Here is a 243,793-nt window from a genome sequence, read left to right on the forward strand (position 1 = left end):
GCAATGACATCGTAGTAGCCAAAAAGGCTCAGGAGGGCTTCCCTGGTGGCGCAGTGGTTGAGAGTCCGCCTGCCAATGCAGGGGACACGGGTTCGATCCCTGGTCTGGGAAGATCCCACATGCCGCGGAGCAACTAAGCCCGTGAGCCACAATTACTGAGCCTGCGCGTCTGGAGCCCGTGCTCCGCAACAAGAGAGGCCGTGACAGTGAGAGGCCCGCGCACCACGATGAAGAGTGACCCCCGCTTGCCGCAACGGGAGAAAGCCCTCACACAGAAACGAAGACCCAACACAGCCAAAAATAAATAAATAAAAAAAATATTTAAAAAAAAAAAAAAAAAAAAAAAAGGCTCAGGAGTCACTTACTGTCAAGGCCAATAGCCTTATATATTTCAATAATTTTTCTTTTTTATTGAAGTATAGTTGATTGACAATACTGTGTTAGTTTCAGGTATACATCAAAGTGATTCAGTTATATATGTTATATATATATATATATATATATATATATTTCAGATTATTTTCCATTATAGGTTATTACAAGATATTGAATATTGTTCTCTATGTTATACAGTAAATCCTTGTAGCTTATCTATCTTATATATAGTGGTGTGTATCTGTTAATCCCATACTCCTGATTTATCCCTCCCCTGTCCCTTCCCACTTTGGTAACCATAACTTTGTCTTCTATGTTCATGGGTCTGTTTCTGTTTTATAAATAGATTCATTTGTATTATTTTTTAGTTTCCACGTATGAGTGTGGAATCATATAATATTTGTTTTTCTCTGACTTCATTTAGTATGATAATCTCTAGGTCCACCCATGTTGTTGCAAATGACAATATTTCATTCTTTTTTTTATGGCTGAGTGATATTCCATTGTATGTATATATATATATATATATATATATATATATATATATATATATACACACACACACACACCATATCTTTATCCATTCATCTGTTGATGGACACTTAGGTTGCTTCCATGTCTTGCCTATTATAAATAGTGTTGCTATGAACATTGGGGTGCATGTATGTTTTCCAATTAGAGTGTTTGTCTTTTCCAGATATATGCCCAGGAGTGGGATTACTGGATCATATAGTACCTCTATTTTTAGTTCTTTAAGGAACTGCCTTACTGTTTTCCATAGTAGTTGCACCAATTTTCCATAGTAGTTGCACCAATTATTGCCAACATCAATAATTCTTGAGGTCATTATTTTATCACTTCAACAATTGATATAGGCAATAATGACCCTGGATCATAACGAAAAGGTTAAAATTTAATATACAGTCACAATTTTCTGGTTAAGGAGGCATGTAAAAGACTTCCATCAAAACTTAGCACCCAGGTCTTAGTTTATCAATAACCATTTTCCAATGTAAGGAGCCAAGCTTTCTTGGAGAAGTGGTTGATTCCAGGGCTTAAGGAAGTGCTTGAAAAAGGATGGGGGGCCTCTCAAAAAGATACAAAAGCCATCTAGAAGAGGTTCCCAGACAGCAAAGATGGAACAATTTGAGCAGTAAACTAAATCATGCTAGAATTGATTATAATCTATAAAATAAAATGAGTTTTTGCTGATATTAATTAAGTAATTAACTTTTTTTCATGTATTTATTTTTGGCTGAGTTGGGTCTTCATTGCTGCTTGCGGGCTTTCTCTAGTTGCGGTGAGCAGGGGCTACTCTTCCTTGCGGTGCACGGGCTTCTCATTGCGGTGACTTCTCTTGTTGAGGAGCTCAGGCTCTAGGCACGCAGCCTTCAGTAGTTGTGGCACACGGGCTCAGTAGTTGTGGCACAAGGGCTTAGTTGCTCCGTGGCATGTGGGATCTTCCCGGACCAGGGCTCAAACCCTGTCCCCTGCATTGGCAGGCGGATTCTTAACTACTGAGCCACCAGGGAAGTCCCATGATTGACTTTTAAAAGGAGAAGGGACAATTCTTTCTTACAGAGAATACCAGTTTAAAAGGTAAAAGAAATTAAGGAAATAGAAAAAATCAACATTGGAGGAAAGATCCACCAAGGAATGCTAAAATCGGTGAGTGAAAACTTGAGGAAAAACAGTATATAAGCATAGTCTCAAAGTATCTCATCCAAGATATTGGGTAACTTTACAGTAGAAAAATCCAGCAGACATCCCCTTAACCAAGCAATCAAAGGTTAACATCACTGGTCATAAGACATATGGACATGATGTGTCCCTGATTCTATGCACCAAGAAAGGTACTTCACTTCTGTGGTAGTCTTCCCCAAAGTGTGTAACCTCAATCTAATCACATTACACATCAAAACCAAAATGAGAGGCATTCTACAAAATCACTGACCAGTACTCTTCAAAAGTGTTAAGGTCATGAAAGATAAGGAAAGACTATGGAATGATCACAGATTGGAGGAGACTAGGAAGACATGACGACTAAATGCAATGTGGGGTCTTCGATTGGATCTTGGGTCAGAAAAAGGAATGGGTGGAATTCAAATACAATGTTTAATTTAGTTAATAGTATTATACCAATGTTAATTTCCTGATTTTTATAATGGTACCATGGTTACGTAGGATGTTAACATTTGGAAAAACAGTTTGAATGCTATGTGTGAACTCTCTGTACTGTTTTTGCAACTATATTTTCTGTATGTCTAAAATTATTTCAAAATAAAAAGTTTAAAAATTCCTAATGGACATAAATTTATGGTGACGAAAATATATAATACATTTCATTTTTTATGATTTAACTGCAAATGCACTTGTGATATTTTGCTGATATACATGTTTCTCAGTGTATAGTTATAGCCTGTGTTTACATACTGGTGTTCTCCTCCACTCCCTCCCACCCCAAGTAATTGCACTCATGGAATAATTTTTTTTAATAATTTTTTTATTGAAGTATAGTTGATTTACAGTGTTGTGTTAATTTTTGCTATAGAGAAAAGTGATTCAGTTATACATATATATGCATTCTTTTTTAATATTCTTTTCCATTATGGTTTATCACAGGATATTGAATATAGTTCTTTGTGCTATACAGTAGGACCTTGCTGTTTATCCATTCTGTATGTAATAGCTTACATCTGCTAATCCCAAACTCCCACTCCATCCCTCCCCCAATCCTCTCCCCCTTGGCAACCACAAGTCTGTTCTCTATGAACTCATGGAATCATTTGACTTTGTCAGTATGGGTGGTCCCATGCTGGGCACTGAGAACAAGAAGGTGAATAGCACTTGGTTTTTGCTTTTGAAAAATTTACTGAATAGTAGGGATAATAAATGTGAAAAGAAAAGAAATCAATATGATATGACAAGCTTCATAAAGGTAGATAAGCAAATAACTGTGAGATACAAAGACGCTACTGTCTTTTTCTTTTTAAAAAGAATTCAGAGTCTAACATATTGACATAATCTGCATAATTATGTTTAAAGAACATACAGTCATCCATAATGTAATATACTGCAGTTGGCCAGGCTGTTCTCGAATGGGAACAGAAGTGTTGGGTATATGGGAGCTCTTCCCACTTTTCAGGGAAGAAGACATTTCCACAAGTTTCCTTGGGGTCAGCAGGAAAGAGCAGGTCGAGGAGGTTGGAAGCCTTCCTCTGCAGAGGGAAGAGGGCTCCAGCCTCCCAGCTCTGCAATTGCAGACCATGCATTTGCTGTTCCGAGCCCATCAGTTGCAACTCAGTTCTCCTAAAAGGAGACGTATGGGATGGCCAGAGCTCAGTTTCATGAAGGAAGAGGTCAATCAGGTTCTCACCTAAGAGCTCAACTGATTTGTCTCATTTCTGACTTACAGCCTCCCCGAGCCTCCTCTCGGAAGTACCACCTATCACACCAATTTTCATAATTGCAGGTAATTGAATAATTGGCACATTCATTTCTCTGGCAAGACTTTCCTGTCGATTCTGTCCCCAGAAGCCTATAAGGACCCAAGGCCCTGCTGAGGATGGCTGCTCTCAGTCTCCCGGCTCACACTGCCCCCAACGATCACCTTCACTCCTCCATCTTCAGCCTCCTCTCTTCTGGCTTTTTCCTTCCTGCTGGAAACATGTCAGGGGTCTCTCTCCCCTACTTCCATAGTGTGACAGTGCTCTCCTTGAACAAAAGGTGGATGGCTGAGGGCAGTAAGGAAATATTTTACTCTGCCCAAATACACAAATAAAGGCAGCAAATAAATGAATAAATAGCTTCCTTTGACACTTTACCCACATTTAGCCACTCCCCTGTCTATCTCTTTCCCACCTCAGAGTCTTTGGTGCCTTAAAGTCATTGGGCCAAACACTGAACCCATTGTTTATCTCCATGCTGGCAAACTGACAACCCCCCAAACCACAGTTCCCTTCTCTTTCATGACCTTGGTTGGTGGCTTCTCCATCACCCAAGTCACCCACGCCAGATCCTATATATGGTCCTAGACATCTACCAATCTCTTTCTTCTGACATCTAAGTGGTCACCAATTTCCATCAATTTTACCCCCTTAATATCTTTCAAATCCATTCCTTTCCCCCGTGCCCCCATCCCCACTGCCGCCGTGTGGACTCAGGCCTTCTCAGTCTTGCCTGAACCATTGAAATAGCCTCCACTCTGCTCTCACTTCACCTTCTATCTGTCCACACGGCTGCCCAGGTGCAGATCTACCTCCCCACACCCTGGATTGAAACGTTTCAGTGTTTCCTTTAGTGTGGTTTGCACAGATTTTCTTTTCTTTTCTTTTCTTTTTTTAAACAGAAGTATAACTTATGTACAATATTATATAAGTTACAGGTGTGCACACAGTGATTCACAACCTTTAAAGGTTATGCTCCATTCATGGCCATCACAAAACTCTGGCTGTACAGTCTGTGCTGCACAATACATCCCCACAGTTTATTTGATACATAATAGTTTGTACCCCTTAATCCCCCACTGCCATATTACCCTTCCCCCCTTCCCTCTCCCCACTGGCAACCACCAGTCTGTTCTCTATATCCACAGCTTTTCTTGATCTGGCCCTTGCCAATCTCAAATTCTCATTTCCTACCTCCATAAGAAGCGATGTTTATGAAAAGCTTCCCTCATGCTAGAAGATGTAGTACTTCGTGTTTTGTTAGTTATTTCATTTAATGTTCATAAAAATCCTTTGGTGGAGGTATTATTTTTTTATCCACCTCTTCACAGATAATAAAAGTGAAGCAAAGAGAGGTTAAGAGTTTTGTTCCACTTTACACAGATTGTAAGTGGCAGAGCTGGGACTTGAATCCAGGTGTCCTGGGGTCAGAGTCTGCTCTTGGCCACAAGCCCTGATGTCACCTCTCTCCTCCAGCCCCCAACCTCGACATATACACACGAGCAAACCTGAATGGCCAGTGTTTGCACACACTCAAAATACTGTTTCATGATTTGCATGTGTTATTTTCCCTCTTGGAATACATTTCTGCCTCTTATTTGCCTGAACTTTATTTAGCCTTCAAAACCCTACTTTATTATCGGTTCTCTTTTGAAGATTCGCTGTCCTCTTTCTCCATAGACCGTTGTCCATTTTGTTATTACTTGGTTCCTTACATAGATATATATATATGACGTGATGTGGAAATTATTTACTTTTCTGTCTCACCATTTTGTTAGGACACGTTAACGGTCTTATTTATTGTTATTCCTCAGCAACTGGCATACTTTATGTAGAAAATATGGACACTGATTTCAAATGGTGTTGGTGCTAAAAGTTTTACCTTTTTTTGATTAAAACAATGAAAGTCAAAAGGCCTGAAATATGATATACTGGAGGGCTTCTTCATCACATAAATAAATCAGCTTTTGGTTTTCTTTTATTTTGAAGGACACTTTAATAATTAGGAAAAAGGAGCCACCAGTTATTCAAAACATGACTTGCAATAATCTACTTCCTAACTCAGCCTGGCAACTCTGTTCTAAGAAAATAATGGGATTTGCTTAAAAGTCAGCATAAGTGGGGGGGAAATTAGCAAAAGAGAGTGTCATTTCCTTCTACCATCTCAAGTAAGTGATCACAGATGCTCTCCTTATGGAACTGTATCCCCCCACCCAGAGGACCTGGAGCACTGCATCAGATAGCTGGTCCACTCTTGCCGTCACTTCCAGACCCAGTCAAGAACCAGGAGCCAGGGATGCCCCAAGCATGGCCACGTAAGACCTTCCAGGGAGAGTCTTACAAGAAACGGTCAGCTGGTCATTGCGAGGTTTAATCCAGAATGCGAGACTGGGTCAGATTGAGCGGGCTCCTAGTGGAACAGGAGTGCAAGAAGCAAATTCCCCGGAGTTATGTGCCTGCGTCTTCTCTATGCTATAAATATGACAGTGCAGCAAAGACGGTGCTTCTGACCAGAGGGCAGAGTCCTGCCACAGACAAGTAGAATTTAAACACATCAGTTAACTTGAATCACCACTTTTGTTTCCAGTCAGCTTGGTTGTGGGAATAAATTTCTACCTGTTTTCTTATAGTTATCACCCAGTGCTTATTTTCATTTCACAGCAGCCTCTGGAGAGAAAGAGAGAGAGGGAGGGAGGGAGGGAGGGGAAAACCACGCTGAATCGCTAAGCCGAGCACCCATCCATTTGACAGATATTTTTTGATGGGCCGCCCAAAGATGATGAGGACAGAGTTCCTATCTTTAAGGAGCTTCCAGTCTAGTGGGGGATTAAGACACACAAGTACTTGTACAAATTATAACAAGATCTTAGAGATGGTAGAGAAAGGAATAATAGTCTACCAGGTGGAGCTAGGAAATGTTTGCCAGAAGAGGTCAGGCTAGGTCATGAATGGGTACTGGAACTACACCAGAAGGGAGAAAGGAGGCTTTCAAGGAGTGGTGACAGCACGTGCAAAGGCTTGGATGTATGGAGGACCTTGGTTGGCCCTGGGAGTGGGGAGTAGTTCTCTGTGGCTGGAGCACAGTGTGTGTGGCCTTTATGGTAGGAAGGACAGGCTTGGGCTCAGGGGTCCAGGGGCTTGGAGGACAGGCCGAGGAACTGGATTCCATCCTAAGTGCCTCAGTAACGTGTCGTGTCTTCCCCTCTTCTCCATGCCTGCTGTCATCCTCACAGTCGAGCTCCTGCCTGGATACTACAGAAGCCTGTTAAAGGCTCTCTCTCATCCATTCTTGCTGCCCCCAATCTGTTCTGAGGGATCACGGCTGTTCTTTAATCTCTTCATTTGAGTTCCAGAACAGGTGAAACTAATCCAGCCTAAAAGAGAAAGCAGAGCAGTGGTTGCCAGAGGAGGGGGGCTAACTGCAAAGGAACACGGGGCAACTTCCTGAGTGACAGAAACATGCTGTGTCTTGATGGTGGTGCTGGCTGCTCATTGAACTGTACACTGAACATGGGGGCATTTTATTGTTTTTAAATTATACCTCAATAAAGTTGATTTCTAAAAAAAAACAACAACCTTTATTTGCCCTGGGAGGAAGACCAGTGCCCTGCCCCGTGGCACACCAGACCCCAACGCCTGCCGCTTTCTCCGGCCTCCTCGCCACCCCGGCCCGGCCTCACCTGCTTCTCCTGATCGCAGGACTCGCCGTGCCCTTCTCCTCACTGAGAACTGTGCCCATCCTTTCTGACCAGGATGCCCATCCTCTCTCTGCTGCCCACTCAGCCACGCGGCCCAACTGACTCCTGCCCGTCCTTCACGTTGTGGCTGAAATTTCAGATCTTGCAGGGGGCGGTTTCTGGAGCCGCAGGCTCTGGTGCCCCTGCCCGCACTTCTGTGAAGCACTGAACACTTCTGTGAGTATTTGTTCCACATCTGTCGTCCCCTCTAGACAGCAAGCTTCATGAGGATGGGGCTTATTTACTGCTACCTCCCCGCCACCTAGCCCAGTGCCTGACATGGGAAGGCGTAACAAATGTTTGTTGAATTCACAAACTCATTTTAGGGTTTTAAGCAGGTTTGAGAGAGATGATCATATGTATGTTTGTTGTTGTTTTTTGGCCATGCCTTATGGCAGGCGGGATCTTAGTTCCTCTACCAGGGATCAAACCCGGGCCCCCTGCAGTGGAAGCATGGAGTCTTAACCACTGGACCACCAGGGAAGTCCCTGTATGTTTTTTCTAACAGAGGTTCTCAACTATGATGTTTGAACATATCCGGGCTCTTCTGCTTCTCACAGCGACTAAGGAGAGCTGGGGCTACCTAGTGGCCCGAGGCCAGGCCTGCCAGATGTCCCCCAACGCTCAGGACACCTCCCTTGAGAAACATCATTTAGAAAGATCCCTCTGCCTGTGCCGGGGAAGCATTTGTGAGGTATGGAGGAAAAGGAAGTGGAGGTTGAAATCAGAGTGATTCGCGGGGAGACTGACAATCATCCAAAATCGGGGCTGGCTGGGTGGCTGGGGAGGAAGCTGGAACTAAATTAAAAGGAGACAGATTGAGAGATAATTAGGAAATAGAACCAAAAACTTGGTCATCAATAGGATGGGAAGTTACCCTTCAAGGAAAGAGAAGGGGTGTGAACACGAAGGTAGGCAGACAGATATAAGTTATGTTAACTTGGGCAAGTTACTTAACCTCTCTAATTTCCTCATCTGTAAAATGGGGAGAAAATACCCACATCACAGGGCTGTTGTCAGGATTACAAGAACTGAATTAATTTCTGTAACGCACTAGGAGCACTGCCTAGGGTAAGCCCTGGATGAGTATTTGACCTTATAACTATAGATACATGAATAAACAGATATGGAGAAATATTGACAGATAAGTGGTGGGAGGGGTGGATGGATGGACAGATGGATAGATGGTAAAGAGAGAGATAGATGGATATTGGATGTGGAGGATTAAGGAGAGAGCATGATCCCTGGAATATTTTTCCAAGAGCAGTCACAGATTGGAGCAAATCTACCTACACTCTTCTTCTTTCTTTATGTCCAGTGATCAGGGTACCAAGTGGTCTTTGGTTTATGGGACAGAGCCACGACTACTGACCCACATGGGACCACTGGAAGCACGCAGTAGGCAAAGGGCTGATGTGACAGGAATGTGCCACACAGGCGTCCCCTGAGATGGACTGTGGGGCACGTGGGGCAGTGAAGTCAGACACAGCTCTTGCCGCTGTGGCTCGGGCTGCTCACAGAGGTACTCACCCTTCTCAACTCCCTTCTCTTTCCTGATCTGTAGACATTTTGTCACTCACCTGCTTTCTAAATTCTGTTGTTTGTTAAGATTCACCATCACAGGATAATTTAGGAATCCGTGTATACTGCCTGGGAAGACACTGGCCTGGGAGTTAGAAGACCTGTGCTCTAGCATGGATAATAAAGTTAGTGTTTGGTCTTTTTTTTTTTTTTTTTAATTATTTATTTATTTATTTATTTATTTTTGGCTGCATTAGGTCTTTGTTGCTGCGCGTGGGCTTTCTTTAGTTGCGGCGAGCAGGGGCTACTCTTCCTTGCCGCTTGTGGGCTTCTCATTGCAGTGGCTTCTTCTGCTGTGGAGCACGGACTCTAGGCATATGGGCTTCAGTAGTTGTGGCTCGCGGGCTTCAGTAGCTGTGGCTCACGGGCTCTAGAGCGCAGGCTCAGTAGTTGTAGCGCACAGGCCCAGTTGCTCCGCGGCATGTGGGATCTTCCCGGGCCAGGGCTCGAACCCATATCCCCTGCATTGGCAGGCAGATTCCCAACCACTGCGCCACCAGGGAAGCCCCTAGTGTTTGGTCTTGAGCTGGTCATTTCATTTCTCTGGCTTCAGTTTTTGGATGTGTAAAATAAATGGACTACACTAGATCATTTTTGAAGCTTCTCACAGCTCTAACGCACCTGCACCTGCAGCCTGACCAGCCTCTGTTCTCATTGTTCTTGTCCCTAAACTCAACGCTCTACCCCTACTCTCTCATCTTCTATACCTTTGCCATTTCCTTGGTGTAGAATGCCCTCCTCTCCTTGTCCTTCTGCTAACCTCCCATACATAGTTTTCAAGTTACAATGCTACCTTCCCTGTGAATCTTTCCTTGGCACCCTCAAGTTTAGGCACTCACTCCTTATGCACCTGGTATACTCTCTATGTACATGAATCATAGCATTATCCTCAGTGATTTGTTTATATGCCTATATCCCCAAAAGGTTATAATTTTTTAATGCAGAACTTACACTTGTATCAGTCAAGGGCCAGTTTCAGAGAACAGAATCCACTCTAACCAGTTAAAGCAGGAAAGGATTTATTACAGATATTAAATGGTGTATTAAGTCATTAGGACGGGAAAAGAAAGACTCAAGATTAGGCTTTCAGGAACCACTCACAAAGCCACACTGCAGAACTGGGCCACTGAGAGAGCTGCTACCTCTTTTGGTAGCGGGAAGTCTCCAGCTTCACGACAGTACCACCATCAGAACAATCAGGAACTAAATTCTCTCCATGTAGATATCATAGTCAAATTCTCAAAAAGAGCAAGAGTCTGTTGAGCCATCACCATCCCTGTTTGGACAATGTTTCTTGCACCAGGACACCCCCTAAATTTCTGACTAGTCTGGAGATTGATTACACTGGGATCGGGTGCTAAGTGTGGTCTAAAGAGCTGTCGCCAAAGGAAGTTAAGTTCATGTGGCACAAACATGGTGAAGGGGGTTGCTACAGATTAGGGTGTGGCCAATATGTTTACTCTTTCTTTTTGCTGAGGAGACCAATTTTCCCCCTACTAATAGGATTCTTTAGTGGTGATCAATGTCAAGTCAATCTCCTGGCTGGATATTAATTAAATTTAAATCTGCTCTTAACCCTAACAATTTCTTCAGCTTATGCCTCCCGCAAAACACAAACTGCTTTAACAAAATAGGGCAGAGAATCTTGGGAATAGGAAGATGTTCAGGGGTCTTCCTATAAAGTCCAGTGGTTACCAAATACCACTTTGTAGTAAAAGGAGAAAAATAGTATAATGTAATTAGCTTTATTTTATCTAAATGTATTTAAAGTCTTGGCCTAAGACTTTTTCTTTTTTTTTTTTTTTTTTTTAAATTTTATGACTATATAATATTTTAGAAGCATCATAATTTACATAACCTCTCCAACAACCTTTCATTGGACATTTCAATGATTTCAAGTTTTTTGTTTTGTTTTGTTTCTGCTATTATCAGTCAATGGCACAGCAGTCAGCAACATACGCAGAACTTTTCTGAATATTTGTTTTCCTCTTTCAAAAATAATTTTTCTCTCATAACTTTGGAAAATATGAAACACTATAAACAATATGACAGGATCAAATCATCCATAATCCCATAACCCAGAGATGATACCTGTTTATGTGTCAGTTTGTTTCCTTCTAGCTTTTTTTTTTTTTTTTTTTTTTTTTATTCACACACACACACACTGTATTTTATTTTTACAAGACATAAATAGACTGACACCAAGCATTGTACATGGATGACCACAACAAAAGCAACAATGATTGCAATTACCAAACATGAAACACACTCATACTATGTCATAATATTGACATTCAGTCCAGTAATCCTCCACTGTAACAGCTCCTTTACTTTGCAGTGAAAATTGATTTGTATATTCTTTGCCTCTGAGTCCTTGTGGGATTTTTTTTTTTTTTTAAATTCAGACAGAAAGTCACAAAAATTATACTCATCCTCATCAGTTCACTCAGTCCCATGTAATTAATTTTTTTTTCATCTTGATCTTTTGTTAGCACTTTTATGAGTTCATCAGTTTTTCATTAGAGTTCTGAAAATGCTTATTCATTCAGTTCAGCAGTATTTTGTCCTCCTATTTCTTTAGTGATAGACGGTATTTGTAGTTCATAGCTATTTTTTGTTTAGGTTTTCCTTGGCAAAATAACAATTAGGTTGTCCTTTGTTGTCCTCCTTTTGAGTTGCCTGTTGATTTTTATTTATTTATTTATTTTTGGCTGCGTTAGGTCTTTATTGTTGCGCGTGGGCTTTCTCTAGTTGCTACGAGTGAGGGCTACTCTTTGTTGTGGTGCGCGAGCTTCTCATTGCAGTGGCTTCTCTTCTTGTGGAGCACAGGCTCTAGGCACGCGGGCTCAGTAGTTGTGGCTCGTGGGCTCTAGAGCGCAGGCTCAGTAGTTGTGGCTCACGGGTTTAGTTGCTCCACGGCATGTGGGATCTTCCCAGACCAGGGCTCGAACCCATGTCCCCTGCATTGGCAGGCGGATTCTAACCACTGCGCCACCAGGGAAGTCCCTACCTGTTGAGTTTTAATCTATTTTGTCATGCCCCTAAAGATCTATACCACAGTTTCACTGTGACACTTGTGTTACTGTTTCATCCTTCATACCCTATCATCTATCAGGATCTCAAGACACTGAACAAGTACCTGGACATGTGTTAGGACCTCAAGATACATAGGATAATTTCATGTGTGTGTGGTGTTCATTTTATTTTATTTTAATTTTTTATTGAGGAATATTTGATTTACAATATTATATTAGTTTCAGGTGTACAGCAGTGATTCAAAAGTTTTATAGATTATACTCCATTTATAGCTATAAAATGTTGGCTACATTCCCTATACTGTACATTTCACCCTTGTATCATATTTATTTTCTACCTAGTATTATAATTTGTACCTCTTAATTCCCTAAGATAAATGGTATACTTTCTATGATTCTTTGTCACTGCCTCCATCCCATCTCATATCACAAGAAATTATTTTGACACCCTACTCATAAATAAGGCCCAGCTCATTTGTGAGAAAATAAGCTGTAATGTTTAGTGTGTCTTGGCATGCTTTCCTTACTTCAGCTAGGTTTATTTCCCTCTTTCTCTTATCATTTAAATATGTGTGGTCTATTTTTATTTATCCTAACGTTAGCTTTTATTCTATCTATATTTTGGTTACATTTTCCAGGACTTCTTTTCCTGGAATGCTTCTGATGATCTCATTTCTCTTAAATCCAAACTTACTCTTTATGACTGGGTGGAAGCATCTATGACTTCGTCTACCCATTTGCCAGCATTTGGTACCCATTATCTCACTCTAGGTTGCTTTTCTGGGCCACGTGCGAGCCCTCAGACGCACTTCCTGCCCTCCCTGGGTTCTGCTCTGCATCATGGGAGTGGGCGGACCCCTGCAAGCTGAGCTTCTCAGGCTCCTGTGTTAGCGCGTTTCCTGATGGATTTGTCCAGTGGGAGGCGGAACTGGGAGACTAGAGTTGGAAGGAGAGGGAAGCTCATGGCCCCCTGTGGTTATGTCTCTCCTCAGTGGTCCCACTGCTGCAACAGGTCCATCGAGGTCCTGCTTCTGTTAGGTGACCCTAGCCTGTGGCCTGATAATGCTACCTCTCACCTAGGTCCCGTCAACCTTAAGGAGCTGGAGGGGCTCCTTGATGGTGCTGAGCTCTGGGGAGCCCCTGCTGTAAATACTCAGAGGGGTTTCTCTTTTCCAGATTAGACCCCAGCAAATATAAGGATAAATTCTCAGAAGTAGAATTGTTGGGTCAAAATCTGTACGATCTTTAAACTGAAGTTTAAAGACATTTCTTCCAGCTGTCCTTCTCTCCTGTAAGCCCTTTCCTCCACCTGTAGTTCTCTGTACACAGTCAGGGCCTTTCTCCTTCTGCCACCCCATCTTTTTACACGTCTCAGCCTTTGGGCACTGGGCTAGCCCTTTGGTTACATTACACTCTTAAAAAATGATAAACAAAACAAAGAGGTAAGGGGGAAAGCCACTACTTCCTGGTGATAATTGATATGTGTGCTTTCAGAACATGCCCAGGCAAGTGGAAAGAATTAAGCAATTATCTGGGTAGTTCAAGCAAACATTGACTCTCCTTTGTCCATTATGAGTGAGTGGTGGAAAGGAGGGAGAACTGGAATTAATTATTAACATCTTCAAAATTGCTGGAATTAGGCAGAGAGTTACTGAACTCAACACTTCATTTTCTGTCAGGTGTCTGGTGCTCGGCCATTTCAACTGCCAGGTTTTTAATTTCGGTAGGAGTCAGTCAAGGAGCAAAGTGGTCTTTGTCATTTGTGGGACTGAACCACTCGGTGACCTTGACCGCACACAGCTGGTAGGAACACTCCAGGCCCTGCCTCCCTGGGCAGTGGCCATGGCTTGCTGTAAATCAGTCTCTGCATCTTCTCATTGCCTCAGGCTTGGCTCTCATTAGAAACCAGGTGATCATCCAAAATTGGGTAAATGTCTGGCTTCCTGTTGTCATTTACCAAATTAAAACTATCTGTTTTTTTAAAAGCTGCTGATTTATCTCTAGCTTTCTCTGAATGTGTGGCCCTTAAAGACTCTGCTTATTTAGCAGTATGACATTGTCATGAAAAATAATTTTTACAGCAAGCCATTCTTTGAATGCAAAGATAGAGAGGCAGTTGCAGCAGGGAGAACCCTTATCTTGGAGTCAAGAGTTCTGAATTTGAGTCCTGGCCTTGCCGCTAATTCGCCAAATAACCCAGATCAGCCATTTAACCCTGGTGAGTTTCTTATTAAAATTAAGTGCTCTGAAAGTGAAGAAGTTAAGATGAAAGAGTTACATATAGGTACATGCTAATATTCGTATTCATTTTTTCAATTTTATTTTTCCAGTACTGGTTGTGGATTGGTATGACCTCTCCGGCTACTTGCATCCTTTCATTAGTCCATCGGTAAAAGCAACAGATTAAACACACGTGTTGTGGTAACTGGTTAGGAGCCTCATCAACATTGGTATATGTGTTGGGGGCAGAATCTGAAAGCCATAAGCAAAGTGACCCTGTGTTTGATAATGTGGTTTCAAAATGATACACTGGAAGTGTCTAGGGAGGCTTGGATTAGAATATGTCCCATTTCTCCTGCCTCCTTCCTCAGCTGGTCCTTCCTGATGGTGTTTAGACATCCCAAGTCAGTCTCCAGCAGCTTTCCTCTTGTATAGTTATAGGGACAGGGGACCCTCAGCAAGCCAGACCCTGTCTCAGGCCAACTGGGGACAGGGAACAACCTTACAGAACAGACCCAGGAAGTAGCATTAACCCAAGAACAAAGTAGATGTCATTTGTGATTTAACATGTGGTACCACAGGAACAAAAGCATTTTTACTGTCGCTGAAGCTTTGTTTCCCCAGGCCAGAAGCACTAACTAAGGGAAAACAAGTAGAAATGAATTTACCAGCTTTCAGTTCTGTTCTTATAGAGGTTGGGCTGGAGCATGCTGTTCCAGCTTCCTCCCTCCCCTCAGTGTACTGAGCAGCTAGCAGACATCCCTCTTCCCTGCATGCTAATCAGCCAAGCTCCACAGATGTCCTTCAGACATTATTTCCATCCTTAATCCAGTCGGGTTTTTCTGAGTGTTTCTAGAATTGCATCAGGTACTTAGAGACCATGAAAACAGCATGGAAGTCGGAAACAGGTCAGGGTTTAATGGATTGATTAATTAAATGAGTATTTGTTGAGTGCCTTCTATATGTCAAATACAGTTCTGGTCAGTGTGCTGAAAATACAGCAGTGAACAAGGGTTGAACCCAGCCCTCCGGGAGCTTATATTCTGGTGGGGGAATTGGGGGTGGTGGTAGAGAAACAAGTACACAAATAAATATGTAACATAAATCCAGGTAGTGGTAAGTTACTAAAACTAATAATAATAATAGCTTCTTTCTACCATGCGAGGAGAGAGGCTGAGGACGAGGGCCAGGTTTCATCAATCTAAGAAAAAAGACGTGAATGAAGCAGGGAGCATTGGAGAGAGGAAGGGAGAAAAAGTAAATTTGTCTAATCCACTTTAAATAAACTAATGTATTGTCAGTGTATAGAACCTACACCGAACTAAAAAACTTGTGCACAGTGAAAGGAATGATGGACAAAATGAAAAGACAACATAGGGAATGGAAAAAATATTTGCAAATCATATATCTGATAAAAGGTTGACATCCAAAATATATAAAGAATTCATATACCTCAATAGCAAAAATATATAGTAATAATAATGATAATCCAGTTAAACATGGACAAAGAAACTGAATAGGCAGTTTTCCAAAGAAGATACACAAATGGCCAACAGGTACATGAAAAGGTGCTCAATATCACTTATCATCAGGGAAATGCAAATTAAAACCACAATGAAATATCACCTTATGCCTGTTAGAATGGCTATCATCAAAAAGACAAGAGATAACAAATGCTGGTGAGGATGTGGAGAAAAGGCAACCCTTGTACACTGTTGGTGAGAATGTAAATTGGTGCAGCCACTATGGATAAGAGTATGGAAGGTCCTCAAAAATTTAGAAATAGAACTACCATATGTTCCAGCAATTCCACTTCTGGGTATTTATCTGCAAGAAATGAAATCACTAACTTGAAGAAATATCTGCATCCCACGTTCACTGCAGCATCATTTACAATAGTGAAGACACGGAAACAACCTTAAGTGTCTATTGACAGATGAATGGATAAAGAAAATGTGATATGTATATATATATTATATATATATTATATAAATATTATTCAGCCATAAAAAAAAGAGGGAAATTCTGACATTTGCAAAAACATGGATAGACATGGAAGGCATTATGCTGAGTGAAACAAGTCAGACAGAGAAAGCCAAATACTGTATGATCTCACTTATATGTGGGATCTAAAAAAACCAAACTCATAGAGACAGAGAATACATTGGTGGTTGCCAGAGGCGAGGATGGAGAAATTGGGTGAAGATAGTCAAAAGGTGCAAACCCCCAGTTATAAGGTAAATAAGTACTAGGGATGTAATGTACAACATGGTGACTATAGTTAGCACTGCCGTATGGTGTACTTAAAAGTTGGTAAGAGAGTAGATCCTAAAAGTTCTCATCGCAAGGAAAAAAACTGTTTCCTTTTTCTTGGTATCTATATGAGATGATGGCTGTTAACTAAGCTTGTTGTGGTCATCATTTCACAATATATTTACATATATGTAAGTCAAGTCATTATGCTGTACACCTTAACCTTATACAGCGCTATATGTCAGTTATATTTCAGTAAAACTGAAAAAAAAAGCAGAGAAAGAGGTTAGAGAGTGCCTATTTTATTTTATTATTTTTTAATTTTTAATTTTTAAATATATTTTATTTATTTATTTATTTTTGGCTGAGTTGGGTCTTCGTTGCTGCATGTGGGCTTTCTCTAGTTGCGGTGAGCGGGGGCTACTCTCCGTTGCGGTGCGCGGGCTTCTCACTGCAGTGGCTTCTCTTGTTGCGGAGCACGGGCTCTAGGTGTGCGGGCTTCAGTAGTTGTGGCTCGCAGGCTCTAGAGCGCAGGCTCAGTAGTGTGGTGCACAGGCTTAGTTGGTCTGCAGCATGTGGGATCTTCCCAGACCAGGGATCGAACCCGTGTCCCCTGCATTGGCAGGCGGATTCTTAACCACGGCGCCACCAGGGAAGCCCCGAGAGTACCTATTTTAGATGAGGTTGTCAGGGTAGGTATCTCTGAGTGACATTTGAATTGAGACCTGGATGAGACAAGGGAGTGGCCTTTGAGCCTGTTCTGAGCAGGGCAAACAGAGCCCACTAAGATGGGGGTGAGATTGATGTGTTTGTGGAATAGCAATGTGGCCATTGTGACTGAGCAGAGTGTGAGGAAAAGAGCACAAGGAGACAGGCTTGTACCCCAACTCCTACCACTAAGAAGCCACAGAAATTTTCTCAATTTACTTAATCTCTAGGAACCACAGATTCCTTGCACTTAGTAAGGTTTTTGGTCACAAGTAATAGTACCCAACTTTGAGCTGAGCTAACTAAAAAAGAGAATTTATAATAAGTATACAAGAATGTCTCCCAGAAAGCAAGGCCAGGAAAGAATCTGGGCTTCTGCAAAGAAGTAGAACCAGGACCTGGGAATAACAAAACACCACCACCACCTACAAAACAAGACTCTTACTCTGTCGCTCACCTTTATTTCTCTCTTCATGCCGGCTTTCTTCTCTCTGCACGGCCCAGCTTACCTGCTGGTCCTCCACATGGACCTCCCACAGCCCCTGCATTCACTGCTTTAGCCCAAAAGCCAGCCGTCCCATGTCCAGTGCTGCTCCTGTCCCACACCAGCGGTGACACAGGGCTCAGCGCTGCTCCAGGAACAGCCTGCTCTCTGAAAACATGAGACCCTCACCCCATTTCACTGAGGAGGTCATAGGAAGGCCAGAGCAGGGGTTACCCTGCACACTGCCCGGCAGATTTTTCAGATCCCCCCTCTGCTCCCAGAACTTCCCCGCAGCCCGCTAATCAAGGGTTCTTCTCTTCCGCCTCACCCCAAATCCATTATCCAGTTTGCTCTGGAGTCTCCCCTTCCCCACCCCATCCCAGCCCTAACAGAATCCTCCATCTCTCAGCCTTTTTCTAAGCAGAGGCATTAACTTTCTCATAGTTTCCACAGCTGAATGTGAATTTTCTTTTTTTAAAAATTAATTAATTAATTTATTTATTTTTGGCTGCATTGGGTCTTCATTGCTGCATGCGGGATTTCTCTAGTTGCGGCGAGCAGAGGCTACTCTTCATTGTGGTGCACAGGCTTCTCACTGCGGTGGCTTCTCTTGTTGCAGAGCACAGGCTCTAGGCGCACGGGCTTCAGTAGTTGTGGCACGCAGGGCTCAGTAGTTGTGGCTCGCGGGCTCTAGAGCGCAGGCTCAGTAGTCATGGCGCACAGGCTTAGTTGCTCTGCAGCATGTGGGATCTTCCTGGACCAGGACTGGACCCCATGTCTCCTGCACTGGCAGGCAGATTCCTAACCACTGTGCCACCAGGGGAGCCCTGAATGTGAATTTTCATACCACTCATCCCAAAGATTCTCCAGACACTAGGATCCACTCTCAGAGTGCATGAATTGTTTGACCAGTTACAGCTCCAGCCACCGCTCTCTCTGAGTCCTGATTCCAAACTTCTGCGAGAGAATATCTGATTGGCCTGCCTCATGCCATATACTCACACCTCTGGCCCAATCAGTGGCAGCCAGAGAAGAAGTTACCTTTGTGGATGGGGGAATTCGACGGGACAATTCCTAGAGAACGCAGCGCTCCTTAGGAGAGGGACGGATATACCAAAAGCGCCCATTACATTCCTCGCGTGTGAAATGGAGACAATAATACATCCCTTTCAGGGTATTGTGCTAGCTAAACAACATAACATGCCCCTAAACAAAAGCGGCATCCCACAGTAGCTTGTGCTCAGTGTATGTGACTTTCTTCCTCTTCTCAAGAAACAAACCAACAAACTGCAAAACACTTCTCTCTTGATTTTCCAAAATAATCCCAGCTTCACTATGCTTCCCAGTTCTAGATCGTTAGATATAAATTGTTCACCTGAAAAATACAGTCACAGTAGGTATATTTAACAAATATAAAACTTTATTAAGCAAAAATATTTAGATCTTGTCCCATCCCTCATGTCTTCCTCCCTCCTGCTAGGTCACTTTTGGTGTTGTCTGGTGGGATCGTTCCCTTCCGCCTCTGCCTCTACTCCAGGGTCTAGAACTATGGATTGGAGGTAATCTGTTGGGAAGAACAAAGAAGCAAGGATGGGAACTGGCTTTTAAAAGGGAGAGACTAGAGTGAGCTATAGGGAGAGAGGTTTTCGGGCAGATTTTTGAGAAGGGTAGGGGATGCAGAGGACTAGGGAAAGAGCATTGGAGAAATGTTAACATAGGCTATGTGTCGGATCCTCTCTAATGACATTTGAGAGATGCCAGCAAGATTCTAGTTATTCAGATTCTAGTTACTCTCAACTGCTAGACTCAGTCTGCAATTCCCTGATGAGACAGAGCCAGGTGGGTGGCTGGGTTTTATTTTGTCTGCATATAGATAAAAGAAACCTTTTTTCCAGGAAGTTACCATATTTGAGGGATGCAAGGCTTAAATACTTAAACTAAGGAGGCATGAAATGGTTGCATCATAAGACAGTATACAGAAATGTATGGAACTGAGCGTAATCAAATATTTAAGCTATATCTAGGGTGATAGAGGCAATTATGAGTCAAAAAATATCCAACCTACTGCCGTTTCCTGGGCATGAAGGATATTCACAAAAATTAAGAAGAGTCCTTTGACATTTAGACAAATAATCCATTCTGTGTGTGAAAAGCACGTTTCCTCAAGGGAGTTTCTAAATAATAATATTGCTTTTCCACTGTGCAAACAGGAGTCTTTATTGATAAAGTGTTCAGTATAAGAATGCCTTCCAGTTCAGCAATGCACCTTTTCACGAACCATCTTTGATGAAAAATTAAACAGAGACTAAAGGCTTCATAGCTCACAAGCAGACAGGAACATATTCAGGAAACGTGAATCAAATTGAAAATGTGCATCTAAACTCCTTTAAAATAAAATAATATGCACTTTTCAAAATTTTGATTATAAAAGTAAAGCATACTATGGAACACTACGTAGAAAAGAATTAGGTGGGTCTAGACATATTGTCATGCTAACGTATTTATTATTTGGTGTTTTGATTTTTTAAAAAAGCACTTTACAGAACAGTATGTTAAAGAGATCCAGGGTGACAAAGACAACCTAGGAGGCCTAGGGAGGCCAAGCAGGTGTCAAAAATTTTAAGGGCCAGGCAGGTGTATGGCAATAGGTACCAAGTTCTTTATGTTGTAGAAGAGCACGACTTGTATAACTATGCAACCTTTTAAATCATTGTGTGGGTCAAACAAGACACTGAACTGGGAGTATACAGCTCCCCTAAGTCTGTTTGTAAGCAATAATTAAAAAAAAAACTCTGTATATGTGTATTTCCTTACATATGTATGCATGTTTGTAAATGCAGAATAAAATACCTGGAAAGTTACATATATTTATAAACTTTTATTGGTGCTTATCTTTGAGAAACCAAACTTGGGGAAGGCGGATTGGTGAGAGAATATGTTAAACGATAGTTTTTATGTTTCTCTGATTTCTGTATTGTTTGACTTTTACAATGGGGATGTGGTCACATATTAATGAGTAATTATGCTTTATAAAAATTAAAAAGTAATTCATAAGATTGCAAAAAATTTGGAAAAGAATAAATAGATAACAAAAATCACCTGTAATCTCAGATATAACTATTGATCATTGTCTTAGTCTGCTTGGACTGCTATAGCAAAATAGCATAGACTTGTTACTGAACCAGGTTCGTTTGCCCAATGCACAGCAAGCCAAATGCTGAGACGCTGAGGTTTCCAGCCCAGAAAGAGTTTATTCACAAGGCAGCCAAGTGAGGAGACAGGAGAACAAGTCTCAGATCCGCCTCCCTGAAGGCAGAGGATTGGGATATTTTAGGGATAAGCAGGTGGTCTTAGGCTGGGGAAAGGTGATTGGAGGCAGGTTAAAAGGTGAGGTAACTGATGTTCTGTGCATATGCATCTGGGTTACATGCTTCTGCATATTCAGAATGGAGGTGCTTAGCATGATCTGAGAGTGGAGTTTTCCGGCCCTCTGACATCAAAAGGCCATTCACTGGACATCTGCACAGGCCCAGGTTTAAGGTCGGTGGTCCCAACCAGCCCCCAGCCAGCCTGCACTGGGCAGGAGCAGACTCCAAGTTCCTGTAAAACCCCTGGGCTGCGTGAAGCTGGTAAGGTATGCAATTAAAGAGAGGAAAAGAACGAAAGAAAAAAAAAAAATTAAAGCGAACTTAATAATGAGGCAGTTTATAAGCAAAGGGGCTTTAACAAGCTGTTCCTTTATCTGTTATTCTGTAAGACAAGTTCAAGCATTTCTATTAGTTATCAGCTTCTGTTAACTATGGGGCATGGTTTCAATGCTAAGCTGCAAAACACAGTCCTACTCATGTATTTGCAGTAAACTGGAAAGTGGCTATTGGAATTTAGGGAAAATGGTCAAGTAGAAAGGCCTTTAGTGAATGCAATTTTTAAAACACAGTGATCAATACTACAAGGTTTAATTAACTGTTGTTGAATTTGTAAAGAAAAAAAAATGTTACCTGCCATTCCAGTTCTACAAGGATCAAGCGATCAGCCACTGCAGTTGCCCACTGACGGTGCCCTCTGAGGGAAATTCAGGATGGAGAAAAACAGCAAACTTTCTGTGCTTTGGATATACTGGCCCTTAGGTATTTAAGATGAATATCTATGGAAAAATTTCAAGTGACCCCAGATTGTTGCATCTTCCCATACATAGAAAAGCACTAAAATCATTAACTTCAGCTATCTCTGTTCTTTGTGATTAGCAATACTCTTTTGATGCTTGACTACATGTTTTTTCCCAACAAAAAGGTTCATATATCTCCTGGCTCCTCCCTTTACCTCTTGGAGTTCCTCTGAGCTATCTGAGAGGCTGTCTCTCAGGCTATAGTCCTCAGTAAAGTCCCCAAATAAAACTTAACTCATAACTTTTACATTGTGTGATTTTCTTTGTCAACACATTTCATTACCAGTATGTCATTTGTCATTACCAGTATATTATTTGTCCCAGTCCTGTAGGTGGTTGAGTTTCTAGCTCATTGTAGTACTGAGGGCTGATTTCCAGCACTTCTGTCATCTCTAAGCGGTGTTAGTTAGTTTGCGCAAACTCTTAGCACATAAACAAGTGATCTTTATTAAACCCTCTTTGATGATTACAGTTACTATAGAACTCCTCTTCACCGACCCCTCCCTCCAAAAAAATTACAAGCACTTGAAAATTAGAGTCTAAATTTTTTTTGTTTGTCTAAGCATGTTCTGAGTACTGGGTTTGTGTTAGGCTTTATTAACACTTGGTCTTCAAGCTATAAAACCTTTCACCTCAAGCGTCCTCTCTCTTCTAGCAGCTTCGATTGAATGGACAGAGAGGAGGAGACATCTTCCTAAAAAACAATCTTCTTCAAGGTTTGAAATCTTGTGACCAAAGTCATGGTTATAAAAGTCAGAAGGGGGTTTCCCTGGTGGCGCAGTGGTTGAGAATCTGCCTGCTAATGCAGGGGACACGGGTTCGAGCCCTGGTCTGGGAAGATCCCACATGCCACGGAGCAGCTGGGCCCGTGAGCCACAACTACTGAGCCTGCACGTCTGGAGCCTGTGCCCTGCAACGGGAGGGGCCGCAATAGTGAAAGGCCCGCGCACCGCAATGAAGAGCGGTCCCTGCACCGCGATGAAGAGTGGCCCCCGCTTGCCGCAACTAGAGAAAGCCCTCGCACGAACCGAAGACCCAACACAGCCAAAAATAATAAATAAATAAATAAATAAAGTAGCTATAAAAGTTTAAAAAAAAAAAAAAAAAAAAGTCAGAAGGGGCCAGGTTTCTGTGAGCTCATCTTTGCTATGGGTTAGAATTTAATGAGTTTTTTTGGTTTGTTTTTTTGCTTTTGTTTTTGTTTTGCCATGCCACGAGGTGTGTTTTATTTTCATTAATCATACAAATAATTTTCTATAGTATTCCAGGGCAAACCGGAGAATTTGGCAGTCCAATTGGAGGGTCCCCTCAGAGACCCATGGGCTGGTGGCATCAGCAAAGAGTGCCTGGGTTCACAGTGCAGCTTGTCACTCATGTGCATCTTGCAGGTGGCGCTTCCTCCATGTCACAGCTAGGGTCTCCAAGACGATGGGAGTGGAGGATCCTCCAGGTTCTTAGAAAATTTCACTCCGCTTGCTTCTCCTGCTTGATGGTTTCTTTGGTCAGCAGGGTGTTCTTCTCCTGTGCCTCCGTCTTCTTCAGCTTGGCCTTATTGAAGCTGGTGATTTCCTCCAGGTCCTGCTTATCTGCCATTTTCTTAAAGCAATCCCAGAAGTTCTGCTCCAAGCCCACAGTCCCAGTGCTCCTACCCACGTTGCTGCAGCAAGAGACTAGAATTTAATGTTAAATCATTTTTTAAAAATATATTTTTCTTAACCATATTTGCTTATTTTATTTATTTATTTTTTAATTTTATGGCTGTGTTGGGTCTTCGTTTCCGTGCGAGGGCTTTCTCTAGCTGCGGCAAGTGGGGGCCACTCTTCGTAATGTTAAATCATTTTAAAAAGCTGTTGCAGACTTCTTATATCTTCTATTCCTGAGCACAAACAAGCTCTAACCAACCAACCAACATGTCTATGGATCTATCGTGTTTTAGTTTTTTTTTTTTTTTTAGACCTGTTTTTAAAAGGTAAATACGTATTCACTCTTGCTCTGGTTTGGACAATATAGACATGTTTGCTATTGATAAGAGGTTCTCATTTCCTCTTCTGTTGTGTATTTTAAAGCCATCTGTTGTTCTCAATGCTGATTCCACATGAGAATCAGTAACATAATCAAAATATAATGACTCTAAAATTATTAATAATATATTTATTTTTCTTCATACTAAGTCTTTGAAATCCAGCATGTATTTTATACTTAAAGCACACCTCAACTCAGACCAACCACATTTTAAGTGTTCAATAGCTCCGTGTGTCTAGTGTGACCATATCAGACAGCACAGATCTAGACCTAAGACTTCAAATGATTTTAAGAAAATGAAGACATAGGTGAGCAGTAAAAGCATGCAGAGTCTCATCTTGTCCTCAGGGTTGGGTAGGCAGCAGAATACAGATCCTGACTAAAATGTCAATTAGGCAAGGCAAATACCATGCATAAGTTCTAAACACCGGAGAAAAAAAAGTAGAACCAATCAAATAAAAGGTGAGAAGTGAAAAGAAAATTAAAGAAAATAAACAAGAAATATGGCTGATAGTTTAAAAGTTTACAGTTGGTCCAAACTTTGGAATACTGTGCTAAAATTAAAAAGAATAAGGTAGGCAGTGTCTGATGGCCTCCCCCCAATGATCTCTGCTTACTAGTGTTAATGCCCCTGTGTAATGCCTTCTCCTTGAGTTTGGCTGGATTTACTGACTCTCTCCTAATTAACAGAATACAACAGAATTGATGAGATATCACTTCTGAGATTAGGTTATAAAAAGGATTTGGTTTCTGTCTTGTGCACACTCTCGCTCATTCTCTCTTAGATCACTCACCCTTGGGAAAGCTGACTGCCATGTCCTGAGGCGACCTTGCTGAGAGGTCCATGTGGCAAAGGACTGAGGTCTGCCAAAAACCACATGAATGAGCTTAAAAGAAGATTCCCACCTCACTCCAGGTCAGGCATTCAGATGAGACCACAGCCTCAGCCAATAGTTTGACGCAGCCTCATGAGAGACTTTGAGCCAGAGTTGCCTAGGTAAGTTGCATCTGAAAGTCATCCACAGAAACTGTGAGATAATAAATGTTTGTTGCTTTAAGTTGGGGGATAATATGTTATGCAGCAATAGATAATGAACACAGTAGCTATATATTAACATTAAGTATAAAAAACCCCAGTTACTGTTTAGTACATGTAGAATGAACCCGTATGTAAAAAAATGCAAAAATTAAAATGTGTGAGAGGTAGACAGAATAAGATTTATTTATATATGATTATTCCTGTCTTTCCTTTCTCCTTTATTCTCCTTACATACACTAAACTGAGTCTTTTCCTTCCTTACCCTTCTCTTAGATGCTAAATCAGAAGAGTATAAAGAGATCTGCCTGAAAGTAGGAAGGATTTAGTGAAAAATCAAGCTAGTGTACAAAATAAAGAACTGGAGGTTAAAGAGAAAAGAAAGGAGAAAAATATGCACAAATTGGGGCTTGACAAAGTTTTGTGATTTAGCATATCAGAGATCCCAGCTTGAAAAGTATAGTACGGGTTTGAACTGGGGCATTTTTAGGGTTTTCAAGAGATGGGTACAAGGATTAGAAATGCTTCTTCATTAATATTTTGTGGATGAACTACTTTCTTTGAATCTAATATTATTCAGAGACTGGGCTATGTGGAAAATAGAATTTAGTAGGGTTATGTATGTATATAGGTAAATGTTGGTACATAAAACCTTATAAGGAAGCAGTGAAAGGCTTTCATTGTTCATTATTTGTTCTTCGGGATTTGAAATTTTAATAACAAGCTATATTGATAAAAATCTGAAGAAGAAGTTATTTCACTAAAACATCTGTGCGATATTGCCAGTGCAAGACACATGTGACAAATTCTTAGCAACAGCTATGACACAGGTAGGAAATGGGTGCTGGTGGCCCCAGTGGTGACATGAGACAGAGAAAGAGAGAAGAAAATGGTGGCACCATGGGTAACTAAGAAGCTTTGCAATGAATACATTCAGAACATCCCAGAGTTCGTGAGGAGGAACTTTGAGAGGTGTCGAAGATGAAACAATTGTGGATTGTGGGAGAGTCAGAGAAATCCTGTTTCTCGACTGCCTTGTCACCCATTTTTAACCCTGGGATTGTGAAACCTGGGGGAATAAGTATGAAGCTTCCATAAAGTTATTGACAACTATAATCATCCCCTAAACAATATTATGCAAACGACTCTCAGAAAGTCAGGTCAGCTACTGGGTGCAGAGAAATGGGAACGCTCAAATACTGCTTGTGAGCAGTTACACAGGCAAAAACAACAAGTCTGTAGAGGGTAGTTTGGCTTTTAAAATACCTGAAGGAACGTAATTCTCTTTCTAAACGCCCACTCTCCCATTCCCCAAACATCTCAGTCACCCTTTGCCTGTGAAACATGTGCAACCCCCCAGGAGCACTTAGTTTACTATGGTGCAGTAACTATTGCTGAGTACCTCCCTCGAGTTTAGCACTGTGCCAAGGGATTCAAGCATCTTACAGGATATATCCCCACCCATCAGTTCTTAAACTCTGGTCAAGGAGAGAAATCACACCCAGCAAACAGTGAGTGACAGCGTTGGGTGTACTGAGACTGTCTCCTCACTGTCAAAATATAAGACTGCATGGTACAGGAAGACAGATAATAACTAGGCCCCACATCATATAACAACAACTCAATGAGGATATTTGGGCATTTATAAACTTTTCCATTATAAAGATACTGTGGGGGTGGGGGGAGAAAGATTAAGGGACTTGCTTAAAATCAAACAGTGACCTCCCTCCTCCTTCCTTCCTTCTCTTCCTTTCTTCCTCCCTCTATCCATCTATTCATTTAATCAACGTTTATTTAGCACTTACTATGTGTCAAGCTCTGTACTAGGTCCTGGGGATAAAAAGGTTAGCAAAAACTCTGGCCCTCAAATATCTTGGAGTGTGTAGGGGAGATAGATCAAATCATTATACAAAAATATGTAATTATAATTTTGATAACGTTATAAAGGTTAACAATATAGTGCTGTGAGACTATGTAACTTGACCATGGGATTCAAGTCTAGATTGACCCCAAATTCCCTGCTCCTCTTACTAACCACTCTTTGCCTTTTGCAAAGTAGTCAAAATACAATCCTAAAGATTGTATTGTTAATTCTGCTTCTGGAATTTCCTTTTCTTTGTTGAAGCTGCCACGGTAGTTCACTGTACTTGCATCACAGTTGTCACTGCTGGTGTGTAGCAGAACCATTTCAGGCTTGAGGTTCAGAGAGCCCCAGTTCCAAATGCTCATTTTGTCACTTTCTATCTCTGTGACATTGGGCAAGTCATTAGACCTCTCTGAGCCTCAGTTTTCCCAACCGTAATATGGGAATAATAGTATATGTCAAGCACATAGGACATAATATCCATGCAATAATTAACTATTATTATTATTAACAACTGAGAATGTTACTGCCTGTAAATCTGGACCCAGGGAAACTGGGCAGTTTGTCCAGAGTTAGAGCAGTACCTGATGCCTAAATTAGAATTTTATACCTTATGCTCATGAAATCTTTCTCAAGATTAGAAATAAGCGCTGTAGGGACTTCCCTGGTGGTCCAGTGGTTAAGACTCCGTGCTTCCATTGTAGCGGGCACGGGTTTGATCCCTGGTCAGGGATCTAAGATCTTGCATGCCGCACAGCATGGCCAAAAAAAGAAAAAAAAAGAAAAGAAAAGAAAAGAAAGAAGCATTGTATGTTTGAAGACAGAAAAGCAATGGAAATATATGTCCACACAAAAAAAGACTGGACCTTCAGTGTTTATATTAATGGAGCTGTCATTTTCTGTTAAAGAAACCCATTTGAGTAAGAAGCTTCCAGCCAGAGCACTTTAGCTATATGTTTTGGCAACAGTAAGGGTATGGTGTTGGGACTCTATGATTCTGGAAAGCAGAATCAGAGTTTTGTTCCTGGAAAAGTAATGTTAGATTGTTTATCCATTTACATCCAGTAAGACTATTATCCGCTGATTGCAATGCATTACAACCCCCTGGAGATATTTGGCCATCACATCCGTTCTATTACATTCTTGGCTCCTTGCTACCCCTTTTTTTTGGCACCTCATCTTTATCCAGATGAGCAGATTGTTGCCAATCGGTGTACATTATTCTGATCAGTTCTTAGGAAGGAGGCTATGGGACCTGTCCAATGAATGGCTGAGCGAGCCCTACACTCCCCAAACTGGAGGTTTGGAAGTCCCTTGATGTAAGGGATCGTATTTGGACCAGATCCTAATCCTGCCCAGCCACTCATTAGGTGGAAAAGTTGAGCTGGTCACCAACTTCTCTGAACTTCAACTTCTATATCTTGGGCACATAGTGAACACTTTTTAAGTGTTTTAGATATTAATTCTGTGCCATAGTTTTTATTCTCCCCATTTTTCATATGGGAAGACTGAGTGCGGTTCAGAGGGGTTAAGCTCAAGGGCCTGTATTTAGTTGATGATGCAACTAACGTTTAAACCAGGGTTTCTCAACCTCAGCACTACTGATGTTGTGGACCAAATAACTCTCTGTTGTGGGGGCTGTCTGTGCATTGAAGGACGTTTAGCAGCATCCCTGGGCTCTGCTCAGCAGATGCCAGTAGCACTCCCCCAATCCCAGCTGTGACAACCACAGTGTCTCTGGACATCATCCAGCGTCCTCAGGGAACAAAAATGGTGTCTTGCACCAGGTGGAGAAGCACTGATTTAAACCCAGGGTCTTTGTGGCTCTAAAGCCTACAGTCATTCCATGACATTACATCACTCATAAATACCATATGATTCCTCATTTTAAAAAGGAATTTAAACAAGGTTTTTGTTTAAAAACAATAATCACATATTATTTCCAGAGGTTGATTAAAGCCTAATTGTGAAATCAGTATATCTTGTCCTGTTTCCCTCTTTTGCTCTTTTTTTTTTTTTTTTTGTCTTTTAATCTATTAGTAGTTACCACTTGACTTCTACTGACTCCCCCATCAGGTGCCCACTGATTTCACTGTTCCCCTTCCTCCGTCATAATCCTCTTTGTACCTTCAGATGGCTTTAAGCTTTAGCTATTAAAATTTTTTTGGTTGCTGTTGTTTAGGTGTGTCTTTTGGTTTTAAAACAGAGCTCAATATTTTGGGTTAAAAGCATGGGTGCCCTACCAGCAGTTCTCAACGCTGGCTGCCCATTCAAATCCTGGGCAGTTTTTATAAATGAAAACTTCTGTGGGTTCTGATTCAGTTGGGAAGGGGAAGATGGGAGTTTTAAAAACTACTCAGCTGATTCTAACAGGTTAAAGTGCTGAGAAACTCTAAAAAGGCAGCAGAGTTTATTTGCTGCATTAGTAGTGCCTCTCAATCAGAATCACCAGAATTTGTTTTTTTTTTTTGTTTTTTGTTTTTTGTTTTTTTTTAAAGATTTATTTATTGATTGATTGATTGCTACGTTGGGTCTTCGTTTCTCTGCTAGGGCTTTCTCTAGTTGCGGCAAGCGGGGCCCACTCTTCATCGCGGTGCGCGGGCCTCTCACTATCGTGGCCTCTCTTGTTGCGGAGCACAGGCTCCAGACGCGCAGGCTCAGTAGTTGTGGCTCACGGGCCCAGTTGCTCCGCAGCATGTGGGATCTTCCCAGACCAGGGCGCGAACCCGTGTCCCCTGCATTAGCAGGCAGATTCTCAACCACTGCGCCACCAGGGAAGCCCCTCCCTTGACTTTTTAAAAGTTACATAATTTGTTGAGGTGAAATTCACATAACATAAAATTACCCATTTTAAAGTGAGAGATTTAGTGGCATCTAGAATATTCCCAGTGTTGTGCAACCACCACCTCTATCTTGTTCGGAAACTGTATACAAGCCCCTGTGTCCTTGTCTCTTGAAGTAAAAGGCTTTTTATTTAGTTTCCCAGGCTTCCCCTGTGACTCAAAAGGCTGGCTCAAGAGTTAATGATTAGGAATTGTGAACATGTAGAAACAAAGAAGAGCTGTTGGCCCAGGAAACTGGTAACAATTTAGACTGTAAGTCAGCCACGTAGCAGCATCACCTAACTCCCAGTTCCCTGAAAGATATAGATAACAAAATCTGACACACATTCCAAAGTTGTTTTTCAGAAACCAGACCCCTACCATATGAAAACTGCTGACTGCAAGCACGTAGACCCCAGACCGACTGAAACCAGAAGATTGATGATGCTTGAAACTTCACCTTGATACCAATCAGTTCACATACCTGTGGCCCCCTCCCTCACACTGCCTTTAAAAACCCTTCCCTGAAAGCCATCAGGGAGCTCAGGTCTTTTGAGCATTGGCTGCCTGTTCTCCTTGCTTGACTCTGCAATAAGTGCTGTACTTCCCTTCACCAAACCCGGTGTCAGTAGATTGGCTTTGCTGTGCGTCGGGTGAGTGGACCCAAGTCCAGGTTCTGTAACAGTTCTAAAACGTTTCCATTACTCCAAAGTAAATCTCCATATTCATTAGTAAATACCCATTCTCCTGTCCCCTTAGCCCCTGACAATCACAAATCTGCATTCTGTCACTATGAATTCATCTATTCTGGACATTTCATATAAATGGAATCATACAGTATATGGTCTTTTGTGAATGGCTTCTTTCACTTAGCATAAGATTTCTTCAAGTTTCATCCATGTCGTAGCATACTATCAGTACATCATTCCATTTTATGGTTAAATAATATTCAATTGTATAGATATTCCAAATTTTGTTTATCCATTCATCGGTTGAAGGACATTTGGGTTTTTTCCACTTTGGTGCTATGATGAATAGTGCTGCTTTGAAAATTTGTGTATTCCCTGACCTTTGCCACCTCAGTTTCTCATCTCTACAATGGAGATGATAATGGCCCCTATCCCACAGGACTCTTAGGATTAAATGAGGATGAAGCCTTTAGAATGGTGTCTAGAACATGATCAAAGCCAATAAATCCTTGTTATTACTGTTTTATTAATATTTTTTAGTACATAAGTACTCAAAAACCATCGAGTCAGTTTGTATCAGGGCAGATAATTTACACATCTCAATAATGCTTGAGGTCATCATTGTACCCCTTTAATAATTAAGGTAAGAAATAGTGACCCCAAATCATAAGTGAAAGGTTAATGGTGAAATTATGGTCATTATTTTCTGTTAAGAAGGCAAGGATGAGTATGATACCATGTCGATGGATTTCCATCAAAACTTAGCATTAGGTATGGTAAACAATACAGCCTTACAGGGACCTGCCACAGAATATCTTTTTAAAAGTAATGAGCTATGAGTTTGCAGTGGGTAAGTCAGATAATAAGGGCCTTGGAGTGCTATTTCTCAAGCAGTAGAATTGTGTGATAAAAATTAAGGATGAAGAAGAGCACGCCAGCACTTCTGAGCCCAGGAGATTTGAGTGGAAGCAGGAAGACCAGAATGGACACTTGTACAGGGGTTGAGGTGTTATCCTTGAGAGGTGGCTGGGCTTATGAAGAAGAAGCAACATTCCTGGGAGGCACCTTGTATGAAAAATTGATAGTAAATGGGAAGAGATTGGCAAGAAAAGGGACGATTCAGAGCAAATGCTGTGCACTCTGGTGAAGGAAAGGGCAGTGATGCCATGAATGCTGATTGCAGAGTTGGAAAGGGAGCTGCTCTGAGTTAGGGCAGGAGGGACTGCTTCGACACAGTGAGGTCAGGTGCGTCATGTCACTCACCTCTATGGTCATACAGATTTTACTTTCTATGTATGGATGAAGGGACACTCATTCCCACTCATAGCAACACTCTTTTTTTTTTTTAAATAAATTTATTTATTTATTTATTTATTTATTTTTGGCTGCATTGGGTCTTCGTGGCTGCATGTGGTCTTTCTCTAGTTGCAGCGAGCAGGGGCTACTCTTTGTTGTGGTGTACAGGCGCCTCATTGCAGTGGCTTCTCTTGTTGCAGAGCACAGGCGCTAGGCATGCGAGCTTCAGTAGTTGTGGCACACGGGCTCAGTAGTTGTGGCTCATGGGCTCTAGAGCGCAGGCTCAGTAGCTGTGGCCCACGGGCTTAGGTGCTCCACGGCAGGTAGGATTGTCCCAGATCAGGGATCCAACCCGCGTCCCCTGCATTGGCAGGCGGATTCTTAACCACTGCGCCACCAGGGAAGTCCCAGCAACACTCTTGGTTGCATTCTCAAAACCTATTTCCCATTTTTTCCTTGCTGTATCAGTTGGAATGGGTTAAGATATGCCATAGTAACAAACAATTCCAAAATCTCTGTATTGTAACAACAAAAGTTTTTTTTCTCATTTGTGCTAAGAGTGCATTTCAACTCACTGGGGTCAGTACTCCTGCATCTTCATCATTCTCACCCTGGGACCCAGGCAGATGGAGCAGCCTCTGACTGGAATACTGCTGGTGACTATGGTAGAGGGGATGTTAGCATAGCAAAGCAAGGACTGGCCCTTAAAGCCTCTACTGACATTTTATTGGACAAAGTAAGTCATACAGCCAAGGCTGAGTATAAATCCCCCCTTAGGAGAAAAGTGGATATTGGGTGAAATGTAAAATAGTCCACCACATTTGCTAATTGAACTCGATTTTTGTTTTGTTTTTCAGGTATGAACTTGTGGTATAAATCAGTCACGGCAGAAATTTGCCTTGGCCAGTGAGTGCTTTAAGTGTGAATGGGCATGTGCCCCAACTCTGGTCAAAGAAACATGAAGGTCACCTGGCTGGGGGGCTTACAGGAGAGGCTTCCTTACTTACAGAATATGACTCCAGGAAGGGATAATCTTTTCTGTTTCTAGACAGGATATTGGTAACTGTTCCATCTGTATCACATCCAGCCTGAGAAGGAAACCCTCACAGTGAACTTGGAGGCGCAGAAAGACAGAAAGAGCCTGGGTCTGTTGCTGACATGTTTGAGCTACTGAATGAACCAACACTGAAGTCACTGTATCTGCAGACTTCTTGTGTGAGATAATATATCCCCTTGTTTAAGTGAGATTTAATTGGGTTTCTCATACTTGCAGCCAAAGTATCCTAGCAGACAAAAGGAATATAATTATACTATCCTGACAAGTGAATTGAGATCATAGTTTTGAGGAAAATGTATTTATGCATTTTTTTCAATGAACAACTGATGAAATGTCTTTTATGTGCAGAGCACTGTGTTGTGTGAGGGGAAGACATTCGAGAAGAATAAGAAAAAGAGTTTATAACCCAGAACAGAATATAAGATGGGCACCCAACTAAATATAATATAAGACTTCTTAAGTCACTTGAAATGCCACAACACAATGCTGGTGTTACGTGGATCATTTTATAACCAAAGTTATTCGCAGTTCACGTTATTTGGGATATAAGTTATTCCAAAGCCCCCAGGATGGTTACTTTCATGTCTCATTTGCCAGAATTGGGACACATGCCTATTCATACTTAAAGCTGTCACTAGTAAAGGCAAATGTCCAACATCAGAGTTTGAGCCTCTGGGAGCAATCGGGACAGACGGTTTAAAATCAAGGTCTTATTGATCTGCTTCCCACCCTGAGGGGAGTGTAGGATCAGGAATGCCCTGGTTCCAGGCTCCTTAAAGTAACAGCTACTTGTGCTTCAAACACACTCCAGCCTTAGCAGCTAGACACAAATGGACAATCCAGTGAAGACGGTTCAGCCTCCTAGAGCTTAGGCTCCGTCTGCATGTGGATGAGCACGTGGATGTATTATGATTTTCAGTTTACTCTTAGTTGGGAAGAGGTTGCCCAGGTACCATCCTAATCAATGAATACGTGGTTCCACTTACAGGACAAACAAGCAGGTTTTCTGGTTCTTATTTGTTCAGTATATCATTATTCTACATTTCCCTTAGAAATGTGACTCCAGTGTGGGCGGAGACAGGGTGAAGGGGACAGGTTCCAACGTTGCTACAGCAGCGTCAACTGGCATGAGGCTTGAGAAGGCAATTTTCAGAGCCATAGCTATGTCACATCCTTTAATCCAGTAACTCTACTGGATTAAAGGAATTTCCCTGAAAGGGAACTAGGAGGAAGATAGATGTTTCATTGCAACATGAATAAAATAGAGATCAAATTAGATCTCTTTGGGGAGGAGAAGTTTATTAAAAGGGAAATTACTCAGAAGTAAATTTTTATAAATATCTTCCTTTCCTTGGGGACCTATTTCAGCTGACACATTATTACTTTCAATCTCTATAATAGCTATGAGGCAGGTATTATGAACTTCACTTTAAAAATGAAGAAGCAAAAATTTAGAAAGGTTAAATTACTTGCCCAAGATGAAAAAATACTTAATGGAAAGGGCAGTATATAAATCTAGCTCTCTGTATTCATTCAAAATTTAGCTCTTTCTGTTATGGCCCAAGTTTAATTGATATCATACATATTTCTCAGGGGTTTTCGTAGTTTTCACAATAATCATTTTAATGAATTAATAATATTCTGTTGATAATTACGAAGCAGCAATTAGGAAAACATATTATTATATGTTTCAAATCAGAAATACAATTTAAGTTTGTATTTACCCCAAAATTACAACTGCATGAAAAAATACTAGAAGGAATCGTTCAATAATAATACTATAAGCTGGGGTTATTATTTGTAGGTAGGATTATAGGCAATTTAATTCCCTTTCTTTAGCTTCTATTACTTTTGTTTTTGCAAGAGATAATGATGTAGAGCAAATTCTTTCAGAATCTGACTTTCTTCCTCTCTTGTCCTCCATTTCATAGTCCCAGCAAATCACACTCACTTGGAGGAAAAACATGGACTCTAGGTATTGATATGCTTTATTCTAAGTACATACTCTTCAGACAACTTAATTTTCAGTTTCAGGAATTCAGTTCATTAAATTAACAGTCTATAAGAGACAGCACAAGACAGTTACAGTTTCTTCCCTGAAGTGCTAATTTCCTCGGAGTGTGATATTCCTAGTTGCTGCGGATCGATAGAGAATCGTGCGTAAGTAACAAGGATCAGTGAACAGGGCACTGTCTTTGGTGAAAGCCACATGATACAAGTCCTAACAACACTGTGGAGAAATGAAGAGGTTAACACAAAGGTGAAAAACCCACTCTAAGAAAAGGTAAAAATATACACCCATTGAGGTTTCCTAGTGTTCATTTCTATAAATAGGGAAAGGTCTTTGGGAATTGGGCTATGGCAGGGTGGAAGCAGCCAAACTAAGCCCTCCTCTAAAGTTTCATTTGATGTGTTTGGTGGAGTTGATGTGGGCATTCTAAGGAATAGGGAAATATATCATAAGGGAGAAGAAGGTAACATAAAATTAGTCAACTTACGATCTTGGCAAAACGCTAACTTAAGGGGACAGCATCTTTCTGATGTCAAGTAGCTATAAGATCATCTGTGTGATCTGGGCAATTGAGCGGTTTCTGCCTCCTGGGCCTGTGATGGTGCCCACACCCCTCACCCCTACCCGACTACTGTCATTAAAGTTCATTTCTTTGGGATTCCCTTTATTTATTCAACAAGGATTTGAAGGCCTAAGGCTGCTAGGTATTGAGACAGGCACTGGGAGATTAAAAACATACATGGTCCTCACCTTGTGGAATCTATAATCCGGTTAAGACACAGAAATTAATCAGAAAAATCACAAAAGTAAATGTAATTACAGCTGTGATAAGTGCTAACACAAACACACACACACACAATTCAGTTCTAACAAGAGCGTAAGATAGAACAATTTGACCTAATTGTGAAAGTCAAGGAGGACTTCCCTGAGGAAGAGATGACAATGAAATGTAAACTAAATGAAGAGAAGGGAACAGCACATTCCAAGCCTAATATCCTGTGTCAGGAAAGCACAAAGGCCTGGAAGCAGGTCAGTGTGAGAGAAAGGGGTGAGTGGGATGCGTGACATGGCACAAGATGAAGTTGGTGGACACCAGACCACACCGGACCTTGAAAACCATGTATGCAGTTTTGTCTTTATCCTAAGAGCAGTGATCAGATATGGGTTTTAAAAAATTGCTCTGGCTGAAGAGTGGACAATGGCTTTCAGGAAAGCAAGAGTGATTTCCTGGGAACTGGTCTTAAGTCAGCTGAAGTTTTCCAGGCAAGAAATGGTGGCAGCTTGGACTATAGTGGTGTTGCTGGTGGAAACTGAGAGGGGAATTTAGGGGAATTAATGAAGGACAAGGCCTTCTGGTTTACCCTATAAAAATTGAAACACACCAAAGAGGATATAACATATAAAACCTTTTTCTGCCAACATACTTGTTGGAGATTTGAAGGAAAAGATATGGTGAATGCTGTGGCTTGGCTCATTCAGCTTCAAACCCAACTTCTCTCTAATGTGCCTTACTGCAGAGGCTGGAAAGCTGAAAATCACATTTCCTAGCAGCTAGACTTGCAGGTGTGATTTGGAATGTACCAATCTGACGCATTCATGCAAGGTGTGAACTCAGAAATGTGGTAATGAAGGAGAATCAGGATGCGAAGCATACACTTTGCTGGTGGTTTGTAGCAGGAGGGGTGTGGTTCTGGCAGTTCTGCCAAGTCTTTCTGGTTTAACAGGCAGCCTCCTGATGGTGGCAGAGTGGCAGTAATCTTGGCAGCCCAGTTCGGTAGTGCCTGGCACATAAATGCTTAATACGTGTGGGCTGCTATTATAATACCTAGTATTTACCACAAATAGTACTAGGATGCTCATGTGCTATGGAGAGTACAGCTAAAAGATAATGGAGAGCTCAGCCTGACGTCTGAGGTAGTTCAGTCCTGAAGGAAATATTGTTTCATAGCTTAATGAATATGACGTTGGTGTCCTTTCACCCAATTTTGTTCCTTTTTTATAAAATATATACCTTATGTATAAGGTATACGTATGCGTTATGCTCCCACAGTATAATGTGCTAAAAACTGGTTCTGTCAGTGCTTGGAAGAAAGTCAGTCTGTTGTCACTAAAGGTGAGCAATTTTCCTCTAGAACATTCCAGAAGTTTTAAACATCTGATAAAAAATGACTGTTAGAATGAACTGTGACCTTCAGTTGCACTGATAGTTTCCACTTAAACTAAGCAGGAGCTGTGTCTGATTGAAAAGCCTAATGATGTTGCAACTTGATTGTAGTAAATAATAATTTTTGATCAGAAAGTTAAAAATGTCAACAAAGACACGCAGGAAGTGACTCCCTGATCCTAATCCCCAAAATAATTTCTCCCTTCTCTGAACACATTTTTGGTACCTCTCCTAGGACATTTTCTGTTTTTTAGCTCATACTGTAGTTATTTATATCCATGTCTGGTCTGCCCAATATATGAAACTGTAAAAACATTGAGGGCAGGGACACCCACTGATTCAACTTTGGATCTCTTAAAATGCCTGCTAACAATGATCCCTTACACAAAGGAGGAGTCTTCTCTATTTAATGAAGGAATTGGTGAATTCATGTGCATTCCTCAGTCATGAGGACTAACACTTTTGAGAGAATGCTTACAAGGTGTTCGTACGCAACTAAATACTTTGATCCATTTTCCAGATAAAAGCAAAGGAGAACCAAAATGAATTAAGGGTACACAGGATGGGGGGTTACATCACTGCTTCAGACAAGTGTTTGCTCCACAAGTGGTAGCAGTGGCAAAAGAGAACACTTTAAGAGGGTAGGAGACCCAACCTCTAATCACTCATAGGCTGTATGATTATAGTCAAGATACTGGAACTCTCTCCCCTTCCTTCATAAAAGGGATTGATGAGGTGATAATTCCTTCTCATCACATTTGTCTTGTAGTCACCATTCAAGAAGATTGATGCTCTAATCTTATGATGATTTAAGATCTTATTCTTAAAATGGCTTGAGGTTTATGTAGCTTCAGCATGGTGATTCAGCATCACCTGAATCACCTGCTGACCCTGCTCTATGAGTAGCTGCTTCCTCAAGCATTGTGTTGGGAAGGATTCTGAGGTCTTATTTAGGCTAAGTGGAACCGACAGCCTTGACTTCATTGTGATGTCTGGCATGAGGCAGGGAGGGGAGTGTCAGTAAATTAGCCATGTCATCTCTGATCTAGTCCCAATGCCTTCACTCCACAGGAAGAAAATGAGAATAGAAGCTCATGTCTTAAGTTTACCATGTTCCAGGCATTATCCAAATTGCTTTTATATGCACACATTCATCTAATCCTTAGCCAGTCTTAAGAAGTTGGCATTATTATGATTCCTATTTTGAAGATGAGGTTTATGGGAGCAAAATTTGCCTGAGGTTTACATTCTGGAAATCCATATCTTTAAGCACTTCCTTATACTGCCTCCTGATCTGTGGGCACTTACTATGTGCTAGGCTAATGGCACTCAGCCAGGAGTGGTTTTGCCCTCCAGGGGACATCTAACAATGTCTGGAAATTTTTTGGTTGTGGGAGGAGAGGGGGTTCCTTGAATTTAGTGGGTAGAGGCCATAGGTGCTGCTAACCACGCAGTACAGTGCCCTGCAACAAAGAAGTATTTGGCCCCAAATGTCAGTAGTGCTGAGACTGAGAACTCTGAGTTAAGCCACGTGAAAGTCATTTTTCACACTGAGGATGAAACTCTTCCTGGAGCCCAATAGGTACAATTACTGCCTCTCTTTTGCAGAAAAAGAAAGGTGCTCTCAGAATCAAGAAGTGGTCACCATAAGACAGGAACCCAGGTAGTCAGATTCTAGAGGCCTCCATTAAACTCCTTTATCATCATCTTCCTCTACTATCAAAACATGTCAACTCTTTTAACACCTGCTCACCTATTACGAATTTCAGAAGCTAGGAACTTTCAGCCACGTGTGAACAATCTCCACCGTGGTGTGTGTTTCTCTAAAGATAAAAAGTATTTGTTCCAACAGTTCCAAGAAGGTCTTTAGAAGCTCTTACTATAGAACCACGGATCTCGCTGGAGTAGACATTCAGATCCTTGCTTTAAAATAAAACTCTGAAGAGAAAGCTAATTTTAGGACATAACAATCTTTTTCAAGAATAATTAGCTCTGTGTTGTATTCAACTTTAATGTTTTCCCTTTTGATTTTAGGAGCTGGTGAGCCTGGAAGCTTATTTAGGAAGAGGAAATGAAACTGAAAAGACACAGTAAGATTCCTCTTTTTCTTGCAAGCAAGGCACAATATGAATATGAATAATTCTCATGCTGTCCAATTAACTGCTTCAAGTACAAATAGAAAAAAAATACACACTTGGTTATTTGGAAGAAATTGAAGAAAAAGCGAAGAACGGGATGGTAGTTTCAACAATAAAGCCCTATGCAAATAACTTCCTTTCGGATTTAAGGCTTGTCTCCCGCAGAAAAAGCAATGCTCATGAAACAGGGTGAGGGTAGGTGATGGATAAAGTTAAAGAAATAAAGAGAAATAAAAGAGCTTGAAGGGGGGGGCGGAGGGGGGGTAATTGAGCTTCTCTTTCTGAGAGGAATTACCGAAAAATGGAAGGAGGGCTGGAAAACAACGGGCGTGGGCAGGGTGACTCCATGAGTTCAGAATGAATGGTCCGGGCGCCTGCCAGAAGCTTTCATCCACCCGGCGTTGGTCGGGTGCAGGGGGATGATTTAAGAACCTCCAAGTCACTGGATTTTAAATCTTCTCCAATAAGGTTCTCCGAGTGCCAGCGCGGGCAGCATAACGGTGGGTTTGTTTGGCAGCTTGTCTGGGTCCTCCCGCCTTCGCTCGCCGCCTGCCAGATCCAAGACAGACAATCCCAGACATTCCGCGACCCCAGAAAGCGGAGAACCGAGCGCGAAGAATGAAATGCGGATAGCGTGGCTCCGGCAAGAACCTCAGAAACCTTATTCGGGGTCGTCTAGGAGGCTGGAAATGTGTCGATTGCCGCAGGTGGTGGGCGGCACTGGAATTTAATATTCTGGAGCCCCTACCCTGTGACAGGCAGCGCGCCTAGAGAGCCACACTCAAGGTCCAGCTCGGTGAGGTAGGTTAGAAGGATCTTCAGCGAGGTTACACACCTTGCATTTGCCGCTCCCTCTGCCTGGAACGCTCTTTCCGAGACGTCTGTGGTAGCTCCCCGGTTTAGGAGCTGTAGGGTGGGCTTTCTCGTCTATCACGGAGCTCCTGCATTTTAATTGTAACTGTGAGGCTTTCTCTCCCCTCCCCTTCGCACATGAACTGCGTACAATAAACAATCACGCTCCCCTCATGTCTCCTCCTGGGACCCGGCACCAATCTGCATGACTGCCTCTGGATGTCGGGGTCACAGCCTCCCGTCGGATCCCATGGGGATTCTGTCCTTCGTCATCCCGTGCCTGCAATCCTCCCTTCTCCACGTGTTTTCTCCGTTCTCCATCCCTTTGCCTCGGTCTGAGTTCCTCAAGAGGTCGAATCCTCTTTGCCTGTTCGACCAGTGTGTCCTCTGAAACCTTGTCCTTTAACCAGCCCCTCACGCGCCGCCCTCACTTCTTCCTCCCTCCCTGGCCCGGAAACGCCGCTCCACGAACATTTATTGAGTGTCAAGGGCACGCATATAGCGCGCTGGGCCGCCGGGAACTCCTACCCCCGCCCAGAGGCAACTCTCACCTCCCTCCACCCTTCGCACCAGTCGGGAACCCGACTTCCCAACTCCCCTGACTGCGTCATGGAATCGGTGCTTCTTCCAGGTGCATGGCCCCACCTCCTTCCCCGGGGACGACTCCTGGTTGGTGGTAGTGCGGGTCACTCTGCCATCCCTCCCGCCCTCCCCGCGTGGCCCCGCCCCAGAGCTGGCTCTGGCTCCTCCTCCTCGCTCCCGCCCCTCGCTCCCCACTCCAGCTAATCGCCTGGCGGCGCGCGCGGAGAAGTTCTGGGCGAAGTACTGCGAACTGGTTGAGCGATAGCAGCGCACGCGAGCCGGGAGGAACAAGGAGAGCCGAGAGCCAGGCGGCCAGTGCGCGGCGCGGCTTCTGGCCCGGGCGGCCGTAGGCGAGTAGCCGTCCCCGCCCCTGTCTCCTGCGGCTGGTGCGGGAACTATATCAGCTGTGCGTTACTGGGGGACCGAAGAAGCCGGGTTTGCCTCCTCCCGCGTGTGTGGACCAACCCCGGAGCTAGGCGGCGTTCGCGGCGGCAGAGCGTGCAGGTAAGAGTCGGGACGCCCGCCAGGATGGCGCTGGGGTGTGGTGGGGCCCCGGGCCGTGGCGCGGGCTCGGAAGGGCTGCGGTATGGGGGGTGCCGCCGGTCTCAGCAAGCCTGGAGTCTGCCTCTTGTCGCCGAGGAACAACCGGGTTAGTGGGGGCAGCCCCAAGTCGCCCTCGGTGCCGGCCTCCCGGGAGTTAGGGCCCGAGTGCTGCCCACCCTGGAGTGCTGTCCTGAGAGGCACGGTTTGGCCGGGATTGACGGCGAGAAGCCGCCGAGCCTGGGTCGGGGCGCCGGAGGATGCGGCGCCGAGGGGTTGTCCTGGGCAGCCGGGAGGCGCGGCGCCGGGGCGGGAGGCACAGGAAACTGGCTTGATTGGGCCGAGCGCGCGGCTTCACCACATCCGCGGGCTGGGGCGCGCCGGGGGCACCCGGGAGACGCTGGCCTTGCAGGCTCCGGGCTCGCCCGCCTCCCCGCGCCCGGCCTGCTCCACTCTCCGGCACTCAGGCTGAGGTCTGAGGGCACTTGTCCCTTCGGGCTTCCCAGCGGCCTGGGAAGCGTTTGCAGCTTCTAGAGTCACTAATGGGCATTGTCCTAGATCGTCCAGATATTTCTTAGGTCGGGGCGCGCCTCCCTCTTTCGGAAATGCAACTTGCCAGCCACCTTCTGCACATTTGTACTCTCTCTCCTCCGTCTCACGAACTACCAGTCTCCTCTGTAGTCAGGACTCTAGGATGAGGGGAGCTGTGAAGTTGTCGCTGTCGATGTGTCTGGGGATTGCGCTGAGGTGCATCCGACCAACCCGCCCCGCTCCCCCCCCCCACCCCCACCGGCCAACAATGTTGCCCTGACCCTCAGAGTTTGAGTACTGGGATGAGGGCATTTAGAAATGTTTTAAGCTGCAGCTGCAAAAGAGATCCATCCATAGACAGGTAAAGGTGTAGGTCTAACTTTTGATCACCCACACTCTACCTCCAAGCATCATTCAAGGTGAGGTCGCCCTTCTGGCCCAAGGAGACCAACTAGGCAGGCCTGGGCTGAAACGCACCCAAGCTAAATGACCATCCCCTCCACCAACATACTAGCACACCACCCTGTTTGGTGTTCCTCATAGCACTCATCTCTCTGAAATGATCTCCTTGGGCTGTTTACTGTCTGCTTTCCCCCACTAGAATGGAAGTTCCAGAAAGCAGAGACCTTAACTGTCTTGTCCATCATTCCACCCCTAATGTCAACAACAGTGCCTGACACACAGTAGGTACAAAAGAAATATTTATGGAATGAATGATGAAAACTTCTTTGTGAAATATGAGGAATGATGATCTCATAGCTGGTTTTGATTTTCCTGTTTATTTATCCTTTTTTTTTTTTTCTACTGGGAAATTGAACAAATACCAATAGCTACTATTAATCGAGCACCTACTAAGAGCTGGATATGTACTAGGAACTTTGTATATAGATCACCTCGTTAAACATTACAATAGTCTTATTAGCTAGGTATTTCTAACCAGATGGGAAATTGAGGCTCCAGCAGGTTAACCAGTTTTCCCAAGGTTATCCTGGCAGAACTAGAATTACAGCTCATTTTCTCTGTATTGTGCTGGGCTGCTTCCAAGAAACTAAAATGTGGTTTCCACCATTACAGCCAGTAGACATTTAGCTTTATTTATAACAAAAGCTATTGCTTAACTAAAAGATTTTATCATTACCGAGATTTAGTTTCAATAATAGCTAATAATTATGCTGTAAGCCAGATACTACCAGGCTGCCATAGGCTGTATTCTTTCATCTTCACCATCTTGATGGCAGTGCTGTGAGGTTATCTCCATTTTACAGATGAAGAAACTGCAGCCTAGGTTTGGGAATCTGCCCAGGGTCAATAGTAGATTGCTGAGTTAGATTTTTACTAATAGTCTTTCTGAGTGTAAATCTTTAGCTCCTTCCACTAGACTGAAATTTCTCCTGCTCCCACTATTTAATTAGATGTTAACTCATTATGATAGAGTTCACTGTTACAGCATATTAAAACCACCTGAGGTTGAGCTATAAACTTTCCACTGCCAATAACAAGTCTAGTTGTACTATTTTCTGAATTGTTGAGACTCTTACTGCCATGGATATTTGTGGATGAGTTTATGGTTTGTGGGCCTGGTAGATGAGGCACATTTAATGTAGGAGGAAAGGAAATTCTCCTTTCACCTGGATTTAAATTTACTTTCACCTAAATCTAAAGAGAAATCTGATGGGTTTTAACCCACTGTGGTAAATGAACTCTGAACACAGTAATACTTTCTGCCTCTTAAGGAAAGTACTGGAAGACCAGCTAGTACCTCTGTTCCCGTATGTAGAATGGAGAGTTAGAAACCACTACTAGTTCCAGAAGCTTCTGCAGCAACCTTTTAGCAAAATAACTACATTTCGACTCTTTGTTCTCTTGTAGTAAAACTGAGAGCAAGAAGTTAGCTAAGTATGTCATGGTTACCACCTGAAGAGCTAATGGCAAAATAGAGGATGGGAAGAAATTAGAGATCCCTTTTTTCTTCTACTTCATTCCAGTTTTAGGGGTAGTATAATGTTTTTCCTTGCATGATGACCTGGATAATCCACGGTTTTATTTATACTGTGCCTCTTGGCAGTACTATATTTTCTTAATTGTTAATTCCATTTCAAGAGTACTCCAGGACTTCCCTGGTGACACAGTGGTTAAGAATCCGCCTGCCAATGCAAGGGACACGGGTTCGAGCCCTGGTCCGGGAAGATCCCACATGCTGTGGAGCAACTAAGCGTGTGCGCCACAACTACTGAGCCTGCGCTCTAGATCCTGCGAGGCACAGCTACTGAGCCCGTGCTCTAGAGCCTGCGAGCCACAACTACTGAAGCCCATGAGCCACAACTACTGAAGCCCGTGAGCCACAACTGCTGAAGCCTGCGTGCCTAGAGCCCATGCTCCGCAACAAGAGAAGCCACCGCAATGAAGAGTAGCCCCCACTCGCCGCAACTAGAGAAAGCCGCGTGCAGCAACGAAGACCCAGTGCAGCCAAAAATAAATATAAATAAATAAATAAATTTATAAAAAGAAGAGAGTACTCCAGGGAGGGCTGGAGAATCCTTCAACCCAGAACGCCCACAGAAATGATGGAACTCTGGGGCACTGAGGAACATGGAGGCTGTTAAGTTGAAGGAAGCTTCAGAACTGAGAGTTGTTTATAGTTGCCTGTGAATTCCTTTCCTGTCTACATCTCATTCGTCAACTTTTAGCCCCCTTCTCTGGAAATGTCCTTCTTAACTTCCCAGTCACTACTGTTTAGACCACGTTTATACTCGCCCCAGTTCGTATCTCTCCTCCCTCTTGTCTTTCACATCCATGCCTTCCAGCTGCCCCTGCAGCATCTTAGCTCAGGGTCTTAGGGACTTCTCTACTCTGTTCTAACATAGCTTAACATTGTCTCCCTCAGCCCCGCCTTCATATCATAGGTAAATTCTCTAGATCCTGTCATTATATTGCTAAAAATTCTTGAGTGGCTTATATAGTTAATAATAATTATAATATTAATAACAGCAGCAGTAGCTGCTGACCTTCTTGTGCCAGGTACTGTCATGAGTGCCTTATGTGAATTTAAACTTGTGTTTAATCCTCAGAGCAACAGCAAAGCAGGCACTGTTACTATACCCCCAATCTCCAGATGAGACCAGGAGAAGTTAAGTTTGCAACTACTTTACAACTAATACAAGGTGGAGTTGAGACTCGAACCCCTGGTCCTTTCTCTCCCCATTTAAGGTAGACTCCTTAGCCTAAAGTCAGCATCCGGCAGCCTGGGCTCAGTGTCTGCCTTCACCCATTGTTCCCCAGCCTGAACCGTATTCAGCAACAGGGCATTTTGCCTTTGCTCTTATACTGCTGTTGCCTAGAAAGCTCTTTCATTGCCTCTACCTGTGAAACCCCAAGTCTTTCAAGGCTGAACTCATAAACCAGTTCTGCCAGAATCATCTCTCTGAACTCAGTCTCTCATAGCATTAAAACACACACACTCTTCAGCACTTTCTTTCATACCCACCCGACACATTCCTCCACCCCAGTGCCTCCTGGCCTAGTTATTTATTCAGTTGTATTGGCTCCCTTACTACATTGTAGATGCCTTGAAGGCAGGACTAGTATCTATTCCTCCTGTTTGTATCCCCACATCGCTAAGCCTGGTATGCTATCCATAGTAGGTGCACAATTAAAAAGAGAGTAGAAACAACTATATGTGGTTATATGCTGTTAGAATATTTTGTGAAAAAAGTAATTGGAATGTGGCATTTTGTTTCCTACTCTTTGATCCACAATCCTGTAATACCTTCATCAATTTATGATGAAGCAATAGAAATCCTAATTATTTAAATCCACGAAAAGCACTTATTCTAGTTGTTTTCACCTTGCAGATATTGTAAGGAGATCTCAAACCCATAAAAAAAACAAGCATTGTCTGTAGGTTAAATATCTTGCATCTTATACACACTATTTTTTCATATATATGGTAAAGTTGTTATTAAAAGTATATTAAAACTGTTATGGAATTGAAACTAAATTTTCATCAATGTTTTATTGATCAATGAATATTTCTCATTTTTAAACCTGATTTACTAGATCTTCTATGAATCACCTCTGGCTCATAGCTCATCACTTCGCTCTGTGTGTTCTAGTCACACTGAACTAAATTCAGCTCCCCACCTGTATCTCCAGGGCCATGAATAATGTATTTTGGCCTCCCAGTTTCCACATAAAGTTATGTCCTCTTTACAACGTCTTCCTGCTCACCCATGTTCACCTGGCTGGTTCCCACTCATCCATCACATTTCAGCCTGAATGTCACTTATAGGAAGACTTCCTCTGCTGCCTCAAAGTTGAAGTTGGAAAACACGCGTGGCACTCTGTGCCTATCTGTTTTGGAGGGAGCAGTTATCATACCGTTGTGTAACTGCTGGTCACTTGACTGAATCTTCCATGAAACCACTGACTCTCATTTGGCTTACATTAGAATCACTTAGGGATCTAAAAAGCTTTTCCCTACCTAGGCCCAACTCCCAAAGTTTCTGAATCAAGTGGCATGGGGTGAAGATGGTTGGTCCCTGGAATTTTTTTAAAAGACATTTTCTCATTCTGTGTTATAGCTGGATAGTATTCCATTGTGTGAATGTAACATACTTTATCCAGTTACTTATTTTTTTTTTTATAAAAGCTTTATTGAGTTATAACTCACATTTCATACAATTCACCCATTTAAAGTATACAATTTAATGGTTTTTAGTATATTCACAGTTGTGCAACTGTCATGTCATAATTAATTTTAGAACATTTTATTACTGCCAAAAGAAATCTGTACCCTTTAGCAGTTCCCCTACTCACCTTACAACCACTGGTCTACTTTTAAGTGTGTATGTATTTGCCTATTCTGGACGTTTCAGGAAAATGGAATCATGCTTTTATGTCTGGCTTCTTTCACTTAGCATGTTGTAGTTGGGTTCACCCCTGTTGTAGCGTGAATCAGTGCTTCATTCCTTTTTATTGCCTAATAACAACCCATTGTTTGTATAGACCACGCTTTATTTATCCATTTGCCAGATGGAACTGGAATTTTTTTTTTAAAGCTTCCCCAAACAATCCGACTGTGCAGGCAGGAGTTAAACCGGAAGTTCCTTTGAGTCTTGCTCACTGCTGTGTCTTGGGGCTAGAACAGTACCTGGCACAAGATAGATGTGTAATAAACATCTGAATGAATAAGGCATTTTACTAAAAGTATAACTCCTGTTATGCAGGTGTCATCAAAAAACATTGCCATTAAAAAGAGATCCTCATAGTTGATTGATTAGATCCCGATTTGAACAAATCCACTGTTAAAAAAGTATTAGGAGACAATCAAGGAAATTTGAACATGGATGAAATGGTACTATTTTTAGGATTTGCTTTAAAATATCCTGGGGGTGGGGAGGGAGAATAGAGGAAACAAGGCTGTGTGTGAGTTGACTGAAGCGGAGTGGTGAGTTCATGGGCTTTTTAATGCTTTTCCCCATCTCTGCTGGCCGCTGGGGCAGCCATTGGCTACATGTGGCGGTGGTGCACTTGAGGTGTGGCTAATCCTTGGTGAGCTGTACTGTAGGTATGAAATACACACTGAGTTTCCAAGAGTTCGTACAAAAAAGGATGTAAAATTATCTCAATTTTTTATTGTTTGCTTACATGCTGAAATGGTAACATTTTGGATTATTATAATACATAATTAAAACTAATTTCACCTGTTTTCTTTTACTCTGTAATTGGCGACTTAAAAAATTAAAATTGCGTATATGGTTCATATTACATTTCTCTTGGACAGTGCTGCTGTATAGTTTTGTATATGTTTGAACTTTTTCATAGTAAGTTAAAAAAATCAAAGATATCTGAATTTCTTAAAAGTCTGGAGCAAAATATTTTTCACAAAGAATTCCTCTTATATGAAAAGATTGGAAAATATTGATTTGTTCCAAGATGATTCTTTGTAGAAGCTTATAGCAGGCAGACTGTAGCCTTCCAATGTCATTCCTGGGCTTACTTCATCTATGTGAAAATTTAAAAATTCTTTTATAATAAATGGAATAGCAACATGAAGGAGTAGAAGAATTGCTCCTTTAGTTATTTGTCTGATTCTTTTGTTTTGAAGTTGATGAAATATTTCCTTCATCTTAGAAAAATATGGAAAGTGCATTGGTAATTTCATTGTTCTTAGTCACACTGTTTATACCCTGAAATTGAATTTTCCCTGGACTTGCTTTATAATCAGTCTGCTTAAATCTGTTTGTTTGGGAGCCAGAATATGATTGTTTCTAGACACCCCAAGACCCCTGGAATATGAGCGGAAAATGATTCTTAAATAATAATGATAATGTGTGGGTTTAAAGCTGAGAAACAAATTGCTTTCATATAAAATTTCTTTAGATGAGCATTCTGTCGCTGTCTAGGTGTCTGTGTTTACTCACAAAAGAATAGCCGAGGTAATAAACCCAGCTCTCTGAGGGAGTGTAAGCTAGATGGACAACCCCAGAGGATATTCTTCCTCATCTGTGATTTCTGAGATCGTGAGACAGTGGACCTGAATTGAAAAATAGCTTGAATATAAAGTAGAACAGAATTAAATTGCAGTGAGGAGCCCAACAAGAGATCATCAGAGGATCTGTGACTGCCAATATAAAATCAAGTTTACTCTTTTGTTTACTCTCTATGGTTAAAATATTAAAATCTGTTTGTTCTTAATGTTGTGTGGGTCAAACACTTCTCAATATAACATTTCTCCACTTGTGTATTAAAAGATAGTACTGTGGAAGATTCCCATACTTGTTTTCTATCTTGATATCAAATGCCGTAATACAAGAAATTTAAAGTTATACTTTAAGTCTTATAAAACAAATATCCCTCTCCGAATCATTTGTGGTGGGCAGTGATCTGAAATGTTTAGAAGCAAAAGCTAAATAATATATTTTATTAATCTCCCAAACATGATTAAACTTGAAGTAAATGCCTCTCTAGAAGGAAAGCATGCAGTATGATTTTTGTCCATACATTGAATGCGTATTTGTTGAGCACGCGTTATGTGCCAGACACCAGACTGGGTACAGGGGATATGGTGATGACTGAGACAGATGTGGAACCTCCCTTCAAGGAGATACTAAACAAGTCACAGAGAATTTGTTAATTACAGTGAGGATCTGTAGCTCCAAGGGAATGAGTCTGGATTTTAATTGGGACCCTGGAGAGAAAAATTCCATTTTTCTGTAGGTCATGATTCAGGCTGCTGATGGTCTGAAGGAGGAGGAGGAAAGGAGATCCTCAGAGGGGGATGACAGGAGTGAAGTCCTGCCCTTTCTGTGTCTTTGTGCTGATTGCCGGAGGCCAGGTGGAACTGAGTAGGAGGAGGGGTTTAATTCCTCTCCCGAGGTTGTGAATTGCTGTGATGATACACACAGGGGTGTTTATTTGCTCCTGGGAACTGAATCCAAAGTTGAGTTTTTACCAGCTTTGTAACTGAGAGCGAATGAGATCTAACAACCTGTTTTCCAGCATGGCCATGGAAGTAGCTTAAAATAACTTGCTGGCTCCAATTCGAGTGTAGTTCTGTTGTCTAGCATCTGAGATGAAGTGGACGAGGGGTACTTGAAGACCTCAAAGGATTCAGGGAAGACCCACTTGGGTTTTTCTTATGGGTTCAGAGTTGCTTCAAGCAGATTTCTAGTGTCTATAGAATTAACTGAAGTGTCCTTTGGAGCTTGTTGGGGTCTTTAGGGAATGGGGAACCATCCTGACTTTAAAGGGGGTGATGGTAATTGCAAAGAACAGTAATAATAGCAGCGGCAGCCGGTAACTGTGGAGCACTTACTCTGTGCCAGGTTTAGTGCTGTACTTATACTATCTCATTAGATCTTCCAATAATGTATGTGGTGGGTCTCAGCATAACAGTTTACCAATGACCGAACAGAGGCTGGGGAGCAATTACTTGCTCTTTGGTTGTCCAGCAACCATTTACCCTTCCTGATTTCCATTTGAGGAATCACTTCTTGCCTTAGGGTCTAGAACGAGGAGCCCCATTCTCCTGGGCTGTGGGTGGCCCTGGGAGCCAGACCAGTCAGATGCCTCTGGCTGGAATCTGGGTCCAATGCCGAGGGTCATGGAGATTCTGTTGCCAAGGGTGTGTCCTGACCCAACCATTCTTGTCCGCACGGCATTGTTATAGTCTGGCTTCAGGTCCCATGAAGCTGTGCCCGTGCTTGCCCCTCCAGCCCCGCCTTACTTCCTGAAACTGATATTTTCCCAGTACATTTTTTTGTTTGTTTCAGTTGCCAGAATATTTTCTCTTGCTTCCACTCACAGAACCCCAGACTATCACAAGCCTAGGGGGGCTTACGTAGTCTACCCACAGTCACAAAGGGACTGCGTGGCAGAGCTGTGGTGTAGTCGGGTCATTGACCAGAGGGCCCCTCTGTGTGGTGGAGGGCACAGAAGTGGGAGTCAGAGAATCAGAGGATGAATCCAGCCCTGGAAGTGCTTCTGCCTCTGTGGCCTTGAGCTGATCACTGCCTTCTTAGGCTGAACTGTTTGGACAAGATGAAATCTACACATATGTAAAGGATACCCAGCTCCAGAGGATTTCCTCCTGCAGGAGATATTTGGATGTGTGACTGTGTCCCCGTTTTCAAAGGCTTGCAGTCTGAGGTTTGCGGTGTAGTCTGAGGCGGTGGTTTTCAAAGTGTGGTTCCACAAGTTGCTGATCAGCATCACCTGGGAACATGTTAGAAACGCAAATTCTCGGGCCCCACCGCAGACCTATTGAATCAGAAACTCAGGGGAGGGCCCAGCAATCTTTTTTTTTTTTTTTTTTATAAATGTATTTATTTTATTTTTGGCTGCATTGGGTCTTCGTTGCTGCGCACGGGCTTTCTCTAGTTGTGGCGAGCAGGGGCTACTCTTCATTGCAGTGTGCGGGCTTCTCGTTGCGGTGGCTTCTCTTGTTGCGGAGCACGGGCTCTAGGCACGTGGGCTTCAGTAGTTGTGGCATGCGGCTCAGTAGTTGTGGTGCACGGGCTTAGTTGCTTGGCGGCATGTGGGATCTTCCTGGACCAGGGCTTGAACCCGTGTGCCCTGCACTGGCAGGCGGATTCTCAACCACTGCGCCACCAGGGAAGCCCCAGCAATCTGTTTTTACAAGCCCTTCAGGTGATTCTGATACTCACTAAAGTCTGAGAACCACTAGGCTAAGGCATTTTCATTTTATTAAATACTATTTATTATGTATAATAATAATGGATTAACCACAGCCCCTGCTCTCAAGGAACATTCCCTCCAGCTGGGAGGGACAGTTATAAACACACAATGTGAGAGACAAGGAGGGGTGTAACACTTGCTGCAAACAAGATGCTGAGGTGTGGTGGGAGCACAGAGAGCCCATGGGAGACGCTTTTGCAGAGAAGGGGGCATCTGAGCCAAGCCTTGAAGGACGTGTAGGATTGAGACAAAGGAAGGGAATGGAGAGCTAGGTGAAAGGACACTCCAGGCAGAGAATGCAGGATGAGCCAAGGTGTAGCATTTTTTTTTCTTAACATTTTTATTGGAGTATAATTGCTTTACAATGGTGTGTTAGTTTCTGCTTTATAACAAAGTGAATCAGTTATACATATACATATGTCCCCATATCTCTTGCCTCTTGCCTCTCCCTCCCTCCCACCCTTCTAGCTGGTCACAAAGCACCGAGCTGATCTCCCTGTGCTATGCGACTGCTTCCCACTATCTATTTTACATTTGGTAGTGTATATATGTCCATATATACATTACCACTCTCTAACTTTGTCCCAGCTTAGCCTTCCCCCTCCCCATGTCCTCAAGTCCATTCTCTAGTAGGTCTGCGTCTTTATTCCCGTCTGGGCCCTAGGTTCTCCATGACCGTTTTTTTTTTTTTTTTTTTAGATTCCATATATATGTGTTAGCATACGGTATTTGTTTTTCATACTTCGCTCTGTATGACAGACTCTAGGTCCATCCACCTCAGTACAAATAACTCAATTTCGTTTCTTTTTATGGCTGAGTAATATTCCACTGTATATATGTGCCACATCTTCTTTATCCATTCATCTGTTGATAGACACTTAGGTTGCTTCCATGTCCTAGCTATTGTAAATAGAGCAGCAATGAACATTGCGGTACATGACTCTCTTTGAATCTTGGTTTTCTCAGGGTATATGCCCAGTAGTGGGATTGCTGGGTCATATGGTAGTTCTATTTTTAGTTTTTTAGGGAACCTCCATACTGTTTTCCATAGTGGCTGTGTCAATTTACATTCCCACCAACAGTGTATGAGGGTTCCCTTTTCTCCACACCCTCTCCAGCATTTATTGTTTGTAGATTTTTTGATGATGGCCATTCTGACTGGTGTGAGGTGATATCTCATTGTAGTTTTGATTTGCATTTCTCTAATGATTCATGATGTTGAGCATTCTTTCATGTGTTTGTTGGCAATGTGTATATCTTCTTTGGAGAAATGTCTATTTAGGTCTTCTGCCCATTTTTGGATTGGGTTGTTTGTTTTTTTGATACTGAGCTGCATGAGCTGCTTGTAAATTTTGGAGATTAATCCTTTCTCAGTTGCTTCATTTGCAAATATTTCTCCCATTCTGAGGGTTGTCTTTTCGTCTTGTTTATGGTTTCCTTTGCTGTGCAAAACCTTTTAAGTTTCATTAGGTCACATTTGTTTATTCCTTTTATTTCCATTTCTCTAGGAGGTGGGTCAAAAAGGATCTTGCTGTGATTTATGTCATAGAGTGTTCTGCCTATGTTTTCCTCTAAGAGCTTGATAGTGTCTGGCCTTACATTTAGGTCTTTAATCCATTTGGAGTTTATTTTTGTGTATGGTGTTAGGGAGTATTCTAATTTCACTCTTTTACATGTAGCTGTCCAGTTTTCCCAGCACCACTTATTGAAGAGGCTGTCTTTTCTCCATTGTATATTCTTGCCTCCTTTATCAAAGATAAGTTGACCATATGTTTGTGGGTTTATCTCTGGGCTTTCTATCCTGTTCCATTGATCTATATTTCTGTTTTTGTACCAGTACCATACTCTCTTCATTACTGTAGCTTTGTAGTATAGTCTGAAGTCAGGGAGCCTGATTCCTCCATCTCCGTTTTTCTTTCTCAAGATTACTTTGACTATTCGGGGTCTTTTGTGTTTCCATACAAATTGTGAAATTTTTTGTTCTAGTTCTGTGAAAAATGCCAGTGGTAGTTTGATAGGGATTGCATTGAATCTGTAGATTGCTTTGGGTAGTAGAGTCATTTTCACAATGTTGATTCTTCCAATCCAAGAACATGGTATATCTCTCCATCTATTTGTATCATCTGTAATTTCTTTCATCAGTGTCTTATAATTTTCTGCATACAGCTCTTTTGTCTCCTTAGGTAGGTTTATTCCTAGGTATTTTATTCTTTTTGTTGCAGTGGTAAATGGGACTGTTTTCTTAATTTCATTTTCAGATTTTTCATCATTTGTGTATAAGAATGCAAGAGATTTCTGTGCATTAATTTTGTATCCTGCTACTTTACCAAATTCATTGATTAGCTCTAGTAGTTTTCTGGTAGCATCTTTAGGATTTTCTATGTATAGTATCATGTCATCTGCAAACAGTGACAGCTTTACTTCTTCTTTTCCACTTTGGATTCCTTTTATTTCTTTTTCTTCTCTGATTGCTGTGGCTAAAACTTTCAAAGCTATGTTGAATAACAGTGGTGAGAGTGGGCAACCTTGTCTTGTTCCTGATGTTAGTGGAAATGGTTTCAGTTTTTCTCCATTGAGGGCGATGTTGGCTGTGGGTGTGTCATATATGGCCTTTATTATGTTGAAGTAAGTTCCCTCTATGCCTACTTTCTGGAGGGTTTTTATTGTAAATGGCTGTTGAATTTTGTTGAAAGCTTTCTCTGCATCTATTGAGATGATCATATGGTTTTTCTCCTTCAGTTTGTTAATATGGTGTATCACATTGATTGATTTGCGTATATTGAAGAATCCTTGCATTCCTGGGATAAACCCCACTTAATCATGGTGTATGGTACTTTTAATGTGCTGTTGGATTCTGTTTGCCAGTATTTTGTTGAGGATTTTTGCATCTATGTTCATCAGTGATACTGGTCTGTAGTTTTCTTTTTTTGTGAGATCTTTGTCTGGTTTTGGTATCAGGGTGATGGTGGCCTCGTAGAATGAGTTTGGGAGTGTTCCTCCCTCTGCTATATTTTGGAAGAGTTTGAGAAGGATAGGTGTTAGCTCTTTTCTAAATGTTTGATAGAATTCGCCTGTGAAGCCATCTGGTCCTGGGCTTTTGTTTGTTGGAAGATTTTTAATCACAGTTACAATTTCAGTGCTTGTGATTGGTCTGTTCCTATTTTCTATTTCTTCCTGCTTCAGTCTCGGAAGGTTGTGCATTTCTAAGAACTTGTCCATTTCTTCCAGGTTGTCCATTTTATTGGCATATAGTTGCTTGTAGTAATCTCTCATGATCGTTTGTATTTCTTCAGTGTCAGTTGTTACTTCTCCTTTTTCATTTCTAATTCTATTGATTTGAGTCTTCTCCTTTTTTTTCTTGATGAGTCTGGCTAATGGTTTATCAATTTTGTTTATCTTCTCAAAGAACCAGCTTTTAGTTTTATTGATGTTTGCTATCATTTTCATTTCTTTTTCATTTTTTCTGATCTGATCCTTACGATTTCTTTCCTTCTGCTAACTTTGGGGGTTTTTTGTTCTTCTTTCTCTAATTGCTTTAGGTGTAAGGTTAGGTTGTTTATTTGAGATGTTTCTTGTTTCTTGAGGTAGGATTGTACTGCTATAAAGTTCCCTCTTAGAACTGCTTTTGCTGCATCCCATAGGTTTTGGGTCATCTTGTTTTCATTGTCATTTGTTTCTACATATTTTTTGATTTCCTCTTTGATTTCGTCAGTGATCTTGGTTATTAAGTAGTGTATTGTTTAGCCTCCATGTGTTTGTATTTTTTATAGATTTTTTCCTGTAATTCATATCTAGTCTCATAGCGTTGTGGTCAGAAAAGATACTTGATAGGATATCAATTTTCTTAAATTTACCAAGGCTTGATATGTGACCCAAGACATGATCTATCCTGGAGAATGTTCCATGAACACTTGAGAAGAACGTGTATTCTGTTGTTTCTGGATGGAATGTCTTATTATTATTAATTAAGTCCATCTTGTTTAATGTATCATTTAAAGCTTGTGTTTCCTTATTTATTTTCATTTTGGATGATCTGTCCATTGGTGAAAGTGGGGTGTTAAAGTCTCCTACTATGATTGTGTTACTGTCGATTTCCCCTTTTATGGCTGTTAGCATTTGTTTTATATATTGAGGTGCTCCTATGTTGGGTGCATGAATATTTACAATTGTTATATCTTTTTCTTGGGTTGATCTCTTGATCACTATGTAGTGTCCTTCTTTGTCTTTTGCAATAGTCTTTGTTTTAAAGTGTATTTTGTCTGATATGAGAATTGCTACTCCAGCTTTCTTTTGATTTCCATTTGCATGGAATATCTTTTTCCATCCCCTCACTTTCAGTCTGTATGTGTCCCTGGGTCTGAAGTGGGTCTCTTGTAGACAGCATATACACGGGTCTTGTTTTTGTATCCATTCAGCCAGTCTATGTCTTTTGGCTGGAGCATTTAATCAATTTACATTCAAGGTGATTATCGATATGTATGTTCCTATTACCATTTTCTTAATTGTTTTGGGTTTGTTATTGTAGGTCTTTTCTTTCTCTTGTGTTTCCTGCCTAGAGAAGTTCCCTTAGCATTTGTTGTAAAGCTGGTTTGGTTGTGCTGAATTCTCTTAGCTTTTGCTTATCTGTAAAGGTTTTAATTTCTCCATCAAATCTGAATGAGATCCTTGCTGGGTAGAGTAATCTTGGTTGTAGGTTTTTTCCATTCATCACTTAAAATATGTCCTGCCACTCCCGTCTGGCTTGCAGAGTTTCTGCTGAAAGATCAGCTGTTAACTTTATGGGGATTCCCTTGTATGTTATTTGTTGTTTTTCCCTTGCTGCTTTTAATATTTTTTCTTTGTATTTGATTTTTGATAGTTTGATTAATATGTGCCTTGGCGTGTTTCTCCTTGGATTTATCCTGTATGGGACTCTCTGTGCTTCCTGGACCAGGTGGCAGTTCCAGACCTTTTCCCGGACTCCTTCCCTGCTAGCCGTGGCACACTAGCCCCTTCAGGCTGTCTTCACGCAGCCAACCCCAGTTCTCTCCCTGGGATCAAACCTCCGAAGCCCGAGCCTCAGCTCCCAGCCCCTGCCCATCCCGGCGGGTGAGCAGAGAAGCCTCTCGGGCTGGTGAGTGCTAGTCGGCACCGATCCTCTGTGGGGGAATCTCTCCGCTTTGCCCTCCGCACCCCTGTTGCTGCGTGCTCCTCTTTGGCTCCAAAGCTCCCCTGTGGCTCCGAAGCTCCCCACTCCACCACCCGCCATCTCCGCCCATGAAGGGGCTTCTAGTGTGTGGAAACCTTTCCTCCTTCACAGCTCCCTCCCAGTGGTGCAGGTCCCATCCCTATTCTTTTGTCTCTGTTTTTTCTTTTTTCTTTTGCTCTACCCAGGTACGTGGGGATTTTCTTGCCTTTTGGGAGGTCTGAGATCTTCTGCCAGTGTTCAGTAGGTGTTCTGTAGGAGTTGTTCCACGTGTTGATGTATTTCTGATGTATTAGTGGAGAGGAAGGTGATCTCCACGTCTTACTCTTCCGCCATCTTGAAGCTCCTCCCCGCATTTTTTTTTATTGAGGTATTGTTGATTTACAGTATTGTATTAGTTTCAGGTGTGATTCAGTTTTTTTGTAGGTTATACTCCTTTTACAGTTATTACAAAATAATGACTGTCATTCTCTGTGCTGTACAATATATCTTTGTTGCTTATCTATTTTATACATAGTAGTTTGCACCTCCTAATCCCATACTCTCTCTTGCCCCTCCCCGCTTCCGTCTCCCCACTGATATCCACTCGTTTGTCTTCTGTATCTGCGAGTCTGTTTCTGTTTTGCTGTACACATTCGTTTGTTTTACTCAAGGCGTAGCATTTTGAGGAAGGACATACCCTCCAGTTTGATGAGAAAGACTGTTTTAAGTGGGAAAAGTGACAGGATATGAGAATGGAGAGGTAGGTTGGGGCGCAAATGGAGTGGATCCTGAATCCTACAGTGAGGGTTTGGACTTTATCCTGTGGACAGTGAACAAGGAGGTGACATGGTGCGAGCTGTCTTAGAGAAAGTATTGTAGGGGTGGTAGAGAAGGTCAGAGGCTGGGAGTATAAGCACAATGAGACCTGAACTAGGGTGGTCACAGTGGGAGAAGAAAGGAAAGATAGCAAAAAGTATTGGAAAGTTAGAATGACAGCCCCTAGGCACTAGGAAATTGGGGTCCAGGGTTGAGAGAGAAGGCAAAGATGATTCTATGGGAGATAATAAATGATGTTGGTACAATCAGGTGAAAAATAAAGTTGGAGCCTTACACCATGCCTTCCATCAGAATAAATTTCACATGGGTCAAAAGTTTAGCATTAAAACAACTAATAAAAAATAGAATACCATTTTAATAATAATGGAGATAGACAAGCCTTTTAAGATATAAAACAAAATATTGATTTATTTGACTATATATGATTTTTGCAGGACCAAATGTTTTTAACTGTCAAAAGGTGATCAATAAATTTAGAAAAATAATTGCAATTCATGTCACAAAGATCTAATTCCATCCATATATAAAGAACTACAACAAATCAATAACAGAAAGAACAGTTACTGTAGAGGCAAAGAATTTGAACAAATAGTTCACAAAAGTGCATACAAATGACACTTAAACATGTGAAAACTTTAACCTCGCTCATAAAAAGAGAAAGGTAAGTTAAAACTTTAGTGAGATGCTGTTTTTTCACCTATCAGATTGGCAAATGTCAGAAAATGTGGTAACTGTTGGCAGAGGTTTGAGGAGACAGGTATTCATGGTAGATGGAAATGTGAATTGGTCCAAGCTCTGTGTAGAGCCCTTGGCAGTATCTATCAAAACTGCAAACACATGCACCCTTTGAACCAGCCATAACAGTTCTGTGAATTTAATCCTACAGATAAGTAAATGTGCACAATGATATATGTGCAAAGTTATTTATTGAAGCATTGTTTGAATAAAAGGATTGCAAATAACCTAATTGTCCATCAGTAGGAACTGGTTAACGAGTAATGGAGGAGTTAAAAATGAAGCAGCTCTACATCTACTGATTTGTAACAATCTCTGAGTTAAGTTAAAAAAAACAAAAAACAAAGTGTAGACTACATAGATTTATGGCATACATACCATATATACCAAGGTATGTATGGGATGCTTCCATGTGAGAAAAAATATATTCATAGCTAATATATATTTTATATGTTTATGTATGTAAACATGTACATATTATGCATAGGTACACATACTCATAAACTGGGGGAGGGGGTGGGCTGAAGGCAGCTCGCACTGGCTTGTGAGACCAGTTGTGTATATCTCTCCCCAACTCCTTGGTCAATGACTTTGTGGTGGTCGTTTGAAATTGGCCAAGGTGGGAGTATTTACACCATGGCAATCGGCAGAAGAAACAAATTGGGGTTTTTGTTTTTGTTTTTCCAGAGAGCTTGTTGATAAACATTTACTAGTACCCCCTGTGTATCATAAATATAAAATATCTCTTGAAGGCTATACAAGAAGTGGGTAACATCAGATTCCCCAATGAGGGAAGAATGGGAGATAAAAGGACAGTTGTGAGATTTAAATTGCATCTTTGAAATTTTGTTCCAAGTTAAGGTGTTACTTATTCTGCAGTAAACACATAAAGCAAACCAAGAAGTAACTCCAGAGTTTCAGGCCTATGTGACTGTTATTTAAGGTGCCATTGACTATGCCATGGAAGAAAATAGAAAGATGAATAGATCTTAGGGAAAAAGGATGCTTTTGGTTTTGAACATGCTGAGCTTGAAGTGTGTGGGTGATATCAGTGATGTCCAGCAGATAACTCAGAAGAGAGGGCGAAACTGGGGATCACTCCTGGGAGTCGGCAGTTTAGTTGAAATTATAGCAGTTGAGGAGGTTTCCAAGGGAGGCCCAACCTGTCCAACCTTTTGGGCAGGTCCCAGAAGAGGAAAGGGGATGCATGTGGTACCTTGAGGAATGCCAAACAAGAGGTAGGTAGGGGAAGGGTAAGCAGTCACAAAGGTAGAAGGACCTTATAACGATAATCGTAGTAGCTTTCTTTCATGGATTGTATGTAAAAAGTGAGCCACTATGTGCAGTCCTTTTTGAGAGAACATCACCTGATTTAATTCTCACAGCCACTCCCTGATTGCTGGTGAATGGGGAAGGGGGATAATCCCAAAGGATAAATGGAAGAGAGCTTCTGGGAGGGATGTTAATAGAGCGAGGCTTTGACCCACCGAAAGTGTTTGCGCTAGAGAATGTGCTTTCATCAGTGTGACTGGTGGTCACATACAACAACCACTGCTGAGAACTTCACACATGAGTTGGGCAAAATAACCGTGTTCTTGGGTCTTGCTCTAGCTAGTTAACTCATGCTGAGGTTTAGCATGTCATGGACTTCTCTACATTCCTGTGGATGGTACTGTTCCCCTCCACCCCCCGCCCCCAGAGGAGTTGGGTGAGAATTAGCCAAGTGTCAATAGATGTGAAGGGGGTTCTGGAGGAATTGAGAGCTGCATGATTGCTAGCCGCACAGGAAACCAGCTGGAGGAGTGTGGCCCGTGTGAATGGGACTCACAGTTACCTGTCAGTCTCTCTGGGGTTCTAAACTTCAGCAGCACCAGAATGACCTGCAGGGCTTGTTAAAACAGATTGCGCGCCCCACTCCAGAGTTTCTGATTCAGTGCATCTGTGGTGGGATCTGAGATTCTGCATTTCGAACAAGTTCTCAGGTGATACTGATGCTGCTGGTCCGGGGACCCCTTTGAAAACCCAAGCATTGCTGCAGCAGGCAGAAGACTCAGTCTCAAGCAGCCCTGAGCCCACTCTGATTTGGGGAGGAACCAGAGAATTCTGGTTCACATTAGGTTATCATAAGCCCCATATTTTAAATAGCATTTCCACATTTGTAACTTACTTTGATATACTTTGCTTCTCACAACAAAAGCAACCCTGTGACGTAGCAGGACAGGTATTACCTTGTTGTAAATCAGACTGAGGACCTCGGGTAAGGTGAGTGACTTACCCAAAGGGCAAATGTCAGAGCGGACCTTTGCATCTAGATTTCAGATTTCCTTAGCGTAGGTTTAGTGTTCCTTTTGCATTGCTAGTGAAAGCCTAGCGATCATCTTCTCCCATAACAAAGTTTGTTTTAATCACCCCCCAAGACAAAGACAGCTTTTCATTTTAGAACACTTTTAGATTTACAGAAAAGCTGTGAAGATAGTACAGAGGGTTCCCATATGCCCCACACTCAGTTTCCCCTACTGTTACTATCTTACATTAGTAAGGTACATTGGTCCCAATTAACGAACCAATACTAATACATTCTGATTTGTTAACTAAAGTCTAAACTTCATCCACGTTTTCTTAGTTTTTACCTAATGTCCCTCTTCTATGCCAGGATCCCATCCAGCGTTCCACATTATGTTTAGTCATCGTGCCTCGTTCAGCTCCTCTTGGCTGTCACAGTCTCTTAGACTATCCTTGTTTTTGTTGACCTTGACAGTTTCAAGGCATACTGGTCAAGTATTTGTAGAATGTCCCTCGATTGGGATTTGTCTGATGTTTTTCTCATGATTAGACTAGGGTTATGGGTTTTGGGGCAGAAGACCACAGAGGTAAAGTGCCATTTATCACATTATGTTGAAAGTACATACTATCAATGTGTTTTATCACTGTTCATGTTGACCTTGATCCTTTGGCTGAGGTAGTGTTTGTTAGGTTTGTTCACTGCAAAGTTACTCTTTCTACTGCCCACTGTGCAGCCCACACCTAAGTAGTGGGGAGTTATGTTCTACCTCCCACGTAGATTATTTGGCATTCTTCTGTATGGCAGGTCTGTCTCTCCTCCCCCATTTATTGATGTATTCAGTTAATCAATATTTATATCGGTGTGGATTCATGGATTCTTACTTTATACTGTGGGTTGTAATCCAGTAGTACTTTATTTAGTTTAGTGCTCAAATTTTTCCAGCTTTGGCCAGTAGGAGCCCTTTAATTTGGCTCCCGTGGCCCTTTGACATAAGCCTATCATTGTTGATTTTTTTGAGCATGTTCTTACTTTCTGGCACTACAGGATTCCCTAGATTCATCTTGTATAATTCCTGCTCAGCCCTAGAATCAAGTTTTGTTTTGTTTTAATATTTATTTATTTATTTATTTATGGCTGTGTTGGGTCTTCGTTTCTGTGCGAGAGCTTTCTCCAGTTGCGGCAAGCGGGGGCCACTCTTCATCGCGGTGCGCGGGCCTGTCACTATCGCGGCCTCTCCTGTTGCGGAGCACAGGCTCCAGACGCGCGGGCTCAGCAGCTGTGGCTCACGGGCCCAGTTGCTCTGCGGCATGTGGCATCTTCCCAGACCAGGGCTCGAACCCTTGTCCCCTGCATTGGCAGGCAGACTGTCTACCACTGCGCCACCCGGGAAGCCCTAGAATCAAGTTTTTAATGTCGGTCTTGATCCACTAAATTGGTTTCACCATCCACCTGAGTCACCACCCACAGTGGAAAAACACAGATCCATTTCCACCCGTCACTTTCACAATAAGGAAATCAGCACCTTGAAAGGTGAAATGGCTTATCTGGGGTCACATGTAGTTGGTAGCAAAGCCAGGGCCAGGACCAGGTCCAGGTCCTCTGGACTTCTAGTCTTGTGCCTTTTCTACCATTCTGTGCTGGCACGTTCTACATTCACAACCTGGGTCAGCATACTTCCCCCTCACTCACATCCTTGGGTGTAGGCAGTCTGATGTGAACTCACCTGGATGTGCTACTGTCTACTCAGGACAGAGATCAGCAAAAAGGGGCAAAGGGTACTGGCCAGATTCCTTGTGGAGGTGGCCTCAGCAAGTCTGTTTTCCCATCAGAATGGGGTTTTGTAATGGTGAAGAAGTACAAGCCCACAGAATGTAACTGCTGCTATCAGCACTTTGTAACTGAGCTTTGACCACATGACTGGCCTCTGTTTTGTGGGAAAGTGGGGGCCGAGGGAGGCTTGTAGAATCCACACACTCTTCATTTGGGTTCTCCTTTCCATGGGGGAGGCAGAATTCAAGCAGCAAAACCCTCAAATTTCACCTTGTCCTATGAACTCCTGGCATCCACAAAGAGCTGAGCAGACAGGTTTTTGGTGTTCTAAAGGCCCAGCCAATCCTGCATTAGGATCTGGTGTGAATAATCAATTATACCAACAAAGCTTATTTTCCTTTGTGGGAAGAAATCGTTCTGTCATCAAAAGGTTCCTAACATGCAGGGAGTAATAAAGACAAACTTATTTCATATCAATTTCTCAGAGTGTCCCACTTCAAAAGATATTTTTTGATTTTTTAATAATTGACGGTGGGTACTCTGGCTGAAGAATTATTTCTGTAAAGCAGCGGTCCCCAACCTTTTTGGCACCAGGGACCGGTTTTGTGGAAGACAGTTTTTCCACGGACCGGGGTGGGGTTGGGGGATGGTTCAGGCGGTCATGCGAGCAATAGGGAGCAGCCGATGAAGCTTCGCTCACTTGCCTGCTGCTTACCTCCTGCTCTGCAGCCTGGGGGTGGGGGAGTTGGGGACCCTTGCTGTCAAGGGATTTAAGGGAATAAGGCAGTAATCATGGATTAGGGAATTTGTTTGCAAGCAACAAAAACCCATCCAGTTTAAGGACAATTTAAAAGAAAGTTTATTGGCTTATGTTGCTAAAAAGTCCAAGAGGAATGCTAGCTTCAGGCATGGCTGGATCTAGGGGCTCAAATCATGTCATCAGGGCCCTGTTTCTTACCATTTCCTAGTCTGTTTTCATCTGGCTTCATTCTGAAGCCAACTTTCTCCATGTGAGAACCTCTTAAGAGCAGAGGGCTTATTTCCTACACTAAACAACTCTATTCTGCAGATGCTTATTGCTTTTGATTGTCCCTGCCTTTGGTCATGCCCCTAACCCTGAACCAGTTACTGGGACCAGAGTTATCAGGACTGTCACTGGCCAGGTGTGGGTCAGGTGTTCCCTGTGGAACCAGGGGAAGGGATGTTTCCTCTGAAGAATGAGGTGCTGGTACCAGAAGGATGAGTTGGATGGACAAACAAAAATAATGGTTGTCTGTCTTTTGCAGTGTTGTGAACACTCAGGGTAAATGCTTGATGAATGAATAAATACTCATCTCTGATGCTATCCATAGGTTTGTTTACTTATCCCCTTCCCAAGCTACTCATTTATTTCTTGGACTTGTGAGTTCTTCTAGAGAGACCTCCTAGTCATTCCTTGATTAGTGTACTCACTTGAATCGCCAGCCCTTGTTAGGCCCTCAGCAAATGCTCTTCTTGCTGTCCCTATTGCTGATTTCAAGTCTAATTTCAGGTGATGGCTAGCTGATGGTGATCCTCTCTTTGAACCTGTTTAACCAGGTCAGTGTTAACTTATGTTTGGTTTTGGCTGAATGGTCTGCATAGATGTCTTTAATAAATCTGCTTTGCAATATTAAGGGAAAGGAGGCAACTTCTGATCTTTCTTTTTCCCTTGATGCCATTCCTAGCTCGGATCATTAGTGGTTAATTCTAATCCTACCTTCTATAAGGGGAGAGAATTTTTTTAATCACTACATGAGCCAATAATTATTAGTTCCAGATTTTAAAAATTTACTTGAAAGTTTGATTATTCAAATCTCTTGCTTGTTTTCCTTCTTGCTACTTGCCTTCTGCAAATTTCACTGCTTATTAGCATCTTTACCTGAAGGTGGACAGTGTAAGATCAAGAGCTGTAATTAAAACCTTGACAGCATCCCACCTTTTTTTCTTGTTTCTTTTTGGAGGGGCTGCCCACTTGGCGACGTTTCTGTGCAAAACCAGTTTTGTACCGGGACTAACAGTGAACTATGATGGATTATCTGTGAATTTCAGTTAATTATCTTTTTGGTATACCCTTTTACAACAGGAAGTTGAAAGTTGGCTGCAAAGTCACCTCTCTCTGGTGGTTGCCTTGACTTCTGATCTTTTCCCTTTGCTGCCTTCTTGAGTCCAATCGAGATCAAGTTAAAAATGAGTTAATGCCAGGTTCAGAAAAGAATAAGTGTTTGGGTCTGGTCATCAGCCCTGGAGTGCCTGTTATTTCTATATTGCCCTGCCAATAGAAGAGCTTTTTAAACATCTGTCTCCATTGACACTGATAGTTGAATTTACTATACATTGATTTTATTTTGTCCATCTCTGTGTTTATTTGAATCACTGCTCGACTAGTTCAGTGCCATCAATTTTTCTTTTCCTTTTTTAAATCTCCAAAGTATTTGTATCTGGGCTATGGTCAAGATTCACAAAAACCATTTTGATTAGGTTTCTCATTCATTTATATACTACATAAGCAGGGCATGCCTTTGTGTTATGGGAGTATTTTTAGAAGACTAATGAGGTGGAAGAATTTGTGTTTCATTTCCCTTGGTTTCCCTCTATTCAGACACCTGCATTTGCCATTAATTACTACTCCCATGGTGCTCTCTCTTTGTCTCTTGTGCAGTGTTTTGAAATAATATTGGGAGGGAAGCTGGGGGCTGAGGCACATATCTGCATTGGAATAAATAGTTGTTGTTTTTTCCTTAGTAGCTCAACATAAGGCTTATTTAAGAGTAATTGATATTTTGGTACCATTTTAAGGAGGTTTTGTTTCTTTTCATCTTTTTCTGCAATCTTTGCTTATTCCCTAGAGCTGATCTCTGGTCACCTCATTTTTTTTCCTTAATCAAACCATCCTGAATACCATTTGTGGCTCCTGCATTGTTTTAGAAATAGAAAACTGCTTTCTTTGGATCTCTTTTTGATAGTAGGCTCTTGCGTCAAACCAGTACAAGTCAGTTGGGTTTGCAAAAATGGCTAATAATCACCATGACATTTAAAAAACATTTATTCATGAAAGGTATTTTTAAAGGAATATATTCCCTTTTGGAGGTTTAGCCTATTGCTTTTCTTTTATTTTAGGTAAACTTTTTACTGAAATGTAACATACATGCAGAAAAGTATACAAAGCACAATTGTATCATTTAATGAGTTTTCACGAGATGAACACATCTGTGTAACCAAACTGAGAATATTACCAGCTCCTTAGAAGCCTCCTCAAGTGGTCCCCAGTCCCCATGCCTACTCCATAGGGGTCTCCTGATTTTTAACACCATCCGGTTACCTTTGCTGGTTTTTGTATTTATGTAAATAGAAGTGTGTAGACCCTTAGGGTCTGTGAGATTCTCTCACATTTTGGTGTGAAATTGTATAGTTTGTTCATTCCCATTGCTGTTAGAATTCCACTGTATGGATACCATACTTTATCTGTTCTACTATTGATAAACATTTAGGTTTTCCCCATTTTATGCTGTTATAATTAATGCCACTGCCAGCATTCTTGTACATAGCTTTGTGTGAACAATTTTTTTTTGTCGAATATATACCTAGGAGTAGAATTTCTGGGTCACAGGGTTGGCATATGTGTGGCTTTAGTTGGTTACCCCAAACAGGTTTCCAAAATGCTTATACCATTTTCCTCCAACAGTTTATGAGAATTCTGGTTGATCTACAGCTACACCTGACATTTTCTGTCTTTTCCATTTTTGTCATTCTGTTGGACGTCTAATGGTATCTTGTGATTTTTAAACTGCATTTCCTTGATTAGTGAAAAAAAGTCAACCACCTTTTCATGGGTTTACTAGACCTTAGTACATGGCTTTAAAAAATGCTTTGATCTTAGTTATGTTCTTTAGTCATTTAAGTCACAACCAGGATTTCAGTGTTAAAACAAACGTTGAACAAAAAACTTAGAAGAAGGATTTATCAGCATTAAATTGTAATATGAACTTCTAGGCCAAAGAGCAAGTCTCCAGAGCTTCACTATATTTTATTATCCCCATCACTAGATTTACAGCATTTTGGAAGTTTAAGGACATATATGCAATTATTAGAAAGTCACAGTTTTTTATTTCTAATTCAGTCTTCCATTCCACGTTAATTGAGTGAATGTGTTGGATATCATAAAGGGTGCTAAGATGGAGAATTTGCTTTCAGACTTTAAGAAGCTCATATATGTACATGGCAGAGTGAAATGATGCTGTTCTGAAGCTTCAGCAGTGTGCCTTGGACACCCTGAAAAAGGAGGGATTAAGTCCTATGAGAGGAATACAGGAACATTTCATAAGCACTGAAATGCCTTTGAATTTGACTGTCAAACATTTTTGTGACTAGAGGTGAAAGGAATAGGCATTTTCCAAAATGTGGTCTATTTGGAGAATAGTAGGTATTTCAGGATGGCTGGATCATAGGATGTGCAGAGGGATGTCGAGGAAGAAAGTAAAAGGGACTGAATTAAATTTTCTTGCTACTCAAGAGAGACTATCAAGCAAAAAAGGCCCAAAAACTCACTAGATAAAGCAAATTAAAACACATGGAGGGCTTCCCTGGTGGCGCAGTGGTTGAGAGTCTGCCTGCCAATGCAAGGGACACGGGTTCGAGCCCTGGTCTGGGAAGATCCCACATGCCATGGAGCAACTAGGCCCGTGAGCCACAACTACTGAGCCTGCGCGTCTGGAGCCTGTGCTTCGCCACAAGAGAGGCCGCGATAGTGAGAGGCTCGCGCATCGCGATGAGGAGTGGCCCCCGGTTGCCGCAACTAGAGAAAGCCCTCGCACAGAAACGAAGACCCAACACAGCCAAAAATAAATAAATAAATAAATTAATTAAAACAAACAAACAAAAAAACACACATGGAGATGCCATTTTTTGCTATCCTATTGGCTGAGATTTAACAACAATGTTTGACAAGAGATTATATGGACAATTTTGTGGAGAAATAGTTTCCATTTATGGCTGGAAGGAGAATAAATTGCTGTAAACCTCTATGAAGGACAATGTGGCAATCTTTTTCAAAATTGAAAATGTGTATACTTTTTGACCCAGCAATTCTCTTTTAGAAATGTACCTTACAAATATGCTTATACATGAGCAAAGACTATTAACGGTAAAAGATTGGAAATAACCTAAATGTAGGACAGTTAAATCTATCATGGTCCCTCCACTCAATGGCGTTTCAGGCAGCCAATGAAAAGAATGGAGGAGCTCCCTCTCTGTTGATATATGAATATGAAACAATCTCCAAGATACATTGTTAAATCAGAAAAAAAAGATGTAAAACAGTGAATAATATGATAGCATTTGTATAAAAATTGAGGGAAAATCCACATGCATCTGAAAAATAAATATGATGTTGATTACATTCCTGAGAAGAGAATTAGGTGGTTGGCGGAAAGGAATGAAAGACTTTTTACTGAATACCCTTTTGCAACTTTGGAATTTTGAACCATGTGAATGTATTACCTAATCAAAGTAAATAAAATTGCTCCCCTCCAAAAAAAAAAAAATTAGGAAATGAGATCATAGAGGACTTTGAATTGCCGTCTAACAGTTATATTTTTGTGTAGTCTGTTAGGGTTTATAAATTCTTTCAAGTGCTTTCCCTCCTTTAACCTTCACGATAACCAACTGACGAAGCATTTTGTATTTCTGTTTTACAAATGAGAAAACTGAGACTCAGGTATTTAAGCAATCTGCACAGAATCTTTCAGTGGCTGATATTAGATTTGAGAACATCAAGTGTATTGTTTAAGAAATAACATCATTTACTAGAATTTTATTTAAAGGACAAAAGGCAAAATACTAGAGAATTTTTAGGATGAATGAATATGTACTGATTAAAAGTCGTTGAAGCTTAGTGATTTGAGAAGTGTTTATTAGCAATTTTTATCTAGATCTTTACCTTCGTATTGTATTAGCACTGTGATAAGGCTTAGCTGTTCAATCTAGAGTAGAGCTTGTTTTCAAACTCGATCACTGAGTGAAAAAGGTGAAATTCATTAAGAAAGAGGTGGTTGAAGGCTTGACAAGTTTTTGCATAATGCAGACTGGATTTGTTTTGGAAGTGTAGAAAAGTAATCTTTTTTATTGATGGGAAGGATTGTGTCTCACAAACCTTAGTTGATGATGGTGAATTTTTTCTTTTTGTGTCTGTTCTGCCAGGATCTTGGCAGAGACCCCATGAGTGCATTATGTTGCTTCAATAGCCTTTCCTTTCAGAGTGTTAAATTCCTCTTTTATCAAAAGCAAAGGGCTTATTCAAGTATACAGACTGGAACTTTCTAGAATGGTTTGATTACCACTTGATCTTATCTGACCTTCACAGCACCAGGCAAGGCAGATAGAATATGACTTATTACATTTCTATTGATGAGCAGTTAGGCCACTCTATTGAGTATTTAATATTGGCGGGGGCTGGGGGCAAGGCGTCAATGAGGAAAGACAAAAAATGTGAAAGGATGTGAACAGATAGGCCCCAGATCTCCCCGCTACAATCAGTGGAGCTGACCACGAAGTTGGGAACTAGAAATTCAGTAAAACAAAGAGAACCTATTTTAAAAAGGAATTTTACCACACCAAAGGAGCTCCATGAGAAGAAAGTAATGGCTAAGGAGTGAAAGAGTTAAAAAAACAAAAAACAATAGAGGAACAAAACAATGTATCTTCATTGAAAACTGAAATTTGATTGTTAACATGATATTACATGAGGAGCTAAAAGACAGGTGGGGAAATCACAAATGTAGAAAAAGACCATATTCACAAAGAAGAATGCAAAAAAAATCCAACAGTTTTAATTCTAATAATGAGACCAACTTTATAAACAGAAAAACCTTCTATGAGAAATGTGTGCAGTGTGTGCAAAAGACAGAGATGAAGGAAGATGCTCATCTGATGGTTAAGAGAAGACGTGAAAACAGCAATAGATATTCTAGTGCTTTACCATTCTGTTCTTCATAACAACAAACACATGGAATGGGCAGGTGGGAGAGCTGGAGCGGGGAAAACTGATGAAGGATATTTTTAAAAATTAGCTATATTCTAATCTGAGTGGCTAGATGCTTTAGTTGATAAAATAATCTACCCATTGGCATCTTGTGCAGAGGTAGAAATAGCTCAGAAGAACAGAAAAGGGGCTGGTTAATTGGGAGCCCAGTTGGTACCCTCCAGGCTGGGTCAGGGGTCTCCCTGGAACAGGCTTTGCAGTATTTCAGTCACACAACAGTTTTAGTAAAGCCTTTATATGACCGAGTGGGTTTCCGGATGATGGGAGTCAGCGCCGAGCTCACACTCAGGTGCTGGCTGTAGGCCCCTGGCACCCTGGGGGAGTCAGTCAGTATTTTCCATGGAGATTGATTCAACACCTGGTAGAAATGGACTTTTTTTTTTTTTAAAGGATTTTTTTTTTAACATCTTTAATGGAGTATAATTGCTTTACAATGGTGTGTTAGCTTCTGCTGTATAACAAAGTGAATCAGCTATACATATACGTATATCCCCATATCCCCTCCCTCTTGCGTCTCCCTCCCTCCCACCCTCCCTATCCCACCCCTCTAGGTGGTCACACAGCACCGAGCTGATCTCCCTGTGCTATGTGGCTGCTTCCCACTAGCTATCTATTTTACATTTGGTAGTGTATATGTGTCCATGCCACTCTGTCACTTCGTCCCAGCTTACCCTTCCCCGTGTCCTCAAGGAAATGGACATTTTTATTAGTGGTCTGGGATACGAAGTGGGAACAGCTGTTAGAGTTTTCACATGGTGCATCCAGTTGGTAAGTTGGAGGCTGGGCAACAGCCTGATCTCAAAGCTCCAAGTGCAGGCTTTTCTCTGCAGGGCCAAGAGCTAGTCTGAGCGAAGAAGATCTGTGAGGCCACAGTGATGAAGCTGCACGGCAGTGGATGTGCTGAGGCAGCTTAATGATTGTGTGTTTTCAAAAACATTCATTCTGTAGATATTTATTGAACACTCATGAATGTGCCAGGACCCTTGTGAGTCCTGGGGATATGACAGTGAACAAAATCTTGCCTTTGAGGAGTTTGCATTATAAACAAATTATATATATATGCCAGGTGATATTAAGTGCCATGGAGAACATGAAAGCAGGGCTAAGGGGTTAGAGAGTATTCAGGACAGGTTGCTATTTGATTTTATATAGAGTAGTCAGAGGCCTCTCTGATAAGATGACATTTGAGGAGAGACCTGAAGAGACGGAGGGAGCACAGACTACATAAATGTCTGGGGAAAGAGTGGTCTAGGCCTCCTGGGGGGTTGGGATGGGGAGGGTGGGAGGGAGGGAGATGCGGGAGGGAGGAGATATGGGGATATATGTATATGTATAGCTGATTCACTTTGTTATGGAGCAGAAACTGACACACCATTGTGAAGCAATTATACTTCAATAAAGATGTTTTAAAAAAAAAAAGAGTGGTCTAGGTAGATGAAACAGGATGTGCAAAGGCCCTGGGGTAGAAGGGTGCTTGAATATTTGAAGAATAACAAGGGGCCCAGTGTAGCTTTCTGGAACGAAGTGGGGAGAAGTAGCAGAGGAGATAAAAGAAGTATGAAAAGAAATGTAGAATGTTGAATATGAGGAGGGGCCAGAGAAAGTAGACTTAGCAGGTAGAATGCACGTGAGAGATCATATATTAGAAAATGTGGCAGAGTAATTAGATGGGTGATGCTTGAGTAATCACATAACCAGGAGCAGTTTATGGGAAGAAGTGCATACAGGTAGAGAAAAGAGACATCCCCTGGCACGTTCAGAACGAGAGTCGAGTCCACGGAAAGAGAGTACTTGTCTGGAAGTATCTTTAAACTGAGGGATGGGCAGGAGACCCAGGGAGCGTATGTAGCATGGGAACATGACTGAGAACCGTTTAGGTGTGTGCAGAAGGAAAAGAGGTTGGTAATGGAGACTGACCCTCCCTCCAGAGCGGTAGGAAGAGGACAAGAGTGAGGACTGCCCCATGTACCCCAGAGGTCACCAGAGCTGTCCCAAAGGCCAGAGCCGTGAAGCCATTTGTGGAGTCCAAGGCTTGTCCACGGCAAAGCTGAGACTCAAGAACAATGCTTGTGGTTCTGGGTCAGCCCTTCTATTAAATCAAGAAATGTATGAGTGTGAAATGGGAAATGCTTCTGAGAAAACCAGGATATAAAATCATTTTTATACAGTTTGAACCCAATGACAAAAATAAATAAAATAGGTAACTAGAAAACATTTGGGGATGATATGCAACAAAAGTTTGTAATAGTTACCACTATATGGTGAAATTCCAGGTGATATCAATGTGTGTTTTTAATACTTTTCTGTATTTTCTAAAATTTCTAAATACAGTGAACATGTATTACATTTCTTAATCAGGGAGGAGAATGGGCTTACCCTGCAGTCTAATGGGTTTTGTTTAGATGAGAATTTCCTTTATTGCAGACTTAGGTACTAGGAAATTATGGTACCCACACTCTGCCTTCTGTCCTGTTACAGTGAATCACTTGCCCCTGCCCCTGTCTGAGGCCATGCACCCGGCTCACAGGTCTCAACCTCTCTTTCTTTGCCTATGGATTTATCTCCTCTCTCCTATGTCATTAATTTCTTCACCTCCTGGATTATCTCCATCAACCTATAAACGTACAAAATATAGCCTGAGTCCAGTTCCTTTTCACCGATTCCTCTCTGGTGCAGGCCACCATCATCTCACCTTCAGTCCGCACAGGTTCCCTAACTAGCCTCTTTGCTTTTCTTCTCCGCCTCAACAGCCTGTCCTCCACGTAGCAGCCAGGGAGAGTCACTAGAATGGATGCCCTTTGCGGGCAGGAACTCCCTGTCTTGTCCACCACTGCATCTCCAGCCCCAACAAAATTCCTAGCACATCGCAGATGCTCAGTAAATTTTCGTTGCTGGAATAAATGAGTCCCTGAATGACAGGCAGCACCCAGTCTCATTATGGAGAAGGTTTAAGTGTTTTTTGCTTTATTAGTGGGGAACTAACTGGTAACTTAATGTGCTACCAGCTTTAAGCAAATGCCTGAATGATCGTGTTGTAACAATGTATTAATTCAAAAATAATTTGTTTGGGGCCTCTTATGTGCCAGATGCTGTTCACGTACTGGGGGTATGTAGAGCGGTGAAAAAATAAAATCCCTGCTCTCTTGAAACTTCTAGTGACCAAGGGACATCATGGGTCTTAGAAGTCATGATTATGGAGGGCATGATTACATTTTCCGTAACTGCCCAATTGCTTTATCCTTCACTCTATTTCGATCCATCCCTTTAGTACCATTGGCAAGAACCCTTGGCCAGAGGAACCGCTTATCAGACCCAGTATGATATTTCTTACACTCTTTAAAAAAAAAACCTGTCAAAGTGTCTTCCACCCTTATAATTTCTAGGTAACATAGTTTGGTCACCATATTCCTGCTAAAAAAAATTTCTAGGTTTGAAATTAAAAAGAGTTATCAATGCAGAATGATTTTTTGTTTGCTTAGGGTCCAAATTTTAATTCTTTTAATTATTTGGACAGAACCTAAGTTTATTTGTAGGACTTGCCTCTTTGTACCAACCCCTCACTCCTGCCAACCCCCCCCACCCCCGCTTTTTTTTTTCTGATCTGTGTAAGAGAATTGTCCAGTCAATACTGAAAAATAATATGGTTGGAATGGTAAGAGTGCTGTTTGTCTACATACTTTCTTTGGGGCAGAAACGCCCTGGTTAAATGGGTCTCTAATGAATGTGTTTATATGAATTCAAATAGCGTGAATGATTCTTGACATAGAGTAACTGTAATGACATTTGTAATTATACAGAACTTTTAAAGCTATTTTGGTTTGATGTCTTACCTTGTGACTGAAAAATTTTGACATCCTTATGGAGAAAGGATTAAAAAGTAGCAGTCTCTCTTGGTGCAGAGAATAAATAATAACTTCATATCTAAAGATATCTTAATTTGCAAAATAAATTAATCCAAGTGTTTGACTAGAAAGACTTTTCATAACTTAATAAAGCAGCTAGATGACTCCTGGGGTTTGGGGCAATGTTTTGGCTTGAGAGACTGTATATTTGGACATTATAGCTCCTTTGTTTGCTTACATGAAAGCTGTAATTCTTGCGGAAGGCAGAAGAGTGGAATACTATGAAAGAAGAAAGGTCTTGGTTGGGAAAAAGCTTTTCATTCAACATTTATTGAGCGTCTCTGGTGCCAGGTCCTGAAATAGGGAGTGCATATAAATCTGCAGCTTCTGTTTAAAGTGAGCTTCCTTCCTTGGCTGTGAACTACTTTCAGTAATACAATCTGACTGCTTTTTAATGTGCCTAATCCTTTTTCTATTAATCTATTTGGTTTTCATACTGAGAATAATAACAATTGCCCAATTAATAAAGTCCCATTTAGGATGAAGATTGAAAATTTGGTCATAATTCAGCAGCCACGCAATACTTTAATAAGAGATATTTAAAATCAAGTTCTGAGCAACCTTTCCTGCAGGGATAGGAAATTAGAAACTGCTCTTATAATCTTACTTGAAAGAAACCTCAGGGAAGAGTTGCTTGGTTTGGAAAGATATGGTCTAACTCCCTGGCAAAGCTGACAAATGGTTGGTTATCAGGAATCCAGCTGTAGATGGGTCGCCAGAACAATTAGAGGGATGAAATGAAACTATTGAAGTGAAGGTTTTCATCTTTTAAGATATTATAGTATTACGTTTGAAAAACCTCAGAGTTATTTTAGGTGAGGTGGAGGAGGGGAAGGGAATTGGGTGGAGAAATGTTTTAAATCTGGGAATCCTGATGGTACTCTTGTTAATAGATTCAGCTAATGGTTTACAGATTTTAACGGCTGGGACATCCTGGAAATTACCTAACCACAATCCCCTTAGGGCTGATGTAATGCACAGAGTTAAGAATGTAGTAGGAGGGCTTTCCTGGTGGCTCAGTGGTTGAGAATCTGCCTGCCAATGCAGGGGACACGGGTTCGAGCCCTGGTCTGGAAAGATCCCACATGCTGCGGAGCAACTAGGCCCGTGAGGCACAATTGCTGAGCCTGCGCGTCTGGAGCCTGTGCTCCGCAACAGGAGAGGCCGCGATAGTGAGAGGCCCGCGCACCGCGATGAAGAGTGGCCCCCGCTTGCCACAACTAGAGAAAGCCCTCGCACAAAAATGAACACCCAACACAGCCATAAATAAATAAATAAATAAATAAATGTAGTAGGATTTTGTCTATGATTATACAAATGCCTGGCATGAATTACATTAAACTGGATGAAAAAATTTAGTACCTAATCTCTTTAGGTGGCTCATATGAGGCTTTCCTTATTGGTAGAGCAACACCTAAAATTTCATCCTATTTCATGTTTTGTTTAAGGATGTTAAAAATGATTTTTCAGAAACGGAAGATTAGACCACGCCTTCTGAAGCTTCTGAGGTTCAGTCTGCTACAGTGCATGGTATTGAGCCTCAAGGCATTCTCCAGGTAGACCTAAGTGACTGGGTATACGGTTAGTGGTAACATGACACTGGGCAAATCTTGAGCCCATGGGCCTTAGTTTCCTTGTCCCTAAAATAAAAGGGACACTTCTATTTTGCTTAGCTACTTAAATTCTTTTCTTTAATTCTGTTTAGATTATTGATCCTAACCCAAATCAAATATTAGTCTTGTCGAATAGAACTTTGTGTGTCATACTGGTGCCTGGGTAGTTAAAGTGCCTCTTGACTATTGCATTCTAAAACTTTACCATGTCTGAGCTCCTTTTTCAAAGCATGAAATGCCCCGCTACATTCACTCCTGTTCTTCCTTTTAGTTATTAGGTGATATAATCCAGTTAATCGTATCCCCAAGAAGTGTTGCTATCAACAATACAAAAGCTCTCTCCAGTCTCATTCATGCTTGAATGAAATGATTCCCTTTCATGTTTAAAAAAATGAAACCATTGGAGGTCTCGCTGGAAGGGTTTATTCATTCAAGCTCAAAGATGTACCATGGGTGTTATGTCTGATTTTGGAGAGCTTTCGCAACAGGTTTATGTCTAGAGTGTTTTGTCTGTTTATTTATATTTGTTTAGACTGAAATTAATAAACAGCTTTTCTTGCAAACCATGAGGATAATTAATACAGGTTTCTCCCCTGTGGTGCTTTTTGTCAGCCCTTCCATGGAGAAAAATGTGAAAGAATATTTTTTCTTTGATCTCAGTTTGTACATCTTTGCCAGTAAACTAGGGAACTTGGGGAAAAAGAAAATGACAGAATCCTCTGTGTGTGTGTGTATGTGTGTTTGTGTGTATACAGTACTAAAGTTCAGATCATAAACATTAATAGTCTTCTGGCTTTTGTAAACCAAATTTCTTAGCTGGCTCTAAAAGTGTTTTGTGTTTTTTGTATCCATATTCATGGTCATGGACTCTATGTATATATTTAATATTACTGAGTGACCTTTTTGGTTTGCAGTTACTTTTCATTTTTCCCTTTTTTGACCAGAAGGGATATGAAATTAAATATGAACCCTCTATGCGCAATTGAAAAAGTAATTATGATTTACTTTTCACTTGAGCAAAGAGTTGCTTTTATTTAAAGGCATTTTTATTTTTAGGAAACTTGAAAAAAGATCACCTATGGATCCACTTATGTTGGGTCATTAAAATTTTTTACATGAGGTTTTTATTGATTTGATTGATTTGACAGTTATTTCTACAATCCCAGATTTCTTCATTTCTCCTCCCCACTTTCCAGTCCTTGATGCCACAATCATCAATAATTGGTATTAGGAGAGTCTTCCTTCCTTCCTTCCTTCCTTCCTTCCTTCCTTCCTTCCTTCCTTCCTTCCTCCCTCCCTCCCTCCCTCCCTCCCTCCCTCCTTCTTTCTTTCTTTCTTTCAACTCTTAAGATCTACTCTCTTAGCAACTTTCAAATATGCAATACACTATTATTAACTATAGTCACCAGGCTGTATGTTACATCCCCATGACATTTATTTTATAGTTGGAAGGAAGTTTGTACCTTTTGGCCCTCTTCACCCATTTGCCCACCCCTCTCCACCTCTGGCAACCACTAATCTGTTCTTGTTTTTTCTTTTTTCTCTTCTTTCTTTTTTTTTTTTTTTAGATTCCACATAAAAGTGAGCTCATACAGTATTTGTCTTTCTCTGACTTATTTCACAAGTATAGTGCCCTCCAGGTCCACTCGTGTTGTCACAAATGGCAAGATTTCCTTCATTTTTATGGCTGGATAATATTGCATTGTATACATATACCACATTTTCTTTATCCATTCATCCATTGATGGACACTTAGGTTGTTCCCATATTTTGGCTATTGTAAATAATGGGGGTGCATATATCTTTTTGAATTAGTGTTTTTATTTTTTCTGGAAAAATACCCAGAATTAGAATTGCTGGATCATATGATAGTTCTATTTTTATTTTTTTGAGGAACCTCCATAGTTTTCTATAGTGGCTGTACCAATCTACATTGCCACCAACAATGCACAAGGGTTCCCTTTTCTCTACATCCTCACCAACACTTGTTATTTCTCATCTTTTTTTATAATAGCCATTCTGACAGGTGTGAGGTGATATCTCATTGTGGTTTCGATTTGTGTTTCCCTGATGGTTAGCGATACTGAGCATCTTTTCATGTACGTGTTGGCCATCTATATGTCTTCTTTGGAAAAATATGTATTCAATTCCCCTGCCCATTTGTAATTGGAGTGTTTTTTTTTTGCTATTGAGTTGTATGAGTTCTTTATATATTTTGGATATTAACTCTTTATGAGATATATGATTTGCAAATATTAGGGGAGTCTTTCTTTTTATTGGGGGTTGGTGGTGGTGGTTGATTTAAATATTAAATGTACAAATATTAATTGTGGGGCTTTGATACAACTTCATATAAATGCAACTTTGATCTGTTAATTAAGGTTTAAGGCTTAGCTTTATATAAATAAGAAACAAATTTTTTTTTCAGCTCAAGTTTGGTCTCTTGTGATTTTGCAATTTGACTTTTAGCTGTTGGGCATTGGTTTTAAACCGTCCTTTGTGTTGATCTGAGTTCCAAATTACATAACCACTTTAATTCTGAGCAAACTTGTTCTGATTGGCCCTCTTTCCCTCCTTTTACCCTTGGCCAAGAAATTTTACATGCTTTGCATGTTGAACTCAGTTGTTTCTACTTTAACCTTTGAGTGCTTTGGTGAGCTTAAGGTTCTGTTGTTGTTGTCATTGTTTTTGGTCTATGTTGATATCAAGACTAGTTATAAGGACTTAAGTGAACATCTGTGCAGGCATTTTGATTCTTGAGAAATTCCTTTTCACCAGTATGTGTGTTTGTGTGTGTTTTTATGTATCTTTGTGTGTATGTGTTGGCGTGGGTGAATATTTGTTCCTGGAGTCTTGACTGCATTACTAAATATTTTCTCGTAAAGAAATGAATGTGGTCAAGTTACGTAATTTCTTAGGAACTTTTGTGCTGGTACCTAGGGCTTTTATAGACTAAATACTCTTAATGGCCTGGCTTGGGAACATAACCATTTCTAATAGCATTTCTGTGGGAAAAACTAATTGGAAATACCAAACAGTTGATTTACAAACATACTTTGGGTGCCAAAGTACTGGAAAACTGAAGGCTGTTTAAATAGTTCAAGAAGACAGGGCCCTCCAGTTGGGGCTGTATCTCGGTGATAAGGACATGTCAGTTGAGTTCATTAATGTGTTATCATCATTCTGAAGCAGAACATCCACCAAGTATGGCATCTCTCAGTGGTTCTCTCTTCTTCTTCGTCCCACTTGAAAGGCCTGGTCCTATACTTACCATAAAGTTTAATGACTTAGTCTTATAATATCAGAGCTTGTTGGTGTGATAGATTACCGAGCTTCAGGAAAGAGAGGCAGTTTGCTTCTCTGTGTTGAAGAGGTCACCCTCATTGTGATGTATAAAAGGAGGAGATCCCCTGGAGTCCTAAAATGTGGAAGCTTGAAGGGACTTTATTTCCATTTTCTCATTTTGCAGATAGAGGAACTGAGACCTAGAAATAACCTAAATGACCACTGCATTATTTCAGGTTCCCCTGAGAGCATAGCCTGAAACAAGGAGTTGAGTGCACGTTGTTTATTTGGGAAGGATCCAGGAAGCAGGGGTGAGGGAGCAGGGAGAAAGGCAGGGAGGGAGGAAAAGCCAATATAAAAGTGTGTTATGAAGGTTGGTGCCGTAGGCATTTGGGGCTCCGTTCTGCACCCAGATTCCTCCTTTGGAAAGATAGGAGGCCAGAGCATGGTACAGCTGCCCGTTTAGCCCCCTAGTTGAGGTTGTAACCTTGGCCATTAATGCTTCCACATTTCTGGGCTGCCCTTGCCTTTAGGCTGAGTTGATGCTTAGCTTCAGAGAAGACCCCGGAGAACAAAGGAGACACCTGTGTTGCCTGTGGTGGGAGCTGTCAGCCTGAGTTCACCCTACTTGGAACTCCCCACCATGGCTACGCCTGAAACCAGGGCTGGGCTGAGGGAGTGTGACAAGGGACATCAAGAGTTATCTGCTGCCCTCATGTGGCTTAATATCATCAAAACAAACAACCCAATCAAAAAATGGGCAGAAGACCTAAATAGACATTTTTCCAAGGAAGACATACAGATGGCCAAGAGGCACATGAAAAATGTTCAACATCGCTAATGATTAGAGAAATGCAAATCAAAACTACAGTGAGATATCACCTCACACCAGTCAAAATGGCTATCATCAAAAAATCCACAAACAATAAATGGTGGAGAGGGTGTGGAGAGAAGGGAACCCTCCTGCACTGTTGGTGGGAATGTAAATTGATACAGCCACTATGGAGAACAGTATGGAGGTTCCTTAAGAAACTAAAAATAGAGCTACGATATGATCCTGCAATCCCCCTCCTGGGCATATATCTGGAGAAAAACATGGTCCGAAAGGATACATGCACCCCAGTGTTTATTGCAGCACTGTTTACAATAGCTAAGACATGGAAGCAACCTAAACATCCATTGACAAAGGAATGGATAAAGAAGATGTGGTACATATATAGAATGGAATATTACTCAGCCATAAAAAAGAATGAAATAATGCCATTTGCCAGCAACATGGATGGACCTAGAGATTGTCATACTGAGTGAAGTAAGTCAGACAGAAAAAGAGAAATATATTACAATATTGCTTACATGCAGAATCTAAAAAGAAATGATACAAATGAACGTATTTACCAAACAGAAATGGACTCACAGACTTAGAGAATGAACTTATGATTACCAGGGGGAGAAGGGTGGAGGGAAGGGATAGTTAGGGAGTTTGGGATTGACATGTTTACACTGCTGTATTTAAAAAGGATAACCAACAAGGACCTACTGTATAGCACAGGGAACTCTGCTCAATGTTATGTGGCAGGCTGGATGGGAGGGGAGTCTGGGGGAGAATGGGTGCATGTATATGTATGGTTGAGTCGCTTTGCTATGCACCTGAAACCATCACAACATTGTTAATTGGCTGTACACCAATATAAAATAAAAAGTTAAAAAAAAAGAGTTTCTGCTGCCACACCAACACCAAAAGTGGATTGATTACACAGAGTACAGCCAACTGTATCATTGAATCAAAGACTGTTAATTGGAAGATCCACCATTAATTTATGTAGTACTAAGAAAGAAAATGTAGCACTAAGGAAGGAAAATATGCTGCTAAGTAAACTGTGATGGCCATTAAATGTGAGACATGCCTAATTTCAGAGATGTTAAAATGTTGGAAAAAGCATTGTCTATAATTGATGAAACAGTATATAATGAATACTATGAAGCTATGCTGTAGGTCTATATGTCTTATTATGGAAAGATATTCAGAATGTGTTTTTCTTTTTTTCTTATTAGTCATCAATTTAATACATATCAGTGAATACATGTCAATCCCAATCGCCCAATTCATCACACCACCACCACCACACCCCCCGCCACTTTCACCCCTTGGTGTTCCATACGTTTGTTCTCTACATCTGTGTCTCAATTTCTGCCCTGCAAACCGGTTCATCTGTACCATTTTTCTAGGTTCCACATACATGCGTTATTATACGATATTTGTTTTTCTCTTTCTGACTTACGTCACTCTGTACGACAGTCTTTAGAACCATCCATGTCTCAACAAATGACCCAATTTCGTTCCTTCTTATGGCTGAGTAATATTCCATTCTATATATGTACCACATCTTCTTTATCCATTAGTCTGTCGATGGGCATTTAGGTTGCTTCCATGACCTGGCCATTGTAAATAGTGCTGCAATGAATATTGGGGTGCAAGTGTCTTTTTTTTTTTTTTTTTGTCTTTTTGAATTATGGTTTCCTCTGGGTATATGCCCAGTAGTGGGATTGCTGGCTCATATGGTAATTCTATTTTTAGTTCTTTAAGGAACCTCCATACTGTTCTCCGTAGTGGCTGTATCAATTTACATTCCCACCAACAGTGCAAGAGGGTTCCCTTTTCTCCACACCCTCTCCAGCATTTGTTGTTTGTAGATTTTCTGATGATGCCTATTGTAACTGGTGTGAGGTGATACCTCACTGTAGTTTTGATTTGCATTTCTCTAACAATTAGTGATGTTGAGCAGCTTTTCATGTGCCTCTTGGCCATCTGTATGTCTTCTTTGGAGAAATGTCTATTTAGGTCTTCTGCCCATTTTTGGATTGGGTTGTTTGTTTCTTTAATATTGAGCTGCATGAGCTGTTTATATATTTTGGAGATTAATCCTTTGTCCGTTGATTCGTTTGCAAATATTTTCTCCCATTCTGAGGGTTGTCTTTTCATCTTGTTTATGGTTTCCTTTGCTGTACAAAAGCTTTTAAGTTTCATTAGGTCCCATTTGTTTGTTTTTGTTTTTATTTCCATTACTCTAGGAGGTGGATCAAAAAAGATCTTGCTGTGATTTATGTCAAAGAGTGTTCTTCCTATGTTTTCCTCTAAGAGTTTTATAGTGTCCAGTCTTACATTTAGGTCTTTAATCCATTTTGAGTTTATTTTTGTGTATGGTGTTAGGGAGTGTTCTAATTTCATTCTTTTACATGTGTCCAGTTTTCCCAGCACCACTTATTGAAAAGACTGTCTATTCTCCATTGTATATCCTTGCCTCCTTTGTCATAGATTAGTTGACCGTAGGTGCGTGGGTTTCTCTCTGGGCTTTCTATCTTGTTCCATTGATCTATGTTTCTGTTTTTGTGCCAGTACCATATTGTCTTGATTACTGTAGCTTTGTAGTATAGTCTGAAGTCAGGGAATCTGATTCCTCCAGCTCTGTTTTTTTCCCTCAAGACTGCTTTGGCTATTCGGGGTCGTTTGTTTCTCCATACATATTTTGACATGATTTGTTCTAGTTCCGTAAAAAATGCCATTGATAATTTGAGAGGGATTGCATTGAATCTGTAGATTGCTTTGGGTAGTATAGTCATTTTCACAATATTGATTCTTCCAATCCAAGAACATGGTATATCTCTCCATCTGTTGGTATCATCTTTAATTTCTTTCATCAGTGTCTTATAGTTTTCTGCATACAGGTCTTTTGTCTCCCTAGGTAGGTTTATTCTTAGGTATTTTATTCTTTTTGTTGCAGTGGTAAACGGGAGTGTTTCCTTAATTTCTCTTTCAGATTTTTCATCATTAGTGTATAGGAATGCAAGAGATTTCTGTGCATTAATTTTGTATCCTGCAACTTTACCAAACTCATTGATTAGCTCTAGTAGTTTTCTGGTGGCATCTTTAGGATCCTCTATGTATAGTATCATGTCATCTGCAAACAGTGACAGTTTTACTTCTTCTTTTCCAATTTGTATTCCTTTTATTCTTTTTCTTCTCTGATTGCCGTGGCTAGGACTTCCAAAACTATGTTGAATAATAGTGGTGAGAGTGGACATCCTTGTCTTGTTCCTGATCTTAGAGGAAATGGTTTCAGTTTTTCACCATTGAGAATGATGTTTGCTGTGGGTTTGTCATATATGACCTTTATTATGTTGAGGTAGGTTCCCTCTATGCCCACTTTCGGGAGAGTTTTTATCATAAATGGGTGTTGAATTTTGTCAAAAGCTTTTTCTGCATCTATTGAGATGATCATATGGTTTTTATTCTTCAATTTGTTAATATGGTGTATCACATTGATTGATTTGTGTATATTGAAGAATCCTTGCATCCCTGGGATAAATCCCACTTGATCGTGGTGTATGATCCTTTTAATGTGTTGTTGGATTCTGTTTGCTAGTTTTTTTTTTTTTTTAATAAATTTATTTATTTATTTATTTATTTTTGGCTGCGTTGAGTCTTCGTTGCTGTGCGCGGGCTTTCTCTAGTTGTGGTGAGTGGGGGCTACTCCTCGTTGCAGTGCACGGGCTTCTCATTGCGGTGACTTCTCTTTGTTGCAGAGCACGGGCTCTAGGCATTCAGACTTCAGTAGTTGTGCCATGTGGGCTCAGTAGTTGTGGCGCACGGGCTTAGTTGCTTCACGGCATGTGGGGTCTTCCTTGACCAGAGATTGAACTGTGTCCCCTACATTGGCAGGTGGATTCTTAACCACTGCGCCACCAGGGAAGTCCCTGTTTGCTAGTGTTTTGTTGAGGATTTTTGCATCTATATGCATCAGTGATATTGGTCTCTAATTTTCTTTTTTTGTAGTATCTTTGTCTGGTTTTGGCATCAGGGTGACGGTGGTCTCATAGAATGAGTTTGGGAGTTTTCCTTCCTCTGCAATTTTTTGGAAGAGTTTGAGAGGGATGGGTGTTAGCTCTTCTCTAAATGTTTGATAGAATTCACCTGTGAAGCCATCTAATCCTGGACTTTTGTTTGTTGGAAGATTTTTTTTTTTTAATTTATTTTATTTATGGCTGTGTTGGGTCTTCGTTTCTGTGCGAGGGCTTTCTCCAGTTGTGGCAAGCGGGGACCACTCTTCATCGCGGTGCGCGGGCCTCTCGCTATCGCGGCCTCTCTTGTTGCGGAGCACAGGCTCCAGACGCGCAGGCTCAGCAATTGTGGCTCACGGGCCCAGCCGCTCCGCGGCATGTGGGATCTTCCCAGACCAGGGCTCAAACCCGTGTCCCCTGCATTGGCAGGCGGATTCTCAACCACTGCGCCACCAGGGAAGCCCTGTTGGAAGATTTTTAATCATTTTCAGTTTCATTACTTGTGATTGGTCTGTTCCTATTTTCTGTTTCTTCCTGGTTCAGTCTTGGAAGGTTATACCTTTCTAAGAATTTGTCCATTTCTTCCAGGTTGTCCATTTTATTGGCATAGAGTAGCTTGTAGCATCTCTTAGGATGCTTTGTATTTCTGCGGTGTCTGTTATAACTTCTACTTTTTCATTTCTAATTTTATTGATTTGAGTCCTCTCCCTCTTTTTCTTGATGAGTCTGGCTAATGGTTTATCAATTTTGTTTATCTTCTCAAAGAACCAGCTTTTAGTTTTATTGATCTTTGCTATTGTTTTCTTTGTTTCTATTTCGTTTATTTCTGCTCTGATCTTTATGATTTCTTTCCTTCTGCTAACTGTGGGTTTCTTTCTCTAGTTCCTTTAGGTGTAAGGTTAGATTGTTTATTTGAGATTTTTCTTGTTTCTTGAGGTAGGCTTGTATAGCTATAAACTTCCCTCTTAGAACTGCTTTTGCTGCATTCCACAGGTGTTGGATCGTCGTGTTTTCATTGTCATTTGTCTCTAGGTATTTTTTGATTTCCTCTTTGATTTCTTCAGTGATCTCTTGCTTATTTAGTAATGTATTGTTTAGCCTCCATGTGTTTGTGTTTTTTACGTTTTTTCCCCTGTAATTCATTTCTAATGTCATAGCGTTGTGGTCAGAAAAGATGCTCGATATGATTTCAATTTTCTTAAATTTACTGAGGCTTGATGTGTGACCCAAGATGTGATCTGTCCTGGAGAATGTTCCGTGAGCACTTGAGAAGAAAGTGTAATCTGCTGTTTTTGGATGGATTGTCCTATAAATATCAATTAAATCTATCTGGTCTGTTGTGTCATTTAAAGCTTCTGTTTCCTTATTTATTTTCATTTTGGATGATCTGTCCATTGGTGTAAGTGAGGTGTTAAAGTCCCCCACTATTATTGTGTTACTGTTGTTTTCCTCTTTTATAGCTGTTAGCCGTTGCCTTATGTATTGAGGTGCTCCTATGTTGGGTGCATATATATTTATAATTGTTATATCTTCTTCTTGGATTGATCCCTTGATCATTATGTAGTGCCCTTCCTTATCTCTTGTAACATTCTTTATTTTAAAGTCTATTTTATCTGATATGAGTATTGCTACTCCAGCTTTCTTTTGATTTCCATTTGCATGGAATATCTTTTTCCATCTCCTCACTTTCAGTCTGTATGTGTCCCTAGGTCTGAAGTGGGTCTCTTGTAGACAGCATATATACGGGTCTTGTTTTTGTATTCATTCAGCAAGCCTGTGTCTTTTGGTTAGAGCATTTAATCCATTCACGTTTAAGGTAATTATCGATATGTATGTTCCTATGACCATTTTCTTAATTGTTTTGGGTTTGGTTTTGTAGGCCCTTTTTTCTCTTCTGTTTCCCACTTAGAGAAGTTCCTTTAGCATTTGTTGTAGAGCTGGTTTGGTGGTGCTGAATTCTCTTAGCTTTTGCTTGTCTGTAAAGCTTTTGATTTCTCCATCAAATCTGAATGAGATCCTTGCCAGGTAGAGTAATCTTGGTTGTAGTTTCTTCCCTTTCATCATTTTAAGTATATCATGCCACTCCCTTCCGACTTGTAGAGTTTCTGCTGAGAAATCAGCTGTTAACCTTATGGGAGTTCCCTTGTATGTTATTAGTCATTTTTCCCTTGCTGCTTTCAATAATTTTTCTTTGTCTTTAATTTTTGCTAGTTTGATTACTATGTGTCTTGGCGTGTTTCTCCTTGGGTTTATCCTGTATGGAACTCTCTGCGCTTCCTGGACTTGAGTGGCTATTTCCTTTACCATGTTAGGGAAGTTTTCAACTATAATCTCTTCAAATATTTGCTCTGGTCCTTTCTCCCTCTCTTCTCCTTCTGGGACCCCTATAATGCGAATGTTGTTGCGTTGTATGTTGTCCCAGAGGTCTCTTAGGCTGTCTTCATTTCTTTTCATTCTTTTTTCTTTATTCTGTTCTGCAGCAGTGAATTCCACCATTCTGTCTTCCAGGTCACTTATACGTTCTTCTGCCTCAGTTATTCTGCTATTGATTCCTTCTAGTGTAGTTTTCATTTCAGTTATTGTATTTTTCATCTCTGTTTGTTTGTTCTTTAATTCTTCTAAGTCTTTGTTAAACATTTCTTGCATCTTCTCGATCTTTGCCTCCATTCTTTTTCCGAGGTCCTGGATCATCTTCACTATCATTATTCTGAATTCTTTTTCTGGAAGGTTGCCTATATCCACTTCATTTAGTTGTTTTTCTGGGGTTTTATCTTGTTCCTTCATCTGGTACATAGCCCTCTGCCTTTTCATCTTGTCTATCTTTCTGTGAATGTGGTTTTTGTTCCACAGGCTGCAGGATTGTAGTTCTTCTTGCTTCTGCTGTCTGCCCTCTCCAGAATGTGTTTTAAGTGAAAACTGCAGAATACATTACATGCAGCAATATGTAGACTATTCCATTAATTTGTAAATAAACATCAATACAGTCTAGGTGGAGTGACACCAAATTGATAACATTAATTCTCCACAGTGTGGGGAGGTGACTGAGATGATATTTTCATGGTGAGAATATATGTGGTACCATGAAACTGACAAAAAGAAATAAGGAAGTAGTGGCCCAGAGAAATCATGACTTGGTAAGTCTCTGACAGATCATGAAAGTCAGGTCTAAAACCTTCTTCTAAATATTGCTCAATTAATAACTGTTTCTGCTGACTGGGGAGCAGCTTTGCCACTAGGAACAACTGGTCTCCTTTGCTGCATCATATGCAGCCATACGCTTTGTATACACATCTCAGAAAAGCTTTTTCCCAGAGAGTCCCTCTTATGCCCTCCCAATCAAAATGCTTCTGACCCCTTCCCCACCCTTGATGATAAGGGCTCAGTGACACTAGCTAGCCTCAATATTGACCTATGCCGACAAATACCCAGATAAAGATGTAGAATTGAGGATCTCAAGAGTTTTATTAGATGATTTGGGGATTATCTACTCAAAGAAAGATGGAGACTTCCTCTTCCACGAAATGGGTAATAGAGTCTTAGAGTTAGAATCTTAAATATCCTCCAATCCAGTACATCATCAGATTCTGTAATGTATACAACTTTGCAGACAGACACCATTTAGATTCTGAAAGGTTCTTTAGTGATAGAGAATTCAGCACCATTTTGTGAAATCCATTCCAGCTATGAGCTATCAAATTGTTAGAAGGGTCTTTTTTTTTAAGGTAAATCTGCTTAACTTCTACCCATAACCCTTGGGTCTCCCTGCCGAAGTGGAATGAGTTTGATGTCTTCAGTGCAACAATACTTCAAATATTTGAAAATAGCTACCTTGTCTTCTCTGAAGACTTTCTTTTTTAGGTGACATTTCCAGACTTGAAACCACTTGAGAGTTTTCTGTTTCTCTGGTAGCTATTGGAGACTGTGATTCTCTGTGATCCATCCTTGTTTTCTAGCTCTGGCTCAAGGGATTTCTGTATAGGTCTGTGAGTTTGCTATGTGACATTTGATTTTCTTATTTCCAGGAAAAGATTTAGAAGTGAGCGAACATTGGATTTTTTAAAATTCCTTGTTATTCTTAAAGTTTAATCTGTGATACAGTCTCTTGCATCTTTGATGCACCATGAGTGGATAGAGTTCTTTGGGGCCGTTATAGTGTCTGCCTGTCCACTGTCAAATCACCAACACCCATTACAGAACCTGGTGTATTACTTGTGTTCAGGTCATGGTTTAGTTTCTAGCTTATTTTTAATGTTCAAATTGTGTTTTGAAATATCCTTTGCTTCACATGGGGAAACATTCTGTATCTACTCAGAAATTGTGACTCCTAGATGGATTAGGCAATACTTGACCTCCTCCCTCCACGTATAAATAAGTTGTTGGTACATTTAGGGATAAAACCTAGTTCTAAAATGTGACTTTGAGATTCATTCTTTGATAGTAACTGTGGAAAGGTATTTTCTGTGAAATCAGAGTATGTTAACTTTCAGGAGTAGCCACGGGGGGAGTGAGAGCAGCAGTTGGTTGTTCCAGAGGTTTCTGGTAAAGCCAGGTTGCATATATTCTGTGGGTGGATTCCTTCTGTAGACCATTGCATTACACCTGAAGGGCTTTATTCAGAGTTTCCTAGGTGTCTTTTTCTCTATTTTAATACATTTTTGGAAGGAGGATAGTGAATGATAACATTTCACACATGTATAGGAATTCAGTTTTGCTTTTATTTTATAAGTCCTATATTATTGAATTATGGAAGTCTTACTTGGAAGAGACCTTAGAAAACTTCAAGTCCAGCCTTTGTCTGATGGTTTAATCTTCCCTAAACACCTTGGCTTGACCATCATCAGGGATGGGGACCTCCTGTCTTTGTTTTTGGATACCTCTGAGTCTCCCTCGAACTCAGCAGTCCAGCTTCCTGTGATACAGCTTGTCTTCTTTGTTTTAGTGATTTAAAGGTATGAATGGGGCAAGAATAATGAACAGTAAGGCTCATCCTTTTTACTTGTACACAAGCCAAACAGCAAACCTTTATTGGGTCCCTGCTGGGTTCTGTGGGAAAGGGAAAGAATTGACAGTTCTTATCCTCACAAAGCTAACCATATAGATGGAGTCAGTTTCTCTCTCTCTCATCGCCCCCTCCCCTCACCTGCTACTACAGCTCACCAATTCAAGGTGTATGATGACCAGTGAGCAGAGCAGCAGAGGGAGAATTCACTGCACCTGGAGTGGGTAAGGTGGCCCCGAGCCTGCCCTTAAGAAACGGGCAGGACTCCTGTGCTTACGTGGCCTTTTGTTGCTTAAGAGTCCAGAAGTCCAAAAGCTGTTCTGTGACTCTCTTGTTAAGCTAATCAATTAGTTAAGCTTAGTTTATTTAACAAAAGAAGATATTTGGATTGAACAAAGTAACAGATAATTATTTCCCTCATAACGACTCTTATTTAGAATGCAGCAGTCTACCTAAACATATTTTTAAAATAATTGAAACTCACCCCTTTAAAAACTGAGGCAGTTTTTAAAAAATGGCCAGAAATCTCCTCACATTGATAGGTGTGGGTCTGTGGGCTTGTGACTGCTTCAACCAATAGAATATGGCAGAAATGACACTGTATGACTTCTAATACTAGGTCATAAAAGGCATACAACTTCTGCCTGCTTCTCTTGGAATGTTAGTTATGGGAAAGTGAACTGCTAAACAGAAGTATGATTACTCTGAGATTTCCATGCTGGAGAAGCCATGTGTAGGCGCTCCAGTCAACAACCCCAGCCAAGCTCCCAGCTGACACCCAGCATCGACTGCCAGCCTTGTGAGGGGGCCATCTTGACACCCACCCAATTGGGTCTTCAGATGACTCCAGCACCACCTGGAATCTGATTGCAGGCAGTTGAGAGACCCTGAGCCAGAACCTCTCAGCCAAGCCTTTCCTAAGTTCTTGCCACCCCGAATTGTGAACCAAAAAAAAATAGTTGTTTAAAGTTGCTACTGTGATTTGTTACATAGTACTAGTAGTTGGAACACGTACTAAGACATAAAGTATAAATCAACTGGGTCTTGCATCTCTCTAAAATGTACTATCTACATTTTTTTTAAAAGAGTGTAGACATAATTTGAACATCTTCAGGACAGTGAACATCTTATATCTTACATTGTGATTAATGTAGTTATGTCTTTGAGCTGCACAGTGAGTTGCAGAGAAGCTGTAGACTGCTCAGCTTGTAAAGTCTTACGCATACTTCAAGGTTTTCCTTTTCCCTTGCTGCCAGTATCATTTCACCACATCTGAATGTGCCACTTTTAACACGTTAAATCACATTTAGAATCATTGTGTTCACATTCAGGTACTATATTAGGGATATTTTCAACAAATATTTAGTGAGTGTTTACTTTGTGTTGGGCATTGTTCTAGGTACAAGAGGAGGTGCTAAGCTTCAAGAGACAATGACTTTGTCAATCATGTATCCCCAGTTCCTAGAATCATACCTGGTGCTCACTAAGCCTTTGTTGAATGAATAGATACAGGACACTGTGTTGGATGGTCAGAGCATGTTCTCACAATGGAGTCTTGTCCTTAGGGGAGTGACCAGGATGGAGAAGGGGCAGGAAACCATGTTGTGGGAGAGTGAGGGAATTAAAGGGAGATGTTCAGCCTGGAAAAAAGAGGAGTTGCTTGAAGGAGGGAAGGAGTATCATGTGGAAAAGAGTGCTAGATTTGAAATAAAGTGGATTTTCTTTTGTCTTTTATCAAATGGTGCCTAGGTGGGGTTTATCAGATAACTTGGCAGTGGCTGTTGTGGCTTAAGGATGTTGCTTGTTCAAATACAAGAAAGAAGCTAATGATGGAATTCATCAGGAAAAAAAAAAATCAGACGTTGACTCATTGTGCCAGAATTATTGCTTCATGTTTTATGGTGTCTAAAACATTTTTGTCAACGATGTAGATGCAGATGCAGGTTGTTAATTCATTTGAAATGTCACTATTACAGAGAATAAGAAGGGCCACATGGAGGGGTTAGGTACCCTTGCCAGACGAGAAAAATATGAACACAAATACCATTTTGTGGTACAAACCTTTGGATAAAGTAGAGCATTACAGAAGATCCCTTGGCATTCCTTCTCTTTTGGGAGGGAGAGGGTTTGATTTATTGAGGTTTTTAATTCTTTAATGTTGTCATGGCAGTTTTAACACGTGGAGTTTCTTCTCAGCATCACCACCGTAGTCTCAGTAATTGAGTCAGGTCAAGCGTAATGCAAATAAGAAAACAGAAGCTCTTGCTCCAAGTTTCATAATAAGTTTAGGAGATGTTACAGCCACTTTTGTAACCAGAGTGTCATATTTTAGAATATATAGAATCTGATCATCCCTCAAAGTCAAGATCACTTTTTAATCTTTGGTTTCTCCCCAATAAATTCTTAAATTATTCTAGACTTTATATTGATGAATCTTTAATTTCTTCCTTGTTTTTTTTGTGTATTAAACAAGATTTTTGGCTATTTATAGTCTTTTGTCCATGCTGGGAAGACTGATTGAGTAAAGAATTAATTTAACTATTATTATCTCTTTTAGTTGGTGGTTAACCTGAAACACAAGGTAAACTTCATAAATTGACTTCCGTGGAGTACAATGATAAGTGTCAAGGAAGATTCAGAATGGACCAACCAAAGTCACATATGTTTATGATATTTATTCTAGGTAGTGACATTTTCAATAGTCCATCCCAATTTAGTTGTGTCATAGTGAAGATATTGGCAGCATCAGGGAACGTGAAAGCTCTTCTTAGAGTCAAGTTTCCATTTTACTAAATTCTGCTGGCGTGATTTCTTTCAAAATTGAATTTGTTTCTTAGCGTGGCTCTAATATTAGATGGGTTTCCTTGGATATATGCATGAATATAGAGTTATAGTGTTATCCCTGATCTTATCTAGCTTAATGGAATTCTTAGAAAAGTATGTTCTTATTTAGGTAATTAAAAGATTCCACGAAAGCAAATATAGAAGCTATGGAAATAAGATTTGAGGTGATAAATTTCTGGTTGTGAATTCCTGCTTTGCTGCAGGGGTGATTTTGAAGGTGGAGGTGAGGACTAGGGGAAATAACGGCATTATTAGGTGTCACTACAGATAGGTCTTCCAACAGGAACAGACCATGTGGATCAGTGTACCTGGTAAATCCCAGTCTCCATCCCAGCAACTTAAGGAATTCATGACTGTTGAAAGACAGTGAGCATATGACTGACATTTTCTAATTATTGATAAGAGAAAAAGGATTCTGTTTTCTCAATTATAAAACTTTGAAGACTTTAGAGAAGTTTAGAGGGAGCCTGGGAGCGAATTTGTGACATCTTGCTCAGAGAAGAACTGAGCTTGGGTTGTGTTTTTGTTTTTTAATATTGGGCTATGATACCTCCAAACTAAGCCAAGTACAGGTGTGCTTTGTTAGGCTGAAACCTAATCAGCTGGAAATGCAAACTGACATCATAATGGGACCAATCTGACATAAACACTTTATTTTTACAGCTTTCAGGCTGTTTTCTTTAGTTGTGCGTTTCAAAAAATGTGTACTCAGACTTCTTTTTTAAAATATTTATTTATTTATTTATTTTTAATTTTTTGGCCACGCTTCACAGCATGTGGGATCTTAGTTCCCTGACCAGGGATCAAACCCGTGCCCCTTGTAGTGGAAGCACGGAGTCTTAACCGCTGGACCACCAGGGAAGCCCCAGACTTCTTAATTTACATCTCTGGGTATGCATATGCCCCATTTTTTTTCTGGCTCATTTTTGCTCACTTCCTTTTTTTTTTTTTTAACTTGATGCTGATGAACTTGCTGTTTACTAAACACCAACTCCTAGAGGGCCAAGAAACTGGGTCTCAGGAACATCCTGAGTGGGCCTGTCCTGCTTCAGAATCTTTGGGCAGAGGGGGCCCAGTGTAGAAGCTAGAAACCTTTTGTGTTACTTTTGTTTTGGTATGAAATGACTGAAGGAACAGACTGAAATGTATCCTGTCTTTTCCTTTAAACCTATGTAAGGTTAATAAGCAGATATGTAAAGTTGCCTCTACGTCATGAGCATTCTTGTGTCCCTCACTGTGTCATGATTTGCTGTGGTCGGACCCAGAGGGTCTGATTCCTCAGCGTGAATATTGCTGTAGAACACTGGGCATGGGCTGTGTGAACGCAACCGTGGAAGTGGCGTAAATTGGTTAAATCACATAACCCTGGGCGGCCATACGGTACATTGCCATATTGCCATACCTGGGATAGACTATCATAAGGAATTGGTGGCATTTCAAATAACCAGTAAATTGAAGAAATTGGATAAGTTAGGGGGGAAGACTTTCTGAGGTTACATTTCACCCAGAAGTTTATTCCAGCTTGTGATTCACAGAGAGGACGGCCTTTCTAGGCAGGCATTGCCATAGCCTCTTATCTTTGCAGAAGGAGTGATAGCAGTGGTCACCTCCTTAAGCTCCAGCCTTGCACAGTTATTTGTAATTCAGTCTCTTACCACAATTGTGAAATCTGAGTAGCAACAGGGTTTTGGTGAGTTTTTTTGTTTATTTTAATTAAAGAAAAAATTTTTTTTTGGTAGCTCATTTAATGGCTAAGTCTGATCTGAACTGACGTGAAGGCATTTATGGTCTTTATTCAAGTTAATAGGAATGTTCATACATTTTGTTACAAAAATATTGATGTATTTAACTATGAGATGCTGCTCCATGTCCTGCTAGAGCTGTTATTATATGATGTATGTGCCATATTACCTTTCTATAATTAAAAAAAAACAATTCTAAATATTTCTGGCCTCAAATGTTTCAGAAAAGGAACTTAAGACTTGCACCTAACAGGAAGAAAAATGGCCATCAACATAGAAACACAGAAATGTTTGTAATTTGCATTTGTCCTAATTTCATATTTCAGGGACTCTGAATTCTCTCTTGTTAAGTAGATGAGACCTGATATCGGGATGTTCCTGTTCTGATAACTATCAGTGTGGAATATGTGGATTATAATGGCCTCTTTCTATCCCATTATAAATTATAAATCCAGGAAATGAAAGGAGCAAAGTGTCTGGATAGGGCTGGCCGCCATGGATCTAGTCATCCTTAGCTTCAAGTGGACTTAGTACTTTGGTCAGGATGGGTGCCTCTTAGCTTTATTTAAAACTATGTATTCATTATATTAGTTGTATACAAGAATGTCTATACTTAGATTGACTACTTAGCAAATTTGGTATAATTTTTTCCATGTTGTGTGATTTCTCTTCTTTTCAAATAATTCATTATTTTCTTCATAAAGTTCCATTAAAAAAAAAACCTTGAGATTTTAAAGGGAAGGTTAATTGGGAGATTGGGATTGACATGTATACAATGATGTGTATAAAATTGATGACTGATTTAAAAAAAAAAGATGCTAAAAGCAAAAAAATAAAATAAAATAAAGGAAAGGTTACTTGGGTCAGATGGACTCGACATCTCTTTCTGGTGGTGTCCAAAGTACATGCAGATAAGCAATGGGCCTGTGGAACAAATCTTACTCCTTCTTGTTGTATTACGTGTTACATAGAGAAATGTGAGCAAGATACAGCCTAGTGTCCATAGAGCCATAGATATGGATACAAGTAACTATTAAGACAGTCTAGCTTTGCAATTACAAGTAGAGTAAAGTGTGAGAAAGAAAGTTGGAAAGGAAGGTTGGGTCAGAATTGGGGCCTCGAATGTTGCTACTGCAGAGTTGGACTTTATTTTGTATATCAAATGATATACACGAGTTTTGCATGTAGAAGAATTCCATGTGATGATATGTGTTACACTTCAAATAACTAAATGTATTATGTTATGTTAGATTAGATACCTCTTCTACTAGATGCTGATACGGACAAGTGAAAGTTGGTGCCAAAAGTTATGAAAATGTGAAGGGAGAGAAACAAAATGGAGGAAAAGTATCTATTACATCTATGTTTTTTCTTTCTGCAATTCGAGAACCGATTGCCTCATTTGATTTTTGTGGTGGGAACACCTTGACCCATCTCATGGGATGTAGGCGCTGTAAGAGCTGGACTTGAAAGCCAGTGCTCTGGGCGGTGATGAGTCACTGCAGATCTTTGCAGAGAGGAGTGACGTGATTGGAGAGATGCTCCAGTAGGATTATTTTGGGAACTGTTTATGGATGGCTTGAGCAGGGAGAGCCCAGTAGTTGGCAAGCTGGTATATACTGTTAAGAGCTCAATATTTTATCTTCCTTTTCCATTCTCTTCATTCCAGCTCACCTTCAACACTGCCACCAATCTAATCCTCTGCAAAAACCCTTGGGTGTCCTACCGTGTATAGGATAATGCAGTCCAAGCTTTTAGCATGGTGTTCAAGATTGTTTCTAGAATCATCTCCCTTCATTTCTTCCCTGTCCTGTATGAACTTGTTCTCCAGCAGGTCCTTAAATTTTCTGTGCTTGCAGGCAGTCTCTCTGACTGAAGTGACTCTCAACTCTTCCCCTTTTTCATTTGGCAGAAGCTCAAATATAAGCTTTCAAGCCCCAGATCCAGGGTCACTCTTTGTCCAGAATCCTTCCATCTTCCTGCTCCTAGACAGAATTGGTTATTGACTCCTGCATCTACTCCCAGGACTCTGTGCTCACCGGTGGTATATGGATGTGGCTTGGTGTATTACAGTTTTGACCTTGTTAAGAGCAGGATCTTTGTCTTGTGCATCTCGAGGACCCTGGAACCCTTTTGCATGATTTTAGCACAGGGTCTATGGTCACTGAAGGTTGTATTACAAGAATTTTTTTGTGTGTGTGTGTAAATTGTGAGAGGAAAAGTTAGCCCTGAATACAGTTTGTACTCATGTCTCAGCTTCCTTTGAAAAATGTACACATATTCTAACACACTGAACTTCAGGGGGAAGGCGTTTTCAAGTTCATCTTTTACAAGAACCATAAAGATGATTGATATTGTGTTTTAGGGGGGTGATAGGAAGGATTATACTGGGGATTTCAAGGCTAACTTTTCAGCCAGGAGAAACCTAAGAGTGAATTAGGTGGTGATAAAAAAAATTCCTTCCTTGAGAATATATATACTTTTGTGGGGTCTTTCCCCCTGAGTTATTAAAGCAATTCTTACTCACTGCAAAATAAACATCAGAAAAATGAAGTAGAATTTTTAGAAGAATATTAAACTTTGGCGTTTTTGGACTTTTTCTCTGGTCACATAGAGACATATAATTGTATAAAAATGGGATCATCCTGTTATAAATACTGTTTTGTAACTTTTTAAAAAACCTGACCTGTCTTGAACATGTATCCATATCAAGCAATTGAGCTTCATCATCATTCTTTTTAAATTCAGGCATAACTTATATTCTAAATTGTATAAATCTCATGTGCACAGCATAACCACCACCCAGAGCAAGTTATAGACATTTCTATTACTGCAGAAGGCTCTCTTTTAGTTCCTTTGTGATGATGTAACAGTTCTGGTGGTGGTTACGTGAATTAGTGTACATGTGATAAAATTTTATAGAACAATACACAGTACACATACATGCACACAGGTACACATGCACACAAAATGAGTGCACGTAAAAACTGGTGAAATCCAAATAAACTCTGTAGTCTAGTTAACTGTATTGTGCCAATGTTAATTTCTTGTTTTTGCCTACAGTTATATATATAGCACGTTACCATTGGTAGGAGCTAGGTGAAATTTACACTGACCACTCTGCACTATTTTGGCAACTTCTTGTGATTCCGTAGTTTTTTTAAGTTAGAAAAAAAATTCCCTTATTCCTGTTTTATTATTTTAATGGATGTCTTATAGGTTATTGTATAAATATGCAATAATTTATTTAACCAATTCTCTGTCCAGAGTTTTGACTAGTACAAGCAACTTTGTGATGAGCAACCTTGCACATATTTTTCAAAAATATTTTACGTATTTTCTTATCTTAATAAAGAGTCACTGTAAGGTTCTTTTAAGTCATTTTCCAATGACTATATACAATTTTCAAGATCATGCGTTAAATAAAATGAGGCAAGCCTGTCCAGTGGGGATAATTAAGTGTCCTAGGTAGAAGGTATTTCAGCTATTATAATTTCTGGCTTTTCCACCTGCCTGTTGCCAAGGATGAGGGGTGTTGAACTCTGCTCCAAGGAATAGACGATATAAATGAAAGTGCCGCCTAATTCAAACACAGGTCCTTACATTTCTTCTCAATGTAAGCATAAAATATTTCTAGAAAAGATTCATTCAAAGGTAAGCTGCATGGCAAACTCAGTTTTACAGTCTTTATTTCAAGGATAAAGCCATATGAGTAGTTATGCCAAGTTTTCCTGTATTGTTCATCCAAATTTCTAATCTGATTTTGAGAAGACCAGCATGGACACAGGCTTCTTGAAACCATAATGTGCTTTACATTACTCCTCAGTGGTCGAGGGCAAAGATAGGTATGTTTTTGGCAAAGCATATGTTAAATGAAGATTGTTTCCCTTTTGGACCCTGCAGGTACCTTATACTCTAACAGTTGCTGAAGTTATTTTTTCTTGTTGCTGTTTTTTGACAACAGTTTTCATTTCACTTATATTTTATTACTGACAATTTTGTCTTTGATCCAAGGAACTCGGTTATTTGTCATTAAAGCTTCTAACTCAGACACATGAGAAGACTATAATGAAAACATTATTGCTTCTCCTATCCAGCAAAGAAGACTTAACACTTGTCAGTGAGATTGGTGAAGAGCATGCTGTGTTTATTTGTGTAATATTTGAATAAAAATTTGTTGAGGTAATTGATATTGGTGCTTTTCAAATGAGACCTGCATTGAAATGGTGAGATTTAACTTTTTACACATAAAAAACTGCTCTCACATGACCTTATTTTCACTTTCACACTCTTACTTTTGATTACAGCTGAGAAAAATGGACTGTCTCTCATATTCTCCTTTTAGAGCAATTACACATATGGTCTGCCTTTTCTCATCAGCCCCATTGCATTCTGTCCTTTCCTTCTTTTAAATTTTGCTTTTCTCATTTTATCCGTGGAACTATTTACAGACTAAAGCAATGTAATGCCAACAAACCTTAGAATTTATTGTTTTACCCTTTCTATTTATGCCATTTGTAACTCTTACATATATTTTTGTATAGGTATCTTTGGCTGAAATTCCAAATTTTGATAGCAAAAGCAGATAGTTATTAACTTTATGAATTACCCATCTGTTTCTTTTCTCTTCTCATAACTAGTTATGTAACCATTGACCTCGGATAAGAACTGGGAGCATTTGCAAATACTTGCCTAAACTGGAATTTAAAATAAATGAATTATGGAAAAGCAAATTTTCTTTTGCATAACATCCTTAAAATTTTGCTCAACTATTAGTTTTCTTTGGGAACAAAAGTATAATCAGAAATATCATTGACAACCTAAGTGTTCTGTACTGTGGGGTAAACCTAGTTTGGGTTTTTAGAGTGGCCTACGCTTGTCAGTGTCTTTATAGTTTTCTTCACGTTTTTCTTCTCCTTTACATGGTCTGCTTCTTTTAAACTATTCATAAACTTCAGATGCTGTTTTGCCCATGAAAATTTTCAGTAACTTTTGGGAGTAAATCAGAGTCCATTGAGAGAGAGAATGTTCTAAAGGGCTGTGTTTGCATGGTTGCTTTTTGCCTTCACACGTCTGTTGCTTTTGAACTCTGGGACAGTGTTAATAAATTGTCAAGCTGAATTGCCTCATATTTGACTCCCTTTTTGGGAGTTTGCAGATGGTACTAATGAGCTTTCCCTCCTTGAACACGTGTAATGAATGTCCTCTTTAGTCTCCATTTTAAACTTGAGCGGTGAAACCCCCTCTCAGCTGGGCCCAATTTTGCAGGCAGCTGCCTGCCTGGCCTGTTATTACTCCACGAATCATTGCCGGCCTTATTAAACTATTTTGGGTAGCAGCCTTTCCATTCTCCTCCCATGAACCATGAAGACTGGAGCTGCTGCAGCAGCATGATCCCAGTGTGGAATCGGAATGTGAAGGAAGGAAGGGTCACTGGTTTGTAATACAGCATCCCACCTTACGGAACAGCAGGGTGTCTGCCCATTGAGGCCACTCGGTGTCTTGACATTTTTCTTTTGTTTTTCACAAGAAAAGTTTAGTTTTGAATATCTAGCATTTAAACTGCTTGACTGTAAGGCAGTTTGGTCTCCCTACCCCCAACCCCCTTTTCTTTCACTTTCTCTAGCATGTCCACGATCCTGGTTTGGGTTGGTAGTCTCCTTGCTCTTGTATTCTGAACTGCCTCAGATCCATAGACCCACAGTGCAAACCTTGACCAGGAAAGGCAGCATAACACAGTGGATAAGGAGGAGGCCCCCAGTCAGACACGCCTGCATTTGAATCTCAGCGATGGTGGGCAAATGACCTCTTTTAGGTTGAAATAGGCAAAGTGTGGCCAACCTCAGGCTGGTTGGTTACAGGGATGAAGATAAGACATGTAAGAACTAGTTAATGGGAAAACTGACCACTGGTCAGTACTAATCAGTAGGGGAAGTCCTCTGGCCTGTGTTAAGGAGACATTATAATTCATGTAGTCTAAATGTTTCCTTTTAAAGATCAGTCACTCAGACCCAAGGAGGCTGTGCTTGCCTGATGGCACATAGCTCTACATGGACAAGCAAGGGTGAGAACTCAGCTTTTCTAACTCGGAGTCCAACGTGTTTCCATTATACCACATAACTTCCCCATATGTTATTGGTTCAGGGCCATATTTGAACTGTTCTCAGCCTTATTGATGGAGGTATTTGTCATTCATCAGAAAATACTTTTTCCATCAGCTGCTGTTTTGCACTTCTCTTCATTTCCTAACCCTTTAAAAAAGAAAGATAGCAGACAATGTATTAGCTTCCTGTTGCTGCTGTTACAAACTAAATTGTTTTAAGCCACAAGTTTAGTGGCTTAAAACCACTAAATACAATAAGTATTTATTCCCTTACAGTTCTGGAGGTCAAAAGTCTAAGAAGTCTAAAATCAAAGTATCAGCAGGGCTGTACTCTTCCTGGAGGCTCATGTGGAAAACCTTCTTCTTTGCTTTCTCTACCTTCTCGAGGCTACCTGCATTCCTTGGCTCAAGGTCCCACATCACATCTCCTTGTCCATCATCACATCTCATTACATTGCATTCTACTAACTCTGATCTGCTTCTCTCTTATAAGGACCCTGTGATTACACTGGCCCCTCCTGGGTAATCCTGGATAATCCATCTCCAGGGCTTTAACTTAATAATATCTCTGCAAAGGTCTTTTTGCCATAAAAGGGTAACATTCACTGGTTCCATGGATTAGGATGTGGATGGATTTGGGGGCCATTTTTCTACCTACTACAGACAGACACCTGCCTTACGACCCAGAATTCCCAAACTGTCCTTCTTTTTCACCTCTAGTTCTGAATGTTTCCAAGTTAAGTCACATTTACCAGTCTGCTCACATACATTTTTGCTAGCCATTTACTCTCCTCCCTCTGTGTCCCATAAGGAATTTCTTCTTTTAGACTAGACCTATTCTAGAAATGGGAGGCACTGACACCACCCACTCAGATGACTGCTCATACTTCTCAGCAGTGGTTGGGGAACGGATTTCTGGGAGCATTTCCACAGCCCACTTTGTACCTCTGAACATGTGCTTCCTGTGAGAATGTTAAATAATTCTTGGAATTTGCAAAAGTCAAGTTCAGATTCTACCATGTATGTATTTGGGATTTGGATTAGGAGAGATTTGCCTGCCTCTGTTTGGATATAGGTCATATTTGAATTATTGTTAGCAGAAATATCATTGGTGAATTTGTTTAATCAGGGGTCCTTCTAAACCTAGGGTCCCTTAAAGGCTCCATGGAAGGCCTTCATGGAGCTAGATCTCTTGGGGCTGTGAAAAGCCGTATGAGTGTTCTTCTGGAAAGACTGGACCATACCTCTCATTAGATTTTTAAAGAAGTTAGTGACCCAGGAAAGGTTAATGACCAACTGAATTGATGGTGGGTGGATTCCTTTCCATTTCCCCAATAGGTAAAAGGCCCTTGGAAGTACACTGCATATATTTTTTCATATGTAATGCGATCTTTTTTTAGCTGCAACTCAACTTTCCCCATTCATATTGAAATAGACATCCCACTGAAGCCCATGTCTTTTTTGCTGTCAGCAATAAAAGTTTTATTCTATTTCTTCTGGCATATACCGAGATATCTTTGGAGCAAGATATGGGAAACCTTTGTTAAGTGTAATCTGTGTCTTGAATAGGCAATATATAATTTGTTTAGACAGGAATTGAAGATAAAAAGTGTTGTTCTCCCCCCACCACCCCCAAACCCCCCTGAACACCAGATGTTTTATTGGCATTTTTTTTCAGCACATATTTCTTTGGAACTGAAAACTAATTTCCTTTAATGTCTTGCCATGCCTTTCCCTCTCACCTTTGATCACCATTTACCCTTTCTTCTGACTCCTTAAGTTTCCTCTTAAAGAATGTGTGGTATTTTCCTGCCTTTATCATTAACTTTGCCTCACCTTGCCTTATGGGAACCCAAAGGATGAGGACTAACTTGGAATTTGCTTAGTTTCCATACATTGCTAGATATGTGAAGCTTAACAAGAGTAAAGGAGTATTGTATATGCGTAAGGCAAAATAGCGAGTGAAACCCAATGATTTGCTGTTTGATTCACTCCATACAATTTAAAGCTTAGTGAGCAAAACATAAATGACCAAAGGGGATTATTTATGCTTCCTGGATCATAAAGGTTTTTTAAAAACAGGTGCAATTTGGAATTAAGCTCCGATGACTGTGAAAGGGAGTTCATTAAGCTTCACTGATTTGGCAGAGCAGATCTGACACATCAGGCAGAGGAGGGAGCCTTACATTAAATAAAATCTCCTTTCTTGATGAGTTCTTCTTCCTTTTTTTTTTTTTTTTTGTTTGTTTGTTAATATGTGGTGTTTTGAGAGAATTATTCCTTTGGCATTAAATAGGATATATACAAAATCTCTTTGAAAACTTTGGGACATTATGCAAAAATAATGCTTAACTATTATGAAAGGAATATGTTGCCTTTGACAGAACTCATTTATGTTCATTTTTGTTTAGAACAAGAATATAAGTCTCATTTGGCCTGACTTAACCACTTTATCAATAGGAAAACATTGAGGTCAGGATAAATGGTCTTTATAGCATTATGCAACTATTTAGTGACAAAGTTGGTGATAAAATTCAAGACTCCAGAAACGGACCCAGTGATCTTTTATTATGTCATATTGCTTGTGTTCTATAGAAAGAGGAAAAGGTTAAAAGTTGAAGGACATAGATTTCATAACCTTGTAAATGAAACCACAGTGAGGTATACCTGCACACCCACCAACATGGCTGAAACTTATTATGTGTTGGCTTGGATATGGGGCAGCTGGAGCTGTCAGCATGGCTGGTGGGATGGCTGGTGGGAGTGTAAAAAGGCACAGCCACATGGAGAGCAATTTGGCAGTTTCTAACATTAAACACACTTCCCTTCAGCCTAACAGTTCTGCTCCTATGCATTTACCCAAGAAAGACCTATATATAACTGTTCATAGCAGCTTCGTTAGAACCACTAAAAGCTGGAAACAGCCCATATGTTCATCAACTGGTAAAGAGACAAATTGTGGTATACTTATTTATTCCATGGAAATACTACTCAGCAGTGAAAAAGAAGGGACCACTGATATAAGCAACATGGTGGCTGAAACTCAGAAACATTGTTGAGAGAAAGAAGCAGCAACAAAAAGAGCATATTCTGCATGATTCCATTTATATGAAGTCCTGAAACAGACAAGATTAATCCTAGTGATAGAAATCAGAGGTGGGAGTGTGGGAGTTGACTGCAAAAGGGCATGAGGATACTTTCTGGGTGGGGGAAATATTCTATATGTTGCTTGAAGTGGTGGTTATATAGGCATATACATTTGTCCAAACTCATCAAAGTGTACATTAAAAGGGGGCATTTTATTGTATGTAAATTATACCTCAATAAAGTGATTTTTTAAAGGGACAGGATAATGAGAAGTTAAGGTGCTGAACAGCAAAGCACAGATGGTATAAAGCATAAAATATTTTTACCATGCCATTGAATTTTCTCTGGTCCCATTTTCTCTCTCAAAATTGTGGTCCTTCTGTTACTGTCCCCTTGCCACTTGTCTGAGAACACATATAACTATAAGCCAGCGTACCATTGTGGAAAAAACTGAACAACTTGCCCATGCACATTTCCACGAGCGAGTTTCTTCTGTGCTTGAGGATATTTTGCCAACTTAAGCAGTAATCATGGGAATCATTTAGATCTTCCATTATTAATTCTTCCTTAGTTACCAAAATTTTACCAGTATAACTATATATGCAAATAAAATAATACCCAGAGAAATGCCAAGTGTTTTTCTGTTCTCTAGGAGGAAGTTTAGAGGGTTTGTAGACTGAGTAGGTTGAATTTATAGCCATATTCTCTGCTAGAAAAATCTAAAAATGAAAGCATTGGTATCCCAGTTGGTGTTCTGAGTCATATTTTAAATCCTGTAAGCCTGTAGCTTTGCAAAATGCTATTCAGAAAACTCTAAACTGCATATACAATATATCTTCGTCTTGCCAACTCCCCTGCCAGCTTCTTTCAAAGATTTCTTTCATCAGTATCTAAGGCTGGAATTGAAGTCATGTGGTTCCCCTTGAAATAAGTTCTAGACATAAGATGAGAGCAGCATTGCTTCTAACTGAATCAAAGATTCCCCAGAGGTTTCTCTTTAGTGTACTTGAGGATTACTAAGTAACTCTTAGAACCCAAGGCACACAGTGGAGAATCTAATTGAGTAAACATTAGTGATTATATTCATTCAAGTTTTCTTTTGCTCAACTAAAACAAGATAATGTCATCAGTATTCCTTGTTATAGTTTTGGCTACATTGCCTTCACATGGTGCATTTATTAGTTAGTTCACTGGAAATTTATTAAGTACCTACCGTATGACAAGTATTTTGTGAGGCTGCAGGGTATGAAGATGAAAAAGAACAGTGTCTTCCCTCCAGGAGCTTACAATTCAGTAAGGAGACAGACATGCAAACAGAATTTTTCTTTGTATTAAATGCAGTTGCTAGAATAAAGTATGTGCAAGGGCAGCCTGGTGTGTGCCAGCCTGGGAATGTTAAGTCCATTTGATCTAATGTGTCATTTAAAGCCAGTGTTTCTTTATTGATTTTCTGTCTAGAAGATTTATCCATTAATATAGTGGGGTATTAAAGTCTCCTGCTGTTATTGTGTTACTGTCTCTTTTTCCCTTTAGGTCTGTTAATACTTTCTTTATATATTTAGGTGTCCCTATGCTGGGTGCATAAACATTTACAAATATCGTATCCTCTTGTTGGATTGACCCCTTTATCATTGTGTAATGATTTTCTTTGTCTCTTATTACAGCCTTTGTCTTAAAATCTGTTTTGTCTGATATAAGTATTGCTACCCCAGCTTTCTTTTGGTTTCTGTTTGCGTGGAGTATCTTTTTCCATCCCTTCACTTTCAGTCTGTGTGTGTCCTTGCATACGAAGTGAGTGTCTTGTAGGCAGAGTAATGATGGGTCTTTTTTTTTTTTAATTCATTGTGCCATGCCACTCTGTGTCTTTTGATTGGATAATTTATTCCATTTGCATTCAAAATAATTATTGATAGGTATGTACTTATTGCCAGTTTGTTAATTCTTTTCTGGCTGTTCTGTAATTCCTTTGTTCCTTTTTTCTTCTCTTGCTCGCTTCCTTTGTGATTTGATGATATTCTGTAGTAGTGTGCTGATACTCCTTTCTCTTTTTCTTTTGTGTGTCTGGGAATGTTAGGGAGGAGTGGATAGAAAGCGTCATTGGAGCTGCAACCTCAAGGGGGACTACTCTGCCATGTGTACATTGGGGGCAGGGCGGCTGCTGCAAAGGCTCAGGGGCGGTTTGTGGGGAACTGCAAGTGGATTAGTGTTGCTGGAAGGTGAAATGTGAGGTGGATAGTTACGGGAATCAAGGCTCGTGTGTAGCACAGAAGACCTGAGACTTCCTTTTGTAAGTCGGTAGTTCTCAATCCTGTGCATTTTAGTCGTCTGGAAGGATTTTAAAAAAATGTTCTTACCTAGATCCCAGGACGGTTGAATTGCCATCTTCAGGAAGAGGACATGAGTGTGCATTTTTCTTTAAAATATCCATGGATGGGACTTCCCTGGTGGTCCAGTGGTTAGGATTCCGGGCTTTCACTGCTGTGGCCTGGGTTCAATCCCTGGTCAGGGAACTGAGATCCCACAAGCTGCGCGTGGTGGCACAGCCTAAAATGAAATGAAATAAATCTATGGATGATTCTGATTTGCAGCCAGACATCTATTATTTGTAGGTAATGAGTGAACACTGAAAAAATTTGAACGGGGGCATGACATGACCTGACTTGTTCTAACTGCAGGCTAGAGAGCTTTTTATGAACTGTTGTCCACTGCTTCTGTAGCTGCAAATAGGTCGCTATCATTTTCCTCAATTCAGATTACACTTAGGGGGTAATTGTTCTAGATATAAAGAAATAATAGGTTCTAGTTACCACTGCATACCAATCCCTGTGATAGGAGCACATCTAGTAATTGTGTCTTCCTCTTCGTCACACAAGTGCAAAACTGAGGGCTGATAAGGTTTCCCTCCACAGCTATTTAAGGATCACTTTAATGAAACAGAATAAGCTTTTTATCTTTCTAACTCCAGCTCTGCCATCCTGTCTTAAAAGTGATCCACGGAAACCAAAACAGTTATTCTACTCAACCTTTCCATGTCACAAAGATGGGTACAGTAATGGCTGTGAAGTTGGACTTGTCTACCGAGCCAGCTCTCTGAGCTCTAACCACAGTAAAGTGTAAAGGAGGAAGCCTGACTTAAACACACTGTTAGGAGAAACCCACCTCTCTTCCTGCTTTTCTCCTCCTGGATGTAACCCAGTGATACTGTTTGCTACAAATAGTGAAAGAGAAAGGCAGTGATACGTTCCCATCTGAATGGGGACCCTGAGTGCATTTGTAGCTCTGAGAAGCTGGAGATCGCTCTTGCAGGGAGGGATGTCTTCCTCAGGAGTTTAACTTGGAAGGAAAGCCATCCTTGTAGAACTCATTTGAGACATTCAGTACCTCTCCCTTCAAGCAGGCCTGCCTACTGGCCATTTGGAAGGAAGAAAGTTTTTGTTATGAATTGAGAGGCCCGGCCAGGAGAGATGTGGAAACCATCTTGGGTCTTAGAGTATTTGGGCTGGAATTGAACTATTTCTTCTGTTCTTGAAAAGATGTCTGACCACATATTACTATAGGTGGGCATCCTTCCTAGTGTTCCAAGGTCCAGACGGCAAATAACAAAGTCAGGTAAATATACCGACCTCACCTTCTCCACATGCTTCTGGGGTTTATGTTAAAAGGGGAAACCGAGGGGAGTTTGTTATGGTAGCCATAGGTCAGTGAAAGGCCTACCAGGATAATTTCTGATTCAGCTGTTGGTTCCTGTGTTCATATATATGGAACTTAAAACACCACACTCTGTATTCATGCCATTTTGTAATCTTTAATAACATTTTTGGAACATTCATTATATGTATGGGTTCACTGTGTTCTTAATGTTATAAATATCCGAAGACATATATAAAAGTGATAAATTTTTATGCCCCCTCCCTTGTCCCTTTGCATATACATACATATGCACATAAAAAAGAAGTGAGAAAGAGAATCTATATAGCTGATTTGTATCATCCCTAAAGAAAGGAAACAACCAACCAGCCTGCGACAGGACAAATCTGATTCCCAAGCAGAACCTTGAGCAGCACAGACATAGATCTAAATCTCCCGGGAGAAAGGGGATCTTTTTTGGACATGGAACAGTCTTCTGACCACCATCAGGTTGGTGAATGCTCAGATAGGCCTCGGGGCAGCTGATTAAGCTGGAGATCATTGACATCATCAGAACATTTAAAAATGGAATTGGCTGCCTCAGAAAGTCATAAGTTGCCCAGCAGAGTATCCACATCAGTTAAACCCAGCCTGACACAAGGTAGGCAGGCACTGAGGAAATGTTAGGAAATTAATGTCAGAGTGACAATATTAGCCAGGAGCTTAACTGGGTGACCTTGGTTCTTCAAGTTGGCAGTTCTGTGTAGGAATCCATACTGGATACTACAGTAATAGGAAAGTTACAACTCGAGAAGAACAAGTACAAAAGTGTAAGGGGTAGACTCTTAACTACTCCCCCTACCATTTGATTTTAAGTGATTAAATATATCATCTTGAATATATTCTCATTATAAAAATGTTGAAAGTACAGAAAATTAATAAGCAAAAGAGAGGGGAAAACCCCCTTTGATTTGCCATCCAAATGTAGCCCCTATTATCTCTTTGAGCATTTCCTGTGATTTTTATTTTCAATATGCATTTTTACATAGTTCTGTGCACTTTTATATTTAGTATTTTTCTTTAAACACGAATAATTTACATGTTATAATCTTCACAAATATCTTTAGAAACAATATTATTCATTATATAAAATAATATATTCTAGTCCCAATTTGCTCAACTTATCCTCTAATGTTGGGCATTAAGGTTGTATCCACTTTTCCCCTATTATGAATCTTGAGTAAGATTCATAATAGGGTAAGACTATTTTATAGCATTTTGATAACAGTGATTAAATAGGTTTCCCAAACATTTTTATTTATTTATATCGCTATCAGCAATATGTGTCAAAATCTGACAATCCCTCCTCTCATTGGGTTTTTTTTTTTTTTCAATTAATTAATTAATTTATTTATGGCTGTGTTGGATCTTCGTCTCTGTGCGAGGGCTTTCTCTAGTTGTGGCAAGCGGGGGCCGCTCTTCATCGCGGTGCGCCGGCCCCTCACTGTCGCGGCCTCTCTTGTTGCGGAGCACAGGCTCCAGACGCGCAGGCTCAGTAGCTGTGGCTCACGGGCCCAGTCGCTCCGCGGCATGTGGGGTCTTCCCGGACCAGGGCTCGAACCCGTGTCCCGTGCATTGGGAGGGAGATTCTCAACCACTGCGCCACCAGGGAAGCCCCTCTCATTGGGTTTTGATACTCAAAATTACTTTCTTATTTCATATGTGAAAAATAGTATTTCAAACTGGATCAGGAAAGGGGGGATTTTGTTGGACTGATGCAGGGGTAGCTCACAGAGCCCTTGGGCAGGAAGCTGGAGGCACAGCTGGAACTTGGCAGGGCCTCAGACACGGCAGAGATCCATCCGGTCCTCCGTTCTCCCCACCAGGCCGCCCATCCCCGTCGGCCTCCCCATCTGATTTGTCCCTCTTTGTGCATCTGTTACTTTGCTTCTGGCTCTGTCCCACGGCATGTGTGTGTTGTCTGTCTGTCTTCCTGTGTGTCTCACTCTGCCTTTCTCTGTGTCTCTGGTCTGCCCGTCTCTGCCCGTCTGTCAGTCCCTCTGTCTGTCTACAGGCCCTGCCATCCTGCTTTCCCTGCTTTTTCCCTCTCATCTCTGCTTTCCCAGCACCTGGTGAAAAATAGCACCTCCCCCCAGCCCCCCGACCCCTGTCCCCAGCGGTCCCACTTGTCTTTAAGTTCAGTGGCCATCAGAGGCTGCCTTGGTCCCTGTGTCTACTTATGAATTCCGGACAGAGAGAATCTGGTTGGCTCAACTTGCTCAGTTCAGTGGCTGCCCTTGGTGTGGGTCATCCCAGTGGCCAGGGAGGGGCGGGGCACGGGGCGAGGCTTGTTCTCAGAGAGAAGGGTGCTGAGGAGAGGAACCCTGTTGTAAGTGCCGGTACTAAGACTGTAGTCCTGACCCCCCAGACATGATGAGCTGCCTCCTGCAAGTGTGCCCTGTGTTCTTTTGTGGGCCTATTAAAGAAAGGAGTGAGATTAGTGAAGACCCTCTCTTGATAGATAGTCTATCACGATTGACAGAAACTATCTTCTAGGAATGTATTTGCTGTCCCTAAAGTGAAGAATCGGCTTAATTGGTCCCTCTCTGATACTGTGTGTGTGAAGGGGGTGTGGCGAAATACTGCAGAGTATCCTGATGGTCACACTTACATGTTTGCTTTTTCTTTTCTTCTGGTTCTCAAACTGTCACTCAACCCTTCCTTCCCCACCCCACCCCCTTTTCTGTACTGACCCTAAGGTAATAAGGGAACTTTGAATTCAGAATTAGCCCTGTGGTTTTCTGTAAAGAGGATGATCTGTCACTCTCACCCAAGAAGCTCTGGGTCAGTGAGAGTGTGGCTGGTTGTTAGAGGAGGAACCGAGATCCTTGACCTGAAATTCTGAAGCAGGACTGGGGAATGAAGCACAAATAGCAGGGTTGACAGCAAGGCTGTGAATCAGAACCAGGTGGTCAGGCTAGAATGAGGTCAGACTGAGGATGGGGCCTGAGCCAGTAGCTCAGTGTAAGTCTGAGGAGGGCCGGAGGAGGGACAGGGAGATGGCGAGAGAGGGGCTAGGGAGGGCGTCCCGAGCTATTACACACTCCCAGCTCTCATTTGGGGTTTACTGTAATGATGACTCACATAATGCATTCCGTTTCTTCGATTGTTTAATGGGTGATATGTATTTGTGAAACCACATTCTGAAGGCACCAAGGTATCCACTGAAAATTTAATTTCCTTCCTACTCTGGTCACTCAGCCACACAATTCCCTGGGCGAGAATGATTCCCTGGTTAAGGAAATTGAGGCACAAAGAGGCAAATTGCTCAAGGTCACTATCACAGTGTATGTAAGTTATTCTAAGGTATTTTTAAAAATAAATTACATCCACAATACTAATGAAGTTAAAGGTACAGAGATCCCACACGTCTTCGAGGTGCCGACTATGTACAGCCTCTGTGCTGGATGTAGGACACAAGGGTGATGAAAAACAGAATTTGTATTGACCACAAGAGACATTGAGAAGTTGCTGAAAGTCACTACTTTTCATGTATCTTCCCTATGAAATATATTTTTTGAGAATCCAGTAATTTGACTTTATGTATGCATGTTGTATTTCAACAAAAATATATTTTAAAAAATTCTGTAATGAGAAGTCTTGTTTGCTTTCACTTCTGGATAAGCAGACACTTACTGAAATTAAAACTTTGGGAGAGCAGCAAAAAGCCACAGGCCCTCGCAGTCACAGAGAGATCCCCTGTGAAGGATTCATATGTCTGAATGGGAGTGGGGTGGGTTTCCCATGTGGCCCAGGGCCTGTTTGTTCACCAGTTTAGGATATCTGGGGAAGGACAAGACCAGAGAGTGTGCACCCTATTTCCCCATGCTGCAGCTGGGGCACTGCCACTATTGAGCTACGTTAGGAGTTGAACTTGGAAGACATTTTCCCCCTCTAGGAAGTGCCATCAACTTTCTGCTTCACATGCATTGCATTGGTCTCCCTGGTCTCACCTGGGTATGTGACCACAAGCTAACAGATTTCTATGAGAAAATGTGTTTCAAGTTTCAAACAGCTGATTTATAACTACCTCTTGGGAATATAACCTCTCAAAATTTGGAATTATCTGTGATTGCTCCATCTATCTTGCTCTTTTGACTGCAGACAATGAATTGCAGGCTTTTCATTAGCTTGGGTGGCTCTTTTGACTTGTGATGGGTTGGTCTGTGTGAGTATGTGTGTATACGTGCATATCTATTTTAACCTACATGGTGGTATTTCTGAGAATTAGAGATGTAGTAACTTTTTTTTTTTTTTTTTTAATGTGGGCCTGAGTCATTGCTAAATGTAAAGCAAGCATACAGATCAAAGATCAACCGTTTTGGAGCTTCAAGGTCAGTTTAACGTCACATCCAGATTTGAGCTTGAAGGTCATCATTTTAACATCATGTCCAGATTTGGCTTTTAGTCATTCTGTTAGGGTTTTAATTAGACCCCTGATTGCTTGTAAATAGGCCCTCAGTGACCTAAGCCAGTACTGCCTATCACGATAGAAAAAAGCCTTTGAGGTCTTGGAGGACCCATGTTTCATCTTTGGATATGATTGTCAACAGCCTCTCAAATGAGGAGTCTCCACAATCTATTTGTGAGTTCTAGGATGACTAATGTGGTAGCCAGAATTGACAAGTCTTGACATAATTCATATTGGTGTTTCCATGTGTTGGAGTTGACTTTGACCTTTGACTTGCTATTTCATTCTTTCCTTTCCGTGAGGTCACTAGAGCATATGGATTCTGAAGACTTCATAGAGCCCAATCTGAAGTTATAAGCTCCCATGTTGATATAATTTTGTTCATTTGTTTTCAATTGAGTATGCTATTTTAGTCATGGTGGAGTTCTCAGAACTTTCCTATTGAAGTTTATTTATCTTTCAATGCACAGAATAGTCCTTTATTTTTTGAATCTTAAGACTAGATCCCAGTGTTACATATCTGATTCAGCAAAAGTAGATTCACCTCAATGCCAGTGGTTTTTGTGGGAGAAACTAGATAACTAATATCAGATTCTGTTTGGTTCAAAGATTATTTTTAGGAGGGTAAGATATTTTTTATTGATGTATTATTCACATACCACAAAATTCACCCTTTTAGAGTATATAAGTTTATCATACGAAGTGAAGTAAGTCAGACAGAGAAAGACAAATATCATATGATATCACTTATATGTAGAATCCAGAGTATATAAGTCAGTGATATATTTTTTAGTACATTCACAAAATCGTGCAACTGGAATTAGTTCCAGAACATTTCCATCATCCCCAAAACAAATCCCAAGCCCTGGCAAACACTTATCTACTTCCTGTCTTTATAGATTTGCTTATTCTGGGCATTTCATGTAAATAGAGTCATACAATATGTGGCCTTTTTTATCTGGCTTCCTTCACTTAGCATAATATTTTCTTTTTCTTTTTTTTGGTCATATTGCGTAACATGTAGGATCTTAGTTCCCCAACCAAGGATCAAACCTGAGCCCCCTGCATCGGAAGCTCGGGGTCTTAACCATTGGACTGCCAGGGAAGTCCCTAGCATGATGTTTTCAAGGTTCACCCACATTGTAGCTTGACTCAATGTTTCATTCCCTTTTGTAGCTGAATAATATTTCATTGTATGGTATCTTAGTCCAAGCTGCTATAAGAAATTACCATAGATTGGGTGACTTAAACAACAAACATTTATTTCTTACAGTTCTAGAGGCTGGGAGGTCCAAGGACCAGGTGCCTGCAGATCCGCTGTCTGGTGAGCACCCCCTTCCTGGTTTGTAGGTGGCTATCTTCTTGTTGTATCCTCACATGGCTGAGAACAGAGACAGGAAGCAAGCCAAAGGCCACTAATCCCATTCATGAGGGCTCCACCCTCATGACTTAATTACCTCCACCCTCATGACTTAATTACCTCCCAGTGGCCCCATCTCCAAATACCATCACACTGGGGATTAGGCTTCAATATATGAATTCTGGGACTACACAATCAGTCCATACCATATAGGTATTTTATTTTTGTTTATCCATTTATCAGTTGATAGATATTTTGGGGTTTTCTACCTTTTAACTATTATGAATTCTGCTGCTATGAATATTCTTGTGCAAGTTTTTGTGTGGACATACATCTTCAAGTTTCTTGGGTATATACCTAGGAGTGGTATTGCTGCCTCATATGGTAACTATGTTTAATATTTTGAGGAACTGCCAGACTGTTTTTCAAAGTATACATAGCCACCAAAGAGCATGAGAGTTTCAATTTCTCAATATCCTTGCTAAGCATTGTTATTCTCTGCCTTTTTGTTTGCTTCTCTCTCTCTCTCTTTTTTTTTTTTTTTTGTAATTTTGGTTTGCATTTCTTTCATGGTTAATGACGTTAAGCATGTTTTTTCATCTGCTTATTGACCACCTGTATGTCTTCCTTGGAGAAATGTCTATTCAAGTTCTTTGCCCACTTAAAAAATTGGGTTATTTTTTCATTGTTGGGTTGTAAGAATTATTTCTGTAAATAATAGACCCATATCAACTATATGATTTGCAAGTATTTTCTCCTGTTCTTGGCTTGTCTTTTCATTCTCTTGATTTTATCCTTTGAAGCATAAAAGTTAATTGTAATAAAGTCCAACTTACTATTTTTTTTTCTTTATTGCTTTTGCTTTAGGTGTTATATCTGAGACTCTGACCTAATCCAAGATCAGGAAAATTTACCCCTGTGTTTTCTTTTAAAGATTTTATAGTCTTAGCTTTTACATTTAGGACTTCGGTCAATTTTGGGTGAATTTTTGTATGTAGTATGAAGTAGGGTCCAACTTCATCCTTTTGCATGTGAATATTTCCTTTTCCCAGCACCATTTGTTGAAAAGACTCTTCTTTCCCCCATTGAATCGTCTTGGTACCTTTGTCAAAATGAGTTGACCATAAGAGTGAGAGTTTAATTTCTGCATTCTTACTGCCCTCCTTTTAGCTATATGTTTATCTTTCTGCCAGTAAGCACTGTCTTGATTCCTGTAGCTTTGTAGTTAGTTTTAAAATTGGGAGGTGTGAGTTCAACAAATTTGTGAAGATAATTTTCTGATGTGATGTTGATATTTACTCTTCTACCTCACGTACTTTGAGATATCTTTTCTCTGCCATCATGAAGTCACATTAGAAATGTAACTTTGAAGTAGCCATGAATTCAGTTTCAGGTCTAACCTCACTATTCTTGTATAAAAGGTATGGATTTGGCGTCAGGCAGATTACAAAAGTTTGACCACTAGCTCTGTCTCATTTTTCTAACTGTAATATAAAGCTTAGGACCTAAGTCAAAGGATAGTCCTGAGAATTAAAAAATGTAACATTTGTAAAAGTATCTAGCATGATGCCTGAGAAATGATAGATAGAAAATAAATATCTGTTGCCTTTCCCAGATCCTCATGGATGCAAAAACTTTCCTTGTACCTTGTAAGATGGTTCTGAATTCTTAGTCAGCATTCTTCCATTTAGAAATTGTTTTCCCCAAAGTCATCATATGGATTGGTATTACTGAATTTGCTAGTCTGTTCTGTGGTGTTGTTTCTAGTGCAGTGTTTTCGACTTTCTTCACTGCTTTATCTCCAATGCCTAGAATTGTGCCTAACCAGTAGTAAGTGATGAATAAACATCTGTTAAGTGAATACTAAATGTTGATCCCATTTCTTGTGTACTTGGGTAAATATAGCACATATTGCTAGGAGCTACGTGTTTAGGTAGTCCTGCACAACAGTTGTGTGAGTAATTTCTGAGATCTTTTCCGCAAGATTTCTTTGAGCACTTTGTCCAGTTAACCGAGAATGTCATTCCCTGGCGTGGTACTTCTTTCCTCCAAATGATGTTGGACTTCCTATGCAGATGTTTTCTCTTCAGGGTAATTTCAGACTGAAATGGGAAGCATCGAGTCTGAGTAGTAAACTACAGAAAGCAAGGAGGAAGGGGAGTGGGGAAGTTGGGTTTGGAGGACGATTAAGTGATAATGAGAGACCATGGAGGGACTTTTAGGGAAGATTGGGTCAAATAGGGAAGCATGTTCCCAGTCTCTGAACATTGCTTATAGTTTTTATGCAACAATCATGGTTTTTCGTGATTCTCTAGACCTCTCAAGTCTAGACATGAAACTTTAAGCAAAGGGTATCCAAATGTTACTACTGGCTGTTATGAGCCTGATTCATAGCCAAGAAATGGTGCCTGTGCGTGTTAGGCTATTATCTGTGTGACAGATAAACCAGCCTTTAAAGGTTAAGAGTTAAGTTCATTTCATGGATTCATAGGATAATTGAGCTTTCAAGCTAGACTGGATCATCAGGCTGAAGGAATGTCGAAGTATTACCTCAGAGAATAGATACCATAGTCAGAAAGGTTTGGAATGGGTTGAACAAAGTTAACCCATTTGGCTTTTATTGTAGTTTGCTTGTTTTAACTGCAGGACCTCTCAGAACCTTTAATGTGCCAATACATATTATACTGTGTCTTCAAGAGGGAATATAGGAGCAGTATTTCCCAAGGGGACCGGTCTGTGAGGACCTGCTTTTTCTCCCACAGACAGCCCTGTGAGACTGTTATTTGGCAGAGCACATTTTGAATAATTATGACCCAGGATAACAACTTTATTTTTCAGTCCTGAAATTTGATTTCTTAGTCTTTTTGAGCTGCTGTTTCTAGGAAGGGTCATGACTGCTTTTATATTACATAGAAGCTGACTGTGTCTGTTGTCTCACTTGTCAAAAAAGTGAAAGCTTAAATTAGAAGCTAAAATCAAACTCCTGAAACATTGCATATATGTATAGATAATTTATACCCTACCTTCCAGGATCTGACTTTTTTTTAATATGTTACTTGTTTAGCTTGGTCTGTGTGGTACCTAATAATCCGTGATCTGTTGAACTGGTAAAATTTGATTTCTGCAGCTTTTGCTCTGATGCACCTTTTAAAAGATAGAGGCCAGGAAGAGGCAGGAGGAGGAGGACCCAAACCAAACAAGACCACTGACTTTTGCTATGGAGTAAACAAAACGTGAGCAGCTACCTTGTTCTGAGTTGTCAGATGAGCTTGTCATGCCTGGAGTGCATTCTTGGAGTTCTGTGGTAGAGCAGACTGTATCCAATTACAAATGTGGATGCAGCTATTCTATACTCCTGATGGCTCTTCCATCTTCCCTCCCTCAACTTAAACACCCTCCCTCCTTCTTCCTCCAAGTCACCTAATAGACTTTGTTTATTTGACTTTCCTTTAAGGGGAGGAAGGGTTTCTTTTAAGGGGGGGGGCAGAGAGAGAACGAGAAGGAGAGAGAGTGTGTGTGAGAGAGTGAGAGAAATAGAAAGAGAGAGAGAAGGATATATGATAGATAAGAAGGAAGGGAGGGAGGGAAGAAGGAAGGAAAGAGAAAGGAAGAAAGAAAGAAGGAAAGAAAGGAAAGAAGGAAAGAAAGAGAAAAGGAAGGAAGAAAGGAGAGAAAGAGAGAAAGAGAAAGAAAGAAAAGAAAAGAAAAGAAAACTGTCTAGGTATTGGAAGAGGTCTCAGTGGTATAACCGCCTTCACTTCCAGTAAATCCAGTTTGTGTGTGTTGGTGTGTCACCACTGATGTGTAACAACAGCACAGTTGGGATTCCCAGTGTCAATAGTTTCCGTTCACACCTCCAGTTAAAAGACCCCAGACCTGCTGTTTTTTCTTATCTACACTTTCCATGTTCTTGGGAGGCCCAAGAACTGTGGGGCCTGACGACTGTGGGGAGGTATGACAAAGGACCGTTCTCTCATGTTGAAACATAGTGTTCCTCTAAAAACTGAAGCACAACCAGAGAAAGGAGGGTCAGAGGATGAAGAGGACTGGTGAGGGTATTTGAGTCAGAATCTGAGATTGGTGAGTGTCAGGGAAATAAGAGAAGCACAGATCAGGTGACCATTTTAGGAAAATGAACCATACAAATCAGAAAAGTAATTACTATTTTACATTTATTTCAATGATATGTGTTCCTTACTTTTAAAGATCAAGCAAAACAAACAAACAAAAAGCTCAAAGGAGAAATTAAAATATTACCCAGAAATCTCAACCATAAAATAACCAATGTTAACATTAATTTCAGGCTTGGCTCTGTACACATAATGGGAGGGCTGCATAGAGGGAGAGAGGGATAAACGAGGGGCAGAAATAATTGTCTAAGACTGAGCTCAAGCTAAACATAGGTTTAAAAGTAAAATATCCTATTTGATCTTGCTTGAATTTAACAAAAGGAAAAAATGGCTAGTCTGCTGAAAAGTTATTCTTTATCCAAAGAGGATTAGTTCTCTAAATGCAGAGGAGAGATGAAAACCTCTGAGGGCCTGGGAGTGAGAATGGGTTGGGCAAGCTGTAACAATGTAATAAACAATCTGACTCTTTTGCCCAGCAACCCTCCCCTGATATCAGATGTTTGTCCTTTGTTTTATTTTCATTTTGTTAGGACTTATACTTTTAACACTTAGTAGCTCTACTTCCCCTGGTTATTCCCCCACTTATTTAACCCCAATCAGTGCACTGTTAACCATTGGTCTTTTTTCCATGGCTTTGTCATTCTTGATAATTTAATGTTTGGTGGCGTTCATCATCATTAAGGTTTTTTTGGAAAAGACTTTTGGAAACCATATTTCCTGAGTTGTTTTATCTTTGGAAATTGTTGCTTATTGCCTTTATTTTCGAGAGACAACTTTTCTATTGCCAAATTGCCTCCTAAAGAGGTTATACCGATCTATATTTTATTAGCGATTTATGAGAATGCCTGTTTTGAATGGGGAACTCTTAAGAATATCTGTTTGCCTGAAATGGTGGAATTATATTGGGCAATACATTTGAGCTGGTAATCGAATATCAGATTATGGAAGCGCTTGCATGTTGGGAAATTGGCTGTTTTCTTAGTGAATTTCTCATTTCCTCACCAAAGTAACAACAGCTTTCCTGCAGGCCAAAAGATAACTACTGGGCAGCTTTGTGGAGCTGTTTCTAGGACTTTGCAAATTGTGCAGGAACCCTTTTAAAAGGCTCTCCCCCTTCCTCCCCACTCTCTGTGAAAAGGCACCTGCTTGGCTGAAGATGGAGTTTTTTTGCCATCTGAAGATAGCAGAAAGTGGTAAATATGTTCATCTACTACAAAAATTGACATCTGATAATTGTTTGGATTGATAATACCTTTTTTTGTTCTGAAATATGATCTTGTGCTTCATGTCACAGACCCTGAGCAGCCATTATAAGCCATTCCTAAATGACACGTGAACTTCACATATCTTTTCATAACATTCCTAGTGGTTTTCCATTGGAGCTGTCTGTTGGAGGAGCTAATCTCTTTACTGACACAGTTTGAAGCACCTGGAAGTTTCAGTTGGGCTTATTACTAAAAAATCCCTGCTCACCTCATGTAGAAAACTAGTAGCCTCTTTCACTCTTTAATTCATTGTCTCCAAACAATGGAAGGAGTGGGGAAGAAACTTTCCCAGATGACTGAATCCATTTAAGTTTGGCCACCATACCTACGATGACTCACTCAGCTGTTAACCAGCCATTGACTTTTCCAGAGTCGGTAAGAGTGCGAACACACCTGGAGGATTTCAGGAGGCAGAAATAATCCCAAGGTGTTCTCACTTTGTGCTTAGGGAAAGGAGGGAGAAAATAAGTGGTTTAGAATGGTGTGGTCTAAAGCTGTGATGTCTGATATGGTAGCTACCAGCCACATGTGGCTATGAAAATGTAAACGATTTAAAATTAAGATTTAAACTTCAGTTTCTTAGTTGTACTGGCCACATTTCAAGTGCTCAGTAACCACATGTGGCTAGAGGCTGCAGTGTCAGACAACACCCAAAGTTCTGTTGGCTGGCTCTGGTTCAGATGCTGCAGGTTTATTTCATGATCATTCAGGGTTCATTACAGCCTTAATGAGTGCTCTCCTGTCTTTTCTCCCTCCCTCCTACTGCTTTCAATCATTCTGCTCCAACTCAAATGATGAAGCACTGCTCTCCATATTGCCTTGCTGGCGTCCCCTGGTTTCTGGGCACAGATAGCCCCCGGGGAGTCCTGTGTGTGGTTGAGAATAGATCTTTGCACTGCAGGATCAACCAGACAACTCTGGCCAAGGCCCAAGAGTTAGTCAGTGTTCTTTCCAAAGGACTGAATGGTGCTGGGGATTTTTGACTCTTAACAATAAAACTGCTCTTTAGAAATATTTAAATGTACCCACTTAGGACTTTTACTTCAATTCCCTCTTCCCCTTCTGGATGGATGTTCTTAATGGAGAGTACAGTCCTGGGTTCTGTCCTACTTGTACCCCGACAGACTGACCCTATGACCTTAGTAAGACAATTTCTCTGTGGCTCAGCTGCCAGTTGAAAACTCATTCCCAACCACTGCTTGAGCTATTAAAGAGAAATGCCAAGTGATAAGTGAGAATTTTGAGGTCAGTGTTAAAAGGTGTATTTAAAGGGTTCTTTTAAGCTTAATTAGGTCCCATTTGTTTATTTTTGTTTTTATTTTCATTACTCTAGGAGGTGGGTCAAAAAAGATCTTGCTGTGGTTTATGTCAAAGAGTGTTTTTCCTGTGTTCTCCTCTAAGAGTTTTATAGTGTCCGGTCTTCCAATTAGCGCAGGACTCGGTGGGGAGAGCTAGACTCTGCTCTGCTCAGTGTCTGCTGGGACTGCACGAAGGCTGGGGGCAGGGACATTTGAAGTCTTGCTCACTCACATGCCTGGGAGTTGATGCTGGCTATCAGCTTGGGGGAGGGGTGTCTCAGTTCTTTTCCAAATGGGCCCCTCCATATGTTCTCTCCACGTTGCTGTCCTCACATCATGGTGGCTAAGTTGAAGGTGAACATCCTGACAGAGAGAGAGCATCAAGTGAAAGCTGTGTCACCATTTCTTTTTCTTTTTTTAAAATTTATTTTATTTTTGGCTGCATTGGGTCTTCGTTGCTGTGCGCAGGCTTTCTGTAGTTGTGGCGAGCGGGGGCTACTCTTCGTTGTGGTGTGCGGGCTTCTCATTGCAGTGGCTTCTCTTGTTGCAGAGCACCGGCTCTAGGCTCACAGGCTTCAGTAGTTGTGGCTCGGGGGCTCTAAAGCGCAGGTCCAGTAGTTGTAGCGCGCTTCGCGGCATGTGGGATCTTCCCGAACGAGGGCTCGAACATGTGTCCCCTGCATCAGCAGGCGATTCTTAACCGCTGCGCCACCAGAGAAGTCCTTTATCAGCATTTCTAACAGAGCCTTGGAAGTCACACAGCATCACTTTGGCCATGGTCACAAGCTCACTCAGGTTCAAGGGAAGGAAACATAGACCCCACCAACTGATGGAGAAGTGTCAATGTTACTTTGTAAGATGAGCTTTTTGGTGTCTTCGTCTTTAAAAAACACATCTGCCACACCCAGTAATGATGATTCAGAATTGGCATCGGCTCCTGTTAAGCCATTAATAAACCTTGAGTTCTGACCTGGGTCTGGAAACTGGGGTGCTTCTCATTTTCAGGAGGTATGATGGTATGATTGTCATTGCTCTGCGCTGGGGCTGCTCTGCCTTTGGGTGTGACGTGGGGGAGTTGCCATTTGCATAGCGCTGGGACTTCTTTGATGACAGATGCTGTCTAAATACAAAATGGTGTGTTGAAACACCCTCAAATGTGCTAACCCCCCTCGTTCAACTGATATCTACAATGAATACACAAATAGGGGAATTGAGTGAAGATCAGAGTCCTGGTTGCTGAAAATGATTTCAAATATTAGCCTGATGGAATCCAGCTAGAGTTTTGATAATTTACATCTCACTTTTGACTTAGATTTTATTTGTAATTTCTGTTACTTATTACTTTTTTGTTACATTCTCATTGGATACAAACTCCTAAACAATTAGGATCCATCTTTGTACAAAATTTTTTCAGATTCATAAATGGATACTTTAGAGTATTTATTTTCCTATTTCTGAGATAAAATCTTCTAGAAGCTAGGGGAAGGGGACACAGGCCATCAATTTGGTTTTGTTTTTATATTTATTTATTTATTGAGGTTAGTTGATGTAGACTATTTTATAAGCTTAAGGTATACAACATAGTGATGCACAATTTTTAAATATTATACTCCATTTATAGTTATAAAATATTGGCTATATTCTCTGTGTTGTACAGTATATCCTTGTAGCTTATTTATTTTATATATAGTATTTTATACTTCCTAATACCGTACCCCTATCTTTCCCCTCCTTCTTTCCCTCTCCCCACTGGTAACCACTAGTTCTCTATATCTGTGAGTCTGTTTCTTTTTTGTTATATTCACTGGTTTTATTTTTTAGATTCTACATATAAGTGATATCATACGGTATTTATCTTTCTCTGTCTGACTTCTTTCACTTAGCATAATACTCTCTGAGTCCATCCATGTAGTTGCAAATGGCAAAATTTCATTCTTTTTTTTACGGCTGAGTAGTATTCCATTGTGTGTATATGTGTGTGTGTGTGTGTGTGTATATATATATATAACCTCTTCTTTCATTTATTTATTTATTTATTTATTCATTCATTCATTCATTCACTTATTTATTTTTGCTGTGTTGGGTCTGTTTCTGTGCAAGGGCTTTCTCTAGTTGCGGTGAGCGGGGGCCACTCTTCATTGCGGTGCGCGGGCCTCTCACTGTCGCAGCCTCTCTTGTTGCGGAGCACAGGCTCCAGACGCGCAGGCTCAGTAGTTGTGGCTCATGGGCCTAGTTGCTCCGCGGCATGTGGGATCTTCCCAGACCAGGGCTCGAACCCGTGTCCCCTGCATAGGCAGGCAGATTCTCAACCACTGCACCACCAGGGAAGCCCTATAACCTCTTCTTTATTGATTCATCTGTTGATATACACTGAGGTTGCTTCCATATCTTGGTAATTGTAAATAATGCTGCTATGAACATTGGGGTGCATGTATCTTTTCAAATTAGTGTTTTTGTTTTTTTCAGATATATACCCAGGAGTGGAATTGCTAGGTCATATGGTAGTTCTATAGTGAGTTTTTTGAGAAACCTCCATACTGTTTTCCACAGTGGCTACACCAATTTACATTCCCACCAACAGTGCATGAAGGTTCCCTTTTCTCCACATCCTCACCAACATTTGTTATTTGTGTTCTTTTTGAAGATAGCCATTCTGACAGGTGTGAGGTGATGCCTCATTGTAGTTTCGATTTGCATTTCTCTGATGATTAATGAAGTTGAGGATCTTTTCATGTGCCTGTTGGCCATCTGCATGACTTCTTTAGAAAAATGTCTGTTCAGGTCTTCTGCCCATTTTTGAATTGGGTTGTTCTGTTTTTTTGATGTTGAGCATCAATTTGATAAATAACCTGCCACATACCAGGTTCCATGCTAGCTGTAGGAAATTGAAAAACAAAGCAAGAGTTAGACACAATCTTCAAATTGCTTCTGACCTACATGCTCTACTGGAGGGAAAAAACAGCCACGAATGGTTAGCACTAGCCGCAGAGTTGCTCTTACCTTTTTCTTGCCTTTTTAGCTTTAGTCTACCAATAACCACTTCATTTTTAAAATTTATTTATTTATTTTTGGCTGTGTTGGGTCTTCGTTTCTGTGCGAGGGCTTTCTCTAGTTGTGGCACGCGGGGGCCACTCTTCATCGCGGTGCGCGGGCCTCTCACTGTCGCGGCTCCTCTTGTTGCAGAGCACAGGCTCCAGTTGCACAGGCTCAGTAGTCGTGGCTCACAGGCCCAGGCGCTCCGCGGCATGTGGGATCCTCCCAGACCAGGGCTCGAACCCATGTCCCCTGCATTGGCAGGCAGACTCTCAATCACTGCACCACCAGGGAAGCCCCACTTCATTTTTTTTTAAACCTGTTTTCTCTGCCTTTTCATTCTGTTTCTCCTTATAACTGTTTTTCAGTTTGTACTGGTTTAAAGTGTCTCATGCTCATTTTCTTGCAGTAGTCCATCCCCTAGGAGAGGAAAACTCCCTGTGTCCTTTTTCCTTCCCACCTACATTTGCTAAGTTATTGACTTGTTGCTTTCTTTTGGGCCTCTTACAGGGGATTGTTTACTATTGCCCTGGCAATATTCCCCAAATATATATCGGGGAATTCTTTTATAGAATTTGTTTGAAGCTTAGCGTCTCAGTCCTAGGGTTATTTTTAGTTAGGGAGACAAACAACTTGAAGTGTGTACATCTGATACCTTAACCACAATCACTAGGTATTTCCTTTCTTGTTATTTGAGAGCATTCAGGTACCGCTGATGGAGCATTATTCATTGTTAGCTTAATGTTTCCATTGCTGAAAAGACTTTAGAAGATTTTTATGGGAGATAGAGAAGTTTTAAGAAATCACATTCACATTTTACAGTGACTCAATGGATAGTCTCTTTACATCGGTAATGAAATGCCGTCTGTGGTTGCCAATTGTTAAAATCTACCCTGCTTCCGCCAGCAGTTGTCAGTTAAGGGAGGATCGCAACACCCACTGATAAAATTCAAACCACAAGATGTTATTTTAAGTTTTTGGGTGGCGCTCTCTCTTCTTACCCTTTAAACTAAGTCACATCCTGCTCTGCATTTTAATTTGGTACAAATTAGATGCAGTAGACATAGGTCTGGCATTAGATACTAAAATGAAATTAAATGCTAAAATGAAAGACGGAAGTTTTGTGGAGTAAATCTTTCTATCATTTCTGGATGCAAGATTAGGAAGTGGTTCTCAACCCTCGTGCCTCATCACAGTCACCTGGGGAGCTTGCCCAGGCCTCATCCCAGAGCATCTGGATGACTTGGTATGGAGTGGGGCCAGACTTTGGTATTTTGTAGACCCTCCCCAGGGTGATCCTGTCATACAGCCAGGCTTGGGAAATATTGTGTGAGGTGCCCTCCCCACCCTCCACGTTCCTCTCTACCTAGTCAAGTCCCGTCCACATCTTTAAGGCTCCCCTCAGGCCACTTCTTTCAAAGCTCACAGCTTCAGCCCCCCTGAACTCTTCCCTGTGACTGTCCACCAAACCTACTAGATAGCCCACCCTGAACCGTGTTCTGACTCATTTCATCTACACACATCTTATCTCCTTGATCAGAGCAGTTGACTCCTTGGATTAAACTACTGCTTAGTTGTCACTTGTTTCTATCATTTAGGGTTAGCACAGCTATGGACACTTAATAGGGACTTAATAGATATGAATTGAGTTGAATTGTCATCAGCGTAGTTATTCTCCTTCATCCTCTTGTCTCTCACTATAGCTTCCTTTATTAGCCCACCTTTGCCCATCAGTGTTTCTTCCTCTAGAGACAAGTCAGGGTGGCTAAACTGCAGAAGGAGAAGCAAACTCAGCCCGTTTCTGATTTTACCGTATTCAAGAGTGGAGGGATGGGCATATGCCCTGTGGACTCATCCCTCTCCACCCAGAACATTCAGTGCTCCTGCTCTAGAGTGGCTCTCAGGACCACGTGGGTGACACATGCAACATGCAGGGGGCCCGTCCTGCTGGAGAAGGTGAAATGATTTGAGGATGGATCTCTACCGTAAGGCCTACTGAAGAATAGGGGGGGTTGTTTGAGGAGATAATACACTCCTGGAACTTGGAAACAGTAGCTTTCTTTGCTTTTTCAAACAGTGAGGATTCTTACTGCTAATGGTTCAAGGGTTCCTGTTTCTGGGCCCAGCAAGCTGACCATCGAAGAGATAGACGGTTGGCAACTTCCCGTTGAAGGGTACAGAGGTGACGCAAGATTCCTGATTGTGAGACATGCTACCTTCTTAGGGCCTGCATTATTTGCACTAAATCTCTGTAACTGAGAGACCCCCAAATTAAGTGGCTATAACAAGATTGAAGTTTATTTCTCTCTCATGTAACTGTCCAGATATGGTTATTCCTGGGCTTGTACAGTGACACTGACATCTTCAACCAGTGGCTTTCATTTCTGGGTCTACTTGTTGCCATCTCTCAGTGCTCAGGAATGGGGAAAGGGCAGGGAATGTGCACATCTTTTTAGCACAGCTTCTACTCACATCTCATTGGTCCCCACCAAGTTGCAAGGAAGGCTGGAAATGTGGCAGATGAGCTCGTGCCCAACTAAACTTGAGAGTTCTGTGATTAAAGGAAGGAAAATGGATAGTGGTGAACAACAAGCCAAGGCATACGTGATAAGCTGCCAAAATACCAGACCTACAAACCATCACCCTGTTCATTGGTTTGCATAAAAGTACACTAAAAGAAACCACAAATGTATCTCTGGTGCTATGATGTCATGGTAGGAAACTGAAGATCTCCAGGGGGATGTGTGGTGTTTCTACTTTTCCAGGGAAGGTAGACCACGAGCTGGAAGAGGATGCAGAAAGTGTACAAATAACTGTCTCACAGATAGTGTTGACAAACAGGGTTTGGTGTGCGGGGAAGACTCTTGGCATCTCTGAGGACAAGTGTGTTTGGCAAGAGATCTGCTAACCTGATCAAGAGAGTTCAACTGAAATTTGCTGGGAAGGAAAAACCATGGAAACTTGATTGGATAGAGAACAATACGCATAGCTAAGAGAAGACCAGTAGCCGAGGAGGAGAACTTCAGTAATTCATTTAAAAACACCTGGGAAGCAGGGAGGTTATAGTAATACCTGTAGCTGTTTGACATCGTGCAGCTTATGAGGACTAAGCAAAGTAAACATTAAAAGTGGGGCATAGATTTGATCATCCGATTTGTCTCACCAAGAAGGTTAGGATGGTTCTCACGACGAAAATATGATTCTAGAAGGGAATATTTTGCTTTAAAGAAGCAGGCCTATGGAAATCCAGGCCCTAAAGGTAAATTTCTAGGTAAGGGGGGTGGGGAGAGAGAAACCACAGAAAGTATGTTGTAGTAGGGTCAATATTATGGATTTTCCAGACTGGTTACAGATGATGCTTTCTCCCCAGAGACTGTAACTCTGGAAGGGATGCCAAATGTGCTGATAAAACCCACTGGCAGTTTTATTCTGCTAATTTCTTATAAACTCTTGATTTGTTTTGCTGATCATTTCATTTTTAAGAAGACTGAGAAAATAATGCAAGGAAGGATATCTCTGGATTTCTTTCTGACCCAACAGAAAGCATTGTCCAGTGATATAAAGTGGTGGGAACCAGGAGATGAAATCCCTAGAGAAGCATGCTTTGGGCATAGCTATGGACACTAGAAACATTTCATACAGTTCAGAGAAAAGAAAGAAAGGATCTCTCTTGTGGCCAAAGAAAATGGTGAGGAGACTTCACAAGGAAGGGTTAGCTAAAATGTTCTGAAATGCGCATGTAATCCCAAGTAATTCCAGTGAAGAGGGAAGGAGGATGGCTCCTTGGAAATGGGTCAATGTGCTTACACAGAGGACTTTTTCCCTGTTAACTCAGATTAATGAAGGGTATTCAGTCTGGCTTCACAATCATTACTACTAATCTTTAAGTTGCTTTCCCACAAGAAGGTAAAAGATGAGTAAAATGCAGTCACTGAGCGTGATGTAGACCTAACATCTAGTGGTAAGGTTACAAAGAGTAACCTCAAAATGTGGGCAACTTCTGACATACTTTGAGTCACAAAAGTAAAGCGGGGGTTCAAAAGAGAAACAAAACCAGGGGTCGGGGTGGTTTCAGAAAGGGTTTCAGGGAGCAGATGATGCTTGCGATGCTCTTTGGAGGGTGGAGGGAATTTCCACAGATGGAGGAGAGGCATCGTGTTAGAGGATGCTTTGTAGAGAAGAACTAGCAAGGACCAAGGCAGAGCGACGTGACTGCAGGAGAGTGTACAATGTAAGGTATGTATATGTGAGTTTTTAGAGTTGAGGTTTGAGTGATAACAGCTGAAATATAATTGACTGATGTCTGCCAAGTACTGTGCTGAGTGTGTGACCTGTATTATTTCAGTCAGTCTTCACAAAAACTGAGTACCATTAATTGACCCTCTTTTCAGATGAGGAAACAACTCAGAAGTTTAGTAACACACAGTAAGTGGTAGATAGAACCAGAGTCCGAAGCCATTTAAATTTAACTGCGTTGTGAAGGGCTTAGGATTTTTAACGAAGTTCAGTGACCAGTGGGAATTTGGAGTAGAGGAGAGACATTGGAATCTTTCTGGAAAGATGAACTGGGCCAGGAAATGTAGAGTAGATTGAAGTGATGGGAAAGAAAAAGTGGAGACCCCCTAATGGGGATCTAAAATGGATTGCTGGTTGTAGGTGTGGAAGAACAGAAAACAAGTTTTGGGGTGAGGAGGTGAGTGTCAGGACAGAGGTAGGATCTGCTGTATTGGGGGATCTGGGGGAAAGTTGGGGTGGACCTGGAGAGGGGTGGTTGTCTTAATCAGAGTCAGGGAAGTCAGCACAGGTTATCAGCATGAGGGAGCGATAGGTTTGCTCTTGAAGTAAGCAGTAGGCTTCCTGTTCTAGTGATAAATCTGGGGGCCATCCACCAGGCTGTGGGCTGGAGGAGGGTGAGGAGAGCAGAGTGAGTAGAAACCTATCTTACTAGGAGCTATGGGCGTGGGTAAGATGATCAAGAGCTAAGGCTCACAGAGAGAAGTGGATGGAGGGAAAAACACCGGTAAATGCCTACATATTAACTGGGAGGGAGAAAGAGGAGCCGGTAAGCCACACTTTAAAGTTAGGAAGAACTTTAGTTAAGAGTATTAAGTGTTACACAAACATGATAGAAGAAAGTCTGCAGAACTAACGTCAGGAATGAGCTGAGACTTGCAAAAGGTGGTTAAAAACTTTAAAACAGCTTTGCAAATGTGTATCCAGAACTACATGAATAAGTAAAAGATCATCTTCTGGGTGTGGAAATTTTCTCTGCTCAAAACATCAGGAGCCAAAAGAATTGTTCCAATTCTACTTGTTTCCCATCTTTTTTTTTTTTTTTTTCCTAAAGGAGAAGTACCAACTGAAAAGAACTGAATACACCCAGAGGAGAGGGAATTGGAACCTTAGACAGGTGAAGGGGTGGGAACCATGTACCTATCTCTGCTAAACAGGTTCTGGGTGCCAGTTCAGCCCAGAACACACCAGGGGACTGAATTACTTTAGTCTGCACAGGACCTCTGAGAGTAAACTGTGCCGGATGAAAGAGATCACAAGCCTAAGGACAGGCAGATGCTGTCAAGATGATTAGAAAGAGAAAGGAAATTTCAGAAAACTCTAGACCAGTGATTCTCAACCCTGGGTGCACATTGAAATCTATTGGGGAGCACTTAAAAATTGCTACCAGATCCCACCCCCAAAGTTCATGATAACAGTGGTATAAGGACTTTATGCCACCCCTTAGGACGTTCTGACAAGCATCCAGGGGTAAAAAAATCACACTCCATATAGGTGAGTTCTGTCCATCCACTGCAAAATTCTTGAATGTACTGTTACTAAAGAGGTGAACAGTTCACATTAGAAAAGGAGCCAGTCTGGGTTCACTTAAGACAAAACATGCTGAATTTCTCTGGTTTCCCCTTGTGTTTAGGTTACTAGATCATAAAAATACCACAGACACAGTAGATCTTATTTGTACTAGTTGACACCTGAGGATTGGGGGAGAGTCATTCCCAGCTTGGGAACTTGTCTCAGGAGGGCTGGCGGGGGGGAAGAATAGGTGAGATCTTCAACATTGGGAACCACCAATGGGATACAGAATGTTTAGTGAGAATATGGTAGCTGGTGAGGAGGACACAGCCTGATGAAGTCGAGCCAGCAGCAAAAGCCACTGTCTCGAGGGACATCTGTGCTGTGGGGTGTGGGTGTAAGTGCTCAAGGCGGAGCCCATGTGACCAAGAGTAGGGGCTCAGCTTTGGAGCCAAGCCCTGGGCATCAAGGCAGCCAGCCAGTATTGCAAGACTGTTTATGCATAGCAAGTGTTTATGCATAGCAAGCTCTTCCCATTTTTTAAGGATGTCAGACTTCTGAAAAGTCTGTTTGATGTATTTGATAAGGAATCTGTCTTGTGATATCCTTGTGAACAAGGTGGAAAATTAAGGTCTAAGTCAATAGCTTCTCTTCTGGTGAAGAGTAGGATTTGTTTAGGTGTGGAACATGGAATTTTCATAATAATCATTTGGAAATCACCTGTACCTCCTTCTCCACATCTGCCTGCAAGCGCTGCCTCCTAGAAATCCTGCCAGCTCTGAATTGTCTGTCTGTAAACTTCTGAAAGGCTACTAGTAAGCTCCTTGGGGGTCTCTCCCAATCTTCCGTCTCCTTTCTTCACTGACATGCTGCTTTCTGATTCTGTGTGCTGGGGTTAGTATTTGTGTCTGAACCCTCCCTCCCTCTCGCTTGTTCTAAGGATGTTTGAGGCAGTTGGAGGCTAGGGCTCACCCAAGTAGATACAATGGAAGGCAGCCTACAGTAGGAAGCTAAGTAGAAAACTACCCCCTGTCAGACATCTTGCCAACAGCCCAGCAGCAACTTGTACAACTTTCTAGCTTAAAAAAAAGATAATTTATTTAAACATCGTCTTATTTCACCAAGTCTTTGAAGTGGTTTCCAAGAATACACACACTACACGGGAAATAGTGGGTAGTTGAGAGAATTGAAGCGCAGGGACAATAAAGGTAAGCCAGGCACACGGAAAGGCTCATCTTCTGCCACTGAGGTTTACCAGCAGTGCCGCCAGGAATCTGACTCATCCATCCTAGTGCCCCAGACAAAACGTGATATGTTCTCATATACAAATTCTCAGTGTCTAAAAGCCAAGAACAAGCCAGTCAGTCACTTAGGAGAGGCACTCTGATACTGAGACCTGAATATTTGCTTATAAAGGTCCTGTAAAGCAACCTTTGTCTTGTATGAATTGATTGGTTTGGCCATTTGGAGGAGCAGTTTGGAATATCTGGTGAAACTAAAACTAGTTCTACCTCATGATACAACAGTTCCACTTATTTTAGAAAATCAGGCCACAGCGTCACAAGAAGCAGATCCTGCAGCACTGTTTTTAAGCACAAAGAATCAGAAACAACCTAAAGGAAGAATACTTTAAACAAGGCAGAGTCATACCATGGAACTATGTGGTAGGAATGAACTAGTGTATATGTGTGTATGTGTGTGTAATAATTGTGAGTGAAAATAAGCCAGTTGCAGAAAGAAATGTATGGTATGATACTATTTATTATGCAAAATTTTTTAAAAGTCAGAAAAATGATAGATATATTTATATAAATAAGGATGGAGACCTATTAATTTGGGGTGGTAGGAAAATGGATATTTGTATATATCCTTTTTATTTTTCTGATTAAAAGGGAAAAGCAGCCACTGTGATGTTGGCAGGACAGTGACCACAATATTCTGTACGAACTCATCTAGAGATGACTGCCCGGTCACCTTTTCTATGCTTTTATATGATTAGCTCATTGAATCACCTCAACAACCCCTTTGGGGCAGTCCTTTAATTATTGCCATCTGTCAGATGAAACACTGAGGATTAGAGAAGCTGAAAACTTGCCTAAAGCCACCTAGTAAGGCTGGCTTTGAACCCAGGCCGTTTGAATCCAGGGCTTATAGTCTTAATTATCACACTACTCTACAGAATTTGCCAATAACCTCAGATGGGTTGGTGGGTTGGTTATTTATATATATATAAATATATATATATTTATATATATATAAATATATATATACACACACACATGAAATCTATATATATACACACGCACACACACACATGAAATCTCTTTCACTGTAGGTCAAGGGCATTAAGTCCAGAGGACAGTGCGGGGAAAGCGGTTCTTCCTAGATGAGAACAGTGCAGTTCCACCAGCTCGTCCATCTGATGATCTGACTTGGGCTAGGTGTACATATATCTTATATTTCTGGATCATTTGCTGGTGGCTCTCAACCCTGTTTCCACATCAGAATCACCTGTGGAGGTTTTAGGACTATCAAATCCTGACCCCACCTCAGGTTCCAACGTGATAGATCTGGGCTTGGTCATCAGCATTTTAGAAAGTTCCCCACATAATTCTAATGTTCAGTCAGAGTTGAGATCCCTTGCTCTATAAAGCCTGGACGGTACAATGTTCAAGGTTATAATGTTTGGTAAGAGCCTGGAGGGTTGATGCTTTGTGTTGAGAATCAAGGATAGATTCGTAGGTGGTGACTCTTGTGAATGTCTTGTGAAATCCAGGCTCCTGATCAGGAGGAGGGGATGCCTGGACCTCCACCTGCCCCACCACACCCATGTGGACCTTGGCAGGTTAGGATCTGTCCAGCCAACTGTCTTCTAGTTTTCTGGAAAGCTGTTAGAGAAGACTTGCTGTGATAATTAAGCATAGGAGCGGGGATTGGAAGCCCATGTATCTGGCATTTGCCATCCGTGGCTTAAAGGAGAAGCTAAGAAGTGGGACAGAGTCTTCCTTAGAAAAGAGCTCAGGGTCTACTCCATTTCCCTGATGGAAGGTATACCAGTTGCCTCAAGGTTCTATGCCCAGATAAAGTATTCACCTATGGCAGTGGTCCTTAAACCTGTGCATCAGATCACCTGAAGAACTTGTTAAAGATGGATTACTGGGCCCCACCCTCAGTTCTGGACTCCGCAGGTCTGTGGTGGGATCTGAGAATTTGCATTTCTAACAAGCTCCCAGGTAATGTTGATGCTGCTGGTCTGAGGACCACTTTCTGAAAACCACAGGCCTAGGATAATAAAAGAAGGTTTTGGAGCTCCCAAAATCTGCCTTTGAAACAAGGATCCATGAGACTTTGAAGAAGGTGGATCTGGACACTTTGAGAAATTAGACATGACTGTATGGTTATGGGGATTTGCAGTGGGTTGGCAGATTTGGTCCCAGAAATGCTAATTAATGAACAAATTATCATCAAGCTATGGAGAAAACCTCAGTGCCCTTGACACTCTTCTTAGTAAATCTCCCTGTATGATTTACTTGGGTGAGGACAGAATTCACATGCCTATGCAGTCTCTGAATGCCGCAAAGGAAAAGTCAGCCAGACACATAGAATGACAGTCACTCCCCAGAAATATCTTGACAGGCTGGAATCATGGGTCAAAACTAATATGAGGTAATTCAATAATAATAGAGATCCATCAAGTTCTGAATTGCAGCTAAAGGAAGTAAAGGAGTCCTGCTCAGAAAGAAGGAAACTCAGCTTCTCCACAATTCCTACCACATCAGAGTCCTAGATGTAAGGGCAGTGAGTGCTAGGAAGAGGTGTGTGTGTCCCCAAAGCTAGGACAAACTGAGGCAATATTAACAGCTGCGGTGTGTATAAAGCAAGGAAGGGGATTGCTTCCTTCTTTCCTGCTATCCCCAGACCACACCTGGAGCTTGTCTTTAGATCTGGGCACTGTTTTCAGGGAAGTATAGACAAATTGAAGTGTAATCAGAGTTGGATGTCTGTGATTATGAGGATCAAATGAGAAATGACTGATGAAAAATGTGACTGTTTGGTCTGGAGAAGAAAAGATTTGCTGGGTGGGAGGTGGCAGTGATGGTAGTTGCGATGCAGGTTATGGTGGAAGAAGTGGTTCATCTTGTTCTCTGTAGTGACGGAGGGCAGATCTAGGGCCCATGTGTCCTAGTGAGACAGAGTTCAACTCTAAGTGAAAAACCGTCTTTAACAAAAAATGACATGGGTTGCCCTGTTTCTGTCATAGGAAATGGTCAAGCAGGGATGACCTAGCAATTTACCAAAGGGATTCTTGCTTTGGATGAAAAGTTGGGCTAGAATTCACTCTTAGGTTCTATGATTCTGTGCAATGACTGACTAGTACTTTTGGGCTTTTCATTCTGTTTATTCAGTGGTGGCAAATAAATAGTTTGAGCAAAACTTACAATCTGGTGTCACTGTCAAGTTTTTTGTCTCACGGAAGCTGCCACACTTCAAATCTGTGTTCCCATACATTTCTGTTGCTGGATTGAACTCTGAGCAATAACTTGTTCCTCTCTGAAGAAATGGATTGCAAAGGGCATATAACACACTTTGCGTGGATCATGAGGGGGTAGAAATGGATATTCTGTTTCAGTGTGACAGAGTAAGCATTTGAATCTTTAGGCCTCTTGACCCCTGTCTTCCCAGAGGGGAGAGAATACACAACAAATAGTTTATGTTTGCCCTTAGGGGAGAGGGGGTGGGGAATCCTTTACCTCTGAGCCTCAGTACTCATCCCCCAGGAACAGTCAGATGTCAGAGCCCCTGGATCAGGCCAGCCGTCCAGATCGTTAACGCAGATTGGCCAGCATTTAACACAGAGGGCCAGGACCAGCTGTCCAAGGGCATCATGGTTAGAACTAACTTCCAGAAACCTCTGATCATTTTGGAGCTTATAGCCAAATAACCAAAGCCCTACTTTTGATCATGTAACATTTTGGAAATCAAGGTGTTTCAGAGGGCATCATTTCCAAAAAGATGTATATCCAGGATTTGAATAATTTTCTTTTGTCAAAGAAGACCAGAAGACCAGAAATGGATATTCCATTATACATATTTTGGTGTTAATTCAGTACATAATTTTTTAAAAAATAAATTTATTTATTTTTTATTTATTTTATTTTTGGCTGCGTTGGGTCTTGGTTGCTGCGTGCGGGCTTTCTCTAGTTGCGGTGAGCGGGAGCTACTCTCTTCATTGCGGTGCACGGGCTTCTCATCGCGGTGGCTTCTCTTGTTGCAGAGCACGGGCTCTAGGCACGAAGGCTTCAGTAGTTGTGGCGGCTCACGGGCTCTAGAGCGCAGGCTCAGTAGTTGTGGTGCATGGGCTTAGTTGCTCCGCAGCATGTGGGATCTTCCTGGACCAGGGCTCGAACCCTTGCCCCCTGCATTGGCAGGCGGATTCTTAACCACTGCGCCACCGGGGAAGCCCCTCAGTACATAATTTACCTATATATTTGTTGACTGAATTAAAAACGCACAACGTGAAAGCCAAGAGTTTCAGTTTTATTTGGGGGCTTACTGAGGACTGTAGCCTGAGAGACAGCCTCTCAGATAGCTCTAAAGAACTGCTTTGAAGAGCTAGGGGGACAGGTCAGTAGGTATGTGATTTTGGAGAAGGGGTACATGCAGTTAAGCACACATCTTGGTAGAAAGTTGCTGCCAGTCATGAGGAACATATGTCTTAGTTAATGGTTTTAGTACTTTTCTAATTATGGGAAGATGCAAGAAACTGAGTGCATAAAATATCTAACTGTCTGAAGGCCTGTTCTGCCAGTTTTCCCAGAGCACAGAGTGACTCATTCCTAATTCAGTTCCGAAATCCTTTCAGCATGTGTTGAAGGTCAATGACTGCAGTGGCTAATCCTTGAACTGGGTGACAAGGGACCTTCTTTAGTTGACATATCTTACTGGGAAATTTTAAATTAACAGGAACTGTGTGCTCTCTGGTCTTCATGTGAGTTGTTTCCAAGGCTGGAAGCAAAACCTGTTTCTCAAGCAAAACATGACTGAGTGTGTGAGTGCAGACCCCCAGGCCTAACAGATCAATAAATAGCTATGTTATATGCTGCTGTTTCAAACCTACAAGTTACTATTAAGTTGCATTTTTGGGCAGCCAATGGCAGTGAATTATACGGTTTTAATCTTTCTGCATTTATGTCTTGTCCCAAAGTAAGCATGCTGCTTTGACAATTAAAAAATCTGTTCACACTTGTGTTATGGATTTGGGGAAATGTTAATATATTGAAAGACAAAAATGTTTCAAAATTCTGTAGAGTGCTTATTTGTTTTTGGTTGCAAGAGAAGTAGAGGATCTTATCTTTGGTGCATACGCCATTTTCAGGAAGCCGGGAGAGGAGGAAATGGAAGTAAGACCTGTTGAGTGTCTACTCCCTTTAAGGCAGGACTTTTATCCTCATTTTCTCATTTAATCCTCACAATTGCCCATTTCCTACATAAAAACAAAAACAAAAACAAAAAAACCCTGAAGATCGGAGAGGTTAATACATTGGTCAAAGTGCACAGAGTTTGTAATTAAGGAGCGCCAGTTCGAACCTAAGTCTTGCTCCTTCCAAGGCACATAGGTCTTTTTAAAAAAAAATTTTAAATTGAAGTATAGTTGATTTACAGTGTTGTGTTAATTTCTGATGTGCAGCAAAGTGACTCAGTTATACACATATATACATTCTTTTTTATATTCTTTTCCATTATGGTTTATCCCAGGGTATTGAACATAGGTCCCTGTGCTATACAGTAGGACCTTGTCGTCCATCCATTCTACATGTAATAGTTTGTATCTACGAACCCCAAACTCCCAGTCCATCCCTCCCCCACCACCTTGGCAACCATGTCTGTTCTCTACGTCTGTGAGTCTGTTTCTGTTGCGTAGATACGTTCATTTGTGCCATATTTTAGATTCCATATAAAAGTGATATCATATGATGTTTGTCTTTCTGACTTACTTCACTTAGTATGACAATCTCTAGTTGCATCCATGTAGCTGCACATGGCATTATTTCATTCTTTTTTGTTGGCTGAGTAATATTCCATTGTACATATGTACCACATCTTCTTTATCCATTCCTCTGTTGATGGACATTTAGGTTCTTTCCATGCCTTGGCTACTGTGAATAATGCTGTTATGAACAGGGGTGCATGTATATTTTTGAATTATAGTTTTGTCTGGATATATGCCCAGGAGTGGGATTGCTGGATCATATGGTAGTTCTATTTTTAGTTTTTTGAGGAACCTCCATACTGTTTTCCATAGTGGCTTCATCAGTTTACAGTCCCACTAATGGTGTAGGAGGGTTCCCTTTGCTCCACACCCTCTCCAGCATTTGTTATTTGTAACTTTTTAATGATGGCCATTCTGACCAGTGTGAGGCGGTACCTCATTGTAGTTTTGATTTGCATTTCTCTAATAATTAGCGATGTTGACCATCTTTTCATGAAGGCACATAGGTCTTCATGTGTATGTCTTCTTTGTGTCTTTTCCCAAACTGTGTATTCTTTTCTTAGTGAAGATTTCTAAAATAGGTCTTAAAATAGCCTTTGTTGCCAAATGTTTGGCAGTGCCTTGGTCTTTTATTCTTCCCCATTCTTGGTAGAAATAGGAGTTCTCTCTTCCCTAATTGAGCCTCAGGATGGCATATGTTTGCACGTCTTATGCCCATTGGACTTGTAACTAGAGCCCCATTTTCACCTGGGCCTGACCCTACTGTTTCTCCAGGTGGGTGACAGTGGTGAGAGAGGACCCAGCTCATCTCAGAGGCCCAAGAAGAGCATTTTTGAATTGACCTAAATGCATCAAGCTTCTTATCCCTATTGGATTTGGCTAGTAGGTGGTTTGTTAAGTGAGAGCAGGTCCCAGAGTGAGTTCTGCTGTGCAAAAAACACTTGTATTAGGCAGAAAGTGCAAGAGCAGTCATACTTTCTGTTCCTGAAAGCTCAGGGAGGTCCCAGCTCTCTGTCTCTGGGGCACATTGACAAGTACTTGCAGGAGCAGAAGGACCAGCCCCCCACCAGGCAGATCAGTGGCCAGGGGGTGGAGGAACCTTCCGGGGAGCCTGCAACTGCTCTATTTCTTAATCCACATGGTGGTTATGTCAGTATTTGCAAATGTAAAATGTAAACTTTCATAGAGTTGTCTGTACACTTAAGATTTGTTCACTTGGGGGGAGCTTCAAGATGGCGGAAGAGTAAGACGTGGAGATCACCTTCCTCCCCACAAATACATCAGAAATACATCTACATGTGGAACAACTCCTACAGAACACCTACTGAACGCTGGCAGAAGACCTCAGACCTCCCCAAAGGCAAGAAACTCCCCACATACCTGGGTAGGGCAAAAGAAAAAAGAAAAAACAGAGACAAAAGAATAGGGACGGGACCTGCACCTCTGGGAGGGAGCTGTGAAGGAGGAAAGGTTTCCACACACTAGGAAGCCCCTTCGCAGGCAGAGACTGCGGGTGGCAGAGTGGGGAAGCTTCAGAGCCACAGAGCAGAGCACAGCCACAGGGGTGTGGAGGGCAAAGTGGAGAGATTCCCGCACAGAGGCTTGGTGCCGACCAGCACTCACCAGCCCGAGAGGCTTGTCTGCTCACCCGCCGGGGCGGGCGGAGGCTGGGAGCTGAGGCTCGGGCTTCGGTCGGATCGCAGGGAGAGGACTGGGGTTGGCGGCGTGAACACAGCCTGAAGGGGCTAGTGCACCACAGCTGGCCGGGAGGGAGTCCGGGAAAAGGTCTGTAGCTGCCGAACAGGCAAGAGACTTTTTCTTGCCTCTTTGTTTCCTGGTGCGCGAGGAGAGGGGATTAAGAGCACCGCCTAAACGAGCTCCAGAGACGGGCGCAAGCCGCGGTGATCAGCGCGGACCCCAGAGATGGGCATGAAACGCTAAGGCTGCTGCTGCCGCCACCAAAAAGCCTCTGTGCGAGCACAGGTCACTCTCCACACCGCCCCTCGCGGGAGCCTGTGCAGCCTGCCACCGCCAGGGTCCCGTGATCCAGGGACAACTTCCCTGGGAGAACGCACGGCGCGCCTCAGGCTGGTGCAACGTCACGCCGGCCTCTGCCACCCCAAGCTCGCCCCGCACTCTGTACCCCTCCCTCCCCCCGGCCTGAGTGAGCCAGAGCCCCCAAATCAGCTGCTCCTTTAACCCTGTCCTGTCTGAGCGAAGAACAGATGCCCTCAGGCGACCTACACTCAGAGGCAGATCCAAACGCAAAGCTGAACCCCAGGAGCTGTGCGAACAAAGAAGAGAAAGGGAAATCTCTCCCAGCAGCCTCAGGAGCAGCGGATTAAAGCTCCACAATCAACTTCATGTACCTGCATCTGTGGAATACCTGAATAGACAACGAATCATCCCAAATTAAGGAGGTGGACTTTGGGAGCAACGATATATATATATTTTTTTCCCTTTTTCTCTTTTTGTGAGTGTGTATGTTTATGCTTCTCTGTGTGATTTTGTCTGTATAGCTTTGCTTTTACCCTTTGTCCTAGGGTTCTGTCTGTACATTGTTTTTTTTTTTTCTCTTTTTTAGTATAGTTTTTAGCACTTGTTATCATTGGTGGATTTGTTTTTGGGTTTGGTTGCTCTCTTCTTTCTTTCTTTTTTTTATTACTTTAAAATTTTTTTTAATAATTTTTATTTTTTATTTTAATAACTTTATTTTATTTCATTTCATTTCATTTTATTTTATCTTTTTCTTTCTTTCTTTTTTTCTCCCTTTTATTCTGAGCCATGTGGATGATAGGCTCTTGGTGCTTCAGCCAGGCGTCAGGGCTGTGCCTCTGAGGTGGGAGAGCCAAGTTCAGGACATTGGTCCACCAGAGACCTCCCAGCTCCACATAATATCAAATGGCGAAAATCTCCCAGAGGTCTCCATCTCAACGCCAAGACCCAGCTCCACTCAATGACCAGCAAGCTACAGTGCTGGACACCCTATGCCAAACAACTAGCAAGACAGGAGCACAACCCCACCCATAAGCAGAGAGGCTGCCTAAAATCATAATAAGGTCACAGACACCCCAAAACACACCACCAGACGTGGACCTGCCCACCAGAAAGACAAGATCCAGCCTCATCCACCAGAACACAGGCACTAGTTCCCTCAACCAGGAAGCCTACACAACCCACTGAACCAACCTTAGCCACTGGGGGCAGACACCAAAAACAACAGGAGCTACGAACCTGCAGTCTATGAAAAAGAGATCCCAAACACAGTAAGTTAAGCAAAATGAGAAGACAGAGAAACACATAGCAGATGAAGGAGCAAGGTAAAAACCCACCAGACCAACAAATGAAGAGGAAATAGGCAGTCTACCTGAAAAAGAATTCAGAATAATGAGAGTAAAGATGATCCAAAATCGTGGAATTAGAATGGAGAAAATAGAAGAAACGTTTAACAAGGACCTAGAAGAACTAAAGAGCAAACAAACAATGATGAACAACACAATAAATGAAATTAAAAATTCTCTAGAAGGGATCAATAGAATAACTGAGAATGGATAAGTGACCTGGAAGATAAAATAGTGGAAATAACTACTGCAGAGCAGAATAAAGAAAAAAGAATGAAAAGAATTGAGGACAGTCTCAGAGACCTCTGGGACAATATTAAACTCACCAACATTCGAATTATAGGGATCCCAGAAGAAGAAGAGAAAAAGAAAGGGACTGAGAAAATATTTGAAGAGATTATAGTTGAAAACTTCCCTAATATGGGAAAGGAAATAGTTAGTCAAGTCCAGGAAGCACAGAGAGTCCCATACAGGATAAAGCCAAGGAGAAACACGCCAAGGCACATATTAATCAAACTATCAAAAATTAAATACTAAGAAAAAATATTAAAAGCAGCAAGGGAAAAGCAAAAAATAACATACAAGGGAATCCCCATAAGGTTAACAGCTGATCTTTTAGCAGAAACTCTGCAAGCCAGAAGGGAGTGGCAAGACGTATTTAAAGTGATGATGGGGAAGAACCTACAACCAAGATTACTCTGCCCAGCAAGGATCTCATTCAGATTCGACAGAGAAATTAAAACTTTTGCAGATAAGCAAAAGCTAAGAGAATTCAGCACCACCAAACCAGCTTTACAACAAATGGTAAAGGAACTTCTCTAGGCAGGAAACACAAGAGAAGGAAAAGACCTACAATAACAAACCCAAAACAGTTAAGAAAATGGTAATAGGAACATACATATCGATAATCACCTTGAATGTAAATTGATTAAATGCTCCAACCAAAAGACATAGACTGGCTGAATGGATACAAAAACAAGACCCATATATATCCTGTCTACAAGAGACCCACTTCAGACCTAGGGACACATACAGACTGAAAGTGAGGGGACGGAAAAAGATATTCCATGCCAATGGAAATCAAAAGAAAGCTAGAGTAGCAATTCTCATATCAGACAAAATAGACTTTAAAACAAAGACTATTACAAGAGACAAAGAAGGACACTACATAATGATCAAGGGATCAATCCAAGAAGAAGATGTAACAATTGTAAATATTTATGCACCCAACATAGGAGCACCTCAATACATAAGGCAAATACTAACAGCCATAAAAGGGGAAATCGACAGTAACACAATCATAGTAGGGGACTTTAACACCCCACTTTCACCAATGGACAGATCATCCAAAATGAAAATAAATAAGGAAACACAAGCTTTAAATGATACATTTAAATGATACATTTAAGATGGACTTAATTGATATTTGTAGGACATTCCATCCAAAAACCACAGAATACACTTTCTTCTCAAGTGCTCATGGAACATTCTCCAGGATAGATCATATCTTGGGTCACAAATCAAGCCTTGGTAAATTTAAGAAAATTGAAATCCTATCAAGTATCTTTTCGGACCACAAGGCTATGAGACTAGATATCAATTACGGGAAAAAATCTATAAAAAATACAAACACATGGAGGCTAAACAATACACTACTTAATAACCAAGATCACTGACGAAATCAGAGGAAATCAAAAAATACGTAGAAACAAATGACAATGAAAACGCGATGACCCAAAACCTATGGGATGCAGCAAAAGCAGTTCTAAGAGGGAACTTTATAGCAGTACAATCCTACCTCAAGAAACAAGAAACATCTCAAATAAACAACCTAACCTTACACCTAAAGCAATTAGAGAAAGAAGAACAAAAAAACCCCAAAGTTAGCAGAAGGAAAGAAATCATAAGGATCAGATCAGAAATAAATGAAAAAGAAATGAAGAAAATGATAGCAAAGATCAATAAAACTAAAAGCTGGTTCTTTGAGAAGATAAACAAAATTGATAAACCATTAGCCAGACTCATCAAGAAAAAAAAGGAGAAGACTCAAATCAATAGAATTAGAAATGAAAAAGGAGAAGTAACAACTGACACTGCAGAAATACAAACGATCATGAGAGATTACTACAAGCAACTATACACCAAGAAAATGGACAACCTGCAAGAAATGGACAAGTTCTTAGAAATGCACAACCTTCCGAGACTGAACCAGGAAGAAACAGAAAATAGGAACAGACCAATCACAAGCACTGAAATTGTAACTGTGATTAAAAATCTTTCAACAAACAAAAGCCCAGGACCAGATGGCTTCACAGGCGAATTCTATCGAACATTTAGAGAAGAGCTAACACCTATCCTTCTCAAACTCTTCCAAAGTATAGCAGAGGGAGGAACACTCCCAAACTCATTCTACGAGGCCACCATCACCCTGATACCAAAACCAGACAAAGATGTCACAAAAAAAGAAAACTACAGACCAATATCATGACGAACATAGGTGCAAAAATCCTCAACAAAATACTAGCAAACAGAATCCAACAGCACATTAAAAGGATCATACACCATGATCAAGTGGGGTTTATCCTGGGAATGCAAGGATTCTTCAATATACGCAAATCAATCAATGTGATACACCATATTAACAAATTGAAGGAGAAAAACCATATGATCATCTCAATAGATGCAAAGAAAGCTTTCAACAAAATTCAACAGCCATTTACAATAAAAACCCTCCAGAAAGTAGGCATAGAGGGAACTTTCCTCAACATAATAAAGGCCATATATGACAAACCCACAGCCAACATCGTCCTCAGTGGTGAAAAACTGAAACCATTTCCACTAAGATCAGAAACAAGACAAAGTTGCCCACTGTCACCACTATTATTCAACATAGTTTTGGAAGTTTTAGCCACAGCAATCAGAGAAGAAAAAGAAATAAAAGGAATCCAAAGTGGAAAAGAAGAAGTAAAGCTGTCACTGTTTGCAGATGATATGATACGTAGAGAATCCTAAAGATACTACCAGAAAACTTCTAGAGCTAATCAATGAATTTTGGTAAAGTAGCAGGATACAAAATTAATGCACAGAAATCTCTTGCATTCCTATACACTAATGATGAAAAATCTGAAAGTGAAATTAAGAAAACAGTCCCATTTACCATTGCAACAAAAAGAATAAAATACCTAGGAATAAACCTACCTAAGGAGACAAAAGAGCTGTATGCAGAAAATTATAAGACACTGATGAAAGAAATTAAAGATGATACAAATAGATAGAGAGATATTCCATGTTCTTGGATTGGAAGAATCAACATTGTGAAAATGACTGTACTACCCAAAGCAATCTACAGATTCAATGCAATCCCTATCAAACTACCACTGGCATTTTTCACAGAACTAGAACAAAAAATTACACAATTTGTATGGAAACACAAAAGACCCTGAATAGCCAAAGCAATCTTGAGAAAGAAAAACAGAGCTGGAGGAATCAGGCTCCCTGACTTCAGACTATACTACAAAGCTACAGTAATGAAGAGAGTATGGTACTGGTACAAAAACAGAAATATAGATCAATGGAACAGGATAGAAAGCCCAGAGATAAACCCACAAACATATGGTCAACTTATCTTTGATAAAGGAGGCAAGAATATACAATGGAGAAAAGACAGCCTCTTCAAAAAGTGGTGCTGGGAAAACTGGACAGCTACATGTAAAAGAATGAAATTAGAACACTCCCTAACACCATACACAAAAATAACCTCAAATTGGATTAAAGACCTAAATGTAAGGCTAGACACTATCAAACTCTTAGAGGAAAACATAGGCAGGACACTCTATGACATAAATTACAACAAGATCCTTTTGACCCACTTCCTAGAGAAATGGAAATAAAAACAAAAATAAACAAATGGGACCTAATGAAACTCAAAAGGTTTTGCACAGCAAAGGAAACCATAAACAAGACGAAAAGACAACTCTCAGAATGGGAGAAAATATTTGCAAATGAAGCAACTGACAAAGGATTAATCTCTAAAATTTACAAGCAGCTCATAGGGCTCAATATCAAAAAAAGAAACAACCCACTCCAAAAATGGGCAGAAGACCTAAATAGACATTTCTCCAAAGAAGACATATGGATGGCCAAGAGGCACATGAAAGAATGCTCAACATCATTAATCATTAGAGAAATGCAAATCAAAACTACAATGAGATATCACCTCACACCAGTCAGAAGGGCGGTCATCAAAAAATCTACAAACAATAAATGCTGGAGAGGGTGTGGAGAAAAGGGAACCCTCTTGTACTGTTGGTGCGATTGTAAATTGATACAGCCACTATGGAGAACAGTATGGAGGTTCCTTAAAAAGCTAAAAATAGAACTACCATACAACCCAGCAATCCCACTCCTGGGCATATACCCTGAGAAACCATAATTCAAAAAGAGTCATGTACCACAGTGTTCATTGCAGCTGTATTTACAATAGCCAGGACATGGAAGCAACCTAAGTGTTCATCGACAGATGAATGGATAAAGAAGATGTGGCACATATGTACAGTGGAATATTACTCAGCCATAAAAAGAAACGAAATTGAGTTATTTGTACTGAGGTGGATGGACCTAGAGTCTGTCATACAGAGTGAAGTAAGTCAGAAAGAGAAAAACTAATACCGTCTGCTAATACATATATATGGAATCTAAACAAACAAACAAAAGGTCTTGAAGAACCTAGGGGCAAGATGGGAATAAAGACACAGCCCTACTAGAGAATGGACTTGAGGACACGTGGAGGGAGAAGGCTAAGCTGGGACAAAGTTAGAAAGTGGCATGGACATATGTACACTACCAAATGTCAAATAGATAGCTAGTGGGAAGCAGCTGCATAGCACAGGGAGATCAGCTCGGTGCTTTGTGACCACCTAGAGGGGTGGGATAGGGAGGGTGGGAGGGAGGGAGATGCAAGAGGGAAGAGATATGGGGGATTTATGTTTATGTATAACTGATTCACTTTGTTATAAAGCAGAAACTAACACACCATTGTAAAGCAATTATACTCCAATAAAGATGTTACCAAAAAAAAAAAAGAGTTGTTCACTTTACTGTATGTAAGTTATGCCTCAGTGAAAAATAAGGGAGGAAATAAATTATTGTCCTTAGGTTGTTCACAGTGTGTGAGCAGCGAAACTATTGTATTTTGTTCGAAGCAGTAATCCTCTTGAGTTAGAGGTTGTCCGTGGAAGGGTCACTGGGAGGGGTGAATGCACCAAGGGTCTTTCATGTGTACCTGCTTCATCATCTCCTACACCCCTGGATCCATGGCCTGGCCCCTGGCCAGTGTCTGTCTCCCTGCAGGGCTTTCTCTTTGCCATTTTACTTAGTCAGCTAATTGGAGTAGAGGACACCAGACTTTCATGTGACTCCCCTTTGTCAAGGTCCTCTGAGGACTCCTGTGAAGGTCTTTCCTGTGGTGACGCCCCCAGGCCAGCCTGCAGGGTCCCCTAGGTTGGACACAATAGCTGCCTCATTCCACATGACTGCCTTACCTCTCCAGTACCTTAGTCTTGGTCTACTGCTGCCTTCATTCTTTATTCTTTATTCTGCCCTGTTTTAAGCATATCCTTTCCCTAGAATTTGACTTCTTTTGCCCTTTAAGCTGCCCCTGGTAATTTTGACTGAATTTCTGATGAAGCTAGGCCGGAAGGTTCTGGGGGATGAAACAGATATATTTCCATAGGCATAATCTTAAACTTACCTGGGGATGGATGTGGGAAGGACTGTAGATTCTCACCCTTTCTTTTCCCAGAAGAAGAAGAAGAAGAGACAGGGGTGAGGGTCACAGCAGGTGGTACCTTCAGAGGCCTTAACTCAAAGTACCAATTTAAATGAGTATGGATTTAGCCTGTTCACAGCCCTGGCCTTCATATCCGTTGCCTGTGAAGTGAAATTTGGCAGGGTTAAAAGATAACGATCATTCTTTTAATCAACTGCCTCTAGGAGAGGATTATGGTGTTTCTGTTCTGACACAGTTTCAGAATTCCCGTGACTCTTACTTTATGGCCCAAATGCTCTTTTTTGTCCCTTCTGCACATGTCACACACCACCTCTCAACCCATGCTCTCATTGTCAGAATCTCAGCCTTGAAACAAAACAAAACAAAAAACTTCCACACACAAGCAGAGTCCCTTTGTTGGTATTCCTCATCCACTGTGGAACCGATTGTCATAGCAATGGCTGTCCCCACAGACATTTCATCATTTGGGGTTTCCATCAGGTGTTTCTTTTTTTCTCTTTCTTAAACAGCAACAGCCAACACTGCTATTAAACGAACTATTAATATAGCTTAACAGCCTCTCTTGGCAGTTTTTAACTAGACTGCATTTGCTTCTAATTTCAGGTACAATTAGTCATGCCTCATAAGTAAAGCTAACTTTATGAAGATGCTGGTGTTGGTTTGCTTTTAGTCTTATTTATTGTTGGATTCAGTACATAATGAATACAGAGATTTGTGTGTGTGTGTGGCGGAGGGGGGGTGGTTCTATGAAAGCAACGTGGGAATTGAGTTCTATGCCTACAGGTACCTTCATTTTATTTTCTGAGATTTTGTTATTTCTCTGCATTGTCTTGGTTTTAGTTTATGGCCTTAACATGCTCATTATTTAAGAAGTGTTAGTGAAAGGCATAGGAGACTTGAGTACTTAATAATTAACCAAAAGTTTGATATAATATTTAACTAGCTGCTTCCTGGACAGCTGTATAACATCCTTCTTTTAAAATTAGACTATGTGAACACTAAGAACCAAATGAATTAGATATAAAAACGTTTTTTCTTATTGTTGTTAACGTGCTTGGGAAAGTTGTAGAATTTACTTAGTGTGTCAAATAAAATTCTGAAGGCAAAACCTAAACATGTTAGTCACCCTTAACTCAGGGCTGTGGGTAAAGGCAGTGGTTCACCCCTAAAGAGCTACAAGGGTGGCAGCCCAGCCAACTACTTGTAAATGTAACCGGATGAGGCAGGTACCAAGTTCGGCTGCGCGCTGCTCGAAAGGCCAATACTCAAGAGATAAGGGTTGGTGGAAAAGGAAAAGTTGCTTTATTCAGGAGGCCAGCAATCTGGGAAGGCGGTGGACTAATGTCTTAAGACCATCTCCGAGTTGCCAGTTAGGAGACAGAGGTCTTAAAGACAGTGTGAGTGAGGGGGCTGCAGGGTGCATGACCAGCTTGTGCACAGTCCTCGGGTTGGTTGGCATCAAGGTGAAGTTTTGAGCACCATCAATCTTCCAGTTTCAACTGGCCTGGGGTCTCCGTGCTTGAGGTCAGCAGTTCTCATCTGGTGAGGGTCTGCTTCCTATAGAAACAACTCAGGAATGTGTGTCAGGCCTTTGTATCTTTCAAGGAACCGGGAGTTCAGTGACTGCTGATTTATGATCTAAATTGTTACCAGTTTCCTGGCACAGCAGCTATTCTTTGTTTCTACATCTTCACATTTCCTAATCACTAACTCTTGAGCCAGCCTTTTGAGACCCAGCGGAGGCCTGGGAGACTAAGCTTTTCTGTATAAACAAGAGGCAGGCAGAGGACATGGGGAGTGGGGTCTGTCCTGAGAAGGCGCCATGGGCTCTTGCTTCGTTACTTTGCTGCTCCTCGCTGCTGAGGAGGCACAGCTGCAAAACAAGAAAGGGAATAAAGTTTTGGATAGAGAGGTTAATCCTAAAGTCAGCAGAGAGACTCAGTTTCATAAAGGGGTCTCTGCCAATGCCCTGGTCAATCCCCTTCCCCGCCAGAGATCCTTGCCATCTTGGAGATCCGCACTGTGCTGTGGAGAGAATGCGGCATTGCCTCTTCAAAGCTGGCTTATGATGTGCTCCCTCCTGAGTCTTCCTAGTTCAGCTCCTCAGTTCTCTTAGGTCCCAGAGGTGGGGCAGTAGCTGTTATCACCAGACCTGGCCGTCAAGGCATGCTAATTTCCAGCACCAAGATTAAAGGCCTGGGACCTAGCCTGGATGCAGTCTCTTGCCAGCTGCATGACTGGACAACTGACTTAACTTCTCAGAAACTTGGCTTTTTCCTCTGTAAAATGCAGATAATACCCATCCCATCAGACTTTGATTAAATGAGACACTGTGTGTGGGAAACCCATATTATAGTGCTTGGCAGTAAGTAGTATGGACTCAACAAATGATCATTGATTTAATTACTAATATGCTAATAGATGGTATGGAAAATTCTGCTTTCCCCCATAGTTTTTGTCACATCATGTTATAGTTTTTTTTTTTTGTAAGAAGTCTCCAGAAACCTTTGGTAGAACAAATTACCAACCTCTATCCCCCAAAAAACCAGAAAGGGATTTTTTTTTTTAATTTTACTTATTTATTTATGGCTGTGTTGGGTCTTCGTTTCTATGCGAGGGCTTTCTCCAGTTGCGGCGAGCGGGGGCCACTCTTCATCGCGGTGCGCGGGCCTCTCACTATCGCGGCCTCTCTTGTTGCGGAGCACAGGCTCCAGACGCGCAGGCTCAGCAATTGTGGCTCACGGGCCTAGTTGCTCCGCGGCATGTGGGATCTTCCCAGACCAGGGCTCGAACCCGTGTCCCCTGCATTGGCAGGCAGATTCTCAACCACTGTGCCACCAGGGAAGCCCGGGATTTTTTTTTAATTGTAGTAAAATGCATAACATAAAATTAACTTTTTAACCACTTTCAAGTGTACAATTCAGTGATATTTAGTACATTCACAATGCTGTACAACCATCACCATTATCTAGTTCCAGAACATTTTAATCACCATTAAAGGAAACCCCATAGCTAGACTCCATTCCTCAAATCTCCCAGCCCCTGGCAACCACTAATTGGCCTTCTGTCTCTATGGATTTGCCCACTCTGGATATTTCATATAAATAGAAACATACACTATGTGGTTTTTTTGTGTCTGGCTTCTTTCATTTAGCATAATGTTTTCAAGGTTCATTTATGTTATAGCATGTATAACAGAAGTGAATAATAATCCACTGTGTGAATATGCTGTTTTAGTCTGTTTGGGCTGCTATAACAAAATATCACAGTCTGGGTGGCTTATAAGCAACAGAAATTTATTCATCACAGTTCTGGAGGCTAGAAGTCCAAGATGAGTATGCCAGCATGGTCAGAGGGCCCTCTTCGGGTGGCAGGCTTATCACAGTACCCTCCCATGGTGGGAGGGGCCAGGAAGCTCTGGGGTCTCTTTCATAAGGGCAGTAATGCCATTCATGAGGGCTCTGCCCTCGGGACCTAACATCTCCCAAAGGCCCCACCTCCTAATACTATCTCATTGGGCATTAGGATTTCAACATATGAATTTGGGTGGAGGTGGAAGTTAGGGGGGAGGTGTAAACATCCAGACCATAGCATATACCATATGTAGTTTATCCATGCATCAGTTGATGGACATTTGGGTTGTTTCTGCCTTTGACTCTTGTGAATAAACAGCATAGCAGTGAACATTCTTGTACAAGTTTTTGTTAGAATACTTGTTTTCAGTTCTTTCGGGTATATACCTAGGAGTGGAGTTGCTGAATCATATGATAATTCTATGTTTAACTTTTTAAAAACTGCCAAACTGTTTTCAACTATGGCTACACCATTTTGCATTCCTAGCAGCGATGCCTAAAGGTTGCAGTTTCTTCCAACACTTGTTATTTTTCAGTTTTTTGATTGTATCTATCAGGGTTGGTATGAAGTGGTATCTCGTGGTTTGGGATGGTTTTTATAGTACAGATTTTTGTATGTGTCTGGACTCAAATTTTCTTACGTTCTTAAGCCTATTATATTGCAAAGTTACACGAAAAACCGCCTATACGTAATTTCCCATAAGAGATAGGTATAATGCGTCTTTTCCTTCACAGCCCCTGATGTGAGTAACCATCGTGGCTCTGTAATCTGTAGTGTAGATAAACCACTTGTGGGATCAGTGCTAATTATAGATGATATCTGATGCCTTGTACCTTCTCTCTAATTCTTTTCTTTTTGTTTTAGGGATTTCCTCTGGGTCATCCAAAATGCTTTTAAAACATATTGGATAAAAGCTGAGCCACCTGCTTGTGTCTGACTTCCATACTCTCTGCTCCACTGTCTTCTATGGCATTTTGACTACATCAAGGCCAAGGACCTGCTGTTCATGATGAGTGATGAGAAGAGCCTTGGGGTGTCCCCCAAATTGGTCTCACCTTCAAGGAGCACAAGTAGTTGCTCTTCTAAGCAGGGAAGTCGACAGGTAAAGTTTAATGCAAATTTTAAGATGCAAATTTAAATCAAGAAGTTTGCACATTAAAATCTGTACATTGACTTGGGAACTCCTGCTTCTCAGTTTAAGAGCATTTGCTTTTAGTCATATCTTAATTATCTAAGAAGAGTAAATTTTAGATAATTTTAATAATGCAGCCCGAGACCCTACTGGATGGGAAGAAATGTATTTGTCTCTTTGGATTATTTTACTCAATCGTTGCAACTGTCCTCCAACACAGATATTGATATTCCTGTTTTCTCCGTGAGGAAGCTGAGTCAGACCAACTGAGTTATCTGCCCAAGGACACATAGCTAGTCTATTAAGTGGCAGAGACAAGAAACCAAAGCTCATTCTGTTTGACTCCAGAGCCCACACTTTCCTTTATACCCTACTAACCAAAACAAAAAAGCTAACAATCACTTTTCCAGTAATTATAATATCCTCCCACCCTCTTCTTCCTTCACTTTACCAAACCTTTTATGACAGCTTCCAACCACAGAATGCCCCGTTATAACTTTGGGTCTCACCTGCTTTACTTCCCTAACGGGCAAGGGAAGCAAGTCAACAGAGAAGTGGTCAAAAGGAATTAAGTAGGAAGAAGAAAGAAGTGAAACAAAGGACTGAATAGTTAACTCCTAAATAACTATCAGCTAATTATATGTTGCTCCTCGATTTCCTTTCTAAAAAATCTCTGTTAGCAGAATTTGCTGGTTTTAGATCCATGGCAGTAAATGCACATTAATTATTATAATTCTTTCACCTTCAGTTAAGTCAAAAGAGAGTGGGCTGCCCAAAAGCTGTGGGTTTACAACCGAAGTGGTCTTGGAACCTTTTGAGTGTCAGCTGGCTGTGTTGGCATTGCCTTTCCTCCATGGGACGCACTGGCCTAAGTTGGCTCTGAGTCCTTGGTTCCAGGTTGGAAGCAACAGTCAAGCAGCCTCCCGCCTCAGGCACGTCCACACATTTATGGCGCATCACTACGGGTCTTTCCCTTCCAACGTTGCCTGGGACAGGGAGCTTGCCACCTCTCAGTACTGCTTCGTGGCATTAGAATCTATAATTCTAGACAAATTAGACCTTGCCATAGGGGCGTTTGGGGAGCTCTCCAAGATCTCCCCTGAGGGGTTAGGAAGAGTAATTTTTTCATCACTGTTATCACTTCCTCCTGGGATTAAAAAAAAATGACTAAGGTTACTCCTTGGCTAACGTATCATGGCTCCGTGGGAGTTCTAGTTTCATGAGGGTAGCTAATCTCACCCACTTTGTCAGCTTTCCACGGGAGTGTTTCTCTCCCTAAGCCAAAAATCTGGTTGGGGTTAGAGCCGAGTATGTGATCTTCCCCCAGCCCTTAGCACTTAGTAGCATCTATTGCCATGTCCTCCTTGGATAAAGGGAGAACACGTGATTCATTCAAACAGCCAGTGCTTATAACACCATAGCAACTGGAGCAGTGCAATGAATGAAACTCTAGGACTGAATACCATAGAAACTTTTTTTTGATGAGTTATTTGAAATTGATTGATTTGGTTTTCACAGAGCTTTTATTTTTGAGGTTACATCATAAAGAGTAAGAGGAATATGCTTGAGGCCTCACTTTTTTCTGACTTAGAACGGGTTGGTCATTCAGCCGTTCATTCGTCAATTGGTCATCTTTTATATTTAGGATCTCTCACTTTAATTTGCATGTAATGTTGCTTTATGCACATAAACACTTATTTTCCCTCTGTGCCAGAGAAGATGGAGAATTTAATAAGTTCATTCCCGCTTTAGCCTGAGTCTAGTTATAAGGCCAAGTTTAATTTTCAGGAACCATTTTCTTATTCAATCCACTTTCCCATCCTTCTATCAAAGAAAGGTGTTCGGTCGCAGGACTGGCTCAGCTTTTCCCTCTCTGTTGTCCACCTTGGCAATCCATGTCCATCCCACATCACACACTGTCCCAAGACTGTCTTTTAGTTTCTGAAGGTGCCACAGAGGTACAGGGACCTTGGAAGTTCTTACTTCATGGCTCTTAGGGAACACAGCCATATCCAGGGGTCTCTTGGGTGCTAAATGTAGCGACCATGCTGTGTTTCCAGTCACTTTTCTGGAAAGTACAAGTTCACCATTTAAAATTTCAAGATTTATATAATTTATTTAATTTGAGGAATGTTCACATATAACCGATGAAGATAATCTGTGCAAAAACCTCCTTTTTTTTTTTTTTTTTTAGTCATTAGAGAGTGCTTGGGTTTTTTTTTTTTTTTAAGATAGTAGTCTTCTTTTTAAAATTTATTTATTTATTTATTTATTTTTGGCTGTGTTGGGTCTTCGTTTCTGTGCGAGGGCTTTCTCTAGTTGTGGCAAGTGGGGCCCACTCCTCATCGCGGTGCGCGGGCCTCTCACTGTTGCGGCCTCTCTTGTTGCGGAGCACAGGCTCCAGACGCGCAGGCTCAGTAGTTGTGGCTCACGGGCCCAGCTGCTCCGCGGCCTGTGGGATCCTCCCAGACCAGGGCTCGAACCCGTGTCCCCTGCATTGGCAGGCAGACTCTCAACCACTGCGCCACCAGGGAAGCCCAACCTACTTGTTTTTAAAGCTCCAGATTAAAGTCATTTTTAGGTTGTTCTGTTCATTCCGTCTGGAGGAGATAAGTCTGATGTTAAGTTTATTGGCCATCTTCCTTAATGCTAGCTTTTCTCACATACTTTGGAATTATAGTTTAGGGCGCCATCTTGAGCTTGCTTTCCCTGTGTCCTTTCTCTGCACTCACCTGTGATTTTCTATTACCTACTTCCTACCTCTGATGACCCCAGCCCAGAGCCACGTCTGATATTTGCAGCTGGCGCCTCTGTTCCACATCAACCAGGAGTATATAAGAGCCACCACCAGGCCAGTGTGCAGCATGGCCAGGTCCTGGTTGTGAGACTGTCTGCGTCCTACCATCTCTCTGGATAGGCAGATTTTTAAAGCCTCCTTTCATCATGGTGTGGGGCTTCCCCCTCCACATTCTCTGATTTCCAACAATAAGCTAGCTCAGGTCCCAGCCTTTTCCTGGGGATATTTGTAGCTTCATTAGTCCACTGAAGTAGGACTCCTGGACGCCTCTGTCTGCAGTATCCTTTGCATTTCTATTTTGTGTCTTATCCATGAGATATTGAATCTTGTTTTGTTTTGTTTTTTTCCAAATCACACAGATATATCAAAAAAAAAAAAACCCTACATGTTTATATTTTTATATATTTCTTGTTTGGAGCTCGTGAGGTGACAGGGAAGGGGCACTAAATGCATAAACTTGCAGTACAACCTTGGCTGAAAGACTTGGTCTTCTGGAGTCATTTTCGTTTAAATTCTCATCCACCATTGCCAGGTGACATTGGTTCTCTGTACTGTAGCCACACTGGCTTTCTTTCAGTTCCTCCCACTGAATTTGCCCTTGTCCTTGTTTCTTGAACTGAACTTGAACTTGTTTTTCCTATCCCAGAGCCTCCTCATGTAAATCTCAAGAAGCCCTCATTTATGTGTGGATACTCCCCTTTCCAAATATCTGTGTTAGAAGAGCTTGCTTCTTTAATGGACAAAATGATGAGACCTGGGTGTTAGTGTGATCTGTGTTTTTCATTTCTACAAATTGAACCTAAGACAAAGTTTACAACTTACAGCCTTGAAAACCCAAGGAGAAGGGTGCTGTCATCTTTTAACTTAAATACTAGGGCTTTTGAAATTTTAAATATACTATGCCTCATTTTGTCAATGTGGAAACAGCCTTTAAATATAATTTTATCAAGATAATTTTAGGAGGAAGGTATGCCTAGTGATTAGAACTTGAACTCTCCAACCTTGGTTCCACTCAATAATTAATTCTGTAACCTTAAACTCTCTAAGCCTCAGTTTTCTCATCAATAAAATTGGAATAATAATAGTTCTTTTCTCATACGATTATTGTGAGGATTAGAACTAAAGCATTTAATGTAGGGTCAAACTCATAGTAGGTGCTGAGTTAATATTAATGTTTATTTTTATTATTATAGTTAACATTAATTTGAATTTCATTCCTATATGTGGAAAACCTAAATTTTCATAGTGAGTAGTTCTACTTTTTGCCCCCAGAAACTTTTGCAGGCATCATATGTGTACCTACCCATACCTCGTTAGTGTTGTACAGAGGTCCACAAAACTATACAATGTATATATGAATGTATACTTTAAAATAAAATGTATCTTACTTTATACATATTAACAAAGTACTTTTAGGGAAGAATGTAACAGAATGTTTAATATATGAGCTACATTTGATATCTTGAACATACAACATAACCTGTACCTAAAGCAAGTGGGAAAAGTGTTAAATTCGTTTATTTATTTGTTTGTTTATTTGGTTGTGTGAGATCTTACTTACGGCTTGCACCTCCTTAGTTGTGGCACGTGGGCTCCTTAGTTGCGGCTCACTGGCTCCTTAGTTGCGGCACATGGGCTCCTTAGTTGTGACATACAAACTCTTAGTTGCAGAATGCATGTGGGATCTAGTTCCCTGACCAGGGATTGAACCCAGACCCCCTGCATTGGGGGTGCGGAGTCTTATCCACTGCACCACCAGGGGAGTCCCAGGCGTTAAATTCTTATCCCATTCTGTTCTGCTGGGTTTTGTCCTTGCATGAGTGTCCTTGTATGTCCTTTCCCCATGCATTCACCTATCTATTGGTAGTAGCTGCTTAGAGCATTGTGTTGAGAAGGATTCTGCAGTTGAGTCTGGGTTCAGTGGGAAAGAGTGCCATGTTTTCAGTAATGGCTCATGGGCATACACAGGGTGAGTGGCAGCATGGGTGCCACATTTGTCACCCCTTAGTGATATTAGAGGGCTGAAATCAAGAGAAAGCTGCTACAGTCTTTATATTCTGCTGTTGGAGAAGCTTCTGGCAAGTGAAGTTCACCTCAGTTCTCCATCTTCTGCTTCCTTTGCAGGGATGTCGTGAGAGAAAATTTAGTATTTTCACTGGCTAAAAGCCATTGAAGCTCATTGGAGAAAGGTCCTCTGTAAATTTAAGAAACAATTACTGATGAGCTCCCTTTACTTTGGCGAATTCTGGAGCCAGAAGTGAGATGTCCTTGTTTCAAGAACTCTGATTCTCTGCACAAGAAGTAGATCTCTTTGAAATAGACCATCCTTTAGATATAGCACCTTTACTGGATAGGAATCTATTCTCCTTGCAGGAAATCTCCAACTAAAGGAACCCAGCTTACACAGAGAATAGGTTGTTGGTCCCTTCTGACTGTCTTCGTCACACCCCATTCCTTGTAGTGTTCTAAGTCAGTCTTTGCTTCACTGTTCTTCCCCACCCCAGGCTTTGGCTCAGCTATCCCCTTTAGCTAGATTAAATCATATGAAACTGTTCTGCCCTTTTGAATTTTGCGATTTTCTTGAAAAGAATCTTCATTTATTGCTTTAGCCCTTTAAAAATAATTTTTATAAAAAATAATATATGCTCTCTGTAGATCATTTCTAACATATATGCAGTCTATGTGAATTGCAATAGTTTAGTTTTAAGTGGCTGCTTGATAGGTCAAATAAAGTGAAGTTGAGAATGACCGTTGGTGTGGAGGTCATTGGTGACATTGCCGAGTGGTTTCCTTGAAGTGGTGGGCATGAAAGTCTGGTTTAAGTCCGTTCATGAGAAAACAGGAACAGAGGAAGAGGGTACCCCAGTTCTGCCAGGCACCAGACAGGAGTTGAGAGAGGCCTTCACAAAAGTTCTGTTTGGGAACCTTCAGTTTGGCTAATGCCATGCCTAACACAGCCTTGTTCTCTCCTCTCTTTTGATTAATTCATTGGTTTGAAAGAGTGTGTGGTTCTTTGAGTCCTGGGTCCTATTTACGCATCTTTTGAGCTCTCACGGCACTGGCACGGGGCTTTGCACATGGCAGATGCAAATTACCGGGCTGAATTTACTGCACACCAGCAGCAAATATCCCTCTATCGAGGGCAGGTTGGAATGCATGGGCAGGTACATGTGGGGAACGGGAGCAAAAAGCCACAAATTCCCCAGCTCCCTCACTCTGGTGACAGACATATGAGGATTTCAAAAAATGAACAAAGGCCTCTCCGTTGAGTTTTTCCTGGCAAATGATGAAATCCCTAAATACTTTCTAAACCTGGGGTCTCCAGACAAACTGCTCTGTTGGAAAGTATGGAACAGAAGTAAAGACTGTCTTTGTTTTAACTGACCTGTGTTCACACTGGCTCTGCTTTTTGCTAGCTGGATGACCTTGCCATGTTACAGAAGACCTCTGAGTCTTGGTTCTTCAGCTGTGAAATGTAGATAATTTTGCTTCCTTTTGAAAACTAAATGAAATAATAAATACAGAGTACCTAAGCTGCACATGGTAGACATTCGATAAGTGTGGATTAAATGAATGAATGAATAAGCATGTGGTTGCTAGGTAGAAAGCTAGCTTTGTGCAATTCACAAAGCTCTATACATATATTAAGTAGGTTAAGGGATGTCTAAGTGGGAGAGAGAATTGCTATTTCAAAACCTGTAAAGTATGAGTAATTTCCTCTTGTCTTTTTCCCACTGCCCCTTACATTTCCTTCCTAGAACAGTAACAGATTTCAGAAGCCAGATTGTGCTAGAGATGAATGAATAGGTTTTGTCTTTTTTGAAAGAGTTCTATGTGCCCTAATTTTTATTTCTTCAACCAATATCCATTGAGAACCTATTACTAAGAGACCATGAGCAGGGGGATGTGAAGCTACTAAGGATAGGACAGCTGAACACATCACTAAAAATAAGAAATCAACTCTGATTGGGAAGACTGTGGGTTGTAAAGAGAGCATGGCTTCCTTTTTTTTTTTTTAATTTGCTGTGTAAGTCAGAAATCTGGAACTGAATCCTTCCAAAATAATTAACAAGTGCTTCTCTCATTATGGCAGGGGATTTGAAATGGAGAGATCTATTGCTATGTAAGTCTCCATACAATTATGCAATTTATTCTTGTCACCCTCTTGTCCCTGGGGCCATCAGAGGTGGCCTTTGAGCTCTCCCAGGGTCACCTGATGAGAATTTATTTATGCAGGCTCTTAGATTATGCTGTACTCCAGAGAGCCCAGGGTGACTGGGCTTGCTGCCAGAACCCTTAAGACACAGGAGTTGAATGGGAGAGAATTTGCCAAGAAGAGTGAATGAAAGCTATAATGTTCAGGTGTTTATAATTTCAGCTCTCTGGGTATTGAAAATATGTAGTTCCATTTATTTCTTTTAATTCATTGTGTCTTTAGACACTGAGATTTACCAGCTGCCTTTTGTAAGTATGGGCTGAATAAACACCACAAGAAAGACCCGTCAAGGAAGAGTGGCTTGGGAATGGCATGACTGTGTCACATGGCTCTATGATGGTCACAGGAAATAAAAGGCAACGAGCATGAAGTTGCTTGAGAGCCAGATAGCCTGAGTTTAAATCTTGGGCTGTTTATAAGCTGTTTGACCTTGGGCAAGGTCCTTAATCCCCCTGTGCCTTGTGTCACATAAGGTTGTGACAGTTGCTTCAGTTAGAAGAGAGCCAGCACGTAGTGTTATGTAAGTGTTTGGCACATAAACCATTCACCTTCCAGAAGCAGGAGTCCCAGGAGCCCTCAAGCAGTACCACATGGTGACTGCTTCCCTGTTTCATCCTTTCAGCTGCGAGGCTGGTGGCACTACGCAGAGGCAGACGGCTTGGCTTCTGTCTAGGCTGCTCTGAAAGGAGTCAGCAAGGGACTCTAGAAGTTAACAAGCATCTGATAGCACCTTTACAGCTCGCGAGATCCTTTCCTACTCTCCTTTGGAGTCTCAAAACAATCCAGCGAGGTCTGTATTTTTTCTACGCTTTAGAAAGAAAACAGGGCCCAATTAACTGCCGGTTTAGAGTCACACAGCTAAGCAGTGGTAGAGGGTCAAGAAGCCATCTATTTGAAGAACACTAGGTTTCTTTAGATGCTAGAAAGCTTCTTTAGAAGTTAATTCAAGTTCCGTGTGCCCTATGTGCAAATGATTGTTGTTTAAACAAACCTCCAGAAGCCAACACTCTGCGAGTGCAGGGGCAAGAGTAACACAGATGAGGGAAGCAGCCGTAAGGATCCCCCAGGTCTGTTTGCCCAGAGCTGTTATTTTTCTGGTGGCTCCAACAGAGAAAAATAATTAACTATACAGTTCCATCTCAGTTTTTCAGATCCCCCCCTTTCTGAGCCTTTTACTTCTCCTTACTGCCTACCTTTTGGTCACACCTATGGTTGTGACATTATGCACTGAAAGTAGGAAGGGCGAAGACCCAACGCTCAATTCTCAATATATTTCTACTCTGAGTAAGTCTTGTAAAGAAAAAAACAAACATTTGATACAGGAAGAAATGAAAACTTCAGCTAAAATGATGTGTTTGAATTGTCAGGGTGTCCTTGTCACTTTGCATGTCTACAAATGACAGCTGCCTTCCACACTCTGAAGAGCACAAGAAACCAAACTCTTAAAACACTTCTGGAAGTTACTGAACCATCCAAACTGTTCTGCAGTTCCAGAATAACACACATAGCAAATATATTTTGGTGGGTTTTAGAAACACTAGTTTGATAGAAACTACATGGATACCTTAAGAGAATCAGTGTATTTATTCACGGTTGGCATTGGCCATAGTGGAGGATACAGGAAGGCAGAACCGATTGAGATGCTTTTGTTGAGAGCACAGCTTACTAGCTTTGCAGCTATTAGATGTTTTTCTAGGAGCTATAGATGCAAATGTGAACCAAAGTGACTCAACAGTTCTTTCCCAGGGAGGGGAAAGTCTGAGTCTACTTCAGTGATGTGATGCTATTAAAATATTGATACTAAAGGCCGAGAAGTGACAGTGTAAGTAGGACAGAGGCAAAACGGGAGACTTCCCTGGAATAATCTGACATCTCTCTAAGGTCCTCTACAACCTGGCCCTACCATCGAGTCCAGCTGTGTCTCCCTCTGCACCTCTACACAAGCTCCCACCACAACCAAAATCACCTCCTCTCTATTCTCACTCCAGATGAGTCACTTTCCTGGCAGTCTCTGGCCTAGTGGTCCCTCTTGCCCTGTGTAGTAGGCTGAATGGTCCCCCCACCCCCAAAGATATGTCTACATCCTAGTCCTAGGAACCTGTGAAGGTTACCTTATTTGGTAAAAGATGTAATTAATTTAAGAATCTTGAGATGAGGAGAACATCCTGGATTATCCGGGTCAGCCCCAAGTTCAGTGACTGGTGTCCTCATAAGAAACACACAGAGAGAAGACAGACATGGAGGAGAAGGTGATGTGTGTGAAGATGGAGGCAGAGATCTGGGTGATGGGAATACAAGCCAAGGAACGCCAAGGCCACCAGAAACCAGAAGGGGCAAGGAACGCTATTTTAGACTGAATGTTTGTGTCTGTGCCCACCCCACCCCAGTTCATATGTTGAAGCCCTGACCCCCAATATGATGAATTTAGAGGTGGGGCCTCTGGGGGGTAGTTAAGTTCAGATGAGGTCATGAGGGTGGTGCCTTCATCCTGGGATTAATGCCCTTATGAGAAGAGGACAGACGACAGAGCTTCTTGCTCTTAGGCGTGGAGGAAGAGCAGACAGTGAGAAGGCAGCTGTTTACAGGTCAGGGAGTGGGTTCTCACCAGGAACCGAATCTACCAGCACCTTTATCTTGGACTACCCTCCCAGTCTGTGGTATTTTGTTACAGCAACCCAAGTTAAGACAAACACATTCTCCCTTAGAGTCTCTGGAGGGAGCATAGCCCTGCTAACGCCTTAATTTTGGACTTCTGGCCTCCAGAACTGTTAGAGGATAAATTTCTGTTGCTTTAAGTCACCAACGTTGTGGTAATTTGTCAGGGTAGCCTCAGAAATCCTGCTTCTCACACTGTGTCAGTTTTTCTTCATATCCCAGCTCAAGTCATTTCGCTAAGGTGGATCCAGCCCTATGTGAGATTGTGCCTACCCCGGAACAGGAGTCTGTAGCAGGTTTATGTGAGACTCCCATTCGGCATTTACAAGTTTTCAACCGAGTGGTGTCTCTATTTTTAATGTACGTTAACTTTTTGAAGGCCAGCATTTGGTTTCACATCTTTGCATCTCCAGTACCTACCTGGTGCTAAGCCTTAGACCTTTGAGTTAGAGACTACCCCATTAAATAGAAGCTCAGTTATAACTAGAATGTAACCTACATAACACAAAAGCCATTCCTTTTTTGATTCATGAGGCTCTCCGGGATCTTAACCTGTTGCTAGGTTCTCATGATGAGAACCAGTTAGTCTTATAGAGAGGTGAAAGAAAGTCACTGATGATTTGGATCAAGGATAAGGACGTTCATTGTGCTAAACTTCTGCCACCTTCTCCTATGATTTTTAACTCATATATGCATTAATTAGCCAGAATGTACCTCTACTTAAATTGTAAATTTCAATTAGCTCTGAAAAAATAGCTTTGAGAGCACTGTGAGAGAGAGTACTGTCATCAGCTAGCACCATCCAGCAAGGGGGTGGGGTGGGTTTTCTTGAGGAGCTGTGGTTGCCCTGTGCTTGGACTACAAAAGTGTTATATCTGAGTACAGAGAGTCAGTGATTCTCACCAGGGCTCAGACGCCAGAGGGCAGAGCTCTATGATATGCCAAAAAAGGTATGATTTTTTAAAATTTAAAGGTAGTAAAGATGAAACACTGAACAGTGCTGGAAGGTATACAACCAAGCGGAAGTCTCCCCACCGTCGTGCCTCTGGTCTAGTCCCACTCACATAAGAGTCCGTATTAGAGATTTTCCCTGTTATCCCATGGTGTGTGTCCATGTGGTGAGTTAGCCCAGGATCTCTTACACAAGGCCGTCTGCCACTATGGAAACATGGTAATTCTTAGGAAGGGGTAGTGGAAAGGGTACTGAGTTGGGGTCAAAGGACTGGGTTCTGGTCCTCAGAAGTCCTTCACTCCTTGTTGTGGCCCTACTAAGATCGTTTCTCTTAGATTCCTCATCTCTAAAATGAAAGAGCTGGGTAACTTCCACATTCTCTCTCAAACTCTGGTGTTTAAAAGAAATATTTCATGACTCTATGGGATAAAACAAATCATTACTGTATTCCCTGGAAAAAAAACTCAGAAGAGACTCTTGAGTCCCTTGGGTGGAGAGAGCTGTCCTGTCATCATTGGCTAACACACATGCATGCTAAGTGCCAGAACGTGCTGTCAGAGACAGACTCCGCTTGGGGAGAAAGTAGTCCTGGGGAAGGGGAGTAAGTGGCCTTGGATGGACTCTAATACACTTGTAGGTCGTCTTGTCCAGAGTTGATGTTGAACAGAGAAGTTCTGTGTGTGGTCTCCAGTCCACAGATGGGGTCCACCACTCAATAGTTTGTGATCCTGGGCAAACTACCTTGGAGCTTCATTTTCCTCGTCTGTAAAATGAGAATAATAATACCTTCATTACAGAATCATTGTGAGGCACATAGAAGCTATCCACCAAATAGTAGTTGTTACTTGTATCACTATAATCACTACCACAGTAGCAACTATAAAAATATTGCCACCACGCTGGTGGGCTGCATGGCCAGAGCAGAATGACATCTTTGGGGTTGGGTGTCTCCATCCTTAACAGTAGCTACAGCTCTTAAGAGGCTCTTATTTACAGAGCAGAGCATTACAGAGAGAAAAGTGCATAAAAGATGCAGTCCATAGTCTTGAAGGTCTTGTATACAATTGGGGGATATTTAACAAATATTAATAACCCACAGATTTATTTGAGGATCTTAAAAAGTACCAATGTAATTATACCCATAAATGCTAAGTGAGTGATAAACAGGATAGAAATCATCATTATATGTGCATTAAAGTTTTTTGTTAATATTATTTTAATTATAAATCCACCTGTGGTCAACCCAATTGGAAACATTTTTCTCTTATTTGGTACCCAAGATAGGAATGGCCTCAGGTGGAGTCACCAACAGATCTGATAACTCACATGCTTTTTCTCCCCGTTGTCAGTGTCTACTGCTGCCAATGACTCTCCTTTTCTTATCCTCGCCTCCAGTGTTTTCTCAAGGGTTTACCCCCAAAGACCAATTACATATTCTCTATTATCTAAGTTATTAAGTCTCCAGGGTTTTGGTCTGCGACTACCCAAGTAATTAAGACTTAAGACATTTGGGGGCCTCAGTCATCTGAGTGTTCACCTTTCCACGCCGGTGTGGGTTGGTGAACTGCGGCTGTGTGTGTGAAGGGAGAGGCAAGACAGTGGCTGTTGGCAGGTCACGTGCTGCTCCTCACGGAGCTTTCAGAGTCTGAGCAGGCTCTTCACGGCTCAGTCTTCCTTTTTTTTCCTTCATCTTCTCACTTAGATCCTAAGGTCAGGGATTGAACCTGAAGTTACTAGACTGAAGTTAATACCACTCATTTTTAATTTGTTTTTTAGAAGACTTTATCAGCCAATATTTTCTTTTCTTTTATTTCATTTTATTTATTTTTATTATGGTAACAACATGAGATCTACTATCTTAACAGATTTTTAAGTGCACAGTACAATAGTATTGTTAACTGTTGGCACAATGTCGTAAGCAAATCTCGAACTTACCTCGCATAACTGAGACTTTATACCCAGTTAATAGACATGAGGTTATGATATAAGATTTAGAAGGGGTCTCAAGCTCATTTATCCTGACCTCCTTCCTAGTCTGGGAATCCCTCTGCAGCACCTATGCCAGCCTCTGACAGAGCTCCCCAGTGACTAGGGAACGTACTCTTTCACAGCCCTTGTCGTTTCTGTTATTTTTCATAGCACTAATTATTATCAGACCATCATCCTTTATGCAGAGGTGGAATCCAGGGCCTTATAATTCTCACCCATTGACCCTGGTTTTACCCTCGGAGTCTTTTGAGTCAAATCCCAGTTCTTCAAGGCAGGCTGGTCTCCTAGAGTGTGGCTGCTTGGAGTGGTTCTGTGGTCCAGCAAAAGCAGCGACCTCACCTGTGCAGGTGCAGGAGCTCAGGCCCCGCCCCAGCCCTACGAACCTGAACTCTGTGTTTTGACAAGATCTTCAGTGATTGGTACGTTACAGTTGAGAAGCACTGCGTTAGATTGCGTATCCACCCCCCCACTCTATTATTTTAATTTTTCTTTCTGTCAAGTTTGTTGGTGTTCAAAAACTTTTAGTTGAGGAAGAAACAATTGACAAGAAGCAACAACTCCAAGTATCAGTGATTGAAATATAAGTCCAGAATTGGTCTGACATCAGTTAAAGCTATCGTTATATTAACTGGAACTCTGTTGGTAAGCATTTCCATGTGTTCATAATACAGTCATAAAAGATGATATTGATGATCCTGAGGCTTTAGAAGATTACACATGCCTTTAAAGTCATGTTAAATTGTGTTCCACGTGATTTAATGCTGGGGATTGCCTTGTGATTTTTAAAAACCTGATAAACAGACTAAATAAATAATCAGAACAACCCACTTTCCAGTCATGGCAGACAGAGGCAACCACAAAGCTTCCTTTCACAACACTTTTCAGCTGCAGGAAGAATTTAAAGTTTTAAATCGTTTTCTATTTCTGACATCACTGCAAGGGCAGTGACTGAGAACCCAGCGTTTGAAAGGTGCAGAGGAGATGTATGCTGTGGAAACAGCTGTGCTGGAGGGAAGTGCTTTCAATTTGTGCACTCAGCAATATGGAAATGAACTTTGCCAGCTCATGAGCATGAATAAATCCTTAGTTGCCTTTCCCACCACAAAGCAGCTTTCTATATTTGGCACTTTTAGATGTTCAGTGAAACAGACTGAATTTAATGCCAGATGACAGTGCCAGACTGTCTTCCGTTAAACTCAAGCAAAGACCTTAAGAAGCCGCTTCCCCCTACCCTGTCATATTTCTCTCTCCACCTGATATTCATGGGGAGCTTTAAGCCTAACGCCCCCAGGGCAGATATCAGCCCAGCTGTGTTGGGCTAAGTCAGCAGGGCCTGATCTCCCCTGGGCCCAGGTCCACCTGCACTGTGTTTCTCAGGGCGCTCGTCCTCCTCCTGGGTCACTGGTATGTGAAGCACAGTAGAAACCACTTCCTGCCACCCGGTGCCTTTAGCCAAGAGAAAGCAGCATCTCTGCTTTTTTCTGTCCTGAGTACCAGTTCACTCCAATCCAGCACATATTATTAAAGTCCCTGACCCCAAGGGCTCTGTGAGGCCCTTTTTATAGCCTCATTCGTTCAGCAAATATTTATTTAGGGCCCCTATGTCACAGGTAGTGAGGTGATAAGAAATAAGCCCCAGTCTCTGTCCTCACGGTACCCACCTTCTAGCTAGGGAGACAGAGAGTGCAAGTGATGTCTGCAAGTGCTGAGGAGGGAGAGAATTTCTGCCCCGAGGAGGAGGTGGTGTGGGGCTAAGTGAGAATTCACCAGGCTGAGAAGTAGGTGGGGCAGATGTTCCAGATGTAAGACAGCGAATGAGCAAAGACTTGGCAGCATTAAAATGCACAGGCTGATTTCCCGCCCCAGTTCAGGGGAATGCAGGATGGGAGACGTGGCAGCTCTGCTCAGGATCCCAGCCTTGCTTCTCTCTGTCTATAGGGCAGGGCTTCTTGACTCCTTCCCATGGCTTCGGATCTTGGACTTACCCACCACCGTCCCCCTGCCCCATGGCATTACTCTTTGTTCATCATCAGAATGTACATATTTAAATTACAGTAGAATATACAATGTGCTATAATATGTAGCAGAATGATTGAAAATACCGATTTTGTAGTCAGGTGACTTTATAGCATGGGGAAAGTTACCTATTCTCTCTTCCTTGGTTTCCACATTCCAAAAATACTGGTTTCCAGGAAGACTGAGAGGGGATGAAAGTTAAGGGAGGAATATTTTTAGGGAAGTGAAACTATTTTGTATGTTATTGAAATGGTGGATATATGACATTATGCATTTGGCAAAACTTATAGAACTGTATACCACAAAGAGTGACTCCCTAGTGTAAACTATGGACTTTAGTTAATAATGATGTATCATATTGGTTCATCTATTTTTTAAAAAATGTGCCACATCGGTGCAAGATGTTAATAACAGAGAAAACTGTGTGTGGGGAGAGAGGAAGTGTATGGAACTTTTTGTAATTTCAATTTTCCTATAAACCTAAAACTGCTCTAAAAATAGTCTATTATTTTTTAAAATGTAAAAAAAAATGAAGGTGCAATAAAGACATTTAAAAAAAGATACTAATAAATCCAACCTTGCAAGATTGTGAAAAGATTAAGCGCAACAATGTACACATGGTGTTTAGAACACTTCCTGATAGATAATAAGTAATAACATTATTAATAATGTTAGCTATTGTAATTGCTTCATTAGTTTGGTCAACATATTTATTCATATCTACCATGGACCATTTTTTCCCTTCCAGTTTTATTGAGATATAATTGACATACAGCACTGTGTAAGTTTAAGGTGTACAGCATAATGATTTGACTTATATACGTCATGAAATGATCATAACAATAGGTTTAGTGAACATCTGTCATCTCAGATAGATTCAAAATTAGAGAAATAGAAAAAAATTTTTTCTTCCATGTGATGAGAACTCTTAGGATTTATTCTTTTTTTAAAAAATTTATTTATTTTGATTATTATTTATTTTTGGCTGTGTTGTGTCTTCGTTGCTACTCGCGGGTTTTCTCTAGTTGCGGCGAGCAGGGGCTCCTCTTCATTGCCGTGCGCAGGCCTCTCACTGCGGTGGCTTCTCTTGTTGCGGAGCATGGGCTCTAGGTGCGCGGGCTTCAGTAGCTGTGGCTCGAAGGCTCTAGAGCGCAGGCTCGGTAGTTATGGTGCACGGGCTTAGTTGCTCCGCGGCATGTGGGATCTTCCCGGACCAGGATTCGAACCCGTGTCCCCTGCGTTGGCAGGCAGATTCTCAACCACTGCGCCACCAGGGAAGCCCAGGATTTATTCTTAACCACTTTCATATACTATGCACTATTAAGTAGTGAACAAGACAGAAAAGGTTCCTGCTTTCATGGGGCTAGAAAGTATTCAATCATTTTATCTTTTTGTTTATATTTTTGTATTTATATATTGTTTCAATCTACCCCACTGGATAGTGTTTCCTGAGGCACTATTCTTTTGTGTTTTGAATGGCAGGCTGTCTAGAAGTGTGGATACATTTTAATATCTCCTTGTTGACCAACCACTCAGTGCCATTTACTTGGTTTGAGACCTTAATCTATGTTCTTTGTTTGAGACCCCAACAATGAATAAACCCAGGAGAATTCTTTTCTTTCCTACTATATACTCAGTTCTTTGCTGGGGTTCTAAACAACTTAAAAGATGGCCCCTACAACTGTTTGGGGACAGAAGAGCAAAGCACTGGGGATAAAAATGGAAAAAAAACCCATAAAATACTGAATTACCTGGTAATGGACAGCAATACTACTATCATTTACAGGAATACATGATTGATGTCGTTTGGGTAACTTAGGAATTTCATGGAAAGAGAAAACTGAACTAAAATCTTGAAGCGTTTGTACGGGTGGAAAAGAACAAGAGAAGATTCTGGGAGCTTGGAAAAATACAAGTAAACCACAGCAGTGGAAGTGACAAATATTATGTTGTATTCATTTTTACACTGCATGGAGAGTAGGACCTAGTGAGGTCCCATAAATGATTGTAGAAGTGGGGAGTCTTGGGAAATCAGGTTTGATGAGATCGGCGGGTGGTGGCGGGGAAACAGAGAAGGGACATGGAAGATACACATTTTGAAGATGAAACCAACAGGACTGACTTATAATAATCAAGCCCTTACAGTTTCAAAGTGATTTCACTATACTGTGTCCTGGTCTGGCATTCCTTCTCACAGAATTGGTGTCAGGATCAGCAGTGGCTCTTAACCCCATCATACCAATGTCCCCTTTTTGTGACCAGTATTTCAGTGAAGCCTTTACTCTCCTCAAATGAAATTCATTATTAATTTAATATAATTGCCCACATAATTTTGAAAATATCAACATAACACTTAACTGTGAATAAAGGAAACTTCAGAGAAGTGGTTAAAGTATACATTATAATATGTAAAAGCCCAGACATGACTATACCAGAAGACATAATGAAGTGGTCAGATACACCTATATGTGGGGTGACAGCTACTAATGCAGACCTATAGAGATGTGTTAATAACTCACATACCGCAAGTGGCACGGGCTTCAGTGACACGATTCTGCAAAATGGTGGGTGACTCTTGCTAAAGTCCCAAACAGGAGGAAGTACAGTCTTATCTCAATTATTCAGTAGTTGCATTCCCAAGAATTCAGAGTGTGTTAAAAACCATGCAAAAATACTTTGGTAAGTACATGAAACAGAGTTAAGTTCTGTGCTCGAATAATTATAAACGGGTTTCACCTATGAAAATGTCTCTTGGCACTTTGGAAAATCATGCGGATATGGGACAACTTCTTTATTGTGCAAGACTGAGACATTTCAGGACATCTAACATTCCTGGTCCCCAGCCATTAGATGCCAGAGACCAACCCCCAACCCCATCACTGTGACAACTAAAAGTGCCCCCAAGGTTTCACAGCCTGAGAGAAGAGTACCCACTGAGAACCACTGGCTGGATGCTGGCTCTTAGGTTTCAGCCTCATGACTCAAGGACGGTGACAGATAAGGAAGTTGGGAGGGAGAGGATTTGGATGTTGAGCCAGAAAAGGAGTTGGCTGCAGTGCTTTCTTCCTCAGTCAAGGAGAGCCTTCACTTTCTTAAATTCTTCAAATCTGGCTCTTCCAACCTCGTAAGAGTTTCAAGTTCTGAGCCCAGAGAGAAGATAAAGTGAGGGAAAAAAGATGATATTTTGTAGTAATAAGTTCAAACCCTGTTTGACTTATTTACCTTAAGAGCCAAGAAACCCAGTCTAATCCCCTGCCCTCCACATTGGCTCATTGGTAGGCACATACTGTGTCTCAAGAGTTCAGGAGAAATCTAGTTCTAACATGAATCCTTGAAACATTTTTGAAGTTTAAGCCTTGTTATCCTTTAAACTATAGGTGTGATCTCATTCCATTTGTTTTTCAGTTTTGTAAAGTATGCAATAACATCTAATCCCTCTTGGCATTTGCATTTTGCACAATTGAATGTCTTCAGCAGATGTGCACTATGGTCTAGTATTAGCACTCTGCCTCTTGCCTTTTGCTTGGGAGTCTTAAACAAATCAAAAGGGCTTGATTTTCTTAGAGTACTTTTTAGAAGATTTCGAGACTTAGGTTTTCATTTAACAGTGATAACACACATACACCTTCTTTCACAAGTGTGAATGTGCTGTATTTGATTTGTAAATAGTCATTTAGCCCAAAGATATTGGGCATACTTCAAATGCAAGCCAGTGAATGATATTCCAAGAACATAAATCTGTTTGCAGCCTTATTCCAGGACCAAGTTTATCCATGTGTTAATCAGATGCATACTATTCACAGGATAACAGGTTAGGCACATTGAGGAAATCAGAAGTGAACAGACACTTTAGAGCCTCAAGGAGTCTATTATCCAGTCCAGGGATGATAAAACCTCACATATACAATCATAAGCAGAAGGTGAGGTGAAATACTGATGGAGTCTCTAGGGATGAAATAGTACTTTCCTGTGAAGAAGGCTTCCTGGAGGAGGTGAAATTTTTAACTTGATGATTTTAACGATTTGTTAAAGTCTTGACAAGCAAGACACTTTTTGAGGACTGGTTTTTTTGAGCTGAAATAAATGTGAGCAGAATTTTTGTGTGTGTGTGGCTTCCCATCCCTTAATATTATGCATTCTCCATTTATTGTCTGGATGTAATTAAGTGACTGAATAATTGGTAATAACTGTTACAAAGAATCTCATTTGACATTTTTACCTTTTTGAAAAAGTCCTCTAATTTAAGAGCTGAATCTAAGCTTTGGTTTTTCCATTGAAGAATTCAACTTTTACAACTCCAGATTTCAACCAGTGTGCTATGTTTGAAAACTCCGGGATGTACCTTAAGCCTTGTTGAGAGTAAGGTGCAATCAGACATAAGGCAGATCTGTCAGGATGGTTATACAAAGCGTTCAGCCACTAAGGTAGGAAAATCGTCTTGCTACCAGGTGTTTTCCATGTATTGAACTTGAGGACAACACAGACACCGCGTCAGAGCACCCAGGATTCGCTGGGTTCCATGCCCTCCCCGTTAGGCTGTCTGTTTCCTGGGACTTGGGTCTAATTGCTTGTGCTCCCAGGTTATTAAGGTCCATCTCCCAGCCCCTCTGGCCTCTGCCTGTACCACTTACTGCAGGCTGGAGATTTGACTAAGAGCAAGTTATTCAACATGAAATTTGGCCCAGATGACATGTTTGTCTCTTGAGATATCCGCACCCCAGTTTTCACTGTAGCATTATCTACAATAGCCACAACATGGAAACAATCTAAGTGCCCATTGGATGGGTGAATGGATAAAGAAAATGTAAGATGTATATGTATCCCCTGGAAATGTAAGATTCCATATATTCCATATATATACATATACACAATGGAATATTATTCAGCCATAAAAAAAGAAATCCTGCCTTTTGTGACAACATGGATGGATCTTGAGGATATTATGCTAAGTGAAACAAATCAGACAGAGAAAGATAAATACTGTATGTTCTCACTTATATTCAGAATCTAAAGAAGCCAAACTCATAGGAGAGAGTAGAATGGTGGCTACCAGGGGCAGAAGGTGGGGGAAATGGAGAGATGTTGGTCGAATGGTACAAATTCCCAGCTGTAAGATGAATAAGCTCTGGGGATCTAACGTATAGCATGGTGACTATAATTAACAATGTTATATACTTGAAAGCTGGTAAGAGAGTAGATCTTAAATGTTATCATCACACAGAAAAAAATAGTATATTCTGTGAGGGAATAGAGGTGTATCAAATCATCACATTGTACATCTTAAACTTATGTATGTTATTTGCCAGTAATATCTCAGTAAACCTGAGGAGGGGAAAGACATGTTTGTCAAAACTTATTTATCCTGTGTTGGAAATGTTTTCTCTCTGATCTGGATGGTAGGTATAGGTATATAAATTCTTCAAGTTACAGTCTTAAGATTTGCGCATTTCATGTATGTTATATCCCAACAAAAAATGTAAAAATAATAATAATAAAAACCACTGAAGTGTTGCCAGTTTTGGTCTATCCGGGGGTAATTTTGCAATGGTATGTGCATTTTCAAGCATTTAAAAAGTAAATTTTTAGTGTTTTTCTTTAGTATTCCTTTTAAAATTCTTTTCTAGTCAATTACTTGAAATAACCCAAAATAGCTAACAGTGGAAGATTTATAGTAATAACTACTTGTACCTCAAAATTGCAAACAGCTTAGTAGAGCAATAATTGCACCCTCCCCCCACCAAAGTTTGTGAAACAAAAGAGGAGAAAACAAAACTTCTGGGGAAAGAGGATGAAAATACTTGTTGCAGAACCACCTTTTTGATGCTTCAAGATTTCCAACATTTAAATACCTAGAATTTGGAGGTAGCGTGACTAAATCATCATTTCGACCAATGTGTTGTGTTTACCAACTTGCATGCAATCTCACACTTTTCAGCCAATTTTCCCAGCCACCCCTACCCCTCCTGCCCAGCCTCCATCCTGATGTCTGTAGCTTTGGGTTCAAATTCAGACTGAAGTCTAGTGGTGAGTGAAAATTACTGATGATGTCAAAGGGAACAAAAATAGAACTTACAGGAAAGTCTTTACCTTTAGCTGTGGTTGTCAAGGTTCAAGCACCAAAAAAGACAGAGACATTCCCTTCTGAGAGAGAGCTTTTCAAAAACAACAACAACAAAATATTTGATGCCACTAAATTATAGCATTAAATCTGTAAAGTCAAAGAACTGTACATAAATTAAATTTGAATTTCTTCTCCCCCACACACCCAGCCAATCTCATCATCTTGGATGGATTTACTGATGGGATTGAGTGCTTCTTAACATTACTATTTTTTTTAAAGATAGCCATTGAGCCTGAACTCTTTTGTTGGAACAGGACAGCTGGGAAGTGGTGGAAGGACTGAGGGGAGAGATGAATTACACCCAGGAGCCACCAATTCAGAAAGGATTTTTGCTGAAAAAAAGGAAATGGCCCTTGAAAGGCTGGCACAAGGTAAGAACTGGCCTGGGACGCACCTTCGTTTGCACCTACACTCCCCACTCAGGACCCGGTTCTTAGGCACTTATATTTAATTTGAAGTTGAGCATGGAGACCAAGAGAAGGATGTTTAAATGGAATGTCTTTTTTTTTAAATTTCTTTTTGGCTGCGTTGGGGCTTTGTTGCTTCGCACGGGCTTTCTCTAGTTGCGGCAAGCGAGGGCTACTCTTTGTTGCGGTGCACGGGCTTCTCATTGCAGTGGCTTCTCTTGTTGCGGAGCACGGGCTCTAGGCTCGCGGGCTTCAGTAGTTGTGGCGCACGGGCTTAGTTGCTCCGCGGCATGTGGGATCTCCCCAGACCAGGGATCAAAACCGTGTCCCCTGCATTGGCAGGCGGATTCTTAACCACTGCACCACCAGGGAAGTCCCGGGAATGTCTTAATGAATTCTTCTTTATTCCCCACAGAGATTCTTCTATCTGGACAAAGGAATCTTGAAATATGCCAAGAACCAAAGTGATGTAAGTCGTCTTGTTAATCCAGTATGCTGTTGAAGAATTCTAAAGGCCTAGTGGTTGTCAGCTCATGGATGAGATTGTGCATATTTGGGAATTACATTTCCCTAAACTGGAAATCAGGGAGGGGTGGCGGTTCCCTCTCAGGGAACAGAGGTGCCTGCTGCCCACTGTCGCTGCTCTGGGTTCTGGGTGGGCTCAGTTCACCCACCAAGTAGAGGTGCAGGAGCCCCTGTCAACACCCTACTGGGTATCCAGGCATGGGTTCTGGTCTTAGGGTTGTGCTGTGGGGTTCTCTGGGTGGGGGAGACCTCTTCACAGTGAGGTAACAGGAACGAAACAGAGAGCATGTCCCTCCCACTGTTATGGGGACTGAGGGGTTTACTGGAGAAGGCCCTTGGTGGAGGTGACGGGAGGTTCCCCTGTGTGTGGACACCAGGCAGACAGCCCTTGAGGACTCGGAATGACTGCTGGTCCTGCCCTTGTAGGGGTTCCTCTCTCACCCAGCACTTCTCTCCTCCCGTCTTCCTCTCTTCGCCTCTCTCACGGCGCTCACCTTGTTGGGGCGAATGCAGAAACATGCCGTAGTGCCTGACCCACAGTGGCCTGTATTAGCTTCCTTACTCCTCTTTTTATTTTTATTTTTAAATTTTTTTTTGGTTTCTTCAGCTTTTAAAGAAATTTTTAAATTAATTTTTATTGGATTATAATTGATTTATAATGTTGTGTTAGTTTCTGCTGTACAGCAAAGTGAATCAGTTACACATATATCCACTCTTTTTTAGATTCCATTCCCATACAGGTCATTACAGAGTATTGAGTAGAGTTTCCTGTGCTATACAGTAGGTTCTTATTAGTTATCTATTTTATATAGTAGTGTGTATATGTCAATCCCAGTCTCCCAATTTATCCCCCCCTTCCCCTTTGGTAACCACATTACTCAGCCATCAAAAAGAATGAAATAATGCTATTTGCAGCTACATGGATGGACCTAGAGAATGTCATATTGAGTGAAGTAAGTCAGACAAAGACAACTATCATATGATATCGCTTATATGTGAAATCTAAAAAATGGTACAAATGAACCTATTTACCAAACAAATGGAGTCACAGATGTAGAAAACAAACTTACTCCTCTTTTTAAGTCACTTCCAAATGAATTTAGACACCGGAAACTATTTCTGCAGGAGGCGGTGAAGTTAACAGGTGAATTCACTGTCATAGGAGTCATGGGGCTAACTTTCTAGTTTCCTCACCTTCCTGCTTCCTCACTTAGCAATGTGCAAACTGCTTGTTACTTAATTAACCCTCTGTAATTCAGTCTCCCGTCTGTAAAAGGGGAGATGTTTCCTCCCTCACAGGTTAAATAGGATGATGTGTGTATAGCACTGAGCTCCGTGCTAGTTCACGCTAAGTACTGGAGAAGTGTAGTTATTGTGTTTACTGTTAGTGGGTGTGGAAGGGGGTGGGTAGAGGGAAAGAGTGTTAAAGATGTTCCGATGGTTTTTAACACCGTGGTTCTCAAGGGGCCCCCTTTGTGCCTCTGCAGATAGAGAGAGAGAAGCTGCATGGCTGCATTGATGTCGGGCTCTCGGTGATGTCTGTGAAGAAGTCGTCAAAGTGCATAGATCTGGACACCGAGGAGCACATTTACCACCTGAAGGTGACACTGCTTCCCAGATGCTGTCTCCTGTTGCACAGAGTTCCTTTATGTTGTGAAGGGATTGTCAGTTATAGTACCATTGGTGATGCCTTTTGAATTTCAAAACATCCAGCCAACATGTAGAAGATCTTCATTATGAAAGTATTTCTAAGGATATATCTATTGATATCTGGATGGGACAGTTCTTCGTTGTGTAGGACTGTCTCTTCCGCTGCTGAACGTTTAGCCTCCTTGTCTCTTATCCCCTAAATCCCCCCCTCCCTTGTGATTGTGACATCAGTAGCAAAAAAACAAAAACCAAAAAACTTCATGTTTCCAAATACAAACCCCCTCTACCCCCAGGCAGTACCATCTTTAGTGAAGAACCATTTACCATAGGTTAAAATGTTTCCTGAAGTAAAATATGATCTTTAGTCTGAGAGGCCCCATCTTATAACTTTGACTAATTTTATAGGGATTCCATTAAAATTCTCATACCACAATGATGTCCAAAATTTTTCCTCTAAAGGATGGGTCTCCAAATAGTATCTCTGAAAGCTGCTTAACTACCCTCTTCTGCCCCTTCTCCTGCAGGTGGTATAGATAGTTAAAAGCATGAATCAAGAGCTTTGGAGATACAGATCTGGTTCAGATCTTGACTGCCGCTACTTACTAGCTTTCAGCCTTTGACAAATTATTTAATCTCTGAAAGTCTCAGTTATCTCACCGCCCTCCCACCCCGACAGTGGGAGTTCCAGTGCTCATCTTGTAGGGCTGCATGTAGAAAACTTGATGTAATGCCTGACCCACAGTAAACTCAATACGTTTATGTATTACATATAACTATTAGGTGGTACCCGAGTGTTAGAAATTAATTGAGAAAATGTTGAGTCTTTTCTTACTTGGACAAATTACTTGGAATATTGGGAATGGGGGCTGTGCTTTGGGAAAATAAAAGCATGAGATTATGAACTCCCCATCTTAATGTGTCCCTGTCCTCCCCATAGCTCGTCGTGGTACTTGGGCAAATACATGCTTAGCACATACATGGGCTTGATTGCCCCCACGGCAAAGACGTCTCCAGCCCACCCTGTCGATGTGCCGAGGGTGAGAAGCCCTGCTGTATGCAATTACCTACAGCCACAGGCATAGGGGCTTAGGCTTGGGGAATAGTACGGATTTGACTGTCCTGGGCAGTCAGTTAACAACATCTGGGAAATGAAGTACATTTCAAGAACATAATTTAAAGGAGACAAATAGATGTGAGTCTGTTGGTGTTGCTTCTACCTGTAAACGACACATCCAGTAGCACCTGGAGGGGTTTTAAGTCTTGTGTGTACTTCTTTTTTTTTTTTTTTAACATCTTTATTGGAGTATAATTGCTTTACAATGGTGTGTTAGTTTCTGCTCTATAACAAAGTGAATCAGTTATACATATACATATGTTCCCATATCTCTTCCCTCTTGCGTCTCCCTCCCTCCCACCCTCCCTATCCCACCCCTCTAGGTGGTCACAAAGCATTCAGCTGATCTCCCTGTGCTATGCAGCTGCTTCCCACTAGCTATCTATTTTACATTTGGTAGTGTATATATGTGCATGCCACTCTCACTTTGTCCCAACTTACCCTTCCCCCTCCCCATATCCTCAAGTCCATTCTCTCGTAGGTCTGTGTCTTTATTCCCGTCTTACCCCTAGGTTCTTCATGACCTTTTTTTTTTTCTTAGATTCCATATATATGTGTTAGCATACGGTATTTGTTTTTCTCTTTCTGACTTACTTCACTCTGTATGACAGACTCAACATAACAGACATAAACGCCAACCGAACACTTGCTAAATGAAGGATGTTGCTGACATTTATTTCCACATCCTTGCTCTCAGTAGCAGCATTAGTAAAGATTTTAACTGGATTGACCTGGATTTTTCTTCTTGGAAGTTAACATCCTTTTGGGGTCTTTTAAATTGCCACTTCATGAGTCTCTGTGTTCTCGTATATAGATATCATTTTTCATTTTGAAAATATTAATATACCATCATACACACACAAATATTGACTATTAAGAAATATCTATGGTGCATAGGTGCTTGTTATATTCTTTTTAGTACTTTTATGTACATTTGAAATACTTTATAATAAAAGTTACTAGATACAAACTTTACTCTTCATAGAAATTATACATTGATAGTCACTCCTGGAGAGAATGGCTAAAAGTTTGTGTATGTGTGTTTGAAAAATCCTGGAAATCACTGATAAAACTTTTTCAGATTTTTGTTTTCTAAGAGTGGGAGAAATGTTCTTTTAAGTAACCTTCACATTCATTAACATATATTCCTCAGCAACATATTCTTTGTCCGAGAAGATTAACAAGATTAAATATTTTAGGAAGAATTTACTGGAATTCATTCCAGTTCAGAGAAGATTGATCTGAAAAGTCTGAATTATAAAAGAGTTTTTTTTTTAAATGGTGCTAATATTTTCAGTAGGGTTAGGAGAAACTGGGATAAGAGAACTTGGAACTGCTTTAAGAGATGGATAAATATAAATTTCAGCTTATTTGTTCTTTAATATTTCCTAATAATAACATAACAATTGGAATCTTTCATAGAATGCCTAAATGTAGAGTTTATGAAGACCATTTTTACTCTCCATCTCCTTCTCCAGCTTGTTCCATAGACTACAGAAATGTAAATGAAGTCAATAAACTGGTATTTCCACATTTCTACACATGACAGCATGAAGAGGTGCTAGGAGTGACCTCAGTGTGATGACTAATTGTTCCTTAGAGTGATTGACATTCTCGTCTCCTTTCAACCCAACATAATCTAGGTAAAGTCAGAGGAAGTCTTTGATGAGTGGGTATCCAAACTTCGCCACCACAGAATGTATCGTCAGAATGAAATCGCCATGTTTCCACACGAAGTTAATCACTTTTTCCCAGGATCTACTGTCACAGACTCTGGTTCTGGGGTCTTGGACACCATTTCGAGTAAGAAGGTAATGATTTGCCGATAATCTGAAGGAAGGTGGCTTGTGCGGCGGGAGTCTGCTTTCGGGGGCTGTGTCTGAGGAAGGAAGGATTTGTAGGGAGGAGCAGGGTAAGCTTGAGCTGGGATTTCATTAGTCTGTGTGGCCACTCAGTCAGAACGAGGGCCAGAAGGGCATCTATTAATGCTGAGAGTGTAACTGGAGAACAGCATGTACGGAGGGATTTAATATCCCTGAAAGCTCCAGCTTTCTCTTGACCAGTTTGACTTCAGTTGGCTTTCTGGTTGTAACATGCAAGAGGTACACTTACAGTCATACAGAATTGCAAAATCTTTCCCAACATTTGTGTCATCATTTCAGTGTGGTTATCATTTGACAGGAGGAGAAATCAGGGGCCCATAGCATGGTGTGGCCACGCGGGTAATAGCTGGAGGTCTCAGGGTCTCCAGCGGAGTGCTTTGCTAGAAGCTTCTTCCTTACTATGGGCAGATGGCTTTCATTAGCTACGAGCCCACTTGATTATCCTTTACCCTAAAGTGTTCCCACCGAGCTCTGTTTTCATTTGTAATGTGCTTTTGTCATCTGTGGAACAGCGTAGCAGTATATCAAAGCAGAATTCGTTTCAAACCGGAAGCAATTTATCATTTTCTTGTGGTGGTGAGACTCGAGTTCCATTATGGTTACAGTCTTCAGAGGACATGGAAAAATGCTCTAAAGGTAGAGTGACTCGAAACCTCTGCTTCTTTCTGTCAAACCTCTGCTCTCAGATTACACTGGTTTGGTATTCAGGCCCCAGATGAATTTGTATCCTCCCCCTTCACTGGTCTACATCCCCTGTCATATTTTGCTTATGAAGTCTGCACTCGTGATCAACAAAAGGCACTTTCCTTTAGAGTTTTATGTCTTCCCCTGGGTGTGCGTGCAGACAGGTTTCCTTTTCTGTTCTTTAAGCACTGATGCCTGATTTCCATATGGCCTACGAAATCACAGAATCCAGGGATGGGGTCTGCACAGTTCGTTATATTTTTTTAAGTGCCAAAAATGCTTCTGATGCACATCCAAGAATTTAAATCACTGTTCCAGAGGTGAGTGGGTGAACCAAATGGAGATCCCCACCAAACAGGTGTTCTCTACCCTGGCTGCACATTAGAATTGCCAAGAGAGCTTTTAAAATGCAGGATACGCATGCCCAGGCCCCTGTCCCAAAGAATCTTTTTAAATTAGTGTGGGATGGGGCCCTGGCATCACTAGTTTTCCCACAGTTCCTCAAGTGATTCTGATAAGGAGCCAGGGTTGAGAACGCTTATCGTATGGAAGCTCTGTGTTCGCAACCTTAATTAGCTAAGAATCACCCAAGGAACTAAAAAAAATAAAGTCACCAGTGGGATTGGGGGTGTTCTAATTTAATTGCCTGGGGATGGGACTTGGACATAGGTGATTTAAAAAATTTCACCAGTTGATTTTTAAAGTGTAGCCACAATTGAGAACCACTATCAGAGAAAGATGCCTGAAAATTGCATTTTTGCCTGGTGACGGCAGATATTATCACACCTGGAGCCATATAAGTGTTGCCGTCCCAATAAATATGAGCTTCACTGAGTGACATTTTGGGACAGTACTCCCTGAAGTGTTTTCCCTGGACCAGCAGCATTGGCCTGGCCTGGGAACCTATTAGAAATATGAATTCTCAGCTTCAACTCAGATAGACTAAATCAGAAACTTGGGGGTGGAGCCCAGCAATCTGATATAACAAGTTCTCCAGGTGATTCTGATGATACCAAAGTTTGAGAGCCGCCGTCTTTAGGCTTTTGGACCTTGATTTCTCAGAAGACACAGCCACCGTCATCCGGTGCACAGCACATTGAGGACTAGCTTTTGAGTTAGTGACCCAGGAACTGGACTGAGGAAGCTCGTAGGTCCTCTCAGGTCAATCTGCAGAGGACCATCATGGTCCTCTTGCAGGTCCATGATTGACAACGTTATCCTTAGAGACCAGTACACCCTTCATTTTAATTTCATTCATTTAACTTGTGTTGGGTCCTTACAGTCGGATAGTGACAGCCTGTTCCTGAAAGATTAGAAGTAACAATGATGGTGATGACGAAGACTGATTGATTTAGTGCTTACCATACGCTGGGTACTCTAAAAGTACTCTGCATTTATCAACTCATTTTTAACTCAACTATCCTGTGAGATAGGTATATAATTACCCCCGTTTTCCAGATGAGGAAACTGAGACACAGAGAAGTTATGTAATTTGCCCAAGATTCACAGTTCGTTAAGCACATTCAAACTGCGGCAACGTGGTTCTCCAGATGTTTGCCCTTAACCACAGTGGTCTACTGCCTCTCTTGTAAGAAGGGAAGTGAAGTTTCCTATCCTTGTAAGATGTAAAAAGCAAATAGAGATAAATGAGAAAAGTAGCTGGCACTAGCATAGGGAAGCTTGAATGCAAGATAAGTGTGTTTGACTCCTCCTCTTGCTTTTCTCCCACAGACCTGGCACACTGTCAAGCCTGCCTGGTGGAGATGAGCCAGCTCCTGCAAAGTATGGACGTCCTGCATCGGACATATTCGGCTCCGGCTATCAACGTCATCCAGGTTAGCCAGATCCCGCTTCTGTTTCATTCTGGCACTCTTCCGCTTTCCTCTCTCCTCCCAGCCTTTCACTAACAGGGACGTTGTCTTGTTGGTTGCTTCAGCCAGATTCAAGGGGATGGAGGTGGTCGCTTTGGTGTGTGTCTTTCCCTATTGGTTTGGTAGACCTTACTGTCTGTGCTCTCTTTCCTGTTTTGAAACAAAGGGTGGAGCTTTTGAAAGTCCCAAAAAGGAAAAAAGATCACATAGGAGATGGCGGTCCAGAGCTGTTGGCAAAGACGCTAAAGGAACGCTGCAGGTAACCCTTGCTTCCCTCCACATGCTGGTTTCCTCATGGACACATGCTGGGGACTCCTTGAACTCAAAGAGAAGAATAGACAAGTGACTATTCTGTAGTTATTCTCTCAAATACCCTGTGCAGAGAGAGGAATTCAGTCACTTAGATTTTCTGGAAGATTTTCTGAATACTAGAATAAGCATGTAATGAATATTGGGTAAAGGGTTTTGGTTTCCCCTTCTTTAATGCTTAGCCTGCCTGCTCTCTTCGCTGCTTCGGTGTGTGCCTTGATTTGTGGCTGCTGTGGTCATGTGCTCTGACTCACCTCTTCTGCTGCAACTCAGTGGACTCACCATCCCTCTGAGCCCACTGGCTGGAGTCTCTGGGAGCAGGACATTGTACAGACTCTCTCTTGCCTCTTGTCTCCAACCTTCCAATCCCCCATCAGAAGTTGACTGCATAACACTAGCCGCTGACTTTTCCCAATGCGCGGCTAAGCCAGAAGCTACGATTTGCAGCTCAGCCATTGCATATTAAATTGCAACATTGTCAGGGTCAAAATAAATCAGAAACTTACAGAAACTGTTATACTCTTATATATTAATAACTCTGGTTCACAGCACTTTATGGGTTGAACTTAAATACTTTGAAAGCAAAGAGTGATTTGTGTATAAACATGTGAGAAGGAGGTTTGTTTCGTAGAAGCACCAGGTGCAAGTAAAGAAAACATTTTTAAATCTACCCCATTAACTATTAGCAACCTAGATCCTGGGTGATTATTGCCAGGAGGAAGGAAATGAATATAAACGAGAAACAGTCCGGCTGCTTTAGTTGTCATTTTCAACCTGTAGCTTTAATGCTGTGATCACCTCCAAAGGAAAATGTGATTTCTCACCCATTTTTATTTTGCAAGAAGCCAGTGAAAGTTTCTGTGACAAGTGTTTTCCTGAGTTTTCATATGTTATCACTCAATAGAAAGACTTTTCTATAGAATGTTCTTCTTCTTAGTACTTTCCAGTCCTAGAAACAAGTAAATATTCTAAGCGATTCGTATCTAAAAAGAAATATCTCCCTTTGGTGTCACTTCAGGTCCCAAAACCTTTTTCTGGCCCAGTAAGACTGCATTCCTCCAATCCTAATTTGTCAACACTAGATTTTGGAGAAGAAAAAAATTATTCCAATGGCTCTGAAACCTCATCAGAGTTTTCTAAAATGCAAGAAGATCTGTGTCATATTGCCCATAAAGGTAAATGAGTTTTCTTTCTTCCTAATGTGTTTGATGAAAATGTTAAATGTTTGTCTGAATGTGGGATGTCCTTGGAGAGGGTAATCTTGGTTCGTTTTCTGCTCTATTAGGATTTCGGGCAATCTAATTTTTATTTTATTTCCCTGGTAGTACAGAGTGTATTGGCAAGAAGTTTCTTTTTAACTCTGTAGGGGAGAAGGTGAGAGCCTTAAGTATACTTTAAAGGCTGAGCAATTTATATGCTGCAGATGAGAGTGTAAATTGGTACTTCTCTGGAGGGCATGTGACATCATGTTTCAACTTTTTAAAAAGTCTGCCTATCCAGCAATTCCACATTGAAGAATTCATTCATAGCAATTAATTTAAAAATTATCCAAAGATATCCATCATAGCATTGTTTATCATATCAAAAATTAGAAATAGATTTTCAACATCATTAGGAAAATGCAAATCAAAAGCATGGTGAGGGGCTTCCCTGGTGGCGCAGTGGTTGAGGGTCTGCCTGCCAATGCAGGAGACACGGGTTCGAGCCCTGGTCTGGGAAGATCCCGCATGCCGCGGAGCAATTGGGCCCGTGAGCCACAGTTACTGAGCCTGCACATCTGGAGCCTGTGCTCCGCAACAAGAGAGGCCACGATAGTGAGAGGCCTGCGCACCGCGATGAAGAGTGGTCCCCGCTTGCCACAACTAGAGAAAGCCCTCGCACAGAAGCGAAGACCCAACACAGCCATAAATTAATTAATTAATTAATTTAAAAAAAAAAAAAAAGCATGGTGAGACATTACAATGCACCTATTAGAATAGCTAAAATTTTTTAAAAAACTGACAGCTGGTAAGGATCCAGAGAAACTGGATCTCTCTTCCATTGCTGGTGACAATGCAAGATGGTACACTCACTCTGGACAAGAGTTTGGCAGCTTTATATAAAACCAAACATGTACTTACCATACAACCCAACATTCACATTCCTGGGCATTTATCCCAGAGAAATGTAAACTTAAGTCCACACAAAATCCTATACACAACTGTTCAGAGCAGTTTTATTTGTATCAGCCAAAGACTGGAACAACCCAAATGTCCTTCAACAGATGAATGGTTAAACAAAAGGTGGTGCATCCATGTGGTGGAACACTACTCAGCAGTAAAAAGGAATGAACTGTGGATACACGCCACAGTGGAGGGGATCTCAAGGGCATCATATTGACCTAAAACAGCCAATCTCAAAAGTTGTCATAGTGTATGATTGAACTTATTAACACTTTTGTAGTGATACAAGCATAGAGATGGAGAAATGATTAGTGGTTGCCAGGGGTCAGGGACAAGGAGGAGGGAAAGTATGATTATAAAGGGGTAGTAAAAGGAATCTGGGTAGTGATGGAAAGCTCTATATCCTGATTCTAGTGGTGGGTCCACGAATCTAGACATACAATGAAATTGCATTGACCACCATACGTGTACACATATTCACAAGTGAGAGCCTGTCAAACCGGTGAAATCTGAATAAGAGCTGTAGGTTATACCAATGTTAATTTCCCAGGTTTGATGTTGTACCAAAGTTATGTAAGATGTTACCACCATGGGAAACTGGATGTAGGGCACCCAGGGCTTCTCTGTACTGTTCTTGTAACTTCCTGTGAGTCTATAAAAATTTCACAATAGAAAGTTTAAAAAAAAAATTAGAAATAACCTAAATGCCTGACAGTAGAGGGATTGGATTTTTAAAATGCAATGTAATCATATACTAGAATACTCAACAGCTACAATAATAATATCTGCCTTATATCGAACACAGTGTCATATCAGGTATTTGCTAATAAGCACTTAACATGCAGTATTTCATTGAATTCTAGCAGCAACCCGCAGAGTACATATGACTGTAACCTCTTATCTGTGCACGCGTAAGAAACCTGAGGCTTAGAGAAGCCAGAGAACTTCGTGAGGGTCACATGGTAGAAAGTAGCCAACCTGAGACTTGAATCCTAACCTGCCTGACCCCAGAGTCTGTGCTCCCCACCTGGTGTCTCACTGCCCTTACAGATGGGGTAGCCAGGGTTATTTTTATTTTTATAGGTATTGGAAGATTGACACAACATATTGAGCAAAAAATATAAGGTATGATCCCATTTTTTTTTGGGAAAAAATAAACTATATAAATCTGGCATATATAGACATATTAAAAAAGTCTGAGAGGATACATACCAGCATTTTAGTGATGGAGACTAGGAGTACTTATTCTGCTTTTTTAAAAAAAGTATCATAGATTTATCATTTTTTAAAGGAGAAAATGAGTTAAAAATTTTTAAATGGGAGGGCAGTACTTGAAGTGGGAGGAAAGAAGACATTTCCTATTTTGCTCTTCTCTCGTCACCCTGCATTTTACTTCCTTTACATCACTGATTCCTTTGGCTCTTTTCCCTAACCCTACAGACTTAACATAAAACACGTTGGTTATGAGGAAACCATTGTATTCTCTTTACAGATTCTTAGCTCCAACTCTTGTCCAAGTGACCGTTAGAACCTTGTCCATGTTTGGCAGTACAACTCATCTGTAAAATGGGAAGAATTACCTGCCCCACCCCTTTAAAGATCTTCACACACCCCAGTGTGGTTCTCTAGTATTAAAGGTACCCACTTGTAATTAGGTTGTTTCATTTTAGGTTTTGTGGGAGGAAATTCCTATACAGTGCCATTACTTTTTAATAATATGCACTGTCTTTTTAAAAATGAGACGATAGTGCCTCCCTGCAGAAGGGAACTATCCTGATTTTACCTGCCTTGAAGAAGCTGCTTGCTCAGAAGGACAGAGTTTGCTATATTGAGTTGATCCCCTGATCCTGTCCTCCTGCAGAGGGCCTGACCTTGTGCAAGGTTTATAACGGGCCTCAGCCAGATGTTCTGCCTTTCGGGCTTTGTGAAAACCAGCTGGCTGCAGGGCTGCCGCATACCTAGACTAGGTCAAGATTTGTGCTTGGAGAAAAGTCCAGGAACACCTATTCAACTATAGCCCACTCCCCCCGGGCTTGCGAACAGTGAATTCCACAGGGAGCCCAGCAAGCTTTGTTTCATTCCTGTGGTTTTAGAGCGTACTTGCAGAGACTGCAAGATGTCGGGGAGTCCCTTTTACAGAGGCTGTAACTCAGAGGCCTCATGAAATGAAGACAGTTCTCAGGTTCTCCCTGTGTCCTGTGACCTTGCCTGCTTTCTCACTTTCATTCAAACTTTTGAAGCATCTTGACTTTTCTTCCTTTGTAAGCCTGATTTTGTTACTGACAGTTTTTATTGTACTTTCTTAACTGCATCACTAATCTGTTGACCAATAGATCTATTGCTCTATTGACTTCAGAGCAGCTGAGCTCAAGGCAAGAATTCCACTGTTGTTGTAAATAGTCTTATATTACCTACTTTTTCTTCAGCTTGTTAAATGCATCTGAATTCTCCCTGTCTCATAGAAGTTGGATCAAATGGTAGGCAACTAATATACACCCATCCTAAAAAGTCTTTGTTATATATTTTAGACTATAAATTTGATTTTTATGGTGTATCACTGAACTAATTCTCATTGGTTCATGTGTCTGGCTTTGTGTCTATGTTGACATACATATAAGCAAACAGAGAACAAATGTACTAAAGTCTAAAAGTCATAAGTAATTTGCCTTACATATATTAGCTTTTACATATCCCAAAATGTGTTTCATGGAACACTTTGCCCATACAACACTTTAAAAAACAGAAGAATTCCATGATTTAAAATGTTTGGAAAACACTGCTGACTATAGTCTGCATTGCATTTACACAAGAAGCAGTAAATATTAAAGGCCCTGAGAAGTCCTGCAGCAGAGAAGCCTGTTAGCTTTGTTTAACTTAATGATTTTTAAATTTTCAACGTTGTTAGGGAAAATCTCCTCCCTCTTCCCCAAACTGCTGACAGCTATTATCACTCTGGAACTAAAGTTCCTGGAAACATATGTCAGCAAACATTGTAAATAATAAGCCTTTTTGGAGCTAACCCTCTATACAAGCTAAGTCAGAAAACTTGCATTCAACTAGGCCACCTCTGTTATGACTAGCTGTGGGACTTTCACCTCATTGATTAACTTCTCTGGGCCTCAGTTGCCTCATTTGTTAAGTGTCCTAAAATAGTTGTCCTGACTCTTCGGCCTCTCAAATTCTGTAATTATCTTCTATGATTAATTGTTTTCCACTGAACAGAAATCACGCTGCTGCTTCTTGTTACAAGGAGATTTTGTGAGAGAGTGGTCTATTAGTAACACAAGCAAAAATTACCATATTTGGTGAGCAGATTTAGGATGGGAAAGCAAGGACTAGTATAGGACTGGGGTCAGGGTACTCCAGATGGAAGTGGATATTCACATTCTGCCTTGGAAGGGAAAAAAGTGAGGTTTTAGGGATACATCTCCTGCAACCTGTGGAAAATCTTTGCAGTGAGAGAAATCTTCATTTACAAATAGTAATAGTAATCTTCTAGTTTGGTTGAATGCCTTGCTTTCCTGCAGGCCATCTGAAAGCCAAGGGAATTGATTTGGTAAAGTGGCAGCCAGTGAGTGCCATATCTGTTTAATTTAGAGCAATAAACATGACAATGAAAAAAATTTTTTTTGTAACTATGTAAAGTGACAGATGTTAACTATACTTATTGTGGTGATCATTTCCAAATGTATACAAGTATTGAATCATTATGTTGTATACCTGAAACCAGTATAATATTGTATGTCAGTTATACCTCAATTAAGAAAAGAATTGTAGTAAGATACTAAGTAAACTTACCAAAAAATAACAGTGACGAGGTGTTTCCCCAGGGACCCACTCAGATGGGCATGGGTATCCTGTGGAGTTGCAAGGGGTAGGGGTGCCTATCTAATAGGACCTAAAATGCAGTGAGTGAGTTAACCACAGGGCTTGTTGCTTTCCGGGTGAGAGCTTCCACTGCTTCTAGTCAATCTCTCATTCATAGAACTTCTACCCTGTGTGCATTTATTTATAAATGATGTTCCAGCAAGAGACTCAAGTATCCTAAAACTACTGCCCATATTTCAAAAGACTGCAGTCATCACCACTTTCAGCCTCGTATGTTTCTTTCATCACCACCACTATTATTATTGCAGTAGCATTTATTATTTATTATATGCGATGCATTGGGTTAAGTGCTTTACCTACATTATCTGATTTAATCCCCATAACGATCTTATGAAGTAAATGCTATTATTATCCCTATTTACAAGTGAGGAAACTGGGGTCCAGGTGCATAATATACTTGTCCGAAGTCCTGCAGTGAGTAAGTGATGGAGCTGGGAAGAATCCAGGGCTGATGTGGGAACTCACACTATTGGTAGCTCTGTTATTGTGCTCAATTGAATTGTTTAAATCAAAGAGCTAAGCATGTTCCATAGACACTATTAGAAAATTCAGTACCTATTGACCCTTTACCCCTGTCTTCTGTCAACAGAAGCACCATAATTTGTGTGTGCATTTAAACAAATTACTTATTTGTCCTGTGATTTTGTGAAGATGCTCTAAGTCTATGGCTTAACACCACAACCTCAGACAAGTTAGGGACAGCCCACCGAGAGAGGTTCAGTTCTCTGCGTGGCTGTGGGATGAAGGGAGTAATTCAGTCATGCATATTTAGTTTCTGTGATACTGAATCGGCCACTCTGGAATAACAATACCTCAAAAAGTGCAGCGCCAGGCAGTTCAGTATTATGCCAGGCCATTGGAGTAGAAGTATGTCTCAGCCTCTTCCTTCTTCCTGCCTTTCTAAAACAAAATAGAATGAAGGAGATTGGAAATATTCACACGTGATTTCCATGATCAGTAATTCGGATGACAGTTGCCTTGTCCCTAGGAGGCAACTTGTACATTATGTGATCAAAACTTGGTGAATTTTTTGCTGTACCTAATAAGGGTTTTTAAAACTTCAGTTCAGGCACCTGAGTGCCTAATAACACTGAGCTCTCATTGTACCTGAATGCTCACTAAAGTGAACCAATTGTGGAATGCCACGTTGAGAGGTGGGGAATTCTGGGTCAGGCAGCTGGAAGGACTAACGAGGAAGAGGGTAGGTAACACCTTTTTGGAAATAATTTTAAACTTATAGACAAGTTGCAAGAATAATACAAAGAACTCTCATATGTCTTTTACCCAAATTCACCATTTTTAATATTGTGCTGCATTTATCTCTTTCTTTCTACACACACACACACACACACACACAGAGACATATATATATATATATATATATACATGCAGATGTGTGTGCATTTATTTTTTCTCATCCATGTGAGAATAGGAATCAAACATCATGTCTTTTTTTATGCCTTTATGCTATAGTGTATATTTCCTAAGAATAGGGATATTCTGTTACTCAACCACAGTTTAGTTATGAAATTCAGGAATTTTAGCATTGAAACAGTACTTTTACCTATTCTGCCTTCCATATTCAAATGTTGTCAATTATCCAAATAACATCCCTTAATAGCTCTTTTCCCCTTCAGTACAGGCTCTAGTCCGTGGTCATAGAGTGCATTTAGTTATCACGCCTCTTTAGTCTCCTATAATTAGGAACAGTTCCTGAGTCTGTCTTTCTCTCTGATGAAATTGACACTTTTGAAGAATACAGGCCAATTTGAAAAAATAGGATGGTCCTCATTTTGGGGTTGTCTGATGTTTCCTCCTGAGCAGATTCAGATGGCCTATCTCTGGCTTGTGTACAACAAAAACAATAGTGTGTCTTTTTCAGGATATCACACAAAGTCCCAAGGTACACGAAGTCCATCTGACTCTCACTAGTGATTAATTTTGGACACCTAGTTAAGGTGCTGTCTAGTTTCTCCTCTGCATCATTACCATTTTCCTTCTGACAACCAATAAGTTCTGTTTTCAAACATTTCCAGTCTTTGGAGGTACAAACAAAACTAAATGTTGATAATTGAGAAGTATAGTCCTTTCAAGTGTCAAAATATCTTGGTGACAGGTCATAAAATCATGGAATTTTATAGTGGATAGGGACTTTGGAATTGACAAATATGTGTGATTTTCAAATTTTTAATAGACCTTATTCTTTAGAGTAGTTTTAGGTTCATAGCAAATTGAACAAGAAGTATAGTGTTCCCATACCCACTCCCCCAGACATACATACATAACCTCCCCCATTATCAACATCCCACCACAGTGGTCCATTAGTTAACCATCAATAAACCTACATTGAAACATCATTATCACCCTGAGTGCATGGTTTACATTAGGGTTCACTCTTGGTATTACATTTCAGATGTATTTTTTAAAGTCAATATAGGTACACATTTGCTGGACGCAAAATGTTCATGGCTGTTGCTTTTCTAAGTTCTTTTATAAGAAATACATCTCTCTATATCTTGTTTTTAATTATGACTCTTCTTTTATTCCTTTTTGTAATGATTATATCTTTATAGTCTACTTCACTTTAAGGTCAGCTTTTAATACCATATTAACGGAGAGAGAGAAACTGAAGCAGCTGATGGAGCAGGATGTCTCCGTCTCCGCCTCTGCCCAGGTCCTTGGTCTGAAGCACGCCCTGTCATCTGTAAGTTACACGTCTGTGTCATGGAAATGCCTGACAGTGTGTCCAGGCTCCTGAACTTTTTATATTTTCCATTGCCATGGTTATGTTGAAAATTCATGATTTCCAAGGTTGTGTTGAAAATTCATGAGAAAACCAAACACATTATCCAAATTACATTCTAACCTTTCATCAGATCTGCTTATTCTAAACACCAAAGCTGAGCCTACTCAAAATCTTAGTTGCTAATATTTCACTGAGCATTAGATACTCTGTTTGGTTTCCTCCTATTTATCTTGAGTTTTCTGTTTCTGTAAAGCTTTTGTTATATGTTTTCGTTTTTGTTTTAAATTTATTTATTTACTTATTTATTTTTGGCTGCGCTGGGTCTTTGTTGCTGCGCGCGGGCTTCTCTCCAGTTGCGGCGAGCGGTGGCTACTCTTCGTTGCGGTGCGCGGGCTTCCCATTGCGGTGGCTTCTCTCGTTGCGGAGCATGGGCTCTAGGTGCACGGGCTTCAGTAGTTGTGGCTTGCGGGCTCTAGAGCACAGGCTCAGCAGTTGTGGCACAGGGCTTAGTTGCTCTGCGGCATGTGGGATCTTCACCGACCAGGGCTTGAACCGGTCTCCCCTGCATTGGCAGGCGGATTCTTAACCACTGCGCCACCAGGGAAGCTCTCATTATATGTTTGTTTTACAGACATGTGTTTGTTAATGCTTACAAAGTCTGACAGTTTGCAGATTTCCATACCTAAGACTTCACAAGCTTAGATTGACTTTCCAAATTGACAGGTACAGGCAACAGAGTGAAATGTTGAATTCACACTCTTCTCTGCTGCCCAGCATTGATCCTATCTACCTGTTTATACCACGTCTCTTTCAAAGACAGAAAAGTGATTTGATTTGATAGTACAAACGTTCAGCTCCCATGCTCCCCCCATGGGCACAAAGAGATGAGTCATGAGGAGTGTCAGGCAATCATTGTGCCTTCATAACAACAGAAAAATCACTGCCAAGCCTCAAATGTCTTTCAGTAAGCCGTCCTGTCATTCACTCTCTCTCCTTTTTTTTTTCATCGATTCCAGTTTATTCCTCAGAAGAGCTGGACTCCATTGAAGTGCAATATCCTAGAACTCTGTTTTGAATAGCTGACAATGTCTGGCTGTTATCTCTGTATCTGTCAAAAAGCTGGAGAACTTTTAGAAGAACATACTCATTTGCTCCTACTCTTTGCTTGTATGTGGAACCCTTATTGTGAAAAGAGAGAGAGTGTGTGCACACATGTGAAATTACCATCTGAAGCAATACTGAACTTTCTATGTAGGGTCAGGTAGGGGAGATGAATTTTAGGATTTTGTTTTCAGAAGCCAATTCAGGCAGTGAGAGAGCTAGAAAATACCCACCCAGGTTTTCTACTCATCATATTACCGAGAAAAGTAAAGCAATGCTTTTGGTGTAACGTTAATGGTAAATACATTACCAGTGGTACATACTGTCATTGTAAGATACTTAAGGAATATTCGCTCAGTTGAATATTTCCAGTATGTTATCTTTGAAAGAAATAAAAAATAACATAGATTTACTCCATGTTTAGATTCTTAATGTTGTAGACCCAGAGATAGAAATACCCCTTTTGGATTGTATTGGACAGCCAGCCACACACTGGGTGCTGCTTTGGTTTGAGGGAAGCAGGATGGTTTTTTTCTTTTTTTTTTTTTTTTTAAGTTTATTTTTTAGTGGTAAAAGCATTTCTTATTGTTCCTAGTAGGTTGGCCTTTAGTGCACTTAGAAGGTACCTCTGATGGGCTCCCCAAAGTCCTTTTCACTGTGGTCTTCCTGTCCCCTGCCCTCCTCCTGTGGAGGTCTGGCCTCATTTTGTTAATCTGCTGGTCTGGTAGAGGCCATGAGACCCACCTGGCCATGGTATCCTAGTCCAGAGTCATTACCTTCTCTAAGGAGTTCTCCCTCACCCATGGTAAGGATTTTGGAAACTTAAGATAAAACGGAATGATCCTTTCCTTTTTGTCTTGGATTCCTGATTAGATTCAAGACTTGTTTTTTAAAAATAAGAACTTTAGAGTTATCTCAGGGCTATCAGAACGAATATGTTTGTGCTGTGTGTGCAATCTTTGTGTTTTTCTTTCTTCTGCCTGTGGCTTATAAAGGAAAGAGAAGCTACTAAAATAGCACATTTTTCAGACCATATGGAGATTCTAGCCAGTGGTATGGATTCTAGCCACTTATACTAAGACGCCAGCAACATATTGGCCAAAGTGAGTGCCCCATAGAGGTTATTAGATGTAGTTGTGTGATTTAAGCAACGTTTACTCGGTGTTTCCTAAATGACCCTTGAGAATTTCCCGATAACCCTTTCCATCTGTGAGTACTAAAATATAAAGCCAAAATTCTTGTTTGAGATCCAGGCAGTGGGTTAAATATAGACATCATTCTATGCTCTCAGCAGCTAGACCCTGTGGGCCCTGATGGATGGGGAAGGCTCTGAGCTTCTCAGAAGAGAGTCAGGAAGACAGACAGACAGGATGGATCTCTGTACAAGCACCTGGGGAGCTGATTGTGGGAGTGTGTGTGGGTGAACCAGGTGAAGTTGTCCCTTTCTAAAAACAGATCATTTGGAGAACAGTTGGTCATGAAGCACAGGGGATACCAGCATGAAAGAAACACCTTCCTTTACTTTCCTAGTTGGGAGGATGGGCTAGGGAATCACACCTGTCCAGGGAGAAATAAGAGATCTGGGTGGGCTGACATGAGCTCACATCTCACAACCCCCTTCCCAGGGCCCTGGTCCTTAGCCCTTACCCAGGTAAGTAAGCTCTTTTTTTTTTTTTTTTAAATAAACTATCTTAGTCATGAAGAATGAATATAAAGCAGTCAATACCTATATTGTAAAACAGTAAAATTAATCCTCCACAAAATCTTCTCAGCACACTTCCTAAGATCCAATTCAACTAGTATGATAATTAAATAACATTAAACTATGTCCAATCATAAGGGGTGAGAGCAGCATTTTTATTGAAGATGAGAGAGGGAAGCTTGGAATCTTTAGAGGGAGCTAGTCAGAGTCTAAAGGCAGCTGGGAAGGAGGAGGGGCTGAGAAACCTTGAGTAATAAGAGCTGTAGGTGTTTGTGATTTCCTACTCTGCCGAAAGGAAAGCCTTACTAACCCCACTTCCATCCCTGGAAATGAGATTTGAGAAGGGCCTCCATTTCCAGTGTTTAATATCTTGTATCTGCCAGGCATCTCAGGAGTATCCTGTTGGATAACATTCAAGAAAAATAGTCAAGGAAGTGCCCCCAAGGGCTCTGCCACACTGGGCCCACTGCCGTGCTTTTCTGAAACATCCATTCATTAACAGAGCCCCACTATTTTTAACGTGTTCCAGGCCCTAGCACAAAACACAGACCTTAAAGAACGCTTATGCAGAATCCATGCTGAGTCTCTGCTCCTCGACCTCCCAGTTGCTGCCAAGTCGGGTGATGGTCTGGCAGAGGTGGGTAAGGTTCTCGTCTGGTAATGTCGCCGTGCCTCGTCCCCGCAGGCCTCCCTGCTGCCCCTGGGAGTGGTCCTCCCCTCACCACGGGCGGCTGAGGATTCCCAAGGCTTCCTTGAAAGTATGCTGCTAGCTGCATTTCTGAACTGCTTTTTCCACCTAGAACTCTTCCTCCCTTGGTATTTCTTTACCCCATTTTCCTCCTAAGGATCACCCTTTTCTCTTGATATTACCGGAGTGGGGACTGTAGAGAGACAAATGTTTTCTCCTGTTACTTCTGAAAACACCTCACGTTCTCCGACCTATAGCATCCCAGTTCCCAGCCAGCTTCTTTTTGCTCCCTCTCTGAGAACCACTCTCCTATTTCTTTGTGGCTGTTTCCCTCTCCCTTTCCTGTGATTACCCTCAGAGGGGGAGAAATATTACAGTTGAGTGTCTTGGTCAGTTCATAGTATGTTAAAAATGTCTGTTCTCAAGACTTGGGATGTTTATCCAAAATATTCTTTGACTGTGTTTAAAATGAGAAAGTTCAGAAAAATACAAGTGGATTACTTGAAAAAATCAGTAGAAAAGGGTAGTGAAGGTCAAAATTGTTTTTAGCAATCTCTTATGTTTATATGCCTGCCTCCATTGTGCTAAATTTTTCATTAACAAATGTATTCGACTGAGTGCATTTTAAAAAAAAAAGGAAGATCAGGTACAAGAGGTGGGCATTGTAAATTTTTTAAAGGAGTTTCTAATGTTTAATCTTAATTCGTCCTCCTCCTTTTTCTGTCCTCAAAGAAAACAAAACCCTGACACAATTCCTTTACTCCTTGGAAAGTTGTTGTGTCGGGCGATGGGAAGATTAGATGCTGGAATCAATCAGACTGAAAGGCCCAGGCATCCACCTTCACGTGAAGCACAGGCTGTGTCCTGAGCTGATGGGACCCTCTTCTGATGAGGGTGGTACCCTCTCTCCACAGGGCTGGAGGGCCTTTTATTACTTCTGAGATACATGTCAGTGGTTGACCATGAAATTCTGCATCTTTCCTGCCCCCAAGAGATCTTTTCAATCACCTTATTTATTTTTAAAATTTTTATTAGAGTTGATTTACAAAGTTGTGTTAGTTTCAGGTGTACAGCAAAGTGAATCAGTTGTACATATACATCTGTCCTTTAGCCCAGACCCAAACTTAGCCCCCTGCAAGACTGAGCACCTAAACATTACCTAAAGGGGCCTTCATTTCAGGCCTGGGCAAAGAAACATGCTTACCAGGAGGGCTGTCTCTGAATCTGCAGGTTTGCTGTAGCAGGGCTCAGTCACTGAGGCCAGCCGTCACTCAGGGTGGCTTGCTGCCAAACGCCATGGCGTTCTGTGGGGTTTGGTGCCCGTTTCCAGGCAGCACTTACCTTTGAAATTATCACCTAATTACATTAGTTTATTTAACAAGCCATTAAATAGATAAATGGCAATTGACCCTTCATTTATGGTTCTGTGAATTTATATTCAATGCGTACCCTTGGGGCTATTTGCATTTGGGAAAGGAAACCAAAATCACAGGTCTTTTAAAATGCATGTTTTTAAATTGATCTCACAAGTAATGCACCTGAAGGTTTAAATGCTGTACATTGTCTTCGAAGAGGAGTGATAACATCCCTCGAGCTCACACCTTCCAAAACAACCTGCTAGAGTCTTGAATTGATGATTCACTTGTCTCACTGATCTAGTTCCTCTTTCAGTGATTTTCTGTTTTCCGTTGTTTTATCCTGCTTTTCACAGAGTGTGAAAAGGAAAGGCTGACTTTCCCAGTAAGGGAAAAGCCATTGTTGCCCTCAGGAAATAAGAGAGTGAATGGAAATGGCCACCCCAGAGCCTGAAAGCTCGACTCCAGTGTCCTTTCCTTCGGTAGCTCACAGGCTCCTCAAACACTGTGGGAATGACAGTTCCCACACTGGGGTCAGCCCAGGGTGCTCTGTTTTTAGGCCCTCGCAGCCAAAAAATTAAAAATAAATAAATAAATAAATAAATCTTTCCATTGCACACTAAAATGAATCACTAATGAATTAAATTCAAACGGAAAAATATTGATTTAAATGTTTAACAAATGGCTAGAGTAGGGAGGACTTCCTAAATGTGGAAGCAATAGAAAAAATTACAAGAAATGTTGACTAGATTTGGAATTTTTTTTTAAAGGAAAAAAATTGATATGTTTCAAAAAATAAGAAGGCAAATAATAGACAAGGAAAAAATATTTTCAGTGAAAATGACAGACTTAGATAATGCTAAATAGGTGGTAGTGTCTTTAATATGTAAATAATTAATGAGTAAGAGCAGGCAACTTAAGTCCTCAACAAATAAATGGGAAAAAAGACACAATTCACGAAAAAATACCAAATACAAATTTTTTTTTTTTTAACTTCTTATTTTGTGGTATTTATCAATTCACAGGAAGGTGCAAAGAAATGCAGAGGGAGGTCCCATGCATCCTGACCTAGCCTCCCCCATCTCTACAACTAGTTTTTTTGTTTTTTTAATTGAAGTATAGTTGATTTACAATATCATGTTAGTTTCAGGTGTACAGCACAACGATTCATTTATACATATAGAGCTAGTTTTTTTAAAAAGGAAAAAAATGTTCAACCTAATTCTTAATGAAGAAATGCAAATTAAAACAATTAGAGTAAAAAAAAAATTTCTAAATTATAGTATTCTGTAGCGGTAAAGATACAGAGAAAATAAAGCTTCTCTTACTTGGTGTAATTAGGTAATATACATTTTGCCTTAAACATTTTTAATAATTACTTCTGAGAACTGATTCTAAGAAATAATGACATACGAGAAAAGACACATTTGCAAGCGTGTTCACCATCTTTACAAATTTGGAAACACCCTTAATTTCCAATAAATGAAATGGTTACTCTGTGACACACATATATAGTAAATCTATCAAGTAAAGTTCATTGTCTCAGAGAAATTTTAGCAGCCTAGGAAGAAGTTCACAATATAATGTTAAGTGAATGTGGCAGACTTAATAAAGACTACGTGCAGTGTGATCCCAGTTTTTCAAACTAAAAAAAAATCTATATACAAATATTTTAATACAAAAAATACACTGACAGGTTAATAGGGGCCACATCTGGGTGATGGATTTTAAGTGATATTTATTTTATTTACGTCTTTCTGTATTTTCTATTTTGAGCACGTACTACCTTTATCCTCAGAACAAGTGTTAATTTAATTTTATTTTTTTTAACATCTTTACTGGAGTATAATTGCTTTGCAATGGTGTGTTAGTTTCTGCTTTATGACAAAATGAATCAGCTATACATATACATATATCCCCATATCTCCTCCCTCTTGCGTCTCCCTCCCACCCTCCCTATCCCACCCCTCTAGGTGGTCACAAAGCACCGAGCTGATCTCCCTGTGCTATGCGGCTGCTTCCCACTAGCTACCTATTTTACGTTTGGTAGTGTATATATGTCCATGTCACTGAAGTTACTGTGCAATGTTGTTTGGAGGAAATTTATAAAATTAGATAGATAGATGACAGTTATTTCAAAACAAAGCAAAGCTATATGTATAAAAAGGATTGGAGAGAAATGTATCAAAATGCCTATAGCATTTTGATTTAGTGTGATGGAATTATGCGTGTTCCCTTCCCTCCTTTTTCTCTATTTATCTTTTTGTAATGTAAAAAAAGCTAAACAACCACTTATGCCTTACAAACGTGAGGGGATATGATTGAATTGAACTGACTAGATTAATATTTTAATACATGAGGTCCTGGGCTGTGCAGGACACTGGGCTGAGGGCTGGAGGCTCCTGCAGTCCTGTTTAGTTTTCAGTGACTATCAATAGGAAGTTGCTGGAGTAATGGAACAGCAGAAAGGGCTGGGGCCAGGCGTGCTATTTTCAGCATTGATCAGGCAAGAAATCCTTCTGACCCATCAGCCTAGGAAGAAGAAATACAGAAAGAGCCGGAGTGACTATTAATAAATTAATGAGGAGAACAAGTAAATAAATCATTAGAGTCTTATGTGGCAGTGACAGCAAAGACACAGGACTGTTCTGTTGTTTCAGTGAACATTAAGGGAGCTCGGTTATTCATTACCATGTCTCCTCTTTTGAGGAGAGAGACCTTTCCTTTAAAGGTGACAGATGTGATGCTTATTTATAGATCCTAAAGTGATCTATCTTGTTTGTTAGCATGGAGAAGAAGCCTGCTTTTCAAAAGGCTGTAGGGATATTAAAATGGGTAGGATCTTTCAGTGAAGACCTTGGCTAGAAGAGAAAGGGATACACATTTAAATGTGTTCCTGAAGTAAACATTCCATAAAGAGACCATTTGACCTTTATTAATTATGAACATCTGCTGGGGTCCTCCCGTTACAGCATCTCCATTTTATGAGACTGAGGCGTGTGTCCTGAACTCATAAAGCTTCTGGGAAAGACGTAATATGCGTTAACTTTTATTTCCCAAATTATTCTGGGACTCATTTATCAGATACATAAGGATATATAAGCAGCTCCTTTATCAGCCCCGTGAGAAATGTGAGCTGTCAGGAAGTTCAGGTGACAGTCTTCTCTGATTCAAAGGAATCAAATCATGTCGTCCTCAGTATGTTCTCGTTCCTCAAGGTCTAGTCAGGCACCACCTCTTCTGTGAAGCCCTCCCCAACCAAAGCCCCCCTAACAGAACCAACCTCTCCTTCCTGTCCGCTTCTGTAGCGCCTTCTGTTCCATAGTCTTGGGCTCATGTGTGTTGGATGCGTCCTTTACACCACTTGGGCCAAAAACCTTGGCTTATTCATCGTATCCCGCCGTGACCGGCACAGTGCAGTTGCTCAGTTTCTTGAGTTAAATTGAATTTTCACTTGCAAATACCATACAAAACATATTCCCAAAGTATTTAGGTCCTTTCCAGAGGAAAAGTCCAGACTCAGTGACTCAAGGGATGGAGGGCCAGCAAGAGGAGAAAATCCCGATATTCTACTGTGTTGTTTGCAGAGAGGCTTGTAAAGGGGATTGGGGACTTCCTTCCCTTGCAGTCAGTGTGGTTGGAGAGAGACGGACAAAGAGAATTTATCTCATTCATCCATGAATAATGAATGATCTACCACCAGGGGCACTTCTGGACCGAAACACACTGTTTATTTGTCAGGGGGTGCCTCAGGAGCAGCACACTGGCCTCTGTGAGAGAACTGAGGCAGAAGAAAGCTGTGTTGCTCTGAACCAGCCATGCAAGGACATGCATTGAGTACAATTCAGAGGAAATTTTAGGATGAAAAGAAACATCCTGCAGTGGTAGAGAATAAGAGGATATGATTCAGAGAGTGTTGGAATTTTTCCCGTCTGAAGTGGAATAAAAACTGACCTGCACAGTCTTTTTTTTGCTTTGAGGTTTGTTGTGTGTGCCTGAGCCGTGATAGTGCCTGTAAACAAGGTGCCCATTTGGGGGAGACCTAGGCTTTTCACCGTGTTTTGTGTGAGGTTTGCTTCTCCTGAACTTTGAACCTGCCCTCTGCTTTGAGCTGCTTGTTTGCCTGGGCCTGTGACCGTGTGTATTGTGCAGCAAAATCAGTTGTTTATTTTGCTTCTCTTGAGACTGTTTCTAAATATATGCATTTTTGGTTTTGTGTTTCAAATAGGAAAACTCCAGAGATGACAATCGAGCTCTGGTCCATCAGCTTTCCAACGAAAGTAGGCTCTCCATCACTGACTCTCTTTCAGAGTTTTTTGATGCACAGGAAGTTCTGTTGTCTCCAAGCTCTTCAGAAAATGAGGTTTGACCACTGTTTTCAGTTAGGTGCCTCCAAAATCTCTTTTGCTGCTTTACCCGTTCAGTAAATACCCATATTTAGAAACACTAAACTCAGTGGCTCCTTTTTATCATTACATTCTGAGGATCTTATAAGTCATACCCCAAAAAGCACAAAAAGATACAAGATCTTAGGGAAAAAAGATTATGAAAGTAGGTGTTGGGCACATCCTGGTTTCTGTTACTTGATTTGTTATACCTCTTTTCAATTGTAGGTTAATGATTTTGACTATTAGCTGTTTGATAATATATTATTTCCACTACAGGGTCAGAAGTTAGTACCTTGTATATTTTCTCATCATTGAATTTGCTCTATAGTAATTTATAATATAATTATGGTTATTATAGTTGTTATAATATGGTTGTTATAATTAATTTATAATTATGTTCTGAGTGTGAGTACTGATAATTTTACCCCTTCAGTATAGAAGTACTAATATTTTTTATCTATTAATTTCCATAGAAGATACCTTTATTCACAATAGTTAAAAGTTAATAGTTAATAGTTAAAAGTTAACTATAAATAGTTTAAATAGTTAAATAGTTAATTTGTAACTCATTCTAGTCAAACGCTAACAAATTCTGAAAAAGCAGTCTGAATTAATAAGAATTTTTATAATAACTAAAATCTGGAGTTTACGTGTGTTTTCCTTGTGAGAATGAATCAAGAGTGTATAAGAATTTTAATAACATATTTTCCGTGAACATCCCCTAGGCAGACTGGTGTATGGGCCTTTAAGAAAACGGCATCCAAAATTATTTCTATAGGTTTATAATGTGGGGTCTAAGATATTTGATCATTTGAAGTAAAGGCTTTATGAAATCTGGCTTGTCTACTCTAATGTATATTATTTCTTCTTTCCCATAGATTTCTGAAGATGATTCATATGTCAGTGACATAAGTGACAACCTTTCCTTAGATAATCTCAGTAATGATTTAGATAATGAGAGACAGACTTTGGGTAAGATTTAAATTGTTTGTTTGATCTGAGTGTTTGGATCTTTACAGAATACTGATAAGCATACATAGAGTACCTGCTGCAAACAGAGAACTTAGCAAGTTCTACATCAGAAACATATAAATATCAAAAATTAATACTACAGATGTTCCTTACTTGGTTCAAAAATCTCTCTGCAAACATATTAGAATATAGCTTTTTTCCTTTAGGTTTCTAGTGGTTTTCATAGTTTAGGAATTCAGTAGCACTTATATTGTAAAAGGTCTGGTCTAAGCGGTAATTTAGCTTCCGATTCTTCAAGATAACACATTTGAGAGTAACAAACTGCTCCCCCTGTGGGGGTAGGGCTTAAGGTACCCTGAGATGTCCCTTTATTACTGGTTGATCCCAAGACTGAAAATGATGCCCAGGAAATGTTAGTTGGAACCGTGGCAGGTACCTGGAATGTCTGCTATCTCCAAACAGCTCTGATTTAGGAGTTCAGTAAGCAGACTGAAGCCTGTTTAGGAAGATGACCTATCCAGAAGAATCTGCCCATTGGACAGGTCTCTATATGAGTCCTGCAGCATCAAATACTCTCAGTCTTGGTACTCAGTGTGCTTGGGGTCTCTAGATTTATCTATGCCAGAACACCACATATTTTTATATCTACATGGAAGACAAGGACCGTGTCAGTTCCTTTTTGATGTACCAGTGCTTGCCAGCTCAGTGTGTATGTGAAATACGGTGATGATGAGTCGTTATCTCAATGTCAAAGAGCCTACTCTTTGGGGGACTACAGAAAAGGCAGGTAAATTTACTGTTCTCTGAAAGAATATCCTTTCAGCATCACACCTGCTAGAAGTCAGAAGCTCATTATGCTCTGTATCTTTCTTGAATTGTTTCTGGAGAGATTAACCCTTTGGTGGAAAAGTCTGAGAACCAGTGATTTAAAGGCAAAGACCAGTAATATAGGAGCAAGTTCATGCGCTACTTGTTTTTGTAGAAAAACAAGGAGGCAAATTGAAAGAGAAATGAGGAGGCATCACTTATTCCCTTGGCAAACAACACACACACACAATAAATGGGAACTCTTATTGTGGATGAAGAAGACGAACAAATGCTGAAGTCCTCCTGAGGCCTTAGGGAGGGGGCCAAGAGGAACAGAGGGATAGAGGTTCAGAGGTCAAAGTTGGGAACAGAGGACTTGCCCCCGAACCTAAGACCACAGCTGTGCTGAGTTGACACCAGCCAGGGAAAGCATGTAAGAGGTGAAGGCTGGTTCTCTCTATGTTATTCCACAGCCATTTTGCTAGATTACTGACCAACATTTTCTTAGCTTGAACAAACACTGGGCCAAACCTAGCTTTCTTCTTTGGCAGTATTTGGAAGATTAGATTTCTACACATCAGTACTCTACTGAAAAGATTGCATGTAGAAATAAACTTTGCATCTTAGGACACAGTATTGCCTACATAAGGAAATAGGATTTATCCAGGTCTTGATAAATTACCACACTAGAATTTCTCTGAGCCCTTAGTAAATGGTAGGTATTTAGAATGTTTCCTATTAGTTTACCCCCCCCCCACCCAAATCAGTAGGCACATAATAGGATCTGTCACTGTGATGGGTGCTGTGTGGAGGTTCAGTGGTTAGGGATATAGCTTCAGGGACCAGATTTCCTTGGTTAACTCCAGCCCTGCCACTCACTGGTTATGTGTTCTAGGGCAAGTTACTTAATTTCTCTGAGGAATTCTCTTAATTCCTCAGTTTATTCATCTGTAAAATGGGGATAATAATTCTTTTTATCTCAAGAGGTTGTTGCAAAGGATAAGTGAGATAATACATGTAAAATTCTTGAAAGGCTGTCACAGAGTAAAAGCTATGTATGTATTAGCCATTATTATTAGTAGTAGTATAGTATTCTTTCAAAATTTAGTGTAATCAAAGAAAGTATTTTGAGATTACATGGAATGCTGTTTTTAAAGACTGTCATCATTTGCAGCTATTTACTTGATTTTTGCCCGTGTTGAGCAATTAAAACAAATTCAGAATTTAATTGGTTGCTTAGATTAACATGAGACTTCAAAGTATGACCTCACTTTCATATTCTCCTGTTCATCAAAGCAACCTCGTTATTCAGAGTGATCGGCTTTATAATAAAATACCACTTTCTCATATGTTGATGTAATGCAAAAGATTTCATTTGAAAATAGGCTATGTTGGGGTGGGAAAAGAATTCCAGAGCATGAGGTAATGGAAGTTGTCACAAAGGAAAAGATTGATAGGTGTAAAAACCTAAGATGTAAATGTTTCATTCATTAAAAAACGGCATAGACCAAATGTAAAGATAAATGTCAAATGGGGATTAAATTGTAAAACAAATACAAAAACAAAAGATTATGTCTTAATATGTAAATAGGAAAGTGGACAATTCAGAAAAGAAGAAGTGTTCATGAAAGCATTCCAGACCACACTAGGAATTTTTTTAATGTAGGTTAAAACAAGGAGATAGCGCTGCCCACCTAACGATTTGCCAAGAATTCAGAACGAATGCTGACAAGGCTGGAATGGTCTCAGGACATGGACACTGGTATATGCTTGCTGATAAATGGGAAACTGATACAGCCTTTTTGAAGAGCAGTATGATCATATGAATCAGTGTATGATTCCCACTTCTGTATATTCTAAGAAAATAATCAGATATAATTAAATATCTAAGAATATGAATATTCACTACTTTTTTTTAGCAAAACATTGAAACAAATCTAAAAGTCCAACAACAGATGAATGATTCAATAAATTATGGCTTATCCATAGCATGGAATTGTTTTACAGTCATTAAAAATGATGTTTTAGAAGAATTTTGAATAGCATGGAAAAATATTTATGTTAACTGATTAAGCAAAGCATTCAACTATACAAACATCGTCAGCTATATGGAGAAAACACTAAATGAAAATACTCCAAAATATAAATGGCTACTATTTCTGGGTAGTGGGATAATGGATGACTTTTGTTTCCTTTATAATTTTCCTATAATAAACACAATTGTTTTACCAGAATTGGAAACGATTTTTTTTTTTTTAAGAGGTTTTCTGGCTTTATTTATTTATTTATTTATTTTTGGCTGCGCTGGGTCTTCATTTCTGTGCGAGGGCTTTCTCCAGTTGCGGCAAGCGGGGGCCACTCTTCATCGCGGTGCGCGGGCCTCTCACTATCGCGGCCTCGCGTTGCGGAGTTGAGGCTCCAGACACGCAGGCTCAGTAGTTGTGGCTCATGGGCCTAGTCGCTCCGCGGCATGTGGGATCTTCCCAGACCAGGGCTCGAACCCGTGTCCCCTGCATTGGCAGGCAGATTCTCAACCACTGCACCACCAGGGAAGCCCTGGAAACGATTTTTTTAAAAAGACTAAAAGTTTTTATCAGAACTTGAAGTGTTTTTATAAAGAGTTTAAAAGTAACCTGCTCTGGGCATAGCAATCCAGTTTCCAGTTTTATTCTAAGTGCATATAAGCTACGAGGAACTAGCCTTTGATTAGGAGTATGAAGACCTCCCCATGAATAAGGTCCACGAGTTTTAGTGCTTATAATTTTTGGTACTTCATTTAGCTGCTCAGAATTCTTTTTATTTTCTGACTTCAGCCATAATCTGGATAACTGAGATTAATAGTATCATGGCGTACTTGCTCAGTAAGGTGAATTTTTTTTTTCCTTTTTAATAGTAAAATAAAATGAAAATCCTTGTAAGGCAACCAGACTTATTTCCCTTTCAGGGCCCGTTCTCCCAAGCGGAGGGGAAGCCAAGTCCAAAAGAAGAACGTGCTTGCCGGCCCCGTGCCCCAAGTCCGGTAACGTCAGCTTGTGGAACATCCTGAGAACTAACATCGGGAAGGACCTGTCTAAGGTGGCCATGCCGGTGGAGCTCAATGAGCCCCTCAACACGCTGCAGAGGCTGTGTGAGGAGCTGGAGTACAGCGAGCTCCTGGACAAGGCCGCCCGGACGCCCAGTGCCCTGGAGAGGATGGTGAGCGCGCAAGCCGCCCCTTGACCGCAGGCGCGGCGGCCACTCACAGGGCCCGGCAGAGCCAAAACGGGCACAGCCAGGGCTCCTGTGCCTCCGGCTCCCGTCTGGATTGCCCGTCAGATCGGTTCATTTCCCAGCCACCTCCGCTTCCCCTCCACCTGGCTGTTTTCAGTCACCTGGTCAGGAATTGCCACTGGGGGCGGCTTCCCCGTGACAGCTGCGGCCTGCGGGTAGTTCTGCTTTGTGGTTTCCTCTTTCTCCAGGACCTTCCATGGGATTGTTCTGACATTGCCTGGCTGGAAGACATGTCTTGAGGGCTGTCTGAGTATTTTTACTACCTTGAGTGGATAGAACTTAATTTTTGGAGCTGGTTGTTTTGGGTTTTTTTGTTTTATCCAGGGTAAATTTCCCTTGAGAACATTTTTGTTTATTTTTGGAACTGTCCTATCAGCCCCTAAATTTTTAGAAAATATTATTCACTCACAGGTTTCACATCAGAAAGATTCTTCTCCCCCCCGCACTTCTTTTTTTTTGAATTAATTTTTATCGGAGTAGTTGATCCCACACACGCATTTCTCATTTTATGGAATAAGTTTTTTTAAAAAAACCCTCACCCTAGAAAGATTAACCTTCTGTTCTCTACTCAGTATCAATTCTAATCAAGTGATGGGGCTTCCGATGAAGGGGTCTCCAAGTATTTCTCATCCTTCCCCTGTCTTGTGGGGATGGGGTTAGGGGTACCTTAGTGGCAAGACTGGCCAAATCAGCCCTTTCTGTGACTGTGGCTATTTGTTCTTCAAAACTGAGTGTCTCTTCCTCTTTTTGCCTCCTGGTATGTTACCTGCTCAACAGAAAGGTCATTGTTTGTGTGGGATGCTGGGACATGAGTGTCTTCCCCCAAATGCAGCATCTCTGCCCTAAGCATCTGCTGATTGGCTAAGTGGGACAGCACGCCCCCAGCCTCAGGGACCCAGCTATACATCACCGTCTCACTGTTGGAGGACGCCGTTGTTTTCTAAATTGTACACATTCTGCAGTTTAAACCCTCATTAAAACTTCAATTTCTTCAGTGATTTGAGGATTAAGGGAAAATCTTAACTACTGGTTGAAAGAGACATCCCGTCTCATCCCATACTGTCTCCTGGGACTTCTCCCATCAAAGAGATTTTCTTTCTTGATACTAATGATAATCAGAGTAGGAGAGAAAAACAAGCTGTTTATTTTTTGTCTTCTTTGTTACTCTTCCCCAGAGAATTTCTGTGAACAAAGGGAGGCAAATAGCTGCCAAGGCAAGTGTTAAAAGTTATCATTCGTGGGCAGTGCTTTTCTTTAAAGAAAATGATTGGCTCTGAAAATGAAAGCATTCTTAAAAGGTGTTTCATTCTTGTAGCAATTTAGAGACCCTTAGGATGTCAGCTGATTGAGTGGTGTCATTGACCTTGAGAAGAAGTGAGGAAAGGCACCAGTACATTAGGAAGGGAAAGTTCAGGAAAGAATTGAGAACGAACCTAGCCCATGGATTGTGTTTACTGCTCTGAGTATGAAGGTCAACTCTACCCCTGCAGAGATTCTCTCTCATATTGTCAGCCCACAAGGAGGATGCTTCGTTTTGCCTGCTCCCTCCCTCCTTTCTCCCCCTACATCATGAATGATACCAGGTTCTTTTATAAATGTGTTATATGTTAAATTGTGGAGGTGATTCAAGGTTGATTCAGCATTCCATGTAGACGTGTGACCTTGCTGTTTATCAGGCAACAGGCATCTGAGGAAACAGAGGAACAGATACCCAGGTTTCAAGAACAGACTGAATTGAGCACAGCAAATTGATTTTTATAAGCTCTCCAGCTGCTCTAGAGTGAGCAGCTTTAGTGTGAGGTGGTAAGGTGGGACCAGTTTGCAAAAGGCTGTTGAAAGTTATGTGACTAAACATTTATGAAAGGCACACAGCTTTTTTTTTCCAATATAAGAAACTTAATGAAATGAGCTGAGAAGAGGAAATATTGAGATTATTATCCTGTATTAGAAAGGAAAATTTGCTATTGCTACTTAGGTTTAATTTTTTTGCCCCTTGCCCCTCAAAAGACCAAAAAGGATACAGACACATCTCAGAGATATTGCGAATTTGGTTCCAGACCACTGCGATAAAGCAAATATTACAATAAAGTGGGTCACATGAATTTTTTGGTTTCCCAGTGCGTATAAAAGTTATGTTTATACTATAGTCTATTAAGTGTACAATAGCATTATATCTTAAAAAAACAAGGTATACACCTTAACTTAAAAAATACTTTATTGCTAAAAAATGCTAACCATCAATGCACCAGAGCCTTCATTGAGTGGTGGTAGTAACATCACTGATCACAGATCACCATAACAAGTATAATAATAATGAAAAAGTTTGAAATAATGTGAGAAGTATCAAAATGGGACACAGAGACATGAAGTGAGCAAATGCTCTTGGAAAAATGGTGCCAATAGACTTACTTGATGCAAGGTTGCCACAAACCTTCAATTTATAAAAAAAGAAGTTTCTGCAAAGCACAGTGAAGTAAAGCACAATAAAACGAGGTGTGCCTGTACTGTGGCTCTTTGGTGCCCTGAAAGGGGAACTGTGGAAAAGGCTGAGACCCTCACAGCCAGGGCCATTAAAGGATTTTGCTCATTTCGTGTTCACCTATAGTTTTCCTTCCTTTTCCTTTTTGAGTTTTCATTTTTCCTCTCAGAAAAGCAGAACTTCTTAAAAGGCACTGTGCTCTGTCCCAGGCTCAGGAAATGACTCCCACAGATTTCTTTGGTCAAAATGAGGGGTTTTTTTGGTTTCTACAATATCAAATTTTGAATGATTAAACTTAGGATGCTTATTCCTGAAGTTTTTTTTTTATATTGGAGTAGAGTTGATTAACAATGTTGTGTTAGTTTCAGGTGTACAGCAAAGTGATTCCAGTTATACATATAATACATGTATCAATTCTTTTTTAAGCTCTTTTCCCATTTAGGTTATTACAGAGTATTGAGCAGAGTTCCCTGTGGCTTATTCCTGAATTTTGAGGGAAGTTTAGCTTTTTTAATACTCTTCATCCCTCTCCTCCTCAAAAGCCTTAGCACGACCTCAGGATTCTCAGATAGTGGCTGGTTTAGAGGGACTGATTCACCATCTTGAAAGCCTCTACCCACTTGCAGGCATCAGACCAAATGGACAATCTGAAAAGGTCTGGTCCACTTGTGCCTGGGCCAAAATGAACACTATTTAAACCTACAACTTGAAACCAGAGTCGGTTTGGGTGTCTTTAAACCAGGGACAAATCTTTGGCTTTTCGAGATAAACTGTAAAGAGAGAAAGAGAGGTTTTATTTTGTTTATGTCTTTGTTCGTAAAAATAAATTTCTTGGTGATGGAGAAATAACCAGGTTCTCTCCGCTCTTGCTAGGTGTACGTGGCAGCCTTCGCCGTGTCCGCATACGCATCTAGCTACTTCCGCGCTGGGAGCAAGCCCTTTAATCCAGTTCTTGGAGAAACATACGAGTGTATTCGTGAGGACAAGGGCTTCCAGTTTTTTTCAGAACAGGTGGGTATACACCCTTTTTGTTTGTTGGGAGAAGTTGCTTATGCCTCCCATTAAATGTGCTTTTGAAATATTTATATTCCACCTTTCACTGGCTTCAAAGCAACTGAGATAATTGCAGTGCCTTTACACATAAACAGAGGGATCAGTTTCCTTCTACTGAAACCTCTCCGCCACCCGTGGGCATAAATGCGCGAGCCAGGCTGAGGCTCGTGTGGCCATATGCATAGTCAGAGACCTTCCTGTTGAAAGTCGTGGTGGAGAGGGACTTGTTTTTTTTTGAATTTTATTTTATTTTATTTTTTACACAGCAGGTTGTTATTAGTCATCCATTTGATACACATCAGTGTATACATGTCAATCCCAATCGCCCAATTCATCCCACCACCATACCCCCCCCACCGGTTTCCCCCCTTAGTGTCCATACATTTGTTCTCTACATCTGTGTCTCAACTTCTGCCCTGCAAACCGGTTCATCTGTACCATTTTTCTAGGTTCCACATGTATGTGCTAATATACAATATTTGTTTTTCTCTTTCTGACTTACTTCACTCTGTATGACAGTCGCTAGATCCATCCACGTCTCTACAAATGACCCAATTTCGTTCCTTTTTATGGCTGAGTAATATTCCATTGTATATATGTACCACATCTTCTTTATCCATTCACCTGTCGATGGGCATTTAGGTTGCTTCCACAAACTGGCTATTGTAAATAGTGCTGCAGCGAACATTGGGGTGCATGTGTCTTTTTGAATTACGGTTTTCTCAGGGTATATGCCCAGGAGTGGGATTGCTGGGTCATATGGTAGTTCTAGTTTTAGTTTTCTAAGGAACCTCCATATTGTTCTCCATAGTGGCTGGATCAATTTACATTCCCACCAACAGTGCAAGAGGGTTCCCTTTTCTCCACACCCTCTCCAGCATTTGTTGTTTGTAGATTTTCTGATGATGCCCATTCTAACTGGTGTGAGGTGATACCTCATTGTAGTTTTGACTTGCATTTCTCTAATAATTAGTGATGTTGAGCAGCTTTTCATGTGCTTCTTGGCCATCTGTATGTCTTCTTTGGAGAAATGTCTATTTAGGTCTTCTGCCTGTTTTTGGATTGGGTTGTTTGTTTCTTTAATATTGAGCTGCAAGAGGTGTTTATATATTTTGGAGATTAATCCTTTGTCCATTGATTCATTTACAAATATTTTCTCCCATTCTAAGGGTTGCCTTTTCGTCTTGTTTATGGTTTCCTTTGCTGTGCAAAAGCTTTGAAGTTTCATTAGGTCCCATTTGTTTATTTTTGTTTTTATTTCCATTACTCTAGGAGGTGGATCAAAAAAGATCTTGCTGTGACTTATGTCAAAGAGCATTCTTCCTATGTTTTCCTCTAAGAGTTTTATAGTGTCTGGTCTTACATTTAGATCTCTAATCCATTTTGAGTTTATTTTTGTGTATGGTGTTAGGAACTGTTCTAATTTCATTCTTTTACATGTAGCTGTCCAGTTTTCCCAGCACCACTTATTGAAAAGACTGTCTTTTCTCCATTGTATATCCTTGCCTCCTTTGTCATAGATTAGTTGACCATAGGTGTGTGGGTTTATCTCTGGGCTTTCTATCTTGTTCCATTGATCTATATTTCTGTTTTTGTACCAGTACCATATTATCTTGATTAGTGTAGCTTTGTAGCATAGTCTGACGTCAGGGAGTCTGATTCCTCCAGCTCCGCTTTTTTCCCTCAAGACTGCTTGGGCTATTTGGGGTCTTTTGTGTCTCCATACAAATTTTAAGATTTTTTTGTTCTAGTTCCGTAAAAAATGCCATTGGTAATTTGATAGGGATTGCATTGAATCTGTAGATTGCTTTGGGTAGTATAGTCATTTTCATAATATTGATTCTTCCAATCCAAGAACATGGTATACCTCTCTAACTGTTGATATCATCTTTAATTTCTTTCATCAGTGTCTTATTGTTTTCTGCATACAGGTCTTTTGTCTCCCTAGGTAGGTTTATTCCTAGGTATTTTATTCTTTTTGTTGCAATGGTAAATGGGAGTGTTTCCTTAATTTCTCTTTCAGATTTTTCATCATTAGTGTATAGGAATGCAAGAGATTTCTGTGCATTAATTTTGTATCCTGCAACTTTACCAAATTCAGTGATTAGCTCTAGTAGTTTTCTGGTGGCATCTTTAGGATCCTCTATGTATAGTATCATGTCATCTGCAAACAGTGACAGTTTTACTTCTTCTTTTCCAATTTGTATTCCTTTTATTTCTTTTTCTGCTCTGATTGCCGTGGCTAGGAGTTCCAAAACTCTGTTGAATAATAGTGGTGAGAGTGGACATCCTTGTCTTGTTCCTGATCTTAGAGGAAATGCTTTCAGTTTTTCACCATTGAGAATGATGTTTGCTGTGGGTTTGTCATATATGCCCTTTATTAGGTTGAGGGAGGTTCCTTCTATGCCCACTTTCTGGAGAGTTTTTATCATAAATGGGTGTTGAATTTTGTCAAAAGCTTTTTCTGCATCTACTGAGATGATCATATGGTTTTTATTCTTCAATTTGTTCATATGGTGTATCACATTGATTGATTTGCGTATACTGAAGACTCCTTGCATCCCTGGGATAAATCCCACTTGATCATGGTGTATGATCCTTTTAATGTGTTGTTGGATTCTGTTTGCTAGTATTTTGTTGAGGATTTTTGCATGTATATTCATCAGTGATATTGGTCTGTAATTTTCTTTTTTTGTAGTATCGTTGTCTGGTTTTGGTATCAGGGTGATGGTGGCCTCATAGAATGAGTTTGGGAGTGTTCCTTCCTCTGCAATTTTTTGGAAGAGTTTGAGAAGGATGGGTGTTAGCTCTTCTCTGAATGTTTGATAGAATTCACCTGTGAAGCCATCTGGTCCTGGACTTTTGTTTGTTGGAAGATTTTTAATCACAGTTTCAATTTCATTACTTGTGATTGGTCTGTTCATATTTTCTATTTCTTCCTTGTTCAGTCTTGCAAGGTTATACCTTTCTAAGAATTTGTCCATTTCTTCCAGGTTGTCCATTTTATTGGTATAGCGTTGCTTGTAGTCGTCTCTTAGGATGCTTTGTATTTCTGCGGTGTCTGTTGTAACTTCTCCTTTTTCATTTCTAATTTTATTGATTTGAGTCCTCTCTCTCTTTTTCTTGATGGGTCTGGCTAATGGTTTATCAATTTTGTTTATCTTCTCAAAGAACCAGCTTTTAGTTTTATTGATCTTTGCTATTGTTTCCTTTGTTTCTATTTCGTTTATTTCTGCTCTGATCTTTATGATTTCTTTCCTTCTGCTAACTGTGGGTTTTGTTTGTTCTTCTTTCTGTGGTTCTTTTAGGTGTAAGGTTAGATTGTTTATTTGAGATTTTTCTTGTTTCCTGAGGTAGGCTTGTATAGCTATAAACTTCCCTCTTAGAACTGCTTTTGCTGCATTCCATAGGTTTTGGATTGTCATGTTTTCATTGTCATTTGTCTCTAGGTATTTCTTGATTTCCTCTTTGATTTCCTCAGTGATCTCTTGGTTATTTAGTAACATATTGTTTAGCCTCCATGTGTTTGTGTTTTTTACATTTTTTCCTGTGTAATTGATTTCTAATCTCATAGTGTTGTGGTCAGAAAAGATGCTTGATATGATTTCAATTTTCTTAAATTTACTGAGGCTTGATTTGTGACCCAAGATGTGATCTATCCTGGAGAATGTTCCATGCGCACTTGAGAAGAACGTGTAATCTGCTGTTTTTGGATGGGATGTCCTATAAATATCAATTAAATCTATCTGGTCTACTGTGTCATTTAAAGCTTGTGTTTCCTTATTAATTTTCTGTTTGGTTGATCTGTCCATTGGTGTAAGTGAGGTGTTAAAGTCCCCCACTATTATTGTGTTACTGTTGATTTCCTCTTTTATAGCTGTTAGCAGTTACCTTATGTATTGAGGTACTCCATGTTGGTGCATATATATTTATAATTGTTATATCTTCTTCTTGGAATGATCCCTTGATCATTATGTAGTGTCCATCCTTGTCTCTTGTAACATTCTTTATTTTAAAGTCTATTTTATCTGATATGAGTATTGCTACTCCAGCTTTCTTTAGATTTCCATTTGCATGGAATATCTTTTTCCATCCCCTCACTTTCAGTCTGTATCTGTCCCTAGGTCTGAAGTGGGTCTCTTGTAGGCAGCATATATATGGGTCTTGTTTTTGTATCCATCAGCAAGCCTGTGTCTTTTGGTTGGAGCGTTTAATCCATTCCCATTTAAGGTAATTATCGATATGTATGTTCCTATGACCATTTTCTTAATTGTTTTGGGTTTGTTTTTGTAGGTCCTTTTCTTCTCTTGTGTTTCGCATTTAGAGAAGTTCCTTTAGCATTTGTTGTAGAGCTGGTTTGGTGGTGCTGAATCCTCTTAGCTTTTGCTTGTCTGTAAAGCTTTTGATTTCTCCATCGAATCTGAATGAGATCATTGCCGGGTAGAGTAATCTTGGTTGTAGGGTCTTCCCTTTCATCACTTTAAGTATATCATGCCACTCCCTTCTGGCTTGTAGAATTTCTGCTGAGAAATCAGCTGTTAACCTTATGGGAGTTCCTTTGTATGTTATTTGTCGTTTTTCCCTTGCTGCTGTCAATAATTTTTCTTTGTCTTTAATTTTTGCCAATTTGGGTACCATGTGTCTCGGCGTGTTTCTCCTTGGGTTTATCCTGTATGGGACTCTCTGCGCTTCCTGGACTTGGGTGGCTATTTCCTTTCCCATTTCAGGGAAGTTTTCGACTATAATCTCTTCAAATATTTTCTTGGGTGCTTTCTCTCTCTCTTCTCCTTCTGGGACCCCTATAATGCAAATGTTGTTGCGTTTAATGTTGTCCCAGAGGTCTCTTAGGCTGTCTTCATTTCTTTTCATTCTTTTTTCTTTATTCTGTTCTGCAGCAGTGAATTCCACCATTCTGTCTTCCAGGTCACTTATCTGTTCTTCTGCCTCAGTTATTCTGCTATTGATTCCTTCTAGTGTATTTTTCATTTCACTTATTGTATTGTTAATCTCTGTTTGTTTGTTCTTTAATTCTTCTAAGTCTTTGTTAAACATTTCTTGCATCTTCTCGATCTTGGCCTCCATTCTTTTTCCGAGGTCCTGGATCATCTTCACTATCATTATTCTGAATTCTTTTTCTGGAAGGTTACCTATCTCCACTTCATTTAGTTGTTTTTCTGGGGTTTTATCTTCTTCCTTCATCTAGTACATAGCCCTCTGCCTTTTCATCTTGTCTATCTTTCTGTGAATGTTTTTTTTTTTTCCACAGGCTGTAGGATTTTAGTTCTTCTTGCTTCTGCTGTCTGCCCTCTGATGGATGAGGCTATCTAAGAGGCTTGTGCAAGTTTCCTCATGGGAGGGACTGGTGGTGGGTAGAGCTGGCTGTTGCTCTGCTGGGCAGAGCTTAGTAAACCTTTAATCAGCTTGACTGCTCATGGGTGGGGCTGGGTTCCCTCCCTGTTGGTTGTTTGCCCTGAGGCAACCCAACACTGGAGCCTACCTGGGCTCTTTGGTGGGGCTAATGGCAGACTCTGGGAGGGCTCATGCCAAGGAGTACTTCCCAGAACTTCTGTTTCCAGTGTCCTTGTCCTCATGGTGAGACAGAGCCACCCCCTGCCTCTGCAGGAGACCCTCCAACACCAGCAGGTAGGTCTGGTTCAGTCTCCTGTGGGGTCACTGCTCCTTTCCCTGGGTCCCGATGCACACACTACTTTGTGTGTGCCCTCCAAGAGTGGAGTCTCTGTTTCCCCCAGTTCTGTTGAAGTCCTGCAATCAAATCCCACTAGCCTTCAAAGTCTGATTCTCTGGGAATTCCTCCTCCCGTTGCTCGATCCCCAGGTTTGGAAGCCTGACGTGGGGCTCAGAACCTTGCCTCCAGTGGGTGGACTTCTGTGGTATAAGTGTGTGGGGAGGGACTTTTAAAGCACGAAGCATTTGCCCAACTGCAACTTAGAGATTTAAAGTGTGCACCCTAGCTTGCTGAATCGTCCTTCTAGAGCAGGAGCACCCCCATCAGAAGGGGCAGCACCAAAGAAACACATTACTCTTGATTTTGATTTAAGAGGAATCATTCATTCGTGTATCTATTCATTCCATCCATAAATATGTCTCGAGATTATACCACCTGCCTGTCACTGTTCCAGGTGCTGGGATACTGCAGTGGGTGGGAGCTGGGGGCAGACAAGAATGCCTGTCCCTCATCCTGTGGATGGACATACCTTATGCTTATGCAGCCTGAGTTCCCTGAGGAAGTTCCACAAGACCCTTCCCACCTGAGTTGGCAGAGAATAATATTCAAGAACAGTATCTCTGGAGTCAGCCAGCCTAGATTCAAATCTCAGCTCTCCCTCTCACTAGCACTTAGAGCACTTATACTCGAAGTATAAAGTGTTATATGAAGGTTTGTTGTCGTTATTGACGTATGACAGCATGGTTTGCCATAGTGGAATGTTGGGGACATCAAAGACCTCTGTCAGTAAGGAATTGTTTAGCTAAAATAGAGTGCATCCTGCCTGAAAATAAAGACCATTTCTCTCCCATCTGGTTAAGGCAGCACCTGAATGTGTCTACCCTCTGTATATCCCTAAATGTCAGCCTGGGAACATGAAACATCATTGATACATTTCTCCCCTCTCAATTCTTAGAAAACTGAGGAAAAAGGGATGGGTTGCTAAAACATTATTTGCCTTCCGTTATCTTGCTGCCTTCTTTATCAGTGGACTGGTATTATGGGAGTAGGAAGGGGAGGGTGGTGTGGCTGAGAGACTTAGGACGATGGTGGTTGTAACTGTGAATTATGAGCAGCGTTCTCTGAAACTCAAAGGAAAATGACTATACAATAGTCCCAAAGCACATTTTCAATCGCTTTCCAGTTAGCAGCTAAAACGAGATGTTAAACACTGATAGTGGGGCGGTAGGGGGTTAAATCAGTAGTTAAAGGGTAAGATAATCTGATTCAAATTCAACTGGGTTATTTAAATACTAAATCTAAAATGGAATGTGAATAAATGAAAATATAATTTGGTTTCCATGGTATTACATGCACTCATGTGAAAAAACAAAGGCCAAAAATGCTCCAAACTACAGCAGACAATCAGGACAGGATGAATAGGTAGAAGAAAAGAGTAGTAACGTGAGCTTGTGTAAAGCTGAGCTTCAATCCCACAAGCCCTTGATGGGGCAGGGCTGATTCAGGATCTGCACGTGGTTCCACTGTGGTGGCAGGGAGAGAGAAAGCAGAGCTCCTGGGCACATGTGCACAGAGACGGAAAGAGCATTACATAACCTAGTCTTTAGTTCCATGAAATGGATCCCAAGGAAATAAGCAAGAAAGAGATCTGGTCGTTGTTAGTAGCATAGGGCATGCTGGGTGTAATATGGACCTGCTTTAAAATCCTAACCCCAGCACTTTGTGTGTGGCCTTGTATGAGCTACTTAAACTTTCTGAAACTCAGTTGTTTCATTATCTGTAAAATAGGAATGATCATGCTTAGCTCATAGGTTGCAGGAAGGCTAAGTGAAATAACACATTGATATATAAAGCACATTCAGTACCTGGTTGTTGCTCTTATATTTAGAGGCAACTCTTAAAGTGCTTTTTAATACACAGTGTTAAGAACATTTAGAGGAGTGTTGAAATAAGATATGCTATATCTACTCTACTGATTCAAGTGGTTTGAAGGTGGCATAACGTCACTGGTGAGTCTCTGACACAAAGCCAGCCACAAGGCACCCAGGAGTCCTCACAGCTGGCTTCACCATGGGGATACCACCAGTCCTGATCATGAGGGAGCCACTTCATCGGTCTTGAATTTAGCCTTATGGGCTAGATAGTTGATTCTTTAAATATACCTGAGAATGGATGAGCCTCTCAGGGACAGAATCACACTAGCTAAGGTTATAAGAGACATGTGTAAACCAGAATGCTACTATATGCCTTTAGCATGAAAAATAGACCTGCCATGGGGACCAGATGGCTTTGGTCAGCCTGACCAGTGATGCTTTCCCCATAGACTACTTAGGAAGCCAAAATTGTAGTCATCAGGTAAGTGTACAGTGAGAAGGAGAGGTGGCTATTTAATTCAATGTGGCAGGCTGTCCACTGCCGCAGAAGTGAAAAGGGTTTTGACCAGGGCCCTCCTTTCCCGGCCAGCAGGAGAAACATCAATTCAGCCTCCCCCACTCCCTCTCTCGCCCTTGTTGGTTATGCTGACCTGGCGACCTGTTGTGCATGAAGGCTTTCTGATTTAACACATCTAAAGAGAGTGCCAGAGCATTTATTCTGTTTCATGCTGGTACCTGCCAGTCTGGCTCCTCCTGCTTCTGTCCCAGGAGACGTTCTGTTATGGAGACAGCATGACTCTACCCTTGTCCATTAGGTGTAGGTGATGGACTTCCGCTTTCAGAGTTTGGGGCTTCTTTGCTTTCTTGTATCTCTCTACAATGAGTAGAGCTTGCTGAATGTCTAACATAATAAACTGAACAGGACCCCGAATTAAGATTTTGGGGTGGAATTTTATTCTAAGGAGGACATTGATGGAAATCATCTCTCCAAGTGAAAGGACCTGGAAAGAAACAAAGATAACTCAGCTTTTCTACTGAGTTTTGTAGACAGCAGAGTCAGGTGATTTGGAAAGTGATGTCTATCCCTTTACTCCAAGCCCTTAGGTTTTGTGGCTTGTGGTTTTGGTGGGTATGGAGATGTTTGGAGTCGTCGGTGATTCAGGAAGTTGAAGTAAGTGCTACTGCACAGAGTTCAGCTACGTGGAAGCTTGCCCCCTTTACCTTGTATCTCACCTAGAAGACCCAAAAATGCAGGAGCAAAATGACTCGTGCAGTCAGAAACGAGAGAAAGCATTTGCTGTTCAAGTTTTCCTCCTAACAATTAACTAGTATTGTGCTTGCAGGGTGCTTTATGCTTTTCAAACTTGTGCAGGACCTTATTTGATCTTCGCAACACCGCTGTGTGGCACGTGGGGTGAGGTTCAGTTACAGGTGAGGAAACCGACGCCTAGGCCCATCAGCGCCCTCCAGTGGCCCTCAGCTGCACCCTCGGTTTCTATTCCAGCATCCTCTCTCCCTCACCTTTTTTTGGTGTCTCTTGTGTGGGTTTAGCGCTCAGAGCTGCCGGAGTCATCAGTTGCCGATGTGAAAACAGCCTTTTGTACACTGTTCAGGCTATGGGGTTTTGCCTCTCATTGTCACGTAAACCTTTCATCCTCCAAACTCACGTAGGACTTCGTTCTCAACTCCCATTGTGGGCTGGGCAGTGGCCTTTGTGAACAAGGAACATTCAGGAATCCATCATAAACATTCCCGTCATATGTGCTAACCTCTGACTGTTCCACCTTCTCAGGGGAGGAGTTTCCTTTTTTTTCCAAGGGAATCCAGAAGGAAAGGACTTCCTTTCCCTTGTCAGGGACCGAGGATCCTGCCTGCAGGTTCTTCCTCCTTGGTTCTCGGGCAGCCTGGGTGGAGCTTCATCAGGGACTGGACGGGTGAGAAAACTCATTTCAGTTTGCTCTGCTTCTGTTTTTTGTACCTTTGGGAACAAAAGTACAAAAGTTGGTGTCTATAAAGGATAAGCAGTTAAGCTATTGTCTAAAAGTGGCTTTTCCTAATTACCTGGAGCTTCAGTTGTCAGGTTACTGTTCAAGCCATTTTCACCATTTACCCACCCAGCCACTACTGTTGAGTTTCTGACAGAAAAGCTGAACAGAGTTATTGAGTCACTAAAATGTAAGAGAGTCAAATGAAGTCTTTTTTCTTCTGCTTCATGGGCTCAGCCCTTCTTCCTTTTCTGTTACTCATCAGAACTCTGAACAAACATTCTTGGCTGGATTTAAAAATACCATACTTATCACTTCCCCCCGTGCACACCCACATCAGCCGTCTGAATAGTTCTTTTATCTACTAGTAGGCAGGGTTATTTACTTCTGATTAAGGTGGCAGCTTGTTTAAAGACATTATCAGGGGAAATTCAAGCTGTTCAAATAAAATAAGCAATAAATCAACTGTAAGGTGACTAAACCAGTGCTTCTGCATTTCTAGGTCAAGTCATTACTTAATGTAGTTTTTGGTTTTTGTTTTCTTTTAAAGAAACCGTGTATTTATCAAATAAGTGCTTAACTCTGAACTTAGGGGAAGAGAAAATAATTGGCAGCTGTATTCTCCCCCAAATCAGGCCAGTATCCTTGGCATCCTCCTTAATAGCTTTCTTTTATAATCCACATCCTATTCATCAGCAAATCCTAGGATCTTCCTTCCAAAACCAGCCATTTTCACTGCCACCCCACTGGTGCTGGCCTCCAAGCCCAAGCCATCGGCATCAGTGACTGGGCTTGTGGCGATAGACTCATCAACTGGTCTTTTGTTTCCATAGCCAGTTCTGCACTCAGCAGCCAGAGTGATTGCTCTAACGATTTCCCCAGTCACTTGGAATCAAATCCCAAGTCCTGGCTGTGGCCCACAAAGCCCTCCAAGATGCCACCCCCAGATGTCATGCCTCCTCCCACTTTGACTCATTCAGCTTTAGCCATGCTGGCCTTTTTGCTTCTCCTAAAACATATCGGGCATTTGTCAGCCCTGGGTAGTGGCTGTGTCCTCTGACCTGGACATACTTCCCCCAGCTATCCGTGTGGTTAACTGCCTTATTTCTCTTAGTCTCAGAGGTTTCTATCACAGAGTCCTGCCCCTACCACCCTGTCTGATATGATACTTCCACTCACCATCCCCCATCCTCCATCCTCATCCTTGCTTTATTCTCCTTCATGTGTTACTACTGACAAATTATGTGCTTATTTGTTTAATAGTCTGTCTCACCCACTTCACTAAAATGTAAACTCCAGGAGGGTAAAGATTTTTGTTTCTTTTGTTTCTCATTGTATCCACAGTGACTAAGACAGTGCCTGACACATCACAGGCAATCAGCAAATGTTTGATGAATGCCTTGGTCCCCTCCATGGGTGATTTTTGACCTGCCACTTGTTCTCTTTTCCACAAGCAGCGCTTCATGGTTAGAGATGCGTCCAGAACTAGGAGGACTCTATAGTTATGTCTCTGGACCGCTGCAGAATTGATGTATTTAACGGTTTATTTTTCTAAATCTGAAGAAGAAAAACCTACAAATTACACACATATTGAAATGCACTCTTGATCCGTATTCTCCTCTCCTTACCACCCACCTCATATAAAGTGCATTCTCAAAGCATAAATCAAAAATGATTAGGTCAGGGTGAAGAAAGACCTCAGATACACAAATAAATTACAAGAATTCTTAACTACCATGGGAACTCATTGACTTTGGGATTGTAGAAAAAAAGATACATATAAATATTTGCACAATAAAAACCATGTAAACTAATTTCCTGAACGTTTGAGAATCCTTACCAGTCAGAAATTGCTCTTATTTGATTGGAATGGAGAGGAAGTGATAGAGAGAGATACTAAAAAAACTAAGTCTAAAGTGGCTTTAGCTAGCAGGCTAACAGACAGTGTCTACTGCGGGGCTGAATCAGTTCAGACTCAAAATCTAGTGCCTTTCTGTGCCTGGGTTACAATGTAATGAGAAGAGAAACTCAACCAAATCCCGTACTAGCAAACACAGGTTCGATTGTGCACATGATTCTCTATTCCAGTAGATTTTAGAGAGATTACCGTCAACAAAGATTAAATGGTTAACTGTGAATTACCCCTTTCCGTGGGTATTAAAATTAATCAAAGACTTAATAGAATCTTCTCCAGTTGGCTGGCATCCACTGCTGCCTCTGATGCTAGGATTCAAAGAAAACAGATGTTAGAATGATAGCATTTTGAAGCCAGAGGGATTCTCAGACCTCATTTTACAAAGAAATAAATGAGAGAGAGGTTGGAAAGGTCAGACTCAGAAGGTTCCTTCTCCAAGTATCCATGAGATGGGACCTTAATGGTGTGCCGAGGCTCTGGGGAGGGACCAGAGCCCAACTTTGAGAGGAGCCATTGAGGAGCAGCGGAGGCATTGCAGGAAACAGCATTGGATTTGAAGTCAGAGGACCTGGGTTTAAAACACTACCCTCATCACTGATTAACTGTGTAACGTTGGGCAGGCTCTTCACTGGAAAGAACCCGTTTCCTAATTTATAAAATAAGGGTAATGAAGGCACAAGGTGACCGTGAGAGCTAAGTGGAAATACTACTCATGACAAAAAGTTAAAATTTAATCTCTGCTTACTCCATACCAGCATATGGTCCTGGCACTTTCCATGTGTTGTCTTTTTGGGTTTGCAAAGTCAGTGGTACTAGCCCTATTTTACAGATGAGGTAATTGGGGCCCAGAGGGTTTTAAAACACACTCAAGGTCATACAGCCAGTAGATGCTATTGCATAGTTAGGTTCTAGATCTGTGGGACTCCAGAAGCTCTCCCTCACTCTCTGACACTCATGCAGCACATGGCAGAGGCTTCAGAAGTGTTTCGTGAATAAATAACCTGTTGTGAGGAAATATATCAAAGAAAAATAAGGCATCAATTTAATTTCCCTGGAAAGCTTTGTAAACTTCTGAAAAGCCATGTGCGCCAAATAAATCACTCCCAAAGGCCTTTTTAAGCCAGAAAGAAATAAGCCAAATCACTGATATTTCAATGTTGAGATTAATGCATTCAGAAAACATCCCTTGGACCCCATCTAAAGGCGCTTTGCTAAGAATTGATTCATTAATCTGACACAATCATTTTAAAAGGTCAAATAAGCATTTTATGGGACATATGTATACTTTATGGTATGATAGGCTTTCTTTTATAATTCATATGAACAGTATATTTATCCTTGTATTATGGGATTTTAAATTATTACAGAAGAATTTATAGTTTTTATATATTATATTTTGCTTTGATGTTTATATTTAGCCAGACTTATAAAATGCCAAATTCTTGATAAAGGCTGTGATCTTTACATTTTTTACTACATAATTTCTGTGGGAATGAATATGATCTACTTTATAATAATCTACTTTAAAATATGCCCACATTATGGGGCAGGGGAACATTCCATAGCTCCTCTCCCCTCCACTGGGGCTGGATAGGGCAGGTGGAGTGAAGAAGTGAGGGGTTGGTATTGTCTTGCCCTAGTTTAGTTTTTTATGATCCTGAGGTTTAAAAATTAACTCCACTGTTTTTGTTGAGAGCTAGTGGGAAAAGAAGGGAAAACAGGGGTGTAGCGGTTTGTGATATGAAGTATCTTCAGGGGGTTGGATTGAAAAAGAAGACGATGAAGGAAAGCAGAGAGTTGCATTTTAGGAGTGAGGTTTCTAATTCTGTGTTTGAGCTGAAAAGCCCACCTCATATTGGATGTGGGATTTATGTTCATCAAGATCTGAAAGATGCCTGCCCTGTTGACATCTTTGTCCCTACTTTTCTCCGAGCCAAGCTGGCACCATTGCACTCCCATCAGTGAACGTGTGTGTGGCGTGACTCACGATTATCCTGTCCCTGCCGTTCTCCACCTGGAGGAGGGCCACAGAAGTGGTTCTTAAACCGTGTTCCTCACTGCAGTCCAGGGTCCAGAGCAAGGCGAGTGGTTGTGGATTGGTCATCCCCACTTCCTGCCACACCTGTTCACCTCAAGCCAGGCTCTGAGTATATTGAGTTCTTGATAAGATATGTTTGAAAACAGGGTGTGGCTGCTTACGGATTTTTTTTTTTTTTTGAAACTTTTTTGAAAACCATCTGTAAACCAAAAATTCTGGGTTTTACCTCTACTTCTTCCCTATCAGTGTGTTTGGGAAACGTTATTGTTACTTAGTCTTTCTAGTTTCAGTCTCCTCATATGTAATATGATGGCTTTGGCCCAAATGCCCTAAATGTAAGATACCTTTGCTAAGAACCAGCTAAGTCAGAGAAATTTCTGGAAACACCGCTAGCAGCATTACTCTTTTTTTACTAATACTGAATTATGATAACAGCACATATACTGCTCTCGTGCCTTGCATGTTACTGAGATAATGAGGAAATTAACTGAAGAGTCATTTTCTCTTTAGCTTCTTCATTAGTGAATAAAACAGAAGTAATGACCTCAGTGATAAAAGGCAGGGAAATGAGCTACAGTCTCTGTTACACGGGACTCTCTTTTCTAGAATGTAATTGCATATTTACTCAAGATATTTTTATGAACAAAGAATGAACAAAAATTTTTTTCTTAGCAATTGACTAACATTTCTTCCATAATTGTTTAGCTCTTTTTTTATAAAAACATTCTTTTTTTAAAAAAACTATCTTGGATTCGTCTTCTTGTCAGTGATTTAAAAAGTGGCTGGACTATGTGATGCAGAGTTTTCAAAAGAGTAAAACCTGCTGAGCCAAAGAGCATTTGTGTGTTGCTTAGGAATATTTACATAACATTTAAAAGGTTCTACTATTTGACATCTTAATTAAAACATTTGTGGGTACTTTCAGAATAGCATTGATTTTGACCTTGGTAGCTAATGTCAGATTAGATGATTTATAAGTGGGCAGCCCTTGCATCTCTGCTTTTGTTTTCATGTCTTTCAAAACACGTCTCTACCCTCATCACTCACCACTTGGCTGCTTTTCCCCCAGGCTTCTGGAGGCTTCCATTCACAGGCTTTTTCCTGACAAATTTGAGCAAGACAGAGCTGACTATGTCAGGAGCACCCTCTTGAGGACAGACTTATCGAAGGGAAACTAAACAAGTTTCCATTCAGTTAGACGCTGCAGTTGTATTCCATCTCAGTGCAAGGGAGAAAGAATGGATTTCATGAGACACAAAAGTTAATTTTTTGTTTTTTCGCCTTTGTTTCCATCAGGTCAGCCACCATCCACCTATTTCTGCATGTCACGCTGAGTCTGGAAATTTTGTTTTCTGGCAAGGTAATGTGCTAATATATTTGACGTCTATCATTTTGTGTAATGGTATAATTTATTTTATTCAGGAACTACTGTAAATGCTTGTTAAGATCAAAAGTGGGCTCTGGACTTGGGCCTTATTGGAAGAAACTGTACCACTTGATGTTCTTGCCTCTCACCTCTGAACAATAACTGCCATTTGTCGACTTCATAATTCAAGATTCTGGAGGATAATTTAGTTGTTCTCTTCTTTAAAAATCCTCAGTCTTTGTCTGGGCCACCACCATTGTTTATTGCTATAATTTTTCCTTTATCGCATTCCACGGCCATTTGAAATGCCTCATGTATTTCAAGACGTTAAATATTTACAGTTATTTATCAGATTCTAGACAGCAGAGGGTTCTTCTGCTTTTGAAAGCTTTAAATTTTATTTCTGAAATTTTATGTTGCTGACTTTTTTTCAGTTTGGGATTGTTCCTGTATTCAGTTTATTATATTTTGAATTTGGGAAGGGATGGCTTGCTCTGAAGAATAAACAAGGCTGCACATATTTCCTAAATGGATTAATTAATTTTGTTAAATTATTTATTCCAAAGTCAGAAGGTGCTATAGAAAGAAAATTTGAGCATCTCAGGTTTTTGAACAATGAGCACTTGTTAGTTTTTTAAAAGATTTTTCTCTGCTAACTGGTTAACACCTGATTTGCCACACTGCCTTTTTTTAATGCATCTATAAAATTTAAAAGATAAGAAAGAGTATTTTGTGAAAAAATTTCCTTCCCGCATTCCAGTTCGTAGCCATCCAGTTTCTCTCTCTGGATGCAATATTACCAGTTTAGGTTACAAGTACCATGGTTTCCTTTCTGAGTCTTTGCTACTAAAGTTTAAAATTGAAGCTTGACTGGAGACTTCTCTTTCACCGAAACCCTCTGGAAATAATTCCCATAAGATCTCTAACCTCCTAATTGCTGTGTCATTGACCTTGTTAACACTTTATTATTATTTTTTTAAGTTAGGTATTAGGTAATGGGAGGGGTCTTCTTCAAGTACTTCCTGTGTGCTCCTTACATCAATCAGTTTTCTCCTCCACTCCCTTTGCTTCTTCTTCATCAGCTTCTTCCTGGGCAATCCCATGTCTCCATAAGCCCACGACTGCCAAATCTTGCTTTTTTTTATCCACTTTGACATTTTTCTGCCTTTTAATTAGGTTGTTTAGATCACTTACATTTATTGTGATTATCAACGTAGTTGGATTTAAATCTGGCCTCTTGTTATTTGTTTTCTGTTTGTTGCATCTGTTCTTTGTTCCCCTTTTCTTCTTTTTTTACGTTCTTTTGGATTATTTTATATGATTCCATTGTATATCCTTTGTTGCCTTATTAGCTGTACGTCTTTGTTCCATTTTTTAGTTGTTACTTTAGGATTCATATTATATATCTTTAACATATTACAGTCTCTTTTCAAGTGATATTATGCTACTTAACATACAGCAAAAGAAGCTTACAAAAGTGTACTTCTATTTCCCCTTCCCCAACCTTTGCTATTGTGGACAAACATTTTACTTACATATGTTATAAACCCTGTCATACATTGTTACTAATTTGCTTTAAACAACCAGTTATCTTTTGGGGGGTAACAGCTTATTGAGATATAATTTATATGCTATACAACTCACCTAATTAAAAGGTACAAGTCAGTGGTTTTTCATATCTTCACAGAGCTGTACAATCATCACTACAATCAATTTTAGAACATTTTCATCACTCCAAAAAGAAACCTCTTTTCCCGCCTTTTAATGGCTCCCCCCCACCCCTGCCTTCCAATTTCTGTCAAGCTCTTCCATCCTTAGGCAACCACCGATCTTCTTTCTGTCCCTATAGATTTGCCTAGTCCGGACATGTCATATAAATAGAATCATGTAATATGTGCCCAGGAGCTTCCTGGTCCCAGCCCACCTCTCTCCTGGACCACAGCCATGACCCCCTACTGGCCTCCCTGCATTCACCTTTGCTCCCCTATGGTCTGTGTATTGTCACCCAGCAGCCAGAGGGATGTCTGCCTCTGCCTTTCTTTTTCTATTCCCTGTCTCCCTGATGGCACTACCATTCATGAAGTTGGAAGAATCTGAGATCATCCACAAATTCTCCCCGTCTTTCACAATCTGCATCTGATTTGTCACCCAGTTCTATCTCTGCTTCTTTAATGGTTCCAGGATCATTCCCTTCTACTCCATTCCTACCACCACTGTCCTGGTTCACTTCATCCTCATTTATCCCTTGAGCATACAGGTCACCTGCTTCTCATCTCTCCTGCTCCTGTTCCATTCTCCATACTGCTGCCAATTATCTTGGCAAAGTCTGTATCTAATCACTTCAATTCTCTGTCTAAACAAAACCTTATTTCCCCCAGTGCACCCAAATCAGACTCCTTAGCCAAGCTTGTAGAGCCCGCTGTTTTTTGCACTCAAGCTGTTTTTCTACTCTTCTCTCTGAACAGTCTGAGACCCAGAGGACAGAACCACACCCTGTTCTCTCGTGTCTTCTCATGTCTTCTGCCTTAAACTGCTTTTTCTCTGCCTAGTGAACTGTTTATTCTTCAAGCCCAGTTTGCAGCCCCTTTAGACAAGCCTCTTCTGATGCCTTCCCCAAGCATGTTGGGCTTTCCTTCTTCTCTGGTTCCATTTCACCTTACAACATACCCAGTTATGGCCCATGCCTCTCTGGGGGGCCTTACTTGTTTTCATTTCTGTATGCCTTTCCCACTGTGAGTTCTTCCAAGGGAGGGACTTTATAATTTTAGTTTCTCTGATTCTGTTCCAGGTACTCAATTGCTACTTATATTGAATAATAATGAATTTTATTATGAAGAGATTGTCCTATATTGTGATTGATCATTTATCCAGCCTAAGAACGCTTTGGTCTACCTAGCTCTCCTGCTAAATATGTAATATTTGGTATTATTTCATTTCAGACATGAGATGGAAGAACAAATTCTGGGGCAAATCCATGGAAATCGTTCCCATTGGCACAACCCATGTGACTCTGCCAGCGTAAGTTCTCCTTCTATGGTTAGGAACTTTATAGAATTTAGGGCCAAGGTTTAGGAGCAGGATGCCCATTGGCCCCCATGGTGCTGAGTGTGTTTCTTTCTGTTAATGTGTTTGACAGTAGCTTCAAATGTTCTTCATTTTGACAGTCTCACATTTTTGTTCTCTCTAATGGAAATGCTTCCTGGACACCAAAGTTCCCAAGTAGAGGCTTTAAAAAAATACATTTCTACTTTCTAACACAGTTAAGAATGATAATATTTCTTGAACACTGTTGTCCTGCCTCACTGTCAAAAAATTTTTAAAGAAAGCTATGGCCTTGATCTTCAGGGATTATTGATACTTATTCATAAAGCAAAATGGTAATCATTATGGCCTCTGGAACTGGGCTACTGGGACTCGTGCTTACACCACTACTTACTAGTTGCAAATCCTTGGGCAGGTTACTTAACCTTTCTGATCACCAGTTCCCTCATCTATGAAACAGGGATAATAAACCATCTACTTCATAAGACTGTTGCGAAGGTTAAGAGATATGGAAAGCACTTAAAATAGTAATTGGCACATATTATGTGTCATTTAAGTGTTTGGTCTTGTTACCATTATCCTCATAATTATTTAACTCCATAAGTCAAATCTGAATACCTTCTCATTGTAAAAGATTTAACATATATGTATCTTAAGATTAATATGTAAAATATATATGTGTGTGTGTATGTATACAGACACACCTCAGAGATATTGCAGGTTTGGTTCTAGACCACTGCAATAAAGCAAATATTACAATATAGTGAGCCACATGAATTTTTTGGTTTCCCATTGCTTATGAAAGTTATGTTTTATATACTTCATAGACATGAAGGGAGCAAATGCTGTTGGAAAAATGCTGCCAATAGACTTGCTCTACACAGGGTTGCCACAAACCTTCAACTTGTAAAAAACGCAATAAAGCGAGATCTGCCTGTATACATATGTGCCTAAATATACACACCTACACGTGTATATACATAAGTATATATGTACATGTGTGTGCCTGTATGTACACATTCGTGTGTGTGCACACGTACGTATGTGTGTAGAGAGCACACTGTGGAAAACCCCTCTACCCTCCCCTTGCCACTCTCCTTTCATAGTTTGGTGACTTTCGACACGTCTCCTCTGGCAAAGGACAGAGTGGGTTGTTCCAGGAGACCCCCAGCTTCTCGTGGAGCCTCTGGGAGCCTCCAGGGTCTGACCTTCACCCACCTCCCAGCCTCCTGAGAGGGTGAAAGCTCTTAGACTGCCCAGCACGGCTCAATCGGTGTTGGTTCCATTAATGAAGGAATGAGTAATTCATTACAGGACTTGTTTTTTAAATAGCAGTGCTTGTTTGCATTTGCTGCTGGCTGCTCTGGTAGTTGTTACTTTCACTTTTTCTTCCTTTAGTTTTGGAGATCATTTTGAGTGGAACAAAGTGACCTCTTGCATCCATAACATCTTAAGTGGGCAGAGGTGGATCGAGCACTATGGAGAGATTGTTATCAAGAACCTGAATGATGATTCCTGCCACTGCAAAGTGAACTTTATAAAGGTAACCTGGGTGGCCTGGTAGCTCTGGCCCCAGACAGGCCTCAGCAGAGCTGGACCTGAGGGCACAGGGTGTCTTGGGAAATTTTTCACCTTCACTTTTGTGCCAGTAGACAAGCAATGCCAGGTGCTCCCTGGTCCCAGCCCCACCTCTCTCACCTGGACCCAGGGCCATGGCCCCTCCTGGTCTCCTTCCTTCCACCGTTACTCGCCTATGGTCTGTCTTCAGTGTGGCAGCCAGAGGGACCCTGTTGAAACATGTGATCGTGTTACAGTACGGATGAGCCTTGAATACATTATGCTAAGTGAAATAAGCCAGACACAAATGGACAGATATGATTCCATTTATATAAGGTATCTGGAGCAGCCAAATCCATAAAGACAAAGTAGAATGGTGGTTGCCAAGGGCTGGGGACTGGACAGAATGGGGAGTCATTATTTAATGGGTACAGAGTTTCAGTCTGGGAAGATGAAAAGTTCTGGAGATATATAAGGCAATGGTTACACAACATTGTGAATGTACTTAAAGCCACTCAATTATACACTTAGAAATGGTTAAAACAGTAAATATTATGTTATATACGTTTTACCACAATTTTTAAAAATGCAAGTCACGCCATGTTTGACCAAACTCCTCTGACAACTTCCCTCTTTCTCAGAGCAAAAGCCTTCATCCTTCCAATGGCCCATGAGACCCTACAGAGTCTGCACTCCTCACCCCCACCACCCCTCACTCACACACACACACACACACACACACACACACACACACACACACACCCCACCCTCATTCCTCTCCAACCTCAGCTCCTGCCACCCCTCTTTCCCTTTCTTGCTCACCATCCTCGAGCTGCACTGTCCTTCTTTTTCTCTCTCCATTTCCTTCTGCTCGGGCCCCTCTCCCCAGATCCTTCCATCCACCTTGTTAGTCACCCTCTATCATACCCTGTTTTCTTCAGAGTGTTCATTACCATCTGCAGTTAGCTTGCTCGCTGTTGCTTTACTTGCTTATTTTCTGTTCCCCACACCCTCCTTGCCATTCCTGACTCCAGAAAAGCAGAAGCCTGGTCTGTCTTGCCCACTGCTGTGGCCAATGCCTGGCAGTGGTGCCCGGCACACAGCAGAGGCTCATGAACATTCACAGATTCTCCTGGGGCAGAGAGCCTGGAATACTCTGCTTACCTTTTCAACTGTCCAACTTCCTTGATTTGAGCCCTTCTCCCCAACTTCTCTTCCCCCTGAAATTCCCTTTTTTCCTTAAAAATCTCACGTATACAAAATGGCCTTAAAGTGCTACCCTCCTCAAGGAATATTTGCATTTAATTAAGATCAAAGTCATAAGCCAAGATATTAGGTCCTAACTGTGGAATTTCACACGGTACCTCTCTGTACCACCTGTAGCAGGTGGGGGACATTATGGAGAGGTGGATGGGGGTCTTTATTATATCCTATAAGTCAAACTGGGTTGTAGATAGACATAAGCTGGTAGTGACTTGGTGTAAAATACAAATGACCCTGCCGTGAAAGCTTCATCTAAGCTCTCTACAAAAAGAAGCAAAGGCAACCTGGAGCAGGGACATATATAACTGGGAGATAGATAGATAGATAGATAGATAGATATAGATAGATATCCAGGTGAGAGCTGCCTTGTTCTCAGAATTTTCCCCAAGGAAGTGTGCTCCACTCCCATTTCTACCAACCACTTGGTACTCGTCCACTGAGGACCAGGGAACAGATTTTCATAGCGATGAGAGATGAACAGAATTAGAACACTGGACGTGCCCCTGGTGTTGAAAGAGAATCTGAAAGCAGAGGCAGCCGTTGCCTGTGGAACATGACTGCCTTGCTCTGTGGTTTCCCATCATTGGACTTGTTGGCAAATATCTCTAAAGAGGAAATCTGACTCCTGCTTTAGAATAAGCTGAAGGGCCTGGACAGTGTTTGTTTCCCTGTCCCCCATCCTTACATGATTAGAGAACTCACTGTTACCTTTCTGATTCAGCTCTGGGATACTGCTGTACTCTGCCCTTCCTCCCATGTTTACCACAGACTTGGTTGGAATGGGGAAACCAGTCCACCAGATATGACCTGGAAATGTCACTCAACTTTATTGGTTTCCAAATGTGGATTCTGTTTTGGCTGAAAATAGTAGTAGGATTTTTTGATTTATGGAGTAATGTGTTCTGGTCTTTTGCAGAGATTTTTTAGGGCAGCCAGGTAATTGGGAGAATTTAAAAAATCAACACTAGGGAGTTAGTGCTCCCTCTGCTGGCTGCAATGTGGTACTGTATATGTAAAACGCACAAGGCTGAGCCAAGATGAGCTGGTCTCAGACCAGGACCAATTCATAGTGGGAATACGGGTTGTATAAGGTTCCTGTAAGTTAGGTGAATGGATCTGGTTTTGGGGGGGGAAACTAGTAGGAGGAACTGAAAATTGATTGGTTTACAAATTCGGTAAAAAAAATTCGTTGGTTTACAAAGGATTGTCTAGTTCCTTCAGAGAAAAAATTACATGAGTTACATTTCTTTTAAACTGCAGTAGTCAGAGCCACAGTGACAGCCAGGAAATAACTGTTCCGGAGGGGGTGCTAAGGGCCAGCCCCTACTAGGTAGATGTGTGAGAACTGAGCCTTTCCTTTCTACTATGCATGTAGTGAAAGTCGAAAAAAATTGTCTTACACAAATGTTGGTGGTTGAGTTACAAACTGTAAATAAAGTGCTAGCTTTTTACTTTTCATTAAATAATTAAAAGTATGATTTAAAAAAAAAACAGAACCAGCAAACCATATATGTAGCATAGAATCATTCTTATGGTACTTTTTCTCTCCTCTTTTGTTTTCTCTTAATATCTGTAATAAATTGACCCCAAAACACTAAACAGATGACTCTCATTTGACTCCTAGGCAAAATACTGGAGCACTAATGCCCATGAGATTGAAGGTACAGTATTTGACAAGCGTGGAAAAGCAGTGCATCGGCTGTTTGGGAAATGGCATGAGAGCATCTACTGCGGTGGCTCCTCCTCATCCACTTGTATCTGGAGAGCGAGTTAGTATCTGGGTTAATCAGCCCCAAGCAAAAGGAGGCGGGACGTGGCCAGAGGAACCGCACGTGGGTGGGCGTCAGTGTCCGTTCGGTGTATCTAGCCTCTACCTGCTTTGAACTATGTTGGAGCTACTGGCCCATCTTTCATTCACCTAGTTATATCTCAGACTCATCCTCATGCTTAACAATACCTCTGTTGGGTTGATAGGTCCTGGGTTCTTAATCCCAGAACAAAGCCATTGCTGATCTGTGGTCACTCTGTCTTCCAGTCAACACACATCATTCCTTCACCTATACTGGGCACTATGAAGGAATATCAGTGAGGTACAAGAAGTCGTTCTAGAGTAAAGATAAAGGGAAAATTCTTACTGGAAAAGTAGAATGACATACAAGAGTTAGGAGTCCCCCAAACTCTCCCAATACCATAAGACACTCCAGTCTCTCCTCTAATTCTAGAAGGATGCTAAGTGCTTGAAGCAGCTGGGGGGAGAAGGGGGAAGGAAGTCAAACCTTCATAATGGCTTAAAGCATTAGGATATGTGCTATGCACTTAACAACAAATGGCAGGGGGTGGCCCCAGGGTTGTTACACAGGCAGGTTACCTGTGTCAAGAACACAGGTCATTGAGGACCCATCTGCCACTTCCAATATGGTGGTGATGTTTCTTCCCATGGATGCAAAATGGTTGCCTCGATTCAGTATCACATCCCCCTGTGACAGCTCACTAAGCAGGGGAGAAGGGAGGACAGAAGAAGGGAAGGGTCCAAACCCATCCCTTAACCAATCCTGGGCAACTGGGTCGGCAGGAGAGATTCAGATGAGTTTAGATTCATCCCCTAGGCAGTGTACAGTGACACCCAAACACATGAGTTTGCCATTAGCAAGTAAGAAAGGGAGATGACTGTAGAGTGGGCAAGCAACAATGTCTCTTTCAACGGGTAGCAGCCGTATCTTCCACCGTCGCAGAGGTTGCCACGAAGCTAGAATGACTTGGCACCATGGCTGCCTTCCTAGCTTCAGAGGTTCAAAGGCACGCATGGCATTTTATGAATGAGACACTTGCTCTCCTTTGCTTAAAGAATGTATCACAGATGAGAGGTACCATCTGCCCTAGGTGTTAAAGTAGTACCTTGATAACAGTGTGTAAGCTGTTATTCTTGTTGCTATTGTTGTTATTCATTGACTTTATGTCTCTGCCTTGGCTATGAGCATCCCTGGCCTGTCTGCAAGAAAAACCACTGTCTCCACTCTGGTGATTGGGAGACTGGGATGGATTTTTTTTTTTTTTTTTTTTTTTTAAGAAATTCACGTTCTTTTATTTATTTATTTATTTATTTATTTATTTATTTATTTACGACTGTGTTGAGTCTTCGTTCCTGTACGAGGGCTTTCTCTAGTTGCGGCAAGTGGGGACCACTCTTCATCGCGGTGCGTGGGCCTCTCACCATCGCGGCCTCTCTTGTTGCGGAGCACAGGCTCCAGACGCGCAGGCTCAGTAATTGTGGCTCACGGGCCCAGTTGCTCCGTGGCATGTGGGATCTTCCCAGACCAGGGCTTCGAACCCGTGTCCCCTGCATTGGCAGGCAGATTCTCAACACTGCGCCACCAGGGAAGCCCCCTGGGATGGATTTTTGAAGGCACAGTAGGAAGTTGGCTATTATTTTTATGCTTAGGATCCCCAAAGAATTAGAATTAGACAAAGTGGACTTCTGAAGCTTCAGAAAATGGGTCTTCAGAAAAGTTCGTGGAAAGCATTTGTATATGTGGACAGCTAGAGCTAAGACTACGAGTGGATTGGCTTAGTCTACACTTGATTTATCCAATACGTAAATTTGGGTATTTTTAGCTTGACTTTTAGCTGGATTCATCCCCTAGGGAGTGCACAGTGATGCTAAGTGCTTGAAGCAGCTGGGGGAAAAGGGGGAAGGAAGTCAAACCTTCATAATGGCTTAAAGCATTAGGATATGTGCTATGCACTTAACAGTTAAATTAAAGTTAACAATTAATTAAAGTTAGGGCAATACGCCTGCATTAATCTGCTTGGGCTGCTGTAACAAACACCACAGACTGTGTGGCTTAAACAGCAGAAATTCATTTGCTCACAGTTCTGGAGGCTGGGTGCTGGCAAATTCGGATCCTGGTGGGAGTCTTCTTCGTGGCTTGGCTGCCAGATCAGGGCCCACCCTTCTGACCCCATTTAACCTTCGTTACTCCGGAGGCCTCATCTCCAAAGACAGCCACTCTGGGGGTGGGGCTTTAACATATGAATTTTGAGAGAACATAAACATCCAGTCCATAACATTCCGCCCCTGGCCTCCCCAAATCATGTCCTCCTTACGTGCAAAATGTGTGTATTCCACCCCAGCAGCCCCAGAAGTCTTGACTCATTGCTGCATCAACTCTAAAGTCCAAAGTCTCATCCAAATATCATCTAAATCAGGTACGGGTGAGATTTGAGGTATGATTCATCCTCTCCAGCTGTGAGCCTGTGAAACCAAACTGTGTTTCCAAAACACAGTGGTGGGATGGGCATAGGATAGACGTTCCCATTCCAAAGGGAGAAAGAGGAAAGAAGAAAGGGATGACGGGGCCTAAGTGAGTCCAAGACCTAGCACGGCAAAGGCCGTTGATCTGAAAACTGGAGATCATCCTCATTGGCTCGATGCCCCACCCTCTGCTGGCTCCCAAGCCCCCCAAGGCTCTGGCTGGTGGCCGCCGGGCGTGTGGAAGCTGCACAGCGGCCCTGCCATTTGAGGGGCAGAAGCAGCCTTGTCCCCTGAGTCTGTGTAGTCTGGGCCTGTGGTGGGAGTGGCAGCCTGATGACCTCTGAATCACCTTCAGAGTCATTCCTCCCTTTTTTTTTTTTTTTTTTTTTTTTTTTTAAAGAACACTTTTTTTTAATTGATTGATTGATTGATTGATTGATTGCTATGTTGGGTCTTCGTTTCTGTGCGAGGGCTTTCTCTAGTTGCGGCGAGCGGGGGCCACTCTTCATCGCGGTGCGCGGGCCTCTCACCATCGCGGCCTCTCTTGTTGCGGAGCACAGGCTCCAGACGCGCAGGCTCAGCAGTTGCGGCTCACGGGCCCAGCCGCTCCGCGGCACGCGGGATCCTCCCAGACCAGGGCTCGAACCCGCGTCCCCTACATTAGCAGGCAGACTCTCAACCACTGCGCCACCAGGGAAGCCCCTCCCTTTTCTTGAAGGCAATGCATGTTTGCAGCTGCGCAGCTCTCTGGTCCCATCTGTAAAATAACAGTAGTCCAGCAGCCTTGCTTCATTCAGTCCCGTTTTCTCCGTCCCCTTTGGTTCCAGCTGGCAGTGTTTCTGCCATTATAATCCCATCTCTATTCCTGGCTGCTGCTGAGGTGGTTTAAAATTAAAATACGTAAGATTTGGAGGGGCCAAGCATTGGTGAAAAGAAGAGCAGGATTGGAAGTACAGAATAATATTTATTGACCTCTTGGTGTGGGTCCAACACTATTCTAGGTACTAGACAGAGTTTCAGGAGAATTTGACATCTCTTAAATGAAAAACGGATTCTCTAGAGTGAAAGTCTTGTTAGTCGGGAAAAATGGACCTAGAGTTCTTCTTAACATGTTTATTTTAGTAACAAATTATTTTTATAACTTAAATTCTATAGAAACTTCTTGGTATTTAATAAATTTGCTATAGGACCACACAAAGAAGGCCTTATCCTTGTAGGTAGAAGGAAGCTTATAGAGAAGAAAATTTATAGAGAAAAATTCAGCACCTCTTTGTGAGCCAGAATATTTTAATAGAAATGGAAGAATTTAGAGCTGAGAGAGAAAAATTGTAGCTGGTCTGAGATGAAAAAGGTGAAGGAATTAAGATGTGATGTGAATGCAGTGCGAGTTAGAGATGAATGATTTCTTTTTCTTTTAGATCCCATGCCAAAAGGCTATGAGCAGTATTATGGCTTCACACAGTTTGCCCTGGAATTGAATGAAATGGATCCATTGTTAAAGTCTTTATTACCACCTACTGACACTCGATTCAGGCCAGACCAAAGGTAAGGATTTTTTTCAGATCTTTATCTCTAGAGATGTGAAACTCTTTGTAAAAAGTCTTGGTAACATCTCCCAGGCCACCAAAGGAGCCTAAGAGAGAGAGATTCTGTCATCAAGAGCAGAGATCTAGGAAGACTTTAGGCCATCTTGTGGAAGGAACGGAGCCCAGCTTAGATCTGTGTGTGGCATGACCTTTGTTCGTCAGTAGAACCCCATTTCTATTGAAATACAAAAAAAAAAAAAAAGTTTTTTTTTAAAGAGTTTCACTGCATACAGCAATAAGAAAAACTTACTCTGTATTTGAAAGAGTAAAAGCATCCAGCTCCCCACCCCTCGAATTTAAATTATTTTGGTGCACTGAAATCTAACTTCTGATCCTAGGTTTGCTGCTGACAAGCTGTGTCGCATACGCTAAGTCTTTTAACCTTTCTCAGCCTCAGTTTCCAACTCTGTAAAACAGAAAGAATAATCTCTCTCCTAAGGCCTTTCTAATTAAGACTCAAAACCAAGAAGGCAAAAAATAAAATAAAATTGATAAAATTTGACTTTATTTTAAAAAACCCAGCACCTTTCTTCATGGTAAAGTAAATAAAATGTATACCCAGAGTCAAAAGATTAATGACTGAGAAATCTATACTTGCAGCTTACTTCATGAATTGGTTCTAGAAATCAAGATCAATCCATTAAAAAAAAAAATAGACATAGGGAAATGAACAGTTCACAAAATAGGAAATTCAGGTAGCCCTTAAACATATGAAAAGATGCTCAGTCTTACTCAAAAAAACCTGCAAAATTTTAAAACCACGCTGTCATACCATCTCTTTACCTATCAGATGGCAAAAACTCAAAAGTTTGATGCACTCTGAGGCTACGGGGAAGAGGCACTTCAGTAACATTGCTGGTGGAGATGTAAATTGCTATAATCCCCATAAAGGGCAGTTTGGTAATAAATATATTACAAACTCACCCTTTAACCCAGCAGTTCCACTTCTAGAACCGTCTCCTTAGAGATATACTAACACATGTGCAAAATGACAGATATATACAGTCCTTCACTGCAGCATTAATTTTAACAGTAAAAAATTGGGAACATCCCAAATGTCTATCAATAGGGAATTGTTTAAATAAATGCAGGTATATCCACACAATTGAATATTATATATCTATTAAAAGTGAAAAGATCTGTGTACTACCAAGAATGAGCTCCAAGATACATGGTTAAGTAAAAAGGAAAACAAAACAAGATACCAAAGTATAGACAGTATGTGTCTCCTGCTTCCGTTTATGTTCTTAAAAGGGAGGGAGGTATAAGAATATATATTAATGTGTGTTTATATACGAATCAGGAATCTCTAGAAGGATGCACAAGAAACTGGTAACGGTGGATTACCTGCGGTGGGGCGTGTGAACGTGGGTGGGATGGAGAGGAAACAGGTAGAACTGCAGACGGGAATGAGAAGGAGATTTTGCCCCAGATTCCTTTTCACAGACATAATTTTTTGAACCATGTCTGTATCACCAATTCAGAACACAATATTGTCCCTCATTACCTCCAAATAATGTTTTAAGGGTTGAGGAGGGGGCTTATGTATAGGAGAGTATTCTGAATATCCAGTCTTGCACACATGCAGTTCTAATAGTAATGATTGTTACATTTCCTTGGTGTTCCTATTCCTTTATCTTTGTCCTCGATGCCTCAGGTTTCTAGAAGAAGGGAGCTTAGAAGAGGCCGAAATACAAAAGCAGAGGATTGAACAGCTGCAGAGAGAAAGGCGGCGGGTCTTGGAAGAAAATAAGGTGGAGCACCAGCCGCGGTTTTTCAGGTGTGTGTGCAGCCGGGGTCGTGCGGGTCATTGTTGGCAGGCACTGGTGACGCCTGATGCTTCTGGCGTGAAGAGAACAGACTGGGGTGTCCCCTCCCCACGAGCGAGTGTTCTCGGCCCTTTTCCTGCTTCAGAGTGGTGACATCCCTCCTCTGTGACGGCCCGACTTTGTGGGGACACTGCCCCCAGGCTGCCCCGCTCAGCCCTCCTTTTTTGCGTTCCTTGGTCTCTCCCAGGGCCTCTCCCAGGACTTTGCACAGAGGTGCTCAGTAAGTGCTTGTGGGAGAAGCAACGAGACCAACCAAACCCAGCTCCCAGTACCAGGCCAGCTTATTCAAGCCATGTCTAAGGTTGGTCCCCCAAACGGGTAGATTCTACACAGTGATAGAGATAATTAGCTATCACCCCGTTCTTCACCAAACTAGAACTTCCAAGTAATCTAATTCTTGAATTGCAGAAGTTCCAATATACTGGGGCTTGGATTTGGAACATTTAGTATTATTTTAAAAATAGCTTGCTAGGAGGGTCTTAAGAACAGACTGAAAGATTTGGAAGGGGCGTCAGAGATCATCCGCCCTTCACCCCCTCTTTTATTTTAACTGCAAAGAAACGAAGGCCCAGGGGACATGGGTGATCTGTGGAAAGACCCAGTGGAATGTCCCAGACTGGGGCCTGGCTCTCTTGACTACAGGCCAGGGCTTGATATGGTTTTAGGGGTTTTTAGTTTGTTCATTTTTTTTAAAATCAGCAATGGAACAATCACAGGTAGAAAAGCAGCCAGCTCCTGCCCTACCTATTCCCCCCAGTCTTCTTTTCAGGATTTTGTTGTTGTTTGCAGGGATTTTTTGGTTGTTATTATTTTTTAATGGACAACAGGAACACTTTTAGGAGGATTTAGCAACTAATCTATCAGCTGCATCAATAAAATTATATATTTCCCAAACAGCAAAATAGCAACAAGTTATGTTTTATCCCCAAAGTATTATGTCCTTTCCCCTAAAGTTGATGTGGATTTTGATCATTTCACAAACTCAGAATATGAGTGATTGAAGATCAGTAGGCCAGAGTTTTATCCCAGAATATTCCTAACTTCATTTAAACATTTAAAAAATAAGACACCTTAAATTATTTTTTTTTTTTGATAAAGGCAAGGGATAGGTAAATGGATAGACTAACAGACTGATCATTTCATTTTGGTAATATCTGTTAAAGAGGTTCATTACAGTATTTTTAGGATCATTAAAAATTGTGGATAACCAAACTGTCTCCAGAACTAGATAAGGAGATTTATCAACTTGATCTGATGTAAAAACCTCAAAAATGACTTCACACAGTCTGTGGAGCTCTGTGGGAAATGAACTAACATGTAAATGCAAACTATAAAATGTTATCTGGGCTGTCACTGCAACCATGTAAGAATTATGTCTGGAACGGACAAGGACCGAACACAGCTGCAGTTCTTTTTCCTTTTGATTGTCTATAAAATTATCAGAGTATTAGATGTGGCAAGTAAAACTGTGAGAAAAGGTGGGAATTGTTCAGCAGTAGCAGTCCGGGAACTGTTCCAATTAGAAGCTGGCAGAGATGACAGAGGGGACTTGGACGTTTCCGTTGACACTCACTGAGGAGCCACGAAAACATCACTGGAAATTTCAAGTGGAAACTACAGCTCTGGCAGCGATAGTCATCTTTGTTTCATAGTAAAGTATCTGATAGGCAGATTGATTTATTGTAAACACATCCCTTTATTGGAAGAGAAAAACAATTGTGATAAAAATCTATGTTCCTGAGAATGTGGAAAAATAGGCACTCCTCACTTTTGTTTCTGAAACACATGACAATATCAGTCAACCTTACAAGTGCGCATACTCTTTGACTCAGAAGTTCAATTTATAGGAATTTTTAATATAACTAATCTCGTGCACATACAGAATAACATATGTTTTGTTTATAATAACTAGAGGTTGAAAACAACATCCTCAGTGCCCACCAGTAGGGTACTTGTTGAATCATGGTCCATCCCCACAATGGACTATCATGCACCTGTTTAAAAAGAAAAAAAGGAAGCCCTTTTTGCCAGAGTCACCAAACTTCTCCCGCAAAGGGCAAATGGTGAATATTGTTAGCTTTGCAGGCCATGATGCCTCAGTAGTAATGACTCAACCCTGCTGTGCAATGTGAAAGCAGCCGTAGACACTACTTAAATGAATGGGCATGATGTGTTCCAGTAAAATGGTATTACAGAGATAGGCCGAAGGCTGGATTTGGCCCTTGAGCTGTAGTTTGCTGACCTTATTGTGACAATGGAAAAGGATCTCTAATATATATGTTATGTCAAAAACTCAAGGGGTGGGCTTCCCTGGTGGCGCAGTGGTTGAGAGTCCGCCTGCCAATGCAGGGGACACGGGTTCGAGCCCTGGTCCGGGAAGATCCCACATGCCGCGGAGCAGCTAAGCCCGTGTGCCACAACTACTGAGCTTGCACTCTAGAGCCCGCGAGCCACAACTACTGAGCCCGCGTGCCACAACTACTGAAGCCCATGGGCCTAGAGCCCATGCTCTGCAGCAAGAGAAGCCACCGCAGTGAGAAGCCCGTGCACCGCATCGAAGAGTAGCCCTTGCTCAACGCAACTAGAGAAAGCCCGCGTGCAGCAATGAAGACCCAATGCACCAAAAATAAATAAATAAATAAATTTATTAAAAAAAAAAAAAAAAACTCAAGGAGTGGGAGACCATCCAGGGCTACCACTGAATGAAAAATAGAGGAGCGTGAGTGTGCATGCGTGCATGCTCACACACGTGGAATTTCTCTGAGTGAAGCTGCTAAGATCATTGTCTCTGAAGAGAACTGGGAGGCTGGGGGTAGGAAGAAAACGTTCAGCTCTCCACTCTTTGGTACCTTTTGAATTTGGATCTACGTAGTATATTATCTATGCATAGAATAGTGAACCAAGGCTATTCACTCCAGGCTGTGATTCCAATTCCTTCCAAATCCTTTCCTTTTTACTGTGAATTGATCACTTGATTTGAACAACGTGATTGATTTGTAACTTTTACATGGCCGTACCCCAGCTGGTGGCTGTCACCCCAGCCCTGTTCTCTGTAGGACAGACTCTGCCCTCACCCACTTCTCTCAGAAGCACCCGTTCCTCACAGCCTCTAAGTTGGAGAAGTCAAAGTCAGAACTAGCAAAACGGCTTCCAGGCTTCCTGCTCCTTCGCTGGTCCAGTACTGGACCACAGGGACAGGGGGTGCAGGTGCCAGAGATAAGCTGGGGAGGAGCGGGCGGGGGAGGAACGGGGTGAAAAGGAGACAGAGACTATGACAGTCTTGTCACGAGCCTTCAGCAAATTCTTTCACTTTCACAGGAAATCCAGCGATGACTCTTGGGTGAGCAGTGGCACCTATTTGGAACTTAGGAAAGATCTTGGTTTTTCCAAACTGGACCATCCTGTCTTGTGGTAAAAGAGGAAAGAACGATACATCTTTGTACTTCTCCCGCGTTTGCTTTCTGAAGCCACAAACCTGTGTCTGTATATTTAAACAACATTATCTAGAACGATCACTTGTGCTTCTTAGCTTAGTGTTGTATTTAAGTATATATTTTCTTCCGTAGGTTTCTTTACAATTTCAAATGTTATCACAATTGTTTATATGAATGTAGAACACCTTGATATTTCTTTTTATATCTAAACTATTTAATAAAAATGAAAGATTGAATGTTAACATGTGGGTTAAAAAAGAAGCTTTAACACTAATTTTCCAAAGGGTAGGAAAATTCTAATTAAATTTATGCCTTATAAAATTATGTTGGAAAAAAAATCCATCTTTCCCAGGTGCGTTAAGAAAGAATACGAAGGGTTACTCACCTGTGTGCAAGCTACCCAGGTTTAATTTGGTAGCTCAGATATCTTTTTGCCTCAAACAGCTTTTGAATTGCTCACACAGAACAATTCTGCTGGTACTGGAGTCTGAAGAATATTTGCATTTGCGTTTTAGTGCTTGGGGGAATGGTATACAATTAGTGGGAATGGTATACAATTAGTGGGATGTATGTTTTTATATAAGATGGATATGGCAGCTTCTCGAAGAGAAAGCATTCGAACTCATCCCTCCCTATAGTTTCATTGCCTTATGTGCAAAATTGTACCGTTACTCAGAAAAATTGTTGATAATCTGAGAAACCCCTGTTAATTAAATATCAAAATGAAATCCCAGGCGGACAGTAGGAAATTTCTCCTTAGTGAGAGCTGAATCCATTACAAGTTAAGAAACTCTTTTCTGCTTCCCACCCCCCCCCCCCCCCCGCTAGCCTCCTCCCCTGTTTGACCACATCTCTGTTGACTATGGAATGTCCCAATTTAGTGTAAAACATAGGTGCGTTCAACATGGCAGTTTGACTTTCCAAAAGTTTAGCAAAGTAACTGACTGTTTTAAACAATTCAACATGTTTTTCTTAAATACTGTTTTGGTATTTTCTACCTCTCAATAAGCACCGTATTTTAGATCTTGTATGAAAAGTTTGACCACCTGCCTTATAGAAAAATGTAGAGAATTGATGTTCTTCCTTTGTGGTGTGTCCTGGTAAAGCTTTAAGTGTCTTATCGCTTTCCTACGCTTCCTTCTTACTCATATCACTCTTTTGTGAGTTTTGCAGCAGTCTTGAGTAATACAGACTATAACTACTAAAGGAGAAACTTCGCCTTTTTAAATGTGTTATTTCCAATGACTATAATAGAATTTGTGCAGTAGTTGAATCGTGTGATCAAAGCAATTCTAACTTCTGCCCAGATTACTTTAAAACCAAAGCCTAAGTTTGAAGCCTTTTCCTCTAAAGTCCATGACGATTTTATGTTAATATCAAGTAAAATGGTGTGGTAAAAAGATTTCTCCAGAAAACATTTCTAGATATTTAAATAATTTCAGAGAATGCTGTGAGTGAAAAGTAGAATAAATAATGGAAAAAAGAATGCGTGATTTTTCAGTGTCACACCAAATAACTAGTTGGAGAGTATTGCACTTTCAAAATGGAGTTATTTAAAGTGGGTCAGTAGCCTTTTGGAATCTGCAAGTGACTAGCATTTTAAAACAATACACGACTCATTAAATATTGCTTTCATCCAATCCATTGTATCAAGACGTCAGGATGAACACAGTTCGAATATCATTTCCATTTCTAAGCAGTTAACTGACCCAATCAAATTCTTTGGTTATGTGCTTTGTTCTTTTCTTTTCAAGCGTGTATCTAAATTCTGCTCACGGACGGGAAGAAGCAGGCTGTAGATTTTAAGGATACTCCAGGGGAAAACAAATCTAGTTTTCACAGTGTGAAGGTAAATGTAGAACTTGAGTAATACTGACTGTTATAGGCCTGCTCCAGGGGTTGGCTCAAAACAACAACAGAAAGAAAACATGCAGCCTGAATGGACGTAGCTTTGTCATGCAGTCTTTGGAAAGTCTTTAATTGTCCCGATGCTGTTATTTCAGTTGATCTTAGGTTTCATTTTGTAATCACGAGGATCAAGGGACCAAATATCACCTTTGTAGTCATCTTATTTGAGATGGAAGTGGGGCTGAATTTGAATATGTATGCAAATTTTAAAGTCTATTAGTACCAACATCTATAAAGGGCTTTTCTGAAATTTAAGCAGCTTGGTGATGCATCCTATTATAATCCTCAAATTCCCTTGAGGGGGAAATGGCTTCTTTTTTCCTTCCGTCTCTATGCTGGAAAGCATCCTCTCACCTAATTTGTATCTCAAGGACATTTTATATTCTTAGGATGAAGAAAACAGAAACATGGCATTGTTTGGGAAGAACTGAGGTAGAATTGACTTTGGAGTTTTGAATCTCCCGATTGCATAATGCCAATCAGTGCATCACTTGAGGTACATGTTGTAACCTCCATTTTATTCCTTATCATCCCATCCCAAATGTATGGTGAACTGCACAGCTGTTCTTGGAAATGGGACCTTGTATAGTCGGCCACCTTACACTTCCGGTGTTCCTGTTGCCCCTGCCAGTTACCCGAAGCTGCGGGACATGCTTCAGGAAGGAGCCACAGTCTCCAGGGTAAGCCTGGCAGCAGGTCACTCCCTCCCCAGTCCCCAAAGCCTAGGCTGGCATTTCCTGGAGTCAAACTCAATAATCAAAATCTCAGTGCAGCTCCTCCATGCCATTCACCTCCCAGAAGCCGGACTGGTTCTGGTACTAATTAAACACATGGAGTTCACTTTAGGACAACTGTCCGTTATGTATCAGGTCCCCACAGAATGCCCAGAAGGCCCCCATGGCCTCATGTGCTTCCTGTGGGGTTCTCTGGGAGAGAAAAGTAGACAAACCAACTTTTAAAAAAAAAATACTTGCTTCATTTGGGCTGCTGCTTTTCTCACATTCTACTTTTAACTACTTCCAGTAAATCATTGGCTTGGGCTTCGCGAGCACGATCCTTCATCTGTATTCTCCAGATTTATGATGAGTGGTCTTATCCTACTATTAACAACGTCGACCCTAAAAGAAAAATGATAAAGTATACAGTTTTTATTTGGCTGTTGAAACTTGTTGTAGGTCTACTGCATACTCTGTAAGTGATGCCTTCCAGCTATCATAGAATTTCCTCAGAGCTTTTAGTTATGAGTAGGAGCAATAAGCAGTTGTTCTTATGATCTTAGGAATAATAGTTCCAATGTATTGGCATAATTTATTTGAATGTCTTTAATTTTGATATTAACATTGGCATACCTCTATTTTTGCTACCAAATCATAGCTATTTTCATGTGCTCAATTTTCCCTACATTGCATTCATCTGTTGCTTAGTGTTTGTCTTTATTTTTCTGTGTTGGAAATATATATATCACATAAGTATCTGCAAATTGCAGCAGTCTGAAATGCAAACCATTTTCAGAGACTTTGGTTTTGAGGAATGCAATGATCAGGAGTTGTTAATTTATTTTATTCATGATGATTTTATCTTCCTCTCTTACCCTCAGAGGATACTATTTTTTTTTAATGGATATTTGTAAATCTTTCATCTAACCATTTATAAGATTATTTTCTGTGTAAAATCCCAGCCTTCCACCCATCCCCTTATGCCTCCCCCAAAAGCTCTGACTAATTTGTTTTTCCCCCTCGTGAAGCTAGTTGACTGTGAATAAATAACATGGAAAAAGGCTGCTCCTGTCGTTGTGTTTCCAGGTTAATGGGCATATGTGGCTGCTGAACGGACAGAGCAAGACTCTAGCTGAGACTTTGCTGAGGGAGAAACACACAAGATTAGCTCAAGTGATGGGGTTGGAAATAAAAAATACCCCAGGACATAAAGAAGCCTGGAAACTCTGGCAAAAGTTGCCATACTTTTGGTCTGAACATTTCCAAGGTGTACGGCAAATGTAGGTCCCCCAGCCTTTGGGACAGGGGACCTGAGGCAGCTAGAGCCCCAGACAGGCCCCAAAGAAGCCCCGTCTGTTCAACCCAGCGTGCTTTGGAAATATTATTTTCTGTGTGTCCTAACATGAAAAAGGAAAATGCCGACTAGTCACACTGATTTAATGGCCCTTACGAATGGCTGACTCATCTCCTCCCACACCCAACTTGTGTCCTTTGCAATGCCCCAAACACTTAACCTTCCCTGAAGTCCCATTCGAGTCAGTTCATATATTTATGGTGTTATGCACGCGCTGGATCGCAGATACACACATAAGGTCACATCTCTGCCTCCCCCAAAGCGCTAAAGAGACAACCAAAAGCAATTCATGAACCTTGATTGGCTCCTGGCTTAAAAGAAAAGAAAAACAAGCTATAAAAGACATTTTGAGGGCAATTAGTGACATTTGCATATAAACATCGTGAAATTATTGCTAATTTCCATATATGTATATGATATTGCCTGTTGATCTGTATCAAATCTGCCATCAAAGAAGGATTGACATTATTCCAAATAATATGAACACTAAAGGAAATCTTAAAAGGCAACCTCAGACCATTTTAACGTGTTGGCCATTATTGGAATAGATATTAAAGCATCCTAAGGTGTCGACTTTGAGGAGGCAATGAAATTTGAAGGTACAAGTTTTCGGCCTTTAGTTTAGGTACTCAGTCGTATTATTTTCTAGTCATACTGATGGAATACCTGCACTAACATAATGTCCATCAGTGACCAGCAAATCAGGACATCATGGTCCGAGTTGACACCAGCCAGGAGTTTCTTATTATGGACTAATTAGTTGGAGTCCCTGCAGGAAAGCGAATCCAACTCCATAGCTCAGGAGATTTAAATGAAGGGCTACTTGCAGGGCTGTTAGCAGGATTAAGGCATATTAGCAACAGCTGGAAGTTGTAACCGCCCCTGCAGGAGCTGGAGCTCCGAGGAGGGAAGGGCGGTCAGGAGCTGTAGTGGAGGGACATTCGGCCTCTGCCAGAAAATCCAGTCCAGCGTCAGGAAGAGATCTCCCAACCTCAGTCTCCTCTGGCCACCATTCTCCCTGGTGACTGAACTCAAGTGGGTACAAGCCCCGAAATGCAGGAGGCGGCCCCGGGCCAACAGAGAAACAAGCACCTGGACCTCATATTCACCAGCATCTTCACGTCTGAGCTTTCAGAGGAATTTTCAGTAAGTAAATAGGCTTCAGAGCCAATTTTTTTTAGAGAGGATAGAATTTATTTGGTCTCCCAGTTATTTTAGCAGGGATGAATTACGATTAACTGTGCTTTTTAAAAACTGGTTCTCCATGATATTATTGTTGTTGTAACACTTTTAATGAGTTAAGGGCAGCCTGTCTTCTTTATTAAATGCCATAGTTTAAACAGGTATCAGACTGGGAAAAACATGTCAGCTTAAGCAGCGATTCTCAAATTTGGCTGCTGTCGTGGGGGGTTTCACACACACACACACACACACACATACAGAGTTCCTCTGGGTGGTTCAGACCCAGACAGCCTCACACAGTCTGTTGACCAGCATTTGCTCACCACAGAGCAGGAACACCATTTTCTAATTTCATGATTGTTCTAGGACTTAGAAAATGGCATGTTGGAAAGAACTATGTGTTTCTTTTCATGACATTTCGCTCATTGCTTTTGCGCTTTATTTGAGATGTAAAGTTAGGGGCCTTGACACTCGTGGGTACTTTAGCACAGGGGTCCCCAACCCCCAGGTCCCGGACCAGTACCTTCCTTGGCCTGTTAGGAACCGGCCGTATGGCAGGAGGTGAGCGTGGGAAGATTCCTCTGCCCCTCTCCATCGCTCGCATGACCGCCTGGACCATTCCCCCCCTCAACCGTCCGTGGAAAAATTGTCTTCTACGAAACCAGTCCCTGGTGCCAAAAAGGGTGGGGACCGCTGCTTTAACAAGGGCCTGCAGACAGGGAGCGAGTAGCAGCTGCTGTGATGGATGTTTTCTTTGAAAAGTATTGACTGAGCCAGGAATGGTCCCAGACACGGGCAATATATGGCCTTCCTCCTTGAGAAGCTTCCAGTCTGCTGGGAGCCAGTGGGTCAGTGAGAAACTGCAGTGTGTAAGAAGGCTCTTGGATGTGGTAAGAGGATGGCCACGTGATGAGGGGAGAGGTGACGGGGCTCAACCACACTGCAGACGTGGCCTGAGAGGAGGGCCGGATCCCAGAGCCAGTGAAGGAAGGAGAGGGCTTGGTGGCCAGGGAAGTCTGGGGGAGGGGGGAGAGGAGGCGTGGGTGACTCACGGCCAGTTAGACCACGGTACCGCTTCCCAACCAGCGTCACAGTGAAATGTTTTGATGTGTCACAATACCTGGTGTTTCCTCAGCCTGGAGCCATGAGACAAGGGTGGGGAGAAGAGGCAGGCAGCGCCCAGGCATCCAAGGGGGCCGAGGGAATCACGCCCGAGGACCCCACTCTTCTACCTCTGCGGCAGGGTCACATAAGCCTCCACCTCCGGTGTCCCCTCCCCATACATCCAAACACAGTGCAGTGAGGGAAACGGAGGCCAAGCCTGGGAAATCTAAGAGGTTCACCATGTCTCCAGAAGTGACTGAGAATTACCGGAGCAGACTTTCTAAATTATCAGATTAGATTAAGTTTTTTTTTTCTAATTTTTTATCGTGGTAAAAAAAATTTTATTGAGCTATGTTTGATGTACGGTACTGTGTAAGCTGAAGGTGTACAGCATAATTGACTTACATATATTGTGACATGATCACCACCCTAAGTTTAGTTGACATCCATCTTCTCATATAGATACAAAAAAGAAAAAAAAATGTTGTTTTCCTTATGATGAGAACTCTTACGATCTACTCTCTTAACAACTTTCAAATATACCATACAGCAGCATTCGCTCTAGTCATCATGTTGTATATTACATTCCCAGTACTTATTTATCTCATAACTGGAAGTTTGTACATTTTTGGGTGTGCAGGTCAGTGGCATTAAGTGCATTCACATTGTTGTGCGACCATCACCACTCTCCATCTCCAGAATTTTTTTCATCATCCCATACTGAGATTCTGTACCTATTTAGACTGAACAACATTGGACCTTGAGTTAAGTTTTTTCTTGCTAACCAATAGGTGAAGGGCTCGTGAGGAAGACCAGATCAGTTACTGACAAGATGAAAGATTTGCATTTCTCTCACTTCTGAGTTATAGTGTGTGATAATTTTGCAAGCTCACTACCAAAGCCTCACCACAACCCCATTTAGGCAATCCCATTTAACAGAAGTGTTCACTGAGGACCGGAAGTTAAGCAATTTGACCAAACTCTCCCAACTCCTTAATAGAGTAGGAATATGAGTGCGTGTCTGACGTGTTTCAAAACCCAGCTCCTTCTGCTACAGAGTGAGATATGTGATCCCAACACCCTTTTCCTTTCCAAGAACTTGTTCTCTAATTTTAGTCCCAAAGGTTTCCTTAGGTCTTTGAAGCTGACACAGGGAGCTCATTGGACAGGAAAGGAACCCTGGGATGGGACTTGGGGACCTAATTGTAGTTAATGGTGAGAACTTGCGTAGGTCACTTATCCTCCGCAAATCTCACTTGGCCCCAACATCAAATGAACAGATTGTTATTAAATTTCTCTCTGTGCTGCCATGTTGTGATCTCAAGAATAGGCAGAAATGTTCTTTGGTCAATCAATAAATATTCATGAGCACCAAACACATGCCAGACCTAATCCCTGCCCTCACGGAGTTTACCTACAGATTGCAGAATCTGCCCTAAATTATTCTTTTCTATTCTATCCTGAAAATGGGAAATATTTGGCCATGTGGAAGAATTACTTTGCTTACTTAGAAAGTACTGTCAGCTTCTGAATCATGTTTTGTGAAATCAAAATGATCCAAGAGTGAACAACAGGCATCAAAGCCTATTGGTATGGTCCTTTGCCTACACATTCATCAAGCCAACAATACAGGGAATACAGGGGAGGTTTTAAAAATTAAGTTTCTGTTCTTGTGGAGCTTAGAGTCTATTGGGACAGAGGGTGGGGGCCAGGGGTGGAGACAGTGAGCTCATAAACAGATGTGTGGTGTGACATGTGAAAGTGCTGTGGAGGAAAATCCTCAAGGTCTGTGGGCAGGGAAGATGAATATTTCAATAGCAAATACAAGTCTGAAGCAGCGTTGAGCCTGGTGCGTTTGAGGCAAGGAAACCAGTGCAGGTGGAGAAGTGTGAGTCAGGGAGAGGATGGCAAATCAAAATTAGGGCAGGGAGGTACTTGGGGTCATAGGACTTTGGTTTTTACTGAATGGGATTAAAAGTCAATAAAGGGTTTTGAGCAGAGGAACGACATGATTTGATTTATGATTTTAAAGGGTCATCTGGCTGCCTGGTGGAGATTGTAGGAGTCACAGGCAAAAACAAGGAGCCCAGTTTGGAGGTTATTGGACTCATCCAGAGAGAGATGGTGGAGGTTCGGACCAGAGTGGAAGTAGTGGAGGGAAGCAGAAAGAAATTGGAAGTACTTTGAAGGTAGAATCAACAAGATTGGCCAAAGAGTTGGATTTGGGATGGGGGGAGGAGCGAAGTCGAGGATGACTCTAAGGGCTGTGGCCTGAGCCACTAGAAGGATGAAGTTGCCATGAACTGAGATGAGGAAGACTATGGGCAGAGCAGATTTGGGTGCTCTGGTGAAAAAATTTGGTGGTGATTTTTTTTGAGAGTCCACTTAAGTAGGCAGCTGGATACGAGTGCAGTAGAGGGTAATGCAGCAGGCTTGGGTTGTTCAAACCTTGCAATTTGAACACAGAAAAGGCTGGACCTTGACCATCTTTTGGGAGGTACCCTCTAAGCCCTTGGAATATCCTTCCTGATAAGAGTGTTTTTATATACCTGGAAACTTGGGCCATGCCAGATAGTTTATAGTAAAAATGTGGTCATGGTGGGGACTTTGGGCCACACTGTATCAGTTTGACCTCTGGAAGGGCTGGAAACTAAGTAACTGTGGTTAGCCACATGGATGTTCCATGCCTATGTGACCAGTGCTGGACACTGAGGCTTCCCTGGTTGACAACACTCTGAACATGTGGCCACACATAGTTACTGGGATTCCTCGAGCGAAAAATGCAGGAGAGATTTTACACTCCTCCGCCTCCCTCATCCCCACGTCTGTGGGACCTGAGTCCTGCCCAGTACACCTGAGAAGTTCCTCCTTCTTACCCACATCCCTGTCTCCAGCCAGACCCTCGATGGTTCCTGCCTGGCCGAGTGGAGCCTCTGTCCGCAGTCCAAATTCCTCCCCATCCATCCTCTAAGCCCCAACCAGAGTGATTTTTCTAAGCTCTGCTCACAACGTTAATCTCATTACAATACATCTCTGCTCAGAACACCTCAGCATTGTGTGTATGTAACACTGTGGTCACAAGCCCAGCCTTTGGAGACAGAGACTTGGGTTTGAACCTTGGCTCTGCTGTTTCCTCAGTTCTGCACTGGAGTTCTGCCCCAAGCAATGTCATGTGGATCACCGGTTGCTGCCATTTACTGCTGGCTCACACTGTGCTAACCACTGTCCCCAAGGCTCCCT

The 243,793-nt window shown here is 41.2% G+C and overlaps 2 protein-coding genes across 6 annotated transcripts; one reads left to right on the forward strand and one right to left on the reverse strand.

The window, feature by feature from the left end:
• Positions 1-23,395: 23,395 nt before the first annotated feature.
• On the reverse strand, positions 23,396-23,597 carry LOC118901313 (thymosin beta-10-like). The gene has a single exon (XM_036864504.1). It carries the CDS (start codon positions 23,595-23,597, stop codon positions 23,469-23,471), a length of 129 nt encoding a protein of 42 aa, XP_036720399.1. The 3' UTR covers positions 23,396-23,468.
• Positions 23,598-40,746: 17,149 nt separating this feature from the next.
• Positions 40,747-237,975, forward strand: OSBPL3 (oxysterol binding protein like 3). 5 transcript variants are annotated; one of them, XM_036862923.1, is made up of 24 exons: positions 40,747-41,041; positions 110,439-110,489; positions 146,395-146,632; positions 167,663-167,779; positions 168,231-168,284; positions 169,828-169,941; positions 172,748-172,915; positions 173,500-173,623; positions 175,403-175,506; positions 175,709-175,801; positions 176,870-177,026; positions 184,475-184,605; positions 187,980-188,087; positions 193,722-193,856; positions 194,760-194,853; positions 198,605-198,855; positions 202,283-202,420; positions 217,257-217,320; positions 220,266-220,344; positions 221,767-221,911; positions 224,813-224,957; positions 228,859-228,985; positions 230,684-230,806; positions 234,174-237,975. In XM_036862923.1, the coding sequence occupies exons 3-24, from the start codon at positions 146,537-146,539 to the stop codon at positions 234,268-234,270; spliced, it is 2,664 nt and encodes an 887-aa protein (XP_036718818.1). In that variant the 5' UTR covers positions 40,747-41,041; positions 110,439-110,489; positions 146,395-146,536; the 3' UTR covers positions 234,271-237,975. The 5 variants fall into 5 exon arrangements, with proteins under 5 accessions (XP_036718818.1, XP_036718817.1, XP_036718820.1 ...); XM_036862922.1 differs by lacking the exon at positions 110,439-110,489 and having other exon boundaries at positions 40,748-41,041; XM_036862925.1 differs by lacking the exons at positions 110,439-110,489; positions 187,980-188,087 and having other exon boundaries at positions 40,748-41,041.
• Positions 237,976-243,793: the final 5,818 nt, after the last annotated feature.

The sequence above is a fragment of the Balaenoptera musculus genome, chromosome 9 (assembly GCF_009873245.2).
Source record: "Balaenoptera musculus isolate JJ_BM4_2016_0621 chromosome 9, mBalMus1.pri.v3, whole genome shotgun sequence".
In the NCBI taxonomy this organism is placed as follows: Eukaryota; Metazoa; Chordata; class Mammalia; order Artiodactyla; family Balaenopteridae; genus Balaenoptera; species Balaenoptera musculus.

Bases quoted from the DNA above. Each gene is read 5' to 3' on its own strand.
- LOC118901313 (XM_036864504.1), bottom strand. From the start codon at position 23,597: ATGGCAGATAAGCAGGACCTGGAGGAAATCACCAGCTTCAATAAGGCC.
- OSBPL3 (XM_036862923.1), top strand. From the start codon at position 146,537: ATGATGAGTGATGAGAAGAGCCTTGGGGTGTCCCCCAAATTGGTCTCA. The intron at 169,942-172,747 runs GTGACACTGCTT...AACATAATCTAG, and splicing joins AGCACATTTACCACCTGAAG to GTAAAGTCAGAGGAAGTCTT. The intron at 193,857-194,759 runs GTTTGACCACTG...TCTTTCCCATAG, and splicing joins CAAGCTCTTCAGAAAATGAG to ATTTCTGAAGATGATTCATA.